The 250,085-nt window shown below is 35.7% G+C and overlaps 4 protein-coding genes and 1 long non-coding RNA gene across 18 annotated transcripts in view; 2 read left to right on the forward strand and 3 right to left on the reverse strand.

Annotated features, from left to right (window-relative positions):
- Nucleotides 1–5,952: 5,952 nt before the first annotated feature.
- LOC127875871 (inverted formin-2-like) lies at nucleotides 5,953–155,864 on the reverse strand. 13 transcript variants are annotated; one of them, XM_052420606.1, is made up of 16 exons: nucleotides 126,942–127,208; nucleotides 121,165–122,306; nucleotides 114,058–114,173; nucleotides 113,286–113,445; nucleotides 112,308–112,486; nucleotides 111,149–111,228; nucleotides 109,855–110,540; nucleotides 109,223–109,362; nucleotides 107,813–107,977; nucleotides 106,614–106,871; nucleotides 103,737–103,918; nucleotides 102,888–103,008; nucleotides 102,519–102,572; nucleotides 8,467–8,577; nucleotides 7,872–7,953; nucleotides 5,974–6,694 (listed from the first exon to the last, which is right to left on the reverse strand). In XM_052420606.1, the coding sequence occupies exons 2-16, from the start codon at nucleotides 122,300–122,302 to the stop codon at nucleotides 6,591–6,593; spliced, it is 3,576 nt and encodes a 1,191-aa protein (XP_052276566.1). In that variant the 5' UTR covers nucleotides 122,303–122,306; nucleotides 126,942–127,208; the 3' UTR covers nucleotides 5,974–6,590. The 13 variants fall into 13 exon arrangements, with proteins under 13 accessions (XP_052276565.1, XP_052276567.1, XP_052276568.1 ...); XM_052420605.1 differs by lacking the exons at nucleotides 102,519–102,572; nucleotides 102,888–103,008; nucleotides 103,737–103,918; ... (5 more) ...; nucleotides 112,308–112,486; nucleotides 113,286–113,445 and adding exons at nucleotides 8,921–9,041; nucleotides 9,568–9,749; nucleotides 12,339–12,596; ... (4 more) ...; nucleotides 22,987–23,165; nucleotides 24,599–24,758 and having other exon boundaries at nucleotides 5,953–6,694; nucleotides 8,467–8,631; XM_052420598.1 differs by lacking the exons at nucleotides 5,974–6,694; nucleotides 7,872–7,953; nucleotides 8,467–8,577; nucleotides 126,942–127,208 and adding exons at nucleotides 98,482–100,383; nucleotides 101,948–102,029; nucleotides 155,693–155,864 and having other exon boundaries at nucleotides 102,408–102,572.
- LOC127875874 (uncharacterized) lies at nucleotides 152,397–153,430 on the forward strand. The gene is made up of 2 exons (XR_008047489.1): nucleotides 152,397–152,597; nucleotides 152,754–153,430. It is a non-coding gene; the product is annotated as an uncharacterized LOC127875874 (long non-coding RNA).
- Nucleotides 155,865–157,321: 1,457 nt separating the features above from the next.
- LOC127878492 (uncharacterized) lies at nucleotides 157,322–159,118 on the forward strand. Its single transcript, XM_052425020.1, has one exon. It carries the CDS (start codon nucleotides 157,322–157,324, stop codon nucleotides 159,116–159,118), a length of 1,797 nt encoding a protein of 598 aa, XP_052280980.1.
- A 1,257-nt stretch (nucleotides 159,119–160,375) lies between these two features.
- LOC127876366 (ectonucleoside triphosphate diphosphohydrolase 3-like) lies at nucleotides 160,376–182,757 on the reverse strand. The gene is made up of 7 exons (XM_052421544.1): nucleotides 181,857–182,757; nucleotides 175,987–176,176; nucleotides 175,497–175,738; nucleotides 174,306–174,451; nucleotides 173,588–173,731; nucleotides 161,570–161,729; nucleotides 160,376–160,627 (listed from the first exon to the last, which is right to left on the reverse strand). Exons 1-7 carry the CDS (start codon nucleotides 182,176–182,178, stop codon nucleotides 160,548–160,550), a joined length of 1,284 nt encoding a protein of 427 aa, XP_052277504.1. The 5' UTR covers nucleotides 182,179–182,757; the 3' UTR covers nucleotides 160,376–160,547.
- A 51,195-nt stretch (nucleotides 182,758–233,952) lies between these two features.
- The window catches only part of LOC127876364 (ectonucleoside triphosphate diphosphohydrolase 3-like), a 29,759-nt gene continuing 13,626 nt past the window's right edge, over nucleotides 233,953–250,085 (reverse strand). For both annotated transcript variants that reach the window (XM_052421541.1, XM_052421542.1), the window contains exons 4-8: nucleotides 248,659–248,900; nucleotides 247,385–247,530; nucleotides 246,658–246,801; nucleotides 241,697–241,856; nucleotides 233,953–234,503 (exon numbers count right to left, since the gene is read on the reverse strand). In XM_052421541.1, the coding sequence (XP_052277501.1) occupies nucleotides 234,424–234,503; nucleotides 241,697–241,856; nucleotides 246,658–246,801; nucleotides 247,385–247,530; nucleotides 248,659–248,900 (772 nt within the window). In that variant the 3' untranslated portion in view covers nucleotides 233,953–234,423. The remainder of the gene's footprint in view (nucleotides 234,504–241,696; nucleotides 241,857–246,657; nucleotides 246,802–247,384; nucleotides 247,531–248,658; nucleotides 248,901–250,085) is intronic.

Consider the following 250,085-nt stretch of genomic DNA (forward strand, 5'->3'; position numbering starts at 1 on the left):
CGAAAAATATTGTGACTGACGAACACTTCATACTGTATGCGATAATTTGAGATATTTTTGCCGACTTTGATTATAAAATTAACGGTTTTTAAGTAGACTAATAAACAAGTTATGGCTATTTAATAGATATGATAATTATATTCAGCATAACTATTCAATGATAATACAAAATATTGCATGGCCTTTCTGGTATACCATGAGGCCTTTTTGGTTCACTTATGTGGCCTTTTTGGGAAGGCCTTTTTGGTAAACGGCCTTTCTGGTACTATACCCTTTTCAAGGCACATACTTCATAAAAGTTTATATCATGGGGCATATTTCTCAAATGAAAACATTTTTGAATGGAGAGTAAACCGGTTCCCTTTTCCTAGTTCCTTATACCTTATTAAAGCTTAACATATTTGATATATGATTTTTGAGGTAAAAAAATATATTCAATTCTTAAATCTAGATTATACGATTTGTATACGTGTTAAATTGTAATAAATTGATAAAAATATGTTACAACAACACAAAATAGGCAAGAAAAATTATACATTGAAGATGAATTTCATAAAATGCAGCAAAGACAAATTAGCGCCCCGAGCCGATTGTGACGAAGATATTTCGTACATATTTTCCTACAATAACCGAAGCATTCGTCTTTTTATAAGGATCAGAGTAAGTGTTCGTGTGTCGAATGAATATATATCGTTGCAAAATTTAAAATGAACGGTTAAACTAGATTTAGATTCACATAGTACATGCATGATATACATGCTGGCAAATTCGACTGTACAGACGTTTTCGATTTCAGAATTAAATATCTGGCTTATTTCGCATGTTTCGACACATGTTCCTCTTAACTTTTATTATAATTTATATTGAAATATATAATACGTTTTTTACACATTTTATATTAATTCATAACTATTTGACAAAATCGTATAATCCCGCTTTAAGTAAAGCAAATCAGAAATAACTAGAATATATCAACTTTATATATTAATTTACGATAATTGTGCACGTTTCTTCTTTGGGCTTGGAAAGGGTTTCTTCTTTAAACCGAACCTGCATTTTCTACTTCATATACTTATTTTACATCAACCAAACCTAAAACCTATACCTTTATTTTATATTTATGTGATATAAAAAATCCAATCAATTACATTCATTCATACTAAAGATCCATTTTCGCCACTGAATAAGCAAAAACAAGTGCCTTATTCAAGCCAAATAAGGAACTAACATTTGCTTACTTAAACTATAAGTTTAAATGAATCAAGATGTGCCACATATGAAAACATATAATTGTATATTTAGATTGGCTAAACAAATATTTTTTGCAATACGCTTCGTGTTAGTTTTGCTTAATGGTCGCCCAGTTCCGTTTGTGCCGCTGATCACTGAAATGGAACCATTTCTTACTTAAAAAATAAATTAAATTAAACTAAATTTTACCACATATAAATGATCATCATTCTATATATAGGTTGGAATATTTATTGCACAACATTTATACTTTGTTTAAGTTAATGATGCCCCAGTTTCTTATTTGCTTTAAATCAGTAATACGGAGCTGGTTCCTTATTCCACTATTCAAATTAAATAAGGAACTGGCATTTATTACTTAAACAGTAAATTAAAATGAACGAAAGAGTACTTGATACCAATCAAAATCTTGGATATGTAGTTTGGATATCAAACATATTTATTGCAATACATTTTAATTTGGTATTTTAAAATGATTACTCAGATCTTGTTCGCGTTTGTATAAGGAATAGTAACATGTCAAGTTAAATTTGTAGTAGGACTGATCACCATAAAAACTAGGGTCCTGTCGTAGGTCGCCGGATATACCATTGAACTGCACGAACGAGAAATCGCGCTTTCGGACCGATACAATATATGAAGAAAACATGATATGTGAGAGCATTGGAGCACAGTTTTTTATATAGATTTTTTTAAAATATAGCAGCAATTCAATGATTGTTTTTAGTCTTATACAGGAATCATGGCAGCTGCTTTCTGAGCAGTCTTGCCTTAATGGTGACGTCAGTGACGTCGCACAGACGAATTAGTAATCCAAATATTTGCATTCGGTACGAATACAGAGCGCTGCTGTCACGCTAAGATCGGCGTAGGGCTATTTACCATCGAACCATCGCCATTTAGCCTCGGTACCTTATCGTATGCCGATGTTTAAGGTCGCCAGATGCACCGTTGGCCTACGGAATTTCGTTAGGCCATCGTGGTTACACATTAAATCCAGAGGACGACATTGTGATAGTGCGAGTACGATGGCGACAATGCGATAGTACGATGACGACAGTGCGACAATACGATGGCGACATTGCGATAGTACGATGGCGATAATACGATGACGACAGTACGATAACGCGATATAGTACGATGGCGACAGTGCGACAATACGATGGCGACAATGCGAATGCAAAAGTGCGATAATACGATGACGACAGTGCGACAATACGATGGCGACAGTCCGATAGTACGATGGCGACAATACGACAATGCGATAGTTTCGCCATCGTACCATCACATTGTCGCCATTTTACCAACGCATTGTCGCCATCGTACTATCGCATTGTCGCCCTCTAGAATTTAATGTGTAACCACGATGGCACTAACGGTATTCCGTATTGGCTTGAAATAACGGCGATCTTCTCGATTCTAAGCCGACGTTTGTGTAACAGTAATACATAAATTTCGCGTGTTCTAGTTATTTGGATTTGATTTACTTAAAGAATTGGATGTATTATATTTCTTGAACACAGTTTATATCAAATATGTCAAGCTTCAACTGGAAAATGTATTTAAATAGTCTATTTATTCATGTAGTGGAAAGCATTCTGAAAATGATATCTAAATAGCAAACATTTCATCTAGTATATCATATTTTAACTTAATGGAAATTTCTTTGTCACGTGTAAAATATGTTTGCCTATTACTCGAGCTACTTAAATAATAATATAAAGTCACAGTAAGTACCAGTAAACACACACGTTTATTTGTGTTTTTTTTAAAAAGAAATTCATAGTTATAAAATAAATCTTTCTTTTTTAAACTGAAACTTAAACCATAATATTAAACACAATTATGAGTAAGTTGTTGATCTTCGGAATGCAACTGAATCGCTATAAAACTGCACGGATTTTTTTAGAACCGACGACCTTTCCCCAATTTCTTCGTTGTAAAACTACGAATGGCGTCATCCTTGATTAAGCGTAGGTCTTAAGGGAGGTGCTTGTCTTTAGTGAGACTCTCGTAATCAGTGACACTCTTGTCATCAAGTGACCTTTGTCATCAGCAAGGCTCTTTATATGAACCATGCTCTTGTAATCATGAAGCAACTTGTCACCAGAAAGCCTCTTGTTAGCAACTTAGCATAGAGTAAAACGTCACAAACAAGGCTCTTGTTATCAATTAGCATCTTGTTATAAGCGATGCTTTGTCATCAGCAAGGCCTTTGTCACCAGTAAAGTTCTTGTCATCAACCAAGTTCTAATACGCAGTGAGGCGCTTTTCATCAGCCATACGCATATAATCCACCCGGCGGTTATAAGCAGCGAGAATCTTGTCATCAGTGTGGCAGTTCGTGTCATCCGCAAGGCTCATTTTCTTTAGACAGGCCTTTGTAATCAGTAAAGCTTTTGACTTTAAATCCTTTAAACTCTTTAAATCAGCAACCCCCTTGTCATCAGAGAAGCCCTTTTAATCTGCCCTTTTTATCAGTTTGGCTCTATTACTCAATAAAGCCAGGAAGAGCATTGCCATAGGCAAGGCTCTTGATATCAGCCAGGCTCTTGTCATAAGGGAGGCAATTGTCATTTCCCAGGCTCTTGTAATCAGGGAAGCCCTCGACAAAAGCAAGGATATGTTTATCAACCAGGCTCTTGTCATAAGCTTATTTCATCAGTAAGTCGCATACATGTATCATTAAACATTTTTGCAATCGAAAATCGATTTTAATTGACATCGATTTTCATTTTTGCCCATCAACTTCAATGGAAATCCATTTCAATGACAAGCAAAATCGATTGCAAAAACTGTTTTGTGAACACGGGGGTCAGGCCGTTATAATCAGCGAAATTCTTGGTGTGGCCGCTTTTGTCATATTTGAGGTCCTTGTCACAAGAGAGCCTCTTATCATCGGTGGGGCTCTTTACATCAGACAGGCCCCTATCGCCATTAAGCCTCTTGTTATAAGTCAGGATCTTGACATCAGTATGGCTCTTGTCCACATGTACGCTTGTGTGACCAGATATTCCATTTACATCAGTGATCCCCTTGTCATCAATGAGGCACTTATCTGCAGTAAGACCTTTTGCATCAGTGAGGCTTTTATTTTTAGTGAGGCTGGTTTCGTCAGCAATACAATTTACATTAGTGATTTCACTGTGTGGCTCCTGTCTACAGTGAGGCCCATCATCATTCAGACTCATTTCGTCCGCCAAGCTCTTGCAATCGGGAAGACTCTTGTCCTAAGCGAAGCTTTTGTCATCATCCAGGCTCTTGAAATTAGTGAGGCCTTTGTCAACAACGACAGCATGTCGAGCTGAATGTAAATAATGCATATAATAATTTAGCTAGCTGAAATATTTACATGTTTGACGTTTAGTGTAATATTGTCCTTTGCCCAAAAGACACAGAACTTGAGTATAACACACCTTCTCCAAATGGTGAACTTTGGTAATTCATTTTTTTAACTAGAGAACCAAGATGGCCCCACCTTTGGAATAGGTGAGTGGCCAGCTCTGAGCACAGGGGTATGATCTGATCAATCTTTGTAGATGACAAGATCCTTAAGGCACATACCAAAGATAAATTCAATACAAAACATTTCAACTGACATCCACGGGCTGAGTCCACGTTGAACACAGCGGCTTGATTTAAGCGTATTTAGTAGAGGAGAACTATATGATGTTATATGACAAATATTTGGCCTTTTTGTTTTAAATCAAATTGTTCGACTGTCGCTACATAAGTGGCCAGTGTTGATCCCAGGGGTATGATTTTAAAATGTTGTAGAGGACCATTAGACATTAATAACATTTATATATACTTCAATACATATTAAAAACATTTGTATTGATACGTTGTACACGTTGAAACTTATCGTTCAAGTAAGAAAATGCTTATTCCCTATTTAACTATATTACGGAATAAGGCATTAGTTGCTTTTTAACTATTCAGCCGCAAAAATATAGTATAAATAAAAACAAATATTAGCAATCACATCATTTTTATATTAAATGAATGTAAAATAAATGTACCGGGTATCAAGTTCGGTTGATGTGAAGTTATGTATATTACGAAGGAGAAAAAGCAAGCTCGGTTTAAACAAGAAATCCTTAAGCAATCGCGAAGTAGACATATATGCGCAATTATCGTTAAACAAATACTCAATGTATTCTAGTTATTTCGTTTAGATTTACTTAAGAATTGTTTGTATTATTTTTCTTAAAACGCTTATATCAAAATGCTAAGCTTGAAAAAGGAATACCAAACTGTTCCGTATTCATTATTTGAATAAGGAATTCGGGACTAGTGTCGTCCCAAATCAGCTTGTCCATTCCGCACAGGCTAACGTAATAAAAAGTATGTAATAGTAGAGGCATATTTCATAGTCGATGCAGTCAGGTTACATATAACCAACGCCGCGATTTTGTAACAGTTGTATGAAGTTATGTTCTGTCTGCTCACGTTGATGCACGTGACAATAATCTAGTTACTACTGCGATAAATGTATGTTCCTTAAAAATTCAGGCAAAGATGACGACCAGTACGTGTCAGTATTTATTTGTACACGCATAAGACTCAATAAAATATAAACAAAACACAATATGCGTTTTAAACAACTTTTTTTTAAAGACCAACACTTTTTGCACAGTAATTAAATAACTTTATTATTAAATAGCAAACAATACGAAAACAAATTAAATTTAACGTGTGTTTAGGTTCTAACAAAATGCTAACTTTTATGCAAAATTGAGAAAAATACAGTTTTTAATAATTCTGATGTAATTTTGAAATCAGATACAGAACAATCATGTATAGCATTTTAAAATCTCGACACATTAACTTAAAGGATTTACAGCGACATTGTTGTATTACTTACAATAATGCATTTAAAACGACGCAAAATACGAATTGTTCAATGGTAAATGTATGATACACTCAACTATCTATAATCGATTTAAGACAATAGTAGCAGCTGTCGATGAATATGTGCATATACACTTTCCGACGGTTTGGGAAACACAAATACGATTGTACATAGATATGAATATTCAATGATACAACCAAAGTGAAATGCATGATGCGTTATGTGTTGAATAAATTATAGATGCACACTTTAAGTTACATAAACTCGTGCCGCATTTTCCGCTCTGTATTATTCAATGTCATGATTTGAACTTCATTGTGTCCAAATAAAATACCACTAACTAATAACCATATATTATAAAAGGAAGATTCATGGAAATTACCGGTGTATAAAACAATGCCATTTTCAATTTTGATTAAAATTGTGTGCCATGAATGTTATGCCTACTTTGTGAAAAAAAACATTAGTTAACAAGTGATCTCGCTCAGTTTTTTTGGCGACTTCGGAGACTGTAGCCCTTCCGGATCTCTACGAGCAGCTTGTCGATAATGCAGCCATCGTCCTCCTGGGAGGGGAGTTTCCGGGGCTCTGAAATACGACCGATAGCTGTGAGAGGAATATGTTATCATCGAACAACAAAATATATATAACTGAGCCGCGAATGACCTGCAGTCTTTTTCAAATATTGTACGAAGTTCGTATTAAAACATTCTAACGTTGGCCCTATTTGTGCAATGTTTTCGTAGAACTAAATACTTTATTTCGATGTATTATTATTGTAGAAACCGGCAATGTGCGTATACTAGAAATGATTAGTGCATTCAATGAATGGAAATTGATCCATGATCTTTGTCTGAACGTTTTCGTGATAACGTACGTTTATGTTAACCATTTTAGTTTTTTTTCATTTCGAAAAGTAAGGCCATGTAAGATGTGAACGGATTTCGACAGAATACATTTTAACACTTATATATTGTACAAACACGATTTTTTAACTACGGATAACTTCAATATGAAGGAATACGTGATTATATTGTAATTAATATCCCATAACCTCATCCACTACGAGAGAAGTGATCCATACAGTTAACCGAAACAATTCTTATAATCCAAGTAATTATCACTAGGCGTTCAACTGTCCGTAATGGAAGTCGTAAGTTCATGAAACGTGATGACGTTGTTCTAGACAGAATTTCACAATTCTCCGGAGGGCAAACAATCTTTTACAGCGCTTTCTGAAACAGCACACGGTGTAGACTTTTACGGTGTCATTAACAGTTCATGCAAAAAATTCCGGTCATTGATCGTATATCTTGCGAACACTGACATGCTGAGATGAAAATCCATTGGGGTTTTGTTGGAAAAACTTTACAACAGAACAGTTACTATAAATGATTGTGTCTTGCACGACTAAAGGGCAAAATAATAAAGCCACGAGGTTTTGCAATTTAAATACAACGCAGACCCTTAGAAAGAAGGGCAAAAAAATTCGCTTATTTTAACCGGACCATTAGAAAAGTGGTTCTTTGATGCTTAGTGTCGTTCGCCAGTAGTTCAACACTAGTCGCCCTCTTAATAAAATTATTTATTCATCAAACGCTGATCTGGTACAAGTTTCTATATACAGTCGGTTACAAAAGCGCACACATACGCACGCAGCAGTATATAAGGATCTATGGACAACAGTGACATCCAGATATAAACCAGTGTGTGGTAGCGCATGGATGCGCAATCAGTATTAAGATAACACGACGCTAGTTACTACCTTTCGGTTTCGTCTTCTCATCTGCCTGTGCCTTACGGATCAGCTCCAGTTTTTCTTCCTGTAGGCGGCGCTGCTCGTTTTCCTGAAAACGTCCGGTTAAGAATGTTGATAGTAATCAGGTTGGCAAAACTAACATCTAGGAATTATCTCCAAAATCTCCAGTCAGACAACTAAAATTTAGTTATATTGCACAACTTGGGAGGCTAGTATAGTTGACCACAAGATGACATATGCAAATATGTATCCACGTGCTAGACGAACCGATTTAATCGATTTAAATTTATTTCGGTCGTAAAAAGCAATTCGTGTACTAGTATACAACCAATATTAAATACTTGATTTCCATAATTATGTTTAGAAAACAGGAAATACCTTAAAATGGTCATTTGCATGATTAAATTTTTAAAGCATGTATAGGCAAGTTTAACGTTTAATTGTTACGTATGATGTTTTAGCTTAAATTAATAGTCTTTATCGTTTATTTCGAAGTGAACACTTTACGGTGTTCTAAATAACCAGAAAAAAATAAATAAAAAGATCCATAATTTAAACGATGAGTGATTGTCGATTTTCATACAGAGGACATGTTGCTGACCTTTTGACATTGCTTGACCTTGGAGCAGAACAAGGTTATCATGCTGAGGAATTCTTCTAATTTGAAGGACGCCTCGTCTTCGCAGAAATGGGCCGCCAGTTTCTTGGAGACCTCGACTATTCCAGCCGCGCCAACCTTGACCTTGTCTAGCTCGACCTTGACCCTCTAAGAAACAATAGTAATTGTACCGAAAAAAAAGTTCCAAATATGTCTATCAAATTTGAATTCATCTTAATAAAGCAAACATTGTATAGCTAGAACACGTTGATAAAACTAGGTTTATATTAAACATATGAATTGACAAGAATGTGATTCGATCTACAATAAACATAAAACAGTAAACATGACCGTGTTTTAATTTACAAAATATTCCATTTTGTAGTTAAAGAGTGACAATTTGTAAAAGGCTGCTATCTTTTACTATATTTTATAAAATATATACAGCATTACAAACCTGTATGAACTCTCGATATTGTTGCTTGACGTCATCCGATGAGGTCGTGAGCATTTTCTCTATTGACATCACAGACGCATTTATCTCGGCTATTTCCGCCGTCAGATTGTCGAGTGTATGCCTTAAATTTTAAGTATTGCATAAAGCTATTCAACTTAATCAGAAATCTTACTGAATACATGAAAACACAGATCTGTATGAATATCGCCATTGGTTGCAAGTATCAGTATAAATTAAGGAATTTCAGGTCCAAATACAGCCCTCACGCCTATGCGAAACTATCTGGTTTAGATCCGGATACAGCCCCATCCACGCCTCGACATACGTACCAGCTAGGAAAGTTCATATTTGGATACATGTTATCGCGCCCAGGCATAATTGCCTGCTAAAAAAGTTCATTTCCGGACACAGCTCTTCACGACTTTTTGTGCACACTTGCTTAAAAAGTGGAGGGCAGGGAACAGTTCCTAAAGCCTAGGCGTACGAGTCTGCTCGGGAAGTCCAGGCCCGCCTTTAGCTCATCACGCCTAGCCGAACCTACCTGCTAAGTAAATTCAGTCCCGGATAGAGATACCCACGCCTAGCCTTACCTACCTGCTAAGGAAGTTCATTTCCGTTTATAGCATATCACGAGTAGGCGTTCAAACCTGCTAAGGAAGTTAAGGTCCGAATCTAGCTTCTCCACAAATGCTATGGCGTCTCTATTCTTCTTCTCCGCCTCGTTAACGAGGTAGTGCAGCAGCGTGACGCGGGGCTTGTTGGCGCGGGTATCCATCAACTTCACAAGGGAGCTCAACCGGAAACCCACGGCGTTGCCGGAGTACTTGCCCTTGGAAATAAATGAGGACGAGCTCTAAACTGATGTAACAGAAATTCTTGGTTTTGATATTAATACGTATGTTATAAAAACACAATCAGTGCCATGACGAATGTTCACTGTGTTTCAATACTATTCACTTGCTGTTTTAAAAATGACGGTTATGTAATGTAGAATATCTTAATAGATTATCTAGATCGATAGGCCTTGTGTTGGGATGATCATATTGAAATGGTTTGCCATAATACGAACGTGAAATATCGTTCATAGGATTTCAAGGCGCAGCCAAAATCAGGACCTCGTACGAACAATACACCTACAGACGGGGACGGGAAATGTTTGAAGCGATTTTCGGACACTGTCTTATCTAACTTTTTCAATTGAACCTTTTGCGCCCATGGTTATGATGAAATTAACCAACGCTGTGCTCAAACAGTTCCTTCATTTTCATAGATTTTAATTGCAGCGGGAGAGACCCATTGATTTATATGAAAAAGCGACACCATTGTGCCATCCTTCAATATTTCCAATTAACACGAGATGCATTAAATGTCTTTCTAAGAAAAGTGAGTTTATTTCTGTGTGTAATATATGAGACCTTTCAACAGACATTTGCACAAGATTTATTAACTAAAAAAATAATACTTTAAGGTCACAATGAGTGTCTTAGAATTTCACTAACGACGTAATTTTTTCTGTATGAAACCCATAACTTTGAGTGAGAAGAAAAACACACTTAAATATACATATAGTTTAAGTTTTGTTTAAGATAGAGTTTGCTTTGAGTTGTATGTGTGCATGACGCGTTAAGCGGTATTTGTGTGTTGTGCTTTGTGATGTATGTTTGCTTTACGCTTTGTGTTGTATATGTGCGTTAAGCATTGAGTGGTATTTGTTCGTTCGTGCGAGTTTTATGTTTGCGTTTGGCTTAGAGTTGTGTTTGTGCTTCACGCTTTTAGTCGTATTTTCGCGTTACGCATACTGTTGCGTTATGTTTGCGTTATGTATTGAGTTTTATGTGTGCGTTATGTTTCGATATGTGTGTGGTGCGTTTTGAGTTGTGCGTGTGCGGTACGCTTTGAGTTGTATTATTTCGTTACGCTTTAAGGTGAATGTTAAGCTATTCACTTGTATGTGTGCATTACGCTTTAAGTTGTCTGTTTGCGTTTCGCATTTAGTTGCATGTGTGCGTGATGACATTGGACACATATGTATTGTAAATTAACATATAATAGTCAATAAGTCATATTATTTAACTTTCACTTCTTATATTTTAATTGCAATATCTAAAAAAAACGTATGACAATAATTATTTTATGTGAAATGGACGATATCGTGTGAGCTAGCAATAGTTATCAAAGGGCTTTTGTTTTTTCTTACAAATATAGTCTATTTTAAGGACGACTTCCTTCATCAATGAAATACCGCCCACGCCGGATCACATTCACTATTCAGGAAATTGATCCAATGTCATTACGGTGGCAAGGAAATTTGCGTAAACCCGGAAGCAAAGCCGCTGAAACGCTGAAGAGTACATTTTTAAACGCAGCACTCGGCGAACGAAAACGGCTGCGATTGCGGGGATATGGCTCAAGGACTTTCTTATATAGCACTGACTAATTGTGGATTATAAAGCTGGGCACCTTTCTTAGATATTTCCAAACATATGGCCCATATGCAGGAATAACTGCTTTGTTGAATCTTCAGTTTAAGTTGCATATCGCTGGCTTACACGGTACTATATTAAAAAAGATATTAGGGACATTCGATAGTTGTGTTAGTTTATTGAATATCATTCACAGGTGCTCAAAGAAAATCATATTGATACGAACGGCGCAACCGCGATTGAACATGTGTATTTTCTATGACTATGATCACGAGTGCATTAAAATCGATAATCTATCGAAACAAACCAATTTTCTGTTCATATAATACTTTTACATTTTACATTTTTGTATGTGTATTATAAGTATTCTTTAATGACTATTATTTGATATTTAATGTTATGTTGTTACGTCTAGTTACGTGACAGAGAATAGTGTGTGAATTTAAAAATGAAGATGATGTACATTTGAATAAGTTTGAATAAGTAAATATGTCTGTCTGTATATCTGAACGTCATTTCACTGTATAAGTAAACAGTAAAAATTATGGTACTGCTATTTGTTAGGTCTCAAACAGAATAACATCACTGATATTTCCCTATCAACTATGGTAAAGCCTAGAATAATATAATTAACAAGTATTTATTATTTGGTTGCTTATGACATAGGTCTCGATTAAAAATTATTTTTTATAATGGTAAAACGGTTGTATACTGACACCTTTCATTGTTGCAGGGAATAAGTAGTAGTAGTACAATCGAAATAAAATTTGATGTTCGCATACACGCTATGGATAATGATAATGTGTTATTGAAGTGTTATTGAAGAATGCATTTATTTTAGATGTGAGTTCGAAGCCCACTGGAGGCGTGTTTCAGGTCGTGTTATAGAGGTCATTTTTTATATAGCCTAATTAAACAGTGTTATATTTTTAAAAGGCAACGTTGCAGTATACTAGAAACAAATATACAATGTAAAAGTGTGAAACCCAACTTACAGCATTGATGAAGTTGCCAGTGTGAAGAACATATCGAAGGAAAACTTTCAGGGAATCATTTTCCATCAGAGATTCGCATGTTTTCATGAACATTGCAATGAGCGGTTTCATTTTATCGACAAAAACCCCAAAGTCGAGCCTTAACACCATAGCGTCTATTCTTAGACGGTACCCATCAAGGGCGTACAACTCTAGATAGAACTGTTCAGCATTCCCAAGTTGGTCCTTGTCACCGGTGTATTCTAATATGGGTCTCATCTGCAATGAAGAAGTTTTTATTATATTTGCCTGCGAAAATAACCAATACTTATTGGTTTTCACTCGTTGATCTCATAACAAATGTCTGCCATAAAATATCAAGATATTTCTGAAAATAGACTAATGTGAATGACGAACTTTCACGAATACGCAAGTTTCAATTTAAAAATAATATTGACGCTTAATTATTGTTTCTCGATCTTTAAACGCGCCCAAAACTGTTATGCTATATAAAATCTTCCGACAACAAAAAGTGCGATACGAAGGTTAATTAAAATAGGAAGATCCTAAAACAAGAAACATTGGTGTTAAAACGTTAACATACAAACATTCTGCAATTTGTAAGAATATTAAAATCGTTCCAATATGTCATCTTGTTGCGTTTTACGGATGACCTTGATTCAGGATGCGAATGCCACTAGGAAAAGACTAACGTCGTGCAAAAAGGAGTCTTATCCCAAAGAGGCAAGTGTAGATCCAGGCTAGTCTGCGCATCCACACAGTCTTGTCAGGAGCTACCCTGCTCGCTGATGTGATACAAAAAAACCTTTATAGCGGACAGCCTATCCCCTGGCAAGAATGCGCAATTGCGCAGTCTGTTCTGGAGGCTGACCGCATAAGGCAAAATACACATTTTCGCGTGATGAGGCTAATAGGTGCTAAAAATAGTTGTCAACTTATACACACTCATACCAGTGGATTATTGACGAACGAAGTTGCAGTTCTATGCTACACCGTTTCCATGATTGGAACACTAATGGACTCTGTGGAATCGGTCTGTATCAAACATAATGTCAATTTAGTTATGAGAACATAGAAGATAGATCGCGGATGTTTAGTAATCCCCATTGGGTTTACAAAATGTATCTGTGTAATTATTACTTCACCACAATTACAGAGTTTTTCACCGGTGTATAACAAATATAGATAATAATAGGTTAGTGTTGATTATAGATCAGGTTTATCATGCGAGGCTTAGAAAACAAAAAGCACGAGCCTTGGCGAGTGCTTTTTCGCTTTCGTGCCGAGCATGATAAACCTGATCTATAATCAACACTAATCTATTATTCTATTGATCCCACTTTTTATTTTGTAAACCTTTTTGTTTAAACAAAATTAGTTTGACTGGATAATGTCGCTGGATTTATGACGTCATTTCGTCGAAATATTGACGTCATTTCCTGCCGTTGATTATAGATGATATTTAATCAACGGCAGCCAATTGTATAAATATGGATAACTCTTATCCAGCGGATAACTTTTGGTTATCTTCAATTTTAGGATATCTTTTTTGGTTAGCGATTGTATAAAAAAAATAGTTATCCAAAACGGTTCACGTTCTGGTTAAGTTTTGGATAAGATTTAGCCAAGATATTTGACGTCGTTGGCTGCGGGGCTTTAATCAACCGAATTCGCTGTAAAAGTGGGATAAAACAGTAACTGCGATGCTCACTCATTTCGACCAATTGGTCTCTACGACGACAAGTATAAAAGCCCCAATCTTTTGAACCGTTGGCTCCTACGAAAGCTTAGGGACTGTCAACCACGACGACGAAGAAAAGAAAAGTTGTAAAATACCGTATTTTTGTATAATTATTAGTTTATTTTTATTAAAATATCACGACTGGTACATTACATTATTTGAAAAAAGTTCATATTTTCAGTATATTCGGTAATAAAATTTCGCGATGTGAAGTCGAACGTACATCGCGAAAATAGGTTATATAACGATATACACACTATACATAACGCAAGTAGATTGATCATTATATATATAAAATATATACAATTCACTACGCATGCACAATTTGAATTCCTGGGTTTACCACGTGACGATGATGATCAATCTACTGGCGTTATTTATTGTTAACTGGTAGTTACCTGGTAGACATTCCCAGTAAAATTTATTACCGAATATACTGAAAATATGAAAACTTAAAAACTTTTTTCAAGTAATGTAATATACCAGTCGTGATATTTTAATCAATATAAACTAATAATGTTAAAAAAAATACGGTATTTTACAACTTTTCTTTTCTTCGTCGTCGTTGTTGACAGTCCCTTTAAAACTGAGCACGGTTGTGCGTTCGATAACACCGCACGTGATACAATATTGGTGTTTGGCAGTCAAAATAAGATACATAAAAAGTGAGGTTGCGTCATATGGGTTGATTAAGATTAGTCAACAACAGTAGTTACTGTGTATTCGAGTATTGTGAGAGACAAAATGGTAAAATCCGCTCAACTTCCCCGCAATTCAATTTGTGCAGATAAAGAATCAACGCCGCTTACACTTGATCGTTCCTTAATCACGCTCAACATAATTGCTGTTACTGTTGCATATCTTGACATGTGTCGCACACGCCGAGCTGAGATATGCTTATTTTTTTTTAAACTTTACTGCGTTGGATTGTGTTATCGAAGACAGAAAGATGAAAACAACATACCGTCCACATCAAGATGTCACCCACATGGTGATTTGCTCTGAACTATCTCCACGTATTCAAGTATCAATTGAATCGAATCAAACTTCTACATGCCTAAAGTAGTCATCCCATGCGTATACTCACATCCTCTGCATCCGGCAAGATTTTTTGGAGTCCCCGGAGCCTCTCGTTGCCGATGTTGGTGTCGTTGCCCTCGCGTATCATGGCCACGATTTTCGGGTTGTGCTCCTTAAACTGCTTCAGAAAGATGTTCACAGACATGCTCTTTTTGTTGTCCAACAGAAGCACCTACCAGGAGAAAAACCGCTATGGACTAACAGTCAGAAGGTTTAAGGCAGTATGTTGTCGCTTACAAGATTTACCGCTGGTATTGTAATTTTCTTTGAAAGGAAGTATTTCCTTTGCCCAAATCTAGTTTAGGCGGAAAGTGTCGTACCAGAGCTGCATTTGGCTAATATGGAACGACACTTCCCGCACATGCATTAAACCCCGTATTCCCTGAGACCGCTTCATTTATTTAATTAGTTTCCGTACTGGATTAGTATTAAATTGTTTTGCATAAAAATGAACCTTATAGCATCGTTATTCTCGAGAAAAGCTTGCACGGAAAAAACAACGAATGAAATATCAGAAACTTGGGAGGCGCACAATTCATGCGTACGGAGTTCTTGAGTAGCAGATTCATGTAAGCAAGCTATAACATCGGTTTTAATGCGTGTGCATAAAGTGTCGTTCCAGATTAACATGTGCAGTCCGCACATGCTAATAAGGGACGACGTTGTCCGCATTTATGGTTCGTTAAACCGAAGTTCTCAATGAAAATTCAGGCGGAAAGTGTAGTTCCAGATTGCCTGTTCGGGCTGCGCATGCTAATCTGGGACGACATATTACGCACACGCATTAAACAGGGTGCCGGATAGCGTGACTTTGTGGGGCTGCCCCTTTCAACTTTCATGGATGTAAACACGACGGTAAGTGGTGCTTTATTTCAAATAACTTTAAAAAAATATTTTTCTTAAGAATTTTAACTAGTGCATAAAATACAGATTTTTATGCTGCTTATGGCAATGTGAAATACATCGGAATTACTTTATTTAATAAGTCTGTGTTCTTGTTCAAAAATTCGGTATCTACTGCATTCATTGTACACGGCTATGCTTGACGCAACGTGAAATGTTGTCACCGATTTCAGACGTTTTGCAGGATTTATTCTTATACCTTAAGATATCGGCACAAACTGGAAGAAAAACTGTCTTTTATGTACTAAAGATTTTTGCGAATGATTTTCAATAACTTGAGATATTTGCAAAAATAAAGTTCTTAACGGTGTGTTAAGCTCAATAATTAATTTAGAAACTGTAAAATAAAATGTGTTTATATAAAATAAAATGTGGTCCGGTCGTGTAAAAATAAAAGTTAAATCGGATTTACCTGTATATCCTTATTTTATCAAGCCTTTTGCGTTCCTTTAACACGACTCATAATTCCTAGAACCACTAATCCCAACTATGGGTAACGCCCTCGTGATTATTTCCGTCACATTTCACGATTGATGTTCTTCTTTAGCTTCAGAGTTTTCTTTTGTTATTATAAAATATTTAATTACAAAGAATATAGGACACAAATAAGCAAGTTACGAAACTTGACATACTGTATTTAAAAACTTCGCGGACCGACGGTTGGTAGAGATTGTGCTCTGCCAACATGTTTACCGTCATGGGTAGGTTCTCTTCGTTTATTCCTTAGTGGGTAGGTTCTTTTGTGTATACTGTTGTGGGAACGTTCCCTTGTTTGTACACTTTCGTGGATACGTTCTGTTTGTGAATACCTTATTGGATAGGTTCTCTTTGTGTTTACATTAGTGGGAACGTTCTGTTTGTGTATACCTTAGTGGATTGGTTCTCTTTGTGTATATCTTTGTGGGTAGGTGTTATTTATGTATACCTTTGTAATTAGGTTGTGTTTGTGTATACCTTTATGGGAAGGCTTTATTTGTGTATACATTTGTAGATACGTTTTCTGTGTGCATATCTTTGTGGGTAGGTGTTATTTATGTATACCTCGGTAATTAGGTTGTGTTTGTGTATATATTTATGGGTAGGTTTTAGTTGTGTATACCTTTGTAGATACGTTCTCTTTGTGTATCCCTTTGTGGGTACGTTCTCTTTGTTTTAACCTTTCTGGATTGGTTGTATTTGTATTTACCTGCGGGTCTTTCTCTTTGTGTAAACCTTTGTGGGTAGGCTCTCTTTTAGTTTACCTTTGTGAAGGTTCTGTGTGTGTATACCTTTGTGGGTACGTTCTGTTTGGCGGGACTGTCCGTCCGGTCGTCGTCCTGTTTAAGACAGAACAGCTGTTCGATGGTGTTGTAGTTGACGGGGATCTTGTCATCCATGGAACACACTGTCTTCCATACGTTACCTTCACCTGCAGAATGTTATCAGAGGCATGACATACCGAATGTAATATACGTGCATACAAGACCTTTAAAGTACCGGGATACCCATTGTTTGCAATTTTCTGATGAAAGGAAGCCATCTGATCCATTTTTAGCGAATTCAAGATGTAATTTTAATAAAATAATAGCATAGAACTGCATCGATTTAACAATGGCTAAATTCGATGCCCATTACGAATATCATTACGTTGATTATTTCATTCGATTAAGTCTTTTGACATGTTTGTTATTTGATCATACGCCACGCCTTGCCAGATTTACATTAAGTGTAACCACAACTATGGTGTGTCATATTATAATAGTTGACATACATATGATATTTATGTTAACATTCACAGCTCAAGTAATTCTGCTAAGATTAACAATATGATTGATTGATGTTAAACAGCAGTTAGAAAAGTGTATGCTACATTAAATATTTAAAAATCCATATATAAAAGCGAACTGTTTGCTCATTTACCAAAACAAAATCAAAGGGAAATGTATGGGGTTGACGGTATGTCACATATGTTTGGTTTAATGTGAATGAAAACTTTCGTCTGGTCTCGATAAGGCCTGTTCACATAAATGCACACGAAAATTGGAAAATACCGTTTTTGTCTGATCTGGAAAGGAAGAAAAGCCAGCGCTCTATATGCAACAACACTTACATTGCACACTGTTCAATCCCATTATTTAAATCTTCACTAATTACTGTGTACTTATTATACTAACTTGCCTGTAACTGAGTTTGGTGGTATCTTCGACCAGTTGAAAGTCTTCATTTTGTGTTTGGGAGTAGGCGTGCTAATCCTCGGCACGGGGTCTGGTTGAGATCTAAGTGGGAACGTTGCTGCTCTTTGTATTCCGCCTGGCGGGGGTGGTGGGGGCGGTGCCCCGCCGAATATGTAACTTCCAAACCCAGGAGGTGGTGGGGGAGGAGGTGGTGCTCCATACCCTGGCTGTGGAGGTTGCGGGACCCCCTTTCCTGGTGGTGGTGGTGGTGGCGGGGGCGGTATTGGTATCCCACTTCGTGGTGGTGGAGGCGGTTGTGGTGGCAACGGTGGTAGAGGGTCTTGTCCGCCGGGCATCGGACAAGGAGAAGGATGAGGTGGGGGTGGAGGAGCAGCAGACAAAGGCCCAACTCCAACCCCTTGATATACAATATCTGAAAGGTTGTTGGCTTGTAATTCATATATTGCACTTGCAAATGACGCCTTTGTGTCAGCACTTAACACAGTCGAATTCGTCGTGGGCTCCGTCTGGCAACTAGTTTCTTTACTGTGCTTATTGAAATATCCGCAGTGATCACACGGCAGATCGTTTCCGCCAGTGTTCCCGATGCGAATGGTTTGGGAGGTCGGCCCCCGGGGTAGGGGCATGTATATAGCCTGGCGTATAGCCGACTCAGCGCAGTCCCATCGCACATCCCTGGTGAGAACATCGGTTAAATAACATTTTGATCATATGAATTGAAACCTACGTCTTCTCTTTCAAGATTTTTTTTTATTTCTTTACGTGACGAACACACGTGCGTCAAAATATACGCTTTGGAGTAAAATTCCACAATCCAACCTATTTAACAGGATGCTTTCATTGTTGTTATACAGGTTAGGTATATTTTATATGTTAAGAAAGTTAAATCAAAATTATATAAATCATAGACACATAACGCTATTCATTTATTTATTCATGACGACTCTACAGTTAACAAACTCAAAATGATTGACCCACACTTATTAATGATATACATGTATTAAGCATATCTGTTTTTCGTAGAAGGTTTTATACGAACACATTTCATGAGAAATCGTTTCAGTATTACTTCGAAGCTGCGTACCCATCTTGGTTGTCTGTGTCTATACGCAGCAGCGTCTGCAGTATGGTGAGCAGATCGTCCGAGTGCGGCGTGTTGAACACCTGGATATGCATCGACTATTATATTATACATTATAACAAAACAAAATATAACATAACGTTTCATAATATAACACACTTCCAAACAAATTTGGTTTAAATTGTGTATTTACATTTTTAATACCGTTTAAAAAAATGAAATTTCATCTCCAATGGTAAGTTAATCATTAATTGCTAAAAATATAAACGCGTGTTAGTTTGTGTTTGTGTGTACAAAAAGAACACACATTTTCTAAAGACTCAATTCACGTCGGTGGAAAAAGTACGTAGACTCTAGATGGCACCGCTATCGTCGCAACATTGGTCGTACTTAATACAACTTAAGCGCCCCCCCCCCCCCCCTCATGATCGATGGCGGCTTCAACATTAATTAATTGCAACGCTTTATAAATTGTGTTATTTCCCATCTTTATTTTAGTGAGCAACGTAAGTATCGATCAAAAAGATACATTTTTTTTCCCAGTAAAGTGATAAATGTCGGATTTATGTCTCATGTGTCTATAACAATAAAGTTTCTTTTGCAATACTGTGAATGATTTATACATGATGACTCGTAATTTGCGAACAAGGTGGTTGTGCACAATATAAATGGACAGCAAAAGACAATAAGAAGCTTTCAAATGCCGCGGGTATAACAAAGGTTATATCATGAATAATAATAAGGATGTCTATTTTGTCATTCTCCATAGGTTGCCAAGTATGTGATTTAAATATAAAACACGAAAATTAGTCATTGAACTGTAAATGAATCCGTTGAGAACAAATGAGATCTTCCAATCATATTAATTTATGTTAACCTTAAAACTAAGCATTTTTTCCGAAACGTTCCACCGCGTTATTTTCAAAAACGGACTTAATAAATTAAAACCGAGCCTATTCGTGGAAGTAAGAGCTTCAATCTATATTGGTACATGCGTCAAGAGCACCGCGAGACATCTACGGATTAACAGGCATTTAAGACTAGGAAGCATCTTTAATGGCATCAACGTGATTACTAGTAATCAAGAAGTCTTAAGAGCCTCTCTCGGATAAGAAGACATCATTTTCCAACTGCGAATAGTTAAATCTTCTCGTATACGAGATCAGTGCCGTATACAAAATGCGTTTCAATATACTGCAAGGCAAAATAAGTTCTATGGAAGACAGCATTTTCATACATTTGTGTCCTTCTATTCACAGAATGTGTCTATATGTAAGTCGGAGACATTTTATATACAAATATGATTTTGAAGAAATACACATGCATTTGTGATACAGATTTCGATTTCGTGTCCATTTTAATTTAAATTCATAGCAGAGAGATTAATAGCAGTCAATTATATATGCCTGAAAAAGGGAGTTATAGGCATGTGCGGCAAGTGTCAACAAGGGTCTTCATTTAAACGAAAAATACAATAAAAGCGTTAAGTATCGTCCCTTATTAGCCTGTGCAAACTTTTCGCACATGCATTTAACCCCCCTTTTCACATAGAGAAGGTCATATAATAGTAAAGTAAGCAAAGAGGACAACTTATAAATATAATATACTTATATCCATTATTAATGAAAGAAACACAATAACGCGGCCGTATACGTAGGGATACTCTATGGGATAATATCACGAAACATCACATATGCAATGCTCGATGCGTTTTAATAGAAAGACACTTTATATGGCATAAAGCGTGATATTAAGCATTTGACACGATCGTGATTACGAAGCATCGTTTAAAGACACGTGTCCTTACGCATGCCATTAATCAACGTGTAGACGATTCTGAAGTCCGTGCGATGCATCTGCATACTTTTTGAAAATTATACTTCCTGCATTAAATTATTGGACATTCACTCCACGATGGAAATTAAGTCAACGTTAAGTGTTTTTTTTTTAATGATTGACGACATAGTTTGGCTTCGATTACTGAAAATGTCGCATTTTAGATTTTCTCACTTTTCGCGACATAAACCACATAATCATCATAATAACTCCATACGGTCATCAGAGTAACTTCAAAAAAGGCATTTACTTTTGCTTTTACACTGATTCCAATCTGATGAACATTATTGATCCGAACAAGTTTGCCCATTACAAATACATTTTCTCCAGCAGTATAATTGTTTTCTATAAATATAATCGAGCATAATTTGCATCCCACAGACAAAAAAAAAACAACAGTTAATTAAACTGAGAAATATTGCGCGCATTTGCATTTTTTTGTGGAATTAGGAAATAATACACATAGGAACTTTATTTAAAAATGACAAGTTATATAAAACAAAAAATAAAGTGTTTTTATTAGACCGTTTAAAAAAATGCAATGTGTTTTCAACATAAACAGAATTAGAATTTAGCACATTAATATAGGCATTGGACTAATTACATTTGTATCATTTCGATATGCAATGCAATCATTTTCCTAAATAAAGCAAAACCCTGCTTGTAAGGTCGTAAATGTTCGAGTACAAACCTCGAAATTTCCTTGGATGTTAAAAGCGGGTTACGGCCGTATAGAACTCTCAATATCTTTAACAGATACATGCTGACGTTCTCTTAATAACGATGACACGTCAGCAAATAATATGTCTATTACTTATTACATTAGTAAAAGCATTCAGCATTGAAAAAATCGTAGAAAACATAATGTGAGGTAAACTCCGAGGTTCCCATGGTATGGTTTGATATCTAGCACTACACCGGATCACATGAAGCCAAAATGGCTCCAGAAGCAACTTGTTTAGAACTCCGGAGACTGATTCCGCGAACCGATACAGAAATTGTTCATGGACCGCTCGAGGCTCTATGACTGCAGTATAAAACGTCGATTTAGTTCTTGACATTTAACTATCACGGCTATTGCGTTTTTATTGATGTGGCAGCGTGTTTGTTTTCGAAGGTAATATTGTTGGGCGATCATACGTCACCAGGTGCGGCTAATCAATGCTTATTGCCTCTCGTCGATTTTTCTTCATTTAAAGACGATCCGCGACATTCGAACTTTTGAGGCGCTTATATTTGCCAAGAAAGATTGAATTGGAAATTGATAGTCGTCAAATAATTATTTGAAATTGTTAAGGTATTGATCAATGTGTTTTTTTCACATAGTATTTGTGTGTTTTATCTATGTATGCGTAGAACAAAGATATGTAGTATGGAGAAATTAATCATCACAATTAGGAATCAACACAAATTGATTTGGTGGGATGAAGAATTATGCAAACAAGACATGCGCCATAATTCACAATAAATTTAAGTGCGACAATTACGAACATGCCTACTTCAAAGGTAGACAAGCAACATTCAATGTTGCACTAATCGAATTCCGTGCAAAAAGTGTTATTTTGTTTTTGTTGATTTTTGTTCTCGCCAGTTACAAGATTCATGAGGAAATAATATTTGCGTTAAACTCATATGTTTCTCGCATTATAAAATCCCATATTTAACCGTACTCCCATTTCATGGCCGTTAATTTTTTGCACCACCTCATTTTGGCGATGCATTAATAAAGGAGCCATTGCTCCTTCCTAGGTGGCGCTAAATTTCGAAGGCGCCAGGATTTAAATGGCGTCCATTGCGTTGTGGCGTCCTGATTTAAGTGCATTGTGTTTGTACCTTTTGATAGAGCGCATTGAAGACGGCGTTGTGGTCGGTGATGTCGATGCCGACGGGATTAAGCGCGTTAAAGGCGTCGTCATCGTCCTGTTTCTCGTCGTCGAATACGTTACACTGGATCACGAGGTCATCGTCCTCCTCGCCTCGCAGCTCGTCGAGGATGTCAAGCAGGTTCAGACCTGTGGCACAGTGCAAATAGCATCTTAAATCATGTCCAAAATATTGCACTCCTGAACGCGTATATACAACAGCAACAACAACAACAATATTTATTCAGCAGTTAAGTTTATACAAGCTCATAGAGTAAGTTATTTATGCATTAAACAGTTTAAGTTAGTGTGGAACATACTTCACGATACTGATATGGTCAATCTAATGTGTATTGTGCAAGTATATTGGTTTTCGAACTTTGATTCCATTTAATGTTAACAAACATTTTCAGAACGTTTGGTGAAGATTCGATGAAAGCTTTGCGACCAAGAGAGCGGAAAGCCGCCCGCCAAACCGCAAAGCGTGTGTCCATAATAGTTCCGGTCATTAGACAGGCGTAAACAAGTGAGTGGTAATATTTAAAACATAGGGAACATTTGCATAAAAATGGCCCAAATACGGCTACTCGCCGGGTATCGTATAGCGCTATCAAATCATTATCATATATACTTCATCGACAAGTAGGAAAGTGAATATCGCGTTATTGTATTGCCCTGTTAATTACTGCCATTAAAGGAAACAAAAGCGAAAATTTTCAGGATGGATACTCGTGTAAATGTTGGGTGCTGACGACTGACGTTATATCAGATTATCTGCTTATGGATGCAGACATCAGCGTGTGTTTCCTGGCAAATACAGAGTGTCTGGTGTCCTGATAATACTTATCAAATCGACATCGATCTCTTTTTGATGCAGTGTTTAAGTCTAAACAAAATGGATATAGCAATGTTTTAAAGTACGGCTGCTGAGGAAAAGCAATACATTACCATAGTTTGTACAGACACATTTTTAGACATTGTATGTGCTATGAAATGTATTTAAATATATATAACTGTTTTAAAAGTATAAAGAAATTGTTCATTTTTTTCTGTTATCAATCAACTGAGCATGTATTCCAATTTAATTTAGCAAAAGCACCCCTGGCTTATGAACTGGGTCCTGGCTTATGAACTTGGTCCTGACCTATGAATCGGTTCCTTCCATGTGAACTGGTTCCTGACCTTAGAACTGGTTTCTGACTCCTGACCTTGAAACTGGTGCCATACCCCTGACCTATGAACTGTTTCATGTCCCCTGTCCTATGAACTGGTGTACGACACCAGACCTATAAACTACTTCCTATCCCCAGACAAATGAACTGGTTCCTGACCTATAAACTGGGTCCAGACCTATGAACTGGGTTTTGACATACGAATTTGTTTCTGACCTATAAACTGGTTCCTTGCCTATGATCTGGTTCCTGACATATGAACTGGTTCCTGACCTCTGATATGTATTGATTTCTGACCTATGAATTAGTTCCTGACTTATTAATTGATTCTTAAACTATAGACTTGTTCCTGACCAATTAAGTGGGTCTCGACCTTTGAACTGATTCATGGCCTATTAACTGATTCCTGACCTATGAACTGATTCCTGAGCCTGACGCGCTCCTCCAGTTCATCCGTGGCGACCAGGATGCAGTTAATGAAGGCGATCAACGTCGTCTTGTAGGGAACGATCTCCGCCGTGCGCAGCTCATGTACGATCACGCTGAACTTGTATCGGTGCTTCTTGGCAACCTGCAAAAGCAATTGGCATCGGAATAGTTGGTATATGGATTATTGAACTATATGACAATCTGATATGTTGACGATTAATGCAAATTATAACAATACGCCCTTTGGACCTATATTAAAGTTATTGGTTGGTACCATGCAAACGTGGTCTAGATGTATCGTATTAATAGTCACATACTAATCATGCTTATACGTAACTTGCATTCAAATCACAATTCACATCACACATATATATATATATGTGTAATTGTTATTGTTACCACAGATAAATCAAATGATAAAATCAGCTTTCACCGACTTCCGAATAACTACAATTAACATATTAACGGTTACAAAATCTTGATCATTAAGGGCCAATTTCCATTCGTTTCTTTGTTTTAGGTGCGGTCTTGGAGCCGACTTTGCGTATGCATTCGTACAAATGGAACCGCGGAACTATTGCGTTGAATCGTTGCATTATATAAGCCGTGTGATTCAAAGCTACGTTTCTGCTGCGGAAAGCAGAGCTCCAACCCAGCATGCGGATCCGCGCTGTATGTGGTCAGGAGCTGCCCAGACCAGTCTCAGTAGCTGCCTTTTCCGTGTTAGGTAACATATTAGTTGTTTTGGTCTCATAAGCGGACAAGGTAGCTCCTGACCAGACAGCGCGGGTGTGCAGGCTGGTTTTGAGCTATGTTGGAGGCATCATGACATAAGACACATTTTCGCTGCTCACATATAAGTTGATGCCTCTTAGCAATCCTCTCAAATGTAATGTAGTATGAAAATGGTTGATAACTTCCATAATGTCATTAGAAAAATTCAACGGATATTATTAACAAGACGCTCGCTTACAGTGCTTCTCCCCACGGAATGAACTCGGCTTACCTTAAAACTGTCCAGGGCGGTCATGGTGAGCCGGTAGCCGTCGGCAGAGTAGACACAGAGCGCCGACAGCAGCTCGAATACCTGCTTCTTTACCATCACGTTGTTAGTGTCCAGCGCTGAAATACACACACAATATTATTTTATTCATCGTCATCGTCGTCGTCGTCATCATCATCATAATCATCATCATCATCAACAACATCAGAATGAATATCACCATTCAAAGCAACAGCACACGTATAAGAAGCATATCCTCAAAGCAACCTTAAATAAACAATATTTATGTGATTTTTTAAAGGGGCCTTTTCACGTTTGGTAAATTGAAAAACAAAATAAAAAAGTTGTTTCAGATTCGCAAATTTTCGATTTAGTTATGATATTTTTGAGGAAACAGTAATACTGAAGATTGACCATGCTCTAATATAGCCATTATATGCATCTTTTGACGATTTAAAAACCTGAAAATTATAAAGCGTTGCAACGCGAAACGATTTAATAATTTGGAGAGTTCTGTTGTTGTCGTTAGATTTTGTGAAACTACGAGGATTGCTTATATATAGTATAAAATAGGTCTCACTTTGTATGCGGAAGGATGGTCGAGGGGTCTAAATGGATGACTTTTTAACTCCAGGACTCCAGGGATCAGTGGTTCGAGCCCTATGGAGGGTTACTTGTTTTTTTTTTATTCTTGATTTATTTACTGCAGCTTTTTCGAGCAAATGTTTACATTTATCAATAGAAGGCATTTAATGACAAACTTAAAAACATGCCAAAATATGTGAAAAGGCCCCTTTAAGACTACTTATAGATATTTAATGACAAAAAGTTTCTTCCACACATTAAATCATTCGCTCTTGAAGTCTCTAAATAATGTACCTCTAGCGAAAATGAGAAAAACATTATCACCCATATAAATGCTAGTGCTACAATTAATTGAGATAGTGTTTTAGTTTATCAATGGAACGCAATATGGGTGTTCCTATGAGACGTTTTTGTTTAGAGACTATTTCGGTCGCCATGGTAACCGCACTTAAAAAGAAATTATTTGACATCGTAGTCTGCGGGATTGTGTAAACCCGTCGGAACTCGCAGAGCGGTGCCCGTGCAGAAATTACAAGCCACCTAATAAATTTTTATTTTAACCGACATTTTATTGGCATTTTAACAACAACCGTGCGGTGAAATCTCATGCGGAGAAAAATGTACGCGTGCACGGAGTGAACGGAATTGTTGTCTTCAATCGCGATAAAATGGCTGTTACGCCAGCAGCGACACGACTTTAATTGCTGCGAATTATCGTAAATTCTGATTGTTATAACGCTGCGGCGTTTGCGTCAGGCGAAGTTGAAGGGGAATGGAGTGAAGAGTCGAGGGGAAAAGGCTTACGGTGTTTTTAAGGAATTATAATGATCACCTCGACATAATAGTTCAGTAGACCAATTTGAATGTAAAATATGTACAATGTCAGGGTAGATGTCAATACACGTGGAAAAACACGTCATAAACTCAGTATAATACCTGCTCTTGAAAATCTTTAACCAACATTTCTAAGCGATATAAAAGGTACAATATATCAAGTACGAATACACGGGCTAAAGATTGTTTTCTCTAGTTTCATTAAAGGCTTCAAATAAATATGATCGTTATAATAATGAAACGTATTTGTTAACAATTCCAAGTAATACAGGACAATACATAAGCAAACTCAAAGAAAATTTTGGGTTTCTTTTGCTGGCGAAGATATTTTCGCTTTCTTTTATATGAACAGTTAGGCCTTATTGAAATAGAGTAGTAGTACGTAGTCAAGGCCTCTTAATGTTTTAAGATTTACAAATTCTGTCAAAATGCAAAAAGCGTAATAGGAGTTGATTTTCGCTTAGACTGGCAGAGATCGGCTTTTCAAAGGTGAATTGAAAATATCTTTGTCTGTATTCAAAATGAACGCTTATTACGTGGGCATGCATAAGTCTCAATAATGTTTCAATAAACATTGAAATTAATGTTTGATTTTGTGTTTGAGCTTAAAAAATACAAAGACATCTTTCTTTAAAAGTGTTAACGCATTTATATTCTTGTTGAATCTTTAATTGTGGATGGGCAAAACATATGAAGCTAAACTGCAAAGAAATTCATTTGTATACATGTCGCTTTAATGTGCTTTAAGATTTAAGCAGAACTCTTGAAATAGACAAGTTTGATTTTCTGTACGATTCTGCATATTCTAAATCGTTTAATATAATTAAAACGCATGATGACAGAAAAAATATTTCAAAGAACAAAATAAAATGCTAATATTGTTTCACCTGTGGCGAACTTCTCGCCAAACTTATTAGACGTGGTGAGCGTATTTAGACCAAGCTGAGAGTTCATCACGGTCTTGATGCACATGACACACTCGAGACGCTGGACGAGGTTGGAGAACGTGCCCGAGTAGCTGCCGAACGACTGCAGTCCCTCGAACAGCATCTCCAGGCCGCCCAGCTTCAGAAAACCGCTCATCCAACGCCGGTCGTCCGATTTCAGTTTGGTCCGCAGGCGAGAGAAATTGAACACCGTCGGATCGCGGAGTAACTGTACCAGAGACTGCGATAGCGTGATATCGCTTATTATGTTGGCCAGTCGACTCTCAGACTTCCGCTGTTTCAGGTCTGGTTTCCCGTCCTTTACCTTCCTGCCACATTCCGGTTGCTTAGCAACCGTCCCCTCGTTCATGGACTGATTTTGCATAGTTACAACCTCCCCTTCCAAGGACTGATTTTGCCTAGAATACGAATACTCGGTGACGGATTGATATTGGTTGGCATTCGCACAATCGTCATTTGACTGATTTTGCAAAACAACCGTCCCCTCGTCACATGCGTGATATTGCTCAGCAAAATCGCCCACATACAGTTGTTGATCACCTGCAGTCTTCACATCACACCCAGACGGTGGGGTTTCAGATAACGCGGCTTTTACCACATCGCTGTCGCTAGTAGAACATGGACGAACAATATTCTTATTTTCAGGCGGCAATATAATTGTCAGGTTGCTTAAAGCACGAAGGTTTCTTTTTGATGACATCATCGCTTTACTGGAACTTCAGTCATAGAAATAAGCGCGATATGCAAACAATATTATACGTTAACGTCATCGGATGTTTGTGTCTTATCTGATTCTATCAAACAATATCCTTTTTTGCGAATAAACGCATACTTTTTGAAACATGTAAACAGAATATATGTATTTAAACAGAAGAATGTCAGAATATAAATGTCCAAGCGGGCGGTTAAAAAAAGAAAGTCAGAAAATACTGACAGCTTTTTTCTTTCAAAGTTGTTGTTTCCCCTTTTTTTAATATTTTGTTAATATTTGCTGTAGGGGTTTTCCATATTTCGTGAAGTGTGAAACACTGCCAAATCAGTACGAGAGATTTCAACACATTTCTGAAGAGTCGGCATCTTTAATTAAAACTTCACTATTTCCTTTTTACTCACCCTCTTTATTGTTGTGTATGTATAAATACAATGGACCTTGCTTATGGATCTATAATGACATTCACAAATTGAACACCAATTCAAGCAGGATCTATAATATTAAATAAAAATACACCTTTTTCTTTAAATCTTACGCGCTTAGAGATCTTATTCCCATTAAACCAACGCTTAAATTTGAAAAACGAAAAACGCTCGTGATCTCATTCACATCTTTTAAACATATCCTGATTGTTATTACACATTATAAACACTATACTGCACGGTGACAGACGACTACAGTACTATTGGCAATTTCTCTGGCGAGTTTATTCACATCGCAACGAGATAGCTATATTTCCATTAACCAAACTGAGCTCGCGCTCTTTCTCCATTTTATATTAAACGAAACACACAAGTCACCGCGTTTTAAATTGATTCACTTTTGCAACAGCGTATATCATAACTTGATAAGCCGCATGAAATCTCACAATTCAACAGAATAGCTTGCCTTTTTCTGCCAAAGTAAAGGATTATACTTAGAAAACATTCTGGAATCCATTCGCTGATTAAATTATTAGAATACCAAAACCCATAATGTCAATTTATAACAAATATCGATACGAAAATATTATCAACAAGCATTCACAGATATGTGCTGACGTTCTATTAAATATTTATACGCGAACAAACAATTTCTGCAATGGACAAAGCGGGCGCAATTCGCAGGGACTTTTTTGCCGAATCGGTAAAGCATCTTACGACACAAAATACTATTGCTGTCAGCTAATCGGTCGGTAGAAACTATCGCCAAATGTATCGTTTGTTGACCGTTAACAGAGAATGTCGATCTAATCTATTATCATACAGTTGACTAACTTAGTTAGCAACGTAATCCTAAAGCTGTCACTCGATCAAGGCGGTGGTTTAACTTTGATGGGAACTGCCGACGTTGGAGCCAAATTCGACACGCAATAATTAAATGCATGTTTCAAAAATGTATTACATAAATGATCTTAAAGAAGATGCAGCATTTCCATTATTGCATTTATAATGTCAATGACTTTAAAGATGCAGAATGATTGAAATTGCATTTATAACGTTATCCATTTTCTGAAGATGCAGTTTAAGTGTTATAGTTGCGTGCCGACAATAATTCTAAATTTACACCGGCATATGAATTTAAGTTCTACATGTTTTCAATGTGCAAACTGTGCCCATTTTCAAAGTAAATTTCTGTATTCAAACGTGTTTGAGATATGATGTTCTAATTTCGCACCGTGCCCTCGTGTTTATTACCAACAGATAAGAAACGGACATTTCTCTGTATATTTTTGGAAAGACAATTCGGTCGATTGCTGACTCCAACGCATCCGAGTACCATCAATCGTCGTGAGGACTGCGTACCTTGTGGATATCTGTTGCATAAATCAAAACAATATCTATTATTTGTGAAATGAAGTTTGTGTATTTAAAAAATATAAGTAAACCTCGTTGTTTTCTATATGAATAAATGGCACCTTAAATGACACCAGAACAATAAACGTACAATGCAGGTTTTTCTTTCCAGATTATTCGAAACATCTAACAATTATAGAGTACAGACTTTTGGTGATTTTTTATTTTACGCATGTTAATATACAACAGTCCACTATCTTTTTAACATTAATTGTTGACTTCCAACACAAATTTGGATCGCTTATTTATCTAATATTAATCAAAACGTCGTATGGCTTTACACTTGATAAGACTTTTTTACTGTAGGCATACAATTTGATTAAAATTATAATATATCACTAAGCCCTGAACCTACATGTGCTTAATTTTCAAAAGTGGAAAAGGTCCCTTATTTTTACAAATTCAAATACATGTTAACAAATCAGTCGTATAAAGTCATTTTAGTATAAAATGATAGGAAATTACTTGCTAACCATGCAGTAGTACATTTGAAATTATTTAATGGATTTCCTCTCAACATACATGCAGAAGTCAAAATACCTTTTTAGCACACTTTTTCTTGGCTTACTCTCAATTAAAAATTCTTAAAATGTATTATTTATTCTTTTTTGTGTAAAAAACAAAACACGTCACGTTTTAAACGACTAACCAACCCATAAAAAAGGCTCGTAACAAAAAACCATGTTAAACAAAGCTCCTTTTAAAGAAAGAGCACGTATGTGTGTATACAAACTAACATTTAATTACGATATATGTGTTTATTTAACGTAACATTGTGGCTGTGGTGTACGATTTATTAAAATATAAAAGTGTAACTCGAGCTGCAATAGCAGCAGGGCAACATTATTATTGCATTCTCTCTTTTCGTTTCTGCAAAGGATTGATGATTAAAAAAAACAAGTGAGACGCACAGCAAGAATAAAGGTCACATAACCCCAAACCGGAACTCCTGTTTTTAAGGTTACATGCAGTCAGTTTAATATTTAGCACACATTGTTGAGTGCATGCTGCCTAGGATTTGTAAAATACATTGCAAATGGCTAGTTTTGGTATCAACTTGAAGGTATATTTGTAAGCAATAAGAAAATAAGCCATTTTTGTGCTCTAATTTTTGTGTTGATGGTTCCCGGCTTTGAAAGTAGGTCATACTATTTGAGCCCAAAATGGTTGTCTGCACAGCTGTCAAAACCGGTTTGCCTATTCTAAGGTTAATATTTTGAGTTAGAACTCATAGAATTTAATGACATGCATTTTTTTCAAAAGATTATGCATTTATCTTTCCAATGATGTATGATGATGTAGTGGGTATGCGCTTGATCATGGTAAAAATTGATATCGAACTTCAACTATTTTGTATGTAATATAGAAGGAAATTAATTGCGAATGCGTAACCTAAACATGTTACCAGTTATTACGATTTAATTCGTCAAACATAAGGTATTCAATTTGCAATGTTAAACACCTTTCTTTCTTAGTTAAATTCAGAGAAACAAACATGTGGGGGTATCTGATCGCATTATTCACCATACAGTAAAATATTTATGATTAAAGTTAATCTAAAATAAAGTATGGATCACGATGAACAAAATATATCTTTTTCAAAAAATCATCTGTATACTGCTGTTGTATATTTTGGAGAAGAAATGTAACAAGTGTTTATTTCAATGTCCAATGCCTTTTTTTCTAGAACATTTCTTGTTTCAAGTAAGTGGACTTCTGCTGAAACACAGAGCTAAACTGGGACACAAGGAGTGGCAAGACGTTCAGAAATAACTGCGGCTTCAGAATACTGCTTCGATAATTGTGAAATAATAATACCTTGCGTAAATTCCGTATGTAATATTTAAACAAGGACGATTTCAGGTTTCAAAGCAATTTTATTCGTGCCATGCATGGGAATTCTTTATAATATGGGTCGTCAAGGATTTTGATGATCATAATGACCACGGTTAAACAACGGTGATGATTATGGTATTGATGATTCAACGATGATGATGGTGGTATTGATGACGATTATTGTTTTGTGCTGAATCGCAATTTGTACCTTTGAGGATTTTGTTTCTGTAAGAAAATTGAACGCCTAGAAACCCCAAGTGTATCGTTGATGCCATGGCGAGAAATTCGCGACAACTTAATCTTAGGTTAATTCTCGGAAAAATCCATTAGCATCGCACATAATCAATTCATTCTCCGAGAAACATTACATGAGGTTAGAATTATTTTCTAGACGTAAGAATGACGATGTCTCACATTCAAGCGTGATCACCAAGGATAATTACCAATTACCACGTCCATGTCGTGTCATTACAGAATGTATTAACAAGTTTGATGACGTGAATTATTTGGTATGTTATTTTATCGCGTATGTATCTTTCCATGGGATCAAGGAAGTGGAGGTATGATCTACGCTGGGGTTGATTCTTCATTTTAGAAGAAAATAAAACTACAGTCCTTTTAAAATATTTATAAAAAAATCAAAATACTATGTACCGAATCATATACACAAGTGTTTTATAATCATGAACGATTCCACGGTTAATGGATATATATATACAAAAACGCTGTATTATTTTTTGCCGAAGCTTTCGACCTCACGGTCTTCATCAGCGGCCATTTTTTATTTTCAGATGTTTTATTATGAACGACGGAAATGACGTCGTGCATTTCCGGCGTCAACGTTGTTTACGCGCCCTTTTATTAACGTTTATTCTTGAACGTTGATGCCATATGGTCGGTATGTCCTTAGTTTTGACTTCCACAATTGCTCCATGGTTTTCGGTACTCGTCCGACCCGCTGACTTTTTCGAGTCCCATTATTTGAAAATCATCCATGGAATGTCCGTCGGTGTAGAAATGTTCAGCTACCGGGTCACTGTGCTGTGTGCGAATACGTGACAGATTCAATAGATGTCGCTGGTACAGAGTTCCGCCGGGCTCTCCCACCATATGGCATCAACGTTCAAGAATAAACGTTAATAAAAGGGCGCGTAAACAACGTTGACGCCGGAAATGCACGACGTCATTTCCGTTCATAATAAAACATCTGAAAATAAAAAATGGCCGCTGATGAAGAATGTGAGGTCGAAAGCTTCGGCAAAAAATAATACAGCGTTTTTGTTTAAATACAACAAGGCTAATAGAGACTTTGTTATATATATATATATATATATATATATATATATATATATATATATATATATATATATATATATATATATATATATATTGGTCAGGTAAATATAATTTAATTATAAGGAATACAAGATAAGTGTTGAATACAGACAAGTTTATTGAGCGAGGTTTAACAAACCTTGAACACGAGCATAATGATACTATGTTTTTTATGGGACCCTTCATTTACAAATACCTGTACGAACCTCTGACAAGGTGATTCAGCGTGCCTCCATGCTCCACTAGATAGCCCAGCCCCATCTTGGAGTTCATTAGCGACTTGACGCACTGCACGCACTCCAGCAGCAGCATAGCGTCCGACAGCTGTATTACCCTCCTCACACCAAGGGCGTCCACCAAGCTCATCAGAGCCGCCCATCCACCCTGCTCCAGGAATTCTTTGTTCCATGAGCCGTCATTTTGCTTTAGCTTCTTGTTCAACGCTGCCAGGAGCTTCAGGCTCGCGTTCTTCAGCATGTTGATACATATCTCGATGTCTTAAAATATGCCGAAGATAATAATTACCCGGATTTTTGGTGACAGTGGACCAATCTTTCAATAAAAATATCTATGTTCTTGCAAAATACTACGACGACCATGACAATATTTGGATTCTTCTTATACGGTTTTATTTTTGTAAAGGAGACACAATTAGGGCTTCCATTTTTCGTGTGTAGCAATGCTTTATAATAAGGGAATGAAAGAAAGAGATAAGAGGTTTAACAATAGAAGATTAAGAATTCAAACTCTCCCAATTTGGCCGATGATACATTTTTTCATCTTGACATATTATAACCGTCACTTAATTGTACGCTGATATCCTTCGTGACTTTTCAAGATATTGTAAACTCAACATAAAGTTTGACAAAATAAATGTAATGTGGATTTGCTATATGAATCATAGTGCTAGAACAAGATCTCAATACAAACTGACATGGGGCTTCTACTTTTAAAGTTCTTGGGATATCTTTCGATATTAACTCATAAAACATGGTAATGACAATATTGCAATATTGTGAAAACAAATAAGAAAGCAAAAAAAAAAGATCAATAAGTCATTTGAATCTTAGAAATATTACTCTATTAGTACAGTTAGCTATATTAAAATCAAAGGTTCTATTTTTCTTATTTATTTATTTGTATCACGAATTTAAATACGAAATAAACGCTGATCACCTTTTTACTGATATGGCTGGAAAGTATGCGTCATTTAAAAAATAAACAAAAGGAATAAAGGGTATAAAACGCCGAAAAATAACTGTCTCGACATGGACGTCGCACTCTTGACCATCACGTGATTAACCACTATGAAATATACGTTCTTTAAAAAGAGATGAAATAACATGAATTATGAAGTTAATATTAGGTGAGAGAAATTGTTATTTCCTATTTCAATCGTTGTTGGATTTTATAACATATTTTAACCCTCACTGGTAAATTGCTGATAAAAGTATCCTTACAACTAGGCGCACTTAAACTTGGCTCAATGTCTTGAAAAACATTGTATATTGACATACGACACCATTCTGAATATGCTTTTAACTTAAAATAATAATTTTAAATAAACAAGTTATTTATTAAAAGTCCTCATGAAAGATGTGTCCGTATTTTGAGAGATATTATCATAGAAATACATAAAAGTTTGGCCCCATGGTTTTGGTAAATTGAAAAAATTAAAAAACAATGTTTCAGAATCGCGATTTTTGTTGTAGTTATGATATTTGTGAGGAAACAGTAATACTGAACATTTACCATGCTCTAAAATATCCATTATATGCATCTTTTGACGATTTAAACACCAGAATATAATAAAGCGTTGCATAGCGAAACGATTGAATAATTTGGAGAGTACCGTTGTAGTAGTTATATAAAATATAAAATACATGATTGTATTAGCACGGATGGCCAAGTGGTCTCAGCGTTAGAATTTGACCCCACGGGTCAGTGCTTCGCACCCAGTTGAGGGTTACTTTGTTCTTTCTTTTTTTTTAACTGAAGTTTTTTTTTAATTTAATGCTTACATTTATCAATATAACACATTTAATGACAAACTTCAATACATGCCAAAATCTGTGAAAAGGTCCCTTTACAATATTTTTGCTTTACGCAGACGAATTGTTATACGTTAGACGAGCAGGCACATAATCTGCCTTACATAACGCGTTAGATGTACATGCATAAAGCTGGCAGTATGTATGGACATAACTAAAGACAATCGAACTATTACTTTCATTAATACAAAATAAATACAAAATTAAAATATAGCTGTAACTTAGTGTATATTTTAGCAGAAGCGGCTCATTCTTATTCTAATCAGGAAAGCAACACCGTTGAATTAATACTCGACCTATTTAAAATTATTTAGTAAAATCGTACAATAGTTAAAGTCCCATAAACACTCAAAATCAACGAATATTTCGCAAAATATCTCCTAAAATAAGTAAACCCATAAAAATGAATGTTCCTTAGAGCAATAGCCAAAATTTCAACGCTAGATGTAGTATTGTAACATAGATTTAACAAGATACCAAATGCTCTTTTATTTTTATTTTTCTGTGTGACAATTTATTAAGTGTGAATTTCCCGCGAAGATATCCGAACATTTACGAGCGAACGCGGCTTCAGGTAGCGTCTGAAGCACGGCGTAGTTCTCGTGCAATAAGGAATACTGATTTTTTAATGTGATTCTTTTATTTTAAACTTTATTTTAAATATTCGTTGATTTTTAGTGTTTATGGGGCTTTAAAACTTGCCTTAGTGAAGAGCGTTACTTAGCTTGTTTAAACATAATGCATACTTTCTTTTTTGAATAAATGTCAATTATTTAGAAAATCGTTTTTTTACCAAACTGTGAGCAAGTCCCTTTTAGAAACTCAAATTGCTTTAATATTTCGATTGATCATCAGATATATCTTTTTAAAATAACATCCACACCAACTTTGCTTTACGGTAGCGACACATGCACCAATAACATCCACACCAACTTTGCTTTACGGTAGCGACACATGCACCAATAACATCCACACCAACTTTGCTTTACGGTAGCGACACATGCACCAATAACATCCACACCAACTTTGCTTTACGGTAGCGACACATGCACCAATAACATCCACACCAACTTTGCTTTACGGTAGCGACACATGCACCAATAACATCCACACCAACTTTGCTTTACGGTAGCGACACATGCACCAATAACATACACACCAACTTTGCTTTACGGTAGCGACACATGCACCAATAACATACACACCAACTTTGCTTTACGGTAGCGACACATGCACCTATAACATACACACCAACTTTGCTTTACGGTAGCGACACATGCGGGTCAGGAAATTCAGATATTAATTAAACGAGTGCATATTTGTTTTTCAAATGTTCTTTATTAAAAAGAAATCAACACCTGTTCTTTAACTATGGTTTATGACGACTCTGGTACACACCAATTACTGAAAATGATACCATACGTTCAATATGTCATTTCCAAATTTCCAAGCGAGAATACATTAGCCAAAAAACCTCCTGGTTTGTAAACTTAAATATATCAGTGTTTAATGTGGATTTATAAATGCGCTTGATTACCGTTCACGACTTCAAATATGATTACCTTACCGCAGAGTTCGCCATGCTACCTGCTACATTATAAGCACGCATGGTGTATAATACCGAATAAGTTATGAATGCTACAACCATATATACTGAGTATAACATTAATTTACATTAAAACAAGAACCTTTTAAGTGAAATGCCGGAGTTTAAGAGTGAGTTCTTTAAATGAATGAAAGTAATGAACACAGTGGCTTTCGTCTGAAAAACAAACCCAGCCCAAAATTCAAAATAAATAAAATTAAGTAAGGGCAGGTTCGTTAAACAACACATACAAGTGAAAAAAGAACAAAACATGCTAAGCTTTATTCGTTTAAAACAACGCATGCATAATGGAACACTAAGCTTGTAAGAGGCTCCACTTTTGCACATAAATCATGACACATCCAGAATAATGCATATTATCTGGGTTGGTTAAACGTATGCATTATGTTTGAATTAAGTTTCGATCAAATAATCCACTGTTCATTGCTCCCTTAATCATGAACGTTTCGCGGTTTACATCGATCAAAAGATTATAGCAGAAAACTTAAACCCTGGACAGCAGTTATCAAACCTTGAAATATCGCTATACACATCGAGACTTTAATTCCTGCGTATATAGTTAAATTATGTTGCAAATCGAGTAAGCATATGTATTAAAACTGTTAAGTAACAATTCAAGATAACGATGACTAAAAGCAATAACAATGTATTGGCATTTTACTACATTGCTTATGAAATAAGAAAGGCTTTTCATTTTACAAACGTTCTAATTATCGATTTTTGTCCGTTTATAGAAGTTGTGAAGTTTTTTTATCTACATGTTTTGGTCATCCCGTCCTTACCACGTATGAGTAAATTGGAAGTGTTGTTTTTGCAAACAAATGTGAAGTAATGTTTAGTGCATCTGAGTAAAAGCTAAAATTACGAGAGCAAGAGGGATCAGAAGATTGCCTTGGAAGATGATCAACGAGCTACGACAATAAGATCGACCGCAAATACTTTAGCGTTTTCATGCACAAAGAAAAGCAACATAACAGTTACAAGGGATATAAAAAAAAAGACATCCAGCAGAAGAAAAAGAAAACAATGACCAAAATCAGGTTATGTCGGATGAGATGTGCTTTGTTCAAACAAAGTAAGGTAATTTTGGATGTATATGTTTTGTTCTAGCCAAAATCAAGTGTTATTGAAAGATAATTTTGTTTTCAAGAAAACCACAGGTTATGCTGTATGAAATACGATTTGTTTAAGCCAAAGTCAGATAAAGTTGGATGAAATATGCGTTGTTCAAGCCAAAGTCAGGTTACCGGTAAGTTGTATGAAATAGGTTTTGGTCTGTCTTCACGAATGAAAACTATGTGTATATTGTATGATTCTTTCAGCTAACGGATATTATGGAATTAAAGTTTAGGTGTAATGTTAAGTTTTGCGTTACATACTTTACACTGTCACTTTATGAACAAAGCTGACTACTTTTTTGGCAGGTCACTTCGGTTAAATGTCAAATGCAGTTAACACTTGTAGACGATTTAACTCGTTAAAACGTATCAATATTCTCATTCGTGTGTTCGTAAAGTTCAATATATACAATAATTAAATGAATAAATTTTTTTTTTGGACCGTATAGGAATACATGCCGAAAGTTATTAATCAAATACCGCGCTACTATACATAATGGCCAAAGTACTCACGCTTGCCTGCTGACATAATGTCATTATTCATTCAGATCAAGGACGTTGCTTGGTCATTTTAAAACGCATTTGCATTAATATACAAGATAAGTTTTGATGCAAAGCATCAAAGGGCGTTGGGAATTTCAGTGTAAAAGGCACTCAATTAAGTTAAATGGAACGATGTTTTTTCTACTGTAAATATTAAGATATTGGCCGATTATTTTAAACAAAATAGAAAAAGATACTGGTATAACCATCATCTATGATTGCGTGTTATAACCCCCAAATAACCATTATCTATGATGTTGTGTTATAACTCCCAAATAACCATTATCTATGATTTTGTGTTGTAACCCCCAAATATTTCATAGTTCATTTAATTTTACATTGGATTCCTTTTTTTACTGCCATCCGTGTGCAGTTTTCATAAATGGAACAGAACTGTGTAGGTTTTAAAAAACCTGCTTCATCTTGTAAGCGTAATTTCATATTTTTCTCAACTTCAAGAGGAGATGATTCTGAACTTATTCTTACGTTGCTCATTCACGATAGGGGTTGAGTACTCATTGATATGAAAACACTGTAAAAGTTTTAATGTGTTTACGAACCCCCCCCCTACCCTCTCACACATATATTTAATGGGCATAATAAAAGCAAAAAATTGTTAAAATAAAACAGCAGATTTATTCAAACTAAAATGTCTACATCAAAACAAAAAGTTAACATAGAACACAAATAAAATAATTTGATTCTACTGGGGCTCGAATCTTCGACCTCTCTCATGTGAAGCGAGCGTGTAACCACTACACTACGGAACCGCTTGAAAAATCACCTTCTAACTAAGATATTAATAAGCTATTAATAGTCGGTTTAAATGTAAACCCGAAAGTTTAAACGCTGGATAGTGAGCGGGGTTAAAGGTCCATACCAAAGGGTCCATACCACTGGCAAGATACGGGTCAGGCCTGCGGCCTTCTATATGTGGTTCTTAACAAAACCTGTAGGAGGACTTGAAAGTAATGTGACTGGGGTGCTGTGATGGTGCTCCTCATGGATAAGCGGCTGCTTCCTTTATCAAGACTCATTATAACAATTAATAATACGTGTCGCGCTTCGCGCTCTATAGCGCCTTTATTAGTAACTAGGTGGTTTCTAGGATAGTGCAACAAAGAAGGTTTTAATGTGTTTACGAACCCCTCCCACCCTCTCACACATATATTTCATGGGCATAATAAAAACAAAAAACTGTTACAATAAAACAGCATATTTATTTAAACTAAAATGTCTACATCAAAACAAAAAGTTAACATAGGACATAAATAATATAATTTGATTCTACTGGGGTTCGAACTTTTGACCTCTCACATGTGAAGCGAGCATGTAACCACTACACTACGGAACCGCTTGAAAATTCACCTTCTAACTAAGATATTAATAAGCTGTTAATAGTCGGTTTAAATGAAAACCCGAAAGTTTAAACGCTGGATAGTGAGCGGGGTTAAAGGTCCATAGCAAAGCGTCCTTACCACTGGAAATATACAGGTCAGGCCTGCGGCCTTCTATATGTGGTTCTTAAAAAACAAAACCTGTAGGCGGACTTGATAGTAATGAGACTGGGATGCTGTGATGGTGCTCCTCATTGATAAGCGGCTGCTTCCTTTATAAAGACTCATTATTACAATTAATAATAAGTGTCGCGCTTCGGGCTCTATAGCGCATTTATTAGTAACTAGGTGGTTGCTAGGATAGTGAAACAAAGAAGGTTTTAATGTGTTTACGAACCCCCCACCCTCTCATACATAAATTACATAGGCATTATGAAAAAAATGGTTACAATAAAACAGCATATTTATTAAAACTAAAATGTCTGCATCAAAACAAAAAGTAAACATAGAACACAAATAAAATAACTTTATTCTACTGGGGCTCGAATCTTGGACCTCTCACATGTGAAGCGAGCGTGTAACCACTAACTACGGAACCGCTTGAAAAATCACCTTCTAACTAAGATATTAATATGCTATTAATAGTCGGTTTAAATGTAAATCCGAAAGTTTAAACGCTGGATAGTGAGCGGAGTTAAAGGTCCATACCAAAGGGTCCATACCACTGGCAAGATACGGGTCAGGCCTGCGGCCTTCTATACGTGGTTAAAAAAAAACCTGTAGGAGGACTTGATAGTAGTGAGACTGGGGTGCTGTGATGGTGCTCCTCATTCATAAGCGGCTGCTTCCTTTATCAAGACTCATTATTACAATTCATAATACGTGTCGCGCTTCGCGCTCTATAGCGCCTTTATAAGTAACTAGGTGGTTGCTAGGATAGTGGAACAAAGAAGGTTTTAATGTGTTTACGAACCCCCCACCCTCTCACACATAAATTACATAGGCATAATAAAAACAAAAAAATGGTTACAGTAAAACAGCATATTTATTAAAACTAAAATGTCTACATCAAAACAAAAAGTAAACATAGAACACAAATAAAATAATTTGATTCTACTGGGGCTCGAATCTTCGACCTCTCACATGTGAAGCGAGCGTGTAACCACTACACTACGGAACCGCTTGAAAAATCACCTTCTTACTAAGATATTAATAAGCTATTTATAGTCGGTTTAAATGTAAACCCGAAAGTTTAAACGCTGGATAGTGAGCGGGGTTAAAGGTCCATACCAAAGGGTCCATACCACTGGCAAGATACGGCTCAGGCCTGCGGCCTTCTATATGTGGTTTTAAAAAAACCTGTAGGAGGACTTGATAGTAATGAGACTGGGGTGCTGTGATGGTGCTTCTCATGGATGATGGCTGCTTCCTTTATGAAGACTCATTATTACAATTAATAATACGTGTCGCGCTTCGCGCTCTATAGCGCCTTTATAAGTAACTAGGTGGTTGCTAGGATAGTGCAACAAAGAAGGTTTTAATGTGTTTACGAACCCCCCCACCCTCTCAAACATATATTTCATGGGCATAATAAAAACACAAAATGGTTGCAATAAAACAGCATATTTATTTAAACTAAAATGTCTACCTCAAAACAAAAAATTAACATAGAACACAAATAAAATAATTTGATTCTACTGGGGTTCGAACTTTGGACCTCTCACATGTGAAGCGAGCATGTAACCACTACACTACGGAACCGCTTGAAAATTCACCTTCTAACTAAGATATTAATAAGCTATTAATAGTCGTTTTAAATGAAAACCCGAAAGTTTAAACGCTGGATAGTGAGCGGGGTTAAAGGTCCATACCAAAGCGTCCATACCTCTGGAAAGATACAGGTCAGGCCTGCGGCCTTCTATATGTGGTTCTTAAAAAACAAAACCTGTAGGCGGACTTGATAGTAATGAGACTGGGATGCTGTGATGGTGCTCCTCATTGATAAGCGGCTGCTTCCTTTATAAAGACTCATTATTACAATTAATAATAAGTGTCGCGCTTCGGGCTCTATAGCGCATTTATTAGTAACTAGGTGGTTGCTAGGATAGTGAAACAAAGAAGGTTTTAATGTGTTTACGAACCCCCCACCCTCTCATACATAGAACACAAATAAAATAATTTGATTCTACTGGGGCTCGAACCTTGGACCTCTCACATGTGAAGCGAGCGTGTAACCACTAAACTACGGAACCGCTTGAAAAATCACCTTCTAACTAAGATATAAATATGCTATTAATAGTCGGTTTAAATGTAAACCCGAAAGTTTAAACGCTGGATAGTGAGCGGAGTTAAAGGTCCATACCAAAGGGTCCATACCACTGGCAAGATACGGGTCAGGCCTGCGGCCTTCTATACGTGGTTTAAAAAAAACCTGTAGGAGGACTTGATAGTAATGAGACTGGGGTGCTGTGATGGTGCTCCTCATTGATAAGAGGCTGCTTCCTTTATCAAGACTCATTATTACAATTCATAATACGTGTCACGTTTCGCGCTATATAGCGCCTTTATAAGTAACTAGGTGGTTGCTAGGATAGTGGAACAAAGAAGGTTTTAATGTGTTTACGAACCCCCCACCCTCTCACACATAAATTACATAGGCATAATAAAAACAAAAAAATGGTTACAATAAAACAGCATATTTATTAAAACTAAAATGTCTACATCAAAACAAAAAGTAAACATAGAACACAAATAAAATAATTTGATTCTACTGGGGCTCGAATCTTCGACCTCTCACATGTGAAGCGAGCGTGTAACCACTACTCTACGGAACCGCTTGAAAAATCACTTTCTAACTAAGATATTAATAAGCTATTTATAGTCGGTTTAAATGTAAACCCGAAAGTTTAAACGCTGGATAGTGAGCGGGGTTAAAGGTCCATACCAAAGGGTCCATACCACTGGCAAGATACGGGTCAGGCCTGCGGCCTTCTATATGTGGTTTAAAAAAACCTGTAGGAGGACTTGATAGTAATGAGACTGGGGTGCTGTGATGGTGCTCCTCATGGATAAGCGGCTGCTTCCTTTATCAAGACTCATTATTACAATTAATAATAAGTGTCGCGCTTCGCGCTCTATAGCGCCTTTATAAGTAACTAGGTGGTTGCTAGGATAGTGCAACAAAGAAGGTTTTAATGTGTTTACGAACCCCCCATCCCCTCTCACACATATATTTCATGGGCATAATAAAAACAAAAAATGGTTGCAATAAAACAGCATATTTATTTAAACTAAAATGTCTACCTCAAAACAAAAAGTTAAAATAGAACACAAATAAAATAATTTGATTCTACTGGGGCTCGAACCTTGGACCTCTCACATGTGAAGCGAGCGTGTAACCACTACACTAAGGAACCGCTTGTAAAATCACCTTCAAACTAAGATATTAAGGTAGTGGGAGCCTAATGGGTATTTTTCCAGAAACACTCTTTGTTATTATTTCCACAAAGTAAATTGTATATCACAACTAATTGCAAAATTTTAAAACTTTTTACCAGCCGGTAAACTTTTAATACTTGGTTGAATACACATACCCCTTTACTCGGTTGGGCGTTTTCTATGGATTTACCCTATATCCAAAATATATAGTTTTTTGTAATGGGATATACATATATTTTGACAATTTACTTAATAAACGTACTCGACTGGATTTTGTTAGTAGAATCAGAATTAAAAAGTGTCATTGAAAGAGAATTAAGCCTTTGATGTTCAATAGTATATGCACTTATCTGGATAAAATGGCAAAAACGACAACAAATGGTTCAGTGACAAGAAACTTTAATTACGTTTTATGTCACGTGTAGTGTGATGAAATGCATATATTGTACATATTTATTTAACACAACATATTTACTACACACTTAATGAATTTTCGGAAGTTTTACCGTTCCTATCTGAAGAAATTTTACTTTGAGTATGCCTACCCCAATTCATTTTCACGCAATGAATTTAAGCATAAATTTGTATATCACTTCTTTTTGGGGGTTTTCTAGTTGCTTATTAAAAGCTACAGTTATAAACTATGACATGTGAAGAAAGTTAGCTAACTTTGAATTTATATTGATATAATAATACATTAACAAGAGCATCGCATAACGGGTGCCACGCCCGGCTGCGAAAGCTTGTCAGATTTTTTTAAGAGGTCACAGTGACCTTGACCTTTGACCTAGTGACCCAAAATGGGTGTGGCGTGTAGAACTCATCAAGGTGCATCTACATATGAAGTTTCAAAGTTGTAGGTGGAACTACTGTGATGTTAGAGGCAAAGGTAAAGTTTTTTATTAGAGGTCACAGTGACCTTGACCTTTGACCTAGTGACAAAAACATGGGTGTGGTGTGTAGAACACATCAAGGTGCATGCACATATGAAGTTTCAAAGTTGTAGGTGGAAGCACTATGATGTTAGAGGCAAAGTTAAAGTTTTATATTAGAGGTCACAGTGACCTTAACCTTTGACCTATTGACCCAAAAATAGGTGTGGCGTGTAAAACTCATCAAGGTGCATGTACATATGAAGTTTAAAAGTTGTAAGTGGAAGCACTTTAATTTTAGAGCCAATATAAAGATTTTAGCACAACGGCGGACGACGAAGAGGCTATGACAATACCTCGTAGTTTTCTCCGAAAACAGCCGAGCTAATAATACAATTTTAAGATCAAAAGGCAACATATGAATACAGGCGCAGTTCCACAAAATGTCAAAGTTGTCCCAATATTACGTAGCATAAAGATGTATAAGTTATCATGTTTCTTTAAACATGTAGTACAAAAATATACAACTTATATTTTAATAAAAACAGCCAGATTAATGACAACTAGATGTACATAATTTAGTATCAGTATAAAGCAATTGCCTGATTTTGACTGGCCGCGTGTCATTTGAAAGCCATATTATCTCGTTCCGTCACTTTTCGTCACTGAAAAACTGATGGATTTTAGGGACCACTTCAGATAAAATATTGTTTTGCGTTTGTGCCTTTTGGTAGTCCCTCATTGATTTTAGCAATGAAAGTATCCCTAAAGTCATCATCTCCGGAACTAGAAAATATGGCTTTCAAATGACACAAGGCCAGTCCATATCCCGCAATGTTTTCAGCTGTTGGTCGCTTTAGAGTTCCTCTATGCAACAGCACGTCTAACAATCTAATGTTCTTTGCCTTTAAGGCTTTTGATGACTTAAACAAACTGAATTATGGATTGCAGTAACAGTAAAGATGTGGGCCAAATTGTCAGCTATTTTAAGTGTTTTAAGCAAAGATTCCAGTGCTCCAACATCATCAGGAGCACTGTGGGCGTTGCAGGTTGCCTGGAGAACACGTTCACTAGATCTTCCTGTTTGTGTGACTATCCAGAATACGATTTTTGAAAACCGGCAAAGAGGCAACAAAACTGCTTACACAACTACAAAAACGTTTCAAGCCAGTGTGTGTTCAGCAATGCACTAACCAAAACCGGAAAATCAAACCTGCGCCAATTATGAGCAACAAAAATGGCTGTGGGAAACTTTGCAAGCCACATCATACAATCATGTAGGAAAGTTTTAATTGATACACTATCAACACTTCCACCATTTACACGCATTATGCCATGATCATCAACAGAGATGCAAATCACTTTCTGAGCTTCGGAAGAAATTGGCATTGTTGTCTTCAGATATGTCAAGAACGTAAAACCCGTCTTCAAATGCACAGCAGCAATCTGAGTAATATCAGGCATTACTGTGCCTCGAACTGAAATACAACATTAAATTCACACAATGCTTATTTCATGAATTTTATAATTCCCCTTTAAGTTTCATTCTGACGCCTTATATTATCGTTGGTTATGAGAAAAATCAATTTTCAGCACAACAAGCACATAACATATTGGCAAAATGTTGAACTGCTTTTACTGACATAAGGAAAAAATACCTAGTAAGTACTTCCTGGCCGTCTACACATATGTTTATTAATTTTATGTCATCTAGGTCTAAACGAAAAAGCAGAAGAGTTGCTCAATATTGTCATAATGCTATGATTTTACGTGATGCATTTCTGGCTGTGTGAACTTTGAATATACTTACTTGATGTATATATTATAAAAATAGGCATGAAATATGCAGGTTTATTTATGTATGACTGTGTGTTTATATATGATACTTGCCTGTGTGTCTTGGCCATAATCTGAATTTTTTTTGTAAATGGCACAAGGCAATGCTTTTGCCGTTTTTGCCAATAAACGAAACGAAACGTTGAACTCAAATTATCGCCTGTGAAAAGAATTCACTATTTATATGAATAGCTCAGAATTTTAATATACCTATGCTCCTTCATAAGATTTGCTACTAAAAGTAATGAATATATTTTAAAAAATTGTAATATTTGGAATAGCTTTTAATATTTATAATAACAATCACAAATATTTTTAATAATGTGCCTGCCCTGGTTTCTAACCAAAAATCTTTATAAAATGTAATTTTACCAAACTATGAATACAGTGTCTTTAATAAAACAATTATTATTAATATGTTTCATGTTCATCTGGAACAGGAAATAAGAATACAGTTGATGAGAAAAAATACTAAAATTTGGCACCAGAATAGTCAATAACATTGTATTAAAAGTTAGTTTTGACACTTACTCCATTTCTTTCTCATAAGCATCAATGGCAGCCTTGTTAAACGACGCAGTTGAGATTTTCTTGATGGCCTCCCCAGCACGAGCCTCCATCTTCTTAAGATTTCTTTTTGCAATAAGCGTTATGTTTAGAGTGGTTAGGAAGTTATTTACCTTCACCGGCCTGCCCAAACTGACTTTCATTGCTGAAAAGAGAATTGAAAATGATAAGAATATGAAAACGAAATAAGGCCGTAGTTACTTAATAATGACGTCACAATGTATTTTCATAGAATCCATTCGTATCATCATTACATTATTAAATAACATGAATGAGAAATCAATTGGATTTAACAGTACAAATGCGAAACTAAATTTGAAAACTGAATATGATGGACACCGGAATGTTTCCTTATATATTACACGATAAACAAATATTCACTGGGAATGACACTTGGAATTTTAAGGGGTCTGAAAATGTGTAAGAAGTCCATACATCAATGGCAATTGTACCATGATTAAACATTGATAGAAATGGCAGGTTGAAAAATAAAGACATGCATACCTGTTCCAAGCTTGGTATTTACGTCAAAGCATGGCATTCCCCTGATCTTGAGATGGTGCTGCTTTCCATAAGCAACACAGTTGACTTTTCTACAGTCAGGGTTTTACAAACAAAGTACAAATAACCACTGATGTCATTTTGTAGTTCGCCAACAATGTTATATATTGTCAAAGGAATGGGACACAGATTACAAAACTGACCATACTGTAATTTGTTTTGCAAAACCAACAGCTCAACGAGTCAATCAATCTTCTTCCATCCCCCCACCCACTTTTGCTTACTCTTTTTACGCCATTTAGCAAATGCGAATAGCTTTTACGTGAGTCATTTTCACACAAATCGACATCGCAGAGCTCGGTAAATGAATAATTGTTATCGAAAAAAACGTTGTCGATCGGTGATTGCTTCTTTTTCGATTTTGAAAATCGCTCGCTTTTATTTCGCACTTTCATTTTGCAAAGAAAATGTCAACAACAATGACGTCATGATCACAAATATTTTATGAAACGAATTAATTTAACTTATATTTGTGTTGTATAGTTATTAAATCTTAAAGAGATAAGCAAATTTAACTCATAAATAAAAAAAATACAAATTTATTTCGTGTATTTAGTATAATTACCGGACTTTACCGTAGATATCGCTTATAGCCGAAACGCTTTCCGAATACGGCGATATCGACCGACTATCCCCGATCTCACTAGGCACCTACTGTCTTAATAAGTGACTGTAGTGTAACGGTTATCAATAAAGCAATAAACCGTGTAATTGCTGTCGTCTTATAAAATTGAAGAAAATACGCGTTAACCAAAACTCGAACAGCAAAAGTCTGCGCTATTGTTAGAAAAACCACAAAATAAATATATTTTGATTATGTTTTGTTTTTATACAAAACCAGAAAGTTTCGAGTATTTGCCCAGTCCATGTGATCTTTCCCCTGTGATCAGTTATTATTTAAAACAATTAGCTTTGCATTATTGGCAATAAATGTTGAAATTAATGTAATAGGCACAAATGCAGTACTTATTTACACTAATTTACACAAAAAAATCACCATTATGCAAGATATTCTTAAAACATAAATATACACAGTGATCCGTAAAATAACTTCTCCTCCCATAAGCGAAAAAAACGCATTACATACTAGTCGCTGCACTCCAGTGCGACGCCAATGACGTTTTTGTGTGTGTTTTTAGGATATAGTATTATAATAAAATGTAAATAACAGTTTTTGAAAATATAGCTCGAATGACCGCGGAGATTGCATTGTAGATTTGTTAAATAATATATAATGTATTCGCATAACCAGGGTGCAGAATCAACGGGGTTTTCAGGGTTACACATGGGCTGGACAGAATGCAAACACACCGTTAAGAACTTTTTTTTGCAAATATCTCAAGTTATTGAAATACATTTGCAAATAATTTTTAGTCCATAAAAGACAGTTTTTGCAGTTTGAGCCGATATCTTAAGGTATAAAAATAAATCCTTTAATACGTCTGAATATTTTTTTCAAGTTGCCTGACGCATAGTCCTGCAGTTTACATGGACTTTTGAACAAGAACAACGGCTTATTAAATAAAATAATTCTGATGTATTTCAGATTGCAATAAGCAGCATAAAAATCTGTTTTGTATGCACTTGTTGAGATTCTTAAAAAAATGTTTTAAAAAGTTATTTGGAAAAAAAATCTGCAACTACTGGTGTGTTACATCCATTTACGTTTAATGGGTGAAACCCAACAAAGTCACGTGATCCTGCTGTGGTGAAATGACCGAATTGTTATGGGACCGTTCCGACCTCTGGCCAAGTAGGGCGTAAATAAAGCCGGGATCCAGTGTGCTATTCGGATTCAAGACAGAAGAAGTCGCGTTAATTGTTACTGCTCTGTTAAATCAGTTTATATCTTGTGAAAGCTGCATTCTCGATGTCATCCACATCGGCTGATGTGGATAGGTAATCTTCATTTACCACTATTTTACATCAAATGGCGCTGCGAGCACCAAACCTGTAGTGTTTCTCACTTTTAAAAATCAGATATTTTGGTTTCCAGTCAACTTGTACCTAAGTCAACTCGTACCCTAGTCAACTAGTACCCGCTTTGGTCAACTCGTACTTTAGTCATTTTTCAGATTGGTCAACTCGTACCTTTTTAATATTTGTTCTTTATGGAAACAATTGCGACGGGTGTTTGCATGCATTAGATGTTTTTTATGTTTATTGCAGGTACGAGTTGACCAATTAAAGTTATATTTTGGCATAGACTAACATAACTTGCATGTTTTTTACCAGGGTACGATATGACTAATTAAAGTAATTACCTAAGTATATATATATATATATATATTATTCTTATTAATATGTCCAATATACAAAGATTATATTATCTAATAAATATATGGAAATCATTTATCTTTCAATATATATATATATATATATATATATATATATATATATATATATATATATATATATATATATATATATATATATATATATATATATATATATTAACAACTATCTGTATCGATGTTAAAAGAAAAAATCTTACGGTATGAATCAGTAAAATATTTGTTAACTTCTTCCATTGCATGATTTTTTTTTTAATATTACCAAATTGCAAAATAATTATCATCCATGTCGTTACACTTGTGTATTACTTAATAAATGTTAATGTTGTTGTTGTTGATATATATGCCTCAAATTATGGTTCGTCTGAAAATTGAGTCCATGATTTAATCAATTAATCAACACCTAAAATACTTATTAACACCTACGTGACACGGGTCGTTAATATCGTAATTTACCTAATCTTCACCTTTGTTAAATATGGATTAACACATTACTTGACACGGGTCGTTAATATCTAAATCGATTTAATCTTCACCTTTGTAGTATTTAGATGTTTTAGCATTCTTCAATAAAAATAATTAGATTTCCATGTAAATTTGAAACAACGGTCATAACATTCGAATAGTTTGAACATTAAAATAAAAAGAATGCAAGTTATTGTCTCTTGTGTTGTTATTTTGGCATTTATAAACACACAAATAACATATACTACATTCTCATTTAACACAAACAAAACAATATATTTCACACAGGGTAACAAACAAACCATCTTATACAAATACTACATGTACATACATGTATTAAACACAAGAACCTTTATTAAACTTAATACAACTACCGACATAGATTATGTACAGCAACAAAGTTTCACACTTAAAACAGAAACAGAACCAACACTTGTTTTCAAAGACCACAAACTTGTTCACACAGATCAACTCATTAATGCCAAATTCTATTATGACAATGCCATTTTATTTTTTTAAATTAAAAGTTTATATTTATAGTCGTTGCAATTCCATGATACATCCCTATGTACAAATACAACGACGAAATAAGGCATCCTGCAGACATATATATATATTATGTATACATTTAAAGATCTTGATTATTATGCATTTCGTTATACTTTTTTATTGAACACAGAATATAAGCACTTGATATTAATTAATATTATATAACTAAAACAAATACACAAAACGACCCCACAAGTACATACGTATGTACTGACGCTATATATTATAAACATGTAAATACCATCAGTTATAACGAAAAATAGGTTTGTATTCCTCAGTTTACGCTTCTATAGAGGTCCGTGATAACATTCAAATAAATTACAACTTCCAATTATTGAAGACAAAACATCAACTTCCCAGTAATGTTTGACAGTTTTATCGTAAAAGGCCCGATACTTTGAGGAGGAGCGATACTATGAGAATAAGAGATAATACCTCTTTTACCGACTTTATAGTATGCAAACTAGGACTAAATCTTTACTTGGTGATTACTTCGTACACACCAGAAATTTATTGTAAAATGTGTAAATAATCTGAAACAGAAGAAACCAACAAGATTACAGAAATCTTCTTCATCGTGGCGTATTGGAGATAGAAAATAGTAGAAGAGGCTACAGAAGTTTTCAGCGCCACAAACGTCAACCTTCAAAAACCACAGACGTTGAAACTCATCCTCAAACGTGCCCATGAGAAGCATTACTATACATAATTGCAATTGAATAAATGTACTTATTTGATCTAACAAAGGACTATAGAGTTCGCCACCACTAAACAGCTGATAAAATTTCAGCAGTTCAACGGCACTCTCCACGTCGACCGCAAGCTCTTTTGTCAACTGCAGTCTGTACATGCCTTGTTGCGGCACTAAGATTCATTGAGGCAGATGCCCCTACTCTTGGTCATGATGTCAAGAAGAAGAAATGCAAACTATGTCACAATATTTGGGGCGAGATTAACCAGTTGTCCAAAGCTTTGTGGTGGACTTCTAGTTCGGTTTGTTTTACCTTTTTTAATCATTTGGTAGCCTTAGTCGCGTTATTCATGAGTTATTATGGTTTAGATTGTTAAATCATGTAGCAATATGAGAAGTGTTATTATATGTGTAATTATGTAAAAAGGTAGATGCCAAATCTTCATTCAATCTTTACATTTAATATTTCAGCACTATGGCGCGCGCTTAAGATGGAGCAAGGCTGTTGTGAGGTGCATACGCAGCGTGCCTTTAGGCGACGTATGAAGGACGCGAGGCCGTCAATACATTGATGCCACTTGATGCGAAAGTAAGTAGCAATTCCATTTCTGCCTGAAATACAGATCACGTGTGCTTTCAACAGGAACCCTTTTTAATTACAACATGTATTTGCCCAAGTATACAAGTACAAGCAAATACAGTATTAAGACAGTGCATAAAAACTTTCGTTTTCAAATAGTGTAATGAAATGCCTTTATTAATCCATGCCTGCTAACCGGGCAACGTCAGTGGAAACAGAAGCCGTCTTTGACTATTTGTATGGAAGACTGGTCCATATACCGGCAAACATTGAGAACTAACAAAGGTACAGAAGCCATGTTATAAATTCGGTATGTGCGCCAGCTTGATTAGACTGTTGCCTTTTGTTGGGATATCATTATCAGGGTGCAGGATAACGTGACTTTGTTGGGTTCCAAATTACACGTTATAGACACCGGTAAGTGCTGCATAAAAGACATATTGTTATGCGGCTTATGGCAATGTGAAACACATAACATTTACTTTATTTTATAAGCCTGTTTTCTTGTCAAAACAATCCATGAACATTGCACGATAATGCTTTACGCAACGTGAAATGTTGTCACCGATTTAAGACGTATTCAAAGCTTTATTCTTAAACATGAAGATACCGACACAAACTGCAAGAAAAACTGTCTTTAATGCACTAAACATTTTTGCAAATGAATTTCATTAACTTGAGATATTTGCAAAAATAAAGTTCTTTACGTTGTGTTTACACTCTGTTCAGCCCATGTGTAATTCCCTGATAATCTAGTTGGTTCTGCGTTCGGATTATCATGTCTCGGTCTGCAGGTTTCATATATACATACATGCTCTCGAAATAACTGCGCATAATATCCATTGTATTAAGGACATGACTGTGTGGTAGGTGTATCTTGGCGATAACAAAAGTCAGGTTGCGATAACCAACGTCAGTTTGCGATAACCAAAGTCAGTTTGCTTTGCATGGTTTGCGGACACATCCCTTTGGCCTAAAACTTTTAGTTTCAACACCTGTTTTGTGCTCTTTTTTAGGGGCACATGTGCTTTATTCGGTCCTTAAGAATTATCTCAATATCAATATAAAACCCTGCCGGCTAGGCCCTATTTGATTTTTGTGTGTATGGTTTTGCCAACATTAATCTCGTGTGTAGAGGAAGATCGGATTGCATTATCTACATTAGCAGTGAGTGTTTAAACACTTAACCTTTCTGGGACCAAATGTCGGCGTCAAAGTTGTCGACCACTCTTTGAATCATACCAGCGTAACAATCGCAAATAGTGCATCAATTCTTGTCTTTCGATGAACTTATGCCTGCTGATCTTCAAAACCATTTGAAAATAATAATGATTCATTTTGGATACACATTATGTCCGACCAGATTAATAAAGTGATTTAAGATATAAATAGCAATTTCTTAGCTAACAAGAAAGTTGCATTTCAAGTAAATTACACCAATTCCGTTTACAAATGGTTTTGAAGTTATACATAGTGCTAATCTTCCATATTCACCAAGATATTAATATCCCCATATATGAGAACAATAACAAAGTATTGGCGTGATCATCGAGTCAACTAAATTAAACTTTGTATTTGGTGGACAATGTCCAAATGTTTATTTTTTTATTTTTGTAGATTTAGAAGGTATGATTGTGTGAAGCAGCAGGTAGCCTATTCAGTTATATGGTCCATGACAGGGAGGGGATTTGTTCATAACAAGGTGTTGTGTTAATTTGTTTTCCACCAAAATTCTAATCAACGTTCTGAAGTGGTCCACTATCTCGGAATACGAATAGTTTGATCAAGATAAATAGAGAATAAAAGGTTACTGACCGATCGTTGTGTAATATATCAGCACTATGGATGAGCAAACGGTTTATTGCTTAAATATTACGGAGGAGTCCGGAGATAGCCGCTGTATCACGATTGATATATCAGGTGAGGCATTGAACAAGGCTCACCGTTTCTTTAATCGTGCCAAGCTTGTTAAATACACACCTCGCAGTAACTTGCTATTGTATCACATCTCAACGTCCCCATTCAGAGCTCCAGATAAGGTTTTGTGAAATTCTTAAATTACTACCTGATTTTCAAAAAGAATTCTTAACTCTGAAATTTTATTCTTAACGTTACTACTAAGTTTTGGAAAATAATTCTTATTTTTTCTAAATGACCTAAAAATAAATAATAATGGTTATTTTCATGCAAAAAAAATCAAAATAAACATACTAGCAACTTTATTTATACGAGTTCAACAGTGTCTTTTCAGTATTATACAATTTTATTTTTCCAATACCTTCATATGCCCAAATTGTGTTTAGATTGCATGCCTTAGATGAAGTTTTACATATTTCACATTTAAAACGGGTCTCCCCTTCAATCTTTTCAACGATTAGCCACGGGACTTGTCCCTTCCACTCGTTCAATGTTTTTTTTTTGTGTGTTTAAGTTTGGATGGTTATTACTCGTAATTATCGGTGGATTAACAAACTGAGAAAACTCTCCTAATCATTAGACAACATATGGCACGCGCAGAGGCACGAGTGTGTTGTTAAAGCAACCAATTTTAAGCGACTGCTTTGTCACGGTCGATTTGCGATTCGCGCGGGGGGTAAATTGTGTAACCGTTAGATAAACAACACACAATAATTTTGCTAATCACCTGCGGGCGGTAGCAAATATAAGGAGGCGGAGTTTAGACTGATCGAGACGTGTGCAAAACACATTGAGTCGGCAGAAAGCAGTGTTGATTGAAGTGTTATTTTAATCGACAGCTTACGTCACGGGTTGCTATTTTCGGCGTATGACCAATTTTAAGGAAGTACAGTGGACGTCATGTTTTTTTTTTATCGGCGTATGGAAACAATTATCGGGCGTAATATACGGCCGTACGCCGCTTAGTGTCAGCCCTGTTGGACCCGTCGTGTCGCGTTTTTGTTTAGCTTTTCCGACTGTGTCGGCAACTGAACATACAACATCGTATAAGATCTTTTCTCTAATGTCTTTCTAAACATTTAACTTCGGCTAACTTTGCGTACAATATGTTAAAAGCGTGTTTTTGGACGCTTTGCAGTTTTTTTAGGACGCTCTCTGAGCGCCGCCATTGTTTTTAGACAAATCGACTGTATACGCCGCTTTTATTGGAAAAAATGCGCTTTGTTAAACAAACCCGATAACCATTCTATATAAGCACCGCAAAGATCTTTAATACGCGAAAAGAACTCAATAAAAATCGATACGAACCGATGTAAAAATAATATTCGTAATTTGATTTTGTAATTCTTAATGGTACGACAAGATTTTAAAATAAATACGTAACGGACTTGAAAATAATTCGTAATTACGAAAATACGACCCTTATCTGGAGCTCTGTTTAACTCTCTCTCTCTCTTTTTGTTTTCTCAATTTCGGGTCGTATTTTTGCTGGATCCGTTTTGTCATTTCCTTTATCCCATCTCCGTCGTATAATCCCCTCGTGCCAACTTTTGACAATCTTTCTCATGGTTGTGCAGCGTGACTCTATTTCTAGTGCTCATGAAATTCTGGTATGGCAACAGTGTTCTTTTTACGTCATGTGTTTTTGACGTCACATGTGTTAAAGCAGGGTTGTGATTTTTAACAATTTAATATAAACAGACAGACAGACAGACAGACAGACAGACAGACAGACAGACAGACAGACAGTTTATTCAGGCTTATACAAATATATATCGTTTTCATGCTTAAATACACACATAAATCTTTGTCAAGTAACTAGGCATAACAACATAACACTAAATACCTAATAATTGCCATTAAAGAATATAAATACAGATAAAACAAGGCTATTTTTAAACAATATGGTCCCCTACCGGCACCACCATTGTCAGAAATTCCACCATTTTCAGGATTTGTTTTGGTTGCCATAGCAACGTTGGAACAAAATGAAATGACGTTCATAATGTCCATATTGCCATCTATCCAAGTTGCAAGTTTCATGAAAAAATATTAAGAACTTTAACAGTTATCGCAGGATCCAGAAAACCACCATTTTAAGCAGTATTTCTAGTCTATTTGTTGCCATAGCAACCATATTTTTTGACGTAGGTACAAAATGAATGACATACATAATGTCCATATTACCATCTATCCATGTTTCAAGTTTCATGAACAAATATTAAAAACTTTTAAAGTTATCGCAAGATCCAGAAAAGTGTGACAGACTGACGGACACACAGAGCGAAAACCATAGTCCCCTCCTGTGAAACCGGTAGGGACAAAAATAAGATATAATAATAATTATATTATTATTATTATTAGTATTATTATTAAAATGCGATTCTTTACCATTAAACGCATTGGAAAAACCCAGCGATCCGAAATAATGTCATGCAATTTATTTATTTGAATTATAGGTTTAATATTATGTCAAAATTTATAAAAATAAAAAAGGGTTAACATTTGCGAAAAAGGCTAATTTGTTTAAGTTGAACGCGTATGTTTGTCTTATTTTAGAGATTTAACCCTCATGTACAACTTCCCCAAAAAGTAATCTTTCACAAAATCGGACTACGCATTTTGATCGAATCTGCGATCCATTCGTTATCGTGTCAGTATTTAACCACAGCTAGAACTGCTTACAATCAACTTTGAATTTCTTTAATTAAACCATCTTAAGACTTTTCGCATAACTTGAACGAAACGGTTATATCTGTACATACATGGATGCTGTAGCTCCCTCGTTGGAATGACAACAAAGAACTATTTTAATCTAATTGTTTACTTGGTTGGACAAGAGTCATACGCAAGCTCGTGAAATAGTAATTATATCCATCACTTCACTTAACCCGTAGTCTTGTACCGTTTGGCACCACAGGTGAGGTAATTATAAACCACATACTAAATACTTCTCATATATTAACTCATCTTACAACTTCCAGCTTGTGACTTTCGCCTCAAATCTATGTGTTATGTTCCAATACTCAATTTCTCGCACCTATAAAAGTTAACACACCTCTCAGCTTCCCTTCAGACTTGTAATAAGACATTTGAAAAGTGACATACTTTAAATAATAATGATTGCCGAAATAAAATCTTCGTGAAAACTCGAGTGTGCATAAAAGCGATTAGTTGGATTGTTTTTCGAAGCAATGGCGATGTTTCAAACGGTTAAATTGACCATTATTTTAGAGTAAAAAAGGTGTAAATTTGTTTTATTGTATGATTTTTTCATGTGTGGGCGTTGTTGATAAAATCATCGATGAAATAAACTACATTGATTTCTCCGTTCTCTATGTGGACACATTTGCAATTAATATATTGCAGCGCGTTATACCATGCTATTTGCGAAACTCGACGTAATACATGGGAATGTTGTTTGACTAAGCGGACGTGTGCAGAAACAAAACAATTCTTTTGAATCAGAAACAAAGAAAAGTTAAAAAATACCGTGTTTTCTTAATTATTTGTTTATATTGATTAAAATATCACGACTGGTATATTACTTTACTTGAAAAAAAGTTGCTAAGTTTTCATATTTTCAGTACGGCGCATGGGTATAAGAAATATACACAATATCGCAAAATTGTCAAGGATACAACGTCAAATGACGCTAAGGTTAGCAAAAGAATTCTTTTTACTGATTTATTTAAGCCCCTGTTTTGACATGTGCATTTGCCTTTGACAGTAGATGACCCTATAGAAAATTGGGTCCCTAGGTCAAAGGTCATGGACACTGATACACATTAAGAGTACAATGGTTTCCGATAAATAACTCGTCAACTGATTCATCGATTGACTTGATACATGTACTTCCCATTTCCATTGGCCTTGGGCAGTAGATGACCCCTATTGAAAATGGAGTCACTAGGTCAAAGGTCACTGTTACACACTAAGTGTGAAATCATTTCCGATCAATAACTCGTCAACTGATTCAACGATTGGATTGATACTTCTCATTTGCATGGGCCTTGGACAGTAGATGACCCCCATTGAACTTGGGGTCACTAGGTCGAAGGTCATAGTCACTTTCTCAATAAGTGGGAAGGCGTTTCTGATCAATAATTTGTCAACGAATCGACTGTTTGACTTGATACTTCCCATGCGCATTTGCCTTGGACAGTAGATGACCCGTATCAAAATTGGGATCACTAGGTCAAAGGTCAAGGTCACTGTCACAATACTTGTCTGTTTTGAAACAGTATCTTTTCAGGCTTGTGCCATCTCCCTGCTGCCACTTCAAGTCTGTGGGTTGATACTCTTATACGAGTTGACGCCATTCTTAATTGTGAATCATTTACTAGCTCTACAGTTAAATATTGCTGGAACGTAAAGCTATTGTAAAGACTATAACTTCTACATCAAGTCGTGTTTTGCATTTCACTTGACCAGATTTGGAAACAAAAATCAGATATGCGTTGCTTAGCTGTGGATAAAAATATGTTAATATATCATACCCCTTTAAAAAACATACTTCACTTAATCTTAGTCTATCTAATAAATCCCTGAGAGATGTAACCCACGACTTTTTTGTGGGTATATATCATGATCATGTAATAAAATATCATAAACGATTATGTACGTGATTGCAATATTTAAACCAGTACTTTAAAACACTCATAATACGTTAGTTTATTCAAGGTACACATGTACACGTCCCAGTTATCCATAAACGAAATTATTTTTTTGTTTTCAACCTCACACCTAACACTTGCTTACAGTATCGTATATGTATTCTTTCAATCTGAACACAGTCACTATTTTTAACCCTCATACTTCACAACCATAGCTTAGAATAGGTTCAATAAGTTTATTAAAAAGCTCAAGTCTACAATACACTGGTATATCTGGGTATTTAACTAAATTTGTTTTTAGCTTGAAAATTACTTATAGAGCTTGTCCTGAGAGAGCATCAAATGTTAATAAAAAAAGAACCACAGAGGTTAACTTTGTATAAGTTTAGAATGCCATTATTTTGTTAACTTATAATAGTATTGTTTATAAAGTGTTAAAAACAGAACACTGTTGTCTCTGTTATAAATAAAAGAAATCGTGTTTTAACATAACAAGAAATATTTGTATATACTTTGCTAGTACAGTTACTTGCACATTTAATACACACATGTATATGTATTCAATATATGCTTTAAACTGATTTATTATTATATAAATATGAATGAATGTATCCTCGTGTGTGTCTTCAAGGTATCACTCCTGTTACATGCATAACCACACTCCTCACAGGTGTACTGTCTTTCTCCTGTATGTATCCTCATGTGTCTCTTCAAGGTACTACTCTTGTTACATGCATTACCACACTCCTCATACTTGTATGGTCTCTCTCGTGAATGTATCCTCATGTGCTTCTTCAAGTCAGAACACTGGTTACAAGCATAGCCACACTCCTCACACATGTACGGTCTTTCTCCTGTATGTATCCTTATGTGTCTCTTCAAGTTACATGCATAACCACACTCCTCACCCTTGTACAGTCTCTATCTTGAATATATCCTAATGTGTTTATTGAAGGTACTACTCTGGTTACATGCATAGCCACACTCCTCACACGTGTACAGTTTCTCTCCTGAATGTATTCTCATCTGTTTCTTCCAGTCAGAACTCTGGTTACATGCATAATCACACTCCTCACACATGTGCAGTCTCTATCCTTAATGTATCCTCATGTGTGTCTTCAAGTTTCAACTATGTTTAAATGCTTTACTACACACCTCACACTATAATGCCGAGCTAAGCCTTTATTTGTCAGTCACCATTCCGGTGAAACATGACTGGCATGTATGTGCCCCGACCCGGGATCGAACCTGAGACCTCTGGATTTTAACGCAAGCGCCTTATCAACTGAGCTACGGAGGCACGTACCTCACATTTGTACAGTCTCTCTCCTGTATGTTTCCTCAAGTGTTTCTTCAAGTAACAACTCTGGTTACAAGCATAGCCACACACCTCACATTTGTATGGTCACTCTCCTGAATGCATCCTCATGTGTCTCTTCAAGCGATCACTCAGTTTAAATGCTTTACCACACACCTCACATTTGTATGGTCTCTCTCCTGTAGGTATCCTCATGTGTCTCTTTAAGTTACCACTCTTGTCACAAGCATAGCCAAATTCCTCCCTCTTGAACAGTCTCTGTCCTGAATGTATCCTCATGTGTTTCTTCAAGTCAGAACTCTGGTTACACGCATAGCCACACTCTTCACATGTGTACGGTCTCTCTCCTGTATGTATTCTCATGTGTGTCTTCAAGTTACTATGCTGGTTACAGGCATAGCCACACTCCTCACACCTGTTCAGTCTCCTGAATGTATCCTCCTGATGTGTACCTTCAAGTCACCACTCTTGTTACATGCATAACCAAACACCTCACATTTGGAAAGTCTCTCTTTTGTATGTATCCTCATGTGCTTCTTCAAGTCACAACTCTGGTTACAAGCATAGCCACACTCCTCACACTTGTACGGTCTTTCTCCTGTATGTATCCTCATGTGTGTCTTCAAGGTACTACTCTGCATACAAGCATAGCCACACTCCTCACACTTGTACCGTCTCTCTCCTGAATGTATCCTCATGTGTGTCTTCAAGGCATCACTCAGTTTAAATGCTTTACCACACTCCTCACACGTGTACAGTCTCTCTTCTGTATGTATCGTAATGTGTCTCTTTAAGTGATCACTCAGTTTAAATGCTTTACCACACGCCTCACATTTGTATGGTCTCTCTCCTGTGTGTATCCTCATGTGTCTCTTTAAGTTACCACTCCTGTTACAAGCATAGCCAAACTCCTCACACTTAAACAGTCTCTCTTCTGAATGTATCCTCATGTGTTTCTTCAAGTCAGAACTCTGGTTACACGCATAGCCACACTTTGCACATGTGTACGGTCTCTCTCCTGTATGTATCCTCATGTGCTTCTTCAAGTCACAACTCTGGTTACAAGCATAGCCACACTCCTCACACTTGTACGGTCTTTCTCCTGTATGTATCCTCATGTGCTTCTTCAAGTCACATCTCTGGATACAAGCATAGCCACACTCCACACACTTGTACCGTCTCTCTCCTGAATGTATCCTCATGTGTGTCTTCAAGGCATCACTCAGTTTAAATGCTTTACCACACACCTCACACGTGTACAGTCTCTCTCCTGTATGTATCGTTATGTGTCTCTTTAAGTGATCATTCAGTTTAAATGCTTTACCACACACCTCACATTTGTATGGTCTCTCTCCTGTGTGTATCCTCATGTGTCTCTTTAAGTTACCACTTCTGTCACAAGCATAGCCACACTCCTCACACTTGTACAGTCTTTCTCCTGAATGTATCCTCATGTGTTTCTTCAAGTAAGAACTCTGGTTACAAGCATAGCCACACTCACCACATGTGTACGGTATCTCTCCTGTATGTATTCTCATGTGTGTCTTCAAGTAACAACTAGATTTAAATGCTTTACCACACACCTCACATTTGTGCAGTCTATCTTCTGTATGTATCCTCATGTGTTTCTTCAAATCACAACTCTGGTTACAAGCATAACCACACTCCTCACATTTGTACGTTCTTTCTCCTGAATGTTTCCTCCTGGTGTGTTTCTTTAAGTCAGAACTCTGGTTACAAGCATAGCCACACTCACTACATGTGTACGGTAACTCTCCTGTATGTATTCTCATGTGTGTCTTCAAGTAACAACTATATTCAAATGCTTTACCACACACCTCACATTCGTACAATCTCTCTCCTGAATGTATCATCCTCATGTGTTTCTTCAAGGCACCACTCTTGTCACAAGCATAGCCACACTCCTCACATTTGTATGGTCTCTCTCGTACATGTATACTCATGTGTTCCTTAAAGTGACAACTGTTGTTACTTGAACTGCTCAGAAGGTTTTGGGGTCTGACGAGGCCAAGTTCTCTGGCTAATTCATCTCTGTACCAGACCAGCAGTTCCTCACCTGAACCAATAGAAATATTAACAAGTTATTAATAAAACATCTGCAAATCTTAAACTTTTTTTATAACAAACACCGAATGTCTCAACTAGAACTTAATAACTGATACCCCACATTTATATCTTCAAAATGTGCAAATGTGTTAATTTTATTGCATTCAAATTGTACGTTCTTCTTGTTGATCTCAACATATTCTATTTTTGATTCTTAGACTGAACTATATAGAACAGGTTGTAATTCAAACTCAAAGTTTTGGTTATTTATGTGTTTTCTTCATATTTCTAAATGTTAAATAATTTAAAGGGAATGTTGGAGTAGAAAGGCACGTTCGTAAAACAAACATTAGTTTTTCAAGACTGTTTAGACATAGTGAGAAGCAGGTTTTTCAATTACTTGGCTTTACCTTATATTAAGTGTGGTGTATATAATGACCTTTATTAGTTTTTTCTACGACTGAGGCTGCATTATGCAAGGTCATGGAGTGTGTCTAAGACAGCACTCAAAATTGGAAAGAAATTTGAATGAAAGCTGCAATGTCCAACTATATATGTATTACTCTGAGGTATTCATATAGCTGTGTTGCACTGTTAGAGAAATCAGAGAATCAGGAGAAAAGAACGCCTTTCTGGTATGGAGAGAAGCATACAAACACCCACCCACGTACAGAAAATTGAACCCGTATTACCAAGGTGAGACTGCTCTAATCAAACAGCTCAACATAGAACATTCATATCTTTAGTCATATAACAAGGGTATATACCTGGTGAAACTGGCTTCAATGTGCAGTAATAGATGGCTCCTTTGTACTGCAATCCTACAAGGTTCCGATCTGCCTCCGTCAAAGCACAGTTCACATATCTCATCCAGTTAGAGGTGGCTTTGTTCTGGGCATCCACAAAGTCACTCCCGTTGCCATCCTTATAGATCTGAAATGAATAGAATCTTACTATAAACAACCAACAGTAAATATGATTGATACACAAGAAAACCTTATTATACGCTTGTTATAAAGAGAAACATATATATGCCAAAGTACCAAACAACGCACTGATGAACTAAACAGCGGCAATGATCATATAATATTTTCTACAGCACAAACATACTTAGTAATTTGTATTTTTTTTACTTCCATTCATGTAAAATAGTACAGTACTTTGACCCTTTGAATAACACACTTGTTTTATATAATGAATCGGCTTCACAAGATGTGTGAAATCTTTACCTGCCAGCATGATTACATATCAGTTAAAAAAAATCACAGATACTGATGCACCAAAAATACGTTTGGACAAAGTCAAAGCAATAATTACAGAAAAGGCCATTATTCAATCAAAGCTATTGCCGTCAAAATTTCTCTTTTAACAACCATCTGCACACTTATAACAATCAACTTTTAAAGTCTGCGAAAACTCTTCCAATCACTTAAAGTAATTAAAAAGTAATATTTGGGACTATGTATTCTATAGTGGAACCAACCAAAGGGCCATAACTCTGCCTGCCAAATCGTGTCATAGAAAAAGTTCCTTTCATAACTATTATCTCTAGAAAATAAAGATAACCACACTATAAAAATGTGATCAATATGAACCAGGGACCAATTTTATCAAACTTCGTACGACATTCTGACGTTACGATGCAATTTTGACATAAATATGAAACTGTCACATTTATAATTACTTTTTCAGAACATTTCTAAAGTAGCTGTCAAATATCTCTTATATTTGAAATATACAGATCATAATCACTTATATTTTAAAATTACAAAATTAATCGTAAGTTAACATTGTCGTATGATCTTTGATAAGACGGACCCCTGGTAGTTAAAGATAAGTTGAAAAAAAACAACGTTGTGACTATATATTCCATAGTGGTTAAACAAATGTGATAATTCTGCCAAAACTTGCTGCAACAAAACTTGTTTTGTTGTTGCAATCATCTATGCATTTAGGTTATTCATATTCGAAAGTTTGAACAAGAATCACCATATAGATAAAAAGGCATTGACAACACACGCGTCAGAATTGAACTATAGACAAAAAACATAATCCTTCCAAAACTCCTGGAATGTCCAATGCCTTTATTTTACAGTCATCTACATAATGAAGTCATTAAAGAGTATGCGCAAGATCCAACCATTTAATAGTTAAAGAGTAATCAAATTACAAGTTTTGGGGTGAACAGACACGCTGAGGGCCAGACGGGTGATTACATTGTTTAATGCCTCCCACACAGTGGTGGTATAATAAACATTAAATCCCCTTTATAGACTGCTAGATAGAGAATTCATTTGTGGAAAATTCAGGACTTTCTTTTCTAACATTTAGACTTTTTAAAATTAGCCTCGCATTTCAAACTACAAATAAGTATCAATGCATCAAGCTTAGCATCACCTTCCTCTGCAAGCAATACCCTGACTTATGGTTGTCAGTTATGATATCTCCATACGGTCCAAACATGATCCTGGATTCCAGTTTCTCATTGGAAAACACTCCAAGACCAACTCCAGCTATTTTGGATGTTTTGATTTCAAGGAAATCTGGCAAGGTATGCTCAGCTTTAAGAGGGTCTTCTTCTGACACCTGCAGTTTATATTAAAGTATATGTAGTGTTAACACTATTTGTATTAAAACAATAAGTGAATATTTAAGGCATTTCTTATATTAATCGACTTTATAATCGGTAAAAAAACTTTTTAAGTAACAGTCTCATATGCCCATTATACTTTATACCAATACTTTATCATGATAGCATAATAGTAATATTTTTGTTCGTTTTTCCTTATTTTTCTACAACATGTAGTTTATGTTTTAAAATGAATACAGCTTCACCTCTTTGTCTTGTATGTAGTTATAGGGTCTATGGACAGGGCAGTCGCCTTCAAACTCCTTGTTGCATTCTCCACAGTCTAAGAGAGCAAATCAACACATGGCAATACTCAAACTAAGTCAGGTCAGCTGCCAGAGCATCAGATTTACAAAACCCACTTATATGAATAATGATAAGTATAAAATCTCTAATAAAAACAAGGGCTATTTGTAAAACATGCATGCCCACCATATGGGCTGTCAGTTGTAGTGGCAGCTTTTGTGTGAATACGTTTTTTGTCACTGTGACCTTGATCAATGTACCTATGAAGTTTCATGATCCTAGGCCTAATTATTTTTATCATCAGGAAACCATTTTTTCTGTTTCGAGTCACTGTGACCTTGAACTTTGACCTAGTGACCTGAAAATTAATAGGTCAATGTACTTATGATGTTTCATGATCCTAGGTGTAAGCATTCTTGAGTTATCATCCAGAAACAATTTTACTTTTCGAGTCACTGTGACCTTGACCTTTCACCTAGTGACCTGAAAATCAATAGGGGTCATCTGCCAGTCATGATCAATGTTCCTATGAAGTTTCATGATCCTAGGCCTAAGCATTCTTGAGTTATCATTCGGAAACCATTTAACTGTTTCGAGTCACTGTGACCTTGACCTTTGACCTAGTGACCTGAAAATCAATAGATGTCATTTGCCAGTCATGATCAATGTACCTGTGAAGTTTCATGATCCTAGGCGTAAGCATTCTTGAGTTATCATCAGGAAATCATTTTACTATTTTGAGTCACTGTGACCTTGACCTTTGACCTAAAAACCAATAGGGGTTATCTGCCAGTCATGATCAATATTCCCATGAAGTTTCATGATTCTAGGCCTAAGCATTCTTGAGTTAGCATCCGGAAACTATTTTACTATTTCGAGTAACTATGACCTTGATCTTTGACCTAGTGACCTGAAAATCAATAGGGGTCATCTGCCAGTCATGATAAAGGTACCTATGAAGTTATATGGTCCTAGGCCTTAGCATTATTGAGTTATCATCTGGAAACCATTTTACTATTTCAATATAAAGAAGTGAAACTCCAGCTGCTGGAGCAGTATTGAATTTTCATTAAAAACAATTAGTTGGTCCTTTATTTAAGGCAAGTGACCGATTGCCCAAACAGTACAAAACAGCACAATACAGCACAATACAAACCAACATAAACACAAAATATGAATAAAGCTGGGGTCACCGCCTTGGAACGGTCAATGCAAAGCATTGGGGGTTTAAACCTGGTTATAGAGCGCTCAACCTCACACTTGGCCCAGCAATATTCATAATACATTCAAGTGTAAATAAAATTTAACGTCATAGCATTGTAACTCAAATTAAACAATAATAAAAGGGAATTAAAACGCATTGAATTTAATTACTATTTAATTACTCAATTGCATTGAAGATACAAGAGTAACAGAATTACAACTTTTTGACGAACGATCAAATAAAACTATTAACAATTGTCAACTACATTCCTTCTTTATAGAAAAGATTTGAGAATGTAGAATCATAGAGTTAATATCTCAGATAATCATCGCGCAAATACAGGAAGAAGCAGCAATAATGGGTGTAAAAATTCCATATTACATAGCTTGGTTGTTTATATGACTGCTAAACAAATTAAAAATAATTAAATCAAACAAGAAACGCCTATCAGAGAGAAAATATAAATAAAATGGAACGTTATAAACCCAATGACCTATGCATGTAGATTACAACTGGGAAAGTCGGTCGTATGACGTCACAAAAATCCATAATGACATAATGACGTGAACAAATTCCAAGGGCAGTACTAAATAAAAATATTAATCGGGCTGTGCTACTAATAAAACAAGTTTACGTGATTTAATATTAAGAAGCAAATGAATACAAATGGTAATTCCATTAAAGCGACATTATTGGAATCAAACAGTATAAAGGTGTTTTGACAACTGAAGACAGAAATGATTTGATGTACGATTTGAGTCCAAATGTAGTTTACACGCAGATTTGTTCATACGACACAATGACACAATTTTATTCAACAGTGACAAATGCCTATAATGTAGTATTCATGCAGATTTGTTCATACGACACAATGACACAATTTTATTCAACAGTGAAAAATGCCTATAATATCACTAATGATTCCAAATTTTAAGGGAAGAAAGATATAGTGAATCGAAAACCATCAAACACGTGTTTTTAAGTACATAAGCATCGTATCCTTTTGATAAAAACAAGTTAATTAAATTGAAAAGTTTAATATGAACATTTGGTTTAACATATTTTAATTTGCGGACACGCTTCAAAACATCTCCGTAAAATGATGGATGGGAGATTCCATTATTTAAATGCCATTTTAAAGAAACATTATATTTTGAAATTAAATCACCATACTAAGAGTAAAATCTAGCAAATTTATTTCTTAAGTTATGATACAAAAAGCCTTGTTTTAGCAATTTTTTAGTTAATATTAGATTACGATCATTAAAATCTTTAATACACGAACATGCTCTGGCATAACGTACCAACTGCGAAATGTAAATACCATAGGAAGGTCCTTTAGGGATGTTGCCATCTAGAAACGGAAAATTCACAATTTCAAAGTTAAAATCGTCCCGTTTGTCGTATAAACTAGTTTTGATCAAATTATTATTAATAGTTAAATGTAAGTCTAAATACGCAGCGTCTGTATTGGATATACACGATCTATTTAAGACTAGTTCTTTTGGGTAGATTTTGTGAATATATTGTTCAAATAATGGATTATCTAAATAAAGTATGTCATCAATGTACCTACTAGTAAGGTTAAAACAATTAATCAAATCTACTTGCTTAGTTTTAGATAATTCTAACATAAATTCGCTTTCATAACAATATAAAAAAAGGTCAGCTATAAGTGGCGCACAATTAGTACCCATAGGAACGCCAATAATTTGTTTAAATATTTTACCATTAAATTCAACAAACAAGTTATCCAAAAGAAAAGTAAGTGCTGCACAAAAGTCAAGACCAGTCCAAATGATGTAATTATCTAATATCTGATTAGTAAAAAAAAAGCTATTTTAGTGTTTAAAGCTAGATACAAACATTTCTCTCTAGCAAAAGTTTTTTCAATCAAAGAAACAAGTTTGGATTTTATTAAAGCGTGAGGAAGCGTTGTATATAGTGTCGAAAAATCATAAGTACTTACCTGCGACACCTTATATTTTTTATTTTCAATTTTATCAATAACTTCTAAGGTGTTTTTTATTGACCAAAATAGGTTAATATAACTATTTTCATAAACTTTATTACAAAATTTAGCTATATGATATCTAATAGCACTCAATGCAGATGTAAGATACACTGATAATTGTTTGGTGGTACAAGACACTGAATTAACGATAAAACGACTTTTATATGGCGTCTTATGTAATTTAGGTATCCAGTAAAGTGATGGCAATTTCTTGTCAGTAATATTGACTATTACATTTAACTTTATGCATTGGGCAATATGGTCGGTAATAATTTCATTAGGTAGCTTATTGTACTCACAATATGATGTAGTTTGTGAAAGTTCTTTTGAAATAGTTTGAACATAAAACACTCGTCATATTATGATAACATTATTAGCAGCCTTATCAGCAGGAACTAAGACGAATTTAGATTTTAAGTCTTCAAGCAATTTACAGAGATTTTGTTTATTAAATTTAGGTGAATGTGGTAGGGCCAAAGGATGTGTATCATAAAAACTTATTTTATTCATGGCCATACTAAATATTTTTGTTTTCCAATCATTGAGTGCAGTAATTTCAGCATTTTCCTTCCTGCACCATTTAGTGCAATAATCATGTAAGGAAGTTACGATATTCTTAATGCAGTCATCAAAATCAACAGGAATAGGCAGTCTGTACTTAGGGCCTCTGCGTAGCAAATTTCAAATGAAATTAAGGTCCCCAGTAATAACATGTCCAACTGGACCATATATATATTTAGAACTAGTACAGTCACATAATGTAGGACAATTTCTTATTACATTTAAATCTGTGGAAATAGAATTATAATTAAAAACGATACTTCTTACAGGTTTACTATATTTGTAGCAAATAAGTGGTGATTCAGTATTGCGGAAATAAGGGGGAATCAACCGACGTACATTTTTATCATTGAATATTTTAGGAAGGTCAATTAAATCAAGACCTTTGTTACAAAACTCAATTTTGATACGATTTCTAGTTTTGTTAAGTACATTTTCAATAAAAGGTTTAAGATAGTAGTCAGTGAAAGATTCAATAATACAAGCACATTCATATAGAGGGTCAGATTGAAGTAAAATAAGTTTACATTCCTTATCAATATGCGCCAACGAAGAAACAGAAAGAGAGCAAAGTGCACTTAGTAATTTATGTTTACCCCCATTTTGTAATACTGTGTAGCAATCATTTAAAGAAAGCAGACGTTCAAATTTACGCCTTAAGTTACCATTTTTCTTAATGCCATGTAAACGTTTATTTCTTAGACGTTTACTAAACAGAGAAAATGAATTAATCGATTTATTTTTAGAAATTGTTCCAACATTTAGAATATTATCATTTAATCCAAGTGGGTAAGCTGATTGCAAACGTTTAATCCATTCAAATTCTGACATGCACCTTGCTTTTAATTGGCACTGACTTGAAGTACTATTATTAAAAATAAGTTGCTCCACAGGTTGAATTGAAATATTAGTTACGCTATGACCTGTTTTATTAAAGTGCTGGTAAATGAAGTTATAAAATTTATTGTTATTTTTAATTTTAAAAAAATGTTCCCTAAAACGTGTTTTAAGTGATCTACCCGTCTGCCCAACGTATTGCGCACCACAACAGGGTACATTTCAAGTAATAACATAAACCACATGCATAGAATTTCATGAGACATCGGATTTAATATTAATTGTCTATAATTTAACGGCAAATGAATACTACGTGTAATCGGAATTCTCAATGGTGAGAGAACAACTTTCGGGTTTTTTGTAATCAATCTGTCCATAGGTTATTTATTTGGCGAAACCACCAATCTTATAATCACATTAATACACATTGCCAAGTCAACATACATAAAAGAGTAAGAGGCAGCTTGTCAGATAATGGTCTGTAAAAATTCAGTATAACCTGCAGAACTCTCAATTGATGAACATACACGTTTACTTTATAAGTACAGAGAATGTATAAGAATGTACGTATAAGAAAGGTCTTAAACAAGGTTTCTTAAAAAATAATAAAAACACAATACCGCTACCAGCCTCTGAAGGCTGAAAATATAACAACATCAAGTCACTTTGACCTTGACATTTGACCTAGTGACCTGAAAATCAAAAGGGGTCATCTGCCTTTCATGATCAATGTACCTATGAAGTTTCATGATCCTAGGCCTAAGCGTTTTTCAGTTATCATCCGGAAACCATCTGGTGGACTGACCGACCGACCGATGTGCAAAACAACGTCTGAGTATGAATTGCGAATGCTTCCTGGTATTGGTCCTAAAGTGGCCCAATCTATTATAACGTACAGGGAATTGCATGGTAGAATTACTCGATATGATTTAGCCACCATACCGCATCTCAGGTCATCTCCGCTCTTGTGGTCCTTGCTTACGTTCAGTAGATCTGAAGGTGAGTCAATGATCGGAATCGATGGTAAAGAAGGGGCCTATAAAGAGATGGAGAAAGATAAGGTGTTTGATCAATCTAGTGGTGCAGTAGAACTTGAACCGGTAACCAATTTGGGCCAAGATGTGATAACGAGGGTGTCGGCAGCAATTGATAGTGCCAACCTCAGTGGACCACCTTCATCATATGTTAAATCATCTGATGCTAAGGTGGTAGATCATGGTGCAAAGCCTTAAGTGGCACAGGACAAGACGGAGGCATTGTGGTATAAGGGGTCGGTGGATCTGTCTGGGCCATATTGGACTAACACAGCGGCACAAATGGCACTCCAGCTTAAGTCTGTGCAGCACCAGGCTGCAACTCAACCTAAGGTAGAATTAGGATGGCAGCATGGATCATTAGGCCATTCTGTTCAAAATAGGCCTGTGGCACCGACACCTTATATGTCAATGAACCATGGTATGCAGGCTGGCCCTCACCAAGCTATGGTTCAAATGCCCATGCCACATGGGATGTACCCCGTACAATTTAATGCCATGACGCAAGGGGCTCAGCCTATGCCTTATCAGGCCATGACGATGGTACTGGTTTCGCAAGGTAGTCAGGGTCAATAATTGACCTTGTTAACCAACATCAATTTCCCTATATGTTTACACCAGGACAGGCTGCACATGGGATGTACCCCGACCATTACCATGCCATGGCGCAAGGCGCTCAACAGATGCCTTATCAGGTCGTGACGCAGGTTACGGTTTTGCTAGGTGGTCAGGGTCAATTAACCAACCAGGTTAACCAACCTCAGTATGTAACCTCGACTCCGGTGGTACATGCACCACAGGTGGGCAGGAGCGTAGCAACCCCTCGTCTTGTCACCCAGAGTGCTGTTAATGCAACGCGAGGTGTAAGCGAGAATGTTGCAGCACCCTTCGGCCAGAGAACTTTTCCTCCTGGCCAGCAGAAGCCTAGGCTGCAATCGCTGCCTAAGGCGCTAGTTTACAATGGTCGGGGAAACTGGCAGGCTTTCCTTGCCAAATTTGACAAATACTCCACTATTTTTTAGTGGGAAGATAGGGAAAAGAGAGACTACCTGTGTCTCTGCTTGACTGACAAGGCAAGCGAATACTATGCCTTGGTGATGGATAGGGAGGTAGAGCTTAATTAGTTGGAGGTGGTTGACAAGCTAGAGAGGCGGTTTGGGAACCGCGACTTGCCAGAGACGGCAAGGGTAACTTTCTCCAGTGCTAGGCAGGGAGATGATGAATCGGTCGATGACTAGGCCGACAGGGTGTTGACCCTTGCAGGCAAAGCATATAGGGACTTGCCCGAGGCTTACATGTTGCAAGAATCTATATTAAGAGTCTGCATGGGTGCTAGGAATAAAGAAGCGCGTGAGCTAGTCATTAACCGAGGCCCGCGTCCATAGAGCAAGCTATTGACAAGCTTACGTGGGCTGTTCACACCCACGGATTAATGTATGGCCGAGTGAAAGCGGTCAAAAAGTAGAATGTGAAGGGCAAATGGAGGTGTCCGAGGTAAAGGTGACTTCGCAGTATAGGCTAGTTGATATGATGGTTGCCACGGAGAAGAAAAATGATTTATTAGAGGAGAAGATGAATGTTGTGATGGGAAAGCTTGATAAACTTCTGGCAAGGCCCGTCATAAGCTCATCTCCCTCTCCATCTAGGGGGCAATGTTACAATTGCAACGAGCTGGGACATTTTAAACGAGATTGTCCTAAGCTTAAGAACGGGACACCATCCCCGGCAAGGAATGACCGGTGTAACATGTGTAATGAGAGTGGTCACATGGCTAGAGATTGCCCTATTCAAGCGCCTGAAGAGGGTAAAAAGGTTTCATTTAGTGATTTAAAAGTCAAGGGGTCAGTGTAGATGGATTAGACCTGATCAATAATGATACAAGCCCATCGGTGATCATTAGACAGATTAAATCTGATCCAATGTTCCGAGTAGATGCTAGGGTAAATGGTATTGAGGTAGCGGCTGAGGTGACCTTGGTTTCGGACCGGGTAGTGGCCCAGTTTCCGGAAACAGTTTCAGTGTTGGAACATGTGTCTATGAAGACGACAGGAAGAGGCTTGCAGATGAAGGGTTCCATTGTGGGACCAGTGACCATCAAGCTGGGTGATATGGTCTTCAAAGAGAGGGTCTATGTAGCCCCTATTGAGGATTGCATGTTACTCGGACTGAATTTCTTGAGAAAACATGGAACCACTATTGACATATTGGGGTCCACCATGTGTTTAAATGGCAAGGTGGTTCCAATGGCTCAGCAAGGGGGATCAATCGATGCAAGAGTGTCAAATGTGACTTTTGCTCGAACTGTTAGTATCCCACCCAACTCTATGACCATGGTTAAATGCTCTTTGGGGACACCAATAGGCACCTTTGCACTTGAGGCTGAGTGTGGTGACCTGATAGTGCCTATGTCGGTTTATGTTAGCGAAGCTGGTCTTAGGCTGCCTATGGTGAACATGTCTGATCACCATGTTAGGCTCAAGCAAGGCAAATTGGTAGGAAGGGCAGAAGAGGTACGTGTTATAAGACCAATGCCCAAGGAGCTGACCTCAGTAATGGTGGTACGGGAGGCGGCAACATGTGATGAAAATATCACGGTGCCGGACCATCTCGGAGACCTGTATGAACGTTCAAAGTTAAACTTGAACGACGGAGAACAGATGCAGGTGGCTGGGTTCTTACGTGAATTTGAGGACGTTTTTGCTATAAACGAGTATGATCTAGGAAATTTTACGGCCGTCGAGAACTGCATAGACACTGGGGAAGCCAAGCCCATAAGGCAGAAAATGCGTAGGACTCCTGTCGCTTTTGTACTGGAAGAAGAAAATCATCTTAAAAAGATGTTAGATGCCAAGGTGATCCAGCCCTCTAACTCAGAATGGTGCTCCGCACTTGTATTGGTTAGAAAGCGTGATGGGTCGGTAAGGTGGTGTGTGGATTATAGGGGGTTGAACACAGTCACGGTGAAGGATGTGTATCCTTTGCCGTTGATTGAGGACTGTATAGAAATGTTGGCTGGCCAGAAGTGGTTCTCAAAGCTGAATGCTAACTCTGCATACTTGCAGATCAAGATCAAGGAGTCTGACAGGAAGAAAGCCGCTTTCACGACTAAGTATGGGTTATTCCAGTTTGTCCGTACGGATTTCGGCTTATGTAATGCCCCTGCGACATTCTCTCGGGTGGTTTGCCTGGTATTGCAGGGTATGAACTGGACAGTGTTCTAGCTTTCCTGGACGATATCCTTGCTATGAACAAAACCTTTGCAGAACATATTCAGACACTAAGAGGGGTATTTGTCAGGTTGCGACAATACCAGTTAAAGTTAAAACCCAAGAAGTGTGTGCTGTTTCAGCATACATTGGAGTTTTTGGGCCGTACTGTAGGTCCAGAGGGTGTGGGATTGTCCCCAAATGACGTTAGTGTGGTGGTTGACTGGCCAGTGCCGAACAGTTCAAAGGATGTAGAGCGGTTCCTGGGGCTGGTGAATTACCACCGTATGTTCATACCGAACTATATCGGTAGATCTAGAGCACTGTATGGGTTAGTTCAAGACTTCCAGTGGGGGGAGGACCAAGATGCGGCTTTCCTTGATCTAAAGGAAGCACTGGTGTCTGCCCCAATCTAAGGACTTCCTAACAGGAAGGATTCTTTTGTTCTAGACACCGACGCTTCTGATAAAGTGATCGGTGGGGTTCTCATTCAAATCCAGGAAGATGTGTCTAGGGTTGTCTGTTATGGGTTTTACGATCTGACCAAGGAACAGCGGCGGTATTGTACCACGCGAAAGGAGTTGATAGCGGTAGTGAGGTTTACACGGCAGTTTCGCCACTACCTGTTAGGCAAACGTTTCTTGGTGCGTACTGAGTAGTCTTACGTGGTTATTAAATTTCAAGGAACCGCAAGGGCAGATAGCTAGGTGGATGGAAGAGTTGAGCCAGTACGATATGGCGATTGTCCATCGTGCTGGCCAGAAACATGCAAACGCGGATGCGTTGTCGCGATTGACTGTCGATAAGGGAGACCATTATGAGCATGGTCTACCCTTAGATGCTCTGCCATGTGGTGGGTGTCCCAAATGTACTCGGGCAGAGGAACAATGGGGTGGATTTATCCGCGAGGTGGATACTGTTGTTCCACTAGCGAAAGTTGCCATTCAAGTGGTAAAAAATGACGACACCCCGGGTCTAAAGAACACTGATAGAACTGTTCGAGTCCAAGACCTGGACATTTTAGTTCAAGAGCAGCAGTGTGCAGAGGAAGACTTAAGGTTTATCCGGAAGTGGTTGATGAACGGTACTGAACCTCCCGAGGGAGAACTGTTCCTTGCAAATGCAGCTTCCAAGTTGTATTGGGTAAATCGCCAAAGTTTTAAATTGGAAGCTGATCTGCTTTGGCGCTTGAATCCAAAGACAGATCTTCAGCTATTACTAGTACCCCGGGTATTACGCCAGGAGATAATGGTCTTGAACCATGACATCCCTATGTCAGGAAATCAGGGTGAACAACGTACCATTGAAAGGGTTACGGCCAAATATTTTCGGCATCGAATGTCCCAGGATATAATCAAATATGTATCCAGTTGCCCCCGTTATTCTGTAAGTAAAAAGCCTAACCGCAAGTCTAAGGGCGAACTGATTATGTTTCATTCTGGTCTTCCAATGGAAAGGATTCACTCAGATTTCCTAGGTCGATTGCCACTAACGCAAAGAGGCAATCGATATGTGATGATGGTTGTGTATCAGTTTACTAAATGGGTTGAGTGTATCGCATTGCCTTCACAGACAGCTGAGGTAACTGCGGAGGCAATGGTGAATCAAGTGTTCTGTAGATATGGAATACCCATGGAAATCATGACGGATAGGGGCACTAACTTTGAAAGCCTGTTATTCACGCAAGTGTGTAAATTGTTGCATATTAATAAGACTCGTACATCGGCCTATCGACCTAGCACTAATGGTAAGGTCAAACGGTACAACCGCACACTCATGGATGCCGTTCGCTGCTACATAGGCTCCCGACAAAACACGTGGGATGAAGCCCTGCAGCAGATAGCGGCGGCTATGCGTTCGGCAGTGTGTAGAAGTACTGGTTTCACTGCTAACCGTATGATTCTAGGACGAGAGGAGCTGGTTAATCCATTGCGGCCTCATGAGGCACAACCTATGATGGTATATGTCCAGAATCTAGAGTGTGGTATCCGCCCATGACTCTGCTCGGATGTGTTTGAGTGGGTATCAGGCTCACATGAAGCGAGATCACGATGTGCGGTAATACATTACCAGAACACATATCAAGTAGGCGATCTGGTATATGTGCTAAATATAGCAGGAAAAAAGGGCAAGGCTTAGAAGTTGTTTCCACAATGGACTGGATCGGGAATGATAATTAGGAAATTCACCGATTTCCTATATCAATATAAAGAAGTGAAACTCCGACTGCTGGAGGTCCGCTTACGAGGAAAGATGGTCAATTTCAATCATGACCGAGTGAAAACTTGTAAGTTGGATAACCCTCCTGCATGGGTGGTTCGAGAGCGAGAGAGCTATGTTTTTCTGGAAGAGGTTCAAGATAAGCCTGTTTATTGTATGTGTAGGGGAGTCGACGATGGCTCATTTATGATTGCCTGTGATGCGTGTGAGGAGTGGTATCACGGAAAGTGCGTGGGAGTCACCGAGGAAAGTGGTGAAGAGATCTTTATGCATGTCCTGCTTGTAGGAAGGATAAAGTCGTATAGGTTTGAAGAGCTCTAGTCGGTTTTCAAGGAAAGTTTTCAAGTAATCTCTCTGGGTTTATATTAGCAGGATGTCTAGAGTGGTCGGTCGTGTTGATGGCCGGGATGTATTCCAAGAAGTGGAAGAAGCTAATGACCGGGGAAAGCTCTGGGTGTCTGGGCGTGATCTGGTCATCGAGCTTGGGACTATGTTGCCCTTAGACCATGGTAGGGTCGAAAGGACGGTGAAAGGGCAGGTAAGTATGGCCAGGAAAAGAGCCAAACATGGCTTCCTAGCTGAGGTTAGGAGGTATGGTCATCAAAACCTCAGCGATGCTTTTATCCAGAGGGTTTTGGCCGGTCCTAAGAAGCTAAGGGGAATCCCTGGAGCTTCCCTGACCCCGAGACGGTCCCGGAGTAGGTCTAAACTACCCTAATTGCGGCTAGTGCCCCCCAATCCCGACCGCGCAGGATTTCCCTGCGCTGCCAGTGGGGTCGGGCTCTATGAGAGTCAGGTTTTAGTTAGAACCTCAGGTGGAGGTAACTAATCCCAATCCGGCGCCTCTGAGCTTCATTGCGTTGCCGAAGACGCCTGAGTTGGGTGGGTTGAAGGTTAAAACCCTAGGAGAGATCTTTGTCTCTAATCCGGTATGGGTGACCCTTCCTTGTTAACCAGCTGTGCCGGCGGAGATGAAGGTCGAAAGGGTGGTTTCCGTGGTCGGGGCTGGCTCTGAGGGAGAGGTGATCGTCATCTCTGACTCGGAAGAGATGGAGGTTGAAGCTCCTTTACAGGCCAGTCTTGAGCTAGTGCAAGAGGTCGGAAGTAGAAGGCCTGTTAATGAAATCAAGCTAGTGCAGGAGGTCGAAATTAAGAGGCCTGTAGAGGAAATCGAGGAGTCTGTACGTGTGGGTCTCCAGAGCCTTGATGATGTCATGGTTTTCGTGCGCCGGGTTAGGTTGAACATTCCGGAGAATTCTTGGCTTTGCACCAATGACCAAGCTTTAATGGAAAGGGTGTGTCGCCGGTTTCACTTGATAATACCGGCCGTGTTCCATCTCGCACGGGTTAACTCCCGAGCACTTTCTTTCATTGGAGAGTGATGGCTGCACTTCTTAAAAAGTGCAGTCCTGAGTTAAGGTCCAATTTCCGAGCTCAGACGTTAGATTGGCGCAGCGTGGTCCGGGCAGCTGGGGCGGCTCAGGAAACTGAGTCGTCACAGAGACTCAAACCATCTTGCACCATGTCGGCGGTTCAGGCGACTGGGTCGACTCAGGAAACTGAGCTGACACAGGAACCCGGACCAAACTGTTGATGGGAAACAGCGGATCAGGAAATTGATTCGACTCTGGAACCCAAGTCGATGCTAGTGCTCAGGCCGGTTATGATGGAAACTCAGGCGACTGAGTCGGGTCAACATGTTGATCCGGCTTGGAGACCTGAGAACGCTAGCGATCTAGTTGCAGGGGATGGGGCTGTGCCGTCGGCTCAAGTGACATGGTCGATGCCGGAGCCTGAATCCTAAGTAGATTTGTTGGATGATGCACCTGAGGTCCGTGCATGGGAGTTTGCTAGGAGTGCGGAACTTTCCGCATTTGACAGCCACTTTCACCTGGACCGCAGTGGCAAGGTGACCCGGATAGGTTCCATTGAGGCGCTGTTGGGGCATTCTGAAGGGCCTATACCTGAGGTACCGGTGAGGGTTAATGGGGAAATTGCAGATTACTGTGATCCTCCCAACTACCCAAGGGAATATCCCTGTGTCGCTGGTTTCGGGTCGGCCTTTGGAGTGCATCCTAAGGCGCCTCTAGGGGACGTTGAAGGGGTAGTCCAACAGATTGAGAGGGAGTAAAGGAAGGATGGAGTGGTCGCGCTGGGAGAGATTGGTTTGGACCAGACGGTCCTTGAGCAGGATTGGGGCAGACAGGAGAGGATGCTTGTGGGATTGTTAGAACTGGCTTGCCCTAGGCGACCAGTTGTCCTGCATATTCGGGGGCGGGACACACACTCGTATGCAGTGAATGCCCGTGCTCTCCGTCTCATGCGGGGTAATGTCGGTCCTACGCAGAAAATCCACCTTCATTGTTTTGCTGGAACTCCTGACCAGGTTCTTGGTTGGTTTGCCGCTTTCTCTCGGTGCTACTCAGCATCTCTGGTATGGCTGCTCGCTTTGACCAAGTGCAGATGTCTGCCGTCCGAGAGATTGCGGTTGACAGGCTGTTGGTGGAGACCGACTCTCCCTACATGCGCGTCCGTGTGAAGCTCAATAACACTCCAGCATATGTGGGGGAGGTGGCCAATGTGGCCCGTATACGGCGTGTGACTCTTGTGGAAGTTTTAGGCACTACCGCCGAGAATGGTAGGCGTTTATATAACCTGTAGGGGTTCAGATGCTGAAACTGCTAGATGCGGTCGGTTGTAGGATGGCGCCACCATTTGGGGCACCCTGTAACTATTGTGTGATGCGGTCAGCTGTATGGCCGATATTTACTGAGGGTATACGAGATGCGGTCAAGTTTATGGCCGACATTACTCTTGGTTGTGCTAGAGGCGGTCAATTCTATGGCCAATATTATCCATGTGTGTGCTAGATGCGGTCAATTCTAGGGCCGACATTGTTCGAGGTTGTGCGGTCAATTATATGGCCGATATTATCTATGTGTGTGCTAGATGCGGTCGATTATATGGCCGATATTGTTCGAGGTTGTACTAGATGTGGTCGGTTGTGCGACTGATATTTACTAAGGTTTGTGCGGTCAATTGTATGGCCGACATTACTCTTGGTTGTGCTAGATGCGGTTGATTATATGGCCGATATTGTTCGAGGTTGTATTAGATGTGGTCGGTTGTGCGACTGATATTAACTGAGGTTGTGCGGTCAATTCTATGGCCGATATTATTCATGTGTGTGCTAGATGCGGTCGATTATATGGCTAATATTGTTCGAGGTTTTACTAGATGTGGTCGGTTGTGCGACTTATATGTACTGAGGTTGTGCGGTCAATTTTATGGCCGATATTGTTCAAGGTTTAGCTAGATGCGGTCAGTTGTAGGGCCGGAACGGATCTAGGTGTGGCACGCATAGGAATCCTGTGGGTCTTTTGGTCATTAATATGATTAAGGAGTAAGGTCAAACCATGGAGCAGGTAACAGGATCCCTTCTTGTGGTCTATGTTGTATGGGGGAAATGTAGGCGGGTTAAATATGAGCCTAAATCTAGTAATGATTTAAGTTTGGTCTATGCTGTAATGAGTGGTCTGGTTAATCAATGTAATGCGTGTCAGGGATTTTTCAGGTAGATAAAGGGGAGTCTACTGACCCATGCTTAATTATGAGAAACAGGTCAAAGAGGGCTAGGTCATGAATAAGGGTAATGGGTGGGCATGGGGTCACAGTATTTTCAATTAAGAAGGGGGGGGGGCTATAAAATGGGGAGGAATGTGGTGAAAAGACCGAATTGTTATGGGACCGTTCCGACCTCTGGCCAAGTAGGGCGTAAATAAAGCCGGGACCAAGTGTGCTTTCCGGATTCAAGAAAGAAGAAGTCGCGTTAATTGTTACTGTTCTGTTAAATCAGTTTATATCTTGTGAAAGCTGCATTTTCGATGTCATCCACATCGGCTGATGTGGATAGGTAATCTTCATTTACCACTATTTCACAACAATGCACCCTGATAACGGGATGTTTAAAATTAAGTGATTTTTAACAAATTACAGATTAAGAACAGTGTCAGTGACTTAAAGGAGTTTTAAATCTGATAATTGTTGTGCATTGTTGGTGTTTATTTCAACAGAACTAGACGGTGATTTTTATCGATTACAACACAATTTTGTGAGTGCAGCATAAACAAGGTAAGGTTTGATTGTTGTATGCCATTTAGTAAAAAGTGAGTTAATGGAAGAGTTGCTTATATATATAAAATAACAATAACGGTGGGGTTAATGCTGCATCATGCGTGACTTAGGGGGGGGGGGGGGGGGGTCACTTATTATAAGTGGAAAATGACAGCAATCTTGGTATTTGGATCTTTGCTTAGGTGAAGCAAGAATTAAAGTTTGAACAAAATCTTCTATGTTCTATTTGAGTGTTTCATTTGGAATGCTGATTAAATTTGAATCAAGGCATGTACCGGTAGCGATATTTTGTCTTGTAATCCTGTGTTGTCATTGAATTTTGGAAGACCATTTTGCGTGACGTGCATGTAGTACCTGAGCCGACAACGATCAACGGAAACAACCACGATTGGTCATGGTCGGCTCAGATACTACTTACACTACATGTAGCGCGATTTCTGCCTTACGCCACGCATCACCGTGATTCAGCCAGCGTGGCAACTACTTTCGTCAACGCGATACACCGTGGAATATCGTGGAAGGCAGTGATGCGGTGACAGGCTCGAATAAATATGTTTGATAAGAACTCGAGCGCGGGCATTATCGGGCAATAAATCCCTCTGTAATTTGTGGTGAATTACAGGTTCATGTGAATAAACATGTACATTTATATATATTTTTTCATTTGCATTTTATAATTCATATTTAAATAGCCATTTGTTCCACTCTGTTATATTATATTTTCAGAATCATTTGACATGTCTTACATCGAACGTGAGTATAGATTGTGTTTCATGCTGCAGGCTTTGTTTCAATTGTTTCTGAATGAAATTTCACTTGTTGTTTATTGTGACACGTTTTGCTTAGAATGCATGTGTAAATTCGAGACATCGGCATTACGTATTCAATCCAGTTATATTTTAATATCACAGTCATGTGAAAAATTCATTTGTCATGTTGGTGAGTGACTTTTTGTATACCTGAGCTTTGTTTATAACAAGTTCATTTCGTTACATATGTAAAAGTATGCGAAGGAATATGTACATGATGATCACTATTGATGTACATATAATATGTAAATCGATGTTTATAACAATATTAATATGCAAATCATTAAGTAAAACATACAAATTTTTGCTTCGATTGATGTGTTAAATAACATGTACATGTATATAGAATATGTTTTGTCTCGATAAGAAATGTTCATAAGAAATCACGATGAATTGAACGAGAGCAGCGCCGGCATATCACATGTACAGTGTACATGCATATTTTTGCATAATCTAATGAATTATAATATTGTAATTCAATAAGTAAAACTAAACATGTACATGCTTTCTAAAATCTTAATATTTTTAATTTGTTTATCGTAATAACAAATAAATATGTATACATATGGTCACTCGCCAACATGATAAACTGATTTCGATACATATTTAAAATACGTGAACGAAGTACACATGCAATCTTAATATTAAGCAATCTTAATCAATATGTATCACAACACTACTTCGATTACGTTTTTCTTTAGAGTATATGGCGAAATGAAATTGTTACTTTATTAAACAGGTATATACAAAGTCACTCAGCAACATAACAACTGATTTGTTTTCATTAAAATATCACTGAATTAAATACTTACTGCCGATGTATCGAATGTATATTCAAACCAATACATGTTCAATAGAAACAGGAACTCACTAAAATAGTCTGATATCAAATAACATGTACATTAAACATTGTTATATGTGATTATTGGCAAGCTATATATACACAAACGAGAAAGTATTTTCGAAATGTTAACAAAAACATTTGTTTAAATAAACAACAAGTAAAACTTTCTGCAGAAACTATACATTTACCTGTAATAACCGCGAACCACCGTGGCCGATAACGTCCGCGGTGCTCACCCACTGTCACCGCGATCTATCACGATGGAACCACCTTCAGACCGCGGTGTTTGTCCACGCTGACGATAGTGTCCATGGTGGGACTGTGTTAGGCAAAAATCGCGCTTGACGTAGAGCATCAAAAGTTAGTTTGATATTACTCCGCAGGGTCCAATTTAGATACTTTTTAGCTCATCTATTTTTTGAAAAAATATTATGAGCTATTGTCATCACCTTGGCGTCGGCGTCGGCGTTGGCGTTGGCGTCCGGTTAAGTTTTGCGTTTAGGTCCACTTTTCTTAGAAAGTATCAATGCTATTGCATTCAAACTTGGTACACTTACTTACTATCATGAGGGGACTGGGCAGGCAAAGTAAGATAACTCTGGCGTGCATTTTGACAGAGTTATGTGCCCTTTTTATACTTAGAAAATTGAAAATTTTGGTTAAGTTTTGTGTTTAGGTCAATTTTATTCCTTAAGTATCAAAGCTATTGCTTTCATACTTGCAACACTTACTAACTATCATAAGGGGACTGTGCAGGCAAAGTTATGTAGCTCTGACTGGCATTTTGACAGAATTATGTGCCCTTTTTATATTTAGAAAAATAAAAATTTGGTTAAGTTTTGTGTTTAGGTTCACTTTATTCCTACAGTATCAAAGCTAGTGCTTTCATACCTTCAACACTTATTAACTATCATAAGGGGACTGTGCAGGCAAAGTAATGTAACTCTGACTGGCATTTGGACGGAATTATGGGCCCTTTATACTTAGAAAATTGAAAATTTGGTTAAGTTTTGTGTTTTGGTCCACTTTACCCCTAAAGTATCATAGATATTGCTTTCATACTTGGAACACTCGCAAACTATCATAAGGGGACAGTAAAAGGACAAGTTGCATAACTCTGGTTGTCATTTTTACGGAATTATGGCCCTTTTTTGACTTAGTAACTTTGAATATATGGTTAAATTTTGTGTTTCGATCCACTTTACTTCTTAAGTATCAATGCTATTGCTATAAACTTCAAAAACTTTTATGCTATCATGAGGTTACTGTACCTGGCAAGTTGTATTTTACCTTGACCTTTGAATGACCTTGACTCTCAAGGTAGAATTATTAAATTTTGCTAAAATTGCCATAACTTCTTTATTTATGATTAGATTTGATTAATACTTTGACAAAACTACTCTTACCTGACATACCACAATAGACTCCACGCAAACCATCTCCCGTGCCCTCCCCCCTCCCCTCCGAATCCCCCCCACGCCCTATTTTTTTTTAAGATCATCTCACAAATGACCACCACACCCTCACACTATACACCCCCCCCCAATTTTATTTTTTTTTGAAACGGTTAAAAAACACAAATATTTATTTTTATTATTTTATTTTTGAAATACCGTCAAACCATCGCACCCAAGAATCCCCCCCGAATTTATTTTTTTGCATTTTTTTCCCGCATTTTTGGAAGATAATGCAATAAATGTCCACACCCCACACTATACACCCCTCTTCACTCCACCTCTCCCTTCTTTGTGATTTAAATTGAGAGTCCCTTCACCTTTAAAAAGAAAATAGATGAGCGGTCTGCACCCGCAAGGCGGTGCTCTTGTATTTGTTTGGCTATTGTTTACAACAATTATACGATACTATTTTGATTGTCTCACCAAAATTTATTGTTTATAACTATTTTATGATAAATAGATGCAAGCGTTATTGTACTTGAATGTAAGAGACTCGTCTTAGAAAGGCTTTTACGACCCTACAAGCCTCGCCGTGTAAGCCTTTCTGAGATGAGTCGGATAAATTCAAGTGCACAATTACAAAAGCATAGTAGTCAAAATATATCTGTACATATATAGTATATTATGGTACAATACATTTCCATGAAAATCTTATTCGGTATTTGTTTCATAATCTAAAGAAACTAACTAAATGACTCATGGCGATCATCTTTTGACACTATTTGTAATTATCATCGTAGAATATGTGGGCAAAAACATTTGGAACAAGATATGTGTTTGTCAGAAACACTATGTCCCCTTTTGCGCCGCTTTGAAGCTATATATTTGACCTTTGACCTTGAAGGATGACCTTGACCTTTCACCACTCAAAATGTGCAGCTCCATGAGATACACATGCATGTCAAATATCAAGTTGCTATCTTCAATATTGCAAAAGTTATGGCAATTGTTAAAGTTGGCGCAAACAAACAAACAAACACACAAACAAACCAACAGACAGGGCAAAAACAATATGTTCCCCACTATAGTGATGGGGGACATAGAAATGGTCATATACGTGGTTCTAGCTTTAAGCCATCGATAAAGTTCATACAAAAAGTAGGAAAAACGAGGAAAAATAATTTATAAATCAAGCCAAACGGCATCCTTACCATGCGGAAAAAAGTATATTCCTAGACCAACATGGCTGTTTCATTCAATAACGATTCAAAGCTAATAATTTAAACATCACAATTATTTATAATTACTAGTTCCACATCAGTTTTATTTTAACAGCCAGAATAAACGTGTGGATACAATTTCACCGTAGCCAGTTACTATTCCGTTTCACAAATCGAACGTGGAAGTTCTAAATTTCAAGATGAAGTAATACTCGTCAATAATTTAAATAAGTATGATCCAAGCTAGCCTTTAGTTGTAAACTTGGTATTTAACTACCTATCGGTCTCTCAATTTAATGACTGAATTAAATGAAGAAGTGCACTGCAATTATGTATCCGGTTCAGTCCGTCGTCAGTTATGGGTTACGTTACGGTCTGTCGACTGTTCACAAGATGTATACTCACTGATAAGGGAGGTAGGGCTGGATGTTTTTAGATTAATTGGTTATACAAACTCATAAAAGTCGAAGTCATTAAATTATCTTGTATACGTTTCAATGCACGCTATTTTCCTAAACGTTTGCATTTATTCGGGGTCGGATTTTTTCCCGGTATATTACAATTATTCATCTGTTAAAATATCATTTCATAAAATTGTTACCATATTCATGCGCGATGTTTCCATAACCATGTTATTTTTTAACAGTAATTTCCGATTGCAAACTTGAATTAATTGCTTGTTGATTTAACATAGAATTTTTCTTTATACCTCTCCATACGCCGCATGTCAACGAGTGTAGTATGATATTATACAACGTCTAAGGTTAAAAAGGGGCATAACTTTTTCGAGTGTCTAGCATGATACTATACAACGTCTTAAGTTAAAAGGGGTATACCATTTTCCATTGTCCAGTATGACACTCCACAATGTCTAAAGTTAAAAACGGGCATAACTTTTTCGCTTATCTAGTTTGATATTATACGATGTCTAAAGTTAAAAAGGGGCATAACTTTTTCGCTTATCTAGTTTGATATTATACGATGTCTAAAGTTAAAAAGGGGCATAACTTTTTCGCTTATCTAGTTTGATATTATACGATGTCTAAAGTTAAAAAGGGGCATAACTTTTTCGCTTATCTAGTTTGATATTATACGATGTCTAAAGTTAAAAAGGGGCATAACTTTTTCGCTTATCTAGTTTGATATTATACGATGTCTAAAGTTAAAAAGGGGCATAACTTTTTCGAGTGTCTACTATGATACTATACAATGTCTAAAGTTAAAAAGAGGCATAACTTGTGCGATTGTGTATCGTATGTATCTTAATATGCATTGCACATGCACAACTGTATTTTATCAGGCACAATAACAGCAATTTTTAATGTTGCACGTTGAACAATTGAGGAGAACGCACAAGTTTGTGCATTCGGACCGACGGACAAAATTCAATGGCGATTATAGTGATTCTTGAAACATGTTTCATCGCGCAAAAGGCTTAATTCTTGCAACCCAAAACTTATGTGCGCCAGAGCATGACAAAGTTTCTGTAAAACATTCATTCATGAAAAATAAAAAATGACACCTGCATATCAGAAAATGCGACATGTAGGAGACACTATTATACAAATGTGGATGGCGGTAATCACACGGATGCACATCAAGCCAATCGCTTATGGTATTGAGAGGTGAAAGTAGCACACGTGACTAACCTCAAAAACCCTAAGACAATTATATACATGTGCTATAAAGCGTTCATCGTTTGGCAATAATCAATACTTTTATCTTTGTTTTGGTCAAGGGACATTATTATGCACATTCAAATGTCGAAAATAGATGAGTAAAGGGGCCCTTGAAAATTAAATGACCGAAAGATATATGAAATTTTATGCACACATAAAAGGTTGTATGAATCGAACTTGGTTCTAAGTTATGTAATAACGCAAGGCGGATGGGAATGGTGCCAATAGGTTGCTTAATTTTGCATAACTGATCAGCCAATCGTTCTGGTCAGCCAATCGGGCTCTGGGATCTGAGTCACGTGACAGTTAGCGTCACCCACGCCTAGCGTCCTTTAGCAGACAAAGGAAAGCGCTCTTCTCGCAGTCTTAGAGAACATTGTTAGCAGAAAGTTGCTTGGAAAATATCAAACCTCCATTCCGCCTCCGCTATATATTTATATATACACATATAATTTTTGTGTGTGGGTGTGTGTGGAAATATTCGAGGTATACGTTTATGTTATCGGTTGTTTAAAACAACGATTTACTTGCTTGCGTTGGTTAGTGATCGGTGGCAGCCGGACTTTGTGTGCATTTTAGTGTTTCGTGCGAATTCCTTTGTTCTCCGGAATCCCAAGATGGCGGCGTCCATAAAAGCGCAATTGTTTGGTCATTCGTTTGTTTCTCGTTGGACTTAATTACCGTTTGGGCCTACAACTCGGGGCAATGGTGCAGTTCACTGGATTTCCTGGAGCTCGAGCTAGGTCACTAATCGGGAAAATGGAATTCGTTGCAGATTATTCTCCTGTGATTTTGGTCCTGCTCGTGGGGACTAACGATTTATACGACGACGTTTATGTGGAAACCATCGAGGAACAAATTTTTGACATTGTGTATTAGGTAATATCAAACATTAAAGTAGCAAAGGGCATTGTTTGCCAAGTACTTCATTGTTGAGAACCTACAATCAGGACTAGGTTTCTAGTGGATTTGCATTGGTTCAATGCCAGAGTGGACAAGTTAAATTCATCATTGAACACAACACTTAAATTCCGCTTTCACAACAAGGGATCTCTATGGAGGATGAAGGGTCTCTGGTCTCCGGAAGCGAAGGACACGAATTTTGCGTCAGATGGCTGCCACCTTTCTGCTGACGGGCAATTCAAGCTTCTGTCGAATATCCGGGCAGCTATTATAGCTGCTCATCGGCAATCTCTCAAATAGAAGCTAAGTACTTTTTGCCTGCCGTTATAAGGTGACGGTTTGATCTTGTTTTATTATCGTTGTTTGCCATTGTTTATTAATTTTGGCGTCACCGGCTATCAATTAGGGGAGCTGCGGTGCAGATACCCCCATTTGTTTGCCAGTGGCTATTATTTATGGGAACTGCGGTGCAGATACCCCATTTGTTTGCTTTTGGCTATCATTTAAGGGAGCTGCGGTGCAGATATCCCCGTTTGTTTGCCAGTGGCTATTATTTATGGGGAACTGCGGTGCAGAAATCCCAATTTGTTTGCTTGTGGCTATCATTTAGGGGAGCTGCGGTGCAGATATCCCCATTTGTTTACCAGTGGATATTATTTATGGGAAATGCGGTGCAGATACCCCAATTTGTTTGCTTGTGGCTATCATTTAGGGGAGCTGCGGTGCAGATATCCCATTTGTTTGCCAGTGGCTATTATTTATGGGTGCTGCGGTGCAGAAATCCCAATTTGTTTGCAAGTGGCTATTTAGTTAGGGGAGCTGCGGTGCAGTAACACCCTACCCGGTCAAAAAGGTTCCTTGAAAACACCTGTTGGCATTTCAACAAGCTTTCAGGATGTAGATCTCACAAATGCTCCTTGCCACATTTCTGTGGGTACTGTCGTGGACCACACACAGCCTTCAACTGTGGCCCCTCAATCAATGACTCCACCTTCAGAAACCCCCCTCACCACCCCCCTAAACCCAACAGTCAAACAAAATCTGGCAACACCAATTAAAACTGATAAATTAGCCCCGTACCTTCAAGATTATCCTCTGGCACAATACATAATACAAGGGTTTACAACTGGTTTCAAATTGGGTTACACAGGTCCTCAAACGAACACAACATGTACGAATCTAAAATCATGCAGTGACAACCCATCGCTCGTTGCTTTCAAATTACAAAAGGAATTAGATGGTAATAGAATTAAAGGTCCTTTCATAGATCGACCCTTACAAAAGCTTCGTTTGAGTCCAATCGGTCTAGTCTCTAAAAAACACTGGTCAGTTCAGACTAATTCAGAACCTCAGTTATCCTGACGGAAATTCAGTCAACACATATATTGACAGAAATTTGGCATCTGTTAATTATGCATCTTTCTATGATGCTGTACAAAAGGTTTTACAATTAGGTCGTGGGTCATTACTTGCTAAGACTGACATTGACTCAGCCTTTCGAATAATACCAGTGAATCCAGAAGATTATAATTTGTTAAGTTTTAGATTTCAGGGTAAATACTTTGACGACACTTGTTTAACTATGGGTAGTTCATCTGCGCCTGCTATCTTTGAGCGTTTTAGCTCGGCAATTCACTTCGCGTGTAACAAATTTTGGGCATTGACCATATGGTACACATATTAGATGATATCCTCATTCTAGGCCCACCAGTTTCACCCATTTGCCAATAAAACTTAACTAAATTCCTATCCTATTGTGCTGAAGTAGGCATTCCTATTTAATGATAAAAAACTGAGTTGGCTCTGTTATTACATTCATGGGCTTAGAATTGGATACTGACTTAATGGAAGCAAGGCTTTCCCAAGAAAAAAATATACAAACTTAGAATCCTCCTTCATTCGGTTAAACGTACTATAACTTTGAAAAAACTACAATCTTTGATAGGTAACCTTAACTTCTGTTGTCAAATCGTACTCCCTGGTCGTAGTTTCCTGCGCAGACTCACTGATCTGACAAAGAAATCTATCAACCCAAACCACTTTATCACTCTCATCAAAGAAAATAGGCGTGATATTACAGCATGGAAATTATTTGCTGATTGCCTCAATGGTAAAACTTTACTTTCGGAACAACGCTGGATCGAATCGCCTGCGTTACACTTCCATACAGACGCAGCAGGTTCTTTGGATTATGGGGCTATTTATGCACAGCATTGGTTTTACGGCTCATGGCCATCTAACTTGCAATCAGAGGGAATTACTTTTAAAGAGTTATTTCCAATTGTCTTGGCCTTAGAAATATGGGGTCCCATTCTTCGAAACAAGTGCATCATACTTCATACAGACAATTCAGCTGTCAAACATATAATCAATAAACAAACATCGCGTGTCCCAACAGTGATGTCCCTTGTTAGGAGATTGGATATTGTATGAAAAATAATATTTTGTTTAAATCTGAACACGTCCCAGGGGGGAATAATGTTTTACCGGACTTGCTTTCTCGTCTACAGGTAGCAAAGTTCCTCCAGCTAGCACCCGAAATGGACAGAGAGCCCACACTCATACCAGAAGATCTGATTTCAATCACCTAAATTGTAGTGTGCTCTCATAACTAAATCAGTCCTCAGCACCATCAACTTTTAATTCCTACAAGAATGCATGCAGGCGCTATCAGGCATTCCACCAGCTGCATTATAACAACCATATTTTGCGACCAGTCCCAACCGAAAGGCTGGCCAAATTTATTTCATCGTTGAATCTCAGGAATCTTAAAGCTTCATCTATCACATCTATTGTGTCGGGTATAGCCTATGTCCACAACATTCGCAATCTCCCAAACCCAGCTGACTCTTTCCTTATTAAAAAGCTACTATATGGCCTTCGTAGAGGCAGCTGTGTAGATAAACGCTGTCCGTTTAATCTAAATGAACTTCAGCAGGTGACTTCCGCTTTGTCCGGAATCTGCGAAAGTCGCTACAATGTAGTCCTTTACTCGGCTATGATTTAAGTTTCATTTTTCGGGCTGTTCGTGCAGGAGAAGTTTCGCTGTCCAAGACTGGTTTCAACAACGTCTTACATTAAGTGTGTTTACAGTTAAACCATGATGGGGGTAAAGTTTCTTCTGTGACAATCGAAACAAGGACCTTTAAACATTCCGCAGGACGTGCCGCAAAATTCCCCTGTGCAGGCAACAACCTCAACTTATTTGTCCTGTTAGAGCTTTAGTAAAGTATCTAAGCAAGTCAATAGGTCATCAAGGTCCTCTATTACACCACCGTGACGGTATTCCAATCACAACATAAGAATTCCGCTTCATTGTAAGGAAATCAGTTGAGGCAGCAAACTTGGATTGCAACAAGTACACTTCTCACTCACTCAGAATAAGAGGCGCCACGCACGCTCATCTTTCAAATATGCCTCACTCTCAAATTCGTCAACTAGGTCGTTGGTGTTTCAACGCGTATAAAAAATACATAAGAGTTAAACAATTGGCCGTCTAAGGCATTGCTTGTGATTCCATGAATTCTGCCCAAGACATATGGTGTGCCGATCCTTATACATGTATATAGAGTTTCATGAGTGCCATACTGTAATGAAGCGGATGGCATACTGTAAATTCATATGCTGTTTTTGTTCATTTCCCTGTTGGACAAAAGCTCCACTGTGATTAAGCAGGGGTCTACTTTTGTTCCACCAGGAGTTTTCATATGCTGTTTTTGTTTATGCCCTTGTTGTACAAAAGCCCCACTGTGATTAAGCAGGGGTCTATTTTTGTTCCTGCAGGAATTTCATATATGCTGTTTATGCTCAAGCCCTTGTTGGACAAAAGCCCCACTGTGATTAAGCAGGGGTCTACTTTTGTTCCAACAAGAGTTTTCTTATGTTGTTTTTGTTTATGCCCTTGTACAAAAGCCCCACTGTGATTAAGCAGGGGTCTATTTTTGTTCCTGCAGAAATCTCATATATGCTGTTTATGTTCAAGCCCTTGTTGGACAAAAGCCCCAATGTGATTAAGCAGGGGTCTACTTTTGTTCCATAAGGAATTCATTTTCATTCCCGTGTATACCTGGTTGTGCACATGGTTGCAACAACTTGCAAAACAGCATCTTAATTATATTTTGTCACTAGAATCGGTGGTTACATGTGTATCTGCCGGCTATGTCGAGTTTGTAGCTCAACTGTGTTTATGCAGGAGTCTGCAGTGCTTTAGTTGTACTCGCCATGTAAATATCTTTGAAACCCCACTGTGGTTAAGCAAGGGGTTACTCTGCTTCAACAGAGAACAATCATTGTATTAGTTTTTTCATTGTGAGTTATTTCCTAGCCTGTAAAAATAAGAACATAACTATTATGGTATTCTGATAGCCTTTTAGCCATGTACATTTTGTATATATTCATTCTCTTATAGAACTGTATTTAATGTGTTCTATCAGATGTTCAATCTGTTCTGTACGGCTCTTAAACTGTATCTCTAAATACCACCGTGGGTTCCAGCTGGGCGGGCGCGAAACGTCGTTTCACGTTTGGCGGTTTTTCTTGCATGCCCAGCAGGGTAGAAGGAATATTTAGTTGTTTTTGTTAAAGTTTACGACATTTTTAAAATAAATGTCCTATTCACTCATATTGGTTTTCTTCGTCACTCCTTACTCAACCCCTGGTGGTGAAAGTCACTATGCTAGTGAAAGGCGGTTCATAAAAGTCCATTCCAGATATGTCAGATCGTCCTTGTTGTCTATGGGCAAATTGTACGCAGTTAATTGTCCTCAAGTTGCAAACTTCTAATAGAATAGTACATGATGAACATACGGCAAGTAAACATACTTCATCTGAAGTACTAAAAATGTATAATCTTTCTACTAGCCAAAGTTAATGACCCTGTCAATTTTCCGGAGACCTATCGCACAAAGGTGACACGGTGTCTAGCGTGAAGAGCTTTTTTGACTGTATTAAAAGTTGTCGTAATAATAATCTGTGAAAGTGGAATCTGTAAAATTCAGATTAATTGCGAAACATTGGTTATAAACCCTCTTTAAGTACGTATCGAGTGTTAAATATCAAAAACATGTTTTCGTTCCTTCGTTCTTTATTCGCATAAATGCGAGACTCGGAGAAAATAAATGAAAGCAATGTACACACATAACCGATGGCTAAATCTCGATTTATGAAACTATATTACATTATAGGCATTATATTTAGTGACATGGTTCTAACCTTGTGTCCTAGTGAAGTGGTTCGATCAATTTGTAGCAGTGTGGTGGTTGTATGAATGTTTCCTAGTGACATGGATCCATCACTATGTCGCAGTAATTGTTTTGTAATTGTATTGTACTAACATGGTTCTTCCACTGTGTCGCAGTTCCATGTTTCGTTCACGGTTTCGCAATAATGTGGGTTTTATCACTGTCGCAGTTATGTGGTTCTATCACTGTCGTAGTTATGTGGTTCTATCACTGTTGCAGTTATGTGGTTCTATCACTGTATCTCCACAACTGCAACCTTCTTCATGTGTATTTGTCAATGCGGTTTTAACTCATATTAATAGCATACTTCGTTTAAAAAAGTACAACAAACGCTATCATTAATTAATTTTATTTATTAAATTTCATATCACAAAATAAAATAAGTGATTATGTGAGAATGTCGACAAGCGCGTATGACTAATAAGCATCCAGAGTCTTATCTTTATCGTAACACTGGTTGGTTCTTAACTAAATGAAACATCATTGACTATCAAACAGTGTAAACAAACAACATGCTGTTAGGTAAGAAATGCTATAAACCATGTAAATGGTCTGAAATGATAACACACAGGATAAGGAAAATACTATGCACATGATTAGAGTCCCTGTAGACTAACACATAAAATTATATAACTAATTAACTACTCGATTTTGATTCAGATGTAAATCTATGTGACACGTGACAATAATTCAGTTTATATTCCTGCTTAATTTTTCTTAACATTGTTTTCTGAACAAATTTCTGGCAAATCTGTTGACCAGTATTTGTCAGTGTTTTTTTTTTCATTTTTGTACGCAAAATACATTCAGTAAAATATATACACCACTTAACGTGCGTCTTAGACATCAGTTTTCCACAACAAGATCGAATAAACGCTGTCGCTTTTGCTTCTATACAGGTATGATTTCTGTTCTTAACTAAATAAGACACAACATAAATCATGTAAGCGTTAAGTTTTACCGTAATGCAACCTTATATTTAAAAAAAGGATTGGATGACTGAGATATAACAAATTAGGCATGCATGCAATTGTACAGAATACCACCATTTGTTTTAAAAAGCTCAAAGCCTTCAGGAACTTCTGGCGGATATAACCATATATTGTTTAATTATGGTGATCATTGAATAAAAAATAAAATATGAATATTACCGAAATGTTTCCATATGCTACAATTAATGGAAAAATTAACGGAATTGAGATTTCTTGTGATATTATTAGGGGACTACGACATAATCTGGCATTTGATTACCACATAAATATATTATGAGAAATGCGGTGATAATAAACTGTTTATTCCCCTATCATTTAGGGGAGCTGCGGTGCAGATATCCCATTTGTTTGCCAGTGGCTATTATTTATGGGTGCTGCGGTGCAGAAATCCCAATTTGTTTGCAAGTGGCTATTTAGTTAGGGGAGCTGCGGTGCAGTAACACCCTACCCGGTCAAAAAGGTTCCTTGAAAACACCTGTTGGCATTTCAACAAGCTTTCAGGATGTAGATCTCACAAATGCTCCTTGCCACATTTCTGTGGGTTACTGTCGTGGACCACACACAGCCTTCAACTGTGGCCCCTCAATCAATGACTCCACCTTCAGAAACCCCCCTCACCACCCCCCTAAACCCAACAGTCAAACAAAATCTGGCAACACCAATTAAAACTGATAAATTAGCCCCGTACCTTCAAGATTATCCTCTGGCACAATACATAATACAAGGGTTTACAACTGGTTTCAAATTGGGTTACACAGGTCCTCAAACGAACACAACATGTACGAATCTAAAATCATGCAGTGACACCCATCGCTCGTTGCTTTCAAATTACAAAAGGAATTAGATGGTAATAGAATTAAAGGTCCTTTCATAGATCGACCCTTACAAAAGCTTCGTTTGAGTCCAATCGGTCTAGTCTCTAAAAAACACTGGTCAGTTCAGACTAATTCAGAACCTCAGTTATCCTGACGGAAATTCAGTCAACACATATATTGACAGAAATTTGGCATCTGTTAATTATGCATCTTTCTATGATGCTGTACAAAAGGTTTTACAATTAGGTCGTGGGTCATTACTTGCTAAGACTGACATTGACTCAGCCTTTCGAATAATACCAGTGAATCCAGAAGATTATAATTTGTTAAGTTTTAGATTTCAGGGTAAATACTTTGACGACACTTGTTTAACTATGGGTAGTTCATCTGCGCCTGCTATCTTTGAGCGTTTTAGCTCGGCAATTCACTTCGCGTGTAACAAATTTTGGGCATTGACCATATGGTACACATATTAGATGATTTCCTCATTCTAGGCCCACCAGTTTCACCCATTTGCCAATAAAACTTAACTAAATTCCTATCCTATTGTGCTGAAGTAGGCATTCCTATTTAATGATAAAAAACTGAGTTGGCTCTGTTATTACATTCATGGGCTTAGAATTGGATAATGACTTAATGGAAGCAAGGCTTTCCCAAGAAAAAAATATACAAACTTAGAATCCTCCTTCATTCGGTTAAACGTACTATAACTTTGAAAAAACTACAATCTTTGATAGGTAACCTTAACTTCTGTTGTCAAATCGTACTGCCTGGTCGTAGTTTCCTGCGCAGACTCACTGATCTGACAAAGAAATCTATCAACCCAAACCACTTTATCACTCTCATCAAAGAAAATAGGCGTGATATTACAGCATGGAAATTATTTGCTGATTGCCTCAATGGTAAAACTTTACTTTCGGAACAACGCTGGATCGAATCGCCTGCGTTACACTTCCATACAGACGCAGCAGGTTCTTTGGATTATGGGGCTATTTATGCACAGCATTGGTTTTGCGGCTCATGGCCATCTAACTTGCAATCAGAGGGAATTACTTTTAAAGAGTTATTTCCAATTGTCTTGGCCTTAGAAATATGGGGTCCCATTCTTCGAAACAAGTGCATCATACTTCATACAGACAATTCAGCTGTCAAACATATAATCAATAAACAAACATCGCGTGTCCCAACAGTGATGTCCCTTGTTAGGAGATTGGATCTTGTATGAAAAATAATATTTTGTTTAAATCTGAACACGTCCCAGGAGGGAATAATGTTTTACCGGACTTGCTTTCTCGTCTACAGGTAGCAAAGTTCCTCCAGCTAGCACCCGAAATGGACAGAGAGCCCACACTCATACCAGAAGATCTGATTTCAATCACCTAAATTGTAGTGTGCTCTCATAACTAAATCAGTCCTCAGCACCATCAACTTTTAATTCCTACAAGAATGCATGCAGGCGCTATCAGGCATTCCACCAGCTGCATTATAACAACCATATTTTGCGACCAGTCCCAACCGAAAGGCTGGCCAAATTTATTTCATCGTTGAATCTCAGGAATCTTAAAGCTTCATCTATCACATCTATTGTGTCGGGTATAGCCTATGTCCACAACATTCGCAATCTCCCAAACCCAGCTGACTCTTTCCTTATTAAAAAGCTACTATATGGCCTTCGTAGAGGCAGCTGTGTAGATAAACGCTGTCCGTTTAATCTAAATGAACTTCAGCAGGTGACTTCCGCTTTGTCCGGAATCTGCGAAAGTCGCTACAATGTAGTCCTTTACTCGGCTAAGATTTAAGTTTCATTTTTCGGGCTGTTTCGTGCAGGAGAAGTTTCGCTGTCCAAGACTGGTTTCAACAACGTCTTACATTAAGTGTGTTTACAGTTAAACCATGATGGGGGTAAAGTTTCTTCTGTGACAATCGAAACAAGGACCTTTAAACATTCCGCAGGACGTGCCGCAAAAATTCCCCTGTGCAGGCAACAACCTCAACTTATTTGTCCTGTTAGAGCTTTAGTAAAGTATCTAAGCAAGTCAATAGGTCATCAAGGTCCTCTATTACACCACCGTGACGGTATTCCAATCACAACATAAGAATTCCGCTTCATTGTAAGGAAATCAGTTGAGGCAGCAAACTTGGATTGCAACAAGTACACTTCTCACTCACTCAGAATAAGAGGCGCCACGCACGCTCATCTTTCAAATATGCCTCACTCTCAAATTCGTCAACTAGGTCGTTGGTGTTTCAACGCGTATAAAAAATACATAAGAGTTAAACAATTGGCCGTCTAAGGCATTGCTTTGTGATTCCATGAATTCTGCCCAAGACATATGGTGTGCCGATCCTTATACATGTATATAGAGTTTCATGAGTGCCATACTGTAATGAAGCGGATGGCATACTGTAAATTCATATGCTGTTTTTGTTCATTTCCCTGTTGGACAAAAGCTCCACTGTGATTAAGCAGGGGTCTACTTTTGTTCCACCAGGAGTTTTCATATGCTGTTTTTGTTTATGCCCTTGTTGTACAAAAGCCCCACTGTGATTAAGCAGGGGTCTATTTTTGTTCCTGCAGGAATTTCATATATGCTGTTTATGCTCAAGCCCTTGTTGGACAAAAGCCCCACTGTGATTAAGCAGGGGTCTACTTTTGTTCCAACAAGAGTTTTCTTATGTTGTTTTTGTTTATGCCCTTGTACAAAAGCCCCACTGTGATTAAGCAGGGGTCTATTTTTGTTCCTGCAGAAATCTCATATATGCTGTTTATGTTCAAGCCCTTGTTGGACAAAAGCCCCAATGTGATTAAGCAGGGGTCTACTTTTGTTCCAATAAGGAATTCATTTTCATTCCCGTGTATACCTGGTTGTGCACATGGTTGCAACAACTTGCAAAACAGCATCTTAATTATATTTTGTCACTAGAATCGGTGGTTACATGTGTATCTGCCGGCTATGTCGAGTTTGTAGCTCAACTGTGTTTATGCAGGAGTCTGCAGTGCTTTAGTTGTACTCGCCATGTAAATATCTTTGAAACCCCACTGTGGTTAAGCAAGGGGTTACTCTGCTTCAACAGAGAACAATCATTGTATTAGTTTTTCATTGTGAGTTATTTCCTAGCCTGTAAAAATAAGAACATAACTATTATGGTATTCTGATAGCCTTTTAGCCATGTACATTTTGTATATATTCATTCTCTTATAGAACTGTATTTAATGTGTTCTATCAGATGTTCAATCTGTTCTGTACGGCTCTTAAACTGTATCTCTAAATACCACCGTGGGTTCCAGCTGGGCGGGCGCGAAACGTCGTTTCACGTTTGGCGGTTTTTCTTGCATGCCCAGCAGGGTAGAAGGAATATTTAGTTTTTTTGTTAAAGTTTACGACATTTTTAAAATAAATGTCCTATTCACTCATATTGGTTTTCTTCGTCACTCCTTACTCAACCCCTGGTGGTGAAAGTCACTATGCTAGTGAAAGGCGGTTCATAAAAGTCCATTTCAGATATGTCAGATCGTCCTTGTTGTCTATGGGCAAATTGTACGCAGTTAATTGTCCTCAAGTTGCAAACTTCTAATAGAATAGTACATGATGAACATACGGCAAGTAAACATACTTCATCTGAAGTACTAAAAATGTATAATCTTTCTACTAGCCAAAGTTAATGACCCTGTCAATTTTTCCGGAGACCTATCGCACAAAGGTGACACGGTGTCTAGCGTGAAGAGCTTTTTTGACTGTATTAAAAGTTGTCGTAATAATAATCTGTGAAAGTGGAATCTGTAAAATTCAGATTAATTGCGAAACATTGGTTATAAACCCTCTTTAAGTACGTATCGAGTGTTAAATATCAAAAACATGTTTTCGTTCCTTCGTTCTTTATTCGCATAAATGCGAGACTCGGAGAAAATAAATGAAAGCAATGTACACACATAACCGATGGCTAAATCTCGATTTATGAAACTATATTACATTATAGGCATTATATTTAGTGACATGGTTCTAACCTTGTGTCCTAGTGAAGTGGTTCGATCAATTTGTAGCAGTGTGGTGGTTGTATGAATGTTTCCTAGTGACATGGATCCATCACTATGTCGCAGTAATTGTTTTGTAATTGTATTGTACTAACATGGTTCTTCCACTGTGTCGCAGTTCCATGTTTCGTTCACGGTTTCGCAATAATGTGGTTTTATCACTGTCGCAGTTATGTGGTTCTATCACTGTCGTAGTTATGTGGTTCTATCACTGTTGCAGTTATGTGGTTCTATCACTGTATCTCCACAACTGCAACCTTCTTCATGTGTATTTGTCAATGCGGTTTTAACTCATATTACATAGCATACTTCGTTTTAAAAAAGTACACAAACGCTATCATTAATTAATTTTATTTATTAAATTTCATATCACAAAATAAAATAAGTGATTATGTGAGAATGTCGACAAGCGCGTATGACTAATAAGCATCCAGAGTCTTATCTTTATCGTAACACTGGTTGGTTCTTAACTAAATGAAACATCATTGACTATCAAACAGTGTAAACAACAACATGCTGTTAGGTAAGAAATGCTATAAACCATGTAAATGGTCTGAAATGATAACACACAGGATAAGGAAAATACTATGCACATGATTAGAGTCCCTGTAGACTAACACATAAAATTATATAACTAATTAACTACTCGATTTTGATTCAGATGTAAATCTATGTGACACGTGACAATAATTCAGTTTATATTCCTGCTTAATTTTTCTTAACATTGTTTTCTGAACAAATTTCTGGCAAATCTGTTGACCAGTATTTGTCAGTGTTTTTTTTTTTCATTTTTGTACGCAAAATACATTCAGTAAAATATATACACCACTTAACGTGCGTCTTAGACATCAGTTTTCCCACAACAAGATCGAATAAACGCTGTCGCTTTTTGCTTCTATACAGGTATGATTTTCTGTTCTTAACTAAATAAGACACAACATAAATCATGTAAGCGTTAAGTTTTACCGTAATGCAACCTTATATTTAAAAAAAGGATTGGATGACTGAGATATAACAAATTAGGCATGCATGCAATTGTACAAAACCACCATTTGATTTTAAAAAGCTCAAAGCCTTCAGGAATTCTGGCGGATATAACCATATTATTGTATTAATTATGGTGATGCATTGAATAAAAAATATAAAATATGAAGTATTACCGAAATGCTTCCGTATATGCACAATTAATAAGAAAATTACACAATCGGATTATTGAGATTTCTAAATAAGTGATATAGACACTGATTAAGCAAACAACTTCATAATCACGCACAATACTCAACGCATTAACAAATAACATGAGATAAACTGTATTATTGTATACATTTTGGTGATGCATACAATATTATAATAAACAAAGCTTAGATATTATAACTATAATGCCTTATTTATATCAAGACACACAACTGCGAAATTCTCAAGGGCAATTGCAACACTTTCTAAGCTGATTAAAATCCAAAATAAGCCATAAGTAACTGTTGTCAATATAAGCTAACAGTAAAATGTAAGCAAACAGTAACTATTGTCAATATAAGTAAACTGTACGTGTTGTAAATATAAGCCAACAGTAAAATAAAAGCCATCGGTAACTATTGTCAATATAACCCAACAGTATAATATAAGCCAACAGAAACTATAGTCAATATAATTAATCTGTAACTGTTATCAATATGAACTGAATATTACTGTTGTCAATTATGCGAACGATTACTCTGACTTGTTAATATTGATAACTGTTGTCAATATAAGCTAACAACAACGGTTGTAAATAGTAATGTACACCTACTTAATTCAACTGTAAAGTTATACGAATGATACAACCACATCGAATGCTAAATGTTCGAAACCAAGTCATCGATAAAGAGTTTCAGTTTCATAAACACTTGCTGCATTTTCCGCGGTGTAGTAACACATTTCAACTATACACCGACGTGTCCACATAAAATGCTTTTAACAACTAAAATATCATAAAGGTATGATGCTCGGAAATTCGGATGTCAGATACTATGATATTTTCAATATATAGTTTGTGGAAGTCCGCACACATGCTCCGTGTTTATGACAAACAGCGTGCGCGGACAGGTAACGTCCACCGCAAAAAAGCTCAGACCAACTTTAACAAACGGACTCGCTTTGTTTCTTTGGCGACTTCCGGAGACTGTAGCCCTTCCGGATCTCTGAGAGCAGATTGTCGATGATGCAGCCGTCCTCTTCCTGAGACGGGATCTTCCGGGGCTCTGAAACAAGACTGGCTTTCGTGAGCGGACTATTATATACACACACGAAAGGTAGTATTGTACCTCGAAGAACCTAAATTAAAATGTCAAGTGCGGGGACCTATTGTATAAATATCTTAAGAGTGTATTAAACATTCAAATGTATGTCGTGTAAATGCTATTTGCTTCTGAAATTTGAAAAAGGGCGAACAACCTCGTTTACAGAGATTGGCGAACAACGTATATAACTTCAGATTGCGTGGTCGTGACGTCCACTCGACGTGGTGTGTCCGGGGTACTAAACGTATGCAGTGGTCTGAGCGTGCTAAGGCGCTGAACCGGAATGGCCAAATTAACGTCGCTGTATGGTGTTCGTGGTTATGTCGTTACGTTGACCGACGGGTCATCACACGACGCCGTATATACGCATTGCATGTACCGATAAAGAAAGTGCATGCATGATTGTGTTAATTGTTAATATAAGGGTTACAGCAAGGGCCAACACCATCGTTACACAATTCAATGCCTAATGAACAAATTGCTGACGGGCTCTGTCAGAACAGTTTGCTAAAATTATGTCCGTTTATGCTGATCATTTTTGTATGATAAGTTGCCCACATCAAAGTTTCACAATTCGCAAAATTAATTGAACGATTTAAAGGATTTATACAAAAAATTGTTCAGCATTCATATGTTGCATCAACACGTTTTCTGAGTGAGAGTAGAAAATGACTTGTAATATGAGGAATAAGTGATTTTATTGTATTTAATATCACATAAACCCATCATGTACGAGAAAAAATACATACAGCGAACGATGACACTTCTTATAACGTCAATGACTGAGCGTTCTACTGTCGGTTATATAAGTCACAACTTCATGAAAAGCTAAAACGTAGTTCAAAACTCAATACATGTCCTACAAATGTCCACAGGGAAAACATAAATCACAGCTCTATATGAAAATCACTCTCGCTCTGATAAAGCGAGAATTTTTACCATGTCATTTACAGTCATATGAGGATTATTTGTTTCCAAATTGTTGGGTCATTGATTGAAATATAACCGTGAACACCGAAAATCTGAGATGGCGTTCCTTTGGAGAGAAATGTTTAATATCACGGTTACAAACAATAGAAAATGAGTCCGTCTGAAGCGATTATAGGGTGAGAATGAGGCCAGTGTTTTTTTTATTTAAAAAGCGTGCTCATTTAGGGTGGGGAGCGCACGAACTTTCATTTTTGTTTGTTTACCTTTCAAGTAGGAAAATAGTTCCTGTAATGCATACTATCGTTCTTAACACAACGCTGTCATCCTTACAAATAATAGAATCTTAAATACCACCGGTATCCAAAGCGCATACGCATATATACGCTTCGAGTCAGTAGTTTGTTTGTAAACGATACCAAATTGTGTCCACATGTTTCGTTTCGCATGGTATGTATACAACGATGGATCTGAATCAGGTAACAAACTTGTTTGACATGCAAGTTACATGTGCCCGTGTGCGTTTGCGCATATTTATGCAACCTGCATGGATTCACACACAGTTGTATAAGTACCCGGTGCCATCCACACATTTTACCTTTCGGTTTCTTCTTCTCCTCTGTCTGGGCCTTCCGGAGTCGCTCAGCTTTCTCTTCCTGTACGCGGCGCTGTTCGTTTTCCTGAAAACGCCATTTCCGGTTCATAATATTGAAATATTAAACGTACAGGCCAGAAACACATACCGGTATGCAATAAAGTATCAATAATATCAGTGCTACAAAAACTAACATTTAATAACATGTCTTACAGTGGGTGACTCATATTCGTGAGATGAACGCCGATTGGGCACATGCAATAATGCATCTACATATGGTTTACAAGACGATTTACTCGAACTTATGTCTTACGGGCGGAATTGTGTATCTTTCGTTATTTCGAGTAAGACGGTTTTACAATTTTCGTAATAATGATTGCACAATGCAATTATAGATCCATCTTTCGTATATACGAATGACTGCATTTTCACAGAAGGCAAACGTATTTTCAATGTTGCTGACCTTTTGACATTGCTTGACCTTGGAGCAGAACAAGGTTATCATGCTGAGGAATTCTTCTAATTTGAAGGACGCCTCGTCTTCGCAGAAATGAGCCGCCAGTTTCTTGGAGACCTCGACTATCTCGGCCGCGCCAGCCTTGATCTTGTCTAGCTCATCTTTGACCTTCTGAAAAACAATAGCAGGTGTACAAATAGACCGTAGACTTAAACAAATGCCAATAAATCAGGCATTGTATATTAAATACATAAATAACGAACAGAGAAATAAATATAGCAAGTGAACGTTAATAAAGCTATACAGAAATAAAATAGTATTTATATTTATCAGCATTCTGCTGCGTTCAAGAACACTCAGAAAAAATAGTTCTAAACCTGACTCCAATTTTATAAATCATCTAAACATAAACAAGAAGCTCGCTTTTTAGTTGACAAATTGTAAAGAATACCACTTTTTGTTTAAAAAACAAACATTTCCACAAACCTGTATGAAATCCTGAAACTGTTGTTTGACGTCATCTGATGACGACGACAGCTTGTTCTCGATTGACGTCACAGAGGTGTTGATCTCGGCTATCTCCGCCGTCATGTTATCCACTGTATACCTTATATTGATATATTGATATAATGCCACATTAAACAATTGGAGATTATTCGAGAAATTATTGTAAACTAGAATTATTGAGGCGGACTACGACATATCTGGCAAGAGTTGATGACCGAACATAAATAATAGATAGAAAAACTGCGTTTTAATAATTATGCTGACGCAGGTAACCCCCCCCCCAAAAAAAAAAAAAAAAAATGCAACCCCTGAACGTTCAAAAATGGATAAGCTTTATAAAATAAATTATATATTATTTTTTCTTCGATTGTCGTCATTTTTTTTCTTCCCGTATATTTCACGGAAGTTTGCATAGAATATAAGAACATGTGTAGAGAAGCTCTTTAAAAGGCACCAAAGTATAGTAATGTCTTCTATTGTTTTGCGCATATAACCGTTTGTGTGCACCCCTATAAATCCAAAGCATGTCATCTGTCTTAGCGCATGTACGTACAAACTTGCTAAGGAAGTGATACTCCGGATTAAGCTCATCACATCAAGGCGTACAAACTTGCCAAGGTAGTGATGTTCCGAATGAAGCTCATAACGTCTAGGCGTACAAACCTGCTAATAAAGTGATTTTCCGGATGAAGCTCGCGAGGAGCTATGTCTTTGCGTACATAACTGGTAAGGATGTTTTGGGCTGAGTACATCTACTTACGCCTAGGCGTACACACCTGCTGAAGAGGTTCAGGCCCGGAATAGCTCTTGACATCTAGGCGTACATACCTGCTCAGGTTGTTCAGGTTTGGATACAGCTCTTCCACGAAGGTTATGGCGTCTCTGTTCTTCTTCTCCGCCTCGTTAACGATGTAATGCAGCAGAGTAACGCGGGGCTTGTTGGCGCGAGTATCCATCAGCTTCACAAGGGAGCTCAACCGGAAACCCACGGCGTTGCCAGAGTACTTGCCCTTGAATATAAATGAGGACGAACTTGTGTTATAAACCGCTTGGTTTGTCATTACAAATAAAATAATAAGACTTAATTTGTAGTTGTTTATCCATTGTGTTAAATGATAATGACGAGTTATACGTAGTGGCTGCATTTTTTATCAAAAAGGGTAAAGTATAAAAACACCCACACGATCTAGAGATCAGGAATGGGTGATATAACGCTGCATGTAAACACATTGTACCATTCTGTTATAAGAAGTTTAGTGCAAACATCTATTAAACGGGTTCAAAATCAATCCATAGTAAGTGGAAAGTAAGGTTTAAACATATATAGATAAAGACGGAAACTTTGCAAAACGCTTCAATGGAAATGAAAGTCCACAACTGTCGGATATTAGCGCTTGTAACTAACACTGAGTTATCTGACCTGATTTATTGAAATCTATGTTCAATAATGATGAACTTTATATCACGTCTTGCTCATACACTTTCAAGATGCAAATAATTCCCACACTTCAGTTTCGACGAGAGCATAATTATTTTCTACACAATTGTTACAAGCGTCTTCCATCCATCTTTGTTTCCAATTAGCTTAAGGTGCCGCAAAGGCCTTTATAAGAAATGTGAGTTTATCACTGTCTTCAATACATGGTACCTCCAACAGATATTTTGCAGGAGATGCATTAAGAGAAAAAATGACACGTCAATAGCAAAGTGTAACGCGCATGCTAACGACGTACGCTATTTCTGATTTAAATCATTAACTGTGATATAACCTCTAATATATTATAGTTTAAAGCAGTGCTTCATTTAAAATTATGACACGCTTCGAGTATATATATATATATTGGATCTGGCACGAGCTGTCGTATCGTACCATATTTTATTAAACGAGTTCAGGAATTGTGTTAGTAAGCGAGCCTTTGGCGAGCTTACAAACGAATTTCCTGGACGAGTGTAATAAAATATGGTAGGATATGACAACGAGTAGCAGATCTTTTTTTATCACATGCTTTAAATTGAGCAAATTAAATTAATATTTACGCAAACATAATGATTAATCCCGAATGTTGTTTACATTTCGTGACGTCATTTGACGTTGCAACGTCATTTCAGCAAAATAACAAAATGCGATTGGCCAATAAACGAAAACTAAGTCAATGAAAACGCTTAAAAATGTTGTATTACACATGTGTAATAAAAAAATATGTAATGGTTATATTCATCGGAAACAGGGTATGGCTTGTAACAAAATGATATAGTGCGATACGAAGGTGTTAAATAAGTCACATTAATCAAACGGCATGCTTACTATTCAATAATACAAATAGTGTGAATCAACATACGTGTATGCAATGTCGTTCAAGTGGACGATGTGATGTTACCTAATACAACTGGATAAAAACGGCTTGAAATTTTGTTCACGTATTGTTTATTCAAGATATTTTCTTCCGTCTATGAACTACCCCCACGCCATATCACGTTAAAAAATCCAGGAAATGGCTCCAATGTTATTATATAAACCCGGAAGCAATGTCTCGGATTTTTGCCGATGAACAGTCGCTTTCAACGCAAATGCCTCAACTGTTATAAATCCAGACAGGTATAATTACAAGCATCGCATATGGTGAGCGACCAAGGGACAGAATGGTAGGGAAATGGATCAAGGAAAGGTCGCTCGTAGCGTTGACTAATTGTTTAAAATGTTGGAAACCCGCCAACGATATTCGCTCAGAGAAGAACAAGATAAAGTAATTAGCTGCTTAGCTATTGTTTCGAATACAAACGGTAATATTAATACGGTGACTTAACGTGACTTCTGAAACATTGCTTCTTCACGTTCGCCCGTGAAGACCGTCAAAGAATGACAAGTACTCAACGAACGAGTTTTAAGATTAGGCGATCACGTGCGCAAGTAATACCTTCACATGCGTAAAATATTTAAAAAATCTCATCCAAACCAACGTATAAGCAATTCCTATGTTCGATATCTTAAAACAGCCCCACTATAGCTATATGTTTTATAATTTCGCGATTAAGAGCTCAACGCTTCTTCTCATACATACTTTTTTACCAACTGTTTTATATTAAATCCACGTGGATTGCTAGCTAACACACATATCAAGATGAAAATAACTACATGTAGCTCAATAAACATTAGCGAACATGTTTCATTTTGTATACTGACTTCACCTATGTCACGCACATTTGTATTAAGAGCATTGTTCACAGGCTGCTGGTGAAATGAAAATATTACGACTTATATTCAAAGGCTAAAAAAGATTTGTTTTATTTCAGGTGAAGAAATAACACTAATGACGTACACTCATGCTGAAAATACAATTTCGTCGATGACTTATCATTATTATAAATGTTTAACATTTTGATGCGTTACATACGCAAAACGATTGAATAATTTTGAGTTTCTGTTGTTTTTGTATTATTTTGTTACAATACGCGAATCGCTTTTACCAAGTGCAGAAAGCTCAATTTTATTAATAGGCCTGTTCGGGGTAAACTTTTTTGTCTTTCTTACTTTCTTTAATTATATTCTTGTTTTATACTAAACCTCTTTAGTTTAAATGTATTAATTTAAAGCATTTCTTGTTAACTTCAAATTCGAATATGTTAACAAGAAAGTAATAAAAATTGTACAACGATATTTTAAGTTATGGTAGCCAAAACTTTAGAAAATCAAAAGGCCCAACTTACAGCATTGATGAAGTTTCCAGTGTGTAGAACATATCGAAGGAAAACTTTCAGGGAATCATTGTTCATCAGAGATTCGCATGTTTTCATGAACATTGCAATGAGCGGTTTCATTTTATCGACAAAGACCCCGAAGTCGAGCCGTAGCACCATGGCGTCTATTCTTAGACGGTATCCATCAAGGGCGTGCAACTCTAGATAGAACTGTTCAGCATTCCCCAGTTGGTCCTTGTCACCGGTGTACTCTAATATGGGTCTCATCTGAAACAAAAACACTCATCCATTTACAAAATTCACCATGTCTTCAACAAACAATTAAAAATCTTGTCAACATGGCACTCAATTTATTCAAATGACATGCATCTGATGACCAGAAGCATATATAAATCGTTTATTGTCATGCAACTTTCAAAAATGACGCAATTTTACCAAGTTTGATTTATATAATATTTAAACAATTGTTTGGCTTTAAAGGATACAGTGAATAGGAAAGTTTGTTCCATTATACATGTTTGATATGATTACGTTATTATAGCGATCGAGTGTGCACCCCTTGACGCACACAAATATGCTTAAATGAGAATAAAAATGACTAATTTACAGTGGACAACTTTAGTACGGATTCGCAGCAAGAATTTATACCGATTTTAAAGCCTAAACATTATAGAATACCGCGGATATAATAACAAAAAACATACAACAAACAAATAATGATGAAAAGAGCCGGGTGATGCGAAAATGGGTCTAATTCTCGGCTTGTGCATTATGCCATTATACCATAGTGTACATTTGTCAGCGGTTTTTATGTGTGCCAGACAATATACTTAACATCACAGTCATGGGAATGGGTAAACCAAATACAATGCCGCTTTGACTGTCTCACGGAAATTTGCCGATTGCGTAATCCTTAACGAACAGGAAAACCATTTAGTATTAAACACATCAAGACGAACGAAACTCGTGACTTAAAATTAATAAATAACTACGCTGAAAGGTTTCGCGCCATAGTGCTTTTAACAAAACCAACCCAATATTGACCGTTTGAGTCAATAAATTCCATAACTCAGAGCAATATTGGTTTACTCGAATATTTCGACTATATCACATAGTCTTCATTTGCGATGTGCTGGTCAGTTGAACGAGTCACGTGACGCAGGATGATCAATATTGACCGGTTCGACTTAGCTTATTCGAATACTCACATCCTCTGCATCCGGCATGATCTTCTGGAGTCCCCGTAGCCTCTCGTTGCCGATGTTGGCCTCGTTGCCCTCGCGTATCATGGCCACGATTTCCGGGTTGAGCTCCTTGAACTGCTTCAAGAAGATGTTCACAGACATGCTCTTCTTGTTGTCCAATAGGAGCATCTGCAAGGAGGTAGCCATGTATAGCACAATATGGCTAATAATAACAATATAATTTGCCACGAGATAGTATTAAAGACATGTAACAGGAAAAAAGCCGTATTCGCATGTATATCAACAGAACCGTCAACGAGAAGACCGTATACATGAACACAATAAATCAAGAGATAGTCGTATGTAGCAAAATAACATGTCAATAGATAGTCATATTGAGCAAGATAATCTGCCACGAGATAGTCATTTTTACTAAGAGAATCTGCCACGAGACATATTGAGCAACAGAACCCCACGGGATAGTAATATTGAGCAACAGAACCCCACGAGATAGTCATATTGAGCAAGAATCCGCCACGAAATAATCGTATATAACAACAGAACCAGCCACTAGATATTCATATTTAGCAAGAGAATCAGCCACGAGATGGTCATATTTAGCAAAAGAATATGCCACGCTATAGTCATATTTAGTATGAGAACCTGCAAAGTGATAGTTCTTTTTAGCAACATAATCTGCAATAAAATATTCGTATTTAGCAATATAATCTACATCGAGAAAGTCATATATAGCAAGAGAACAAGACACGAGATATTTATATTTAGCAACAAAACCTGTCATGAGAGTGTAATGTATAGCAACATAACCTGCCGCACGGTAGCTGTATATAGCAATATTACCTGTCACGAGATAGTCATATATGACAACATAACCTGCGACGAGATAGTCATATACAGCAACATAACCTGTCACGAGAAAGTCATATATTACATCAGAACCTGCAGATAGATAGTCATATATAGCAATAGAACCTGCCACGAGATAGTCATATATATAAACTTAACCTGTCACGCGATAGTCATAACTGGCAACAGAACCTGACACGAGATAGCCATATATAGCAACATAACAACCCAAGAGAAAGTTATTTATAAGTATTACCATCAGAACCTGCCACGAGATAGTCACATATGGCAATATATTTTTCCATGTGATAGCCGTGTATAGCGACAAATCAATCCATGAAATAGTCATATAGAAACAGAGCCTGCCGCAAGATAGGCATATATCGGAACAGAATCCTATAACGAGATAGTCTAAAATATAGTGTTACATTTTATTTAAAAATATGTTACCAGGTGGCGTAGATTTAATTATTTTGTATTAATTGCAGAGAAATTATGTTGTGTATACCGTTTTGGATACCTTTTTGTTTGTGAAACACTTTGTGAGTTAGATCTATTAAATAATACCTTTGTGGGTACGCTCTGTTTGGCCGGACTATCTGTCCCCGCCTTCTCCTCGTCCTGCTTGAACAGCTGTTCGATTGTGTCGTAGTTGACGGGGATCTGGTCGTCCATAGAGCCAACAGTCTTCCACACATTCCCTTCGCCTGCAGAATATAAAATAGGGCGTGAACATCGGCTATAATGCACGTACACACAGTGCCGTTCCAGATCAAGGCACTTTTGCGTATTATCTGGTTTTGGTAAAGCCATATTAACCTCTTTGTCTTTCCAACCACGATGAAATAACGGATTTTACACATCTACTGTTAGAATCCAGACGAATTTAGATCAGTGGGTTCGTTTTTTTTTCTTTTCGTTAAGTTCCTCTTCTGGACAATAAAAAAGAAACAACATAGAATATGGAAACGCATCTGAACAATGTTTTCAAAGTTATGGTTATTAAATATTAATTTAATGTAAGCTACATACCCACAGAATTTTAGCGAATTACTTTTATCAAAACTTGATCAAACTAGTCTCAAACGCAATTGCAAATAAGGTCTGTATGTAAGCTTTCAGGTTAAAAGAGCGCTTCATCATTACCACACACTTCAAATTCATTTGCGACATTGTCATTATTACTATATATAACTTGCCTGTTACTGAGTTTGGTGGGATCTTCGACCAGTTGAATGTCTTCATTTTGTTCTTCGGAGTCGGGGTGCTAATCCTCGGCACGGGGTCTGGTTGAGATCTAAGTGGGAACGTTGCTGCTCTTTGTATTCCCCCTAACGGCGGTGGTGGGGGCGGTGCCCCGCCACATGTGCCCCTTCCAATCCCAGGAGGTGGTGGGGGAGGAGGCGGGACTCCCGATCCTGGCGGCGGCGGCGGTTGCGGGATCCCCTTTCCTGGTGGAGGAGGAGGCGGTGGTGGTGGTGGCGGGGGAGCTCCACTTCCTGGAGGCGGTGGCGGCGGTGGTGGCGGTGGTGGTGGAGGAGGAGAGGCTGCCCCGCAAGGCATGGAAAAGGGTGGAGGAGGCGGTGGAGGAGGGGGAAGAGGCACAGAGCCACCCCCTTGAGACAGAATATTTGGAGGGTTCATCGCATTTAATTCATTTATTGCGTTTGCAAATGACGTCTTTGTGGCTGCACTTATCACAGAAGAGTTATTAATTGTCGGCGGATCCGTCTGACAACTGATTTCTTTACTCTGCGTTTTAAAGTATTCTAGCTGTTTCCCGCTACTGCTCCCGTTATGGAGGGGTAGGGAGGTCGGCCCCCGGGGTAGGGGCATGTATATCGCCTGGCGTATAGCCGATTCCGCACAATCCCATCGCACATCCCTGGTGAGAACGTGGGGAAATCAAGCATTAAGGTTTTGATCAAACAGTGAGCTATATTGTGCATCTTTTTTCATTAACTAATAATTGCTAGGTGTCGGACATGAATGCATTTAAATTAAATTATTTTTTAATGCCGCAATCATGCCCGTGGATCTAAACTGCCTGATACGTTTTGTGTACGTTTCAAATAAAGTCCTTGAAGAAAGCAGTGACATATCGATTAAATCAACAGTCTGCACCATACATGTATACCAAACGTTGTTGTAATTACAGTGTTGTTTTGCACGCTTAGTACACGTGCGTAATAACAATTTATAATATGAGCAGCCTAGCTCCGGACCTACACTCACCCACGCGGTCAGATAAGGAGCTACGCTGTCCGCAATTAAATTATACAAGGTTTTCGTGATCTCCGCAGCGGACAGTGTCGTTTCTGACTAGACTGCGCGCATGCGAAGGCTGGTTTGGAGCTACGTTTCCCGCATTTCGCATTATACATTTTTTGCATTATGCTGCTACTATATAATGTTTTGTGGAATAGCGTTTCACACCATTATTTTAATCGAAAACGCTTAGTTTGATCACTACGACATTTCGAAGCTGCGTACCCATCTTGGTTGTCTGTGTCTATTCGCAGCAGCGTCTGCAGGATGGTGAGCAGATCGTTCGAGTGCGGCGTGTTGTACACCTGTAGAACAATATAAAGTCACCCATAACGAACCCAAAGTAAATCATAACATAAAATTTAATATAAATTATATAGCGCTCATTTCAAGGGACCTTTTCACGTTAGTAAATTGACAAGATTAAAAAAAATGTTTCAGATTTTACTTTGATTCAGAGGTTTACTTTTTATTTTATTTCTTTAGCTTTTTATATCCAATGTTAACATGTATCAATATGAAGCATTTAATGACAAACTTCAATGTCTGCCAAAATCTGTGGAAAGGTCCCCTTAAGTATAAACTAATTGAACAAATAACAATATATATATATATATATATATATATATATATATATATATATATATATATATATATATATATATATATATATATATATAACAAGCAACATAACAAAATTACCCAACGTTATAGTACCACTTGGAATCTCATTGAATCTCTTCGAGGTATTGAATTTTTATTATAGTATCACTGCAGCATAGCTTTTAGCATTCACTATGACGAAGAACTGCTATGTATAGTCGCATTATCGTGTGGGTTTAAAAACCTATAATTATTGACGGAAAGAACCTACATTCGACGCCCGTCCACCATAACTCAATCTTATAATCAGGCTATAATCAGGATTGTTAACTTTGTTGAAAATCTGGTTAAAACAAATTGATATAACACTACTAGTTTGACAATAAAAACTGCTTAAAATGGTATAACATCTGCATATTCAAACATAATTATGCCAGGGTAAAGGATAATCCGATTTACATGAAAATTACATAGACAATACTTGTTGAGTATTAGATATAGTGGCTGTATATATAGTTTATATCTGAGAAATAACCTGAAATATAAATATGTACATACCAATCGATGCCGTTTATGGAGTTAAGCGACCATGTGTTTTTATTTATTTGAGAACTTTTCGGAAAACGGTTTATATGTCAGTGCAAATAAGGTTTAAATATCGTTAATCGCATAGTGTGATCGTGGTCTTAGTAAATTTCTGCCATGTGCATTTTTTACACAATATTTAGACAGAATAAATTTATGAATAGCTTATTTAAAAAATGATCCAGCCAACCCTTACCTTTTGATAGAGTGCATTGAAGACGGCACTGTGGTCGGTGATGTCGATGCCGATGGGATTGAGCGCGTTAAAAGCGTCGTCGTCGTCCTGTTTCTCGTCGTCGAACACGTTACACTGGATAACGAGGTCATCGTCCTCCTCGCCTCGCAGCTCGTCGAGGATGTCCAACAGGTTCAGACCTGGGGCAAATTGCAATAAGCATATTAAGGCCTGCAGACATAACCGTATTATCTGTTATATTGTACACATCAGTAACGTATTTTAATTTAAACAATACATTTGGCCATAGTGCACGGATAGCCTCGAAATTCAAAGTTTATTTCAAAATTCATTATATGCAAAACAGATGTTTATGGCTAAATTTTACTAATGAGATCTAGGTATTACCGTGACCTTTGAGATAAAAGTTATTTTTAAAAAGTATAATAAATGACAAAGTTAGGACCGGACAAGTTTGTCTATGGCACACATTCGGCCTTTGAACTCCAAATATCTCTACACATTCAAGTACTCCGCCCCATCCCCGCTTCGCACCTTGCTTGCCCCCTTTTCTATGAACTAGTTCCTGAGCCTGACGCCCTGCCTCCCTCACACTGTATCGACTGCTTACTGGTTCCTTACATATGCACCTACAAACTGGTTCCTGACCTATGAACTCAGCCCTTACCTATGAACTGGTTCTTGACCTATGACGTATGAAGTGGTTTCTGGCCCCCGACCATGTGAACTGGTTCCTGACCCCCGACCTATGAAGTGGTCCTTGACCCATGACCAATGAACTGGTTCCCGTCCCTTGACCTATAACTGGTTCCTGACCCATGACTTTTGAACTTGTTTCCTGACCCCTGACATAGGAACAAGCTCCTGACTCCATGAGCTATGGACTGGTTCCTGACCTATGACCTATGAATTTGTCCCTGGCCCATGACCTATGAACTGGTACCACCCCTGACCTATGTACTGGTTCCTGACCCTGACCTATGAACTGGTTCCTGAGCCTGACGCGCTCCTCCAGTTCCTCTGTAGCGACCAGGATGCAGTTGATGAAGGCGATCAGCGTCGTCTTGTAGGGAACGATCTCCGCCGTACGGAGCTCGTGGACGATCACGCTGAACTTGTACCGGTGCTTCTTTGCCACCTGCACACAACACGGCAAACAAATGTGTGCAATTGTCAGCATTTTAAATTATAAACGTTCAACGATTATCGTTGATTTAAGTAATTTGCATGCGGCCGTCTGAGTTGTTCAAGGCATGATAACATAAAAACATTCGTCTCCTTAAGAAAAAAATAAAACCACCCACGAAACCTAAATAATAATCAACATGTGAAGTTGCTCGACTGGTTTATACAACATGAATATAATATGTGCTTAGAAATTAGAAACCAGTATGATCGGGTTGCTATATTATTAATTATCCAGAGGGAAATTCTAGCATACGCTATATTCTAGTATACGCTAACTTCGTCACAAGAAATGAATTGGTTCCCTTATAAAAACTAATCATTTACTGGCAATATCAATATGTCGACAATTCATGGACTCATGGGTGTTCAGGTTAATGATAATATCAACACATATCTGAAAGTTAATTGTTTCCTGGAAAAGTGAGGAAGTATATGAGTTAGGTCCGTGTACGTATTAAAAGTAAACATAATTACTCATCTTTATGAAGTCGCATTCATAAGTTCGAAACTACATAAATAGAGCAAAATCTATAGCAAACACACAAACAGCTTGAATACGAACCTTAAAACTGTCCAGGGCGGTCATGGTGAGCCGGTAGCCGTCGGCAGAGTAGACACAGAGCGCCGACAGCAGCTCGAATACCTGCTTCTTTACCATCACGTTGTTGGTGTCCAGCGCTGAAATACATAAGCAAGATTTTTTATAAACAGTGGATGACTATAAAGCGCGGACTGGCAATCACACGAGAGGGGATGGGGAATAATGTATCGTCAACAGTGTGGGTATCACTGTCCTCATCACTATCATCATTCAAACACACCGTCATCACGCACATAAAATATACACATTTCTGTGTGATACAATGCACCAGGAACTCGTGCTGCAAATAATATTAATAATAACATAATTAACAAAAAAGCATGAATTAATTATTTATAGACACGTTTTCTGTACAAATTTCGCAAATATCTATTAGTCGCTTTTAGCCTTAATCGATTTGGCATTGCACTATATCAGCGAAAAACAATACAAATGATCTCTCACATAAAGGTTATTTCTACAATATATTGAGAAAGTGTTTTAGTGTCGTCAATCCGAACGCAATATAATTGTTCCGAGGGGATGTTTTTGTTTCAATCGCCATGGAAACCGCTCTTAAACGAATTTATTTGACGACGTAGTCTGCAGTAGTTTGTCCATCCGGCCGGAACTTGCTTGACGGTGACCATGCAATTATTAAAAAACCCTAAATGACTGTTAGAATTTTAAGAGACACTTTATTGGCATTTGCACCGTGTAGTGATTTCTCGAGCGGAGTAGAATTTATGCTTGCACGCAGTGAATGGAATTGCTGTTTTTCGTCGCAATAAATATGGCGCTGTCATATAATAATCGCCGCGACTTAAATTGTCTGACATGATCGTCAATTCTGCTTTGTTATGATGATGCGGTGTTTGCATGTATAAGTTTGTTTGAAGCAAAGCAGAAATGGGACAAGCAGTTGTTGTTTTCAAGCAAATAGAATCGAATAACGATGACATAGTCGTTGACGATATTTTTATCATCAACGTGTAAAGTTCAAGGGCATGATATGAAACTAAATAAGACTAATTCTGGAAAAACTAGGTGTGCGTTAAATGTTGTCACAAATAATCACATGCAGTCCGCACATGATAATCTGGGATGACACTTTTAACACATGCATTAAGTCCTACTTTCCAAGAACGATGCTCATATAATACACGGGTTTCACGACGTTGCAATATGTCATGTGAGACAATTAAGCACATCGCCTTAATAAGGTAAATACAAATTTCCGAATATGATGATCGTACAAAAATAACATGTATGCATTTAAAGCAAATATATTTCAAAATGAATTTCAGCATTATTTTCGCTAAGGAACATGTTCAACCACTGTTTCAAGCGGGGGATATTGAATTTTCAGTTAAATTCCTTGGACGTCTTTGTCCAAACTATTTTTTTCAAGTACAAAAATTAGCTATATAATGTCAAAAAAAATTCTTGATGGTTGTTTTTGTATCATGAAATCTTTAATTGTGTTTGATTTTTTACAAAAATATTGTACAAGCTTTTAACATAAGCATGGGCCATGTCACTAAATGTGATAAACGCTTTATAAAAAAAACTATTTTATTTCTAGTTATAGCTCGTTTTCCCAATACGCAACAAACCTGATATCAACCTAACATGTACAACGAAAATGTAAAAAAAAAAATGTCACCTGTGGCGAACTTCTCGCCAAACTTATTAGACGTGGTGAGCGTATTTAGACCAAGCTGAGAGTTCATCACGGTCTTGATGCACATGACGCACTCGAGACGCTGCACGAGGTTGGAGAACGTGCCCGAGTAGCTGCCGAACGACTGCAGTCCCTCGAACAGCATCTCCAGGCCGCCCAGCTTCAGAAAACCGCTCATCCATCGCCGGTCGTCCGATTTCAGTTTGGTCCTTAACCGAGAGAAATTGAACACGGTCGGATCGCGGAGTAACTGTACCAGAGACTGGGAGAGCGTGATGTCGCTGATGATGTTGGCCAGCCGACCCTCCGACTTCCGCTGCTTCAATTCCGGTTTCCCGTCCTTTACCTTCCTGTCACATTGGAGTTGCTTAGCAACCGTCCGCACGTTCACTGGCTGATTTTTCTTGGAAACCATTTCATTATCACATGACTGATTTTTCGTGGAAATCATTCCAATGTCAAATGACTGATTTTGTTTAGCAACCATTTCATCATCATCAACAGCTCCAAATTTCACAAAAGAAATTTGATTAGGAGAAGCCCCTCCGTCTACGCCGTTTTTCGGTTTGGGCGATGGGGTTTCAATAAAAGCTACATCGGCGTTGGCGTACTCGCTGGTAGAACACGTTGGAAAAATATGCTTATTCTCCGAAGGTAATACGATAGTTAGGTTGCTTAACGCGCGAAGGTTTCTCCTTGACGACATCATCAAAACATTTAAACTTAAATCATCACGATATTTGACACCACCACTTTTTTTCCAGATGTCATAAGGTCGTGTGTTATAACAGACAGACAGTATACACATCGCTCTATAGAAATGTCAGCAAATGTTTTTTCTCTCATCGTACCCTTTAAAACTGTTCTTGATCCGAGACCTACTCAGCCGCGTTATGAGTGACGGTGGTGTATTAGTATACAGATATCATGTAAGGATTGCCGATGCCATGGCGTACATTATATGGTCACGATTTTTTTTTTCAACGTTTAAAATAATATTTGCAAAAATTAAATCCGACCGCTTAAATATTATAATAAATCCGCATACGAAGTTGAAATATATCCTGTCTTTAATTACACTTGAAACACCATCCTGCCATGCTGCATGGTTTCAGGCGAGCAGGAGAGTATTGGCGAAGTATCGCTCGAGACTATCCTCATGGCAACGGTGTGATGATATAATCAGTAACAAAAGTGCGCTCTCTCCAATAGAGGGAGTATCAAAATGAAATGTGTGTCGGACATCAATACTCAAGCATAGGCGGTTACAAGGGGGGGGGGGGAGGGGCGGACGAGGCGACCGCCCTCCCCCTAAAATCGCCAAAGTAAAGTCAATTCATTTGATGTTTCACACTTAACTAGATCTAAATCACATATTTAAACTCATTTTTCTTCTTTTTTGTACACAACATTTCCCACTTATCACAGACAATCGCTAAATGTTTTAACTTAAGACTCTCTGTCGCCCGGTTAATTAAGTCGAACTTTGCGATTCTGATGTATCCCTTTTTGCACATTGATTCTCTTTTCGCTGCATGCTCGAGAAGTGGTTGTCAAAGCCTTCAAAATCACTAAAGTCGTGGAGCTTCCGGGGGGCTTCGCCCACCTGGACCCCCTAGCAGGGCTTTGCCCTGCATCCTCCAGGGGCCGTAGCGACCCCCTGGACCCCCAGCTTATCTTTCAATATTCCGCTCCCCCTAACCAGAAATCCTGGATCCGCCCCTGTCAGGCAAATGTATTAATTCAAATTACCGGTAATGAGTGAAACTTTTCCTAATATTTCAATAAACGATAGTCAAAACCCGTAACGCCGCTGGTAGTGAACACACACATTTATTTTTTCCGTCCAACTTTAAAAAATGTGTATCATATGGAAAATTGACAATGAAACATACACCGAATGTGGAAAAAGCACTGCGGATTGTGTAAAAAGCACTGCGGAGTGCACAGGCTAATCAGGTGCGCCACTTTCCGCTTAAATGATATTTTCGAGAAAGTCTCTTCTTAGCAAAAATGTAGTTTATGCGGAAATTGTTGTTCCTGATTTGCCTTTGCTGACTGCACAGGCTTATCTGGGACGACACTTGACGCACATTCATTAAACTCCCTTTTCAACGAGTTGGCACAATTTGATTGCACGTCAGTTAACAAATATACCAAACATGACCATGCCAATACTAATACGAGACAAAAGGTCACACAAACCAGAATTACTTGTATATTAAGTGTCGCATGCATTTTTCTGCCAACTCAATGCAGTCAAACATTACCTGTATTTATTGCAACCGGTGTATTCAATTTGGATAAAAAACATAACTTATTGCTAAAACATTTTCGAATAATGAGGCCGGTTTCACTTTATGGTCGTCCAGTTTTTCTCTTTAAGGCCAGTTTAACTGACTTTAAATCTACCCACTCGGGAGAAACAATTATGGACAGTTTTATCAAAGCAAACACAAACATAATAAAAGGAGACACAACGGCAAGTATATCACAAATGTTGATTATTTCAATAACTATAACGAAAATCGATATTTCAACCAACATAGAAAGAAAATACATACATACAATAATAATAACTCGTACCAGGGGCAAAATTAAACTGTAATTCTATTTAAGTGCGACACAAAATATAAAGTCACCGCGGTTTCTATGGATTCCTTTTTGTAATCGAGTCAAAATCGACATATTTCCTTCACGGCAAATTATTGTACTATGGTATATGTGATAATGCCAATAAATGACTAATAATTCGAAATGTAAAACATGTCAAAATCAAAATGTAATTTTTTTAAAACAACATAAAATCATCATAAATATGCATTCACATGTACAACGAAGTCTAATTACATATTGAGATGTGCAAAATCATTATTGAAATGCTAAGTATATATTGTGTGCAATAGACTGAGCCGACGCGTGTATAATTCACAATACATTTACCGATTTGCTATCATCTTACGGCCCAAAGAAAACGCTCTCAGACATCGCTTAGAATTCATGAGGAATGATCGCCAATACGTTTAGTTATCAGAGACTGTCGATGATATTATTTATCATCAAGTTGACTTATATGGTAAGCAACGTAATCCTTGTGCAGCCAATCGATCAAAGCGGTGGTTAAGTCACTTGGGATGGGAACTGGCGACTTCAGAGCTGCATTCTGCACACGACAATGTGAATAGGTTACAAACAACTAAATCGAGTTTCCGGTAAATTATTGATGTCATCCTCCATTAATTAAAGAGAATAAAGAAAACCACGATTACTGTAATTACGCGATTTCGTAGTTTCAAGCTGATTGTGAGTTATGACTTTATGCCCAAAACAAAAAAATGTTTTCAAAGTGTAATAATATAACGTTTTGTAAAAAAAACAAAATAAAACAAGATGCGTTTGTGAAACACAATTTCCCCCTATATGATGTTTGACATTGTAGGATGACCTTGACCTTGTGAAGGATGACCTTGACCTTGACCTTTCACCACTCAAAATGTGCAGCTCCATGAGATACACATGCATGCCAAATATCAAGTTGCTATCTTCAATATTGCAAAAGTATTCATAAAATAAGCGATTTGGGCCACATATATTTGACCTCTGACCTTGAAGGATGACCTTGACCTTGACCTTGACCTTTCACCACTCAAAATGAGCAGCTCCATGAGATGCACATGCATGCCAAATATCAAGTTGCTATCTTCAATATTGCAAAAGTATTCATAAAATGAGCGATTTTGGCCACATATAATTGACCTCTGACCTTGAAGGATGACCTTGACCTTGACCTTTCACCACTCAAAATGTGCAGCTCCATGAGATACACATGCATGCCAAATATCAAGTTGCTATCTTCAATATTGCAAAAGTATTCATAAAATGAGCGATTTTGGCCACATATATTTGACCTCTGACCTTGAAGGATGACCTTGACCTTGACCTTTCACCACTCAAAATGTGCAGCTTCATGAGATACACATGCATGCCAAATATGAAGTTGCTATCTTCAATATAGCAAAAGTTATTGCAAAATGTTAAAGTTGGCGCAAACAGACAGACAGACCAACAGACCAACAGACAGGGCAAAAACAATATGTCCCCCACTACTATAGTGGGGGACATAAAAAGTGAAAGCAATGTTCATTAAGGCAGTGAATATGGGATGTGCAAGTTGATGATGATGATCAAGGCGACACCACCAACGATGATGATGTTTGTGACGAAAACGATGCTAAACAACTGTTACACGCTATATTGCGAATATGCATGTGGGGACGATATTCCAGAAAAAAATACGCCAAGATATTCTTAGTGAAACGTTGATAGAATGACGAGAACATAAGCAACAACCTAATCCCCGTTCAATTTTGCGAAAAACTCAATTAGCATGGCACATAACAGATTTCGTTTCCGAAAGTTATTGCTTGGCATCGGATTTACTTACTGAATAAACGAATGATGTTTTCTTACATTCAAGCGTGATCATTAAGGATAATAACAATATGGTTGTAATGACCGAACGAGTATACATGTATATGGAAACAGTATGATGTGTGCTCTTATGGTACATTCTGTACAGTTCGTGTGTTTCCTTTGACAGGAATAGAGCGCTAACATAATTATTAAAAAATTTAATTTCTTCTTATTTGAAGATAACTGTAACACTTAAATGCTGAGTACCGATCATACTAAAACGTACTATTAACACGACCGACTCACTTCCCCGATATGTTCACATTGATATTGGCAATTCATTCTGCAAAATTGTAGAAGCATCAAAGTGACAATAACTTTGTAATTGTTAAGGAATAATTACATAATACAAATACATGTATGTAATTTTTAGATTGCGATTGCGTCAATTTAAGTAACACTCTCTAAAGTGCATCAACTCTTACAGATGTAAAGTTCGTAGAGTTTTCTCTCTTAGATATGACAGCGCGTTCGCAAAGCAAAAACTGTGCATATGACAGTATATACTAGTGATGCGCGTTCGTATGTTAATGCCATTAAATGTGTACATAAGAAAGTGAAACACTTATCATAATATACTCATGTGTGTTAGAACAGTACTTAAAGACATAGGCATTTAGTTTAAACCCTTTTATTTTAGCTCGATTGCCTCGAAAACCTCATGCTTATTAAAACACCTCTCGAGTCCGTTTCCTGGTCCTAGAACCAGTGCTTGGTGTCTTTGGGGGTTATCTAAAGAACGCCCCCACAGTGTTGATCGTACCCATGAACTCCCAGTCGCTAGGCGGACACCATATCCATTAGACCACGGCGACCATAGGCATTTGATTAGAATGTAATTTCATTATGCAAAACACAGAAACAAATCATATAAAAGATACATATTTGGTATACAATTTATATTTCATTAAATAATTAACTACTGCACCAACCTCTGACAAGGCGACTCAGCGTGTCCCCATGCTCCACTAGATAAGCCAGCCCCATCCTGGAGTTCATCAGCGACTTGACGCACTGCACGCACTCTAACAGCAGCATTGCGTCCGATAATTGCACCACCCGCTTCACTCCCAATGTGTCCACAAGATCCATTAGCGCCTCCCCGCCATCCTGCTCCAGAAACTCGCCGATCCAACCCTTCTCATGTTGTTTTAACTTCTTGTTCAGCGCTGCCAAGAACTTCAGAGTTGGGCTTTGCTTCATCATGTCGATGCACATTTTGGGAGTGTAGGTGTCAAAATGTTGGAACGATAGAGCGTCCATGATCTTGCTTTTCATCTTAACCAACGGGTTTTTTAGTTTGATTGGTGATTTTTCTCTGATGGGTACGTCAACGTTGTCGACGGCCTGTTCATATTCTTCATCAGTTTCATTATTTTCATGTACACCATTGACTTCATGGTTTACGCCAACTTGCAGATGTTCTTGGACACAACTTTCACCAAAAGAATCGTCCTGTTTGGCCCTGCCGACTTGTTTACTTTCTTTAAGTTTATCGCGCTTTTGTTTAATATTTGCCGTTTCTGATTCAGGCCCAAGAATATCACTGCACTCTGGTGCGATCTTAGAGGATGCAACTAATTCAGATATCTGTACAACCTGAGCCGACACGTCTTTGCAAACTGTTGGTTTCACTTGGTCGTCATTTAAATCTACTTTCACATCTTCAATATCAGAATTCTTAGTTTCTGACGTGCCTTCAACACTGGCATTCTCAGATGACGTACATATTTCTACTGTATTTATAGTTCTATTTTTGTCAAGTTCATAGTTTCCACCCGCAGGATCTGCTCTTAAGCCATCAGTTTCATAATACTTTCCCACAATTTTCTCCGTAAGCCACTGTTTTGATTCAGCTTTCCCCATTGTGTCAGTTTTATTACAATCAACAGTTTCTTCAAGATTTAACCGATTTTTCTTTGCCCCTTCTAAAGGCTTTCCGGTTTCGTCCACATCGTCGGTGTCCGGTAGCCCTCGGCACAAACAATTAAGCCCCGAAGATTTCTTCTTTTGCTTTCCAGTTGGGTTCTGTCGCGATCTTCCGCGAAGCCTCCGAACCAAAGACGACATGGCTCTGAAATTAGAAAAGCATGCACACGCTGTAAAAGAAGGATACACAGACAAGTGTTCTTTCACCACTACCTCTTTGTTTGTTTAAGGTCCTTACTTGATGATTATTTAGTTCACGGCTTCATTTTATGATGAATTTTATATAGCTTCATTGATAGTACATGATTTGTTGACCATCTATAACTTTTATCTGAATCCTCATAATTGTTTGAGTTGAGTTAAGATTTCGTTTGATGACTTCCTAAAATCACACTTGCGGATCTTATTCCATACAAACCTGAATGCAATTGAAAAATAACATCCACAACTTTAAACTTATTTTAGTTTCACAAATAACTTTGACAGTGTTACAAGTATTTACTAATTGGACAACACAAATATAACTGTAACTCTATGGTAATGTACTACGAAATGTTTAACTTTAAATATTAGTTATTAAATATATAATAGGATAACTTCACCATATTGCCGAATTTAGAGAATACCTTGTTAAGCAAAACACAGTAATAGCTTTGAAAAATGACATCGTCTAGTTAAAAAAACTTATAAACGATACTCTCTTCATTGCAAGATTTGTAGCAGCTTTGCTAGCTCATTTTTGTGATGTTAGACAATCGTAAATTTTAAAGTCAAAAAGACAATTAATCAACAAAATTACATGTATTTTGTCTTAACGATAATATGCATTATGTAGATCTGTACACAGTACTCTAATGTATAGAGAAGGGTCATTAAAAAATTTAAACAAAATAATATAAACAAACATAAAAGTGCTTTTAAATTTTATTCATTTACGTCATCAATAAAACATGCCTACACTGGTGTGTAAGATAGTGCACAATCATTTACGGCTGTCAGCACTTATTATAGAGAACTTGATATTACGACTTATTACCCTTGTAAGTGTAAACTGTTGATATAAATTGCTCTGTAAGTGTGCTCATTATTGTCGTGTTCGAATCCTGTCTGTTGTTTAATGGTTGACCGTGTTCGAGAGTTTAACAAAATTGTCACAAAACCAGGTTTTCAATTTTTAAAAAAAGTCTGATAAAGGAAGACAATTCAAAATGTGCATTGTTTCAAATTCAATCTAGTTCTACTCGTGGCGACCTTGATTTCAATTTGAAAAAAAAGTCTGATAAGGGAGTCAACTCTAAATGTGCATTGTTACCGATTTTCATAGTTACCTCCCTTGTTTCAAAATCAATCTATGTTTAGTCGGAGCGACCTTGACCTTGGAGATATCGACGTAATTTTTCCGCACGTCACACCGTCCAATGATGGTGAACAAATGTGCCAAATGATTTTAAAATCTCACAATGAACGACATACTTATTGCCCGGACAATCTCATTTATGGTCATTTACTGCCCTTTGAACTCAAGGAGTGACCTTGACCTTAAAGATATCGACGTAATTCTTTCGCGCGATACACAGTCCAATGTTGGTGAACAAATGTCTCAAATGATTTTAAAATCTCACAATGAACGACAATGTTATGGCCCGGACAAGCTTGTTCCGCCCGCCCGCCCGTCCGCCCGCCGACATTCGCCAAGCTAAAAACCAGTTTTTTTCTTCGGAAAACCTGGTTAAAAATTCATACTCATATAGCCCGCTCGCATTTTTCCGATGTTGCAGAAATTAAATCATGTATGGGCAGATAGCTGTGGTCCTTACCCACGTCAAGTTAGAGCGCCAACTAGTCACATCGTTTAATAAGGCCATGTGGACATTTGAAAATCTATGCCTCGTGCTATATCTTTTATCGACTAAGCACTTGCACAATTCAGAGATCAGTAGAATATTTAATAGAAAATCATCGTAATGGTTGTATCTTTGATCGAGTTGCATGCACTTATAAATCTGTCAGCAACACCAATACAGTGCCCTGTCATCTCAGGCATTCTGCGTATTCTCAAAGGTTTGTGTGTTAACCGGAAATATTTTCTTTAAATAACTTTTATATCGTCTGAAAAGGCCGCCAACAAAGCTTTTTATTTTGATATGCGTCCATGCGTTGATATGCGGCTAATTTCTACGTCAATTTTGTATGCAAACTTTATATAAACTGAATAAACTAAGTAAACATAACGAAAATTGGGTTAATTAACCTTGGCAAGTGTGCTAAACTACTAGTTTAAGTCAACTTTTGATTTAATGTGCATGTGTCGTTTTGATTGCGGTTGTGATCTCCGTGAAAGCACTAGCCTTCAAATGTTGCATTTTAAGGCTGCTTATATATTGCAGTTTTTGAGAAACGTTTATTTTCCTGCAGCATAAAAAAAACTAGCATACGCTTTCAAACAAACGAAAATCAAATGCCACCAAACACAAAGTGTTGTATTTTCTATATTGATAAGAATTTCTTCTTTAGAGGCCAAACTTTCGGAAACACAAACGAAAATAAAACACGGCGCATATAAGATAATTTCCAAATTTATGCGGTTTATGCAAAATATTTGGTGTAAATATTTTTGGTTTGGTTTCCGATTGGTTAAACACACGAAACTACAACACACTGCTGTTAACATGCAAACACACGAAACTACAACACACTGCTGTTAACATGCAAACAGGTTAGCATATTAGTCTTATCGGTGGTAGATGATGAGTATTTAATACTGTGAGAAAATTAAGTTAGCGTTTCTTCAATAACTTTTTTGGTTGAATAATTTGAACAAAAACTAAAGATTCAATTTATTTTACCTTTGACGACACTCGATTCACTAAACCAATCAATCACAATTAAAAAATGCAGTAAACAAGTTCATACAATGTTAACGCTTTAATGGGAGCAAACCGAAACTGCTTGCACTTGTGTTTTAAGAATCAATTAACGAACATAATACAAATGTCACACGCAAATTCATAATCCTACTCCACCCTTTGTATTACTTTAAGTGCTTCCGAGAACAAAGTACACGCTCATCATTCAAATAAGTTAAGACTTGTTGCAAGTATCTTTTTATGACAACAATTGTCGATTAAACACTATTTACATGTACGTATTATACATTTAGCAGTTTTTAATAACCAGAAGCTTTATTATTCGAACTCGACTGGATGTTTCCAAAATTCATGCACACGATGATAACATATTCCCTTTTTTAATGTTTTTATAAGCTAAATGAGCCGCGTCATGCGAAATTAGGTATAATGTTACATGCGACCGGCATATTAACACATCATCATGCGTATCCGCGCAGTCTTGCCTGTAGCTACAATGTCCGCTAATGAGTCTACCATATTACGTGATGGCACTGGCTTGTCATATTTCATAATGCACATTTTCGGATTACACGGCTCCTAATGAAAGTATAGAGACAGTGCAAAAAGACACGAGATACAACACGCACATCATTTACACAAACCTGTACATCAACACGCACATCATTCATCCAAGCCTGTACATCAACACGCACATAACCATCAAAGCCTGTACATCAACACGCACATCATTCATCCAAGCATGTACATCATCACGCGCTTAACCATCCAAGCTTGTACATCATCATCATAAAATATGAACGAAGACGAAGCATGTTTTCAAAGGTGGTTTGCATGATTTTGTAGATACTTTGATAACGTACACGTCGGATAATGGGTACTTTTAACTATTCTGGCACTGTGATATGTTGTACACCGGCGAGAGTACCGGTGTTGTACCAAACAAATAGACATCGACAGGAGTGTATATAAGCTTCAGCGTTGCAATCGATATAAGAAAAAAAACATTAAAACTTCACGCTATAATGGTCAGATTTTAATCCCCGAGATGTCGTGTCTTAATTGAATTTGCCATGAAAAACAAAATCATGCTCATATTCAAAAGGGATAAGAAAAATGAACCAAATTGTTGGTGATTCGTTTTTAAATTACGTAAGTCCTGAAATTGTTAATTATTACATGCTTTCTACAACAGTATTCAACATCGAATTTTGCATCTCTGATGCACTCAAAATTGTGTATGATATATGTTAAAAAGTGTCGGGTAATCAGGAACAGAAGTGCCACTGTAATTGAGATGATCGGCTAAACAAGTTTCATTATATATGCTAAAAAGTGTCAGGTAATCGGGAACAGAAGTGCCGTTGTAATTGAGATGATCGGCTAAAGAAGTTTTCATTAAAATGTGGCATCCGACTCTGTAAAATAAGAAAATTCCTGAAATAATTCGTCGATTCTAATTCTCAATAACTATAATGTGCCGATCAGCTAAATAGGATCGAAAATTATATGTTCCATTTAAAAAAATATGACAACTGTTATCTTGAAACAGAATAAAACATTATTATGCTGCGTAAAGAATGGAGGTAAAAAACATGGGTCTATTAACGTCAAAGGTAAGTAAAAAAAACGTCCAAAGGCACTTGTAATGAAAAGGTGTAATACAGAATCACCTTACCACGAACAGCACGATGTACAATCTTTGCGATATAGTTTTAATACCGAGTTATAGGATCTTATTGATAGAGGAATTCATTTTATCATCGGTGGTGTATTCAACCTAGGCATTTCAAATGTTTACTAAAATAATTATATTTCAAAGCGTTAAAATCAAATAAAAAACTATATAGGAAGGAATCGTTATATAAATATATATATATATATCTGCGTCTAGTAAAAAAAAGATTCCTTACCATATTTGAGCAATAATACTCCAAGAACTCCATGGTTATATTATTGTTATACGGACTCAAACTATGTAAAACACGTTACATTTAACTTCAAATTACTTGGCATCACAACAATTAAAATTACAGCTGTCATGCAATAGTTTCAAACCATTGATGTAAAGATTATACAATTTCCCGCATATTTCTGACACGCGACATATTGTTATCGTTTATTTTAAACAATTATATTACAGTCATCGCTGTATGTTTCCATTCGTTAAAAACTTAAAATCACACCTTGGTAAAGACGTTTAAAATGATTTTGGTTGCGCCTATCGAGATGAAGTGATATTGTCAATCCCAAGTATAGTTCATCGTATCCTAGTTGTCAACAGGTTATCTTTAACTTTGTATGTCAATTACATGCATGAAATAATGAGCACGTGCACTGCAATTATGCATCCTGCACGCACAGCTGTCATTATCTGGTCTACCTGCTTCGAATATCATGATTAAACCTCACTTGGGATGGAATGTATTTTCAAGGTAAGTGTAAATATACACAATCAAAAGTATTTACTGACCTTATACACTTTTTTCCGCGAGTTATTTTTCACAAATCTTGATATAATTATTGTATGAAACTTTGACAGCCCCCTTTTTCGGTCTTATAACCCTGCCAATTTCAAACTTCAAGTTGATGTATTGGTGATGGAGATTATTTGATTTTAATATTTTATAAAACTATACTGCATACATGCTGCTGACTTTGAAACGAGAATCCACAATACTACATGTATTGGCGGGGAAAACGAAGAGCTCCTGAACAGTCTTTGTCATCGTCTATGGCGATTTACAGTGGCTTGAACTTAGTTTTAAAACATTTAAATTACGACTATATAATTACGTTTTTCATATTGCTCATACAAATGCTAGGAATATTTTCTTGAGCATGGGCAACAACAGTTTTCAGCGGCTTGGCGTTGGAATAAAGTTTATATAGCGACTACCAACTCTTGAAATGGTTTAATAGTTTCTGCAAACTGTTCCGTACTTCATTTATCAAACGATGTCGCAATGTACAACATAGCATGTCCAAAGGTTGTGTAGCTATCATACAATTTATTTTCATAGTCAATGGACCCAATGCAAACATACATAAGAAAGTCCCTCATGTTGTAGAAGTAATATTTACGCACACACACATCAAACAACGCAAACCAGACGACATTTTTTTGCATCCGCATATCGTTCCGCCACAAATAAGATGACGAATATTGTTGCAAAATATAAGCGTGTTTACCACATGTATGCACTTCATGTTAATATAAGCGTACATAATCCACAATAAAATAAACATTTACACAAAAAGAAAATATTTGCAGTATGTACCTATCGACGTTTCCATTTTTTACTTAGGCATGAGTTACTGAAGGGTGTGGCACTCACTGATGGTATGAGGACTAATGGGTGTGGTTCAGTTCTAGCGCATATTTAACCCATTTATGCCTAGTTGACTCTCCCATCCTTCTAAATTGGATCAATTTATTTCCAAAATTAGGGATGTCTAGCATATTTATATCTATATTTAGAATATTTCTTACAGAAATTTCTTTAAGCAAAAAGCGCAGAACCAGATGAGACGCCGCATGATGCGGCGTCTCATCTGGGTCTACGCTGTTTGCCAAGGCCTTTTTTTATAGACGTTAGGCATAAATGGGTTAACAAGAGCGATTGACTCCAATCTGGCGGACATTCTAAAACAATATCTGGTATCAGTAAACAATATCTTATGATAATCGTGCAAAATAATGAGTTTTCATGCACTAGATCTATATTCGACGCAATCAGGGCCTTAAAAGTTATTCGCTGAAGCACTATTTCTAATAGTTACATTTATTATGTATGCTTAGTAAACATGCATGCAATATCAATATGATTCAAATAGTACAAAGGATTCGGATCAATGACGGTACACTGTCTATAAACACACAACGCTGTTCATGTAAGTAGACGGAAAAATATCTTAAAAACACACTTACTTTTAACAAACAATTTAGCTCCCTTTTTAAGAGCGCCATGGTTGTTATAACGAATTTAACGTATTGTGCACTCCTTAAAAACAGACAGGCGCGCTTTAAAGCGTCTCTAATTCATTTCCAACTAAACAGCTTCAATGCAAATGGTTTTAATTGTATGGAACTTCGCTTAAAGAATGACGTGTAACAATATTGAGACGATCCCTCGTTGATTTCAAGTGAGAAACACTATCAACTCTTTTAAGCATTCTTATCAAATATTCATGGGCGTGCACACGTGGTTTAAACGGGTATGTTCAGGATCACAAATCGCATACAGTAGAACTGGAATAAACTGTCATTAGTCAATTAGTAGAATATGTCAATATCAATAATTTTAAATTTTCGTTATACAGAATTACGCCTTCTTGCAAGAGACACGTTAGCGGTCGAGTTTATTTAACAGCTTGAAGTTCAGGATTCGACCTTGACATGTACTGCTGGCCATGAGCACATATTGCTGCGTTTTAAAATAATAGTAATGTTTGAGTTGTTAACGTTGAAAATAAAGGTAACCTCTACATCTACATTGTTTTTACCATGGGGGCTATACAAAGCTTCGCATTAAACTTAATATACACGTCTGTGTTATTTTTAAACTGCTTACGATGCCAGCTTTTTACTTCCCATGTGCACTTGAAAGCTCTCTCAACGCACTTCCACCGCAGCTTACAATCATCGCTTTATATCATCATCATTATGCTATTTGAAATATTGATGTTTTTTTTAAACGATGAAAATAAATAAATCGAAATAGTTAAGCGATATAAAGATTTAGTGATTGTTTCATTGAACATTAACAAATGGAATCTGACATCATTATAATCATCATCATCATCAACATCATTTATAATCAAATGATAATAATAATAATAAAAATATATATTTTTTAAATTATACTAATAATAATTATAATAATGCCAATAAATGTTATGATTGTGCTGCGGATGATGATTCTAATGCTGATAATTATATCATAATAATATCAATTATAATAAAATAGTTATTATTATTATTATTATTATCATTATTATTATTATTATTATTATTATTATAATTATTATTGATTTGTTTAATTATACGCTATTTGGTCAACTGAAACTCTTATAGAATAGTACATTTATGATTTACGGATTTGAAGACATGAAGCATGCATTGAACGAATATGTACTATTATCAAAGATTATACGAGACCTGTGCCCTCTAGAGTCCAAAGTTTATGACCACAAGACCTTTTCTAAATCAAGAGGTCATAAATCCGCACCCACACATTTTGCCACTAAGTCGTTTATCTCGCCCAGCGCAGGTGATAAAAATTTACGACACATTAAACAGCGCATAAGTGAATAGCTTTCATATTTGAATGAATTATATAAATCAGGGACCTATACAAACAAATATTTGTATAGGTCCCTGTATAAAGCTAAACCAATATCGTAAGACCGCATACAAGTTGTATTACTTCAAGTATCAGTTGGTTATCTTATTGAAGTTGTATTGCGAATTGAAAATCCATAACGTAAATTTGTCCTTGACCATTATTTGCATACAGTTCATTTCTGCACCATGAAAGATTGCAATGAATATATTTTAAACAATCTGAATACATGAGTAAATGAGTCTTTATAAGTGGCACGTGTTAAGTGTTTCTGTAAGTGACCGTATGACTGTGACTGGTATAAGAATACTTGCATAAACGTTAACAGAAATCACAATCAAATGTAACCAAAAGGAAATGTAGTCTTTTCTACATTCATACGAATTCTAAACTTGAGGGTGTTTAGTGTAAACATATTGTTTATGTTTCAGATTGGTTTAAAAATAGGAAAGGACATCACAGTCACGCTGTTATGCTCATATTTACAAACATTATTGAATGTGAACATGTTTAACTGTTTACATAGTATTCGTTTCGTCATTACTTAATGAGTATTTGATATCGCGAGTTGGCGTTTCTTAAACTTCATTTTTTTCTCAATTGTTTGCACTTTTGATTTTACAATTTGTCACAAAAACTAAATATAGAATTTATTTTACCTATGACGAAACTCGATTCTCTAAACCTATGTATCACAATTAAAACAAAATGCAATAAATAAGTTTATACAATATTAACGATTCTATTTGAAGTAAAACGAAACTGATGCTATTTTAAGAACCAATTAACGAACATGATACAGCTGTCACATGCATTAAAAGTTATCAGACTACATGGCCACTTGTTATTACAGTAAGGGAGTCGCTGGTGAGAACAAAATACATGCTCATCATTCAAATGAATAACAACTTGTTGCAATTATCGTTCTATGTATAAAATTGTCGACGAAACAACATACATGCATGCTTATACATTTCTAAATGTATTTTTAAAGCACCAAGGACAGAATTATTCCTTTATTTCCTTGTTTTTTTTTTCAAAGTGTATGCACACGATGGCAACATAAAATTAGTTTATGAATGCTTGTATTTACATTGATATGATACGTATCATACGAAAATGGGTCTAATGCAAAATGCGGCCAGCGTAGCACCGGACAAGTCTGCGTGGATGCAAAACCCCGTCCGCTTATGAGACACCGAAACCATGTGCGGATTTATAGCCGACAGCGTAGCTCCTGGCAAGACAGTAGCGATTGTGCAAGCTGGTCTGGCGCTACACCGGCCGATATGGCATACTTCTCATTTTCGCATTACGCGTCTCTAATGATAATATACTGAGACAGGAAAAAATAATACGAGTTACAAGATGCACATAATTCATCCAAATCCGCACGCCTGAAAATCAACAAGCTTACTGAAAGTGTGAGGTGATATCATTAATAACAGAAAAACATGTTATTGTCTCGTCAAGGGTAATTGATGCCAAACTTTGTGTTAGAGACGTTTGAAACAGCAGGAAAACAAATACTTCAATTTCTGTTTACTTTCATTCTTTTTAAAGGTTTAAAGTTTAAAAAAAATAATGTTAGTATCTTTGAAATAGGGACCTATTCACAAATTTAAAGTTAATTTCCCCTCCGCAATTGCTTCTGGTGCAGATCATAACTAAAAGTATGGAAGGGATTCAAATGAGTTTATGGTAGTGGAAGTTAAGTGCACACGGACCATGGCTCTGTCTTCAATAAAGACAGAGTAATTGCCCTTTGTTTTGTTGCTGTTTGCTCATTAATTCTCAGCGTAATATTCTTATTCAAATTATAACTCGAACATTAGGGAATTATTGAAACGATATTTAATAATGGAGGTTAAGAGAAAGTGCACAGGGCAAGGACCACAATCTTTTTCAGTATTTTCAGAGTAACTGCCCAATATTTAATTTGCTTGTGCAGATACAAATGTTATCATTCAACTAATCAGCCAGAAATTTTTCTACAGGCGTAAACATCCCAATCTTTGGATATTTCTTGCGCGAACTCGTACATTTATTTAAAATGTGCCGGAAAGTCGAGCTTCATTATTGTTAACAAACTTCTAACAATTTGACCGCAAAGGCATTATAATAATGTTGAGGGAAAACAGGTCTTAAAGCATGTCTGTAAAGTCCGCACGGGCTAATCAAGGACGACACTTCAGTTGAAAATAAGTCTCTTCAAAACGAAAATCCATTCTATGTTTCATTCGGGACAATTTGCGGGAAAGTTTCTCAATATGTTATTGGACAGTTACAAAGGTCGAGTAAGGTGAAAGCACGAGTAAGGTGAAAGCCTGTTTAGACAGTTACGCTGAAAAACTGCCCAAAGGCACATGTAATGATAAGGTGGCCATAACATAGGCAGAACGCGTATAAATAGGTATTTAATTAGACATTTATGTTTCGTTGGTTAACGCTTTTACGTAAATGTGAATTCTATTCTATTCTCATATAACATCTAGGAAAGGTGGTATTAAATATACATGAATTAGCGTACACATTACGATAATTATTCCTAACGCAAGACAGTCACACGAAAAAAAACGATGTCAATGTTATTCGGAGTCACGTGATCATGTCAAACACGTGGTACAATGGTACCATTAATAACGAATATATTGTATATAACATTATATTTTTAAAGTAAACATATCATATGTAGCAAGTTTGTGTCCCGAGTTAACAGCTATATACAGTTTAAGAGCTTATAGATTTCTCGACATTGTTACTATACATTTGTAGTTTTTTCCTTGATGGTTCTTCATATAATTTTGATGGATTCTATTAAAGTACACGGTCTATGAAAATACAACGCAAAGGAAAAATATCCGTTTGCATAGGATCTAATACTGAACTGATAGGATCTAATACTGAACTGATAGGATCTAATACTGAACTGAACAAAGACGGACAATCGCAATGTTACCCGCTACTGTGGTATGCTGAATTTGACCTAATATACAGAGTATAGAATTACAAAACATAACACTTTGCGAGTCAGAAGCCCCGCTTTTTTCAATGAAAATACTCCAGTACCCGTCCATAATTAACATCGGCATGATTTATCGTTTGCCTACTGTATACAGTAGCTTCATGTTATTATTTTTCTGTTTGTTTCCATCAAACCTTCGCATTAAAAATGAGTGATCGAATCAAAAGATGAATTCAGTTTATCATCGGTGGCGCATTCTCATGTTGATGTGAATGTGAACGAGCTAGGGGTTAAATGATAAATTATAGAGATGAGCGTTATAATAAAATGAAACACTATATAAAACATATTATTGATATTTATATAAATACTAAAGTATATGTGTCTAATCGGAAAATGAGTTCTTACCAATTGTGGGATATTATACTCCAATACCCCCATCGCTATATTGATGAAATACGGGCTTAAACTATGTTAAACACATCACATTTAACTTTAAATTCCCTGGCATCAGAACCAATATATAATTTACATCAGCAATGCATTAGTTCACACAACATTAATTAAATGATATTCTCAGTATATTTCTGACACTTGACAAATGACATCGTTTAGTGTCTAACAATAATGTTCACAGCCATCACTATATCTTTCCATTTATTGAATGCGCATTGTTGTAAAAACGTTGGAAACTATTCAGTTTTACTTATCGAGATTTGAAGACGGAGTGATACTGTAAATCATTAGTATGATCCATGATATCCTAGATGTCTACTAGCCGTAATAAATAACGGTAGGTCTTGAACTTCGTATATCAATTACATGAATGACTTAAATGAGCGTGGGCACTGCAATTAGGTACAGCATGCAGTACACTCAGCCGTCATTATGTGGTCACGTTACGGTATGTTTACTTCAAATATGATTGAAAGCTTGAACAAATGTTAAGGGTTATTGTGAACATACAAACCCCACAACATTCAAAAGCATTTTCTAACCTTATACACTGCTCTGCGCATGTAATTTTCCTCAAACTTTGATGTGTTTATTTGTATGTAACTTTTAAAGCCCCTTTTGTCAATCTTATAACTCCTACAATTGCAAAGATCAAATTAATTTATTAGTCATGGAAATATTACGAATTAGATATAATATGTTTCTATACTGAATAAACGCTGTTGAATATGAAACGAGAATAGGCAATACTACATGTAGTCGCGTGACACATGAAGAGCTTCTGAAAAACCTTCGTAAACCGCGCTTGAAGTGCCTGAAGCTTTGTTTTAATACATTTATAGTATGATATTTTTGTGTTTTATTTTTCTTTCATATGAAATAAACACACAAACAAGCAATACTCCCATGGTTATTTGCACCAAAAGTGGTTTAGAGACTTGGTACTGGAATAAGGTTTATCTACCGAGTTACAACTCTTGAAAATTGTTGCATAGTATCCCTAAACTGTTCCATACTTCATAAATCAAACATTGTCGTCATGTAAAGCAGAGAATGACCATTGGTGTTACATTCTATCATACAAATCATACTGTGTATCATGGCCAATTGACCCAATGCAAAATCCACATGCAAGCTCCTCGTATTTGAGCAGGGACCTATACAAACATATATGTTTGTATAGGTCCCTGATTTGAGTGTTGACGTAAACATACACACAAATCAACGCGAGCTAGACGACATTTTATTTCATACTTGAATCGTTTCGAAGCACATGTCAAGTTAAAAATATTTACGTTTGTATACTTAATTCATACAATTTATGTTAATGTTCAGGAACACTATCTACAGTGTAATAATTGTTCACACAATAACATTGTTTGCAAAGAAGAAGTCAGTGTGAACGTTGTATATGTAATATGTACATTTCGAAGTTGTCCATGTTTTATTTAGGCGTGGGGGACCTAGGGAAGTGGGACGGGTTGAGGTTTATGTGTGGATCTCAGTACTGGCGCAGACTTAACAAAAACGGTTTATTTCCATTTGACGGGAATTAAGAAAATATAAACTGTAACCGCTATTTTATTATAAAGCAGACTAAAATTATAACAAGTACCAGATCTATATTTGAGGGTCCTAAACTTAATCGCAGAAGCTCTTTGATAAAAATTTCATGTATTAGGTGTATGGTTATTAAACATAGCATGCAATATATCGATTAATTTAGAAGTACAGTGGATTAGTATACATGACGGTCCACGGTCTATGAAAACACAATGCAAAGGAAAAATATCCTTGTGCATACAAGTAGGCGGGAAAATATCTTAGAAAACACACTTACCTTTAATAAACAATTTAGCTCTAACTCCAATAGCGCCATGGCTGTTACACAGAATTTAACTTATTGTACACTTCTTAACAAAACAGAAAGTCGCACCTTAAAGAGTCCCTAATTTCTTGGTAACACAACTATTCGACTTGACAGCTTCAAAGTAAATGGCGTTAATTGTAGAGGACTTCGCTTTAAGAATGACATGTAGCATTCACTTTATAATCGTTCGTCGCTTAACCATGCCAACGCTTGATAGGATTGTTACTCAAATATCACGGGTTTGTACAAGTGGTTTAAACGAATAGGTTCAGTATCACAAAAGTAGTAAAACTGGAAAACTGACATAAATCATCTTCATCATCATCATCAACATTATCATCATCATCATAATCATCATCATCATCATCATCATCATCATCATCATCATCATCATCATCATCATCACCATCATCATAATCATCATCATCATCATCATCGTCGTCATCATTGTCATCATCGTCATCATCGTCATCGTCATCGTCATCATCATCATCATCATCATCATCATCATCATCATCATCATCATCATCATCATCATCGTTATCAAAAACAATAACCACAACAACGGCATCATGATCATAATCAAGATTTGTCAATTGATTGATGCTAAATTCATTTAATGAAAAAAACCGGAAACAATCTACAAGAAAACTCTGTCTGTCTATTAAAGTACACCGAAACGTCTACGTGGAATATAACGCCATCTGTCAACTGGAGTTCATATAGAGTTGTTAATTATATATTTGGATGGCAACAACATTACATACATACAATATTATCAGTGATCAAACACGATATGGGGCTTTGTACTGACCAAAGTTTATGGCCATAATACCTGCCCTTAATCAAAAGGTCGTATACCTGACCGTACACCTTTTGCGACTAAGTCGTTTATTTTGCCCCGCGCCACACTCATAATTTATGACATATCAAACATCCATGTCCAGTCCTTCAGATGTGTGTTGGTGACACCGAGTCTTAAGTGAAATGACTTTATTATAAGTAATCTTAACCAATATCCTTAGGCGGCATACAAGTTGGTAATTGTGAAATTCATGCCTTACTTTTTTAAGTAACAGTTTGCAATCTTTTTGAATGAAAAGGATTTTACGAAATTATGATATTTATGTAAATAATTATTTCGAATGTATAAATGACTGGTTTAATATACAATCATATTCCAAATTAAAAATCCATATCTTGTTTTTGACTCGTTTATGCTCATAATTTTTAACTTAATCAGTTAAGATTTCAATTAGTATTTAAACAATATGTATAAAGGACGAGTCTAATATACTAATTCCATTGTAGCAATGGATTTGGTAAGTTGCTGATGTATGAAACAGTGTTTAAAAAGTAAAGTTGTATTTGATCATTAAATTTCATAATTGTATTTTTGTTTTCGCCATACCGATACAAGATTTAAGAATTCAAAAATAAATAGTAAAATTCAATTCATCAATTAGCTTTTGTTACTCAATATTATACATCAACAAGCTAACAGCCGGGAACCAGTCCATTACAAATTCTTATACACGATCGATAACTCAGCAGGTATAACAGACAATTCGGTACACTACGTCCCCAAAAGCTGGGTACAGGTGTAGGCTTCTTTTTATAACTAGGATGTTTGATGTGGGGCAAAGTTTCGGATGTGGGTGCAAAAACTGGTAGCGGTATCACAAAGTCTACAATATCCCACGCCGACCAATTCCACACTGTATTTGGTTGTTGTTTTTTTTTCAAATGTTAAATACATTGTAAAAAAATGTATATAATCAATACCTTCGTTGAGATTGTCTGTAATATATTGTTGTCAATATCATCATAAATATTGCATTCAAAACGGAGGAGCCTCAGGCTTAAGATGCTGGTTGAGGCGGGATGGGAGCGAATGTATGAGTCCGCTCTCTGTGGTTTTTGTATACTTTAAACTGTTACTGCTGATCGAATTACGACTTTTAAAACCAACTTGTTTAATTCCGCCCCACAAAGGCCACTGTTGTGATTGCAAACATGAGCGTGAAAGGGGTATTCGCGAAAATTCGAATTGTTCTGTTCCCTTGCATTTTTGGCTATGATTCAGTTTCTGTTTAAGCGGAACTTGGATTGGATTATTTGAGACGTACGTGTATTATGATTTTACCACAGTTACTTGATTTGAAAACACGCATAATTATATTCTCTGATCAAATATTATTCCACATCAAACTGTTTTTTTATTCCAACAATATCTTACTTTATATGTTTGGTTCATAGGTTTTTCGCCGTTTTCAACATTATGTCAGTAATATCACTGCGATAAGTTTACCAATTCACACACCTAAAAAAATATATGCGTCTAGTCAAAAAATGATTTCTCACCATATTCGAGGAATAAAACTCCAAAAATGTCTTCTTTTTTAAATATACGGACTCAAACTATGTAACACACATTACATTTTATATTACTTTACTTGGCATCAAAGCAATAAAAGGAAAGACAGCTATCACGCAATAGTTTACACACCACTGATGTAAAGATTATTCAACTGCTCCGCATATTTCTGACACGCGACGTAATGTAATCGTTCATTTTTAACAATTATGTTACAGACATCACTGTTTTTTTCCATTCGTTAAAGGAACTCTTTTGTAAAGACTTTTGTAAAGATTTTGTTACGCTATTCGAGATGAAGTGATATTGTCAATCATGTGCATGATCCATTGTATCCTAGATGTAAACTTGCTGTAATAAATACCGGTAGGTCTTGAGCTTGTTTCTTCAATTACATGCATGACATAATGAGAACGTGCACTGCAATTATGTATCCTGCTCACACAGCCGTCATTATATGTGGTCACGTTACGGTCTGTCTGCTGATGATTAAACCATCGCGTGAATAGAGGGAAAATGTTTTCAATGTTAGTGGGAATATACAAACTCATGAAATTCTTAAGTATTTACTGACTTTACTGATGAAAACTTTTTTCGCACGTTATTCTTTTACAAATCTTGATATAATTATGTTATGTAACTTTGACAGCCCCTTTGTCGGGCTTATCACCCTACAAATTTCAAACTTCAATTTGATGTATTGGTCATGAAAATTATTGCATTTAATACTTTATAAAACTATACTGCATACTTGCTGCTGACTTTGAAACGAGAATCGACGATACTACATGTATTGACGGGGAAAACAAAGAGCTCTTGAAAAGTCTTTGTCAACGTCTATGGCGATTTGCAGTGGCATGAGCTTTGTTTTTAATTTAAATACAATTATTGAACGACAACTTTTTTCATATTGATCATACAAAAGCTAGAATTATTTTTTAGCATGGATAACAAAAGTTTTTTAGAGGCGTGACGTTGGAATAAAAGTTTATATAGCTACTACCAACGGTTGAAAATGGTTCAATCGTTTCTGCAAACTGTTCCGTACTTCATTTATCAAACCTAGATTATTCACAATACAATACACAAAAGAACTTTGTTTGCAAAATGTACCTATCGATGTTGTCCATGTTTGACTTAGGCGTGGGGGACTTAAGTGTGTGGCACGTGGGGTTGGAGGCCTAGGGGATGTGGTTCAGTACAACGACGGATTTAACAAAAGCGATTGATTCCCATATGGCGAACACTAAAATAATATCTCATAACAGAAAACACTTTTTTTATATTAATCGTGACTTATCATGACTTAAAGTAATACATGCTCTAGATCTATATTCGACACAAATTAATCGTTGAAGCACTATTTATAATAAAGTTACATTAATTTATGCTTAGTAAACATATTGTGAAATATCAAGATGAATTAAATAGTACAACGGATTGCAATCAATGAATGTAAACTGTGTACATGTATAAACACACAACACAGAGAAAAATATCACTTTTCATGTAGGTAGACGGAAAAAATATCAAAAAAACACACTAACCTTTAACAAACAATTTAGCTCTATCTTTAAAAGCGTCATGGCTGTTGTAACGAATTTCACTTATATTGCACTTTAAACAGTCAGGCGCGCTTAACAGCGTCTCTAATTCCTTGGCAACACAACTATGTGACTTGACAGCTTCAATATAAATGGTGCTAATTGTACAGAACTTCGCTTCAAGTATGACCTGTAACAATACTGGGACGATCCCTCGTTGGTTTCAAGTGACAAACACTATCAACTCTTTTAAGCATTCTTATCAAATATTCATAGGCGTGCACACGTGGTTTAAACGGGTATGTTCAGTATCACAAATCGCATGTATTAGAAATGGAATGCACTAGCATTAGTCAATTAGTAGGTACTGCCATAATCAATAAAGAAAAAATATGCGTTAGACGGAATAACGCCTTCCTGCAAGAGACACAGCCGTCCGTTAGCGGTCTCTTTTATTTAACAGCTTGACGTTGAGAAATCGACATTGACATGTACTGTTGGGCATTACAAGTTCATAATAAAATATTCCTGCCCTATTAAAAAATAGTTACTTTTTTATATTTATACGTTATAAATTGTATTTTCTTAAAGGTAACGTCTGCATCTGCGTTTTGGGTTACAATTGGGTACATAAAACGCTTTGCATTAAACTAATTATAAACGTCAGTGTCATTTTTGAACTGTTTAAAAAACCGGCAATTTACTTCCCATGTGCACTTTAAAGGGGCCTTTTCACAGATTTTGGCATGTGTTGAAGTTTGTCATTAAATGCTTTATATTGATTAATGTAAACATTGGATTAAAAAGCTCCAGTTAAAAACCAGACACTCATACAATGAATTATGAATTTTATACTATGGATTTTTATTCTATGTAAGCAATTTTCGTAGTATCACAAAATATAACGACAACAACAAAAAATTTCCAAATTATTCAATGGTTTCGCGTTGCAACGCTGTATAATTTTCATGTTTTTAAATCGTCAAAAGATGCATACAATGGATAATTTAGAGCATGGTAAATGTTCAGTATTGCTGTTTCCTCACAAATATCATTACTACAACAAACATTTGCGAATCTGAAACAATTATTTTTAATTTTGTCAATTTACCGAAACGTAAAAGGGACCCTTTAAAGCTTTCTCAACGCACTGTCAGCCCAGTTTACACTCATCGCTTTATATCATTAGCATGATGTGATTTGAAAATAATTATGTTGAATACTTTGAAATGATGACAGTAAATAAATCAAAATGGCCAAGCGATATAAATATTTAGTTACTGTTTCATTGAGCGTGAACAAAGGGAACCTGACATCATTGATAATAAAATGATGATAATAATAATAATAGTAATACTAATGATGATGATGATGATGATAATGATTATGTTGATGATTATGATGATGATCATGAGGATTATTAGGAGGATTATGATGATGATGATGATGATGCAGCTGCTGCTCATAATAATAATAAAATAGTTATATAGTGTAGTACATTCATGATTTACGGAGTTAAAGAAAGCATGATTTGAACAAAACAAACATACATTATTGTCAAAGATGATACGAAACCTCGGCCCTCTACTGTCCGAAGTTTATGACCATAAGACCTTGCCTTAATCAAGAGGTCGTAAACTCGACCCCACACCTTTGCCACTAACTCTTTTATCTTGCCCTGCGCAGCACTGATAATTTATGACATATCAAACAGTGTATTAAGTGAAAGTATATCATATTTGACTGTATATAAATCTAAACCAATCTCTTAAAGCTACATAAACTCTCAAAACAATATATTCCATGTGAATTTCCCAAGACTATTTCCGAACATTTACGAGCGAACGCGAGATTGGAATCGGGCTGTTCATACATCCGACGCAGTCCGAATCAAATCTCGCGTTCGCTCGTACATGTTCGGATATCGTTGCGAGAAATTCACATGGAAAATATTGTCACACACAAAATACACATGAGCATTTTGCATCTCGTTAAATCTAGAATACCATACCACATCTAGCGTTGAAATTGTGAGTTTTCCTTTAATTAACACTGGCTGGTAATGTGTTAACTTTATTTTACGAAATATCTTACGAAGTATTCGTTGATTTCGATTGCTTATGGGGCTTTAAGGCGCATATAGGTTGGAAATAGCGAAATCCAAGCTTAACTACTTCACGTATCAGTTGGTTATCTTTTTATTATTATGAAAGGCCATTGATGTCAAAATTAAATTCGAGCATAATTATACCTATTTCTTTGAATAAATGACTAAGTATCGCGTAAAGACGAATTTGTATTGCAAATTGAAAATCAATTACGTTATGTCGTTGACCATTATTTGCATGAAGTTCATGTGTGCATCATTAAAGATTGCAATGAATATATTTTAAACAATCTGAATACATGAGTAAATGAATCTTTATAAGTGGCACGTGTTGATTGTTTCTGTAAGTGACCGTATGACTGTGACTGGTATAAGAATACTTGCAGAAACGTTCACGGAAATCAGAATCAATTGTCACCAAAAGGATATTATAGTCTTTTCTACATTCATACGAATTCTAAACTTGAGAGGCGACTTTAATGGAAAACAACAACGAAAGTAACACAACACGACGAAATACGACCATTTCAAATCAATTAATGATGGTGTTTAGTGTAAATATTTTTGTTTATGTTTAAGATTGGTTTAAAAATAGGAAAAGACATCACAGTCACGCTGTTGTGCATATATCTTTTTAAACGTTATTGAATACATGTGAACATGTGCAATTGTTTGTATATTATTCGTATCGCCAGTACTTAATAAGTATTTGATGAGAGAAACTTGATTTTGTGTTACTTCAACTCCATTTTTAATCAATTGGTCGCACTTTTGGTTTAACAATTGTCACAAAAACTAAATATGGAATTTATTTAACCAATGACGAGATTCGATTCACTAAACCCATTTATCAAAATTACAACAAGATGTATTACAAAATTAACCAAATATTTACGATTCTTCTTGGAGAGAAACGAAACTGCTTCTATTTCAAGAACTAATTAGCGAACATAAAACAAATTGTCACATACACATATACTCATCATCCTACTTCACTCTTGTGTCTAACTGCGAGTGTGTCGCTCACGAGAACAACGTGCATGGTCTAACTGCGAGTGCGTCGCTCCCGAGAACAACGTGCATGGTCTAACTGCGAGTGTGTCGCTCACGAGAACAACGTGCATGGTCATCATTCAAGTGAGTAACAACTTGTTGCAATGCTCTTTCTGTTAATAAAATTGTCAAACAATGTACATTTAACCGTATACATTTCGCGGGGATTTGTTCGAATCATCGGATACAGTATTATAACCATTTGCCTGGATGTTTTCAAAGTGTATGAACACAATGGAAACATACTCACTTAATGAATGCTTGTATTAGCTTTATTATGAGTCGTTTCAGCGTCTTATGCAATATGCGACCAGCGTTCCTATAAACCAGTCTGCTCGGATGCAAAACCCTGTCTGCGAATGAAACTACGAAACATTGCGTAATCTTTCGTGGCTTGAAAACAAACTGCGTAGCTCATGACCAGTCTGCGCGATTGGGCAGGCAGGTCCGGAGCAACCCTTGCCGCACAGTGCAAAAGAATCATTTTCGCGTGACGCGGCTCTTATGACAGTATAAAGTCATAACAAAATGACACGAGAAACAACATTCTCATTATTCATCCGAATCCGCACAGATCAACATCAACAAGTGTGTTGACATGGTGTGCTGATATCATTAAATAACAGTAAAACAATTTTATGGGGTCGTGTCAACGATAATCGACGGAAACGTCTTGTTAGCGACGTTTTAAGCAACACACAAAACAACAACAAAAACACAACAAATTCATAAGATTCTTCAAATTTAAAATAGGTTTAAGTACAGAAAGACTAAATGTCATTTTCTCTTCTTATTTTGCTCTTGTGAGGATTATATCTCTATCATGTCTAGGTCACGGACCACTATTTGGAGTAAAGAGCATGCATTCTTAGTGTAATTTTCTTCAAATTTCTTCTTTTTTGGCAAATCATAACAACACATTATTGAATTAATTGAAATGCTATTTCACAGAGGGTGTTAAGAGGACGTGCATAGTGCACTGAGCATAACTTCTTCGGTTTTGACAGAGTTATTCTGGTATGTTTAATTTTCGTATGAATAAAAATTTTGTTACATAATTCAGCAGGCAGATTTTGTTACAAGGGTCAACCTTTCACTTGTTTCGGATGTTTTTAGAGCAAATAGTTACATTTTTATTTAATGTGCGGGAACGTTGAGCTTTGGTTCTAAAATAAATAAATTCAGTCTACCAAACCTGCACCAGACGCAAGGGCGGACGGACTTTGATATACTATGAGCTGCGTTCTGGAAATTCAGGGTGTAATGCATGTGCGTAAAGTATGCATGTGCGTAAAGTATTGTCACAGATTAGTCTGTGTAGTCTGCATTGGTTAATCAGGGATGTCACTTTCCGAGTTTGCAAGTTTGCATTTAAAAGACGACTGTTCTAAACGAAAATCAAGACTCGGCGGAAAGTGTCGTCCTTGATGAGCCAATGCAGACTTTATAGGCTTATGTGGGGCGATACAATATGCAAATGCATTAAGCCCGGTTTTCCAAAAGCGCCGTTCATTTAATTTCTTACTCATCCAATAAAGAATGCTTGCAAATGATTACTGTAAATGAAGTAAAAAAGTTATCAAATGATTCATAAAAACTATTCAACATACTGCGAATAAGATTTTTTTTAAATTTAATTCTACATCGACAGTCACGTAAAATTGAAAGTTGTTTCCGCCAAAAAGTCCGCAACAATTCCGGTGCCTCCATATTATTGGATACATTATTGACGGTTTATGATAAATTGACGTACGTTTATAAATTTGATTTTTTATGAGATTATAAAGAAATTGTTGCAAACATATAAAACAGGAACGTGTACTAAACACGGCCTTAGGTTCAATCTTCATTGAAATAACTCGCCGATCCTAATTCTAAAAGATTTAAATTTGTCAATCAGAGAAAAAAAATGTCGTTAAATAGGAACGACAATCATATGTTGCACTTTACACAACTGATAACAAAACTCTTATCTTGAACATAACAGTTAATGAAAGCTCGCCCTTATTTTGTTGTAAGATAGGACGTTATGACAACAGACTGCAACATTCAAGTGAAGTGTAAACTGCCGCAAGGCACTGTGACCATAACATATGCTAGCTCGTTATATAATAGGTATTTTATAAACATTTATGTTCGTTGGTTGACGCTTCATTACAAGGTCTGTGAAAACTTAACGCAAAAGAAAACGTCCATGTGCACACGATCTTGCATTGCAATAAACACAGGCGGACAAGCGAAATGTTACCCGCTACTTTGACATGCTGGATTTAACCTTATACACCTAGCATAGAATTACATTAAAGGCGCCTTTTCACAGATTTTGGCATGTTTTCAAGTTTGTCAGTCCTGGAGGAAAAAGCCTACGCATTAGACCACTCGGCCATCCTTTCATATACAATTGAAGATGTATTGTATACTTCATATAAGCGATCCTAGTAGTTTCACAAAATATAACGACAACAACAGAACTCTCCAAATTATTCAATCGTTTCGCGTTGCAACGCTTTATAATTTTCAAGTTTTTAAATCGTCAAAAGATGTATTTAAAGGCTATTTTAGAGCATGGTAAATGTTCAGTATTAAGGTTTTCTCACAAATATCATAACTTAAACGAAAATTTGCGAATATGAAACAACTTTTTCCTTTTTGTCAATTTACCAAACCGTGAAAAGGCCCCTTTGACTAACAATTTGCGCAGCAGAATCCCCGTTTATTTTTTCTGAATAAAAATCCTACATTACGTGTCTGTATTGCACATTCGGGTGACAAAACGACTGCCTATTTTATGCAATAGATTTAAGGAAATAATTAACTGTTCGTGCCTTTCAAACTCTCGCTTAAAAGGAGTGATCTCAGCAAGAGATGAAATATTTTTTATAATTTCAGGCGCATACACATTTTAAACCGCTTAACTGTTTACTTGCTTTTGGTAAAAGGATATTATATAACTCAAAGCGCTATAATAAAAATCACACACTATATAATATAATTTGATTAAAAAAATTATAAAAGAAAACAATATGTCTTAGTTCTTACCATTTTGGGGTAAATATACTCCGAGAACTCCATGGCTGTAGAAATATAACACTTTATTTTAATATTAAAACTATCATAAACACGCACTTAATATTCCTTGGAATAAAAAACGATTACAATTAACAGCAGCAATCCCATACCAGACACAACATTTATTAAAAGACTATTAAACTTCTCCAAATATTTCTGACACACGACTGAATGTCATCGTTTATTGTTCAACAATTATGTTCACAGCCATCAACGTATGTGTCCATGCATTGAAGGACACAGTTGTAAAGACTTCTAAAATTATTTCGGTTTGCTTATCGAGATTTCAAGACGAAGTGATACTGTCAATCATAAGTATAAGTCAATGTATCCTTACTGTAAACTAGCTGTAATAAATAGCTCTTTAACTTCGTATGGCAATTACATAAATGACTTAAATACAGAGGAGCACTGCAATTATGTATCCTGTACACACATTACACGTCATTTTGTGGTCACGTTACGGTCCGTCTGCTTCAAATATGGTTGTGTGATTACTTGCAAAGGTGAAATACATTTTCGATGATAACTTGAATATATAAACCCATTAATTTTTTTTTAAATGTAATTTTATAATTCTTTGTGGATGTAATCTTCTTCAAAGCATGATATATATATATATATATTTTTATGAAACTATTTATTTATAACTCTGATCTGCCAAATGATAACAGTCATATGATTAATTGGTCATTGGAAATGGGTTGAATTAATAATTTGATTTCATTAAAATAAATTATAATCATATATGTTGTTGAATATTAAGCTTTAACTCAAAGAGCGCCATGACAGTTATAACGAATTTAACTTAGTGTACTCTTTTTAACAAAACTGACAGGCCCACTGCAAACCGTTACTTGTCAACAAAACTTTTTGCTTTGACAGCTTCAATATACATGGTGTAAATTAAAGAAAACTTCGCTTTAAGTATGAAATATAGCATTCACCGTTTAACCTTTTCAACGCTTTATAGCATTCAAATTCAAATTCCATGGACGTTACACGCGTTTTAAACGGGTATGTTTAGTTTCGCGAATCGCATGCAGTAGATTTGAAAAATAGACTTATTTAAGTCAGTTTCTTGGTACTGGCATTATCAACATTATACAATATGGGTTATACGGAATTATGCCCTCTTGCAAGAGATACAGATGTCAAGATGTGGTCACGTTATTGGTCTGTCAGTTACTTATACTGCACAATGTGGTCATTATTGTATGTGTGATCGCTTAAAGTTCATGAATCTCATGTGACATGTGCTGTTGGGCTTTTAAGTTCCATAGTCAAACATTGCAGCTTTATACAAAAATGTTATTTTGGGAGTCGAATACGTTATATATTGCATTTTGTTGAAGACAATGTCTGCATCGACATTGTTGATTACCATGGACAATATCTTCGCATTCAAATAATAATAAACGCATAACGGTGTGTCATTTTGGAACTCCCTATAAGAAAGGCTAAACATAATATGTTACTTGATAAATGCCTGATTAGTTTTATTATAAACATCACGGGCAAAGTCTTCAACGTTTTTGACTTTCAATTAATGTCCACCGAAAAGTCTACGTGGAATAATATTCCACTGGTCAAAAGACCTTTATAATTATAGAGTAGTGCGTTAGATAATAGATTTACGGAGTTTGCAAACACGATTTAAACAGAACATACATTAACCATGATACGTGATCATAGGGGATCTGGGGAGTTGAACTGGCCAAATCCTAACAACAATTAGACCTGCCCTTAATCAAAAGGTCGTTTACCTGTCCATACACATTTTGCCATAAAGTCGTGTACCATGTTCTGTGTCGCACTAATAATTTATGACACCTATGACTAGTCCTTTAGATGTGTGCTGACGAAACAGTGTCTTAAGGTACGTGATGTCATATTTTACTTTATTACAAGTAATCTTAACCAATATCTTAGGGCCATATAAAATGGATTAATGTAAATGGCTACTTCTTGTCCCCACACAGGTTATGTGGCCCGGCTGGGGATCGAACCCGCGATCCTCGGATTTGTTGTCCAGCGTTCCACCAAATGGGCCAGCCGGCCCAGAAACCATAATTGTATGAGCCCTTTTATCGTAATGTACAAGACATATATATTTTTCCTCAACGAATATTCATCAGTTCTAATGAATGATGTCATCTAACCATAACAAACCAAGAGTCAATTTCATTCATAAATAATTCAACGAATAACGACACAATAATTGATCTCATATCCAATATGACGCCAATGTAATCGATATTTCTGTCAATGTATTCTTTCAAAGCTTAAAGAGTTATATCGACGGAACGATATTGTATTTTAAATACGAATATCATTGTTAAAGAATGAATTTAATTCATAAACGCTCAGTCGATTATATATTTCTATTATTATTAAAAGGTTGTCCTGGTGATACTTATTGCAAAGTAGAATTATTTATAACGTAAATTCAATATGAAATATCACAAGGAAATGGCTTTTTGATACTAAAGAGTATAACACATATTGAAATGCACGATTTGTGTAGGTGTGAGTTCCAATCCCACTAAAGCGAAGTGTCTTTGACCATTAAATACAGTTTTTTTTTTCAACGATTATCACATATATTTAATAAAGAATTTATTAACACAGATGCACTTAAACATGCATGTATACTTTGTTGACTAAAACGGAAGCTGTTGCAAGTATGTAAACTTTATAACAGCTGCATACAGGCACATAAGGGTTAAAATATACACGCAAGACTTCATAAGCAACATTAAATGGATTCGCAATTTGGAATACAAATTTAATCAAGCGCAAGACTAAGTCGTTTATAGGGAGGAAATTAAAAAAAAAATCTAACATTTTCGAAAATGCCCTTTCATATTATTGGAAGTCCTACTTGTTGAATGTTAGGTTGTCATGGTAGTATAACATCCATCCAGAGCATACATGGTACTTCTAAAATCTTCTATAAATCTTAATCTTCCACATTCGTTACACATAGGAGCATGATTGGAATTAAAAATAAATTGAAAGAAATGTTTCGCCTGTGACTGAACAGATATCCCACAATACATAGGTTTATTAAAAAGTCCACCAGGTGCGGAAAATTGTCATGTTTGTCACACAATGTGGTTATAAAAAATCTTTAAAAAAAACTTTTTAGAAGTGACCACTTCACAGCACTGGGCTACAAATCCGAAGAATGTGGGTTATATCCCCGGTTCGACCACATAACATGTCGGGGTATTGGTTATGAAATCCTTCCTAATGCCATTCTTCCTATTCCTTCTATTCATGTAGGAAAGTCGTCAGTTACTGCTAAAAGTTGGTGCATTTTAGTACTAGTACAATAGTTAAACGAAGACAAGTGTGAGTTGGTAAACTGACTGTCATGTGATTGAAATACTGTCGAAAACGGCAAAAAAGTCAACTAAACCAACCAACAAACAAACAATCACAGCGAGATATGAAAATGCGCGTATGTGTGCGCGAATAAAGATATTCTCATAGATCAAAGCGATTCGCTTATTGGTTTAAATTTTAAATTGAGAAATATGTTTAATTGTCAAACATACATCGTACTTGAAAATTGTTGTTTCCACTTAATGACAATGCCTGACACATGCAAATTACCTTACAACATATTTGATATTCATACATAATTGCCTGATTGTGTCGAATGTTTGTATAAGTTTTATTCCGATTACGATATTTTTTCGCAATAGTTTCTCACCTCTCGCAATAGTTTCTTACTTTTCAATTAATTACTATGTGTGCTAATTTAAACGGCTAAGAATATGCGTGGGTTCATAAGGGTGCAGTCTAACACAAAGGTTGTTTTATCGCAAACCGCAATGTGTGCATTAACATCAAAATGCCGATAAACTGCGCCCTTGAAAAAGAACGAATGAGAAATACCAACGCTAAAACCAAGATTTTCAAAATTTGTATACTACACATTTCGTAAAGTTTGGTTGCATGGGGAATGCTGTTTAAAGTAACAAAAGGGTAACTGTTCGGCTTTCACTTTCACTTCAATTGTTGTGTAAATATTAATTTATTATATACGCGCGGGCCTTAACGCACGCGTGGGATCTTGCTCAGAGCGGTTAGTGTCATATCTGCATTTATGATATTTGCTGCAGTGGGGTGTATCATTTTGTTGATGAAAGCAAAATCGAGTTCAGTGAAAAATAAAAAGATTGTACATTTTTTTCACTGAGTGAAAGTATAAGAAAACTAGCATTACATCTCATTGATGAAAAGATCAATTACTTGCATTTGACCTAATTTGGAATACATTTGTGCATCATCTATATTGCGTATCCAATATTTTTTTTTAAAAGCTTGTAACTTATCGCAATATTTCTTATGTGATCTATTGATTACTTTCGATTGTCTTACACGGTGGGTGTTTTATCCTCAACCACAAATTTTGCATTCATTCAGCGACATATACTTTGTTTGTATAGGCCCCTGATTCACTTCAAAATTCCAATTAACTTTCTTCTGAAGTATAAGCAAACAAAAAATACCAACACTAAAATCAAGAGTTAAAACATTTGGAGTTAATTTCACATTCCATTAAGTTTGGTTGCGTGGGGAATTATTGTGTTGGCGTTGCAAATTAATATTAATGTATCGTACTTTAAAGGGACCGTTTCAAGTTTTGGTAAATTGACAAAATTAAAAATCAATGTTTCAGATTCGCAATTTTTTGCTGTAGTTATGATATTTGTGTGAGGAAACAGTAATATACTGAACATTTACTATGCACTAAAATATCCATTATATGCATCTTTTGACGATTTGAAAACCTGAAAATTATAAAGCGTTGCAACGCGAAACGATTGAACAATTTGGAGAGTTCTGTTGTTGTCGTAATATTTTGTGAAACTACGAGGATTGACAATATAAAGTAAAAAATACATTTCCTTACAGCATGAGCTAGATGGCCGAGTGGTCTGTGCGGAAGACTTTAACATCCAGGACTCCAGGTGTCAGTGGTTCGAGCCCAGTTTAGGTTTACGTTTTTATTTCTTCAATTGTATTCTTTAATTATTATGGCAATTGTTAACTTGCAATTTTCTTTCGTTCAGCTTGTTTAGAGCGGTAAGTCATATCTGCATTTATTTATTGTATTGGTGAAGGAAAATTCGAATTCATTGAACAATATCAGATAAATCATTCACGGAGTGAATCTACGACCGATGCATTATGGTTAAACATATAAAAATGTGGCATACAGAGTAACATTCTTAGCATTGTTCGGGACATGTATCAACAAGTTAAATCTTGTGTTGGGTCATTGTCTTCATATTCTGACTATTTTTTATACGCAGTGGGGCTCCGGCAGTGGAAGATTATGCCTCCCTTATGTGTTTGTTTGTAGAAGATCTCGAGTTGTTTTTACTAAATAATCTACAATCCGGATTGCATATTGATGACATTGTCTTGATTTTATTGTTATTTGCTGATGATATGGCTATTGTATGTAAATCGCCAAATGAAAGTAAAAATGATGTAGACAATCTACATTATTATTGAAATGTATAGAGATGAAACGTAAATACAGAGAAAACAAAAGTTATGGTATTGCGAAAAAGAGGCGGATTACTGCCGAATGAAAAGTGGACCTACACTAGGCATGTCATTCAAGTTGTGAATGATTTTAACTTTATTGGAGTTGTTTTAATTATACTGGGATTTTCACATTGAATCAGGAACACCTAACGGGTAAAACATTAAAAGCAATGAATATTTTATCATCCAAATGTTATGACTATGATTAAAAACCAAAAATACTTAAACTATTTGACGTGTTTGTTTGTTCCATTTTAAACTATGTTTCGAGAGTTTGAAGTTAAACTTAAAGGGGCCTTTTCACAGATTTTGGCATTTTTTAACTTATTCATTAAATGCTTTATATTGATAAATGTAAACATTAGATCGTAAAAGCTGCAGTAAAAAATCAAGAATAAAATTAAAAAAAGGAAAAGATCATTGCCCGGAGCAGGTTTCGAACTAGTGACCCCTGGAGTACTGCCAGAGTCCTGAAGTAAAAACGCTCTAGCCTACTGAGCTATTTCGCCGAATACACACCCTTGACGTATTTTATACGTTATATAAGCAATCTTCGTAGTTGCACAAAATTTAACGACAAAAACAGAACTCTCCAAATTATTCAATCGTTTCGCGTTGCAACGCTTTATAATTTTTAGGTTTTAAAATCGTCAAAAGATGCATATAATGGCTATATTAGACCATGGTAAATGTTCAGTATTACTGTTTCCTCATAAATATCATAACTAAAACGAAAATTTGCGAATCTGAAACAAATTTTTTCAATTTTGTCAATTTACCAAAGCGTGAAAAGATCCCTTTAATCTAAGGGATTAGTAAGAATCCATTTGAACAATTATTAAAGGGGCCGTCCGACAGAAACTACGAGGATTGCTTATATACCTTAACAATACATCCGATTTAAGCACGAGAGTGGATGATCGAGTGGTATTGGCGGGAGACTTTTTACTCCAGGGGTCAGTGGTTCGAGCCCTGCTGAGGGTTACTTTTTTTTCCTTTTTTATACGCCCGTATAAAATACGGGACGTATTATGTGAAACCCCTTGGCGGGCGGGCGGCGGGCGGGCGGCGGGCGGCGGGCGGAAGGCATCACTTTGTCCGGACTCTAATTCAAATTGTATTCATCCGATCTTCACCAAACTTGGTCAGCAGTTGCATCTAGTTGATATCTAGGCCAAGTTCGAATATGGGTCATGCCGGGTCAAAAACTAGGTCATAGGGTCAATAAGTGCATTTTCAAAGGGGCCACTTTGTCCGGACTCTATTTCAAATTGTATTCATCCGATCTTCACCAAACTTGGTCAGCAGTTGCATCTAGTTGATATATAGGCCAAGTTCGAATATGGGTCATGCCGGGTCAAAAACTAGGTCATAGGGTCAATTAGTGCATTTTCAACGGCGCCACTTTGTCCGGACTCTAATTCAAATTGTATTCATCCGATCTTCACCAAACTTGGTCAGTAGTTGCATCTAGTTGATATCTAGGTCAAGTCCGAATATGGGTCATGCTGGGTCAAAAACTAGGTCAAAGGGTCAATTAGTGCATTTTACTTTGTCCGGACTCTAATTCAAATTGTATAAATCTTATCTTCACCAAACTTGGTCAGTAGTTGCATCTAGTTGATATCTAGGCCAAGTTCGAATATGGGTCATGCCAGGTAAAAAACTAGGTCATAGGGTCAATTAGTCCATTTTCAACAGCGCCACTTTGTCCGGACTCTTATTCAAATTGTATTCATCCGATCTTTACCAAACTTGGTCAGTAGTTGCATCTAGTTGATATCTAGGTCAAGTTCGAATATGGGTCATGTCGGGTCAAGAACTAGGTCATAGGGTCAATTAGTGCATTTTCAACGGCGCCACTTTGTCCGGACTCTAATTCAAATTGTATTCATCCGAAACTTTTAAACAACTTTTTATCCTGCGTCAAAGTGGTATGGGGGTCTAAACAATTATGATTTAAATATTGTGTTTTAGAGAACAAATGAGACTAAGTGTACACTTATTGATATCAATGCATATATATGAATATATCAGTTATATAAGTTGTTGTTGTTTTTTTTGCTTATTTCCAAAACAAATACATCAATCATCAGTGTATCATCTCCAATGACACACGAATCGGGCGTATATTGCTCCGTCATGCGGCGCTCTTGTTTCAAATTGTATTCATCTTTTTTACTGGAGATTTTTAGTTCAAATGTTTAAATTTATCAATATAAAGCATTTAAAGCATTTAATGACAAGCTTAAATACATGCCAAAATATGTTGGACGGCCTCATTTAAAGGTTAAACTTAACAAATGTAATGCATGTGTCTATGGTAAGGCGGGTAGATATCCCATGTATATACATATATATATGTCCGTCTCATTAAATATTGGTTAAAGATATGTAGATCTAAAAATATCATTATTTAAATGATATATAATTTGGTCGTTTCAGATTACAACAACGGCTATCATAATTGGATATTTAATGTTGAATGCTTGATGACTATGGTTTCAGTTATGCATTTGATGGAGTAACTAATATGACACTGACGATTGAGTAGGGCATTTTAAACGCAGAGTAAATGATCACTTTACACAGGACTGGAATGGAACGTTAAATAACAGTTCAATGTCAGATGTAAATAGACGTTTTAAAATCAACTTTGAAAATGAGTCCTAGGCATTCTGCCGAGAAGATTGAAATACATTTTCACTATACTAAAATTGTCAGCCCACCCATTACATATTTAAACCGGCCGTTATGCAAGAAAAATCATTTTTAGAAGCCAACGATACTAAATTTGTTGCGATTCGACCGATATTGAAGTTGCATTTCATTTTAATTGTATTTCCCGTCGTTTGGAGACATAAGAACAATACATTTAAACATGTTGTCAAATACCATCTATGTATAACTATTTAAGTTTACTGCAAACGAATAATAAAACAGAACGAATAAAAGTATGCCTTTATGTAAAATAATCACTAAAAGTGAAAACGTCTATTCTAAATGCAAGAATGCTTTAATTGTTCATCCTCTTTTTTCTTTTTGTTGTTGTTATATTTAATTTGTTATCAGGCCAATTTATTTGCCGAGTAAATGATTTGCAATTAAGAATACAACTTGCTTCTTATCACAATCGACAAACTGTTTTGTTTTCATTATGTATTGTTGACGACTTACACTGTACAATTCGAATAAACTGTATGTTTGTCCGTCTTCCTGTCTGATGAAGACTGTGTTCGTTTTCGCGTTGTTAAATAATCAGTTCTCTTGCAAAAATGGCTCAAGCTCCTTTTACCGATATAATGCGATATTGAATGAATAAGGGAAGTAACTTAAATTGTTATTCATTGAAATACAGAGTTATCTTTCCTGCGTTGTTTAATGTTTATGTATATAACATTAAAAGGAAGTATTTATTCGGTAGATCTGCAATTTGCAGCGTACGGAAACCCATATTAATCCCGTGTCTAAATTGTACTCGATGAAATCAGCGCAAATTTAGTAGTAACGAAGTTGTACTATTAGTTGCAGTTGTAGTAGTAGAAGTAGTATTAAAAGTTGTAGTAATCACCGTGACCTCGGGGAATTCTTCGAGTGTACGTGATCAAGTTTAAAAATAACGCATTTAACCACCGTGAAATTATGCATACAATCACATTTGAGAAAAATGTACTATGCATGTCTACTAAATATCAGCGATGCGTAATTAATACCTGATATCGTGTTACACCGTAAACAACAGAATGCGCATGATAAAAACAGTAAACGTTTTCAAGGGGCCTTTTCACAGATTTTGGCATGTTTTGAAGTCATAAAATGCTTTATATTGATAAATGTAAACATTGGTTCTAAAAAGTTCCAATAAAAAATCAAGAATAAACTTAATAAAAGGAAAAAAAGTAGACCGTATCAGGGCTCGAACCAGTGACCCCCGGAGGGGAGTAAACACCAATTAGACCGATCGGCTATCCTGCCAATTAAGTAAGAGAGACGTATTTTTTACTTTATTTAAGCAATCTTCGTAGTTTCGTTAATTAAACGACAACAGAACTCTCCAAATTATTCAATCGTTTCGCGTTGCAACGCTTTATAATTTTCAGGTTTTTAAATCGTCAAAAGATGAATATAATGGCTATATTAGACCATGGTAAATGTTCAGTATTACTGTTTCCTCACAAATATCATAACTAAAACGAAAATTTGCGAATCTAAAACAACTTTTTTCAAATTTGTCAATTTACCAAAACGTGAAAAGAGACCTTTAACAATAGGCTGAAGTCTATGCTTCAGTGTATACGAATTCTTACCTTCTTTTGTTTATTCACACTATCCAAAATCTCCAATAATATGTTATCGTCGTATAATATCGTTTGTTGTTGACGTTCACATCCTTTACCTTGCAAACTGTTGATTTAGATAACGCGTACAGATTATTATTGATCCCCAAATCCTATATTTGCACAAGTCCGCAAACTACCTCGCTGTATATCTGTTGAATCACACACTGGAAAGCCTACTTTATAAATAAAGTTGTAAATCGCAAATATGACATCATGTATCCGGAGGAAAAATCGCTACATCAACAATAATGCAACACAAGTGTGCAGAACGGGGTTCAAAAAGGTGGGTTTTATTGAACAGGGTTGACATGTATTAAGTTCGGCAAATTTATCATTTATCATATTTACCATACAAATTGTTTAAATTGATCTATGTTTTCGTTGGTGTTTATAAATGAAAATTGCATGGCCATATAAACGTTGTTGTAAATCAGCACGATGTGTACTTGAAGTTTATGGCGATGTTAGTGAGTATGGTACACCTGTCCGTGCCTTAGAGGGTCACGGGATGGCGAAGATTGATTGAGGTATGTAACCTAAAATATCAAGTAACACATATTACTAAAACGTAGGGATGATCCAAATATGGAAGAAATATGCAGTCTACAACTTAAGGAACAACAAGTTAAAACAAGTTTATCTTCAATAATACTTGATTTGATTGCGCCCGATTTCGAAATTTGATATTTCGATATATTTTGATATTTTGATACACAGTATTCAAATGAGAATGTAAACACAGGTATAATATTCATTTACAAGTAATATTATTTATTGACGAATTATTTACGATTGAATAGCATCCATTTATTTGTATGTAACTTGTCTAATAAATTACGCGTCTGTATAACCCAATTATATCTAGGTGGAATAAATGAACTGATGCCAATATAATCCCAATAATATAAATGCTTTCAGCGACGGCGATATATAAATTGATTCTACATTTTTTTTTTAAATAACTAAATTACAGTTTTGCGAAAACAACACTGTTTAAACTTATGTAATATTCATAATTGGTCCATAAACAAGTCGCTCTGAGTTTAGATAAATATACATAAGTCTGCTATAACTTTTACAGAAGTCAAATACTCATCGAATCGATTGTCTTAACTCCCGTTACGATCCATTATTGTCTTTTGTTTTCACATTCGATTTACTATTGTTCTTTGCAAAACTTAAGCGATCAAGTTTGTAAAGATAAGAACCAGCTTATTTAACATTATGATAGTTATTAAACGAAAACACCGAAGACATTAATACTTAGCTCATGCCTCATGGTTTTTATGTGCTGTATAGTTTTTTCAAATAGGCACACGACTCAACAATTGTGCACGGGGGAATACTGAATGTGACAGCAATGTAAAAAGTATTAAGAAACAGCAGTTAATTTAATTAATACAAACGTTTAGCTTGGAAAACAGCCATCATGGAACACGGAACTATTTAAAAATGAACATATAGCAATGAAAAGCACACCAATATACTTTTTCAGATTTTTGGTAAAATGCTTTTTATAAACAGTTATGTTATACACATGTGTCGATAAATGGACGAATACATTACATACTAAAATTTACTAGCAATTATTTCGCTATGACGCATCGTAAGAAAAATGAAACGTCTGAGACAGAACTTGATTTTGTATCGCGCACGTGCGATCCGTGCAAGTTTGAGAACACTGAGTCCACGGCACAGGGCTTCTGTCGGACGTGCCGTGAGTACCTGTGCGAGAAGTGTGAGAAGTTCCACAAGAAGTTCCAGGCGACGCGGTCACACAAGATCGTACACGGGATTCTCATGCCAAAACCGGTCCAGGCTCACATGAAGTCGTGTGAGTTCCACCGCAACAACCCAGTGGAATACTACTGTAAGGATCATAATGACGTCATCTGCGCGGAGTGCAAGGAGTTGAAACATAAAATCTGCATGGGCGTGGTGTCGCTCGCCTTCTTCCAGAGCACCGAGACGGGAAAAGACAAGTTTGACCATGTCACTAAAAAGTTAGAAAAAACAATTGATGACTTTAAAAATGTTTTGGAGCTGCGCAAGCTTGATAAGGAAGACTTGGATAAACAGAAGGATACTTGCCAGAAGAGAATATGGGAACTAAGGGCCGATTTTAATACGTATTTAGATAATTTAGAGAAAGAATTGCACGAAGAACTCAACGAAATCCATGCAGAGGAGACTAAGATTAACAAAGAACACGAACTGATATGTGAAAAGTCAGTAGAAATACTCGAAGGGTCTCTTGAAACCGTTTCAGGCGTGGTGAAGACGGAAGATCCAGTAGCAGCGTTTGCGACCTACACGAAAGCAAATAAGAAGGTAAATGAATATAGACGAGTCCTAAAGGACGTCAAGCGTGACGCAAGGACGGTTGAAATCAAACTGGTACCGGCTAAGGAACTTGCAGAATGCATGCAGAAGATGATTTGCTTGGGAAATATTCAAACGTTGATTGTACCAAAGACATATCACCTCAAGTTGAAAGAACTTCGCAAGGAGAACATGCGCGTAGTAGAGACTCTTGTACATTCCGTGCGCATGCCCGGCGACGACGAAAAACACGATTGTGAAGTGACCGGGTCCACCTTCCTCCAGGATGGCAGTTTGGTGGTGTGTGACAAACACAATTACAAGGTTAAACTGTTGGATAGGTTATTTATCTGCAAGCATTCTATTAAACTTGACGGTGCACCATGGGATGTCGCAGAGGTGAACACAAAATGGATTGTAACAACACTTCCGTTTGCAAAGAAACTCGTTTTTCTCCAAGCGGATGTGGATGCCGGGCTGTTGAAGGGGCGCTCGATTCAGACCGATCGGATGTGCTGGGGCATCGCCGTCACAGCCACTGACATTATAGTCTCATGTCACGATAACCCCGGAAACGGTAAAATACATATACTGGATAAAAGAGGTCACGCAAAAAATGTACTGGGAGCAAAAGCGGAAGAAGCGTCCTATATATTCGATCTACCGTCTTATTTAGCAGTCAGCGCCGACGGAGAGAAGTTATTCATCGCGGACGGCGATCTGAAGCGCACGGTGACTTGCATGTCGAAAAAGAACGGTGAGATCATATACGACTATAGCGTGTCTCCATTCGGCTACTCTAAGACGACAAACATCTCGGAGTACCAGAACCCCTGGTCCTTCAAGATCATTGTCGATGAGGAGGATCACGTGTTCGCCAACCTCGGCGACAAGGACATGATCCAGGTGATTACAGACAAGGGCCTCAAAGACAAGACCTTGCTAAGGAACACAGAAAAGCTGTTCGGACCGCACACGATGTCGTACAGAGAAACGGACGCCTGTCTGGTAATTGGGCTTTGGGACCAGGTGCAGTCCTTCCGCTTTAAAGAGATTGAAATTAAGACGTAGTGCTACCTGTTATTTACAAGTCGTTAAATGATTACTCAGCTGCACACGTTTTACCACGTGGACTTTAAAGTTAAACTAAGAAACACGTGTAACTTTTCAGATTTACATGACAGTCACCTCTCTATTCGTATCGTACAGATACAATAATTTTTACATGGTTATTCAACAAGTGAGAACAACTGTACACGAATACGTATAAATATTGGAATTAATTCGATATTGTATTTTAGGCTGATAGCGTTTACACGCATAGGATTAATTTGGGTTTTCAAAACATGTTACACACAAGAAGAGCGCATGTACGAACGCTTCGCACTCGACTGTCAAACAGTAATTCCTCTGTAGAAGAGTCAAGATCCGTATGCTGATATTTTGAAGATTTCGTTTACAGTAATTGGACTCCACACTTAAACAAAGGTGCCGAATTACTATCAACGCTGAACTGTACAACTATTGGCTAGATGACTACATTGAAATTTTGGATGCTGAAACAAATATCATTTTTGTTCCAAAAGTATTAATGTGTATAAGGCGTAGATAATGTAGATAATAATATGGATTTTCCCAGCATATGAATGAATTATCACGTAAATATGAATTTGTTTGCACACAATGTTTGAATGTATTTTTTTTAGTATTTTATTGAATAAAATCGAAAAAAATCATGTTCTCATTGACTAAATTGATGGTCTGAGAAGGTAATTAATCTCTTTTATTCAGCCTTATAAAACTGTACGAAATTACGGATAAAAAAGGCAAAGTTGTCTCTAATGAATTATGATGAAGTGGGTGATTGATTGTTTTAATTGTGCGCAGCCTTAGAAATTCTGATCTTCAGCTTCTTGAATGGGCATTTAGAAAGGTTCCGTCATTGATGTCGATAAGCCTATAACTAGTGGTGAAAAAGGGAATAAAAACGTAGGCGCGATGCGGAAAAATATATGTGAGATTTTATTAAGTGGTCTCTATGACATACAGAGTTGATCACAATGTATTTGATATTTTATTGGAAGTTTTGATACTGCTGGTTGACTATTAAAGCATGCGCAAGTAGCACCCTTACTACGATGGAAGAGCGAGCGTGTTGTTATGGATATATTTAATAAACCTCATTACTAATTTGCATTGTTTTAATACCCGCTTTAAAAGCACAAAACGTTACGTTTCACCACATAAAACACACATGTATACAATTACTACGCCCGAATTAAGAGATTGGGCACAGCTTTTAGCCAAAATCTTTGAGATAGCCATACGTAATTGCAAGACAAGCATTTTCTATTTAAATTCCGATTTTATTTTGTAATTAACAGTTTAAGAATGAATGTTTATTTGCTCTGACTAGTTAAACATCAATTCGTTTTTGTTGCCAAATTTTACAATCACCATGTTGTTTCTTAATCGAGCCCGTTATTCTTCTATTGGTATACTATTCTTCACCATTTCCCTGCACAAGTTCTGTGTAGCGGTTCCGCTCCTCCTCGTAGAGCATCGCCCCGAGACTCCACGCTGAAAATATACGTGATTCGATTATATAAGTAGATATGGCAATCAGCCTGTTTAGTTCAATCGTTTTCACTATTTTTCCGAAAGAAGTTTTTCCTCAAATGTGATGCTACACTAAGAAATAACATTGAGGTGCATGGCTATTTAAGTCGCTTACTCGGAAGAATAACAATTTCATCGTCAACATTGACATATATAAAATCTCAACGATTGGGTTGAAATTTCAAACGAGGTTGTTAATTCGTCTTAAAGCTATTATTGAAGGTTGTAATTGTTTACTCGTCTTCAAATCCATAGAATCTGCTATTTGAGTCAACACATTAACCTTCTGGCAAAAGTTCGTGCAATTGAGAACATCTCTGATGAAAGGACATGACATTAAAGCCCCTTGGAATGAGATAATTTAATTACATTTAGGAGATTATTTAATGACTTAGACATTCATTAATGAAATCTCATTTATGGTTGTTTTCTGTCAGTTCATTTCAGTAAGGAAAGCGTTGTGATTTATTTTCGATTCGCAAAATTATTCGTTCGTTTGTGAGCGTGATTAATCATAACCTTAGTGATTGCAGCTTTACAAGTAGCTACATGAGAATGACTTATAAGAGCATATATACCCGTAGCGATAGCAATGTTTATGCAGAAGCAGCAGTAGCAGCAAAGAAGCGGATGCAACAGAAGCTATTAAAAAAGTAGTGACAGCGATGCTGTTGTGATGTTTTGGTTGCATGTTTACTGATATGGTTTTGCTATTACATGATATTTGGTTTCATGGTGCTAGGTTGTTGTTTTATTTTAGTGAGGGTGCGATTGCTGTTGGGATGTTATTGTGTTGTTTTTCAGCTATAAGAAGTATTAAGTCTTTTTTTCTTATTTAGCTTGGTAACTGCTTTATAATAATTATACATGCACTCATATTTTAAGACATATCTAACAACCCACCGATAGACGACTGTTTGATACTGTCAGCCACATATACGTTCTGGGTAACAGGATTAAACCCCAGAGCGGCCATCAATAGCGGGATGTAGAGACCGTCCTGGCAGTTCCGGGACGCGAACTTGGGCGACACGCGAAGTGTATCAACGACATAACTGAGACTCTGAAATTGCCAAAGTATTAATCAACTATGTTATTCAATCTAACAGAAACAGTGGCTTGATCATACTGAAAGCGTCTTTTGTTGTTCGACAATGTTTCAGTCTATTTTGACGCGAATGTTTGTGTATTGAAAAGGCGGCTTCATGGCACTTTTTTAAAAGAAAATTCTGGATATGATATCCAATATAAAGGCAGACTTTAAGTATGTAAGAATATTCTGGACAACCATTGATGAAAACAGTAACTGCGAAAACTTCGTTTTGTTTAGGCAAATACCATTTGAGACAAGAACTTAATTACTTTTAACTTACATGATTACCAAAGTTTCAATAACATTTGATAAAATTTGAGTATTTTATGGTATTATTGCATCTAAAATCAATTATTGAACCGCGTACTCAATTATGAATAGTAAAAGATCGGTAAAACAACACTTTGCGATATCACATTCTTTCGACTTGAAAATGACCAAAAATGAATTACGCGGTTAACGAAGAACTTACACGATAAATTAATGTGAAAACTTCGGTCTGGATTGTATACCGATTAGAAGAGGAATCGTGTTTAAATGATTAGACAATGCTAATATTTAAATCCACCGTGACACAACAAAAACAACAATTATTATGATTATGTTTGTAGGACTTCTAGAATACGTTTTTTTTTCTTATCCGGAATAATGACGAAGCAAAAATTCAGTTTACATAAATGGTAGAAGAGAGCTTTAAGACTCATCACGAGTTGGTATTACCGTTTCCAGACTGTAATACTAGCTTTCTAATGCTCAAAATATATGTATACAATATGCACATCACGTGGTTGCAACGATAAACATTGACATTTTGTCCTCGAACCTCATTTTTACTAATAACGAAAACTATGGTTACCGATAATATCCATGATTTTTTTTTCATTTTTGACATTAAAAAATTTCCTCGACATTTGTTGGATGAAGACACTAGATGTTATAAATAGGTTGATCAATCTATTGTTGATTGATATTTCGACTAGTTTTGTATCGTATATAGAGACAATTTTATTTCTCAGCGCTGCCTCGGGTTAGCGGCGTGTTGCGTCCACTATTGCAACAGAAAGTCCTTTGCGGGTAAAGCTTATTTTGTTGAAGATGCCATCTGCGTGTATAGCCAATTTTTTTATAGAAAGTTTAACAAGATTATCCAAAAGAATCTCTCTTTTGGTGTATTAAGTTACGTTGTAATTGTAAACAATATTGCAACTTGTAATCGATCACTTTCGTACCAAACTGTTCCAAAATGTTAACAATCAAAATGTGCTTATAAGAACACTACATGCTTAATACTCAACAACGGGAAATGCCGTATCTTTCAAACTTGCCAAGTATTGGAATACCGGTATTAACAATTATGACCGTGTTATGTTCAACAGTTCTGTTGAATTACTAGAATAAAAGATTCTATGTTTGTCGTTATGTCTGTCCTTAAGAACAAAACAGCTACGGCGTACTAAATATCAGAAGGGAAAACCATGTGAAATAATAGTGAAATTAATAATTTGAAGATAGAAGACATGCTATTGGATGAATAATGTTTTTACATAATGATAGTGCCCTGGAAATTGTTGAAGAAGCTGGCAAGTCTCGGGATCGAGTACTTAAGTAATGGTAACGATATAGCGGACTCACGGGAACAACTTTATTAGTCGTGGGAATGTTATACTAAAAGTATCTTACACTAATTATTGAAATAGCTAACTTGTGGTATCGACCAATCAGTTTGAAAAGCATTTAAATGCACGAGCCTATCATATTCATATCATACAGAGTCATTAAGGTTTTCCTTGTATGGGTCGTTATATACATACGTTCAACAAATTACTAGTGTTCCGATTGTCTAGCTATATCGTCAGCACGACCTACTTGCTTCTTTAAAACGAATTGTTATATCACTACAACGAGTAATTTATTTCTTCTTCACGACTTGTAATGTCGGTACCAGAGTTACCTAGTTTGTTCCGGCAATTTTCTCACTCACTTTCTCGAGCAAGATGTCTTGATCCCACGACTTTAAAAGGTGTTAGAACGATAAATTGACGCATGCTAATAAGGTAATTAATAGCAAAAAAGCTCATGTCACATATGTGCCGGTGTTCAAGATAATACAAGAGAACGCTTTCTTCATTGGCCGAGTAAAGTGAAGTGCTGGAATCTTTGAGTTCAGAATTGTGTTCATGTTGAAAATGAAACTGTCATATTGAGAGATTTTAACGTTAATGTTTTAATCAAATGTTCTCTTGTTGACAAACTATTATCTTTTACAAATATGTTTAATTTGACACAACTTATTCAAGAACCTACTAGTATTTGAAATACTTCATCAACATGCATAGACTAAGTTCTTGTATCAGATAATGATTTAATTTCTCATAGTGGAGTCATTGATTCATCAATTAGTGACCATTGTATTGTTTATTGTACACGCAAGAAATTAAATATGTCAATTGGTAAACATTACAATGTACACACCAGATCATTGAAAAACTACAGAAAAGAAAACTTTGAACAATGTCTTTTATCTACAGACTGGAGTAGTGTCTTACTATGTGACAATGTCTCTGTAGCTTGGGATAATTTTAAAAGTACATTTTTATCTGTTCTTGATGGCATTGCACCTGTAAAAGAAGTTAGATTTAAACAACGCACTCAGCCTTGGATTACTCCTGATATTTTTAATAGTATCCAGGCAAGAGACAAAGCTTTTCATGTATATAAGATAAATAGAATGGAAGAAAATTTAATACTTTTAAGGAGTTGAGAAATAAAGCTCAGTCACATATCTGTAAGGCCAAGAAACATTATTTTTCAGATAAACTGGAACAGTACAAAAACAATTCTAAATCTCTATGGGACACACTTAAGAAGTTAGGTCTTCCCACTTAAAAAGAGAACTCTTCATCAAGTAGCATAGGGCTTCAGATTGATGGGCAAATTTCCTTTGACAAATTTACAGTAGCTGAGAAATTTAACTCATTTTATACAACAGTTGCTTCTATACTTGTTGAGAAACTTCCAAACAGTTTTAATAAATATGGCAAAAATTTTGTAAGTAATTACTACGCTACTAAAGGTGTTGTGCCAAACAGTTTTTCCTTTTCCATTGTGTCTGAAAATACAATTTTAAAGCATACACATAAATTAAGTGCTAATAAGGCCTCAGGTTTGGATGGCATTCCTGCTAGATTTGTTAGGGATAGTGCTTCTTTCATATCTTGTCCCCTTGCTCATATTGTTAACTTGTCAATCATACAGGGTTCTGTTCCTGATGACCTCAAGTCAGCGAGAGTTATTCCCCTCTATAAGAAAAGTGTTAAGACTGAGGTTGAAAACTACAGACCGGTTTCGGTCTTAAGTATCATCTCAAAGATCATTGAAAGAGTAATTTATGACCAAGTTGAAGGTTATTTGAATGACAAAAAGCTTCTGTATAGCTATCAATCAGGATTTAAGCGTGGCTACTCTACAGACACCTGCCTTACCCATTTATCTGATTATATCCGTTTTAAGATGGATGAAGGTAAGCTGGTTGGTATGATATTGTTAGACCTACAGAAGGCCTTCGATACCGTCAATCATAGTATTTTAATTATGAAACTTGAGGCTATTGGTCTCCATAGTGACGCAGTGGTTCACCTCCTATCTCTCCGATCGCCATCAGGTTGTTGACGTATCGGGTACTATGTCCTCCGAGGCCTCCATCTCATGTGGTGTTCCTCAGGGCTCCATTTTAGGTCCCCTTTTATTTTTAATTTATGTGAATGATATGGCCGCTGTGGTAAGAAATAAAATTTTACTTTATGCTGATGATACTGGCATCCTGGTAGCTGGTACACACATTTCAGAAATTGAATTCATTCTTTCTAGCGATCTCGAACTTATAAGTAAGTGGTTAGTGGACAATAAGTTTTCCCTACATCTTGGTAAAACAGAATCTATATTGTTTTGCTCAAAGCCAAAATTAAGGTCAAATCCTCAGTTAAATGCCTCTTGCAATGATGTGTCAATTACTCCATCAAGTTCTGTTAAGTACCTAGGTGTTATATTGGATCAGTTCCTGTCTGGTAAAACCATTGCTAGGTCAATTATTACAAAGGCAAACTCAAGGTTAAAGTTCCTATACAGAAATAGTAAGTTCTTAACATTGCACACTAGAAAACTCCTTGTCATGTCCCTTATACAGTGCCACTTTGACTATGCCTGCTCTTTTTGGTACCCTGGTCTTATTCAGTCACTTAAAAATAGGCTTCAAACTACACAATACAAGACGATTAGGTTTGTTCTGAATATGGATAACAGATCACATGTTGGTCAAGAACAGTTTTCACATTTAGGTTGGCTGCCTGTTTTAAAACGAGTAGAACAGATCATACTTTGTCATGTACATAAGGTTAAAAATGGCCTTGCACCAGAGTATATGGGTGAGAATTTTAAGCCAGTGTCTGGCGTACATAATCGTTGTACTAGGTCTAATATGGTAGCTCAGCCAGAATCTGATCATTTTGCTGAAAATTTTACATTTGAAAACTCTGGTCGTTTTTCCAAACCAAGAGTAGGAAGTTTTGGTTCTAAATCATTTACATATAATGGTATCTGTTTATGGAACAATCTTCCTCAAAACATCAGGGCTGTAACTAAACCTAACAATTTCAAGGGTGCTATCAAGAAACAGTTTTTAGAGTCTTTATAGCTTTTTGTAGTATAATTTTTAGTATGAATTTTATGTTCTGTTAAAATACTGTGATACATTTTTAAGTCTTATGATCATTAAGGTGCAAGGATCTCATAATTATTCTTAAAAATATAGTATGCTACAAAGTGTGTTTATTAACTACATATGCAGTGTGTAACTTTCTTAAGCAACTTCTGTGATAATAATGAACATGTGATTAAATTTGTTCAATCTTAATCAGTATTATATTTTAAACAGTACATATTTGAAACATATACATTATTAAATATCTAATACATGACTGTTTTATGGTTACTGCCACCAATATCAAGGACCACAATGGAAATAAGTGAAAATCATTTTTCTCTTTTTTCTGTTATTCGTGGTATTGTGTGTGCATTCCATGGTTTGCTATGTATATTGATGTGATAATATATTTTATAATGTCTGCATTATGTAGTAACTATGTAATGTTAATATTTTTACCAAATCAAATCAATCAATCAATCAATCAAATTGTGAGTTTTGTATAACTTTTAATTATCATCAACAATATTTAAAATAAATACAACTCATCCACATTAAACAATTCAAGAGTATGCAACAAACACAGTATTTTATAAGTTTATGGGCAGCCATGTTTGAGGCCATCTTGGATTCAGACACCATGTGGCCAAAAGGTTTCGTGGGAACAAACATACTCATTTACCCAAGACAAAGTAGATTATTATCAAAATCTTATAATAAAACCATAGAACCACGCGGCGTGAGCCCCTGTTTATTCCAGAGCTCAATGAAGGAGATGTTATGTCCTTTGTTGATAAATGATTTTTTATCTTTATTTTTTACTATTATTATTTGAGAAAAGTGTATTTAATATTCAAAAACAATTTGCATACACCCAAAAGTAAAAAAAATCTAAATACATAAACATAACAAAATTCTAGTATATCTGAAAATATATAAATATGCACATTAGGCATTTTTCCTTTATATTTGTCATTTACCCCACCCACTTTTCTTGTCTTATAAATCATAATAAATGATCATATTCACTATTAAATACTATTTTGCTTTGATATAGTCATTTTTTCATAACTTTTATAATATTTCACAATAAACCTTATTTATTTAATAAGAATAATATGCTCTTGCTTAAAGTAAAAAGCTTACTAAAACATGGAACATATATGTTGTTTGTGTCATTTGCGAAATCAATGTATTTCATAGGTTTTAGATCGGCCATCTTGGCGACCATTTTCGATAGACAATAGCGAACATCATCAGCATATAAGAAAAAACAAACTTCCAACCATGCACCGTGAACCTCCGTTCCTATTATACTTATACTATTTCGGTAATGTTTTTTCTCATCTTGAAACTAAACTGTGTTATCAACGTTTATCAATAATCCATTATGTCTTCCCCGGACAATTGAGCAAAGATCTATCAATTACAATTATCTTTATAAAACATTAATGAATTGGACTTTATATACATATACAAATACAATATATTTCTCTTAATATGTGTTTTGCACTACATTATGAAATTACGGTTCCATTGATCTCATAAGGAATCGGCTGATATTAAGGTTCCGCTGCGTCTTCGCGAACACGTCTATTGGCTGACCAGCTCAAGTGATCTTTTAGGAGCGCTGTGTTACGCGATTATATAACAAAGCACACAGTGGAATTTTGTCATATGCAAAACAGTTATGTAAAGTATACTCTTCCGCGAACAGTAGTTTAGAACGGTAGTACTCTTGCAGATCCATTTTCTGAACGCCACTATTAACCTTAGTTGTTCTCAAGCGACCAGCTAAAAAGAAGAACAGCAACGCTATTTAACTATCTAGACACGAACTCGTTGTGCTTTTACAACCTTTGTCATTTCATCAAATCGATACACAAGAATAAACAACTCTACAAATTTAAGTGCGTGCAATTACTGATTTGTCTGCTATCACACTATAACAACAGACATGGTTATGTTACAATACAGGATATAACTTTCCGTCTCTTTCTGTAATGTAGATTAATTGTCTATTAAATAATTGCACTGGTACGGAAAGAACGAACATGATAAAGCCAGTAATATGCAGCGTTCAATGATCCGAAATGTTCATGTCATAAACAAGTAGATCTAGACTGCGGTTTAATTCCGAAAGCGCCTTATTACATACATCAACGATGACCTATAGTAATCGTTATGGCAATTTTCCCAGCACAGATGGCAGGCTTGCACCAACGGGCGTGCGAACTATTTAACACACGGTTATCCCGTGAAAGGCTGAGAATGTTTCCCTCAAGAAGACCCGAAGGAATAACTGGAATTTTCGTGTTAGTGAATAATATATTAACTGAGCAAAGCATTAAACTTTTTGTATTATCTAAATGTTCCGATTCTGTCTGCTCTGCATCCAATATCTACAATTAATCATATGTATTAGCCAATAATAACATGTTATTAACATTAATATAATCGGAGGAGCGATCGATTATGAAAATCAGCAACATAAATGTTTTCTGCTTTTAGTGTTCTACTCGCTAATAAAACAACATAATATTTCATCAAATAATTTAAAAGAACGGGAACATGCATACAACTGCATGATACATACAAAGCAGTAAATATCGTGCATGTAATTTAAACATTGTGACACTCAAAACAGGATGTGGCGTTTATGAACATTTTTATACGTTATAAAATTTTAATTATTTATATCAAAATGTCTTTATTGTTATGTTTACAGTGTTGACATGACTTGCCATCTTTAGAACTTACGGTATCTATTCCGTTGTCTCTATATTATATTTAAAGTGGGCAAACTGGCAGGCAAAATTTTGTTTTAATGAATATGAATGAGCCAACACATGCCCCCCCCCCCTCCCCCCCCCCAAAAAAAAAAAAAAAATAAATAAAATAAATTAAGAAGTTCTCTTACTATTATTAGTTGGAGGGATATAATTATCACGGATGCTTTTTATCGTAAGCATGTGGGCGCGTTTATAAGGGAGAAAGCGTTTTAAGTGTAGAAAACAATCGCTTCATCCAACCGCATTTTAAAGTATATCTACCTATTAAGGACGCGGTATGTTTAAATGTTTTTTACTTTTTTTGTTCTGTATCATTTCAGACAAGAGTTAGCAAAGGTGTAAAGTTGTATTTATTTCAAAGTAGAAACACTTTTGTACACTGATGTATTTCTTTTATTTCAATATGATTACAATTTGCGGACATTTAATTTTTGTCTCTAAATTTTCAGACACTTGCATTTTTTTCAAAATTTTCCGTATCTTAATTCTTGGACACGAATTAACAAACTATTTTTAAGTGTCCGAAAATTTAGAGTAATAACGGTTGATACAAAGTTTGATACATGTGTAGTCCGTTATAAAGTTAAATTTAATTAAATACCTTTCTTACTAGATTCAAATTTTTAAGGCTTCATTTTCAATCCTTAGATACTGATGAGCAGCAAACAGCATAAAACCTGAACATACTGCGAGTTGCTTGGTGGCTGTTCTTTTTTTTCTGTTTGAACATAGCCATTTTCCCTTTGCTTCTTAGTGTGAAAGGGTTAGAGCATGCATGCTTTTGATTAGGTTAGAGTATTCACCATTGAAATGTTCACCACATGTGCTTAATCATGTCTTGTCTACATGACATTCTGATACAGGAAACGATCGGGAAATAGCTTTGCAAAAATATCGGAGACAGATCTGGTTTCCATCAAACTCTTAAATCTAATATGCAGTATCATGATCTCGTATCCACAAGTGGTTGTTATTGATAATTCCAATGAATATCGTCAATAATTTACTTTAGCATATGATTCGGTCGTTTTGATATATTAGCATTCCTGTTGCCAAATTCCAGAACACAAAACTACATTAACTCAATATCAAAAACTTGTGCAACTTACAAAACCAATCAAGAAATGGCTGAATAATTGGCGACGAAGATTCAGAACAGAGCGGCACGTCAATATCAGGAATCCATACCGCTATAGAGGTGTATCACACTAAGATGAAAATTTTCTTATTTGTTGAAAGTCCCATAGAAATATATCTTTTATAAAATTGAAAGATTATAATCTTTAAAATAAGGTGGCGCCACGATCTTCGCAACTACATTCCTTAAAAGGGGATACGAAATTCCAAATTTCATGTTAGCATAATAACATTAAAACGTTCGATTTAAAACGTTTCGACACCTGAGTACGGATTTCAGTAACGAATAATGATACTAATGAAAATTATTTAATGCTTCTCGGTGGTATATAGGGAAATATCAGTAAATCGACAACGATAATACATGTTTCGAACATTTAAAAATGACATTGAATTATCGACTATTTGCACTGTTTTACTGTAAATCACATCGTTTTTTAACGTCATGACGTAATTATCCAAGCGTTAATCTCCAGTTTAACTCTTTAACATGAAAATAAACGTCGGAAAAAGCATGACAATAGATTTAAATGTCTCTGATCACTCGTGAAAAAAATCGATAATCCTACGAAACAAACAAATATCCTATATATCATAACTCCCGCAAATAGCTATCTAGACCATGAGAATTAAGCACTACAATATACATAATATATGTACCTCTCATGGTAAAATATTCGGTACATCAAGAAAAAGTAAACCCCACTTCGGACCCAAAGGCACTATTACAGAAATCTGCCAGAGAGCCACAAATAAGATGTGGACCTCAGTCATTGACTTCCGTTAATTGCTGACTGCCCGGCTGGTCACTATAGAGCAAGGAGGGGGGGGGGGGGGGGGGGTGGGTAATGGTGTTTCAAACGTTACCGAGACTAGATGTAGATGGTTGAATACCAATACGACATTAATTTTGACACTATGATACGTTTTTCAAGAAGCAAACATATTTTTTGGAAACCAATACTGTTGCCATATCTATTCGTTTGTACATAATGAAGACATTATCTAATCAAATGGTCAAACGGGTCCTAGATCGCTCATCGTAGTAATTTTTTTAGACAGATATTTTGTAAGTTGTAGATGCCAATATACAATCCTGTTGTACCCGAAGTTTGGTCTATGCCACAGCCGTGTTGTAACCTATGAATTACGTACATTTTAAGCGTTATCACTCAATGCTTAAGCATACTGTTAGAAAGTGCATTGAATGTTTCCAAATTATATTTTTATATAAAAATTAGTGCAAAATGACGTCACCTATTCTACCAGAATATATAAGAAGCTAACATAGTGAAAAGCGTTTTTTATACCATTTACAAACGTTTTGTGCGATTAACTAGTCAAGGACTAAAGATATATTTAGACGCGTTCTGAGAAAACTGGGTTTAATGCATGTGCGTAAAGTGTCGTCCCAGATTAGCCTGTGCAGTTCGCACAGTCTAATAAGGGACGACACTTTCCGCTTTTATGGTATTTTTCGTTTAAAGGAAGTCCCTTTTACACGAAAATTCAGGTAAGGCGGAAAGGATCGTCACTTATTAATCAGGGACGACACTTTACGCACATACATTATGCCCAGTTTTCTCATAACGAGATTCTATTGAAAATCATTTTTAAAGAATTCGTCAACTTATCCACAACAACAAAAATTAAGCGTAACATCGGCGACAGCCAATTTGATAGCTTATCACAAAGAAATCTATATTGACGGCGCGTGAAATCGATTATGCCCCAGATACAAAACGGCTCAACAGAAAGTAGAAAAGCGATTTCGGAACATCCTTTTTTGTGTTTACATGTTTATGCCCTGGGATTTTCAAATCCGTATCAGGTAAATACCAACGTTATCTTGATAACTTTATAGGAAGGCATATAATAAAATATAATATTAACAAAAGGGCATGCTTTGAAGTTTCAGACAAATTCAAAATAACTTTACTTTTTTATGGCAATAATCGTTTTAAAATGACGACCCTGCTTCCCTCCTAGTATCAGAAAAAAGTTTTTGTGCCAATTAAATCTATATAAATCATACAAATTGTAGATCCAGGCATGGCGGAACGCGACTACTTTTGAAGATACATTATACACGAAGAATGTGACCCTTGTGGCGTGTCTAAGTTTCAATCCAAGAGCATGATTTGTACAAACTTTGTAGATGACCGTAATCTGATGTCACATAATAAACGTCAACATTCTGGGCAAACATTGTGATTTCAAGTTTGAAGAAATGTATTTAAGTGGAATACTTTGCGATGTGACATGTCAAATATTTCAACTCTGGACTTTTTGTGCCTGAGAAAAAATAATTTTCAAATTTTTTTTTTATTTATGTGTAATTGTCTAGTCTAAAGAACCAACGACGTCTTTGTCCTTTTTTAACTCAAAAGATTGATTTAAATTTTGTTTATGACAATGATCTGATATCATATACCAAATCTCCATTCTTTCGGACTTGGCCTTTGCTATTTAAGTATAAAAATGTATATGACCTTTGCGGTGGTACCATTATTGGCCCGGGGAAAGGATTTAAAAAAAACTTTGTTGTGGATCCTCAGACGATGTTGTGCAATGATTAAACTATCGACCCTTATAGTATAATGAACACAATTGTTTTAAAAGATATTTACAATTTAAGTCTATATTAATAATGTTACCATTGGGGCGTGTCCAGTTTTTACTCCAGCGGCATGATTTTATGAAACATAGCATTGGACTTTTATGCTATGCTTTTTAAGAAATATGAAAGCTCGGGGACTATTTGTCACATATACGACGATTTTTTACGTTTTTGAACTACATGATCTGAAAACACTGAATGAAGCTCATTCCTGCAGCATTTATATGAGGTTTCGTCAAAAACAGCACAACGGTATATGAAGAGATGTCGTTTGAATGAAATGTTGACGCACGAGTAACGAATGACGTCGCACGATGAACAAACGAAGTCCAAAAAAATCATACCTGTGCAAAAAAAGGTGCGCTAAAAATGTTTGTCTTATAATGTCAACACTAAATTGTCATTCAGTAAATATGACGAATACTTTGATGAAATGAAAGAAATTAAATGACAAAAAAATCAAGAATATAACCAGTAATTTCACATTTCCGTACATCTGCATCAGTTAGACATTTTATATCGGGTCAATACTGCAGTTAAAAGTATTATTAGAATACCTAGGCCGACCGATTAAGTTTACCTGTCCACAATAGTCCCGTGCCTTCTCCTGGAAGTGGACAAGGTTCAGTCTTCCGTCTTCATTGATGGCGTTGAAATCTTTGGCCAACAAATAGATGAGACCAAACGAGAACAACTTGTTGTCCCTTATAGATGGCTGGTACACCTACAAGAAACACATACGACAAGCTTGTTTGTAAATGTTAGAATTGGGGTTTTCACTTGAATGTTAGTATTAATAAATGGTGTATTTTGTTGACGATTTTCTTTTTTTCAAACTTGTATTTGGTTGAAATGATGTACTTGACTTGACAAAGTTTGTGTACAATTAATGTTTATGTGTATTGTATTCGTTGCGTTCGATCTTGATCCTTTACTGTCACTGTCATTTTAAGAAGAGCATCAGAGGCGTTGGCTCACAATCGTTACTTTCGAAGTACACAATTGTTCAAGCGAAAGCGTATTTTCAAAAACCTACTTCCTCCTCACATTGTACGAAATAGGGGTTTGCGTTGTTTGTTTTAAATCTTTTCCGAAAAGTATTATATACCAACAATGTTCTACTTAAGAATATTACCATTAAATTGCCATATTATTTCATATGAAAAAAAATGTATTCGCTTTTACTGAATATTTACGATAAATAAAATAGCAGACGCGTATATATTTTGAAAAACAAAACACGCGTCTCGCTGCAGAAGCAAATAGTAAGAGCTTCTTTATATACAATACGAACGCACCTGTCCAATGGAGCACGGTTTTGGTGAACACATCTCGTCGTCTGCTGGTGACAGAAAGTGACGTAACACAGATTCACAAAGGGAGGCGTTCCCATCACCCACTATTCCGATGGTCACATGACCTTTTGCGTGATTGGTCGCGTCGCCTGGAGTAAAATGATTTCTATAATTCATGGCTGAATGATCGCAAGTTAATTATTGTATAATGCAAGAAAATAACATAACATCACTCCGGTCTAGTAACTAATGTCTTTGTCGGTACAGAAGACCTTGTATTGCATTCAACAAATCGTATTAAATTATTACATGTGAAAATATCAACTTTGTAAAGCAAACTTAAATACGAGTTTCAGTTGCTTTTACGTTAAAATCAGTTGAAATTACCAAAGTTGATGTGTTATATTACAAGAAGATTGAATTCTTTGAATATAACCACATACTTTACGAAACGCTCACATTTCTGAGATATGCTTAACACATAGTCCTATTTGAAATCTAAAGGAAACTCCTTCATTGAAAATAAAATTTTAAGTCTCCGGCTAGACATTTTAACATCAACCAGTCTATATTAAGCAAATATTGCTAAAACAATTATCTTATATTTCAATATGTTCAAAGCAGACAGCATTGTTATGTTCACAGACAATTTTATAAGATTTAATCTTCCTTTAAGTATAATTCAAGTTCAGATGTACCTAAGGCGAATTATGAATACCGGCACTGCTTGAAATGGCTGAATGCCAACAAAGATATATAATGTAATGCTAACAAGACAATAGCCTGCAAAACAATATGATATAAGTTTATATCCCTTAGACGTAATAATTGATAAAAGCAACGTTGCGAATATATCTTCGCTATGAGCAATTTCCACATTGCGTGTAACTCGAGCGACACATCAAGGACAGGGTAATGAAGTGGACATTATACCTAGTTCACAACCAAAGGCCTTTTCTTTTATGTCAAACACATGAAAATGATATTCAATCTCTGCGTTTTAATATTATGTATCTTACGATAAAACATGTTCAAACAGATGCGTTTTCCATTATGTTGGTAATCTGAAATGAATTGAAAATACTTGCAAACCATAAAATGCAGGTGTGCAGAAGTGTAAACTATCCATGGCTTCAGGACATATCGTTGTTGATATAGATGTCATAACAAAAAATGAATAGAGAATTGTTGTACCTTTAAGCATACAGGGATTATTGATTACGTTGGCATTTGGATTCTCCCGTATCAGGAAGTCGACAACGCGCAGTCCCATGATGCCCGCTCCAAGCGACAAGTGACTATGACAGTAGACACCGTACTCCTGCCCAGCAATGTTCACGGGCATTTTTCCCGCGTAAATCGGGTCGTCTGGTATGAACGCGATCTGAGCTGATCCTCCCCCGAGTTCTATCAGTCCAAATGATTCTGGCGAAGAACTTAAGTAGGAAAAAACACATTTCTATGCAATGATCCGCAAAGTAATTGTTTGTCTATGAACTACCGAAGAGAAAGATTGTTCTTCAGCATAAATATGCAATACTATTTTACAATTCGGTTGAGATACGAATTTAAACAAATGTTGTGTGTTTTAAAAAAAATACAATTTAATCCCAACACGCGCCGTGTAAAGGCCAATACCAGGAGCAAAAACTTGTAGCTTAAGGTGTCAAACAATGTAACTCACGTATCGTCTGCTGAGAAGTACCCGTTGAGGTAGTTGACTGTGAGCCACGCAAACAGCGCTTCCTCCTCCCCAGACAGGATGTGAGCGTTTTCAGGCTGGTACCGGAACGGGTTCAGCTCTGGGTTGCCTAGCAACGCATGTATCGTCCGCATGATCGTTGACGTAACTTCCTCGTCCAATAAGCGCAGTCCTGCAAGTGTATTTGATGGGTTAACTAAAATCTAGTTTCAATACACACTACTTCCACTTAGGATCGTGTATAACCATTGATTGTGCTTAACCGGTCATGAAACACTTAAAGTGGATTCCAAATTGACAACAATTAAGGAAACCTTATCAAGAAGGCATCGGGGTTCATTAAATTCCATGCCTCAATTACGATAACACGGACCTCTTGGAAAATTCCTACTCTATTAAGAAAAGGAAAACTGGAGATTTTCATCAATTTATGTGTGTAAATGTCAAGGAAACTGTATTATCGCAAAGCATTAGAAAGTTCTTTCTGTAATGAACTGGAAACTGGCATTTGGTATTAAGTCACCCACGCTTGATTCAGTAAGTCTTATCATTTAGGTCATACAAAAGCAATATATAGTGATAGGAGTAGAAGATACAGAAGCAGTATCAGTACTATCAAAGTAGTAGTAGTAGTAGTAATAGTAGTAGTAGTAGTAGTAGTAGTTGTAGTAGTAGTAGTAGTAGTAGTAATAGTAGTAGTAGTAGTAGTAGTAGTAGTAGTAGTAGTAGTAGTAGTAGTAGTAGTAGTAGTAGTAGTAGTAGTAGTAGTAGTAGTAGTAGTAGTAGTAGTAGTAGTAGTAGTAGAGTAGTAGAAGTAATAGTAGAAGTAGTAGTAGAAGTAGTAGTAGTAGAAGTAGTAGAAGTAGTAGTAGTAGTAGTAGTAGTAGTAGTAGTAGTAGTAGTAGTAGTAGTAGTAGTAGTAGTAGTAGTAGTAGTAGTAGTAGTAGTAGAGTAGTAGTAGTAGTAGTAGTAGAGTAGTAAGTAGTAGTAGTAGTAGTAGTAGTAGTAGTAGTAGTAGTAGTAGTAGTAGTAGTAGTAGTAGTAGTAGTAGTAGTAGTAAGTAGTAGTAGTAGTAGTAGTAGTAGTAGTAGTAGTAGTAGTAGTAGTAGTAGTAGTAGTAGTAGTAGTAGTAGTAAGTAGTAGTAGTAGTAGTAGTAGTAGTAGTAGTAGTAGTAGTAGTAGTAGTAGTAGTAGTAATAGTAGTAGTAGTAGTAGTAGTAGTAGTAGTAGTAGTAGTAGTAGTAGTAGTAGTAGTAGTAGTAGTAGTAGTAGTAGTAGTAGTAGTAGTAGTAGTAGTAGTAGTAGTAGTAGTAGTAGTAGTAGTAGTAGTAGTAGTAGTATAGTAGTAGTAGTAGTAGTAGTAGTAGTAGTAGTAGTAGTAGTAGTAGTAGTAGTAGTAGTAAGTAGTAGTAGTAGTAGTAGTAGTAGTAGTAGTAGTAGTAGTAGTAGTAGTAGTAGTAGTAGAGTAGTAGTAGTAGTAGTAGTAGTAGTAGTAGTAGTAGTAGTAGTTAGTAGTTAGTAGTAGTAGTAGTAGCAGTAGTATTAGAGTAGGTTTTTATTAGTATTAGTAGTAGTAGTAGTAGTAGTATAGTAGTGTAGTAGTTAGCAGTAGTAATAGTAGAAGAGTAGTAGTAGTATTAGTTAGTATAGTAAGTAGTAGTAGTAGTTAGTAGTAGTCGTAGTCATAGTAGTAGTAGTAGTAGTAGTAGTAGTAGTAGTAGGAGTAGTAGTAGTAGTAAATTAATGCGCTCATTTTAAAAATATTTAGCTGTTTGACATAGTCTTAAAAACTCAATAATAAACATACACAAGTCCTTTTCAATGTTCATAACAATTTATTTCTATTGATTTAATATTTCAATACAAAGTTTTCCACAATTTGTAAAAAAATTTAACTATAAGTTAAATGTTATGGCCTGGGGCCCTTTGACAATAACAAATTGTGAGACCGTAATGTTCGGCAGTGTACGTGAATTTCTTACTACCCTCTACTTACGAACAGTGTATTAATATAGATTGGAACATCCTGAAGCATGTATTCGTTAATTCATTAATTAGCTGGGCTCTTTGTATGTAAGATATTGCTTATATTAGGAGTTTTTCCCAATTTCGTGATCCATTCATGACATGAATTTCTGCTGTTTATAATTGCCCAATGCGTATAATATTAATATTTAATATAGTATTGACCTAGTTACGCTACAGTTAGAAATACAACAATGTTATTATATAAAATTGCTTTTTCAACAGTCAAGACTAAGTAACAAAGGACTTTTCCGGTCATGAACGTCAAACGTCAAAGGTTAGCATGTGCCTCTTTGCAGTATATGTATCGTGGAATTAGTTAGCAAATAATATTTTCCTCATAAAATATCATATTTTAGAAGTCACAGCCTTCTTTAAAATTGATTATTTAAATGGATGTTTTAAGTTATGATATGTAACTAGCTAAAATATATGATTATTTTCACGAATGAATGTTGAGATTTATAATATTTCCCATGTATTTTCCCAATCATTTTACATCGATCGACACTGTGTTATACTTGGGAAATTTATAGAATGTAACTTTTGAATAATAATATAAATGTAACTTCATCCTGAGTGTAATGCTTCTTGCTGTAAACAATATCGTTATACATATCTAAATAATATGACACATTATTAACTCGACGAATTCAGGCCTTAGTTAAGTTGTATGTTTCTACGAACGCGGCTGGCCCTACTTTTTGAGCAGACTCTACAATTCCTATTTCCAGGGGGGGGGGGGGGTGTATGCGAATACCGGGTTTAAGTGAGGTTATTAGGGCGTCATTTTCGTGTTTACAGTGTTTCCGCATCCCTCGTTTTCTTTGTTTCGAGATAGTAGACGTGGGGATAAAAAGGTATTGACGGAACATCGTCGCCAAATCTTTTGTCTTCGTTCGAGAATTCGGATGAACACATATAATTTTCGTATAATACACAATATTGACACACGTAAAATATAACTAAAATCACTCTTATCTCATTTTACCGACGCCGTTTCAATACTTAAAACTAATTAATTGCCAAAAAAAGGTTTTACCACTCGTTTTGGACCTAACTTCATTTAAAGCACATTTTTTGAAACCTGACTTCCAAATAGCAAACAGCTCTTTTTATGTTGAAATGTTTTACATGAACTAGCTGTCGCGAATGAATTCCGCACTGGTGCGAATGTTTTGGAGAAATGTTCTCTTTGGGGATCAAGAGTTTGTTTTTTTTTCTTCTTAATTGTTATATTATTAATTTTTATTATAATATGTTTACTCACATACTTAACGCAAACATTTGGTGTGCGTAATATAGAACGGAATTGAATTCGTACCCTTTTATTTTAACACAAATGAACATATGTGTGTTTGAATATGCTTAACCGGAATACTGTAACAACCCAGTGCATATTACATTATTTAAGTGTTAATCAAAATTTACATTGAAACTAGTAACCTGAATTGCCTTGTCAACAGCATAATTGTTTTCATTGTTCATTCATTCATATTGCTTTCCCTAGACTGGCCATATAATTAATAGTGCTGAACAATTTTATATGTTACAGACCAGCCACTAATATCACATGTATAGGCTAGAATTAGTTTTCCTTCATACTCACGATTTTTACTCCATTGCTATTGTCAAAATGTTCCTACTTCCGGTTTGAAGATGGACATTTGTCTCTTAAAGTTAATGTCATTATTTAAGAATGTATATGTAATAAGTAGCAGCTATCAAATTTTAGTCCTATTGTGCACATTTCTGCCAATTTTTGACAGTTAGACTTGTTTAAATCCATTGCTTTTTGATTTAAACTCTCACACTTGTTTCTTAGAAATATACGGCAGCCATCTTGATTTTTACCGTGCCCGTTGCTAAGCAACTTCTGTCAAGCCGACTTTTAAAGTCCTTAAACATCATTTTGTGTTTAATGAATTGTTAAAGTGCTGAAATGAATCCAATTCATGACAGAAAACGTTCCTTAGAGGTATTATTATGTTGTTATATGTTTTTGCATATTTAAAAGTCGCTTTTACATTACAAATAGTCCATACTTATGAACATTCTATTTGAGCACCTGTTAATACTAATTATACCTGATATAAGACATGCGCATACCTGATATAAGACTTGCGCCTGAACCAGGGCTCAACAATACTATGCTAACTAAACATAATACTATGCAGACTATTTCCAGGTATCAAGACGCCAGTTACGGACGCTTGGGTTGACAAGATTAAAAAGAAGGCATTGCATTATGTGTATCGCTCTAGAAAGCGAAAGTTACACGAAAACCCAGCAATCATACAAAAAAGACTACGTCGAAGTACTACGCAATGTTATTTGCTTTTATAGTCCGGCTCTGTTGAAGAATTCTTTCTGGAATATTATACATTTAAACTCATGTGGTACATGTATAAGGCATGGTATCGTAGTCCTCCGTTGATTTAAAAATTTTAAATTGTATATATCCGAACATATACTGCAACGAAAGATGCACTTATTATCAACCTCTAGTCTGCATCATGTGAATAGTAATAGAATGGTTAAACAAAAATTCATATCAGAATAAGGTCGACACGTTATAAAATACGTTAAATTGATTAAAATATTACTGAAAAGGGCTATAAACATTCTATTATTTCGTACATGAGACGTACCACAACCCATTATCTTGAAAATAGGTGACTTGATTTAGTTGGTCGGAAGGTTTTTTCGTATAGCATTATTATAATTCTACAGTAAGTAACGTGATTAAGACAACACTTTTATTGCTCCACATAAAATGCCATAAAACTATAATATTGAAGTACACATATAAACTGTATTACATATATGCAGGTATTTCGTGCCAAGCTCTTAAACATAAGAAAGAGCTGTTTGTCATTTGGAAGCCAGGTCCCAAAATGTGCTTAAATGGAAGTCCGTTCCGAAAAGTGATTAAACCATTTTAGGGCAAAAATTAGCTATCAGAGATGAAACGTATTCGGGAAAAGGAAATAATCGTGATTTTAGTTATATTTTACGGTACGTGTGCGTCAACACTGTGTATTATAAGAGAAAATACTATTTGCACATCAAATTTCTCGAACGTCATGTAAGAAGACAACAGATATGTGGACGGTTTTCCTTCAATAACCTGTTTATCCCGACGTATATGATCTTGAAACAAAAAAACGAGGGAAGCGCAAACACCGGAGCGTATTCGTGCAAATAAAATATAAATATAAAGTCGTTTACCGGGTGAAAAAATCCGCTATGTCTTCAAAAAAACAACAACACGGAAACGACGCCATATTGGAAGTAAGTTCCAACTAACCTCACTGAATCCGGTAAGCTCCCGTATACCTATGCCCCCCTCCTGATATCAATGGGAAATATATGAAAGGAATTAATTAAACGAAAATAAAACCGATCTATACAAATAACTATTTATTGCTTTACCCCCAAAATGTTATATTTACAAATATTAATCTGGAATTAAAAGGCATAATTCAAACATTTAATTTTGTGCTACTATATCCAAATATAACGAACAAATAATATCGAAAACACACTATTGCGTTATTTCGCAGTTGGTTGAAACATTAATGTATAAGACGTATAATGCATTTATTACGAAATGCGAAAGTTTATCAAAGAGTATACTTAACATTTGTACTTAAGAGATTTAACAGATTTAGAGCTAACTGTCTTAGTACCTTTTATTTTCTTTCAAAGTAAATGTATTGATTTCCTGCATATTTCGAAAGAAAAAGACGGAACAATATAAAGAACGAGCTGTTGATGGAAATTATTATACTGATGTTGTGCACTTGAATTTCATTTTGGTTTACCTGCCGTTGCCATCAGGTATATGGACGTCTCCGACCAGCTATCAGACGGTATTTGTTCCTTTAAGTCCTCCAATATATTGTAGAAGTAGTCAGACATGTCGCTGGGTACGGCCATCAACGCGTCGATCCCCGGTGAGGACCTGGCAGAGTAAACTTCCACAAAGCCGGGAACCTGCATCGGCGCATTATGCCAGCCGTATATCCGAACCTTGGTGCTGCTACTTCCGGCGTCCATGAGGATACCATACTCCCTGTTAGGGCTCACCGGCAAACACTCGACACACCAAAGCGTCCCTAGAAGGATCCACATAACCGCGAACATTTTGGCTTCAAGTTTTGTTCGGTGTTATACTATGATAAATACAGATTAATATTGAAATTAATTTATACAAGATACAACGTTATTGGATTTTTCAACGAAATATTAAAGCAATTTCAAATGCAAGTTCTTCCTCTTAAGTTTTATATCTGCACGAAAATTTAAGGTTTCAATTTAACGTATTAACAATAGAAATATTCACGTAGGCAACGCAGTTTTTAATGAAAGATAGTTTTTGTCCGTCTGTCTAAATATATATCAAACAATTAATTCCCTACTGCTAGACTGAATGTTTTCAGTTTATTGAAAGTGTGCTATATTTAGTTTCAACATAGTTCATTGTCCTTAAATATTGCAGATTTTTTCCCCATTAATCAGTGTGCTTGTTTTTAATTAATCCTTTTCAATAATATTAACATATTCAAACTCCATGTGTAACTGTTAAGTAACTGTTCCTTATATACAAATCAAAAGTATGCGTCTGATTCGAGTGCTGTCGGTTTCCACTATTTGAGACTCGCTTATTTTCCGTCACGTATTGGCTTGGAGCTCGTTGCTCACATGGCCTTTTATAACATGAAGCTAACTTGTCGTTTTCAAATATATACTAGGATGCTATTTGCACAGTTTCCAAAACAATCATCTGTGTTGCCTCGGTTGCTCAACATATTGTTTTCAGAGTGCCATCTTTAAAACTTGTTGTTGTTATTTAATAAAGCCCTTTACCGGTAAATATTATCTTATAGGCCAATGTGATAAATGGTTTCCGCGAACGGGTTGGGTGATATAATTACACGACGTTGTGGTTTTATTTATTCATCATAAAGTTATTAAATAAACTTTTCATGGACAGAGTATTTTTCACAGCGTTTTATAGACATTCAATTAGGAAACCTCTCATGGGACACTTATAACCAGTATGTGCAAGTTCACTGTTACTCCAAGGAATTTTGAAACGCACACTCTGTCAACATTCGAATGGTCATTACTATTTCTTTTGAGTTAACTTATTATAAGATTTAATTTCCGTTTTTGGAACAATGTCAAGTATGTGAAGGCATAACATGCTCATGTTCTTATTTAGTCTGGAAACATGAGATATGAACAAACAATGGACTGCTCAATCGGCAGAAAATTAAAATGTATTATAACTGATGGGACATCAAATTGAAGTGGGTATCTTGTGGCGGTGATGATGCTATGTTTTTGATTTTTCTACACACTGTTACATTACTTCAATAATATAAGTTTTTGCTGTTGATGTTGTCTTATTGCTTCAGTGCGTGGAACATCAGAAACAATTATATAAAGAGTTCGCGAGCAATACGCGTTGGATAAGAAACCCCGCGCTTGATCTCTCAACTACAAATCTAAGATTGGCCATGGAGCCAACTTTTATATACTGTATCATATCAATTGCCAAATTACTATCCTAGAAAATTACTCCGGAATATGTCCAGGGTTTCCTGCATGCAGCTAATGTCGGTTCATTATATTTTGTAAATTATCTTTCACATTTTTGCGGACTTGGTTCCGCTCGATAATATGTAGTTTTCAATTTCAAGAGGTTTTATTGATTGCACGAGCAAAGTACTAACATAATTCGTCGGCAACGATTTCAGTTTAAACGCGTTATCAAGGTTACATTTACTAAAATGACTCGTTGTGCATGTCAGTAAATGTTCTTTAATTGGTTTTTAGCATTGGAACTGTATTGCTCTATTGTAATAAATATATAAAAAATATACATATTTATATAATATAATTTAAGAAAGTAAAAACGGAACAGTTAGTCCCACTGAGACTCGAAACAGAGTCCTTAACCACTTGGCTCTCCGGACTACATAGTGATTGAAAGCACATGACACTTTCAATAACTGATCTAAATGTTATGTCTAAATTTAACGAACATAACTTAACATTCCAAATTATTCAATCGTTTCGCGTTTATAACGATTTATAGTTTTATCGATTTCAAATGCTGATAATTAATAGACGAAATAATATTTTCAGTATGAGTCTTCGAAAGTGTGTTTTAACGCCCTGATTTTACATTTGTCATTATCTTACAATAAGTTGGAAATTTAGTAATTTCGGCTATCTGCGAATAAGTTCATTAAAAGAAGTTTAACCATCTATTGGTCGCTTTTTTATATACCTGCAAAGTTAACAATAAACAACAACTTTAAGCCCTAAACATGACTTGACCTGAACATTAAATGTTAATTTTCCTTTAGACAGTGTAAGACTGCAAAAAAGCAATGCTCTTTGAACCTAACTACATTTGTTTTGGTATATTTTCAAACCTATAACTAGTTGAAAGGTGGCCGACACAAGTTTACATTTTGAAACCGGCTCATTCTTAAAATAAAGCAAAAACAGAAAAAAACGAAGAAAAAAAGACAAACAAATCGATTTGCGATATCCAATGTTTTGTACAGTATGCAATAATCTTAATTTGGTAATCCACTGATGTGACACTTTAATTACCAATAAAAAATACTTCATACAGCATTAGAATTATTTAATTAATTATGTTATGTACATACATGTATGTTTATTCAACACAACAACATTCTTTGTAATGAGGTTGAACTCAAAAGTGATCAACTGTTTAGTTCAATTCATTATTACAAATCAACTTTACGACCCGGCGTGAATTTCTGAAGAGGTACAGAATTCGAGTTAAGATGGAACTGAGAATACGGGTGTGTTCTGGAACCGATTGAATCTCTGCTATATTTTAGCAAAACGCATACATAACAGACAGGCCAGTTTTAAAACGGTTTGAATATGTTATTAAATACAATCAGTTCAAAGATGTCTAAAATAATTAGCAAAAAGCATGTATGAACCATACCAAAATACATATGTGAATATTTTACTACTTTTTTAGGAAGTGTACATTTCACTTTAATCATAGTCTTCATATTGACGTAAAATAAAACGTAAACGTTAACATATTTTTACGATAAAATAACGTTTGCGTTTTATATTGCAATGAATTCGTATGACATACTGTTAAGGTTTAGCTTATATGCGTTCTGTCGAAACATTAATTATAAAATCATTATTAAGACGATGCATAGTACTTTATGCAAAAACACAGATTGTATCATGAGCAGTTATTCCTTTTTGTGTCAAGTTGGAAGCTATACAAAATGTTCAATTTTATACACGCCTATTTCTAGAAAATATGCATACATTTTTAATACTATGAATATGTTTATTTATTCTGTGTTTCTGAAATATGTGCAGGGGAGAGACAAAGACCAACCAATATTAGTATTGTATGATGGTCACAAGTCACACATCTCTTTGCCTTTAATACATTGGACAAAAGAGCATAATATAATATTGTTTGTCCTACCAGCTCTCACCAGCCATATTTTACAGCCCCTTGATGTTGGTTGTTTCGTCCTTTACCAGCGTATTTCCAACTCTGAATACCATAAATTAATGCGTCAGAATCCTTCGTCAAGAATTACAGGGTACGTTATCTGCAATCTCGCATGTAAGGCATATACTCATATGCTTTGACCCTTGATAACCTGAAGGCAGTCTTTAAAAAATCTGGTATTTCCCCATTAGATCCAACAGAAGTATATTCATCCCAATTCAAACAAGGAACAATGTATACAGCTGAAGTACCACCTCCATGTAATGCAGATCTCATCGAGTTACATGATGGCCAGGAATTAACTGCTACTGGCTCAGATACATGTCAACATGATTTGTTTGTAAAGACAATGGAATGCATACAAATGAAATCTGTGGATAGTATTAAAAAGTGGAGAAATATATGTGCAATTGTTGGTGGGAAGGCCATCACTAAAGAAATCACTGTCAGAAAATTAATGACCACCACAAAACAAGTACAAATTGAAGTACAAATAAGGCAAAACTTGATACAAAAAATCTAACAAAAAATAAAAAGAGGAAAGTATCTGATAGTGAAGTTGACAAACTGCAGAATACATCCAACCAAGCCCCGTCTGGACTTCAAATCATTCCAGTCTTAGACAGCAGTGATTTTAGTTTAACCGATAATCAAAAGTGTTGTGGGCAGGTTTCAGCCTATCGAACTGACCTATTGTGTGTCGCTTATATTTACAAAATGCGTACAGTGTGATGTAGAGGGATGAGGTCACTGGACACATTTCCAATTTTAATTTCCTCAACGAGTTGTGCGGAGAGGGGTTCACTTCTACTGTCCATGTCACATGACAGTTGAGAAGTAGCTGTATTTATTTCCAGCTATTTTTGTAGCTGTTCTTTTTTAAGTTATAAGTATTTCTGTTTTCAGTTGAATGTCTGTGAAACAGATCTTCCTGTATTATATCCATTGACTATAAAGTGTTCCTTTCCTTATGTTCCTTAGAAATTGCCCTGTCACGTAACTCGACATAACAACATAACATTACATAAAAAATAAAAGTCATTAAAAAAAATACACATACAAATACATAAAATCGATGGTAAGAACACCTAGGTTTTATCAAGCCGGTACTGAAGTTTATTGAACAGTATAATAAAGAATAGTATTTCTTTAACAAAAGCTTCGTTGATAAATTTACACACATTATTAATTATTGATTCGTAACATGAAACTAGTAACTTGTGGAATTTAATTCATCATCTCTAATCACGCCAAAGGAATATTGATGATGTTCTTATTTTTGTGAACTGGTTAAACAATTAGTTGTTTTAAAAACATTATGAAATTAAAAATAAAGTCATACATTCAAAAGTTAATTAATGATGAACGCACTATGGTGAATGTTCTTACTCAACTTTTTTCTAAATGTTTGGAGATCGTGTTGACCATCATGTTAAAGTTGATGTTCACAGATGATTGAGTTAGTATGGAGTCTGACTTAAACCTGAGTTTCAAGTAGAATATGTGCATATTCTTATTGCCCAGGAGTCAGTATCACGAGTTTCCTCTCAGCTGAGTATTGAAAATGTCGATAAGCTCTCGAACATTCTCAAATCTCAACGACAAGAATATGACGTGAAATAACGAGCTCATAGCGTCATTACATGTATTTTTAAAAGTTTAACAGTGAACAGTTAAGTCCCACTTTCTTAGCCACGAGCTTTTCAAGAGATAATATTCTATACGTAGAGGTTACGTCACTGCCTTTCCATTAGCCTGCTACTCCGATCAAAGTACGGGACGGCCTACTATGGAACGGCAAACTGCCTATATTTGAAAGAAACTGATATACTTGGATAGTTGGGATTAAGTTTAGAAAAGCAGGCATTTTTATGAGTCAAATTGACATTATATTTTATCAAGTTTGCTTTACGTATAGTCCAGTTTTTATTCTGTTGAGTCAACTTTGTATTGTGTTTAGTCATTGATCAATGGTGTTTTGTCAAACAGCTATAATGTATAGTACAATTGACATAATGTTAGGTAAGGATAGCTTTCTCTTCAGTTACTATGACACAAAGTTTGGTCGAATTGTTAAGTTCAGTCGACATATCATTGAATCTTTATGGCATTAAGTTACATCTATATGATATTAGGTTAAATTAAGTTAGCGTTTAGTGTTTGTCAAAAAACTAACTTATGGCGTCAAATTATCACTGTTCTTGGGTGTTTTGGCATTGGGTTGATTGAAATTGGTATATGTTTAGCCAAACGTATGATATGTTTAGTGGCAACTACTTTAAGTCAACTCAGTGTATTTTATTGTTGCGTTCCAGAAATAAAACCTTCGGCTTATATAATTCACTTTTGAGTCGGATTTTATGTTCGGTTCTTGGAACAAACAGGCCAGTGGTGAAGCAATTATTATCAGTTTACATTGTTTATTGTTGAGTTTAAAAGCATTATCATACAACACTTTATATTCTCCAAAGATTGAAATATCGAAAGGTAAGATCATACTTCAATGACAGGACAAAAGGTAAAAACCACTTTACATATATTACGTTTGATATTCCGATACTCACTTTAAAGTAAATTAAATCTAAAATTATGTTAATGTGACTCAACCATATATCGTGCACATTTGAACGGATGAAATACAAACTTGACTAAATATAATGAAAACTGTACTCAATCTAAAGCAAACTGGACTCAAACAAAGTCCACGTGACTCTACAAATGCCAATCTGAATCAACCTGAGGCCAACTTGACCAAATATTATAACCGTTTGACTTTATTTGACTTTATTTGATCAATACCCTTCCCAAAATAAGGCTAACTTTACTAAATCTTGCGTTCACTTAACTCAACCGTATGCCAACTTTACCGAACATTATACCAACTTACTAAACCAAATTGCTTTTTGACCAAATAAAATGACTAAACCAAATTTACACAATCTTATATCAACTCAAACAAAGTATTTTGACCTAACCGGAGGCCAATGTAACTCAATCTTATCCTATTTCGACTCCAGGCTATGCCAGTTTGATCCAACACAATGCCATTTTCACTCAACATAATGCCACCATGACTCGACAAAATGCGAACTTACTTAGCATATCTGTCTCTTTCAACAAAGGTTGTTTGGGCGTTCCATTTCAATCAGGGCACATTCTGACGCCATAGTTAAACAAATCACCAATATTAAAAAAGATATATCTGACCAATTATTTATCAAATAATAATAAATATCCCCAATCTGAACAAAATACTGTATCGGAAAGTGAGAAATGGTTTGATCACGAATGAAGAGAAGCTACACGGTCAAATAAAGATGCTTTTTATATTATATACATTATATATAATAACTCGCAAAGTGATACGGATAGGGTACATGTGTCAATATAGAAGTACCTTTAAGTTAATCACATAAAACTAAAAGTAAGGCATACAATCTGAATGCTGAAAACAATTCGAATATCTTTTGTGGCTGACTTGTATGTTTGAAGCTAGTTAAGCATCAAACAGTTCAAGAAATAACAAAGATGTGAAGTTCCCACAGAGGACTTTTAGATGTTTTCATTGTAATGGCAGGGGCCATATGAAAAAGGATTGTAAGGTGTACCAGTAATTCCTTAAATGAACGTCTGAAGGTCAAGTGGCTGAAAAGAGTCCTCAGAAGACTTTAAACTTCAAAGAGCCGGTGGCGTAGGCCAGGCACCGCAGCCCGATGTAGCGAGAGGCCATTTGTTAGCGCCGGTTGAAGTGCAGCAGGATACTTCATCTGGATTGGCGGCTGAAAAAGAAGGAGACAAATCCGGATCAGCAAGTGGAGTGGAGACCATAGCGGTCAAGATTGTGACAGCGGGGTCTTCGTATGTGGATATGTTGGTAGGAGACCGTCAGGTTAGGGCTCGGTTAGACTCTGGAGCGGATATATCTATACTGTCTTCAGCAGGTTATGACCAGTTAGAGCAGAAACCAGGCACGGTCAGGGAAATCAACATGCAGCTTGCTAATAAGAATTCGGTTCTGAAGAGATTTGTGACACAGCCTATACACGTACAGCTGGGAAAACAGTCTTCAAGGGGAGGGATATGTGTAGCGCCAATCAGTGATGAGATGTTGCTGGGACATGACCTGCTGCGTCACTTCAGGGCATTGATTGATCTGCATTCTACTGCCTATCGATCAATGGCGAAAGTATACCGTGGAATATAACTTTCAGAGACAAACCGGTGGTAGCAAAAATTATCATGTCCAAACGAACAGAGGGCGGCGATCAACAAGCGATGTCTGCGGGAGGCATCAAGAAACATACCGTAGCTGATGTGGATCACAGCTCAACATTGGAACATAACAGAAATCCGTTGGCGATGTCCGGTGCTGGTTCGGCTGGCCAAACCAGAGAACCGGAGACCATGGCAGGTTGCCATGTTGAGTCGGACCAGCAAAAGAGGGAAAAAGAAGTTGTCGTTCCTGACCATCTGCAGGAAGTGTACAAAGCGTCGTTAGGGAAGTCGGCGGGTGAACAAGGCGGTGCACTAACCGGCGCCCTCTTCTCCAAAGACGACGACATTGGCTTAGTAGAGCAGGGCAGTTTCCGAACGAGGGTCACCAAACAACGTTTCAGCACGGATGGCCGAGTGTCTTAAGCCATGTCACAAAAGTTGAAAGCGGCCATGGTGTTTTCAATCGAATGGAATCGGCTATTCAGCTTGATTCATATCCGTGGGATCCCAGGGGGGTGGGGGGGGGGGCGAGCCGTTCACTCAGTCGGGTCGGGTGTTGGCTGGAAGCTTTTCCCAACACCCACATTGGTTACAACAGGAGTGAATTCATGCCCTTTACTTCACTAGGCCCCATCAGCAAGTTGTGGATGTGACTGCGATGTTGGCGGAACTCCGGGGATGACAACGCAGCACATCCTGGAGGTCACCACGAGGGACGCCGTCAACCTGTTTTGTGCGATCCCCACAGGGCAGGTTGCCCTGTAGATCAACCTTGGTAATGGATGGTCCCCAATGTATGCCAGTTTGGTGATCCAGGATGGACACGAAATTTAACCCCAAGACACATGGCCGATTATTGTTTCGGGCGGATGTACCGGGTTCCGGGGAGCGGTTCCAACAATAAAGACGGGGGGGGGGGTGTGGCTGACCTGCTGGAGAGTTGTGGGTGACCTGTCAGAAGCGCGTTTGGCGGCCATACGAATTGAGGCGACGCCCAGTGCAAGACGAGAGAAACAGACCGACTGTTAACGAACGAACACTTTTTGAAATTAAGTTGTGATTATTGTTATTAAATCGTTATATCTTGCAGCAAGTGTTAAGTTTTACCTGGAAAATAGTAAAGATACATTAGATCTTAAGCGGAATAAACACAAGGGCTTGTGAAAGTCAGAGAATACAACATGTTAAAATAGTAGTACGAGCGGAATAAACTCAAGGGCTTGTGGAGGTCATAGAACACAACATGTTAAAATAGTAGTACGCCGCTTTATAATTTAACAAGTCATTTCTCAGATGAAAACAATACTAATAATGCTAAAGCAGAAAAAGTGAATTCGAACAATGACTTGTACAATTTTGAAAATGTATTAGGGGATCTTGAAAAACAAATAACATATAATGTAGTAATTAAAGCTAGTACCCTTTTAAAGAAATGTAAATCGCCTGGGGCGAAAATAAATTGCTATACGAATATTTTAGTGAAACTTGCGATATTTTGGCCGGTCATTGTACCACGATTGATAATATGATTTTAAATACAGGCAAATCCCGTAAGCTTATGATGAATGTTTTACAATCCCTATACATATCAAGGGTGATAAATCCGATGCTGGTAATCATATAGACATCACCTGATTAAGTAACTTTGCAAAATAGTTTACATGTGTATTCAACCAGCGTTCATCAGCATTGTGTGAAACAATGATGTTTCATCTGAGGCGCACATCGGGTTTTGAAAAGGAATGTAAACTTTATGCATACTGCATTAAATTGTTCAAAAATATATGAATATGAATAAACGATTGATATGAAACGTTTCTTTGATTCTACATATTTAAAGGCATTATGGTTATTAAAGTCCAATTTTGGCGGGAAAATATTGCGCATTTATACACAGAATGTACCAATCAGTCGAATCTTGTGTTAGACAATGTAACGCCTAATTAGACTGTTTTAATATAGCAGTCAGGGTTAAGACAGGGGGAAATACCATCGCCGATACGTCGTTCTCTTTTCGAAGCTGATCTTGAATTGCGTTTACAAAATAGATATAATGTGATGATAAATATACAAGACATATGTTGGATTCTACTTCATGTTGCAGACGGTATGGTTATTAAAGCCGAAACTCCGAAGTATCTATTAATCGTTTATATGATTATTCTAACATGTGGTGTGAGACAAATCTTGGTGTCACACTTAATTACACCGAGTATGATAATCTTTATACTAACACGTTGCATGTTAAAGGCCAAACCAGTTAACATTTGATAACCAATATAAAAACCTATGGTGTTGTAAACCAAACATTGGTTTGCAGTCATTTGATGCTTTGCTTTTTTTCTTCAATCATTTTATACTTATGCGAAGTATGGGATTTCTCAACGTGCAGCTGTAAAAAGTACAAATAAACTACGGATTTAAATATGTGTGGTCTAATAACACACAAATCAATGAGGCTAATTGTGTGTCCATGTTTTTAAAAAAGAGTTATCGACGAATACTAGAAAGAGTGGAAACGAGATATAAATGATAATACGATGTTAATTGTATATAAAATAATTAAAACAGCACTTTCGTTTAAATCATATTTAGAGACAATTGTTTCACGGCATTTAAGAACAGCGATTACGAAATTACGCATCTGTTCACACAACCTGATTATTCAGTCTGGTAGATATGATAGAATGGAATGAAATTCGAAATAGAAGATTAATTATTTTTTTTAATGTTCCAAATTTGTCCAAATTAGAGAAAACTCCACTAAAACATATTATAGAGTCAGACCTAGCATGCTAAAAGTAACAATACGACAATAGTGGGTATTTGTTCTGTAAACCATTAGTTATTAGAAACGCCACAATTAAATACCTTTGGTGCCGTCGGTCTGCGAGTCGGCAAAGTATAAAACAGAGTATGCAGAAGTGTCAATCAGCTGTTTTATGGATATCCTACTTCACTTGTTAGAAATAATGGATCATCGGGAAGTATTGACAAAATAAGGATGCGGTGAAATCCACGAAATAACAATACCTGACCTAGTAGGGACTTAATTGAATTATTGACACGTTTAAATTTGTGAATAAAATACGTGAAGTTCGTGTAACGATTTATAAACATCTATATACACGGTGGTTAATGCATATTGAAATGCTGCTGACGCCTGGTAAAAATTCCACCCTAACGGTTCTTTACTATCCACTGAAAGCGATAACTTATTGCGCGATCGTTATGATTTAGTTTAAATAGTTTCAATTTTTAAATTCTGTCGCAATTGATGCTCATGCGTTAGAGAAGACTGGTGTTATCAAAGCCTGTCACTGTAATAGTGGTCATAATTATATGACACGACTTGGACATTTATAATTAAGTCGTATAATATTGATAGTGTTAAATTTTAGGGTTGGACTCAGCAGTGACGTTGACTAAAGTCATGGTGAATCGGCAAATATGGGGACGCGGGCTATCTCGTACACGGAATGGAGTAACAGGCTAACTTGGGGACAATGACGTAACATCTAATAGTAGAACAGTTTAAAAAAAAAATGAGTGCTTCCTAGTTAACTGTTATTACTAATCGATCTAAAATTCTTTACCGTTTTAGAGTTATTAAACACATTAAAAAAATAAAAAGTCGGGTTTAGCAATATGTTACAATACTTGAAAACATAAATGAAATTAAACTATGTGACCTTTATCACAAGACATTGATCGTTAAATTAGACGAAGTTTACTAGGATAAATTCGAAACTATTTAAGTTTAAGTATTTGGCATAAAGCGTATAGCGTAGTGCAATTGTATCCAAAACTTTTTCATTTGTTCGAGTTACGCTGAAAATAAATCTAAAAAGTGTACAAAAAATTGTAATAACAATTAAACTCCGAAAAAAGGATAAAATCAGCGCACAAAAGGTCAAGAAGTAGACCTTAAATTCACAGATTCAGACACTGACGTTGGATTTAATTTGTCGTTCCGCGTTCATTAAGTATCACAAAAAATGCCTTACCTTTTTCGAAGATATCATGTTTTGTGATCCAAGTGTTTTATTTCCATATTTGTTAAAGTAATGCAATGGGACGCGTATTTACGAATGTGTGTTTTCTGTCCATAGCAAATTCGATTGAACAGGATAATATATGTCCGCAGAGTTAAAACGTTACTTTTAAATACTAATGTGTATCTACTATAGCAAAGAACAACACCTTCTGTCAGGTCGTATCACATTGTTAAAACAGTCCCCTTATCTTAGTCGTAAATTCACAAGTGAAGAATGGAATAAAGTTCCATGCTGTCGCTCATCTGATAATTAACATACACGGATATATCAAATGATATGTTTTTCAAGTTGCCTTGATGTTGTTTCGTTTAAATTACAAGTCAATATCTCGAGCTGTCTCTTTGGATTGGGAAAAATCGCGGCGTTTTGACAAAAAATGGGAAATAATTTTTGTTCTAAGAAATGCTTCAAAAATGAAAATGAAATGCGTTTAGAATATTAACTTTAATTAAGTGTAACTTGTTCAGCTGGATGGGAGATAAACACACTTTTTTAAACTGCCTTTTGGGGTAAAAGATATACTTTTTTCAATTGGGAGTGGAGCCGAATACCGGCCCAGAATTTGAATAAAAAAATAACACTGGTACCAAGTACCAGATTCTGGCCCAAGTACAGCATGTAGCTTCATGGGACCTTTCGCAGATTTCTTTGGTCAACTATATCTTTATTGGTCTCATCATCCCCTTCTGTCATCAATTCGTAATTAATTGCACTGTCACGGGTTGAAGCATAACATATCTGCATTGAGCTTTGTGGTTCCAAATTTGTTATAGCCTGAGTCTTTGTCATGACCACATTCAAAGTATTGTCAAATCTAACGGCTGTTAAATCTGCTCACTACATCGACTATCGTTAAGATAATCAGATGAAGGTGAATCTGTAAAAAAAAATGTGAATGGCTTACATTTTGAACAATGCGCTTTATTATTTCAATGCCAATTGTTGATTCTGCTATTTTATTATTGTGTTAATGACCATAGTTGAGATCTTGATCAATTTCTCTAAAACATACACTTAACTACAGTGTTCAAGCCGGTTTCCATCGTTTATATTTCAATAAACAAACTGGATTTCTTCTAGAGTTGAGCGGGTATAGTTTTCACTGAATTCCATTTTTCATCTTTAAACTCTTTTGTCGATTGCTCAATCCACCCAAGGACTTCCGTTATGTCCTTAACTCTGTATGTTTTACCTTTTCGTTTTTCTATAAATCTTTATTTAAGGATATCATAGTTTTCTGGGATATTGTGCAGTTTTTTATTTGAGTACCATTATTACTCTAATGTGTTTTGGAACCAAAAATAATTATGTGTATTATAACCCGATTGCTTATAAAAATACTGTTTTGTTATGAGATGCCACTTAAATTCAGTTATAAAAAAACAACTTGCAATATTTCCTGTTTTGGGTATATGCTAGATATTGAATAAAAATGAATATGTATCAAATGGCCGGCATCAAAATAATGATACACGTTGTCATTCATATGTTTGCAAGGCATTATGATGCTTCTTAAATAGTTTCATATGGCCCTTTTCCATAGTCATGTGGTATCCAAGACACACATATGCTGCAATCTATATCTTTGCATATGTACATAATATGTGTTTCACTTTGATAGCAAGCATATTTGTATATATCCGAACATTAAAATTAAAGTTAACTGTAGATCTAGTTTGAGTATCAGCGACGCTATTTGTCTAGATTTTGTTAGAATGAGCGTATCTGTTAAGCAGATGTGACAGTATCTAAGTATTACCAACTGTGAACATTATTATGCAATTTATTGTCAATTTAAATGTACTTAACGGTTGAGCAGATGTTACAGTAGCTCATTAAATTATCATTAAAATAAATGAATGCAACGTTATGCTTCTAGCTATATTTTACGGAATCCGGATAGTGCCATCTATAATCTCGCCCTTCTTCCATCAAGGGCGACACTAGACACACACGAAGCGATACTTGATAGTTTTCATCACAGTCGCGGCGACGTACGATATTTTTATTGACAGTCGCGCAAATTATCGTGCGTCGCCGCGACTGTCGCGCAAACTATCGTGCATCGCCGCGACTGTCAAGAAAAATATCGTGCGTCGCCGTGACTGTCAAGAAAACTATCAAGTATCGCTTCGTGTGTCTAGTGTCGCTCTTGATTAAAGAAGAGCGAGATTATAGATGGAACTATCCGGATTCCGTAATATTTTGAACAGGGCTTTCACTGATATTCAAATCCCAAAAGTCAAGTCAAGATTATTGTATGCTTAATTTACTCAACATGTACAGGTTGGTTTTAATGTAATTGATCTCCTTCATGTAGCAAACGCATCAATACTAAGTTCTTGCATTATTTAAGTTCGAAAAGTCATTTTTATTTAATATTATTGCATTTTTACACTTGACATATATGCAATCAACAGCATAGTTTAAGAGGCTGACATTACATCATAATTAGCATGAATCAACAAGGGAGGCAACTCGTAATGTCAGATATTGGCAGTGAACAAAAAGTGGTACTATATTATCTGGCTTAACATGGTTCTAAATAACGTTTCAAAGCTCTTTTCTGATTGGATTAAACAGTCCGAAATCATCCAATAAAGAAATTCGACATATTTATCTTCCAGACCATTCAATGCCATGCCGCTTGCAAGCTTTTTAGAATAGAATTTTGTAAACCAAAATGTTTGTTATGATATTTTCGCGGTCATAGACAGTGTTCCTGGCTGAAAACAATGAAATATCACTTTCAAATCATTCATGTATTAGTATTTAGCACGAAAGAGGTAGAGTATTTGTGTTAAAGATAAAAAATTTGAATTAAACTTGTGTCTGCTACAATTTAACGAGTGGTTACGGAAATTATCAATTTTACAGATCTATCGACAGAAATATGCAAAACAACAGAATAGCTATCATATTTCAAGTTTATCAGCCTTGAAATCACCATTGTATGAAATGAGAATCAAAATCATTAATTTATCAACCAGTAATAGTCACTAACACCAACATCTTAGTGCGCAACCATCGTGTTTTTTTTTTGGAAAACGCGACATATTGTTTTTCGGAAACCGACGATCGGTAATTTCCGTAATCAATAAAAACATTTCAGCTGAATGTTTTCGTTTCTTATGTTGTACTCAAGTATTCGACCACAAAATTGTTGTATATCATTACACAAATGAATAATGAGTCATATTTCCTTGAATTTGGTGAGGAACACCGTCTGTAAATGCTATACGTACGCGTTAAGGCTCAACGTAAGTGCATTACCGGTAAATATAGAAAAATAAATCATATTTCAGTTTATCCTTCTATCCGATGGTAATATCAATTCACATAGCTTGGTCACTCAATCATTTTGGAAGTTATGACCAATATCTGATAAAACTTTTATTACTTATTTTTATCTTGAAACTTCTATTACAAAAATGTTTTTTATACAAGTGGCCAATATTATTTATAGTTTGAAAAACATTTAGACAAAGATTTCGCATTTAATATCAAATGCATTTTTTTAAAGAAAATATTCCCTTTAAGGTTCATGTAGAGGCTTCAGTTTGAAAAAAGTGGGACCCCTAGCATCGAACTCAAATTTGACTAAACGAAGAGTGACACATTGAAAATGTTTACATATTTGCTTAAAAGGATAGTTTTCCTTCAAACTGCTACCGATTTTGTGCAGCAAAGTCTCATACCATCGACAAAATCAATCAACATACAAAGCGATTTTAACACAAAAAAAGACATTATTTTCAAAAATCTGAATGATGTTTATTCAACGTATTTCGGCGGAAAATTATATAACTAGTTAATAATATCGACATTGGTGAGGACAAGTTACGCTTTAATAGTAAAAAAAATTATATATCTAGAAATATCAAAACTCGAACACATGTAATTTCACGACGATGGGGGCAGCCATTTTTAAATTCATCAAATTGAAAGAAACATGCTAAAAACTCACTCATCGCCTAATTGACATTCCAAACGGTTGACGATGACAAATGCATTGGATTGTAATCTTTTCGTTGATGTGTGCAAACTGCATGGCATGATCAGACCTCATAAACACTCCAAAAAAATAACTTTGTAAGAAGCATTTCACCAATGTTTACAATTGTTGTCGAATCACATGTACTTGTATTATTGAGCACAATATAGTACGCTTACAGACTGACAGAAAGATCGATACGAAACTCCGTTCAATTCATCACGGTATACTATTTTATTGATAATATATAATAATAATTCGCTTCAACAACCTAAATGTAAAAATAATTCTTTTAAACGGAGTTTTGAATAACGAAAGTGAAAACAGCGGAAGTCGGATGGATATTATGTGAGATGCTCTTCGGCTCCAGAAAAACAATACAAATACACAAAAAAAAGACGTGTGGGTGAAAATTTGCAGCTGGAAAAAAATTGAAATGGGGTAAGTGATTATATCTCTGTGTGATCATTTCTGTTATTAAGCGCGATCTCTTCCTGATTAATGTTAACAGTTGTTTTACAAGTCGCGACCCAACTGTCAAAATAATGTTGTGTTTTCTCAGGTATGTGTATACACATACCAGGTTTTCTTACTACTTCACGTGATTTCGACCGATTTGTAATGCACGTTTTTTTTCTACGGAGCACAGCGAGTGCCACGCTTTCAAATGGGTAGAAGGAATCGATATACAAATGTTTAAAAAGATTCGGTTTGCCAAAAGGAACACATTATTCAAAACGGTACAAGGAAAGTAGTTGTTCAGCAAGAAAGAAAGAACAAACCATGATACCTAGCTGTGTATTTCTATGTAAAACTATGATTTCTAGAGTCGGCTGCACAAAACTCATACAATCTTGTTATTGATGAGCAATATCTCTTTTTATCACAATGATTTCTACCCAGCCATTTCTACTCCTTCATGTAGCAAACGCATCAATACTAAGTTCTTGCATTATTTAGGTTCGAAAAGTCATTTTTATTTAATATTGCATTTTTACACTTGACATATATGCAATCAACAGCATAGTTTAAGAGGCTGACATTACATCATAATTAGCATGAATCAACAAGGGAGGCAACTCGTAATGTCAGATATTGGCAGTGAACAAAAAGTGGTACTATATTATCTGGCTTAACATGGTTCTAAATAACGTTTCAAAGCTCTTTTCTGATTGGATTAAACAGTTCGAAATCATCCAATAAAGAAATTCGACATATTTATCTTCCAGACCATTCAATGCCATGCCGCTTGCAAGCTTTTTAGAATAGAATTTTGTAAACCAAAATGTTTGTTATGTTATTTTCGCGGTCATAGAGAGTGTTCCTGGCTGAAAACAATGAAATGTCACTTTCAAATCATTCATGTATTAGTATTTAGCACGAAAGAGGTAGATTATTTGTGTTAAAGATAAGAATTTTGATTTAAACTTGTGTCTGCTACAATTTAACGAGTGGTTACGGAAATTTTACAGATCTATCGACAGAAATATGCAAAACAACAGAATAGCTTTCATATTTCAAGTTTATCAGCCTTGAAATCACCATTGTATGAAATGAGAATCAAAATCATTAATTTATCAACCAGTAATAGTCACTAACACCAACATCTTAGTGCGCAACCATCGTTTGTTTTTTTTGGAAAACGCGACATATTGTTTTTCGGAAACCGACGATCGGTAATTTCCGTAATCAATTAAAACATTTCAGCTGAAAAGTTTTCGTTTCTAATGTTGTCCTCAAATATTCGACCACAAAATTGCTGTATATCATTACACAAATGAATAATGAGTCATATTTCCTTGAATTTGGTGAGGAACACCGTCTATAAATGCTATACGTACGCGTTAAGGCTCAACGTAAGTGCATTACCGGTAAATATAGAAAAATAAATCATATTTCAGTTTATCCTTCTATCCGATGGTAATATCAATTCACATAGCTTGGTCACTCAATCATTTTGGAAATTATGACCAATATCTGATACAACTTTTATTACTTATTTTTATCTTGAAACTTCTATTACAAAAATGTTTTTTATACAAGTGGCCAATATTATTTATAGTTTGAAAAACATTTAGACAAAGATTTCGCATTTATTATTTAATGCTTTCTGGTGGTTTATAGAGAAATATCAGTGAATTAAAACTGATAATTTCACTGTTTCAAACAGTGAAAATTATCAGTGAGAATTATCGATAATTTTCATTGTTTACTGTGAAATGACGTCATTTTTTTGACGAAATGACGTCATTATCCCAGCAAAATTCGTTAGTTAAACTCTTGAACAATGTAAATAAACTGTGAAAAATGCATTAAATAAAAAGAAAATTTGTTGGATTCGGTGGATTATCGACTTTAACTCACTCGTGATCATAGAAAACATATATTTTCACTCGTGGCTGCGCCACGCGTGAAAATATTATTTTCTATGATCACTCGTGAATTAAAATCGATAATCCACCGGATCCAACAAATATCCTCATAATATCAAATGCATTTTTTTAAAGAAAATATTCCCTTTAAGGTTCATGTAGAGGCTTCAGTTTGAAAAAAAAGTGGGACCCCTGGCATCGAACTCAAATTTGACTAAACGAAGAGTGACACATTAAAAATGTTTACATATTTGCTTAAAAGGATAGTTTTCCTTCAAACTGCTACCGATTTTGTGCAGCAAAGTCTCATACTATCGACAAAATCAATCAACATACAAAGCGATTTTAACACAAAAAAAGACATCATTTTCAAAAATCTGAATGATGTTTATTCAACGTATTTCGGCGGAAAATTATATAACTAGTTAATAATATCGACATTGATGAGGGCAAGTTACGCTTTAATAGTAATTTTTTTTATATATCTAGAAATATCAAAACTCGAACATATGTAATTTCACGACGATGGGGGCAGCCATTTTTAAATTCATCAAATTGAAAGAAACATGCTAAAAACTCACTCATCGCCTAATTGACATTCCAAACGGTTGACGATGACAAATGCATTGGATTGTAATCTTTCCGTTGATGTGTGCAAACTGCATGGCATGATCAGACCTCATAAACACTCCAAAAAAAATAACTTTGTAAGAAGCATTTCACCAATGTTTACAATTGTTGTCGAATCACATGTACTTGTATTATTTCGCACAATTTAGTACGCTTACAGACTGACAGAAAGATCGATACGAAACTCCGTTCAATTCATCACGGTATACTATTTTATTGATAATGTATAATAATAATTCGTTTCAACAACCTAAATGTAAAAATAATTCTTTTAAACGGAGTTTTGAATAACGAAAGTGAAAACAGCGGAAGTCGGATGGATATTATGTGAGATGCACTTCGGCTCCAGAAAAACAATACAAATACACTAAAAAAAGACGTGTGGGTGAAAATTTGCAGCTGGAAAAAAATTAAAATGGGGTAAGTGAATATATCTCTGTGTGATCATTTCTGTTATTAAGCGCGATCTCTTCCTGATTAATGTTAACAGTTGTTTTACAAGTCGCGACCCAAGTGTCAAAATAATGTTGTGTTTTCTCAGGTATGTGTATACACATACCAGGTTTTCTTACTACTTCACGTGATTTCGACCGATTTGTAATGCACGTTTTTTTTTCTACGGAGCACAGCGAGTGCCACGCTTTCAAATGGGTAGAAGGAATCGATATACAAATGTTTAAAAAGATTCGGTTTGCCAAAAGGAACACATTATTCAAAACGGTACAAGGAAAGTAGTTGTTGAGCAAGAAAGAAAGAACAAACCATGATACCTAGCTGTGTATTTCTATGTAAAACTATGATTTCAAGAGTCGGCTGCACAAAACTCATACAATCTTGTTATTGATGAGCAATATCTCCTTTTATCACAATGATTTCTACCCAGCCAAACCTATTTCTTTATATTTATTTACAATTTTATATGTCGTCTGCAATTTCTTTCAATTTGAGATGGTTTAAAATTTTCTATTTGGTTATAGCAAATTTGTTAAAGGGATCTTTTCACGGTTTGGTAAATTGACAAATTTACAAAAATTGAAAACAGTTGTTTCAGATTCGCAAATTTTTCGGTTTAGTTATGATATTTGTGAGGAAACAGTATTACTGAACATTTGTCATGGTCTAATAAAGCCTAGACATTTGTTGACGATTTAAAAACATAAAAATTATAAAGCGCTGCAACGCGAAACGATTGAATGATTTGGAGAGTTCTGTTGTTGTCGTTTAAATTTGTGAAACTACGAAGATTGCTTATATAACGTTTAAAATACGCTTGTTATGTAAACTTGGCAGGATAGCTCAGTAGGCGAATGCGTTTTTACTCCAGGATTATATGGGTCACTGGTTCGAGCCCTGCTGCGGGCTACTTTTTTTTCCTTTTTTAAATTTTATTTTTGATTTTTTCTGGAGCTTTTAAAATTTAATGTTTACATTTATCAATATAAAGCATTTAATGACAAACTTCAAAACATGCCAAAATCTGTGAAAAGGCCCCTTTAAGCCCTTGAAATAGAACGGTGACTCTTATTATCCACCATACCTGGATTTTTAAAAAGTAGTTCAGTTTAGTTATTTTTAGAACTTTGCTTAGGAAAATTATCAAAAAAAATGCAGTTGAATAATAACTCATTTGTTGTTTTCTGACAATAATTTTCTGTGATGTTGCTAACTTGACCTTGTATATGTATATAGCTTTGTATTTCTTCAACTTACGGTAGTGCATATCCTCCTGTTTTTAGATTGAGATTTTGTAAATTAGTGTAAACATGTATTGGTTTTAAACAAAAATAGGAATAAAGCAAAGAAACATATTGAATGTCAAAAATGTGTTTATGTTATTCTATCCGTCTTTACCTTTAAAATCATATATAGTTTGATCATATTGTACCTCATTGAATGAAGAAAAACCAAATCAAAGTTTTAATGAATTTTATCCCTCCCATGAACCTTAATTAGTACGTTGGTTTTATTCGTCAACAACAATATCACTTCATTTAATTCTTTAAAAGATAAAGCAAACATTAAATGTTTTTTGATAACATTATTAAAGACACATGTAACAGATTGATAGGAAGATATGAACAAATCAGGTTTGCTAGGTTTCCCGCCTAGAATGGTCATGTTAGTATGAACGTATTTTATATCTAAATGTATTAGTCTATGGTTGTTATTTAGACATAAAATATTTTATAAAATTTCTCAAAGTATGGAAAATGTTTTCATTTAGAATAAGAAAGGCAACATAGTTTTTCAGTAGCTGAAAAGAACTTGTGGCTGAATAAAATGGAAAAGAGGCTAAATGCTTGTTGAAAAAAGTAACAAGAGCACCGCCTTGCGGGTGCAGACCGCTCATCTATTTTCTTTTTAAAGGTGAAGTGACTCTCAATTTTAATCACAAAGGAGGGAAGGGTGGAGTGAAGAGGGGTGTTTAGTGTGGGGGTGTGGACATTTATTACATTATCTTCCAAAAATGCGGGGAAAAAAATGCAAAAAAATAATAAAAAATTCGGGGTTGGGGGGGGGGGGGTGGAGGGAGGGAATTCTTGGGTACGATTGTTGGACGGTATTTCAAAAATAAAATAATAAAAATAAATATTTGTGTTTTTTAACCGTTTCAAAAAAATTGGGGGGGGGGGGGGTGGGTGGGGTGGGGGGGGGGTAAAGTGTGAGGGAGTGGTGGTCATTTGTGAGATGATCTTAAACAAAATAATTAGGGGGGGGGGGGAGGATTCGGGGGGGGGGGGAGGGGGGAGGGCACGGGGGATGGTTTGGGTGGAGTCTATTGTGGTATGTCAGGTAAGAGTAGTTTTGTCAAAATCAATCAAATCTAATCATAAATAAAGAGTTTATGGCAATTTTAGCAAAATTTAATAATTTGACCTTGAGAGTCAAGGTCATTCAAAGGTCAAGGTAAAATTTAACTTGCCAGGTACAGTAACCTCATGATAGCATGAAAGTATTTGAAGTTTGAAAGCAATAGCCTTGATACTTTAGAAGTAAAGTGGATCGAAACACAAAATTTAACCACATATTCAAAGTTACTAAGTCAAAAAAGGGCCATAATTCCGTAAAAATGACAACCAGATTTATGCAACTTGTCCTTTTACTGTACTCTTATGCGAGTGTTCCAAGTATGAAATCAATATCTATGATACTTTAGGGGTAAAGTGGACCAAATAACAAAACTTAACCAAATTTTCAATTTTCTAAGTATAAAGTGCCCATAATTCCGTCCAAATGCCAGTCATAGTTACATAACTTTGCCTGCACAGTTCCCTTATGATAGTTAATAAGTGTTGCAAGTATGAAAGCAATAGCTTTGATACTGTAGGAATAAAGTGGACCTAAACACAAAACTTAACCAAATTTTCAATTATCTAAGTATAAAAAGGGCACATAATTCTGTCAAAATGCCAGTCAGAGTTACATAACTTTGCCTGCACAGTCCCCTTTTGATAGTTAGTAAGTGTTGCAAGTATGAAAGCAATAGTTATGATACTTAAGGAATAAAATGGACCTAAACACAAAACTTAACCAAAATTTTCAATTTTCTAAGTATAAAAAGGGCACATAATTCTGTCAAAATGCACGCCAGAGTTATCTTACTTTGCCTGTCCAGTCCTCTCATGATAGTAAGTAAGTGTACCAAGTTTGAATGCAATAGCATTGATACTTTCTGAGAAAAGTGGACCTAAACGCAAAACTTAACCGGACGCCGACGCCGACGCCAACGCCGACGCCGACGCCAAGGTGATGACAATAGCTCTTTTTTTCAAAAAATAGATGTGCTAAAAATGATATGTATGCATCTTCTGATCAAAAGTGGTATTTTAGTGAATAAAGAGAAACATTTTCAAGAATGAACAATATAAGTATAAACAATTTTTGGTAAAAAATTTTTAATTGAATTATTGTAAAGTTCGTAACCCCTTGCTGCCAAAAAATTCATAAAAATATATTTTTCAAAGAAATCCATTAAAAAAAAAAAAAAACTTCTTAGAACTTTAAGATTAATCATGTCAGCGTTTAACAACTGTCACAATTAATTATGTTTCAAACAATCATTGATTCATGCTACCATGATAATAATGCTAATTATCATCGCTACCATGATAATAATGCTAATTATCATCGCGTTTCGTACATGCATTGATATATTTACATATGCAACTTGCACTTTTTACGCCGGATGTTGTGATCGCTGTGCACATGCGCACTTGCATAATTTACGGGTCTTACAGATTTCACGCCAATCTCCACGCAGAGTTGTCGTTCTTTGCTCTCACATACAACTCTGCGAAAGGCTCAGGTTGCCATTTTGTCTACCAAATAGTTAAAACCGAACAAACGCATTTAATGTACATTGGATTGAATATTTAAGATCGCATGCATTTAATTAAGAAATATGACTTTTAAATTTACGATAAATCCGGCAAAAACTTGGTAGTATTAATGTATCTCCTTGGAACTATTTTTTGCCCATTTACGCAGGCGGAATTATTCCGCACACTTCACAAATGTATACAAAATGGACATAATTTTTATTGAGTGAAGTTAGGAATTGCTTCGACGTGTGTATGTATGTTGGTTTCAATTTTATAATAATGAATTAAGACTGATATAAGATATCATGGTTGAGATGGTTTTCTTTAATGCAGTGAATGCAATGAAACCGTCGTGCAATAGATTGTTTAGTATACTGTAACCTCAATGATGAACGCTTGGAATGATCATGACATGAATGAGACGCTTTCATAACAATAGTCCGTTCTGAGCCTAACACAGAGGTGAATGTAATGTAACCGTCGTGCAAGAGATTGATTTTACGCTAAAGCGGCATTTTATTTTCCGATTTATTTAGTAGAATTGTGTTTATACATTGTTTACATTAGACTTGCGTTTGTTTATAAATGTATATGATTGTTATGTACGATTCTAAGAATGTGATCTATAAAAACATAAACTCAAATTTTACAATATATGTACATTGTAAGTTCAGAACAAGTGCCGGTATTTTTGTCTTGACACGTAAAATGTTAAATTTTATGGAACTAGTCTGACTCACCAAGTAGATTTAAAAGTTAATGTTTAGCCCAGTAAACAAAGCAGTGGAAATCAAGTGTATTTTACTTGTTCAACACAAAACACACAAATCTTTTACGTATGTATTGTTATTGGAATGACATTGTTATTTGATATGCTTTATATTAGGGTGATTCTAAAGAATGAAAAACTCAGGATAGTGTTCTCTAACCCTCCATCACCTGATGCTTGTGAGAGTGTAAAAAATGGCTGCCAATAACAATGTCACTGTACTAGACATAATTATTCACACAGCTAAAATATAAAGTTTTAAGTTAGAGGAAAGGGGTCAAATATGGACACTACATCTCGTTCATGGGCTGTGATTTCATCATTATTTGGGCACTTTAAAATCACGTTTACCACAAAAAAATGTCCATGTCTGGAAACAAAACTCAACTAATAAGTACAACAAAATCACACACACAAGCGACATAATTGTTGTAAGAAAGTCTACCAACATAAACGTATCATAATAAGTAACGACAACATAACGGAACGTAATAAATGTGCGTCAAACTAGCATTTTTAATTTTTGATATAAAGGTAGGTTAATCGTGGTGAGTCACACTTGCCAGGGAAAGAATAACTCAACGCAATTATCCAGTAATCCATGTATGATGCATAATGAAACAAGTTATGTTTTATATTCCATTACATTTCATGCCAAACATAAATTATTTATCATCTAACTATTTAGAATAAAGAAAAACACATTTGTTTAGGTGTCATGACAAGCAGGGTATTGTATTCAATTGGGCTTTCTACACATAAATGCAAATTGCAATGCTACTGAAAACCGTTTGTCTCCAATTTGCAACAGAGATCGACCTCAATGGCACCGCTTTATTGAAGAGTCGAGACATAGGTAAACGTTGCGACATCCTTCCAATATATATAGGAACTAAAACGATACTAAATCAATTGTATAGGACAAGTTGTTACACGTTTTAGTAAACCAGCACATTTGTGGCATGCGAATAGTGCAATATTATTTAACACATTAGGCGGTAAGCCTAAACTCAAAATCACTCAAGAGCACAATTCAACTACACCATTCAAAAGCGCAAGCCCATGAACACCATGGCCAGAACAACCCGCCCGCCCCAACCGATGCCCAAAGCGCACACAGGACGCCCCTTATGCCCATCAACCACGCCAATCGCAAAAATTGAACACAGTGGAACGTGAGTTTGTAAAAGCCAGCTTCGATATTTGCAAAATTTATCCACCACCACCAATCAAGAGAAGTGCACATGACTTCACGCACACCCCAAACAAAAATCGGTAGTAATGGACGATTCAGGTTTTACCGCGAGCGGGATACGCAACCCTACTGCCATTTTTCTTTTTCTTTCTTTTGTTTGTCTTTTAATGGCAGGGGGACGTATGAGGACCCATGGCTCAAGAACGGTGTCAAGGTGCCTTCATCACCTCCCGAAACCTCTAATTTTAGAGAAATCTTCACATAATCAGCTATTACTATATCGTAAACATTTAACTATTCCTTTATAAAATAATGTACACACAGAACTGAGAAAAATTGAGTATAACACGTATACTCGTTAATGTCCGGAACAAATACCCGTCTCTATCTTAAGTCATCCGTCTGCTCTCATAAAACTCACTGAAACACATAAAACCAAATATTAACCTTTAAACAAACAGAGCATTAATAAATAAAACGATTTTAAGTGCGTCCACGCTCTACACTGCTTGCCTGTCGAATGACCAAACCTACAAATATGTGCACGAGGAAATCTTGATTTCCGCACCATTGAACATGCACCAACTTCAAAACCTGTATAACCAGTTCATTCAATCACACAACGATAATAAAAACATTCATTGATATGTCGTTCTGTTACCAAAAGCGACTCACTTTGTTTTATTATATACCTGTTTAATGCTTTTAACAAAATACAGGTTGTATCAATCGTTGAAATAAAAAATCCCGTATTACGCTACTCGCCATTTCCAATTCCGTATTACCATACTTGCCGTACTACTTCGACCCATTTAATGACGTCACATTACACGCACCGAAAATAGAAATATTTTATATTACGAAATATATTACGTTGTACATCGTGTGACGTCATTTCTATGACAAAACACAATAGTTTAATTAAACTCTGTAAGAACATGTCGGACGTGGTGTTTTTTAACAGTAATTTATGTGTTAAAAACGTATTTTGGTGTGTGTGTCTATCATGCATAAATGTATATTTCGAAAGGAATACAATAAAATAGTGCGGATTAAACTAAGTTTCGATTAAGACATGGAAGATAGAAGTGGAAGTGCATATCGTTTAAACGTTTTTGTTATAAACATCGGATTAAAGTTGTCAACTTAATTGTTATAAAAATTGGATTAACGATGGCATTAAGGTAAGCGTGTCGGAAACCTGTGTTTCCCGGTTCGAATGTTTACATATTAATTTATATAAACTGTATTCATACGCGTCTTAAATAAACTATGGCGTACCGTTTTAGTCATTGTTTTTTCAGTTTTGTTAAAGTAAAAAATTCATTTGTTAACTGTTTTCGTTAGTTGTTGTTTATAATATAGAGAATACATGGTTGGTGCCGAGATGGAGAAAGTTTATCCGGCGAGGCTTAGAAAAAGAAAATAGGGCGAGCTTTAGCGAGCCCTATTTTATTTTTCGGGCCGAACCGGATAAACTTTCTCCATCTTGGCACCAACCATGTATTCAATTTATCCTGCTTCATTTTAATTTGTGTCTTTAACACATTTTATCAATGACAAATGATTAATCGACATAACACAATAATTATTCGAGTCGGGCCTCCAATATGTACACAACATTCCTTTCGACCAAATAACTACCGATTGTGACAGGTAAAAAATAGTTCCACATTAAACTGTTCTTTTTAATAATATGCTATAGGAAATATATATATAATATATATAAGATATGAAAAATTAATTCAGAATATAATAAGTTTATTTGCAAGAAATTGAAAAATAATCAACATCAAAACAAAAACTCATTTTTTGTTCAATTTCAAGGTCGTTGACTGAAAACGGATGAACAGTGAGTTGCACTAACTTTTACACTTCACGTGAATTATTTCATGTAAACTGAAAAATTGTGGATATTAACAGTTGCGCCTGCAAATAAGGATTGGACGCTTTGATTGATTCGTCCATCCATGTTTACGGAGACGTTTGAAGCTGCTGTCACGCTGGGAGTCCCAGAAGATGGCAGATTTGAGACGTGTACTGGACGAACATGTGGGTCAGTTGTTTCGGGGAGAAATGAAGCCTCCTGTTGTTGGAGATGCAGTGATTCTTGAACATCAGATGAGGTACAATTTTTTGTGATGGTCGTCATGCTTTCATTTTTCATTATTTTATTGTTGGTTTTATTTAAAATTTCTGAAATTTGGCGATATTTTGTTTCTGACAGTGAAGAGTAATTCAGGACAGATTGCATGATTTTATGTCCAGATATCTGAATAATGTCCGTCGGTGCTATTCCATGGTCCCTTAGTTTAGAGACTAATGTCTTCCGTGTTGCATGGTTCGTAAGTTTCTTGTTTTTGTCAAGACCAAGCTCTTCGCACATAACTTTCAATAATTTTCGAAGTTTTTTTTCTCCTACTCTATTTTTTGTGAACCATTTGTCATCTTCACATGGTGGCAGGAATTGTTCTAGGGGCAAAATAAAATGGATCTTCAGGATTCAAAAATTCTTCAGGTCTTTTAATAGCATAAAGTTTGTATATGTTCACAGGGTATCTCTGTGGGTCGCTGGTCGCCCAAACTTTAGGCCTTACTTACCGAATATCGGACACAATATCGCCTGTGCGAGTTTTTGTCTGCCTTTCATTAAGTTGAAGGTATTCAACCCCATTTGAATCTTTCTGAAGAGTTACATCACTCCATCTGTAAGTGAAAATTGTTTCCTGATAAGTAAGGTAACCTTGTATAAATTTTGTTTAAAACAGTATGACTAAACACTGAAAACCTATGAAAACCCAGACCAAACCAAACTGCATCTGTTTTCAGGTCGTATTTGTAGGTGTTCGCTTAAACAAAATATTTAAAACTTTTAAAGTGATAAATTATTTTTTTAAATATAAAGTTTGTAACGGGTATGTTGGCTCTTGTTAGTTTTCTGTGTTTAATTACTTGCAATCATTTAAATTATGTTTATAATGGTTCAACTTCAGGGCTTTTTCACCGTTTTGTGAAGCGGCCTTGGCCCCCTCATTTTGTGAAAAAATGAGTCGCAAACTAATGACAATTGTGAAAAAAAGAGTCGCGCACTTTCTAAAATTGTAAAAATTTGAGCCACAAACTTCTTGAAATTGTGAAAATTTTAGTCGCAAACTTCTTGAAATTGTGAAAATTTTAGTCGCGAATTTCCCAAAATTGTGAAATTTGACTCGCAAATTTCTCAAAATTGGGAAAATTTGCCATTCTCACAGAAGGAAAAAAAGCCCTGATCTCTTGTTATTATAATCATGTATTCACTGCAATTATTTTGCAATATTTTTCAATAATAATAATAAAATGTGTTTTGAACTCTATAATAGATCTAGGGAAACATATTTAAATATTTATTTTAGCAGCGTTTCAATGTAACTATTATAGATTTTTTTCCATTTTTTAATTTCCTTCTTAATGGAAAGTTTTATTTTTTTAGAGGAATTGAATATTTTTTTATTTCGAATACATAATAGTGAATTTTATTGAGACGCATCAAATGACAGATGTTGTCCGTGGGAGTTTGATTAATTTTATTCTATTTTAATTGTAACTTATTAGATATCAGGGATTTTATTTGCCCTTTTGGAAAAAGTACCGGTACCAGCCCAATCAGGAAAATATATGTTAAAAAACCCTGAAATCGCAAAAAGAATTCATATCGGGAATTGGTGTTATTTAGTTTTGGCTGCCGCTACAAAAGACTTAAAGATTGTTAAATAAGTGTTTTCAGTTTGTCAATATTATATTGATTTAGGTTCAAGCCAAAGAGCTGCATAGGGAAACTATCAAAATGTTACATTTATATAAAAATAAAAATAATAATAATTAATTGGGATTTTTTTAACAGCATTAAAATTGGGATAATTGTGGGTTTTTTTATGAAGAAAGTTCCATTTTCTGGTAATTTATAAAAGAAGGATAGCTTAATTGCTGGATATTGTGATCATGCTACGTCTGATAGTTTTTGCTGATATATTTAATACTTATTGCAAAGCCATTAAATTGTAAAATCAGTTCTGTAGTTCAATGGAGAACAACCTGTCTTCATATAGATAGGGATATCTGAGTTCAATATAAAGAAGTGAAACTCCAGCTGCTGGAGCAGTATTGAATTTTCATTAAAAACAATTAGTTGGTCCTTAATTTAAGGCAAGTGACCGATTGCCCAAACAGTTCAAAACAGCATAATACAGACCAACATAAACACAAAATATGAATAAAGCTGGGGTCACCGTCTGGAACGGTCAATTCAAAGCATTGGGGGTTTAAACATGGTTATAGAGCGCTCAACCTCACACTTGGCCCAGCAATATTCATAATACATTTAAGTGTAAATAAAATTTAACGTCATAGCATTGTAACTCAATTAAAACAATAATAAAAGGGAATTAAAACGCATTCAATTTAATTACTATTTAATTACTCAATTGCATTGAAGATACAAGAGTAACAGAGTTACAACTTTTTGACGAACGATCAAATAAAACTATTAACAATTGTCAACTACATTCCTTCTTTATAGAAAAAGATTTGAGAATATAGCGTCATTGAGTTAATATCTCAGATAATCATCCCGCAAATACAGGAAGAAGCAGCAATAATGGGTGTAAAAATTCCATATTACATAGCTTGGTTGTTTATGTGACTGCTAAAAAAAATAATAATAATTAAATCAAACAAGAAACGCCTATCAGAGAGAAAATATAAATAAAATGGAACGTTATAAACCCAATGACCTATGCATGTAGATTACAACTGGGAAAGTCGGTCGTATGACGTCACAAAAATCCATAATGACATAATGACGTGAACAAATTCCAGGGGCAGTACTAAATAAAAATATTAATGGGGCTGTGCTACTAATAAAACAAGTTTATGTGATTTAATATTAAGAAGCAAATGAATAAAAATGGTAATTCCATTAAAGCGACATTATTGGAATCAAACAGTATATAGGTGTTTTGACAACTGAAGACAGAAATGATTTGATGTACGATTTGAGTCCAAATGTAGTTTTCATGCAGATTTGTTGAAACGACACAATGACACAATTTTATTAAACAGTGAAAAATGCCTATAATGTAGTTTTCATGCAGATTTGTTCATACGACACAATGACACAATTTTATTCAACATTGAAAAATTCTATAATATCACTAATGATTCCAAATTTTAAGGGAAGAAAGATATAGTGAATCGAAAACCATCAAACACGTGTTTTTAAGTACATAAGCATCGTATCCTTTTGATAAAAACAAGTTAATTAAAATGAAAAGTTTAATATGAACATATGGTTTAACATATTTTAATTTGCGGACACGCTTCAAAACATCTCCGTAAAATGATGGATGGGACATTCCATTATTTAAATGCCATTTTAAAGAAACATATTTTGAAATTAAATCACCATACTTAGAGTAAAATCTAGCATATGTATTCCTTAGGTTATGATACAAAAAGCCTTGTTTTAGCAATTTTTTAGTTAATATTAGATTGCGATCATTAAAATCTTTAATACACGAACATGCTCTGGCATAACGTACCAACTGCGAAATGTAAATACCATAGGAAGGTCCTTTAGGGATATTGCCATCTAGAAACGGAAAATTTACAATTTCAAAGTTAAAATCGTCATGTTTGTCGTATAAACTAGTTTTGATCAAATTATTATCAAGTCTCAGCAGAAAATTTACACTTGACTTTGCAATAAGACAGTTAAATATAATATTTGATTAATAAGTGTCTGTTTTTGGGATAATTACCTCAAATTATAATTCTCCGTAGTTCCTCATAATCCAAGTGAAACACAATTGTTGAACCACAATGTGTTTAATAAAGCCTTTGAGATGTACCGCCCAGGATTCCACGGTCATAGAGCATATCGATTTCTTCGTCACTTATTGGATCTGTGGCATTTGGTTTGTTTCCCTTTCCCATTTTTTTAGAGTTCTTTGGTTTGCCTTTAAAGCATCCCTTGTCAGCTGAAAGTGATTGGTGTTGGTTTCTTGCATTATTTGCACAGGATATTTGTTGCGTTTGAGTTTCCGGTCGATGCTTGAGATCATGTTTCTTATTGTGCTTGGTTCATATTCCGAACCATCACATTTTCTAACTGAAAGAACAGAATTTGCCAAGTATTCGTCCAACATATCGGGGCCTATGTCATGTATTTCCCTTTTATCTTGTTTTGTCAATAAGAATCTTTTGAACTTGTTGTCCGCTTGACATATTTGTAGTTTTACTTCATCATTTGTTAGTTGTTTAAAACAGTCCTTTACATTGAGGTTTGAGGGCTTGTTAACTGGAGAGGTATTTATCTGATCAATTTCGGAGGGCTCTTGGCAGTCAAAGTCATTAAAATCAATGCCATACATTGTTTGAAATCAGATAGACTTATTTCAGTGACATTTGTTTTCAAGTTTTCAACATTGTTAAGGCCTACATTTTTAATGTTCACCATGCCTGTAGAGTTTTCCTTATTGATTTCATCCTTCATGTTATTATCAACATCTTGTTCCTTATTTTTGACAGTTGCATCTTTATTTTCTTCATTTTCAGCCATTAAATCTTCCCAAATTACATCAAAATACATTTGATCAATATAGGCCGACATTTTTTCCATTCAAATATAGTGTTTTTTATTTCATTTAAATTTTAATGATATTTCTTTGGGGAAAAAAATGCAGACGACTGAAATAGTATATTGTGTGTATTAGTGGAGTGTAACCTTTCTATTTATATAAAGAAACGCCTTATATTGAAGGTTATGTGTAAATAAATTTAAAGGCAAAATTGATTACTTCATTGCCATATGTTTGCTTAAATTTTACGCATTTATTACTTTTAAGATCATTTTGTTTTTACAAAACTATTTGCAAGAATCTTCGCATGTACATTTTGTAAAAGATCAAAAGCTTTAACGTTTTAATCGGCACGTAGGAATACGTTATACGGTTAGATAGCGGTCACGTGAGGTACTGCCGGAGATCAACTAGTTTATCCGACCCTGCTTTATTCGGTCAATGTTTGCAACAGAGGCAGGATAAAAAAAGTAATATTACGCTAGTCAATTGTTCCAAGTGTTTGTATCACTCTCGTGGCTTGTGCTATTTCGCCAATCTGAACGCATCGGACAGTGGGCTACACCACACCGTCTCTCTGATGTACGTAGGCGGCCGGCATATTGGATTTGGAACTACTTTAGAAAACAAGATGGCGGCCTTCTCGTAAAGAGGAAAAATTAAAATGTGTCATTTAGCTCGTCTTTTTCGGCGTAAGCTGAATAAGCCAGCTTTTCACCCTGACTTGACCTTTGTAAGTGTCCAATAATACTCAAATAAAATTTCCCGCGGCTAGGTACGAATGAATACACTTCATTTATTCCATTGGCTGATTTGAGTATAACACCAGAACATTGGAAACATATCCGCGTCTTTGTAACACTGTTTTACTGCATGAAACAATTTTATCTCTAATGAAAAGGCCCAATAGATAGAACAGTTTTACAATCAATTTTCGACATAAATACAGTTTGTGCGTTCACCTTTTATTTTCAGAGAATTACCAGCGCAAAAGCGTTTAACTAAAGGCTATGTTGTCATATTTAGTACTTACTTGCATTGCATTTCAACCCGCGAGGTTTCGGGTCAATACGCGGTCATTTTGTGAAAGTCAGAGTTTATATACAGTTCATCACCGGAGTTCGCAAAAGGGGTTGCGATCATTGTGTCTTACTGACAATAACGTAGTGACTGTAATGCATTGCATTCCAATCCGCAAGGTATCAAGGTCAGTTTGCGGTCAGTTGCAGAAATCTTTATATAAACGCCGTCTCGTAAACTTTGTGCACTTGAAGTCTGTTTTGATCAGAAAGATACTAAATAAAGATATTCGGCGATATTATTGTGGTATGTCAATCATCGATTTTTAATATGGTTTCAAAATTTGCATGATAAGGACCAATTTTGATAAAATTAATTAGAAATATTTATCCATTTAGACCAGTTTATTAAGCATGACCACAATAATTCGCTATACTATAATTATGCAATTAAATAAGATTCGAGTATTGCCGGCTGACCTATATGCACTCGTTTATTTTCATGTTTCTTGTGTTTTTCTATTCTGTAAATATTGATATCTGAGTAATAATATCACATAAAGCAAAATAAGCCACGAAATCTGGCGCAACACCCCGTAATTGATTTGCTTATGATGTAGCTAACAACTGCGCAGAAAAAAGGCATCCGCTACTTTTTATCTCATAGAGATAACTTTTGATCGTTCATAAACAACGACCAAAATCAACGCCGTATATCTTTTTTAAAGATATTTCTTGTTCAAGATAACATTCTTTAAGTAATAATTTAATGTAGATCTGTGAATTCCCACAACGTACTTAAAAACTTGTTAAAATTTAAAGATGCCATTACTGACATACTGATAGGAGTACTTATAGTATTGACATCGAGTAAATTTAAAATTAAATCGACTGTTTTCGTTGTATTTTGAATTTTTGTGAGATACGAGGATTGCTTACATAAACATGATAAAGTATGAAACACATCACTCATTGTATGAGTATGGATGGCCGAGTGGTCTAAACGGTAGACTTTTACTCCATGGGGTCAATGCGCTATGGTTCAAGCCCGTTTGAGGGTTACTTCTATATTTTTATTCAATTTTATTCTTGTCTTTTTATTGCAGCTTTTTAGATCCAATGTTTGCATTTATCAAAATAGCATAGAGTCTATAATGAAAAAAAAAATTTGGGGAGTTCTTATGTTATAGTTAGATTTTGTGACTTATCAATTTAAAGTATTTAATAACAAACTTCAATACATGTCTAATCTGTGAAAACGTCCCTTTGAAATTGCTAGTTTTCCTCTTACATGCCCTTGTATTTTAAGATAGAATACTTTCCTCTCCAGAGGAAAGAGGTATGGGTTTAAATCCCATCGGGGGCTTCAGAGGATGATCCATTTTGAGACAAATGTTAATATTTGCTTTAGTGTATCCCAAAATTAACCTAATATTAAATATATAACTGTGAAAGATAATTCAAAATAATGTTTGTTTCTATATACATTGTGATCCATGGACATGAACATTCACTTATGCAAGAAACATGTATGATTTAAGGGAAGAATACGACAGCAAACTTAGAATGGACATTTATTTTAGATTGTTAAGTAACTAAAACTATAAATGTTGTAAAGCTTGTCAAGTTGTGTATGTCGTCCTTGCTTCTGGACAGCAGAACAGTTAAGGCATAAATGATTACTCTTTTTCTTTAGAATCAACATTGATGCATTATTACTTAAGCAAAGTTGAACTTTTAAAAACTCTATGAATTGGGAACTGAATTTTTCATGTTTCTCTGCTTTTTATTTACCTGTCATGAACATAATGTTACTGGTGAACAAATGCCTTCTCTCTTTACACTTTACAAGGAGATGGTGTTTTTCATAAATATCCAGGTTAATTTGTATAAATACCGGGTAAGACCTCGTAACATATTTATATACATGTAAGCAATACATTTATGATGATGACATTATGTGTTTCGCTGTAAATTTACAGAGAAAATATACTACAGCCGCATGTCAACAGAGTTGTTAAAAGGGCATTTAGACAGTATTGTCCCTGACTTTGCCCATTTTGACATATTCTTATAAACAAGAGGGCCACAATGGCCCTGTATCGCTCCACTGCTAAAAAAAGGCTAAAACAAATATTTCTCAGCATGTGCAAATACTTAAATATAGGCCCTATTTAAGCACATGAACAATTTTGTGACCCCCTGGGCTGGTTAAAATTTAACCCCAGGGTCATAATTTGAGCAAACTTTGTAGAGGACTACTATACCTCACTACTTACAAAATGTGGTAGCCCTTGGTCCTAGAGTTAAGGATAAGAATATGTTAACAGTTTTCACAAAATAAGCAAGATATAAGCGTATATAATGTTCAATTTTGTGACCCGCGGGTCAGGGTCAAATTTGACCCAAAGGTCATAATTTAAACAACCTTGGTTGAGGACTACAAGATGTTACTGCATACCAAATTTGGAAGCTGTAGTACGAATGGTTTCATCGTAAGATTTTTAAAGATTTCACAAAATAGGCGCTTCATAAGCGTTTATTCAATTTTGTGACCCCAGGGGCAGGGTCAAAGTTCACCCCAGAGGCATTATTTGAACAAATTTGGTAGAGGTTTATTAGATGCCACTACATACCAAATTTGGTAGCCCTAGGCCCAATGGTTATGAACAAAAAGATTTTAAAAGTTTTCACAAAATAGGCCCCATATAAGCGTATGTTCAGTTTTGTGACCCCCGGGCAGGGTCAAATTTGACCCAAGGGATAAAATTTGAACAAATTTGGTAGAGGACTAAACACTGTATTATGTGAATTGGGAATAAGACATCAAACTGGGAATGGACATCATTTAGGTGATTTTCTCAAACAAAACTTTTCATTTCATGATCTACATATATTTTTGTAATATATTATCTATAATTTAAGCTTAATAAGAAATTTTCCATGACTTTTTCATTGACAGTGATTGAATTTTTATCATTTAAATTGTATTTTTAAAATGTGTCCATGCGCTGCATAGACACAGTTTCATTTCATGAGGATTTTTTTTTTTATTAATATAAAATCCAGTTTTGAAGAAAAATCAATTTAAATGATGCTATTATATATGCAAGTTTATGTTTTAATCATAATTTGTAAAACTAGATAAATACAACAGATAAAACTGCATATTATGCACTTTTGATAAAACACAATTTATTCCCAAATTGATGTCTTATTCCCAATTCACATAATACAGTGTTACTATTAGATTTCACTACATACCAAATTTGATAGCCCTAGGCCGGATGGTTATGGAAAAGAATATATTTGAAGTTTTTACAAAATAGGCCTTATATAAGCATATGTTCAATTTTGTTACCCCCCGGGGCAGGGTCAAATTTGACCCCAGGGATAAAATTTGAACACATTTGGTAGAGAACTATAAGATGTCACTACTTACAAAATTTGGTAGCCCTAGGCCGAATGTTTATGGACAAGAAGTTTTTAAAGTTTTCACAAAAAAGGCTCCATATAAGCGTATGTTCAATTTTGTGACCCCCAGGGCTGGGTCAAATTTGACCCCAGGGGCATAATTTGAACAAACTTGGTAGAGGACTATAAGATGTCACTACATACCAAATTTGGTAGCCCTAGACCCAATGGTTATGGACAAGAAGGTTTTTAAGTTTTCACAAAAAATTAGCCCTTTATAAGCATATATTTAATTTTGTGACTCCCGGGGCAGTTTCAAATTTGACCCCAGGGTCATAATTTGCACAAACTAAGAAGAGAACTATTACATGTTACTACATACCAAAATTTGGTAGCCCTATGCCATACAGTTATGGACAAGAAGTTTTTTAAGTTTTCACAAAATAGGCCTTATATAAGCATGTGTTCAATGTTGTGATCCTCGGCGCAGGGTCAAACTTGACTCAAGGGGCATAATTTGAACAAACTTGGTAGAGGACTATAAGATGTCATTACATACCAAATTTGGTAGCCCTAGGTCCAATGGCTATGGACAAGAATATATTTGAAGTTTTCACAAAATAAGCACTTTATAAGCATATATTCAATTTTGTGACCCCCGGGGCAGTTTCAAATCTGAACAAACTTGGTAGAGGACTATAAGATGTCATTATGCCAAATTTGGTAGCCCTAGGTCCAATGGCTATGGACAAGAATATATTTGAAGTTTTCACAAAATAAGCACTTTATAAGCATATATACAATTTTGTGACCCCCGGGGCAGTTTCAAATCTGAACAAACTTGGTAGAAGACTATAAGATGTCATTACATACCAAATTTGGTAGCCCTGGGTCGAATGGCTATGGACAAGAATATATTTGAAGTTTTCACAAAATAAGCTCTTTATAAGCATATATTCAATTTTGTGACCCCCGGGGCAGTTTCAAATTTGACCCCATGGGCATTATTTTAACAAATTAAGAAGAGAACTATTACATGTCACTTCATACTAAATTTGGTAGCCATATGCCATACAGTTATGGCCAAGAAGTTTTTAAAGTTTTCACAAAATAGGCCTTATATAAGCATATGTTCAATTTTGTGACCCTCGGGGCAGGGTCAAACTTGACCCCAGGGGCATAATTTGAACAAACTTGGTAGAGGACTATAAGATGTCATTACATACCAAATTTGATAGCCCTAGGTCCAATGGCTATGGACAAGAATATATTTGAAGTTTTCACAAAATAAGCACTTTATAAGCATATATTCAATTTTTTGACCTCCGGGGCAGTTTCAAATCTGAACAAACTTGGTAGAGGACTATAAGATGTCATTACATACCAAATTTGGTAGCCCTAGGTCCAATGGCTATGGACAAGAATATATTTGAAGTTTTCACAAAATAAGCACTTTATAAGCATATATTCAATTTTGTGATCCCCGGGGCAGTTTCAAATTTGACACCATGGGCATTATTTTAACAAACTAAGAAGAGAACTATTACATGTCACATCATACTAAATTTGGTAGCCATATGCCATACAGTTATGGCCAAGAAGTTTTTAAAGTTTTCACAAAAAAAGGCCATATATAAGCATATGTTCAATTTTGTGACCCCCGGGGCAGTGTCAAATTTGACCCCAGGGGCATAATTTGAACAAATTTGGTAGACTACTATTAGATGTCTCTACATACCATATTTTATAGCCCTAGGCCCAATGGTTATCAACGAGGAGATTTTGAAAGTTTTCACAAAATAAGCCTTAAAGAAGCAATTTTCAATTTTGTGACCCCCGGGGCAGGGTCAAATTTGACCCTAGGTGCATAATTTGAACAAATTTGGTAGAGGACTATTAGATGTCTCTACATACCAAATTTGATAGACCTAGGCCCAATGGCTATGGACAAGAAGATTTTGAAAGTTTTCACAAAATAGGCGTTAAATAAGCAATTTTCAATTTTGTGACCCCCGGGGCAGGGTCAAATTTGACCCAGGGGCATAATTTGAACAAATTTGGCCAGTGGAGCTTAAAACTGATTCTTTGTTTAGCGTGCAAAGGGTATGGAGGAACATTTGTTGGTGCCTTTTAAAAAAGTTGTTTCATTGTGTGGAAAATTGAGTTAAAAAATGTATACACAATGCCTAATATGTGGCAAATTCCAACAATGTCTGTGGTTTTTCATGTAAAAACAAGAGATGTGTTTGTCAGAAACATAATGCCCCCTATTGCACCGCTTTGAAGCCCTATATTTCACCTTTAAGGATGACCTTGACCTTTCAGTACTCAAAATGTGCAGCTCCATGAGATACACATGTATGCCAAATATCAAGTTGCTATCTTCAATATTGCAAAGGTTATAGGAAATGTTTAAGCTTTCGGACAGACAGTTAGCACATATAAGTTGGTTTTACAAATTCACTGAGTGTAAACATTGGGCACTTATATAGCTCAAAGTGACTGGGAAACAATTCTTGTGTTCTGATTTACACTTGCAAAATTCAAAGTAAAGAATGGTAATTGTTCTCTTATTGCCAACAACTGCATAAATCTTAACATTGTAAATTGGTTGTTTTGTCTTTATTACTACTTTTGTACATTCTTTTGTATTGCCCTCTTTATATTAACTTTCAACATGTATATTATATCCAGTAATTGTAGATATCAGATGTTTTGTGATGTAAATGTGTAGGGTTCTTGTTACTTTTCACACCCATTTCCATTTCATAATGCCTTAACACTGATATAGGATATTAGTGATTTTTTATTATTGTATTTATGTAAACTTATTCTTTATGCTGATGAAAGTGTCATCCTTTATTTTCACAAAGATCCTAGTATCATCGGTAGTGTTTTTTGTAAAGAACTTGAAAATTGTATTAAATGGTTAGTGGATAACAAACTGCCTTGGAAAAACTGGATGTTTAGTGTTTGGTTCCAAAAGGAAATTATCTAAACTTCATTATTTTAATGTAAAATGCAATGATCACACTATTGTTTCTCAATCATCTGTTGAAAACCTTGGTTCAATATTCGAAGCTGATCTTTCTGCTACATCTATTGTTAATAATATTATTAAAAAGGTGAACTGAAGAATAAGATTCTTCAGGGGCGTAGCTAGCATTTTTTTTGAGGCCTGAATATGTTATATATATATATATAACCGGAATATATATTACTGTTGTTCAAATAAGTCATCAATAAAGTATTTGTACGTACATTTAAATGTGATGACAAGATAGTAGGAAACATTGTGTAACTAATGCTCTTTATTAAAGAGTCTTTAATAATATATGCTAATTACTATTTGATCTCAAGACTATAGTCTCAAGTTTAAATTAACGATATTTTTATGCGTATTAATGCCACCATTTTTGTACATTTTCCACCCATCTATAGGGCCCCATTGGAAATAAGTTGCAAACCTTTCATGGGACATCCTGTGGTATATATATTATGTCTTGATTTCAACATCTTGTAACTACTTGTTATTTCAGATTTCTTCCAAATACACTGACTATTTACTTGTAACTGAATGTAAATGATTAACTTTGACTGTGATATTCAAAATGTGATATATCAATGCATTGTGATCCAAAACCTGTGATAATTGTTTTCCAATTGCTAAATGTTCTAAATTGACTGTATTGTATGATCTGTACTTGTATGACATATATATACATATGCATGAATAAATCAATATTTAGAAAAGTGTGACTGACACTGTTTCCAGACATATTACAGTTAAATTACTTCATGTCAGTAATGGCAGTCAGGGATGGAAAATATCTTTTTACAATTGTTGCCTGCACTGTCGACCATATTTAGTGCTTTTGTTTCTCGTCTAAAGAGTAAAGACCCAAAACCATGGGCATGCCTGTGATATGTATCTTAAAGTTTCTTAAAAGATAAATAATATAAATTTTAACAACACCACTGCTCAGTTTTAACATTTCCAGTACAGTATGTCTTTTTTGAGAGGCCATTCTGAATTGAGTTCATTTCCAAGGGCAAAGTTATGCCTTAATATATTAATATTACCAAACTGAACATTGTTACACTGTCCCTAATTTTAATGGCACTTGATTGTTTAAGGCTTTGAAAAGATAGTTGCCTGGTCGGGATAACAACATCTGGATAAATGCCTAGGATAAAATATAAACAATATCTGCCAGAAGTACTGTATGGTTGCCATCATCAAATGTACAGAAAGAATCGTTTTTGAAATTCAATCAAGCCCCACTCATTCCATTCCATGAAACCTTTCAGGTGTCTCAATACTGATAATAGCCCCACTGAGGGCCTTATGGCTATGGTCCATATACAGTTTGTGACTGCCTGGCTGGTCACTATAATGCCATTGGGACCAACGTGGAGTTTACTATTTCTTATATTACACGGAAGAGTTTTCTCTGTACCATTGTACAGTGTTGTACGATTGTTTATGGTATAGAACATAAACATATTGATTAAATCTCAAAGATTGTTGCCGGCAGCCGAACATCAGCAATTTTGCAATGAATATAATTTAAGAAATACTGATTCTTTTAAGTTTGAATAATGTTGTTGTTTTCACTTCAATAAACAACTAATTGGCTTTCTTAACATTTTATTAAAATTTGAAAATTTTGCATGCAATAATATCTAATTTTAAACATTAACATTAATGAATATTCTATTATATTACTCCTTAAAGATATTGGTCCTTATATATCTGTATTACCGGTTGATTTAGTGCAAATTTATTGGTGTGTAACCCGAACTATATTTTCGGTGTAATATCTTCCGCCTAGAGGCGTTAGACATATCCTTCCACCAAATACACCCGAGAGACGATCGCCGATATGGCGGAATTGTCCGAGGTGTCCCGATTGCTATTTCGCATCACACTCGAGGTTCCGCCTCTCGTGTGATACGTCATCACACAAGTCACTCGAGTGATACAACACCCGATACGACTCGAGTTAGTCTGTTCAACAGGCCTTAGGTTAACGGAGTTAGCCTGTACGGACAGGCAATGGTATTACCATCATACCATTTGGTATGGAGTTAGCCTGTAGATAACCTGGATAAAAGATCTATAAATAAATAGTTTATTTATAGATAACGAAGGAAAAGGGATTAGGTCACGGTATCTCAATTATTTATTGAAAATAATGAAGGAAAACGCCCTTTCAGGTCTTGAACTTAATAAAGATGTGAAATATGGAATGCAAATATTAATTTAATTCAAGGAATTTAGAACATTTTAAGCTTGAATATAATAAATGCTGAAGTGAATCTTGTTACCGCGTAGTTTATTTGTAATCCCTGTGAAATGTACAATAGATTCATAATATTGAAAAACACTATGCATTTGTTGATACATGTAGTTAAATTATATTTAAGTATGCAATAGCGTATGTAATAACAAACAAGAAGTGTGAACGTAATTTTATTTTATTATTTTTTAAATTGTTAAACCATCTATTTATCTAATTATTAATTAATTAATTCATTTATCCTTCCATCCGTCCGTCCGTCCATCCGTTTGTGTGTTCGTTTGTGCGTTCGTGCGTTTGTTTATTGTTTGTTGGTTAGTCGCTTCGTTCGTTCTTTGGTTCGTTCCTCGGTTCGTTCGTTTTTTTGTTATTTTGTTAGTTTGTTCCTTTTTTGGTTTGTTCTTTGGTTAATTCTTTTTTTCGTTCGTTCGTTCGATCATTCATTTGTTCGTTCGTTCATTCATGCATTAATTCATTTATGTTTTATGCTTTTTTTTATTTTATTTAATTATTTATTCGTTCATTAATTCATCAATCTTGCCATCCCTTCGTCCGTCCGTTTGTTTTCTCGTTACTTTGTGCGTTCGTGCGTTTGTTCATCGGTACGTTCGTTTGTTCATGAGTTCGTTCGTCTGTTCTTCCATCCATTTATCCACCCATCCATCCGTCGATCGATTAAACCATCCTTCCTTCCGTCCCTGCGTCCCTCCCTCCCTCCCTCCCTCCCTCCTTCCCTTCCATCCATCCATCCATCCATCCATCCATCCATCCATCCATCCATCCATCCATCCATCCACCCATTTATTCATTCATTAATTTTTGATGTATTTAATAAGTTGTTTACTTATTTTGTGTTCAACTTTTCAGATTTTTTAGTTAATTAAATGTATTTATTTTCTTTTTAAATAAATTAGTGTAACAAACATACAAAATAAAATAAGATTATAGTGTAAATTGCTAAAAATATATATTTAATAGACAGGCGATGAAACCATACTGGTCATTCAGTAAGATGCTTGATAAATATTAAATTGATACGATTATTTGCCATAATTATGTCTATGTGAATGTGTTTACATTCACAACTTGTTCGTATGTAAAAGTCTTCAGGGAAATAACACCGGTGATGTACCATGTGTGCTATTCACAGTATAATACAAGTTTAAACGCTTACAGACGAGAAAAAAGATCAAGGCACGTTATTAAATGACTTAATAATTTATGCTGAAAGTTGGTTTCTATCACAGCACATACTACATTTGAAATAAACGTGTGCTTGCTTGCAAGACATCTAATTGGGCAGAGATGCAATTATAATCCTTTATAAAATACGATTTTTAGCCTGAACTTATCTGTTGAATTTTAAGTAAGATATTATCTGCCTCCATGGGATGCTTATAAGTTGTTTTAATATTTACTTAATTGTATGTGTCGTCCTCAGTTATCTCCAGGTGTCTAGAAAATCACTTCTTCGACTTTGATGCCATCTATACTCTTCAATTAAAAAGTCAACGTCGCTATTTTCAGACGATTTTTTTATATTTCAAAATTGGATTCCAAATTATTTTGCCTGTGCTTTCTTAACAAACATGTTACAACAATAAAACAGCGGAAGTCTACACTGTGTATTAGCAACCTGCTGCGATGATCCCTTTCTTATCCATTTGAGCGTTAAGTTATCTCATATAGATAAGACTTCGGCCGGCTCGCTTATATATTAGTCTAACTTAAATTTTCTGTAGTAAAGTATTGTGGTTAGATTGTCAAATTAAGAAACGCAAGTAGTCATAAATGTGTGATTAGAATGTGTGGAAAGACAACTGTGTCTAAATGAAATACTTAAATACCATATAGTTCAATCGTTGAGAACAGACGTATGCTACATACATAATATTCCATTTAACTGATATATGGACGCATATAACAGTGCTTAATGTAGTTCAAGTAATATGTACGCACACAAGTGTGCAGTTTGATTACAAGTTTACATTCATTTACTTGATACTTCCTATATGGTTTTCTTTCCTGGCAAATACTATAATGAGTGTATGCAAGTGCACGGGAAATGTGATATGCCCCTTTTATTGCTTTATAAATTATATCAGCATGACTTCACACTGTCATACGCAAATATACAATACACTACATAAAACAGTTGATGTGATTGAAATGCGACTTAAAAATCAGTAATTTAAATATAAACGTTTTATTTCAACTTTAATGTTTACAATCGGGATATGCACCGAGCATCTTTAGAAAAAGGATATTTCTTGCTACCATTATCGTAGTTTCATAAAAAAATAAACACATGTGAAAGAGTCAATTGCTTTGGTAAATTAACAACTATTTTTTAATTAATTTCGTATTAAATCTTTAAACTAAAGACAGTCACACTTAAGATAATCAATATAATTTTAATATAAATTGAAACAAAGAAAGAGTCAAATAAATAACCTGTGGCTTTTGTTTTCGCAGTCTCGTATTGTTAAGCAATATAAATTACAGTTATCACCATTATTAAAAGCGGCTTTATCGCATTAAGGGTCCAATAAACAGGACAATGTACATGTAGCATGACACACCGAAATCACCCTGACGGCATGAGATGTCATAAAGTACCCAAGGCATCCTTCCTCCTGCTATGTGACGATATCACCAATCGAATTTTGGAACTTCACTAAACATTTATTTTATTTTAACGTGGCAGCATTAACCTAATATGCATTTAATATAATACAGTACAAATAATGCAAAATATATAAAGAAATGAAATAAAAAATAAATAAAAATGATGATGATGAGGAGGAGAAAGAGGATGAGGATGATACTGGTGATAATGATGATGATGATGATGATGATGATGATGATGATGATGATGATGATGATGATGATGGTGGTGGTGGTGGTGATGATGATGATGATGATGATGATGATGATGATGATGATGATGATGATGATGATGATGATGATGATGATGATGATGATGATGATGATGATGATGATGATGCTAATGCTGCTGCTGATGATGATGATGATAATGATGACGAAGGCAGAAAAGCTCGAACTCACAAACGAACGAACGATCAGACAAATTCACGGACGCATGATCGAACGAACAAAATAACAAACGAGCGCACGAACGAACGACCGACAGGCCGGCCCGCTCGCTCGCTCGCTGACTGATTGACTGACTGACTGATTGACTGAGTGACTGACTGACTGACTGAAAGAAAGAAATTACGAACGAACCAATAAACAAATTAACAAGCTCACGTACGCACAAACGGAATGAATAGATAAATAGATATATAGATAAATAAATAGATGAATAAATGAAGAAAGAAAGAATGAAATACATGAACGAATGAATAAACGCATGAATGAACGCATGAATGAATGAATAAATAAATAAATACATACATAAAATGCATTAATACATACATAATTACATTAATACATAAATAAATGATTGAATGAAACCATGTTCTGTTTGCAATTATTGTATTTTTTTTTGGTATTTCATGATTTAATTCAATTAAACTACAAACAAATCCCTAGTGTTTTTTGTTTTCAAAATTATTAATCTATTCACTATCAGTGTGCAATATATTTAATCTTAAAATGTTCTCAATTCATTGAATGAAATATTAATTTATAACCAATATAATTCTTTATTGGTGTAAGGCCTAAAAATGCGTTTTTCTTTTATTATTTCCAATAAATAATCGAGAAGATCGAGATACCGTAGCCTTATCCCTTTTCCTTCGTGATCTATAAATAGACTTTATTTATAGATATTTTATCCAGGTTATCTGCAGGCTAACCCCATACCAAATGGTATGATGGTAATACCATTGCCTGTCCATACAGGCTAACTCCGTTAACCTAAGGCCTGTTGAACAGACTAACTCGAGTCGTATCGGGTGGATTCAAACTCTTGGAACAATTGACTAGCGTAATATTCCGTATATATTCATATTGCATTACAATTTGAAACAACCCAAAGGTTAAGTTGTGAAGTTTGAAGGCTTCACAGATTGATGAATTGACAACGTTATATGTTTTGTAAAAAATAACAGTGATGAACTATTACACATATTCAAGTACGAATGGCCGTACTAATTTCTAGCATACAGCAGCGCAACTTCAAGTTCCAGGATTTGATCTGCCAAAGATGTCAAGTCAAGTTCGATGTAAATTACGACTGAATTTTACAGTTAAAAAAACACAGCTTCATCAGCCTTAACTTATCGTCGGACATTCTAGTTTTATACGTTGTCATGAAGTTACGCGAATGAAACGTATAACGATGTCAAGGAAAGCGCATGTGCGTAGAGTTACGTTAATTAAGAGCATGAACGTGTCGTCGGAAATCTCTGCTAAGTGAGTTTGCAAAACTTTACGTTTATGAAAAGCACAACCTTTTTGTGGGAAATCCTGGCTTAATACATGTGCGGAAAAATACGTCAATGAAAAGCATGAAAGTGTCGTCGGGAATCGAGGCTTTATGCAAGCGCCTTATTTGATCAGTCTAGCAGTGTTGTGCCTACGTTTAAGATCCGCCATTGAATACCCGGTGCTATATTTTTTAGTTGTATGGTATACTTCTAGATAAATGTATTCTCTTCCATCAATAAATCTACAGTACGCGGAAATTCACTCCCTGGATAACTTACGAATGGTTGAGTCCTGCATATATTTTTCATAATTTTAGAATTAATTTTATTCGAGAGTGAGGGGATTATTCGCTGTTTGACATGTATTGTTTACTAACCAAAAGACAATAGTACTTTATTTTAACAGATATCAGCGTCTAGTGTAGAAACAACCATAACTGTATCGTTACCTTGCCATTTGTATATTGCATTAAACCAGTGCGACTGCTCTGAGAACATTTTCTTATTAGCTGAGTACTTGTCAACTCAATTACATGTTGATGACGACTGAGACGAAAATCGTTACGGCGATATAGGGTGATTAGGCTATTGACAGACCGCTCTTTGTCAGAATTATATATACCACAAACGATCATAGTCACGACCTGAGTTTAAATTATACCATGCGAAATAAGTCAAGTTTATACTTAACTAAACCTGTAGCCGAGGGTTTCGGTTACAGGTAGGTACACCCAGCACATGACATGAACATTTGTATTCAGCTTCCAGTCTGGACCGTCGCCAAAACAGTGTAGAAAAGCTTAGTTGAGACCGGAACAAATTGTATGTATTGTTTCTAATTTTGTACATTTACGTGCCTGTTAGTTTTAATACTTTAACATGGTATTATGCGTTCGAAGAAAATCGACGGCACGGTCGAAGTTAGAATAATAAGCATAAGCTATTTTTATTTTAATATTGTTTTGCAGGTAAGGTTTAACTTTGTATACCTCTAAATACTGTTATTTTACAAATAATTTGGCGTTGAACTGTTAGTCGCATTGACGTTAATTTTTTGTAAGTTGCAGATTTGACGACTTTGTTTACTTTACACTGACAAATTAAAAAATCACACTCACTATAATGGTATTATGAGTATGTTGTGTCAAACCAATTTGCAATAATACAAGATAACGAAAACACGACCGTTAATCACGGGCGCCACCTCTTTCTTGCAATGCATTAATTAATGAGCCAATGCATCTTCCGATGTGGCGCTAAGGACCGGATGCTTTGAAAATTCACGGATAATTCTACAGGATGAGTAAGTTTATGGGTTTTTTTAAAAAAAGTTCGCATTATTTTAACAATCGGACAAAGTAGTGCAATTTAGCGAAAATAATGTACAAAACATACCATCACAACCCATTTTGCAACGTGGAGACCTCTATAGCTTATGTCATTGGAGGAGTTATTGAAAGCAAATCAAGGTATTTCGCCTGTGTTACGATAACATTTCCAACCAATGAAATCGCCAACGACATAATACACTTGCTTTGAACATGTACAAGTTGTTGCATGCACAAAAACATTGGCATTTTGTCTATCTAATTGATAATTTTGTATTTTTTCCAAAAGATATGGAGTCATGCCAAGGAGTTGGCTCGAATGACGGGAAGTGGCGAAAATGCACATTTTTAGATGTTTTAATGTGCGAACTTTGTGTGTGGTATTTGATCTTTTTTCACACACACCTTATTTGGCATAGTAAATTTAAGTAGAAATAAGAAACATATTTTATCTATGCCAATTCGAATATATCTTGTGGTTACAAGGTATAAATCGGTTTTTCTTGCGCTTTAACACTTAAAAATAATCGCTTTTGTCGAAATGGACGTATACGTCTAGAAATTCTACTTTCGGTTTTAAAAGCGGTACCGTGTTAAGAATAATAAAATGTTTGCTAACTAGGCTATAGATTTAATGACTATTTTGAACACTTTCAAATTCTCTCTTAATGTATTGATTAACATGCATTTCAATTCAAAGTCATATACATTTAATGACAATTTTGCACACTTTCAAATTCCATCTATATGTATTGATTAACATGTACTTCATTTCAAAGTCAGAGGCAAAGTGTGTGGCTTTAATTCGATGATAGTCAAATATAATTGAAAACGTCAAGTCAACATAATTATGAAGAAACAAGTGTTGCAAAAAGATTTTGATGAAAAAAAATTAAAAGACCAAGATTTCCTAATATTTGGGGATATAAGTGGGGACAAACGACATTATTTAGCCTAATTAAGATTCGTACACATTTGCATTTAAGTGAATTAAGTATTATGATTAGGCGACAAATCCCATGTTTCGTGCAGAAGTAGTATCTTTCGATTATTTCGTGAATTATCTTACTTTATACCCACACTTGTTGTCGAAGAAATATTTTGAGAATGTTTGGCCCCATCTCTTTTGGAAAAATGCAAAATAATCTAAAAGATCCGCAAGAAGCCAATGTGTGTGTGCATACATTACCTAATATACATTGAACGCAATCGTTTTATGTCATTAGCGTATTAATCTGTATGTCATTTTCTCGTCACACAGGCATAAAAAAAAATCGAATTGCCTTCAAAAAGGCCACCATGGTACAACTTATAAAGATCCCCATGTGTCCAAATGGGCTGTGATTGTATGTTTCTATACATTTGTGGATGAATTAATCTTCGCTGAATTGCACTACATAGCCCGATTTTGTTATATAGTGAGAAATGTGTTGTAAAGTCATATAAAAACTACTCACTCTGAAGAATTATCCTTGAAATTTCAAAACATCCGGTCCTTAGCGCCACCTCGGAAGTAGCATTCATTTGGCTGATTTATAAATGCATCGCCGAATTAGGTTGCGCCCGTAATAGGCCGTGAAAAATAGTGACTTAATATGTATTCACATTTGCTGGCGCTTAGCACATATGCTGTTTCTTAAATCGAATTTCCGACCATTAATATTATAAGACGGTCATTGGTCTCAAACACAGTACATTTATAAATTTAAATTATGTCAAAATATCATTTGTTTCCACTGATATCGACAGCAACAGTAGGATAGGAACGTCGGCAAAACTGATGCTATGTCTTAACTTTCGTAAAGATTCACAATTATATTATCGAGTGTAATAAATATGATGTATATAATATGATCTAGAAAGTAATGGTTATTTCAGTAAATTGAGTAAAAAATACACGAAACTCCAAAAATGACAAAAATGGAACGAAATACAAATTAAGGTTGGTCGGGTCAGATTTTGTCTACGCCAAACCGTGAACTAGTCCATTTGTTGAGTAGTAACCAAGAATCATATCGACTTATATCTATATAACTTCCATTGTGATAGTTTGTCTTAAAACAATACCTCTTAGAAGAACGTGTTTTATATTGTTTGTGATACCTTCCGCAGTCGCTAACAAACAAGCTTCAAGCTCAGTTAAGCCCCGTTTAAATAAAAATACTGACGTGTTATTTTCCGTCACTTTCGGATGAAGAGGGATATTGTATTGGTCATTATCCTGTTGTCCGCATGATGTGTTTGCCTTGGACAAACGCACTCACCGACGAGAAGATCGACATCCTTCGTCAATCGGGCTTCACGGTGATTATACACTCAAACACTCTAACCACACTCTCACGATCGAGCTACATGTGTACCCAAATCATACATTTAGCAGTAGTAAATTTAATAAGAACAATCGTGTAGGTTTGTAAACGGCATTCATGGAAAACGGTACTAATTGAATAAGGAAACATCGCTATCGAAGTCCAAAATACTTATGCAGAATTTTTGGCAAAACACAACTATTTTGACTCATTCAATAGGTTTTACATTTAAGTTATTTTTAACATGTGTCGACAGATGGACAAATACATTAAGTACTTAAATTTACAAGCAATTATTTCGCTATGTCGCATCGTAAGAAAAATGAAACGTCTGAGACAGAACTTGATTTTGTATCGCGCACTCGCACACATGCGATCCGTGCAAGTTTGAGAACACGGAGTCCACGGCACAGGGCTTCTGTTGGACGTGCCGTGAGTACCTATGCGAGAAGTGTGATAAGTTCCAAAAGAAGTTCCAGGCGACGCGGTCACACAAGATCCTGCACGGGATTCTTATGCCGAAACTGGTCCAGGCGCACTTGAAGTCGTGCGAGTTCCACCGCAACAACCCAGTGCAATTCTACTGTAAGAATCATAATGACGTCATCTGCGCGGAGTGCAAGGAGTTGAAACATAAAATCTGCATGGGCGTGGTGTCGCTCGCCTTCTTCCAGAGCACCGAGACGAGAAAAGACAAGTTTGACCATGTCACCAAAAAGTTAGAAAAATACGATTCGTGACTTTAAAAATGTTTAAAAGCTGCGCAATAAGGAATATATGTTATTTATCTGCAATCATTCAATTAAACTTGACAGTGCACCATGGGATGTCGCAGAGGTGAACACAAAATGGATTGTAAGAACACTTCCGTTTGCAAAGAAACTCGTTTTTCTCCAAGCGGATGTGGATGCCGGGCTGTTGAAGGGGCGATCGATTCAGACCGACCGGATGTGCTGGGGCATCGCCGTCACAGCCACTGACATTATAGTCTCATGTCATGATAACCCCGGAAACGGTAAAATGCATATACTGGATAAAAGAGGTCACGCAAAAAAGGTTCTGGGAGCGAAAGTGGAAGAAGCGTTCTATATATTCGATCTACCGTCTGATTTAGCAGTCACCGCCGACGGAGAGAAGATATTCATCGCGGACGGCGATCTGAAGCGCACGGTGACTTGCATGTCGAAAAAGAACGGTGAGATCATATACGACTATAGCGTGTCTCCATTCGGCTACTCTAAGACGACAAACATCTCGGAATACCAGAACCCCTGGTCCTTCAAGGTCATTGTCGACGAGGAGAATCACGCGTTCGCCAACCTCGGCGACAAGGACATGATCCAAGTGATTACGGACAAGGGCCTTAAGGACAGGACCTTGCTCTTGAACACGGAGAAGCTGTTCGGGCCGCACACGATGTCGTGCAGGGAGACGGACGCTTGTCTGGTAATTGGGCTTTGGGACCAGGTGCAGTCCTTCCGCTTCAAAGAGATTGAAGTTAAGACGGTAGTTTTTTTGCTGCTGTTTAAGGCCTCATAAGTCGTTAAATGATAACTCAACTGGACACGTTTTACCACGTGGAATTTAAACTATGAAACACGTATAACTTGTCAGATTTACTTGTCAGTCACCTCTATATCCGTACCGTACAGATACATAATTGTTACGGGGTAAATTAACTTGTGAGAAAAAAACGTACACAAATAAATACAAATATAGGATAGTGTATTTAATGCTGATAGAGTTTACAACATAGGGTTAATTTGGTTGTTCAAAACGTGTTACATTCAAGAGAAGCGCATGTACGAACGCTTGGTGTTCGACTGTCAAACAGTGAATCCTCTGTAGAAGAGTCGAGATTCATATGCTGATGTTTTAAAGATTACGTTACAATAATTGGACTCCACATTTTAACTAAAGTGCCGAATTACCATCAACACATAACATAATATTGGCAAGATGACTACATTGATATTTTGGATGCTGAACCACATATTTTATGTGTTCCAAAATTTTTAATGTATATATAAAGGCGTAGATAATGCAGATAATACCATGGATTTTACTAACCTACGAATGAATAATCACGTAAATATGAATTTGTTTTCACACAATGTTTGAATGTATTTTAATAATATTTTATTGAATAAAATTGTAAAAAAAATCATTTTCTCATTGACTTTATTGACGGTCTGAAAAAGGTTATTAATGTTTATTACTCAGCCTTATACAACTTAACGAAATTGCGGATAAAAAACAAAGTTGTTTTCAATGAATTAGGATGGAGTGGGTGATTGGTTGTTCTAAATGTGCGCAGCCTTAGAAATGCTGATCTTCAGCTTCTTGAATGGGCATTTAGAAAGGTTCCGTCATTGATGTCGATAAGCCTATAACTAGTGGTGAAAAAAGGGAATAAAAACGTAACCGTGATGCGAAAACATATATGTGAGATTTTATTAAGTGGTCTCTATGATAGAGTCCATCACAATACATTTGATATTTTATTGGAAGTTTCGGTACTGCTGGTTGACTATTAAAGCATGAGCAAGTAACACCCTACTACGATGGAAAAGCGAGCATGTTGCTATGGATATATTTAATAAACCTCATTACTAATTAGCATTTTAAACACGCTTTAAAAACACAAAATGTTACAAAAAACACACATTAATACAATTACTACGCCCTAAATAAGGGACTGTGCACAGTTTTTAGCCAAAATTTTTGAGATAGCAATACGTAATTGCAAGAATCATTTTCTATTTAACCTCCGATTTTTTTTTGTAATTTACAGTTTAAGAATGAATGTTACGATGCTCTGACTAGTTAAACATCTATTTGTTTTTGTTGCCAATTTTTACAATCACCGCCATGTTGTTTCTTAATCGAACCCGTTCACAAATATCCTTCTATGGCTCGCCATTTCGCTGCACAAGGTCCGAGTAGCGGTTCCGCTCCTCTTCGTAGAGCATTGCCCCGAGACTCCACGCTGAAAATATACGCGATTCGATTATATAAGAATATATGGCAATCACCCTGTTTAGTTCCGTCGTTTTATTATTTTTCCGAACGAAGTATTTCCTCAAATCTGATGCTACACTAAGAAATACAATTGAGAAACATGGATATTTAAGTCGCTTACTCGGAAGAATAACAATTTCATCGTCTAAAATGATTTTATAAAATCTCAACGATTGGGTTGAAATTTCAAACGAGGGTGTTTATTTGTTCTAAAGCTATTATTAAAGCTAGTAATTGTTTATTCGTCCTCAAATCAATAGAATCTGCTATTTGAGTCAACACATTAACCTTCTGGCAAAAGTTCGTGCATTTGAGAAAGTCTCTGCTGAAAGGACATAAATGACATTCAGGAGATTATTTAATGACTTAGACATTCATTAAAAAATCTCATTCATGGTTGTTTTTTGGCAGTTAAATGAACTGACAAAAACATCCATAAATGAGATTAGTTAGGAGAGCTTTGTTATTTTTTTTCTCTTCGCTAAATTTGTTGTTCGTTTGTGAGCGTAATTAATCATAACCTTAGTGATTGCAACAATAGCAGTAGCTTCATGAAAATGACTTACAAGAGCATGTATACCGATAGCGATAGCGATGTTTGCGCCGAAGAAGCAGTAGCCAATTAAAGTAACCAGTTAGTTTGCCCCTGATGTAAATTACCGTAACTCTTTGTCCACCGTTATAGTGTATGTATTAAATTAATCTAACTATTGTAAATACATTGTAACTTTTCCTTACAAACCTAATATGTAAAATACAAACATTCAGTCTATTACGTTAAAGCGCGTCTTGTGTGTCGCATAACATAAAATATGCGAAAAACGTTCGTAAAATAGAGATCCCAATCAGCATTTCATCATTTACCCGGTATCTATATCTTACACTTTTCTATACATTTTGTTTTGTGCAATATCAAACATGACAACTGACAAAAACATGATTCATTCACGGCACGCAGTAGTTCTTGCACGAGCTTTCCGTTTTTTTGTACTGAATGATTTTTAGGTGTTAATCTAATATGGTATAAAGGAAAGAAATTGTGATTCTTGCACAGATATGCTGTTTACTTCCTACAATTGTATGTGGTCCCCGAGAATAACTGTACACGGGCTAGTAACATCAAAGTTAGGTCATTTTAAAAATTGGTTGACTGAACCTACTCTAATAGTTAAAAGGTACCAAAGCATTATAACTTTAAAATGTATAATTATTTTTAAAATATGAACAAGTACAAGTATATATGTATACGTATGTATGTATATGTGTGTATATATATGTATATAAGTATTTATAATAAATATAATTAATACAATAAAGTAACATAAATATTGACTTGCTAAAATTATATTGCCAATTAGTTATACGCATGCATCTGAGAAATCAGTATATATCATTGGGTGGACGACCCACGAAAAGGTAACACCTCAATGACCACAATTTACAATAACGGTAAAAGTTGTTTGCGGGGGATTGAAAATATGTGCATGTGCAATTAATAATGTTTGTTTTTGCCAGTTTACATTAAGGATGCTATTATGATTGTTAAGTTCGCACCTTGGTAAACTTTGTCGGAGTAATGTTGTTAATGCTACTATATATGAAATATGTGTGAGTTTGTTACTAGATATAAACCACGTGTATAGGCAAAATGTATACTTACTATACTTATCGGTTTTAGATGAGAGGTTCGCGTTAGGAATATGTTTCTTAAATTATAAAAAAATCAGTAGTGTGCTATGCATGACATATATTTATTGTCCTAATTTCATGACATACAATTTGTGCTCACTTAGATAGCATAGACTGTTCATAAAATTAAATAACACATATGTATAGACTGTCTCAACATATTGCAGTTCTTAACTTCTTGTATACATGTGTTGGTGTTTGTTATAGCTTAGTGGTGAGATACTACATGCTTCTCTTTGTTGATGTAACAGTTGTTCTTATGCATAGTATCGCGATATTTTTCATCTATGCCGCATTGTATTCCTGGTGTTTACCCAAAAGTCAAAATTTATTACAAAGGCCATTTTAAATGGTATCAAAATGTGTTTTCCATTGTTGAGTAAATTGATTGATATAGCAAAACCATTACAGTAATATTTCACTCTTTGCTAAACATATCGGAGCACTTATTTTAAATACCACACTAAATGAAATAAAGCGTTTAATATTTTTTTGTATTATTAAAGCTTACGTTGATAGTATGTTGTATATATACTCTTCAAACAGAAGTCGACACATCAATAGATGTAAATGTTATTATTGTATTGTTTAAATCCTGATGTATACAAAACGTTATTTGTTTTTGTACATTAATGTACTGCTTTTATGTTGTTTCTCTGAAATGAAAGTATTCAAAAGATGAGCATACATTTAAAGCAATAATGCTTACAATAAAATGTAATTGTACTGCTTTTATTTCTCTGTTATGAAAGTAATGTAAAATTGTATATACAAATTAGGTAATAATGCTTAAGGATACTAGATTACTTAAACTTAATTGATATGCTATTAGTTTTCCTGTTATGAAAATGGTGTAAAATTGTATATACTTTTTACTAATGCTTAAGCAAAATATATTACTTAAACTTAACTGAAGAATACACAGATAAACGTTTCAAAATTATAATGAATATACACAAATTTCTAAAATAAATTTTGAAAGCCAAAGATACCAAATATTAATGTCTTATATTTAGGGCAATTTATCTTGCACTGTTTCTACACTATAAGTGTTATATACCACACTTTTTTGCCATTTTTTATATTTTGTCGTGTTTATTTATGTATGTTTGCCATGCTGTGTGTTAAGCATATGAAGGTTTTACGAACTTTAGCACATGTTTATTGCTACATCGTTGGTGTTCATAGTTTTCTTGTACTAGTGGTTTTATTGTGTAGTATAACAATTATGAATAATTTTAATACTATCTCATATAATTGCAGAGATTTACATGACCACCAGAAAAGATCCGATGTTTTTAATTTTTTGAAAGAAACGAATGCACATATATTTTGTTTACAAGATTTGCACTTTACATCAGACATGGAGAAACATGTATATTCATTGAATGTGGAATGCAGAAGGAAGCATTTTTCAGTTTTTCGAAATCTAACTCGCCAGGGGTTGGGATTCTATTTTCAAAAAGATTAGATGTGAAGGTCAACCAATTTTTTTTCAGATGAGAATGGTAACTATATTATCTTAAACCTTTATTTACATGGGAAACAGTTTACTCTTATTAATGTGTATGGACCAAATACTGATAGCCCCGCTTTCTATCAAAACATATTTTCTCTTATTGAAAACGAATCATTTATATGGTGTGGTAATTTTAATTTAGTGTTAAATACAAATCTTGATTATTGTAATTACACATCAAATAATAATAATGTCAAAGCAAGAAACACGTTAAAAAATAAAAAATTACATGATCCGTTTAGAGAAATACATGGGGAACGCAAGCAATTCTCCTGGCGTAGAGCGAATCCTTTGCAACAGGCAAGGCTTGATTTTTTTTGGTTACACATGATTTCTTACCCCATATCAGAGATTGTAAAATTGGAATTAGTTATCGTTCTGACCATTCAGTTATCAATTTAGCTTTGGACTTTGAAAATATTCCACATGGTAAAGGGCTTTGGAAATTTAACAACTCTCTTCTTTAAGAAAAAGACTATCTTACATAAATGATAAAATAGAACAAATTAAAATACAATATGCTTTACCAGTGTATAATTTCGAAAATATTTCATCAGTCTGTAATTCTAATATAGAATTTCAAATTAACGATCAGCTTTTCTTAGAAACACTTTTGATGGAAATCAGAGGCTCTACAATTTCATATTCATCTCATAAAAAGAAATGCCAAATTAATAGAGAACAGGAGTTAATTAAACAAATTGAAGTTATTGAGAATAATTCGAATCAGGATAATGAAATGTTATTTATAAATCTCCAAAATGAACTATAATTAATAAGAGAAGTAAAAAATAAAGGAAATGTAATTCGTTCAAGAGCTGATTTGATAGAAAATGGAGAAAAACCAACAATAATTTTTTTTGCAATTTAGAAAAGTACAATTATACTAACAAAACAATACCATTCTTAGAAACGCCTGATGGCAAAATTATATATGAACAATCAAAAATTCTAAAAGAAGCGGAATTATTTTATAAGAAATTATACACTGATGCAACAGAAATAAAAAATATTGACATTGAAAGCTTTTTAGAGAATGCTAATACTCATACGTTAAGTCCTGAACAATCTTTATCTTTGGAAGGTTTTCTATTATTGCCAGAGGTTTCTAACACATTAAAAAATATTACAAATGACAAAAGTCCCGGTTCTGATGGATTTACTTCTAATTTGTTCAAAGTTTTTTTTGGGGAAACTGGGTCATTTTGTAGTAAGAGCCTTGAACTTTTCGTTTACAAAAGGAGAACTGTCTATTACACAAAAGCAAGGAATTATCACGTGTATTACGAAGAAAACAGACCAAAACAGTTTTTAAAAAATTGGAAACCAATCACTTTGTTTAATATTGTTTATAAATTAGCCTCTGGTACTATTGCTGCAAGACTTAAGACAGTTCTAGATCATCTGATAAACAAAGATCAAACAGGGTTTGTTAAGGGTAGATTTATAGGAGAAAACATTCGTCTCGTATATGATATTATGAATTTTACTGAAAAACATAATATACCTGGACTATTAATGGTGATAGACTTTGAAAAAACATTTGATTCTCTATCTTTTGATTTTATTTTTAAAACGCTAACTTTTTAAAGTTTGGTCCCAGTTTCATAAAATGGTGATCACTTTTTATCATAATACTTCTACTGCTGTGCAGTTGAATGGTTTTCTTTCCGAATTCTTTAACATAGGTCGTGGCTGTAGACAGGGGGATCCCATAAGTCCATACTTATTTATTTTATGTGCTGAAATTTTATCAATTAAAATAAGAAATAACAGGAATATCAAAGGTATTTGTATCAATGGCATAGAATATAAAATTTCACAATTTGCAGATGATACAACACTACTGCTAGATGGAAATGAGGACACAGTTAATAAAACTCTCGATATCCTTTATCACTTCTCTCAATTTTCAGGTTTAAAAATTAGTTTCGAGAAAACCCATGTTATTTGGATAGGTTCCTTAAAATAAAGCACCAGTTCGATAAAAACTATATGGAAGTTGGATTGGGGAAACAATAATTTTAAACTACATACAGTTTCATATTGACTTGGAAAAAATGGTGTCGTTAAATTTTAATGATAAAATACAAAGCATTGCAAATTGCATCAAACTATGGAATAGAAGAGCGCTAACGCCAATTGGTAGAATAACAGTTGTCAAATCTCTTTTATTTTCTACATTTCCAACCCCAAATCAACAAATATTAAATAAAATAAATAGCATGTTTTACGAATTTGTTTTGCAAGGTCAGCCAAGAATAAAAAGTAAAGTACTTATTAAAGATTATGACAATGGGGGTTTAAAAATGGTTAATGTCTTTTCGTATGTTAAAAAGTTAAAAATTCTATGGTTAAACAGACTTATTACATGTAGTACATGCTATGGATTTGCACTTAAAAATATACTTGTTTTAGAAAAAATAGTTTACTTCGGAAAAAGTTAAATTGAGTTATGTGTAAGACAGATGTTAAATCCTTTTTGGAAAGACGTATTAGAATCTTTTGCAGACTTTATCAACTATTTTCCAATAGACAATATCACGAAATTTCAAGACTTTCCATTATACTTTAACCATACGTTTTCAATTGGACACGGATATTTTTATGTTTCTAGTTGGTATAATAAAGGAATACGATTTGTTAAATATATCAAGATTTACAATGGAACATTTTTAACTAGAACGGAATTTGAACAAAAACTAGGCGCTAGTGTGAACTTTCTACAATTTAAAGGAATACTACAAGCGATTAAAAAATACTTAGGATTGCTTAAACTTGATAAAATCTCAACAATAAATAATGATTATTGTTTCCCAATCATCCCGGGATATATCAAGCCTATATTATTGCACAACAAAATAACTCACTTGTATATAACATATTAATACACAACAATGAAATTCCAACAGGCCAAGTAAAATGGAACAGCCTTTTCAGTATTGAAAGCTCAGAATGGAGAAGCCTTTATGCATGGGTATTTAAAACCACAAAAGATTCATACAACCAATGGTTCCAACTGAGACTGACTCACAACATACTAGCCAAATATAATTTGTTAAAAAAGATAATAATAAGTGACTCAGACAAATGTACTTTCTGTAAAACAGAAACAGAGACTCTCGTCCATTTATTTTGGTGGTGTAATGTCATACAAATGTTTTTACATCACATCACATATGATATTAAAAACATTGATAAAAATTTTAATTTTGATTGTAAAACATTTACACTGGGATCAGTTGGTAACCAATCTGAAAAGTATAACGTTTTATGTCTCGAAATAAAACGCTTTATTTATAACTGTAGACGTAGAATGGTAACCCCTACAAGTCATGGTCTCAGAAATTGCTGCAAAATAGCCTCTGCAGTTATACAAAACACGCATTTAGCCAATAGTTATAAAAGTTTGTGGGAATTGGTCGAATCTCTTTGTAATACTTATTTATCTTCATAATTATTAGTACTTTTGTGTTGTATTTTTATAGAATTAGCTTACATTATTGTAACATAACTGATTGTACTTTAATTCAATTTATTACTATTCCAGCGATGTTTGTATTTAAATGTACAATTCATATTGGCGAATAAATAAATAAATGGAAAAAAAAGAAAAGAAAAATAAGGAAAAACAAAAGAAGAAGCAGTAGCAGCAATAGCAGCAAAGAAGTAAATGCAAAAGCAGCAATTTAAAAAGGAGTGACAGCGATGCTGTTGTGATGTTTTGGTTGCGTGGTTACTAATATAGTTTTGCTATTCCATGATGTGTGGTTTCATGGTTTCATGGTGCCATGTTGTTGTTCTATTTTAATGAAGGTGCGATTGTTGTTGGAATGTTATTTTGTTGTTTTTCAGTTATAAGAAGTATGCTGTGTTTTTGCTTATTAAGCGTGGTAAATGCTTTTTGATAAATATACATGCACTCATATTTCAAGACATATCTCACAACCTACCGATAGACGTCTGTTTGATACTGTCAGCCACATATACGTTCTGGGTAGAAGGTTCGAATCCCAGAGCGGCCATAAATAGCGGGATGTAGAGACCGTCCTGGCAGTTCCGGGACGCGAACTTGGGCGACACGCGAAGTGTATCAACGACGTGATTGAGACTCTGAAATTGCCAAATTAAAAGTATTAACCAACTAATTCAATCTAACTGAAACACGTGCTTCATCATATTTTGTTATTGAAAAGGCGGCTTCATGACACTTTTTTGAAGGAAAATCTGGATATGATATACAATCTGATTCCAGACATAAAAGTTTGTAAGAATATTCCCATGACAACCATTGATGAACACAAGAACTGCGAAAACTTCGTTTTGTGTAATAGTCAAACACCAGTTGAGACAAAAACTTTATTAAGACATTATAATAGTTTACTTTTAGCTTAACTGATTACCAAAGTGTCAAATACATTTTATAAAATTTAAGTATTTAATGGTATCATGGCATCTGAAATCAATTATTGAACCGCGTACCTAATTATGAATGGTAAGAGATTAGGAAAACACCACTTCGAGATAACACATTCTTTCGACCAAATATGAATAACGCGGTTAACGAAGAACGTACACGATATATTTATGTGAAAATGTGCGTGTCGAATGGCTATGACACATACTGATTATAACAAAACTGGTCTTGATAACATACCGATTAGAAAGGGGGTCGTTTTTAAATGATTATACAATGTTAATATTTAAATGCACTGTGACACATCAAAAACAACAATTACCATGATTATTTGTGTAAGACTTCAAGAATACGTTATATTTGTTTTTCTTATCCGGAATAATGATGAGATAACATTTTTGGTTAGGAACATGGTAGAAGAAAGCTTTTAGACTCATCAGGAGTTGGTATTACCGTTTCACTACTGTTATCCAATCATGCTGATGTGTGATAGCATTCTAATGCTCAACACATGATGTGTATACAATATGCACATCATTTGGTTGAACCAAGAAACACGAAGATTTGTAAACGAATAACGAAAATTATGGTGACCGATAATATCCATGTTATTTTTTACTGTAAAAAAATCCTCCACATTTGTTGGATGAAGAAATTAGATTTGACACATGGGTTGATCGATCTATTTTTGGTTGATATTTCGACTCTTTTTGTCGTGTATATAGAGACAATTTTATTTCTCAGCGCTGTCCCGGTATAGCGGCGTTCTGCGTCCAACAGTAAGTCCGTTGCGTGTAAAACCTTATCTTGTTGTAGATGTCATTTGCGTGTATAGCCCATGTTGTTACAGAAAGTTCTACAAGATTATTCAAAAGATTCATTCTTCCGTATATTAAGTTACGTTGTAATTGTAAAAAATATTGCAACTTGTAATCGATCACTTTCGTACCAAACTGTTCCAAACTGTTAAAAATTAAAATGTGCTTATAAGAACACCGCATGCTTAATACTCTACAACGGGAAATTCTGTATCTTTCAAACTTGCCAAGTAGTTAAGTATTAGCAATTATGACCGCCAATTCAAGTTTTAGAATGACGGTGTAGTTGCTCTAACTAGTTTAACATCAATTCGTTTGTGTTGCCAATTTGTGTTGTTTAACAGGTCTGTTCAATTACTAGAATTACTACAATAACTAGAATAAGAATGGAATATGCATGACGTTATGTCTGTCTTTACCAACAAAAAAGCTACGGCATTATACATACCAAAAGGCAAAACGCTGTGAAATAATAGCGAAATTAATAATTTGCAGATAGAAGACATGTTGGATGAATAATGTTTTTTACATACTGATAGTTCCCAGGAAATTGTTAAAGAAGCACGCAATTCTCTGGAACGAGTACCTAAGTAGTGGTAACGACATAGCTGACTCACGGGAACAACTTTATTAGTCGTGGGAATAATATATCTTACCCTTATTATCAGATAACAAACTCGTGGTTACGACCAATTACAATATTTTTCATTGATATAGTAATTTTTTCATTACTTTTACAATATTTCACAAAAAAACGTAGCTATCTTAACAGAATAATATGCTCTCAATTGCTTAAATTAAAAAGCTTACCAAAACATGGAAAATATATATTGTTTATGTCATTTGCGAAAAAAAGGTATTTGCTAGGATTTTTATCGGCCATATTTGCGGCCATCTTGGATTAAGACCCGTGGGTATAAAATTATTCTTGGGAACAAATGTTTTCGTTTAACCAAGCCAATGGAGAACATCATCAGCATAGAAGGTAAAAACTTTCCATCATACACCGTTGACCTCCGTTCCTACTAGACTAATACTATTTCGGTAGTTTTAATTTTCTCATATTGGAAGCAAAACTGTGTTATCAACGTTTATCGATAGTCCATTATGCTTCCCCGAACGATTGAGCAAAGATCTTTCAATAACATCATCATTATGAAACAATTCTAAAATGGAATATATATATACATATAAAAGATATTTATATTAATATGTGCTTTGCATTTGATAATGAAATTACGGTTCTATTGATCACTTAGTAAAACAGATATTGAGTTTAACGGGTTTTCTCCCGTTGAACTGATAAGTAATCGGCTGATATTAAGGTCCCGCTGCGTCTTCGCGAACGCATCTATTGGCTGACATGCTCCTGAGATCTTTTAGGAGCGCTGTGTTACGCGATTATAACGAAGCACACAGTGGACTTTTGTCATATGCAAAACAGTTATGTAAAGTTTACTCTTCCGCGAACAGTAGTTTGGAACGGTAGTACTTTCTTTCAGATCGATCAGCAACGCTTGTTTTACTATCTAGACACGAACTTACAACCTTTGTTATCAAATCGATACACTCAAATAAACAACTCTACACATTTAAGTGCGTGCAATTACTGATTTGTCTGCTATCACATTATAACAACATACATGGTATACGTCACAATACAGGATATAACTTTTCGTCTCGTTGTGTAATGGAGGTTAATTCTCCAGTAAATAATTGTTCGGAAAGGACGAACATAACAAAGCCAGGAATATGCAGCGGCCAATGATCCGAAATGTTCAATTCATAAACAAATAGATCTAGACTGCGGTTTAATTTCGAAATCGCCTAATTACATACGTCAACGATGACCTTTAGTAACCGTAATAGCTATGTTCCCAGCACAGATGGCAAGCTTGCATCCACTGGCGTGCGAACTATTTAGCCCATATTTAATAACTATTTAATAAGACTTTATTTTCTTACTGGTGGATAGTCTCATAGAAATATATATTTTATAAAAATTACAGATTATAATCTTTAAAAAAAGTGGCGCCACGATCTTCGCAAGTACATTCCTTAAAAAGAGTAATCGAAATTCCGAATTTCATGCTAGCATAAGGACATTAAAAAGTTCGATTAAACACGTTTCGACACGTTAGTACGAATTTAAGTAACGAAAAATGATAATAATTATATTTATGTAATGCTCCTCGGTGGTATATAGGGAAATATCAGTAAATCGACAACGATAATACATGTTTGGAACATTGAAAAAATGACATTGACAATTATCGATAATTTGCACTGTTTTACTGTAAATCACATCGTTTTTTACGTCATGATGTAATTATCCCAGCTTAAATCTCCAGTTCAACTCCTTTAACAAGTAAATAAACGTCGGAAAAAGCATGACAATATAATTAAATATCCCTGATCACTCGTGAAAAAAAATCGATAATCGCACGAAACAAACATATATCCTATATATCATAACTCCCGCAAACAGCTATCTAGACCAAGAGTATTACTCCCTACATGATACATATTACCTCTCATGGTAAAATATTTGGTACATCAAGAAAAAGTAAACCCCACTTCGGACCCAAAGGCACTATTACAGAAATCTGCCAGAGAGCCACAAATAAGATGTGGACCTCAGTCATCGACTTACGTTTATTGCTTACTGCCCGGCTTGTCATTATAGAGCAAGGGGGGGGGGGAATGGAGTTTCAAACGTTACCGAGACGAGATGAAGAAGGTTGATAATCAATACGACAGTAATTTAGACAATATGAAACCTTTTGCAATTAGCAAACATATTTTGGGACACAAATACTGTTGCAATATCTAATGGTGTGTACATATTAAAGACATCGAGGACTTGTTGTCACAAATACCACAATTGTTTACGTTATGAACTGCATAATCTGAAAATATTGAATGAAGGTCACTCAAGAAGCATTTATATGAAGTTTCGTCAAAATCATCACAGCGAATGAATGAAATGTTGACGCACGACTAACAAATGATGACGCACGATGGACAAACGAAGTCAAAACAGATCATACCTGTGCAATAAACAGGTAGGCTAAAATGTTTGTCTTAAAATGTCAACAATAAATTGTCATTCAGTAAATATGACGAATACTTTGATTTATTTCATGCTTTTCGGTGGTTTATAGAGAAATATTAGTGAATTAAAACTGATAATTTCACTGTTTCAAACAATGAAAATTATCAGTGAAAATTATCGATAATTTTCACTGTTTATGTTAAATGACGTCATTTTTTTGACGAAATGACGTCATTTTCCCAGCGAAATTCTTTAGTTAAACTCTTGAACAATGTATATAAACTGTAAAAAAAAAGCATAAAATAAAAAGAAAATGTGTTGGGTTTGGTGGATTATCGATTTTAATTCACTCGTGATCATATAAAATATATATTTTCACTCGTGGCTGCGCCACTCGTGAAAATATAATTTTCTATGATCACTCGTGAATTAAAATCGATAATCCACCGAATCCAACAAATATCCTCTATGTAATTAAAGAAATGTTATGACAAACAATCTATAATATAACCAGTCATTTCACATATCCATTCGCGACATCAGCATCAGTTAGACATCTTATATCGGGTTTATACTGCAGTTACAAGTATTATTAGAATACCTAGCCTGACCGATTATGTTTACCTGTCCACACAAGTGCCGTGCCTTCTCTTGGAAGTGGACAAGGTTCAGTCTTCCGTCTTTTTTGATGGCGTTGAAACCTTTGGCCAATAAATAGATGAGACCAAACGAGAAAAACTTATTGTTCCTTATAGCTGGCTGGTACACCTACAAGAAATACGTTAGACAAGCTTGTTTGTAAATGTAAGAATTGGTGTTTTCAATTGAATGTTAGTATTAATAAATGGTGTATTTTGTTGACGATTTTCTTTTTTTCAAACTTTATATTCGGTTGAAATGAGTTCGTGCTGTACTTGACTTGACACAGTTTGTGTACAAATCATGTGTGATGTGTATTGTATTCGTAATGTTAGATCTTGATCCTTCACTGTCACTGTCATTTATAGAACAGCATCAGAAGGGCGTTGGCTTACAATCGTTACTTTCGAAGTACACAATTGATCAAGTGAAAGCGTTTTTTGAAAGACATACTTCCTCCTCATGTTGTACGAAATAGAGGTTTTTGTTGTTTGTTTTTAATCTTTTCCGAAAAGTATTATATAACAGCAATGTTATACTTAAGAATATTTCCAACACATTACTATAAATTATTATTTCATATGAAGAAATGTATTTGCTTTGACTGAATATTAACTAATAGTAGACGTGTATAGATTTTGATAATTAAAACACATGCCTCGCAGAAGACATACAAATAGTAAGAGTTTCTTTATATACAATACGAACGCACCTGTCCAATGGAGCACGGTTTTGGTGAACACATCTCGTCGGCTGCTGGTGACAGAAAGTGACGTAACACAGACTCACAGAGGGAGGCGTTCCCTTCACCCACTATTCCAATGGTCACGTGGCCTATTGTGTGATTGGTCGAATCGCCTGGAGTAAATTGATTTCTTTAATTCATGGCTGAATGATCGCAAGTTGATAATTGTGTCATGCAAGCAAATAACGTCACACCGGTACAGTAACTGAAGGCTTTGTCGGCAAAGAAGACCTTGAATTGCATTCAACAAATCGTATTCAATTGAGGAAACATGTGAAAATGTCAACTTTGTAAAGAAAACTTAAATGCGAGTTCCAATTGCTTGTACGTTAATAATCAATTGAAATTACCAAAAATGATGTGTTATATTACAAGAAGATTCAATTCTTTGTATATTAACCTATAATTTACAAGAATCTCACATTTCTGAGAAATGCTTAACACATAGTGTATGTGTGTCTCAAAAGAAAACTGTGTTAGCCTGTTCAGATAAATAACGAATTATACTTATTCACCTAGGGCCCGTATTCTTAATCTCTAAATGGAAATCGTAAGGAAATTCCTTATTTAATAAAATTCTATAAGTCTCTGGCTCGACATTTTAACATAAACTAGTTTAAATTAGGCAAATATTGCTAAAAACAATTACAGTTTATCATTTTCAAAGCAGAAATTATTTGTTACAAACAATTTAATCGGAAATATTCCTTAAAGTATAATTCAAGTTAACATGTACCTAAAGCGAATTACGAATGTCGGCCCTGCTTGAAATGTCTGAATGTTAACACAGATATATAATGTAATGCTAACAAGACAATAAAAACAATAGCCTGCACAAATAAGATAGTTTAAATCTTTAAGACATAATAATTGATATGTTAGCAACGTTGCGAATATTACTTCGCTATGATCAATTTCCACGTTGCGTGTAACTGGAATGAAACATCGAGGACTGGGAAATGAAGTGGACATTATACCAAGATCACAAGCAAAGACCTTTTTACTTATGTCAAACACAGGAAACAAATCTACAATAGCTGCATTTTTATATCATGTATTTAACGATGCAACTTTTTCAAACAGAAGCGTTCTGTATTATGTTTGTACTTTGAAATGAATGGAAAATACTCCCAAACCATAAAATGCAGTTGTGGTGGAGTGTAAACTATCCCTGGCTTCAGGAAATATTGTTTGTTGATATCGATGTCATAACGAAAAAAAAATAAAAGGAGAGATCGTACCTTTTAGCATACAGGGATTGTTGATGACGTTGGCATTTGGATTCTCCCGAATCAGGAAGTCGACAACGCGCCTTACCATGCTGCCCGCGCCAAACGACAGGTAACTGTGGCAGTAGACACCGTACTCCTGCCCAGCAATGTTCGCGGGCATTTTTCCCGCGTAAATTGGGTCGTCTGGTATGAACGCGATCTGAGCTGATCCTCCTCCGAGCTCTATCAGTCCAAAGGATTTTTGCGAAAAACTAAAGTAAGAAAAACACACATATCTTTGCAATGATCCGTAAATGAATTGTTTGTCTATGAACTACCGAAGACATCATCATAAAAATGCAATACTATTTTTTATTATATGCTTTCCGGTGGTTTATAGAGAAATATCAGTGAAATAAAAGTGGTATTTCATTGTTTTAAACAGTGGAAAATAACAGTGAAAAAGATCGATATTTTTCACTGTTTTACTGTGAAATGACGTCATTTTTTCGACGATATGACGTCATAAATCCAGCGAAATTATCCAGTTAAACTCTTTTACAATGTAAATAAACGGTGAAAAAAGCATAAGATAAAAAGAAAATGTGTTGAATTCGATGGAATATCGATGGAATATCGATTTTAATTCACTAGTGATCATAAAAATACATATTTTCACTCGTGGCTGCGCCACTCGTGAACATATTATTTTATATGATCGCTCGTGAAATAAAATCGATATTCCATCAAATCCAACAAATATTTATTCTATGATGTCCGGTGGTTTATAGAGAAATATCAGTTAAATAAAACTGGTATTTCACTGTTTTAAACAGTGAAAAATAACAGTGAAAAATAACGATATAAATGACGTCATTTTTTTCGACGTAATGACGTCATATATCTAGTGAAATTATCCAGTTAAACTCTTTCACTATGTAAATAAGCGGTAAAAAAAGCATAAAATAAAAAGAAAATATGTTGGATTCGATGGAATATCGATTTTAATTCACTCGTGATCATAAAAAAATACATATTTTCACTCGTGGCTGTGCCACTAGTGAACATATTATTTTATATGATCACTCGTGAAATAAAATCGATATTCCATCGAATCCAACAAATATTTATTCTATGCTGTCCGGTGGTTTATAAAGAAATATCAGTGAAATAAAACTGGTATTTCACTGTTTTAAACAGTGAAAAATAACAGTGAAAAATAACGATATAAATGACGTCATTTTTTTCGACGAAATGACGTCATATATCTAGTGAAATTATCCAGTTAAAATCTTTTACTATGTAAATAAGCGGTAAAAAGCATAAAATAAAAAGAAAATTTGTTGGATTCGATGGAATATTGATTTTAATTCACTCGTGATCATAAAAAATACATATTTTCACTCGTGGCTGCGCCACTCGTGAAAATATTTTTTATATGACCACTCGTGAAATAA

This window comes from Dreissena polymorpha, chromosome 4, assembly GCF_020536995.1.
Source record: "Dreissena polymorpha isolate Duluth1 chromosome 4, UMN_Dpol_1.0, whole genome shotgun sequence".
NCBI classification, from domain to species: Eukaryota; Metazoa; Mollusca; class Bivalvia; order Myida; family Dreissenidae; genus Dreissena; species Dreissena polymorpha.

What these genes read in the sequence shown, in the direction of transcription:
- LOC127878492 (XM_052425020.1), top strand. Translation starts at nt 157,322, where the DNA reads ATGACGCATCGTAAGAAAAATGAAACGTCTGAGACAGAACTTGATTTT.
- LOC127875871 (XM_052420598.1), bottom strand. Translation starts at nt 122,302, where the DNA reads ATGTCGTCTTTGGTTCGGAGGCTTCGCGGAAGATCGCGACAGAACCCA. An exon ending in TCAATGCACTCTATCAAAAG is followed by an intron (nt 111,229 to 112,307) that starts GTAAGGGTTGGC and finishes ATTGTTCTACAG; the next exon opens with GTGTACAACACGCCGCACTC. An exon ending in GGAGAAGAAGAAACCGAAAG is followed by an intron (nt 100,384 to 101,947) that starts GTAAAATGTGTG and finishes GTCTTGTTTCAG; the next exon opens with AGCCCCGGAAGATCCCGTCT.
- LOC127876366 (XM_052421544.1), bottom strand. Translation starts at nt 182,178, where the DNA reads ATGTTCGCGGTTATGTGGATCCTTCTAGGGACGCTTTGGTGTGTCGAG. An exon ending in AACCGTGCTCCATTGGACAG is followed by an intron (nt 173,732 to 174,305) that starts GTGCGTTCGTAT and finishes TGTTTCTTGTAG; the next exon opens with GTGTACCAGCCATCTATAAG. An exon ending in CACGGGACTATTGTGGACAG is followed by an intron (nt 161,730 to 173,587) that starts GTAAACTTAATC and finishes TGGCAATTTCAG; the next exon opens with AGTCTCAGTTATGTCGTTGA.